Here is a 287,555-nt window from a genome sequence, read left to right on the forward strand (position 1 = left end):
GCTCCTTTTGTGATTCTCTTGTCCATTCGTCCGCCCTCACTAAGCTCCCTCCTGGCCATACTCCTACAAGCAACCAAAATGCTACATCTGCCCATTCACCTCCTCCCTTACCACCATTCAGGACTCCAAAATGTCCTTCCATGTGAAACAACACTCCACCTATGAATCTGTTGGAGTTGGCTATTGTGTCCGGTGCTCCCAATGCGGCCTCCTCTACATTGGTGGAACCCAATGTAAATTGGGGACCACTGTCGAGCACCTCCTCCAAACAACATATACTGCACCATTTCTTGACAAGTGCACTCCTTACAAATATGCTGTATCATGCATAATAATTCTGAGCAAGGAATTATTCATCCTCGTTGTCCAATACATAAATATTTGAGCATATCATCTCTCCTCCTTCTATACCCATCTCCCATTTGAGTTCCTACCATCTTTTGAATTTTATACAGTACTGTGCAAAAGTCTTAGGCACATGTCCCATATTTGTCAATATATGTTCGGAAAGCGAGTTTGTAAATCTGGCAGGAGCAAAGGATGTCGGGAATTGAGAGGGTGAAGCAACACAGAAGGCTTGTGGGTCAGGTAGCAGAAAAGGAGTGCCGGGGTAGAGGGTGGCATGGGTGCAGACACACCCCGCCCTGAGACACCAGGCAAGGTCATTTGATCCCATGCCTTTGATTTATTGATCATTACAGAATGTCTTTCTGGTGCTCCCACTCCCTCCACTCTCCCTTTCCCTTTCCCTAACCACGATTCCCCCTTCTCACTCTCAGTCCACAATGGAGACCCATATCAGAATCTGGTTTATTATCACCCACACATGTCATGAAATCTGTGTTTTTTAATATATGGCAGCAGTACCGGGCAATAGATAAAAGTTGGGATATCCCAACTTTGTTGCTTTGTTGCCACAGTGATCAAAGAGACTTTGATCATCTCCCCTTTATGCAAAGGAGCCACTACATTTACAGTATATCTTTAATTTTAAATGATTGCTTGGCTGAAATGTCAGCCACCTCATTTCATTCAGTTGGAATACAGCGTTGGGAAATGTATGATAATGCATTCTGGTAAAAGGAACAATAGTGCGGACTATTTCTAAATGGGGAGAAGGTTCGAAGATCAGAAGTGCAAAAGGACTTCGGAGTTCTCATGCAAGACTCCCAGAAGATTAATTTACAGGTGAAGTCTGTAGTAAAGAAAGCAAATGCAATGTTGCCATTTATTTCAAGGGTGATAGAATGTAAAAGCTAGTAGATAAAGCTGAAGCTTTATAAGACACTAGTCAATACCTGGAGTATTGCCAACAGCTTTGGGCCCCATATCTTAGAAAGGATGTGTTGTCATTGCATAGAGTCCAGAGGAGGTTCACGAGGATGATTCTGGGAATGAAGGGGTTAACATATGAGGAGCATTTGGCAGCTTTGGGCCTGTACTCACTGGAATTTAGAAGAATGTGGGGGGATCTCATTGAAACATACCAAATGCTGAAAGGACTAGGGTGAATGTTTCCTATGGTGGGGTATCCAGAACTAGAGGGCACAGCCTCAGAATTGAGGGGTGATTTTTTAGAATGGAGTTAAGGATGAATTTCTTTAGTCAAAGAGTAGTCAATCTGTGGAATGCTCTGCCACAGTCTGTGGTTGAGGCCAAGTCCGTGGGTGTATTTAAAGTGTAAGTTGATAGTTCTCTGATTGGTCAGGTCATCAAAGGACAGGGTGAAAAGGCAGGTGTATGGGGTTGAGTGAGATCTGGTATCAGCCATGATGGAATGTCAGAGCAGATTTGATGGGCTGAATGGCTTAATTCTGCTCCTATGTTTTATGGTCTTATGCTATTAGACTTCCTGATGTAACACATGACGAAGATGGACTGGATGAAATGATAACCTCCAGTGGACTGGTCAATGTTTACCCCTCTCTCTAGGGTCCATCAGTTGATCCAGAGCAATTTGTATTATCATTTGTATCAAATGATACAGTGAAATCTTTCAGGTGTTCTTCAGTATTTCAAGAGTGCTAATCTGTCTGTTCAAATCGTTACTCTAATAAAAAGAGTTTAATTAAGATCTACAGCTTTCCTTGATAATCCCAAATGACACACAGAGGGACTGGTTGTTAACACTGATTTCCAGTTGATTTGTTGTAGGGTTTTATTCAGTATTCCAGACCTGAAATATTATCAATTGTTTGGGTGATGTTGTGATGTTACTGTGTATGATTTCACTGATGAGGATTGGGGCACTTTTTTTGTCAGAGTGTTAGCATGTCCATATCCCCAAAAGTCAAGCAAGTTTGTACCTGCCATCTTTAAGTCAGTGGGGAGTTTGCGCTGCTTACTGCTGTTAAGGAATTTTGTATTCCAGATATCTTACTTTGAAATCTGAACTTCAACGTTTATTGAGCACATTCATGAAATGTGCAATATTTTCAAGCATAAACAAGAGGTGCAATTGTTTTACTTTCCCAATAGGACTTGTATGCCAAAGCAGACAGAATTTAAGTGTTGATTTATAGAATTGCAAGGAATCTTCATGTACGGTTCTAAAACATACCTGTATTTAGACACGTACACAGTTTCTCAATGCATACGTCATAGTAATAGTCATAGTCATAGTCATACTTTATTGATCCCGGGGGAAATTGGTTTTCGTTACAGTTGCACCATAAATAATTAAATAGTAATATGTAAATTATGCCAGGAAATAAGTCCAGGACCAGCCTATTGGCTCAGGCTGTCTGACCCTCCAAGGGAGGAGTTGTAAAGTTTGATGGCCACAGGCAGGAATGACTTCCTATGACGCTCTGTGTTGCATCTCGGTGGAATGAGTCTCTGGCTGAATGTACTCCTGTGCCCACCCAGTACATTATGTAGTGGATGGGAGACATTGTCCAAGATGGCATGCAACTTGGACAGCATCCTCTTTTCAGACACCACCGTCTGAGAGTCTGGTTCCAAACCAACTTCACAGGCCTTACAAATGAGTTTGTTGATTCTGTTGGTGTCTGCTGCCCCAGCACACAACAGCAAACATGATCGCACTGGCCACCACGGACTCGTAGAACATCCTCAGCATCGTCCGGCAGATGTTAAAGGACCTCAGTCACCCCAGAAAATAGAGACGGCTCTGACCCTTCTTGTAGGCAGCCTCAGTGTTCTTTGACCAGTCCAGTTTATTGTCAATTCGTATCCCCAGATATTTGTAATCCTCCACCATATCTACACTGACCCCCTGGATGGAAACAGGGGTCGCCGGTACCTTAACTCTCCTCAGGTCTACCACCAGCTCCTTAGTCTTTTTCACATTAAGCTGCAGATAATTCTGCTCACACCATGTGACAAAGTTTCCTACCGTAGCCCTGTACTCAGCCTCATCTCCCTTGCTGATGCATCCAACTATGGCAGAGTCATCAGAAAACTCTGAAGATGACAAGACTCTGTGCAGTAATTACGTGTACTTAGACAGGGTAGTGCAGTTGCGTAGCCATTAGCATAGTGCTTTACAGTGTCAGAGATCAGGGGTCAATTCCCGCCACTGTCCATTCTCCCTCGATGATGTGGATTTCCTCTGGGTGCTCTAGTTTCCTACCACATTCTAAAACTGTACAGGTTAGTAGGCTGTGGACATGTACGTCAGTGCTGGAAGTTTGGTAACAGTTGCAGGCTGCCCTCAACACATCTTCAGACAGTATTGGTCAATGAAGCAAAGGACACATTTCACTGTATGGTTTGATCTACATCTGAGAAATAAAGCTAGTCCTTAAAAATCCTTATTTGTTGCCTGCCATTCAGAAAAAAGAACAGAAGCTTAAGGAAGTTAGAGCTCTCTTCACACAAACTTTTATATTGATCACCTCTTTTCTGGTCATCTCTGATAATTCTCCTTTTCCTATATAGCCATAACCTTTCCGTAAAACTCCAACCATCTGCTATCCTTTTGTTCAGAAATCTTGATAACTTGGCATCTGATTTACCTAGGGCCTGGTTTCATGTGCTTCCTGAAGACTCAGCAGTTTACTGGAAAATTTATCATACTACTAAGTAACATCTCAGACAATTTCACTGTGTGCCTTATTCTCCTTAAAATAAATTCCCTTAACTTTACAAGTTCCGATTTCCCTTGGTTTTCGGTCTTGGTTTACCACCTCAGTCCCTTCCACTGTACAATGGTTTAAAAGGAAAGTCAAGCATAGCACCCAGCTAGCTTGCTGTTTAGTGTGAGTGAAATTGTATACAGCAGTCTAGGTGTGGACTCACCAATGGCCTATATATCTGAAATATAATCTTACTACTTTTATGTTCAATTCTCAGAGCATTATACAAGAACATTTCTGTTAAACAAGCAATTAGGAATGCTAAACTTGCATTCTAGCCATTTGTGAAACAAGACTATGTGGTTTCCAGCCTCAACACCATACACGTGCTGGTTGGAAGATGAATTGGCTGCTATAAATTGCCTCCAACAGGTAGTGATTGTGGAATCTGGCACAGGGTTGTGGGGGGGGGGGGGAATGTGTGGAGAGAAGGGCGGGTGAATTTCGTGAAAATGTGGGAGAATAAAATTGGGATTAGTGTGGGATTAATGTAAAATTGATGCTTGATGGCCACCAAGGGTTTGTTAGGTTGAAGAGCTTGTTTCCCAGCTGTGTTCTCTTAAATTAGACATTGGCTTCGTGGGAGAAGCCAGAGAGCGGTAGTGAAGGTTTGCCTCACTGCCTGTGACTAGAGGTGTGTTATAGGGATCAGTGCTGGGTCTGTTGATATTTGTCATCTATATCAATGATCTGCATGATAATGTGGTTAACTGGATCAGCAAATTTGCCGATGACACCAAGATTAGGGGTGCAGTGGACAGCAAGAGAGGCAAGGGGATGGAGAGCATTGTGACAGGCTGCATCACTATCTGGTATGGGGAGGGTGGGTACTGCACAGGACTGAAAGAAGCTACAGTCAGCTCCATCTTGGGTACTAGCCTAAATAGCATCCATACATTTTCAAGGTCCAGTGCCTCAGAAACATGGTGTCCTTCAATAAAGACCACCATCACTCAGGTCATGCCCTTTCCTCATTGTTACCGTCAGGAGGGAGGTACAGAAACCTAAAGGAACATGCAACAGTTTCTTCCCCTCTGCCATCCGATTCCTAAATGGACATTGAACCCATGAACACTATCTCACTTCTATTATTTCTGGTTTTGCATTATTTTTAATATACATATATATATACTTACTGCAATTGACTTATTTATGGCAGGTGAACTTTAATGCAGACAAGTGTAACGCATTCAGTAGGACCATTCAGGGAGGGTCTTACACAGTGAAAAATCAGGCACTGAGGAGTGTTGTAGAACAAAGTGATTTGGGAATACAGGTCCATAATTTCTTGAAAGTGGTGTCACAGATAAATAGGGTCACAAATAAAGCTTTTGGCACATTGGCTTTCATAAATCAAAGTATCGAGTACAGATGATGAGATGTTATATTGAAGATGTATAAGATGTTGGTGAGGCTTAATTTGGAGTATTGTGTGCAGTTTTGGTCACCTACCAACAGGAAAGATAGACATTGGGTTGAAATTTCAAATAAGTTTGAAAGAGCACAGAGAATATTTACAAAGATGTTGCTGGGTCTGCAGGACCTGAGTTATAAGGAAAGTTTGAGTAAGTTAGAACTTTATTTCTTGGAACATAAAAGATTGAGAGATCTGATAGACGTATACAAAATTATGAGGGGTATAGATAGGGTAAATGCAAGCAGGCTTTGTCCACTGAATTTGGGTGGGACTACAACTAGAGGTCATGGGTTAAGGATAAAAGGTGAAAATGTTAAGGGGAACATGAAGGGAAACTTCTTCACTCTGAGTGTTGTGTGAGAGTGTGGAAAGAGCTGCCAGCACAAGTGGTGCATGCAAGTTCGATTTCAACGAAAAGAGAAGTTTAGATAGGTACATGGATGGTAGGGGTATGGAGGTCTATGGTCCCGGTGTAGGTCAATGGGAGTAGACAGTTTAAATGGCTCAGCAGAGACTAAATTGGACAAAAGGCCTGTTTCTGTGCTTTTCTTTTCTATGATTCTATGACTCTAAATGGCTTTCCCCAATCAGTGATTGGGATAACAACCTGGAATTACACCATAAGACATAGGAGCAGAATTAGGCTCACAAATTATTATTTTTGTCTCCCTTTTTGAATAAATCAGTTAGTTTTTTTTCCAATCTAATGGAATCTTTTCTCAATCTAGAGAATGTAGAAAATTGAAACAAACATCAATCATGTTGGCTAGTGCCTTTTTTAAAAGAACATTGGCTGAAGTCCATCAGGACCTGAGAACATATGAGACTGCAGCTCCACCTACTGTCTAACTCTAAATTTCCCGAGTTGCTCCCTCCTTTCCAATGCCCAACTTTCCATCTATCTGTCAGACAATACTTGTTGCTTGCATCCTCTACAGAATTACAAAAGCCGGCTGGGTCACATCGAGTATTTCTAAAGTCAGGATTGCGCTGATAGACTAATGGCAGCTAATGTTTACTTGGTATTGACCAAGGTGGTCAATACAGACAAGATGTAAGCTTGTTCCCTATGTGTCAGTGGATTACTTGCCCTGGTAATCAAAGTTCAAATGTATATTTATTATCAAAGTACATATATGTCCCCATATATGACCTTGCGATTCATTTTCTTAATGGTATTTACAAAGGAACTATCTATCAATGAAAAAAGCCCACACAACAAAGACAGACGAACAACCAGTATGCAAAAGACAACAAACTGTGCATATACAAAAAAAGAAAAAGAAACACACAAGGTAATAATATTAAATAAATAAACAATAAATATCAAGAATGTGTTGTACAGTCTTTAAAAGAGAGCCATATGTTGTTGAATCAGTTTAGTAATGGGGCGAGTAAAGTTGAATGAAGCTATCCCCTCTGGTTCAAGAGCCTGATGGCTGAGGGATAATAACTGTTCCTGAATCTGGTGGTGCGAGTCCTGAGGCTCCTGTCCCTCCTTCCTGATGGCAGCAGCAAGAAGAGAGCATGGTCTGGGTGGTGGGGGTCCCTGACAATGGATGCTGCTCTCCTGCAACTGCTCCTTGTCGATGTGGTTAATGGTGGGGAAGTTTCACCTGTGATGGACTGGGCTGTATCCACTACTTTTCGTAGGTTTTTCCATACCAGGCCATGATGCAAACAGTCAGTATACCTTCCACAGTGCAACAAGAGAAGTCTGTCAAATTTTAGATGACATGCTAAATTTTTTCAAACTTCTGAGAAGGAACACCGAGGCACGACTGCGCGAGCACGTGGACGTCAGCCAGTTAGGACAGCGAGAAGAGTTTAAAGGGAGATAGTTATTCCTTCATCGGTTTGATCGCGGCATGACTGCACAAGTGCATGGACGTCAGCCTGTTACAACAGCAAGAAGAGTTTAAAGGAGACAGCTTTATAGAGCGGGCGCCTGAGTAGAGGTAGACAGAGTGGGAGGGCTTTGGTTCAACAAGGATTCGGTGATAACAGGTGGAGGTGAGGTAGGTTGCCTGTGTAGAATACAAACAGGAAGAATGTGTGTGAGGCCAGTGTTCTGTGCTCGGTGTCAGATGTGGGAGATCCTGAAGTCTCCCAGCCTCCGGACGGCCACATCTGCACCCAGTGTGTCGAGCTGCAGCTCCTTAGGGACCACATTAGGGAACTGGAGAAGCAGCTCGATGACCTTCATCTGGTCAGGGAGAGTGAGGAGATAATAGATAGGAGCTATGGGTAAGTAGTCATATTGAGGCCTCAGGAGACAGATAAGTGGGTAAAAGTCAGGAGAGGGAAAGGCAAGAGTCAGATACTAGAGAGTACCCCTGTGGCTGACCCTCTTTAACAATAAGTAGTCCTGTTTTAGTACTGTTGGGGGAGACGGTCTACCTGGGGGAAGCAACAGTAGCCATGCCTCTGGCACAGAGTCTGGCCTTGTGACTCAGGTGGGTAGGGAAAGGAAGAGGATGGCAGCAGTGATAGGGGTCTCAGCAACACTCACAACACACTAGAGGAACTCAGCAGGTCAGGCAGCATCCGTGGAAACGAGCAGTCAACGTTTCGGGCCGGAACCCTTCGCCAGGCTCGAAACGTTGACTGATCGTTTCCACGGATGCTGCCCGACCTGCTGAATTCCTCCAGCATGTTGTGAGTGTTGCTTTGACGCCAGCATCTGCAGAGTATTTTGCGTTTGTGATAGGGGACTCAATAGTTTGGGGGTCAGACAGGCAATTCTGTGGACACAGGAAAAAAAAAGCAGATGGTAGTTTGCCTCCCAGGTGCCAGGGTCTGGGATGTTTCTGATCGCGTCCACGATATACAAGGGGTGATTGATAAGTTTGTGGTCTAAGATAGAAGGGGTCAATTTTAGAAAACCTAGCACATTTATTTTTCAACATAGTCCCCTCCTACATTTACACACTTAGTCCAGCGGTCATGGAGCATACGGATCTTGGACCTCCAGAAAGTGTCCACAGCAGGGGTGGTTGATAAGTTCGTGGCCTAAGGTAGAAGGAGATGAGTTATACAGCTCTCGTTACTTGCACATGCAGTTCAATTCTTTGAGTGGTTATGCAGAAAGTTTGAAGTTAATAACTCATTAGAGGTGATTGATAAGTTTGTGGCCTACAGGTAGAAGGAGGTGAGTTATTAACTTCAAACTTTCTGCATAATCACTCAAAGAGTTGAACTGCATGTGCATGTAACGAGAGCTGTATAACTCATCTCCTTCTACCTTAGGCCACAAACATATCAATCACCCCTGCTGTGGACACTTTCTGGAGGTTCAAGACCCGTATGCTCCACGACCGCTGGACTAAGTGTGTAAATGTAGGAGGGGACTATGTTGAAAAATAAATGTGCTAGGTTTTCTAAAATCGACTCCTTCTACCTTAGGCCACGAACTTACCAATCACCGCTTGTATATCGTGGACGTGATCAGAAACATCCCAGACCCTGGCACCTGGGAGGCAAACTACCATCTGCGTTTTTTACCTGCATCCACAGAATTGCCTGTCTGACCCCCCAACTATAGAGTCCCCTATCACTGCTGCCATCCTCTTCCTTTCCCTACCCTTCTGAGTCACAGGGCCAGACTCTGTGCCAGAGGCGCGGCCACTGTTGTTTCCCCCAGGTAGGCCATCTCCCCCAACAGTACTCAGACAGGAGTATTTATTGTTAAGGGGGTCAGCCACAGGGGTACTCTCTAGTATCTAACTCTTGCCCTTCCCTCTCCTGACTTTTACCCACTTATCTGTCTCCCCAGGCCTCAGTATGACTACTTGCCTGTAACTCCTATCTATCATCTCCTCACTCTCCCTGACCGATGAAGGTCATCGAGCTGCATCTCCAGTTCCCTAATGCAGTCCCTAAGGAGCTGCAGCTCAACACACTGGGTGCAGATGTGGCCGTCCAGGAGGCTGGGAGACTCCAGGACTTCCCACATCTGACACCGAGCACAGAACACCGACCTCAGACACACTCTTCCTGTTTGTATTCTACACAGGCAACCTACCTCACCTCCACCTGTTATTGCCGAATCCCAGTTGAACCAAAGCCCTCCCACTCTGTCTACCTTTACTCAGGCGCCCGCTCTATAAAGCTGTCTCCTTTAAACTCTTCTTGCTGTTGTAACTGGCTGACATCCACGCACTTGTGCAGTCATGCCTCGATCAAACAGATGAAGAAATAACCAAGCAATACACATCAAAGTTGCTGGTGAACGCAGCAGGCCAGGCAGCATCTCTAGGAAGAGGTACAGTCGACGTTTCGGACCGAGACCCTTCGTCAGGACTGACTGAAGGAAGAGCTAGTAAGAGATTTGAAAGTGGGAGGAGGAGGGGGAGATCCAAAATGATAGGAGAAGACAGGAGGGGGAGGGATGGAGCCAAGAGCTGGACAGGTGATTGGCAAAAGGGATATGAGAGGATCATGAGACAGGAGGCCCAGGGAGAAGGAATGAGGGGAAGGGGGAAAAATCCCAGAGGGTGGGCAAGGGGTATAGTCAGAGGGAGAAAAAGGAGAGAGAGAGAGAGAAAGAATGTGTGTATATAAATAAATAACGGATGGGGTACAAGGGGGAGGTGGGCATTAGCAGAAGTTAGAGGAGTCAATGTTCATGCCATCAGGTTGGAGGTTACCCAGACGGAATATAAGGTGCTGTTCCTCCAACCTGATTGTGGCTTCATCTTTATAGTAGAGGAGGCCGCGGACAGACATATCAGAATTACAGTAGAGGAGGCCATCGATCTGTCCGCCAGAGAAATCAGGATCTCCCAGTGGCCACACATTTTAATTCCACATCCCATTCCCATTCTGATATGTCTATCCACGGCCTCCTCTACTGTAAAGATGAAGCCACACTCAGGTTGGAGGAACAACACCTTATATTCCGTCTGGGTAGCCTCCAACCTGATGGCATGAACATTGACTTCTCTAACTTCTGCTAATGCCCCACCTCCCCCTCGTACCCCATCCGTTATTTATTTATATATACACATGCTTTCTCTCTCTCCTTTTTCTCCCTCTGTCCCTCTGACTATACCCCTTGCCCATCCTTTGGGTTTCTCCCCTTCCCCCCTTTCCTTCTCCCTGGGCCTCCTGTTCCATGATCCTCTCATATCCCTTTTGCCAATCACCTGTCCAGCTCTTGGCTCCATCCCTCCCCCTCCTGTCTTCTCCTATCATTTTGGATCTCCCCCTCCCCCTCCCACTTTCAAATCTCTTACTAGCTCTTCCTTCAGTCAGTCCTGACGAAGGGTCTCGGTCCGAAATGTCGACTGTACCTCTTCCTAGAGATGCTGCCTGGTCTGCTGCGTTCACCAGCAACTTTGATGTGTGTTACTTGAGTTTCCAGCATCTGCAGAATTCCTCGTGTTTGCGAAGAAATAACCATCTCCTTTTAAACTCTTCTCACTGTTCTAACTGGCTGAGGTCTACGTGCTTGCGCAGTCATGCATTGGTCTACTTTCTTAGAAATTTGCAAAGATTTAGCATGTCATCTAAACTTTGACAAACTTCTATAGTTGCACTGTGGAAAGTATACTGACTGTTTGCATCATGGCCTGGTATGGAAATACCCATGCCCTTGATGGAAAAACCTACAAAAAGTAATGGATACAGCCCAGTCCATCACGGGTAAAAATAAATATGCTAGGTTTTCTCAAGGCCACGAACTTAAAAATCACCACTCGTACTGAACTGAGAAGGAGAACAGCCAGAGGTCGTGGTTAATACTGGTACCAACGACATGGGTAGGAAAAGGGAGGAGGTCCTGAAAACAGACTACAGGGAGTTAGGAAGGAAGTTGAGAAGCAGGACCTCAAAGGTAGTAATCTCAGTACTGTATTACTGCCTGTGCAATGTGACAGTGAGTATAAGAATAGAATGAGGTGGAGGATAAATGCGTGGCTGAGGGATTGGAGCAGGGGGCAGGGATTCAGATTTCTGGATCATTGGGGCCTCTTTTGGGGCAGGTGTGACCTGTACAAAAAGGACGGGTTGCACTTGAATCTGAGGGGGACCAATATCCTGGAAGGGAGGTTTGCTAGAGCTATTGGGGAGAGTTTAAACTAGAATTGCTGGGGGGGTGGGAACCGAACTGAAGAGACGGAGGAAGAGGCAGTTGGCTCACAAATAGAGAAAACCTGTAGATAGTGTCACGTACCCCGTGACGGGAATAAAGAACCAGCAGAAATAGAAACCACTTTGGAGTCTCGTATTGCTATAAACTACTAAAATTTATTAGTAACTATGCAATACAGTAATATAAATGTAGATAAATCACACAGGTTAGCAATGATTATATATAAAAGTAAGTGTGAAATATATACGTATGAAAACCAAGCTTCTTTAAGTCTAGGGGTAAAAAGATACAGTCTTACGATGATGAGTAAAGTTCAGTTCAGTTCATGGTATTGAGTTGAGTAGTGATGGAAAGAGAGAGAGAGAGAGAGAGAGAGAGTTGAGTCGAGTCGAGTCGAGTCTTCAGGTGAGCCGATACCGTCGATCTTCTCGTCGTCCTCCGAAATCCTTTACAAGTCACCGACTGTGACTTTAACCAGGGGGACCGGTCTTCTGTGGTGGAGCTATCACCCAGGCGAGAGTGGACACATAGACAACTCCCCACCAGTCAACCCCTTCTCCTCAAACTGGAATAGCAACTTGGATCAATCCGCCTGATCGATCCTCCAAAACCCACTTTCTCTGCGGGCACAACAATGCTCATTCAGTGTCCAGATCGTGTGTCTGAGGTCTGTATCATCTGACCTCCCATTTATTTCACCAGGCTGAGCATCACCTGTCATTCAAAGAGCCCCTCCCTCCTTTGTCTGTAAAGAAATGCACAAGCAGGCAACAAGTCCTTGAAAGTAACATCAACAATCTGCCTTTGGTCACCATAGCAACTTTCGAGCTGCTCGGTGCTGTCTCCAGCTCCAAACTCAGTAAAAATCCAAAGTTACTTCCAATGCCTTAAAGTGACAGTCCAACCGTTAATCTTCGTCTCTCTCTCCTTTCCAAAGGCAACAGATCGGTGGTAAATAACTCTGTCTCTCTCTCCTTTGCAAACAAACCATCAATGATAAATGTCTCTCTCTGTCTCACTTCAAACAGTTAATAGGGGCACTCCTGGATCCCCACACAATAGTGTGAGAGGGAGGATAGGCAAGTGATAGAGAAGGGACACACTCAGACTGATGGTTTGAGATGCATCTATTTTAATACAAGCAGTATTATGAACAAAGCAGATGAACTTAGAGCGTGGATCAGTACTCGGAGCTATGATGTTGTGGTCATTACAGAGAATTGGATGGCTCAGGGGCAGGAATGACTACTTAGAGTGCCAGGCTTTAGATGTTTCAGAAAGGACAGGGAGGCAAAAGAGGTGGGGGCTTGGCACTGCTGATCAGAGAAAGTGTCACGGCTGCAGGAAAGGAGGAAGTCATGTCTACTGAGTCTCCGTGGGTGGAAGTTAGAAACAAGAAGGGGTAAATACTGGGTGTTTTATAGACCACCCAATAGTAACAGGGACATCAAGGAGCAGATAGGGAGACAGTTATTCTGGAAAGGAGTAATAATAGCAGGGTTGTCATGCTGGGAGATTTTAATTTCCCAAATATTGATTGGCATCTCCATAGAGTGAGGGGTTTAGATGGGGTGGAGTTTGTTAGGTGCGTTCAGGAAGGTTTCTTGACACAGTATGTAGATAAACCTAGAAGAGGAGAGGCTGTACTTGATCTGGTATTGGGAAATGAACCTGGTCAAGTGTCAGATCTCTCAGTGGGAGAGCATTTTGGAGATAGTGATCACAATTCTATCTCGTTTACCATAGCATTGGAAAGGGATAGGAACAGACAAGTTAGGAAAGCATTTATTTGGAGTAAGGGGAAATATGAGGTTAATGGCAGGAGCTTGGAAGCATAAATTGGGAACATATGTTCTTAGGGAAATGTACGGCAGAGATGTGGCAAATGTTCAGGGGATATTTGCATGGAGTTCTGCACAGGTACGTTCCAATGGGACAGGGAAAGGATGGTAGGGTACAGGAACTGTGGTGTACAAAGGCAGTTGTATATCTAGTTAAGAAGAAAAGAAAAGCTGATGAAAGTTTCAAAAACCTAGGTAATGATAGAGATTTTGAAGATTATAAGGCTAGTAGGAAGGAGTTTAAGAATGAAATTAGGAGAGCCAGAAGGGGCCACGAGAAGGCCTTGGCGGACAGGATTAAGGAAAACCCCAAGGAATTCCACAAGTGCGTGAACAGCAAGAGGATAAGACGTGAGAGAATAGGACCAATCAAGTGTGACAGTGGAAAAGTGTGTATAGAACTGGAGGAGATAGCAGAGATACTAAATGAATACTTTGCTTTAGTATTCACTACGGAAAAGGATCTTGGCGAATATAGGGATGACTTAAGTGACTGAAACGCTTGAGCATATAGACATTAAGAAAGAGGAAGTGCTGGAGCTTTTGGGAAAGCATCAAGTTGGATAAGTCACCGGGACTGGTGGAGATGTACCCCAAGCTACTGTGGGAGGTGAAGGAGGAGATTGCTGAGCCTCTGGCGATGATCTTTGCATCATCAATGAGGACAGGAGAGGTTCCTCTGGTGGAGGGTGGTGGATGTTGTTCCCTTAATTAAGAAAGGGAGTAGAGATAGCCCAGGAAATTATAGACCAATGAGTCTTACTTCATTGGCTGGCAAGTTGATGGGAAAGATCTTGAGAGGCAGGATATATGAACATTTGGAGAGGCATAATATGATTAGGAATAGTCAGAATGGCTTTGTCAAAGGCAGGTCGTGCCTTACAATCTTGACTGAATTTTCTGAGAATGTGACTAAACACATTGATGAGGGTAGAGCAGTAGATATAGTGTATATGGATTTTATGTTTTCAATGTTTCTAGAGATGCCGCCATGTCTTCCTTGTAATGGCAGTTATGTGTAATAACTTGACTTATTTACCTCCCATTACGCATGCTGGAATTTAGGGCAGCAATGAAGGCCCTGCGTCTCGTCTGTGTTTGGACATTTGGTTTGGCGGTGTTCTGGGATTCCTTCATCATGCCAGTAGCTTCCTATCAGTTTTCACTACTGTCAGCCACTCTGGAGCTGGGTGGATACTCAGGAATACCATTGCACACAGATGCAGAAGGATCCGGCATTGCTGTTCCCATAACAGTTTTGTTTGGCTAGCCAGGGTTGCTCGCCTTGAGCTGAACCCTGAATCTGGAGGACCAGAGGACCACTCTTAGTCTGCCCTCTACCCTTAGACCTGTTGGGCATTGGTGACTCTACCAGGAGCCAAAGCATAAAGCTCTGACTCCCACCAACATGCAGCTCTCCGGGTCACTGAGGCAGCTATCCTCAAACTTCAATAAGGAAGTGGTCCTCTTGGAGAGTAACAACTTGAGGATGAACCAAACTGTTTGCAACATTTTCTCCCAATCTGAGTTTCCCACATTTGTACACTTTACCACAAGCATAGATTAGTAGCTGATACCACTCTGCTATTAGATGTTCAAACCACCAAGATTAGTCATAAAAACAAGAATAACAATGTTACTTGAGACTTCCATAACCAGCTTTGTATTAATAACAGATGGGAATTGAACCAGAATGCAGCTACATAAAATTCAATAGGTCAATATTATACTATGGAAGGCCATTCTGCCCATCACACCTTTGACAGCTGTTTCAAGAAGCTTTTGAAATAGTTACACTCTCCTGTCCAATGCACTGACAAAGTGATCAACATGGATGGCAAACAAAGTATGTTTTCACTGTACCTCAGCATACATATGTGATTGATAATAAACCATTTTATCAATTATTATGCACTGAAATTTCTAAATGTTGTTCTGCTCTCTTCCTTCATAGGGATTCCATTTTCCTCCCACCACCAAAGTAAAACTGATAGATTCCATCCTCTTCAAACATTGGTATTGTATTACTTGTCTCCCAGTCTTCTGTCATTACATCTTTTCCTAAACAATTATCAAATACACTAACCATCTTTGAAAATGCATGAATGTAATTTATCCAAATGAGAAATTTATCTTCTGATTCAATTTAATTAAATGTTTCCACTCTTGCTGCTCTTAAAATGCATCTCTTTCACTATTTCTCCCATCATCAAATAAAATATTTATTTGTGTAGCTCCCTGCGAAATAATTTAATATTTTGCCATTTCACTTTTTTATTTCCTCTTGGAATTTCTCACTAACCTCATTGCAATATCTCTTACTGACATGTTTGTAAAATGTCTCTATCTTTGCTCAATTTAAAATTCCTTAACTGTCATTTTAATTCCTGCCTTCTACGCACCCTGCTCATCTACAGTAAAGGTTCTCCGGCTATCTCTGCTCCCCTTAAATTTCTCCGTTTTATTTTTTCATTTTTCTTAAATGATTATTTAAAGTCTTTAAAATATTTCTTGGATATTGTTTTGGGATCATGGCTTCTGGTTCTCTGCTCCATCATCATGAAAAGCTTGAGCATATAGACATTAAGAAAGAGGATGTGCTGAAGCTTTTGGAAAGCAACAAGTTCAATAAGTCACCAGGACCGGACGTGATGTACCCCAGGCTACTGTGGGAAACGAGGGAGGAGATTGCTGAGCCTCTGGTGATGATTTTTGCATCGTCAATGGGGATGGGAGAGGTTCCAGAGGATTGGAGGGTGCAGATGTTGTTCCATTATTCCAGAAAGGGCGTAGAGTTAGCCCAGGAAATGATAGACCAGTGAGTCCTTCTTCAGTGATTGGTAAGTTTCTGGAAACGGTCCTCAGAGGCAGGATTTATGAACATTTGGAGTGACATAATATGATTAGGAATAGTCAGAATGGCTTTGTCAAAGGCAGGTCATGCCTTACGAGCCTGATTGAATTTTTTGAGGGTGTAACTAAACACATTGATGAAGGTAGAGCAGTAGATGTATATCGATTTCAGCAAGGCATTTGATAAGGTACTCCATGCAAGACTTATTGGGAAAGTAAGGAGGCATGGGATCCAAGGGGACATTGATATGTGGATCAAGAACTGGCTTGCCCACAGAAGGCAAAGAGTGGTTGTAGACGGGTCATATTCTGCATGGAGGTCAGTGACCAGTTGTGTGTCTTAGGGATCTGTTCTGGGACCCCTTCTCTTCGTGATTTTTATAAATGACCTGGATGAGGAAGTGGAGGGATGGGTTAGTAAATTTGTTGATGATACAAAGGTTAGGGGTGTTGTGGATAGTGTGGAGAGCTGTCAGAGGTTACAGCGGGACTTTGATAGGATGCAAAACTGGGCTGAGAACATAGCAGATGGAGTTCAACCCGGATAAGTGTGAGGTGGTTCATTTTGGTAGGTCAAATATGATGGCAGAATATAGTATTAATGGTAAGGCTCTTGGCAGTGTGGAGGATCAGAGGGATCTTGGGGTCCAAGTCCACAGGACATTTAAAGCTGCTGCACAGGTTGACTCTGTGGTTAAGAAGGCACATGGTGCACTGGCTTTCATCAATCGTGGGATTGAGTTCAAGAGCCGAGAGGTAATATTACAGCTATATAGGACCCTGGTCAGATCCTACTTGGAGTACTGTGCTCAGTTCTGGTCACTTCACTACAGGAAGGATGTGGAAACTATAGAAAAGGTGCAGCGAAGATTTACAAGGATGTTGCCTGGATTGGGGAGCATGCCTTATGAGAATAGGTTGAGTGAACTCAGCCTTTTTTCCTTGGAGCGACGAAGGATGAGAGGTGACCTGATAGAGGTGTATAAGATGTTGACAGGCATTGATCATGTAGATAGTCAGAGGCTTTTTCCCAGGACTGAAATAGCTAACATGAGAGGGCACAGTTTTAAGGTGCTTGGAAGCAGGTTCAGAGGAGATGTCAGGGGCAAGTTTTTTTTTTATGCAGAGAGTGGTGAGTGCATGGGATATGTTGCCAGCGACAGTGGTGGAGGTGGATACGATAGGGTCTTTTACGAGACTCCAGAATAGGTACATGGAGGTTAGAAAAATAGAGGGCTATGTGTAACCCTAGGTAATTTCTAAAGTAAGTACATGTTCGGCACAGCACTGTGGGCCAATGGACCTAAATTGTGCTGTAGTTTTCTATATTTCTGTTTTCTATTTTCATTTGCTTTTTCAGACATTAAGACCTTAGGATATAGGAGCAGAATGAGTCTATTAGGCCCATCAAGACCTCCACATTTCATCATGCATGACCCATTTCCCTCTCAGCCCCAATCTCCTGCCTTCTACCTGTATCCCAGTGGCTTGGCCTCCACAACTGACTGGGGCAATGTATTCCACAGATTCACAGTCTCTGGCTAAAGAAATTCCTCCTTATCTCTGTTCTAAGAAGACACCTCTCTATTCTAAGGCTATGGTCTTAGACTCCCCCACCATAAGAAACAACCTCCCTATTGAGCCCTTCTAACATTGAATAGATTTTAATGAAATCCCCCTCCCCATTCTTCTCAATTCCAGTGAATATAGGCCCAGAGTCATCAGACACTCCCCATATGATCCCAGAATACTTCTTGCTTTAATCAGTCTCAGACATCCCACCTCTCCCGGAAGTTCTGGGAGACTCCCGCATATTGATAGTGGCTCCCTGACGCCCGAAAATTATATAGAATATCCTGGAAATCGATTTTTTTGAGAGGGAGAAGGAAAGGGAGAGCAAGCATCCTGATTGGTCTCTCTTGGTGCCAAGAGTGGTCCCCAACCACCGGGCTGCGAGGAAATGATATGATTTGGCGATATGAAATGATATGAGTCAGCTGCACCTTCCCTCATTCCCTGTCACGCCCACTGTTGAACTTCAACGCGTGCGAGGTCATTACCCACGCGTCATCCATGTCAGCAAGGGAAGATCTACTCCTCGAACTTGCAAGTGATGGCAGGCTGAAAAGTATGTTTGACATAACATCTCTGCCGGCATTCTGGATCAAAGTCAAGGCTGAATATCCTGAGATAGCCACAAAAGCACTGAAAACGTTGCTTCCATTTCCAATATCATATCTCTGTGAAATGGAGTTTCCTGCAATGCATGCTATGAAAACTAAATTGCGGAATAAACTGGACACAAGGAACCCCCTTTGAGTATCGCTGTCTCCCATCACCCCTCGATAGGACCGTCTTGTTGCAGGAAAACAAGCCCAGGGCCCCCACTGATTCAGCGATATCGGTGTGTTGCAATGATTTTATATGTTCATATGAGGAAAATATGCGTTGTGTTTAATATCCAAACGTTACTTAAAATGTTATGATGCTATTGACTTATAATTGACTTATCACTAAATTCGTTAGATAAACCCTTTTAGAAACAAAATTGAGTGAATTAGCCACTTATAACTGACTTATAGTTGACTTATCACCTATATTCCAGTCATGATTAAAAACCCCGCTCCCAGTCCGCCGGTCCGCAAGAATATTGTCAATATTAAACCAGACTGCGGTGCGAGAAAGGTTGGGGACCCCTGCTAAGTAGACCTATCAGTTTTCTCTGTGGGCGGGCTTTACAGTCGACCTCAAAAATAATGACAGTGTTGCTCGCTGCACTGTTTGCAACAGTGACTTTTCTATTGTCCATGGTGGGTTAAAATGTAAAAGACATGTTGAGGTGAGTTTAACAGATGTTATTCGTTCATTAGCATTGCTAATGTTATTTAAACTAGCTGGCTAGCTGCTAAGGAGCTACACTATTGATGTCCTATGTGATGAGGCCAAACTCCCTGCAGACTTGCTTAAAGTTGTGATAGAATAAACATGATAATATAATAAGTACATATTTTAATGTCACATTTTCTGCATATACCCATCTTGTTCTACAGATTAGACAAAGTCACTAAACAAAGTATTACATACGCCCTTGGAGGTCAACTGGGGGAGGGGGGCAGGGGTGCTACCTCCCTGAAATGAGTTTTTGCAGGGTGGGATGTCTGCAGTCTTCTATTGTCCATTTGTTTCCTTCCTTATAAATTTTCTCTGCACTCTTTCAACTCTTCCCTGTAGATGACCCAAACTGCACACAATACTCCAAATTTGGCCTCGTCAACATCTTATACAGCTTCAATATAACATCCCATCTTCTCTAAAAGGTGTATGGAAATTTAACAAGGGAGGAAAGAATCTAAAATGCATCAATAATTTTTGGACCAAACCTTCATTATGCATCATATCACATTAAGCCAAGTTTCAAATATTTTTGTTAGTTTACCACTAGATAGAGTGTGGCTCCAATTTATTTCAAATTCATCAGTGAAGTTGTGCGTGATTATCAATGCCTGTGTTCTGTTTTAAAGGCAGTGTTAGATACAGTAATGGTATAGAAGTTTTTCTTGAAATTGATCTTCCACACGTCACTGATCTTCCTGCTTGGGGATTCCAGATGGGGATTCCAGATGTATCTCCAGTCTTAGTGAGGTTCTGGGAATTATTTGTATGGGTAAAATGGAAATAATGGTTTTATCATAGACTGGCTTTAGAATGGAAACTGCTCTTGCCTACACAGTGTACAACTAAACGTTTAGATTAATTGCAAAAGGCACTGAATATTATCACTGTCCTTGGGAAAGTTGGCACAATTGTTAAATTACTGGATTGATAAACCAGATGGCCGGGATTATCAATCAGAGAGAATTTGAGACTCACAGTTGTACCCGTTTAACCTTAGTTGTATATATTGAAAATAAATCTGGGTTGGGGAATGGCACTGGCATCATTAAAGATGATAAAGAAACTTCTTGAATACTCTTAAATACACCCCTGATGTGGTCTAGCAAAGGCATTCATTATGAAAATGTTGAACGAGAATAAAACGAGACATATCACCTGATAAGAGCTGAGCTGTTCTCAGCTCAGTCACCTTGCAAAATTTTCCTCCTGAGCAGAAGACCATAATATATCAGCAGAATTAGGCCATTTGGCCCATTAAATCTTCTATGTCAATTCATCATGGCTGATCCGTTTTCCCTCCAGCTCCAATCCCTTGCTTTCTCCCTGTATCCCTTCATGCCCCAACTAATCAAGAATCTATCAACCTTTGTCTTAAATATACCCATTGACTTGGCCTCCAATACCACCTGTGGCATTGAATTTCACAGATTCATCACTCTCTAGCTAAAGAAATTCCTCCTCATCTATGTTCTAAAAGGATGCTCCTCTATTCTGAGGCTGTGTTTACTGGTCTTAGTAAATGTTCCCCACCATAGGAAACACTCTCTCCACTTCCATTCTATCGAGGCTTTCACCATTCGATAAGTTTCAATGAGGTCACCCCCCCCCATTCTTCTGAATTTCAGTGAGTAAAGGCCCAGATCCATCAAATGCTCTTCATATGATGAGCCATTCAATCGTGGAATCATTTTCATGAGCCTCCTTTGAACCCCCTCCAATGTCATCACACTCTTTCTTAAATGTCAATTGTTTACTCTTTTCCATAGGTACTGCCTGATCTGCTGAGTTCCTCCAGCATTTTGTGTCTGTTGCTGCAGATAATTATATATAAACAATGATTTGGGGGAAGTGAAAGCAACACGATCTGCTTGTCTTTTGATACCAGTGATGAAAGCAAGTGTTTAGATGCAGTTAGAAAGGCTAAAGCATATATGCCTTTATGCAACAGGATCTGAGTACAAGAGCAGTGGTAAAGAGTTTTGGTGAGGCCCTGCTTAGACTTCTGTTTGCATTTTTGGTCTTTATCTGAGGATGGAGGGAGCATAAGAAAGGTTTAGCAGGCTGATATCTAGAATGGGAGATTTGGAGTAAGAAATGAGATTGGGTTCATTAGGATTATTCACTTTTGTTTAGAAAAACTACAAAATTCAAACAAGACTAACTTGGTTAGATATAGGGAGGATGTTCCTGACTGGAGAATCCGGAAATGAGGATAAAAGCCTTGAGATACAGCGTAAGCCATTTAAAGCAGAAATCAGAAGACATTTGTTCACCTAGAGCTGGTGAACTTGTAGAATTTATTGAAGGTAAGATAGACCAAATCAACAAATATATTTCAGAAGCAGATGTATTTATTGGTGCTGAAAGGATTGTGGATGTGCTGAGAAAGCTGGAAGAGAATGGTGGGCCAGAGTTAAATAGTCTGATCCTGCTTCCTTGTGTCTTGAGAATCATAACCATCATTCAAGTGGACATCACACCACACACTCCATAGAGATAAAAAACAAAAGTATCAGGAGATGCCCAATTTCTTAGGCAGCAGCTGTGGAGACAGAAACAATTGATATATCCAGTCAACAAAATTCAGAATTAATTCAATTTGGCATACAAATTCTCATACAATCTGTTCTAAATTGTCAACAAAGTTATGGAAGATGACACCAAAGCCAATGTGTGCCATCTATAAATTAAGTTTATTAAACTTCTAAGATGATTAAATAGCACTACTTTAGGTCGAGGGCTGTAGTCACATGGGAACACCAATCTCGGTATATTCCACTTCAGGTTACACACAATCCTGAAGTACATAAAAGTATACTACCAATCCTTCATTGCTACTCGCTCTAAATCTAGAAAGATGTTGAGCAGAACCTTTAGTAACAAGAACTATGGCTCTTGGATGTTGTTCATCACCATCTTCTTGGGTTGGAGAAATGCAACAATGCTGTCACTCTCTATATGAGAAAACTCAATGTGGCAGCATGGTAGGGTAAGTTTAGCACAACTCTTTACAGTACAGGTGATCCGGATTCAATTACCTCTGCGGCCTGTAAGGAGATTTTATGTTCTCCCCATGAACAGCATGAGTTTCCTCCGGGTGCTTTGGTTGCCTCCCACATTCCAAAGACATACCAGTTGGTAGGTTAATCGGTCATTTATAGGCAACCGTTAGTCCCATGAGACCATGGATTTGCGCCTTGGAAGGTTTCCAGGGTGCAGGCCTGGGCAAGGTTCTATGGAAGACCAGCAGTTGCCCATGCTGCAAGTCTCCCCTTGCCACACCACCGATGTTGTCCAAGGGAAGGGCACTAAGACCCATACAGCTTGGCACCGGTGTCGTCGCAGAGCAATGTGTGGTTAAGTGCTTTGCTCAAGGACACACACGCTGCCTCAGCCAAGGCTCAAACTAGCGACCTTCAAATCACCAGATGAACGCCTTAACCACTTGGCCACGCGCCAACACTAATCAGTCATTAGGCTAGGAATAAGTCAGGGGATTGCTGGGCTGTTTGGCTTGAAAGATCAGTCGGGCCTATTCTGTGCTGTGAAACAAATTTGAAAAATAAAAAGTAAAAAACAATTACCCTAATTAAATAGAAAGTTGAGTGTTATGTTCGTTGAGGGATCAGCAGTGAAAAATGTGAGCAGTTTCGAGTTCCTGGCTGTCAGTACCTCCAAAGTTTTAACCTGAGTCCAACATATTGACAAATATAAAGAAGGCACAACAGTGACTATATTTCATTAGGAGTCTGGAGAATTGGTATGTCACCAAACATACTTGGAAATTTCTACAGATGGACAGCATTCTAACGGGTGTGTCACCATCTGGTATGGAGGGGCCACTGCACAGGATCATAAAAAAACTGCAGAAGTTTGCAGACTCAGCCAACTCCATCATGGGCACTAGTCTCCCCAGCATCGAGGACACCTTCAAAAGGCAATGCCTCAAAAAGGTGGTATCCATCGTTAAGGACTCCCATCACCCAAGACATACCCTCTTCTCATTGCTACCATCAAGGAGGAGGTACAGGAGCCTGGAAACACACTCAACGTTTCAGGAACAGCTTCTTCCCATAAATATAGATGACTTTCATCTGGGCTTTGAGTTATACAGGAGAAGAACATGGGGCCTTTGGCCAAGGTTTGATGAATTAAAAGTGCAGATTGTTATTAATGAATATGATATAGTTGGGATCACAGAAACATGGCTCCAGGGTGACCAAGGATGGGAGCTCAACATTCAGGGATATTCAATATTCAGGAGGGATAGACATGAAAGAAAAGGAGGTGGGGTAGCATTGCTGGTTAGAGAGGAGATTAATGCAATAGAAAGGAAGGACATTAGCCAGGAGAATGTGGAATTGATATGGGTAGAGCTGCATAACACTAAGGGGCAGAAAACGCTGGTGGGAGTTGTGTACAGGCCACCTAACAGTAGTAGTGAGGTTGGGGATGGTATTAAACAGGAAATTAGAAATGTGTGCAATAAAGGAACAGCAGTTATAATGGGTGACTTCAATCTACATATAGATTGGGTGAACCAAATTGGTAAGGGTGCTGAGGAAAAGGATTTCTTGCAATGTATGCGGGATGGTTTTTTGAACCAACATGTCAAGGAACCAACTAGAGAGCAGGCTATTCTAGACTGGGTATTGAGCAATGAGGAATGGTTAATTAGCAATCTTGTCCTGAGAGGCCCCTTGGGTAAGAGTGACTATAATATGGTGGAATTCTTCATTAAGATGGAGAGTGACATAGTTAATTCAGAAACAAACGTTCTGAACTTAAAGAAGGGTAACTTTGAAGGTATGAGGTGTGAATTAGCTAAGATAGACTGGCAAATGACACCTAAAGGGTTGACTGTGGATATGCAATGGCAAGCATTTAACGATCGCATGGATGAACTAAAACAATTGTTCATCCCAGTTTGGCAAAAGAATAAATCAAGGAAGGTAGTGCACCCGTGGCTAACAAGGGAAATTAGGGATAGTATCAATTCCAAAGAAGAAGCACACAAATTAGCCAGAAAAAGTGGCTCACCTGAGGACTGGGAGAAATTCGGAGTCCAGCAGAAGAGGACAAAGAGCTTAATTAGGAAGGGGAAAAAAGATTGAGAAAAAACTGGCAGGGAACATAAAAACTGACTGTAAAAGCTTTTACAGATATGTGAAAAGAAAAAGATTGGTTAAGATAAATGTAGGTCCCCTACAGACAGAAACAGGTGAATTGATTATGGGGAGCAAGGACATGGCAGACGAATTGAATAACTACTTTGGTTCTGTCTTCACTAAGGAGGACGTAAATAATCTTCCAGAAACAGTAGGGGACAGAGGGTCCAGTGAGATGGAGGAACTGAGGAAAATACATGTTAGTAGGGAAGTGGTGTTAGGAAAATTGAAGGAATTAAAGGCAGATAAATCCCCAGGGCCAGATGGTCTGCATCCCAGAGTGCTTAAGGAAGTAGCCCAAGAAATAGTGGATGCATTAGTGATAATTTTTCAAAACTCTTTAGATTCTGGACTAGTTCCTGAGGATTGGAGGGTGGCTAATGTAACCCCACTTTTTAAAAAAGGAGGGAGAGAGAAACTGGGGAATTATAGACCGGTTAGCCTAACATCGGTGGTGGGGAAAATGCTAGAGTCAGTTATCAAAGATGTGATAACAGCATATTTGGAAAGCGGTGAAATCATCGGACAAAGTCAGCATGGATTTGTGAAAGGAAGATCATGTCTGACGAATCTCACAGAATTTTTTGAGGGTGTAACTAGTATAGTGGATAGGGGAGAACCAGTGGATGTGGTATATTTGGATTTTAAAAAGGCTTTTGACAAGATCCCACACAGGAGATTAGTGTGCAAACTTAAAGCACACAGTATTGGGGGTAAGGTATTGATGTGGATAGAGAATTGGTTGGCAGACAGGAAGCAAAGAGTGGGAATAAATGGGACCTTTTCAGAATGGCAGGCAGTGACTAGTGGGGTACCACAAGGCTCAGTGCTGGGATCCCACTTGTTTACAATATATATTAATGACTTAGATGAGGGAATTAAATGCAGCATCTCCAAGTTTGCAGATGACACGAAGCTGGGCGGCAGTGTTAGCTGTGAGGAGGATGCTAAGAGGATGCAGGGTGACTTGGATAGGTTAGGTGAGTGGGCAAATTCATGGCAGATGCAATTTAATGTGGATAAGTGTGAGGTTATCCACTTTGGTGGCAAAAACAGGAAAGCAGATTATATTATCTGAATGGTGGCCGATTAGGAAAAGGGGAGGTGCAACGAGACCTGGGTGTCATTATACACCAGTCATTGAAAGTGGGCATGCAGGTACAGCAGGCGGTGGAAAAGGCAAATGGTATGCTGTCATTCATAGCAAGAAGATTCAAGTACAGGAGCAGGGAGGTACTACTGCAGTTGTACAAGGCCTTGGTGAGACCACACCTGGAGTACTGTGTGCAGTTTTGGTCCCTAATCTGAGGAAAGAGGGAACCAGAGTGCCAGAGCAGATAGTGAGGGGTGAAAATAAATGATGTTTTAAGTTCATGCAAAGTCACAGATAGAATGATTGTGTGTGGTGGTACTAATCTTCTGAGGTGTGTCTATTTCAATGTAAGGAGTATTGTGGGGAAGGCAGACGAGCTGAGGACATGGACTGACACATGGAATTACGACATTATAGCCATTAGTGAAACTTGGCTACAGGAGGGGCAGGACTGGCAGCTTAATGTTCCAGGGTTCCGATGTTTCAGACGTGATAGAGGCAGAGGAATGAAGGGTGGGGGGGGGGTGGCATTGCTTGTCAGGGAAAATGTTACAGCAGTGCTCAGGCAGGACAGATTAGAGGGCTTGTTTACCAAGGCCATATGGGTGGAGCTGAGAAACAGGAAAAGTATGACCACATTAATGGAGTTGTATTATAGACCACCCAATAGTCAGCGAGAATTGGAGGAGCAAATCTGCAGAGAGATTGGTAGACAACCGCGGGAAACATAAAGTTGTGATAGTAGGGGATTTTAATTTCCCACACATTGAGTGGGACTCCCATACTGTTAAAGGTCTAGACGGGTTAGACTTTGTAAAATGTGTACAGGAAAATTTTCTAAATCAGTGGTCCCCAGCCACCGGGCCGCGAGGGAACGATATGATTTGACGATAGGAGTCAGCGGCACCTTTCCTCATTCCCTGTCACGCCCACTGTCGAGCGCGAACGCACGCGAGCTCACTACGCATGCGTCAGCCATGTCAGCGCGGGAAGAGGATCAACTCCTCGAGCTTGCAAATGACGACGGGCTGAAAAGTATGTTTGACATAACATCTCTGTCGGCATTCCGGATCAAAGTCAAGGCTAAATATCCTGAGATAGCCACGAAAGCACTGAAAACGTTGCTTCCATTTCCAACATATCTCTGCAATGAATACAACGAAAACTAAATTGCGGAATAGACTGGACATAAGGAACCTCCTTCGCGTATCGCTGTCTCCCATCACCCCTCGATGGCACCGTCTTGTTGTAGGAAAACAAGTATTCAGCTCAGGGCTCCCACTGATTCAGCGATATTGGTGCGTTGCAATGATTTTATATGCTCATACGGGGATAAATATGTGCTGTGTGTTTAATATCCAAACGTTACTTAAAATATTCTGATGCTACTGACTTATAATTGACTTATCACTATTTTCACGCGAGGAAAATATGCGCTGTGTTTAATATTAAATTCGTTAGATAAACCCTTTTAGAAATAAAATTGAGTGTATTAGCCAATTATCACCTATATTCCGGTTGTGATTAACACCCCCTCCCGAACAGAATCGCCAAAAACGATTTGTAGGGGGAAAAAAAATCGGCACGTACACGCATGCGCACGGCAGCCCGTGCAAGGCTTCATGGTCATGGTAGTCTTTCTCAGGTTAAACAGGGCTACTTTTGTCCGTTGGTAACCCGACCCTACCGCCCCCCCACGCCCGGTCGGCAAGAATATTGTCAATAATTAACCGATCCGCAGTGCAAAAAAGTTTGGGGACCCCTGCACTAGACGTCTTTGAAAATGCATGAATGTAATTTATCCAAATGAGAAATTTATCTTCTGATTCAATTTAATTAAATGTTTCCACTCTTACTGCTCTTTAAGTGCATCTCTTCCACTATTTCTTCCATCACCCCCATCATCAAATAAAATGTTAATTTGTCTAGCTCCCTGTGAAATAATTTAATATTTTCCCATTTCACTTTTTTATTTCCTCTTGGAATTTCTCATTAACCTCATAGCAATATCTCTTACTGACAAGTTTGCAAAATGTTTTTATCTTTGCTCAATTTAAAATTCCTTAACTGTCATTTTAACTCCTTCCTTCTATGCACCCTGCTCATCTACAGTAAAGAATCTCTGGCTATCTCTGCTGTTTCAAATAGAAACAGAGAAACATAGAAAATAGGTGCAGGAGTAGGCCATTCGGCCCTTCGAGCCTGCACCTCCATTCAGTATGATCATGGCTGATCATCCAACTCAGAACCCTGTACCTGCCTCCTATCCTCTTCCTAAATTTCTCCATTTTATTTTTTCATTCCTTTTAAATGATTATTTAAATCTTTTAAAATATTTCTTGGATATTGTTTTGGGATCATTGCTTCTGGTTCTCTGCTCCATCATCATGAAAAGCTTGAGCATATAGACATTAAGAAAGAGGATGTGCTGAAGCTTTTGGAAAGCAACAAGTTCAATAAGTCACCAGGACCGGACGTGATGTACCCCAGGCTACTGTGGGAAACGAGGGAGGAGATTGCTGAGCCTCTGGCGATGATTTTTGCATCGTCAATGGGGATGGGAGAGGTTCCAGAGGATTGGAGGGTGCAGATGTTGTTCCATTATTCCAGAAAGGGCGTAGAGTTAGCCCAGGAAATGATAGACCAGTGAGTCCTTCTTCAGTGATTGGTAAGTTTCTGGAAACGGTCCTCAGAGGCAGGATTTATGAACATTTGGAGTGACATAATATGATTAGGAATAGTCAGAATGGCTTTGTCAAAGGCAGGTTATGCCTTACGAGCCTGATTGAATTTTTTGAGGGTGTAACTAAACACATTGATGAAGGTAGAGCAATAGATGTAGTGTATATCGATTTCAGCAAGGCATTTGATAAGGTACTCCATGCAAGACTTATTGGGAAAGTAAGGAGGCATGGGATCCAAGGGGACATTGATATGTGGATCAAGAACTGGCTTGCCCACAGAAGGCAAAGAGTGGTTGTAGACGGGTCATATTCTGCATGGAGGTCAGTGACCAGTCGTGTGTCTTAGGGATCTGTTCTGGGACCCCTTCTCTTCGTGATTTTTATAAATGACCTGGATGAGGAAGTGGAGGGATGGGTTAGTAAATTTGTTGATGATACAAAGGTTAGGGGTGTTGTGGATAGTGTGGAGAGCTGTCAGAGGTTACAGCGGGACTTTGATAGGATGCAAAACTGGGCTGAGAACATAGCAGATGGAGTTCAACCCGGATAAGTGTGAGGTGGTTCATTTTGGTAGGTCAAATATGATGGCAGAATATAGTATTAATGGTAAAGCTCTTGGCAGTGTGGAGGATCAGAGGGATCTTGGGGTCCAAGTCCACAGGACATTTAAAGCTGCTGCACAGGTTGACTCTGTGGTTAAGAAGGCACATGGTGCATTGGCTTTCATCAATCGTGGGATTGAGTTCAAGAGCTGAGAGGTAATGCTACAGCTATATAGGACCCTGGTCGGACCCCACTTGGAGTACTGTGCTCAGTTCTGGTCACTTCACTACAGGAAGGATGTGGAAACTAAAGAAAGGGTGCAGAGGAGATTTACAAGGATGTTGCCTGGATTGGGGAACATGCCTTATGAGAATAGGTTGAGTGAACTCAGCCTTATCTCCTTGGAGCAACAGAGGATGAGAGGTTACCTGATAGAGGTGTATAAGATGATAAGAGGCATTGATCATGTGGATTGTCAGAGGCCTTTTCCCAGAGCTGAAATGGCTGACTTGAGAGGGCACAGTTTTAAGGTGCTTGGAAGTAACTAACTTTAAACAACAACATTGAACCTGCAAACTGCAAGCATTTTTGAATGCTCACATTAAAGGTTTTAGGATTCCAAATAGGGAAATGTCACAAGGATCCTTTAGCATATTTGAATATAACTTAAATTGATTGAATTCAATCATATCAATAATTTAACATTTTGTATCTGTATTAAAGCCTGTACACGGCCTTTGAACCATTCACCTTCCCAGTGGAGTACATAATCTTTCCTATAGGCTGATTGAATCACACATACAGAAAAATATTAACCTTAGTTAATCTTTCCTTTTGTTTCTCGGCAAACTAATCCATTTCTACTTGTTTTGATCCTCTACTGGTGATTTCTCAAGTTCTCGCGTCTTTTAAAGCCAGTATTGACCCAAGTGATGGCAGATCCACTGCTCCTGCCGTGTTTTTGTTTGCCTTTTAAATATGGTTTGGAAATCACCTATTAATTATTTTAAACATTAGCCAATACTTGTTTAAATACATGGTTTCCCAATCCATTAAAAAAAACATCTTTTGGCTTTGTGGTTTGCTTTATTTAGATTTGAGACTGAATTTGGTTGTATAACACCATATGAGATGGAAGCAGAATTGGGTCATTTGTTCCATCGAGTCTCAACATTACATCCTTGCTTTTATATTCTAGTCCTCTTGAAATGAATGCTAACATTGCATTTGCCTTCTTCACCACAGACTCAACGAGCAAATTAACCTTTAGGAAATCCTGCACAAGGACTTCCAAATCCTTTTGCACCTCAGATTTTTGTACTTCATCTTCATTTAGAAAATAGTCAACCCTTTTTTTTTATAACCAAAGAGCATGACCATACGCTTCCCGAGACTGTACCATATATGACTTCTGTGTCCATTCCTGTAATCTAAGTCCTTCTGTGGCCTGTTCTGCAAAAAAAAAAGGGTCTTTTACCCTTGCTGTTCTTTAGCTCTATCGACAGCAATTCAACATCTTCCAACCCTGTGTCACCTCTTTCTAATGATTCATTTTCAGTTTTTACTAACAGAGCCATGCCAACCCTCTGCCTTTCTGCCTGTCCTTTCGATACAGTGTGTATTGTTGGACTTAAGCTATCATCTTCTTTCAGCAATGACTCAGTGTTGCCTTGGGTTCATGTGTAAACTGTCCCTTTTGTACAGGTCATACCTTCCCCAGAAGAAATGCCAATGATTCATAAACCTGAAGCCCTACTCACAGCACCAGTTCCTCAGCCACACATTTACCTGCCAAATCGACCTATTCTTATCCTCACTGGCACATGGCATAGGCAGCAATCCAGAGATTACTTCCCTGAAGGTCCTGTTTTTCAGCTTTCTACCCAGCTCCCTAAAATCTCTCTTTGGGACCTCCTCACCTTGTAATGTACCAAGACTCCAGCATGGTCTCCCTCACCCTTGAGAATGCCTTGGATCTGATCTGAGACAGCCCTGATCCTGGCACCAAGGAGGCAACATACCATCTGGATGTCTCCATCGCACACACAGAATCTTGTCTCTGTTCTCTGACTATAGAGTCTCCTATCAACACTGCAGTTCTCTTCACCTCTCTGCTCTTCACAGCCACAGCCACGCTGGAGGAACTCAGCAGGTCGGGCAGCATCAGTTGAAACGATGAGTCGACGTTTCTGGCCGGAACCCTTCGTCAGGACTGAACAAAGAAGGAGGGGGAAGGATTTGAAGAATGCTTGTAGGTTCAGTTGAAAAACCAGTAATTTGAAAGAAAGGGGTGGGGGAGGGGAAGCAAGGACATCATAGGCAGGAAAATAATGGGTAGTAGGAGGAGGAAGCGGAAGCATGAGGGAGGTGATAGGCAGCTGGGGGAGGGGGCAGAGTGACATAGGGATAGAGGAAGGGAGGGGGAGGGAATTACTGGAAGTTGGAGAATTTTATGTTCATACCAAGGGCCTGGAGACTACCTAGATGGTATATGAGGTGTTACTCCTCCAACTTGAGTTTAGCCTCATCATGGCAGTAGAGGAGGCCAGGTATGGACATATCTGAATGGGAGTGGGAAGCAGAGTTGAAGTGGGTGGCTACCGGGAGATCCTGTCTGTTTTGGTGGACGGAGTGGAGGTGCTCGACGAAGCAGTCCTCCAATCTGTGTCGGGTTTCACCGATGTAGAGGAGGCCGCACCGGGAGCACCGGATGCAATAGATGACCCCAATAGACTCACAAGTGTTGCCTCACCTAGAAGGACTCTCTGGAGCCCTGATTGGTGGTAAGAGAGGAGGTGTAGGGACAGGTGTAGCACTTACGCTTACAGGGATAAGTGCCGGGTGGGAGATCCGTGGGGATGGACGTGTGGATAAGGGAGTCGCGGAGGGACCGATCCCTGCGGAAAGCAGAGAGGGAAAGATGTGTTTAGTGGTGGGGTCCTATTGAAGGTGGCGGAAGTTGCAGAGGATAATGTGCTGGATCCAGAGGCTGGTGGGGTGGTAGGTAAGGACAAGGGGAACTCTGACCCTGTTGTGGTGGCGGGAGGATGAGGTGAGGGCCAAAGTGCGAGAAATGGAGGAGATGCGGGTGAGGGCATTATTGATGACGGTAGAAGGGAAACCACGATCCTTAAAGAAAGAGGACATTTGAGATGTCCTGGAACGGAAAGCCTCATGCTTGGAGCAGATGCGGTGGAGACGGAGGAACTGAGAATAGGGAAAGGCATTTTTGCATGTGGTGGGGTGGGAAAAGGTATATTTGAGGTAGTTATGAGAGTCAGTGGGCTTGTAGAAGATGTCAGTGGACAGTCTGTCTCCAGAGATGGAGACCGAGATATCAAAAAAGGGGAGAGAAGTGTCCGAGATAGACCAAGTGAATTTGCGGGCTGGGTGGAAGTTTGAAGCAAAGTCGATGAAATTGACGAACTCAGCATGGGTGCAGGAAGCAGCACGAAGTTGAATTATCATTGCCCCTTTCTAGTGGATCTCCCTTGCTGATTGGTCGCTCCTCAACTCAGAGAAACTGGCTCAAAACTCTGCCTTTAAAATCTCAATCGCCGTTCTGATTAAAAATTAGCTATCTTTACGCACCCCTGATGTGGATTATCCAACTCAGTATGTGCAACTTTATTATGATTGTTCAGCTCCCCAAAGACTCTTAGTTACCAATTCCTCTCATTACACAAAACTGATCTAAAACTAGTATATTCCCTAGTTTGGTTTCTCAATACGTTAACTTTTTATTTAAAAAAAAAACAGCCCTCTGTAAATTCAAGTTTGCTGTGATTATCGCATTAGTTCATTCATTATTTGCCATGCTATATGACTTAGGCTCTCATGATCTTTCTATGACCATGATTGTTCCTGGCAAACCTTTCTACAGAAGTGGTTTGCCATTGCCTTCCTCTGGGCAGTGTCCTTACAAGACAGGTGACCCCAACCATCATCAATACTTTTCAGAGATTGTCAGTGGTTGAATAACCAGGACTTGTGATATGCACCAGCTGCTCCCATGGCTTTATGGGACCCTGATCCAGGGGAGGGGGGGTGCAGTTGGGGGAGAGGGGCTAAGCAGGTGCTACACCTCAAAACACCTCACCTGCCCCTGGGTGACTTGCTGCCCAGTAGAGGGAAGGAACACCTTACACCTCCTTTGATAGAGATGAGCCTCTACTCTGCCACCCAATTATTGCATACCCTTGCTACTTACCCTTCCAATTGACAGAATTACGACCAGTGGTTGAACACCTTTCAGACAATAGTTTCATCTCAACCCAAACTGATTCTTCTTAGGGTTTTTTTTAAACTAATAACCCCTCTACTGCATTTCTGTTTTAATATTACAGCTTCCTAGTCTTACTCCCATTCAGCAGACCCATTTAAAAAAGCTTCCACAGACAATTTTCTATTTAATAATCAGTAATTTCCATGTTCAGAATACTGAAAATAAGATTTTTGAATTGTCTTTGACCCCGAGTTAGGACATAATTTAAAAATTAGTTTCTCCATAACATTCAACATACTTATGTACCCAATATCATGCTATTTTACCAGGGCCATTAGCTCAAATAATGAAATTTTAAATTGCAATCTAAACATGAGGTTAGCTATTATGTGTGCAGTTCTGATTGCCACACTATAGGATGTGACTGTACTGGAGAATTGGCCAGTTGTTGCCTGGGGATGACGTGGGGGGAAATTAGACAGGGTGGGTATGTTTTCCATGGGGTAGGCTGATTTGATAGAAGTATACTAAATTTGAGAAGCAGAGATGGTAGACGGTTAGAAAATATTTTCATGGCAGTGGTTTTAAGACAAAATTGTGTATGCTTCAAGTAAGCAGTAAAGGGTGTAGACCACTTTCTCTCCAAGCTTGCTTCTGCAGCATTGCCACATCACTAAAACATTCCATTCCAGGCACCATTCTTAGCAAATCTGCTGTGACCTTCTGGCACTAATACACATTCAAAAGCCTTATGCATTGGGCATTTTGCAGATGTACAAAACATTAGTTCTGTCGTACTTGGAATAATGTGTACAATTCCGGTTGTTGCTCTGCAGAAAGCATGTAGTACCATTAAGAGAGAGGGCAGAGGAGATTCAACAGAATGTTGCCTAGAGCATTGGGCTTTAGTTACAGATAGTATACTTATAGATTTCAGCGTGGAATAGGCCCTCCAACCCATCGAGCCTCACCACCTAGTCATCAGTCACCCGACTTAATCCCAGCCTGATCACGGAACAATTTACAATGACCAATTAACCTACCCAGCAGCAGGTCTTTGAACTGTGGGAGGAGAGCAGAGCACTCGGAGGAAACCCACGCAGCCACGGAGAGAACTTACGGACTCCTTGCGGGCAGCAGCAGGAATTGAACCCGGGTCACGGGTGCTGTAGTGTAAAGCACTATGCTACCGTGCCGCCCAATTTTAGGTTTATAAAATTAAGAGGCATAGATAGGCGATATAGTCCGTTTTTTTCCCAGGGTAGGGGAGTCTAAACATAGAGGGGCTTTTAGGTTTAATATAGGAGAGGGGAAAACTGAAAGTTGCCCCTCAGATCTCCTTTATCCAAAGATAATGGTTAAATAAAGCAAACTTCCAGATATGCTGCTAGACACAATCATTTGCAATACCTTAAGGCATTTGGAGAGGTGACTGGAAAGAGAAGGAGCAGGAGGATACAAGCCTAATGCAGGCAAATGGAATTAGGGTAGTTTGGCCCATCTTGTCCATGCTGACTGTGATGCCAAAGTTCCCATGTCTGTGCTGTACAGCTCTGACTACATTGCAGAATTTATTTAAGATGGAGCCAAAATCAATAAGGATAGTTAGAAACACCTCTGCCATTATTATTCTTAACACAGGTGCTCAACAAGCTTGCATCCTCAGCCCACTACTCTACTCCCTGTACACTCATACTGCATGGCCAGATTCTGCTCTCATTCCATCAACAACTTTGTGGATGATGGCAGCATCTCGGATAATGATGAATGAGTGGACAGGAAGGAGGTAAAGAGCTTAGTGACATGGTGTCATGACAACAGCCTTTCCCTCCAGGTCATGGTGTCTACGTGATTCTGGCAGCATCTGGTGAACTCCCGTGCCGGGCCGTACTCGTATCCGCAGCAGGTGAACAGCCTTTGGCATGGTGGAGAAGGGTTCCAGGTGAACTGCATTTGAACATGGGTCAGTCGGTCCTAGAAAATGGGTGAACGTTGTTCCAAAGGGACAGGCAATGGTCAGTAAAACAAAAGAGCTGGACATTGACTTCAGGAATGGGTTGATGCGCATGCTCTTTTTATATCAACAATGCTGAGGTTGAGAGAGTCAAGAGCTTCATGTAAAAAGATTATTCCTTGGTGTGAATAGCCTGTTCTGGTCCAGCCAAGTAGATACCATGGCCAAGAAAGCTCACCAATATCTCTACTTCCTCAGGAGGCTGAAGACCCTCACCAATTTTCAATCTGTGCACCACAGAAAGCATCCTATCTGGATGCATGATGTCTTGGTGTGGATGTGACTTCAAGAAACCATAGAGTTGTGGACAAAGCGGAGCACATCATAGAAACCAGCTTCATCTGTATGGGTTCTGTCTATGCTTCTCGCTCCCTCAGTAAAGCAGAGAGCAAAGACCCCACTCACCCCAAATTTTCTCCATTCTCCCTCGGACAAAAGATAAAAAAGCACTAAAATTTGTACCGTCTGGCTCAAGGACAGCCTCTACTCTGCTGTAATAGGACTATTAAGTTGTTCCCTAGTATGATAAGATGGATTTTGACCTCACAATTTACCTCATTAAGATCACTGCACTTTCTTTATAGCTGTTAGACTTAATTCTGCATTCTGCTATTGCTTTATCTTGTACTACGTCAAAGCATTGAGTACTGAGTTTATCTGCAAGAACAGTATGCAAGACCAGCTTCTCACTGTTATCTTGGTACCGTGACAGTAATAAAGCAATTCCAATTAACATAAAGGAAAGACACAGCTCAAATATGCCAGTTCAAGGGAGATCATTCCTGGAACCCCAGCCATGTAATTTAGGTTGGGTTTACATTATTTAACAGAAACGAAAATTCTACTTCATTGCTTTCACAGCAATGAATCATTTAGTCTTCAACTTGATCTTAGCGCAGAATTCCTTCAAACAATGAAATGTATACCAAAATTAAATGACTGAAATGCATCTATCAAGTGTACAGCAGAATAAGCAGGCAATAAAAGTAAACACAACGCAGGATCTGCAATGGCCCAACCAATAAGAATAGACGAATAAAGACTGAATATTTGTTTACCAGAATTATAGTTGTACAACTAGATAATACAATATTATAAAAATTAGATGCTCAAGTATTAAGGTTAATCCTGTCACATTAAATCACAGACATTATAAAATTTCTATATTGATTAGCATAAGAAAAACAATTACATCCTTTCTCAAACTTGATTTAAAAATCTATGAATGAAGAAAGTAAAATAACCATGATTTTCTTTAGGCTGGAAGTGTAGAAAAAACTCAATTGTTAATCCTACATTAACGGAAGCTGATCTTATGAAATTCACAGTCATGTTTACTACGTTTGACAAAGAGATACTGAGATCTCCAACACAGTTTTATAACAAAAAGCTTGTGTAGCTCAAGACAATTCATCTTATTGGTCTTTGCTCAATACAATACTAGCAAATTCTTCAAATGAAAGGATCAGCACAGTTGTACTGTGAGAATTTTGTATGTCTGCGTGAGATCATCTCTCATTTTTCAAAATTCTGAGTACACTATCCCCTCCAATGATAACTCTCCAGGTGAATGTCCACTGCATTCCCCTCCCTCAATTATCCTCCACCCCACTGCGGTTCAAACACCAGTCCTGTTCACAATTCTTCAGAAAGAAAGCGCCGCATAAAAAGATTACTGAAAATAATCGGGACAACACTAAAGTAGACAACTGAGTATCAACTAACCTGGAAGTTAAAATATAACATAAAACCATAAGAAAAGGAGCAGAAGTCGGCCATTCGGCCCATTGAGTCTGCTCCGCCAATTTGCTCCTTAGAAATGTTAATATCAAATCTTGTGGTTGTGAAAGTTGCAGTTATAACAAAATGTTTGGTAATACTGTTTCTAAAAGTGCAAATGTACAAATTATTCCCTTTTATAGATCTGGTTACATAAAACAATGCATTAAATTTTATGTCAGCTTGTTTAGATCTTCCAAATAGCATTAGAAATACAGGTTGAAATCTTTACGTCAAATGCCAGCACGTGGTAAATCTCAATCCAATTTTTCCACTGGAATTTTAATCTCATTCTTCCTGTACAAATTGTGTTCTTTTTAAAAAAAAAACTTGCCAGGCAATAACATAACTTCACTTTCCAAAAACCATCTGAAATTTAAAAATGCATCAAATATGTAACAAATGCGGAGAATTGTTCCATTGCATTTACACTTCCATTGTCTTTTCTGCACTCTAGCGTCCTCAGGTGCCACCAGTCCCTATTTAAAAAAGGCTTCCTTACGTGCATTGCATACCGAATTCCATTTCTACATGAACAAAATGTTAGAAAAACACTAATACTATGAACAAGGCACTTAAAAATCACATTTGATCTTCAATTTCTGGTAGATATGTTTTCAACTGTAATATCTCTGTGACCGGCTGCGTTCTTTCCTGATAAAAATCAAGTCCAGTGAGCAGCTCCACATCCCGCACTCGGGCTCTGTGAGCCCAGATTCGCTCTTCAACCCACTGGGATTCATTTTTGCCATCCTGCCAAAGAGCACAGAATTCAACAATCCAGTCACCATGCACACCTTCATTCCAAAGCAAAGTAGGAAAATAAAATCTCCTGAAATTTAAAAATGATCTCTTTATAGACTCTGTGTGTGACAGTCAGAGTGATGCTAAGTATCCCATCAGGATTTGGAAAAGGTGTTGGGAATCACAGAACAAAGAGTCATAATAAGAACATAGCCAAGACAAACTTTGCTGTTGTTGTTGAGTGCCGTCGAGTCATTCTTGACTCATGGCGACCCTACGGACAGTGTAGTTGTTCACAGGGTTTTCGAGGCAAGATACGGAAGTAGATTCCCAAGCCTTTCTTCCATGCAGATACTGCTGCTGCCCAGGTTGGGACCCAGCAGGATTCGAACTCAAGACCATCTGTCTTAAAGTCCAGTGTTGATGCCACTATACTACAGTGCTGGCCCAACTTTACACCCCTCCAAACTATCCCACTATAAATATCTCACTGTGAGCTATCTAAAGGACAGGATAGGCACATGGTAATTTTTTTTGGAGACTGATGTTTTGTTGAAAATACGATTTGATATGTAACAAAACCATTCTGATAATTAAGGAAGCAAATGGGTGAAGTAATTGCACAATGGAACTAACAGGAATTTGGAGTTAAAGAGGTGTATTTATATGAATAAGGTTTGGAATCATCATCACAATTATATGCTGTGTCATATGACATGAGCAATTGTTCTTGGCAAATTTTTCTACAGAAGTGGTTTGCCATTGCCTTCTGGGTAGTGTCTTTACAAGCCGGGGGGTCCTAGCCATTAGCAATACTCTTCAGAGAGTGTCTGCCAGGCTTCAATTGTTTTTTCTAAAAAAAAAACTTGCCAGGCAATAACATAACTTCACTTTTTAAAAAATCATCTGAAATTTAAAAATACATTAAGTATGTAACAAATGTGGTGAATTGTTCCATTGTATTTACACTTCCATAACCAGGGTAACCAGGACTTGTGATATGTACCAGCTACTCATGCGACCATCCACCACCGGCTCCCATGGGTTCACATGACCCTGATCAGGGGTTAAGCAGGTGTAACACCTTGTCCAATGGTGACCCGCAGGCTAGCAGAGGGAAGCAGTGTCTTACAGCTGCATAAATGACAAAGAACAAGTGATGTTTGGTAGATATGTAAGTAAAGTTTGGAAAAGTATACCAGCAGCAGTTTCTCTAGAGTTCAACCATTGAAGATAATACCCCTGAGTTGGGGACTCAGATGAACTTGCCAAGATTGAACCCTGGCTAGATTCAGCAAGAATGGATCTTATCAGAATATAAATAGTGTGGTCTGGAAGTTGTTAAAGTAAACTAAAGAATTAACTGAGTCTTGTTTGAAACTACATGGTGAATCGTTGAATTATTTGAACTAATTGTGATTATTACAGTTGTTCAGCAAAGTCATTATCAGTTGTGTTATACTGTGTGTTGTACTTAATTGACAACATGGACAAACTGAAAAGATAAAACTAAAATGTCACAGAATTTACAGTACATTAATTTAAAAACACTAATTTGTTCTCAAGCTACAGGTAACTGTCACTTGTTTCTATCTGTGATTCGTTTTTAAGTTCTACTTACTGCACAACTTTCACTGTTGTCAGGTCTATGAGGCAGAATGAAAGCCAGTGCCTCCAGTGAGTCCTTGCACTGCAGAGGGCTTTGCGTTCTGTTCTTACAGTTGGTAAGGACTATGAAGTAGTGAGTTGGGATCGGGCTGTGGACATCCTTGGTATTCCTTCAAATCAAGTTGTATAACAAAGAATAACTTGTTACAGAAATATTCCATTAGCCATTTTTTATTGTATGCTGGGTACATAACAATTTATTCCATATCCTCTTACACAGGCATAATCAGAGTAATAGAGCACAGGAAAGAGTTCCCTCAGCCATCCAGCTCTTGTCAACCAGAGTATCTTTCCTGCCAGTCTCAGTTATGCACTTTCAGCCCATAACCTTCCAAGCCTTTCTTTTCCATGTACCTATCCAAATACTTCTTTTAAATGTGGCAATTGTACCCACCTCCTCTACTTCCTCTGGCAGCTCACTACTCTCTGTTCAAAGTTGCCTCCTGTGTCTCTTTGAAATCTCTCCCCTTGTATCTTGTATCTGTGCCCTCTACTTCTGGGCTCACTAACTCTGGGGAAAAGACGATGATCAGCCACCTTATCCATCCCCTTCACATGCACTCCAGGAAATAAAAGATCCCATGTGGCCAACCTCTCCCTACAACTCAGGCCCTCTAGTCCAGGCAACATCCTCATATCTTTTATGCATTCTTTCTAGCTTGATAGTATCTTACCTATAACTGGGTGACCAAAACTCTGCATGCAGCCTTATCAGCAACATAATGCCCCTACTCCTAAGCTCGATGTACTGACTGATGAAGGCCAGCACATTAAAAGCTGCCTTCACCACCCTGTCTAATTGTGCAGCTGCATTCAGTGAACTCCCAGCGCCTCTGTTCCACAACATCTGTCAGTGCCCTACCATTCACTGGTTTGACTGTCCAAAGTGCATCACCTCACACTTACCTAAGTTGAACTCATTTGCCATTCTTCAACATGTCTCCCTAACTGATCAAGATCTCTTTGCAATTCATTGTAACCTGCTTCACCGTCCACAAGGGCCCCTACTTTAGTATCATCAACAAACTTGCTCATCATCCCATCTACATCTATAACCAAATTATTTACATACATAATGAAAAATAGGTCTCAAAACTGACCTTTCCCATAGAGTTTCAGTTTATTTTTCAGCATTATTTCCTAGAAATGGTGCAATCAGAGATAAACAAAAATCACATAATCAGTTTCCCACTTCAGCCATTTTCACAAATGGCATTCTGGGTATTGGCTTCACCCAAATAACTATCCACCGACCAAGCCAAACTCATAATCATTAAAAGTTTTACTAACTTTTGGGTAGTCGGGTTGGCTCTGAGAACAATGAAATGGGTACAGATTTTTAAGGAACCTACTAATCTACCCAGTGAATCAAGTAAAAGGATCTTTTATAAAATATTCAATAATTTAAAATCTGGTTTCTCCTAGATTTGCATAAGCGGAAATACTTAATATGTGATGGGAAAGGTAACTTGATCAGCTCATTTTCAGTAAATTAGGATTGGATGGTGGCTAATGTAACCCCGCTTTTTAAGGGAGAGAGAAACCGGGGAATCATAGACCGGTTAGCCTGACATTGGTGGCGGGGAAAATGCTAGAGTCAGTTATCAAGGATGTGATAACAGCACATTTGGAAAGTGGTGAAATCATCGGACAAAGTTAGCATGGATTTGTGAAAGGAAAATCATGTCTGACGAATCTCATAGAATCTTTTGAGGATGTAACTAGTAGAGTGGATAGGGGAGAACCAGTGGATGTGGTATATTTGGATTCTCAAAAGGCTTTTGACAAGGTCCCACACAGGAGATTAGTGTACAAACTTAAAGCACACGGTATCGGGGGTAAGGTATTGATGTGGATAGAGAATTGGTTAGCAGACAGGAAGCAAAGAGTGGGAATAAACGGGACCTTTTCAGAATGGCAGGCAGTGACTAGTGGGGTACCGCAAGGCTTAGTGCTGGGACCCCAGTTATTTACAATATATATATAAATGACTTAGACGAGGGAATTAAATGCAGAACCTCCAAGTTTGCGGATGACACAAAGCTGGGCGGCAGTGTTAGCTGTGAGGAGGATGCTAAGAGGATGCAGGGTGACCGGATAGGTTAGGTGAGTGGTTAAATTCATGGCAGGTGCAATTTAATGTGGATAATTGTGAGGTTATCCACTTCGGTGGCAAGAACAGGAAAACAGATTATTATCTGAATGGTGGCCGATTAGGAAAAGGGGAGGTGCAACGAGACCTGGGTGTCATTGTACACCAGTCATTGAAAGTGGGCATGCAGGTACAGCAGGCGGTGAAAAAGGCAAATGGTATGCTGGCGTTCATAGCAAGAGGATTTGAGTACAGGAGCAGGGAGGTACTACTGCAGTTGTACAAGGCCTTAGTGAGACCACACTTGGAGTATTGTGTGCAGTTTTGGTCTCCTAATCTGAGGAAGGACATTCTTGCCATAGAGGGAGTACAGAGAAGGCTCACCAGATTGATTCCTGGGATGGCACGACTTTCATATGATGAAAGACTGGATCAACTAGGCTTATACTCTCTGGAATTTAGAAGATTGAGGGGGGATCTTATTGAAACGTATAAAATTCTAAAGGGATTGGACAGGCTAGATGCAGAAAGATTGTTCCCAATGTTGGGGAAGTCCAGAACAAGGGGTCACAGTTTAAGGATAAAGGGGAAGTTTTTTAGGACCAAGATGAGGAAAAACTTCTTCACACAGAGAGTGGTGAATCTATGGAATCCTCTGCCACAGGAAACAGTTGATGCCAGTTCATTGGCTATAATTAAGAGGGAGTTAGATATGGCCCTTGTGGCTAAAAGGATCGGGGGTATGGGGAGAAGGCAGGTACAGGGTTCTGAGTTGGATGATCAGCAATGATCATACTGAATGGCGGTGCAGGGTTGAAGGGCCGAATGGCTTACTCCTGCACCTATTTTCTATGTTTCTAATCAAGATCTAAGTATATCAAGGAATATCCTAATTAGATGTAGTAAACGCTACCAACTTTGCTGGTAAAATGCATATTTTGGAGATGTTAATGGCTAACTGAGTTTCAGTAGAAGTGGGGGTGAGGGATCTTTACAAAACAAGCACACTAGGCCCAGAGAGCATGTAGTGGAGATTGGCAAGTATGTCTACAAGACTCAAAAATTATACCACCATGGTGAGTGACTAGGGGTTGGATGTAGCTTTCTTTTGTAACAGTCAAAGCTGAGTTGGCATTTACCAAAACAAGTATTACTTTATATAAAAAAAAGTATCAGGTATTTTGAAAGTATCAAAAAAAATGTTGGTGAGAATGAAAGCAAATAGGGCTGGAGAGAATGCAACAATGATTTGAGGATGCTACCAGGGTAGAAAGATTAGTTGTCAAGTGAGTCTGACTAGGCTGAGTTACACAAAGGGACTGGAATCAAATATCATTGAAGAGTAGAGATGGAGTTGGGACGAAAGGTTTGGAATTCACCGCTGAATGGGTTTCTGTCTGCAACACTCTCAGTAAAGGGGTGTATGGTGTGCCCAGGGAGGGGTAGCACCTCTGGTGAAGGGGCTTGTCATGTCCATTTTGGGGCAGCTTTCTCAACTTTGGTCCCCACCAGACACTCAGCTCTCACCTGTGACTTCAAGTAGCTGTTAGCACGTGAGAACAGCGACACCCTGGTACACCGCTTCAGTAGGCAGGTTAAACCATATCCCAGTAAAATAGGGACATGCCTATTCTAGCATGCAAAGTCTCCTCTGGCGGACTGGGCGGATGAAATCTATAGTGAGATCCAACGGCCAGGAGGGCGGATAGGAATGCTGTGTGGAGAGCGAGGGGAAAACGAGGCACCGAAGCAGTCATGGTCACCCTCTGCAACCAAGGAAGACCCCAAGTGTGATGTCTTTGCATAACAATGGACCTGAGAGAGTAGAACTGCCCCAGTGCAACAGATTTTCCACTTTAGGAACTCTCTGGCACAGGTTTCTTGTCATCATTGGATATGATGAATAAACACCGTTTGCAGTAGATTTTAAGAAGTATCTGTTAGAGTGTTTTTGGGGTTAGGACATAAAGCAAATATTGACTTCAGTGAATAACCTTCAGATCTGAATATGCATTTAAGAATAAATCTAAAATGCAACTCTGAACAATGATTTAAATTTGTTATTTGTGTCTATTTGGGTGCCTGTAGTATGGGTATGAAGAAGGGAGGTGTGAAAGGGATTTGTAATTCAAAGGAAGCATTGTAAATATGGATTTGTTTGAATTGTCCTAAATTTTTTCTTTGATTTTTAGCACAAAAAGTGTCTTGTAGTGTTGGGCTAAGCAGACCTGCCCCCCTTAAAGAGGTCTCCATCTGATGCCGACTGTATCTCAGTTTGTCAAATAAAGAGGCTGCTCCATGTCTACAAGTACTTAATTCACGCAACAACAGTACCTGGGCAACCATCTGCGAAACCCTAACCTCTGTTATGAACATAGAAAGAGGAGAAATCCTAACTGCTCTGATTTGGGATAATGTGGACTCAAGTCTAAGGACCATCTTGTGTACCGCGTTTCCCTCAGATTCTGTGCAGACTTTGAAGGATTAAAGTGAGGCTGTTCCTTCTAGCAAGAGGGTCAAGATCAAAGGTCGTTCCAAAGATAAGTAAAAATGCAGAATAGAGATGTGGAAAAGAGTTTTTATTCATTTTTAGGGGGACTGGTTCATTCCCTGTTTAAAGTTTAGAAAAGTTGCCTCCCTCACTATTTTACCACCGTGCAGAACAAGTAATCAAGGATTAAAATTAGGATTCCATACAAAAATGGGAAACTATAATGGAAAAGAGAAAAAAAAATGGAATTATGCAATTTGCTTTTCAGAATGGCCATCCAGTCTGATTGGTCGCTTATTCTGCAGGATTCTGAAATTCCATTATTTTCAATACAGTTTTGGCAGGGTTGCCTGGAGTTTAGTGAATCACATCAAGGTCTAATATGAAATTTATCATGCCCAGAGTATGCTAGCCTTTTGTGTTAAGACACAGGAAACCTGTGAAACCTTGGCATAGGTGAAAGTGTTAATAACCACTTACTCTGCAATAATATCGGGGGTATCAAATCGTCCGTTGAAATCAAAATCAAACACTGGTCCGCTGATCACATTGATACCATTTCTTCGTTGTGCATACTTCACCAACAAAACATTTTGGAAGTAATCCCATATCTCTGTCAAATAACAAAACAAGAATTTCTCTCTTCATTCTGCATTTATTATCCAGAGAAGAAAAATAACACTCAAGGTCTTCATGATGCAGATAATCATCATGTGTCATTTTTATTTCATAATGATCAGGAGGAACAATTGAGACTACATTTCTATTGCCTTGGTCCAAACAAATGGAATCATCACCTGTAATTCTCCTCACATGTACCTCAAAAAATAAACTGTACCAGCTCTGAAACCATTGAGATTGGTACAACTGATCAAGACATCACCATACAAAGAAAGCATCTTCACCAGATATCCATCTGAAAATTAACTCACGTCCGGCTGCATAGTAGCTCGTTTGTTAGAAACATGTCGTGCTCCACAGATATTGAGACTGACATCTCCAGCGTAACTTTACTCAGGGGTGTCTGGAACTTCATTTCATTCACTATTGTAATTTATAATTTCTCGAGCCTGAATGTGTGATGCACGTTTTGCTCTGGTCGGGTATGCAAAAAGTTTACATGGATTCTAGGCAACTGGGTTCTGGTGAAGCAGATATTAACAATGTCAGTGTGGTAGCAGTTTGAAAATAACTAACTGCCTTGGTGGACTCCAGTCATCAAAATAGATCATTCAAGTTTGCCTGTTTTATTCAGTGGGCATTTTTTGTTTTCAAAAGGAAATTCAGGGCCTTACTAACTAGATAGCGTGCACGTTTTAAACACGAGAAAGTCTACACATACTGGAAACACGAAGCAACACACACAAATTGCTGGAGGAACTCAGCAGATCAGGCAGGGTCTGTGGAAATGAATAAAACAGTTAACGTTTCGGGCAGAGACTCTTCTTTAGGACCGAAAAGGAAGGGGGAAGATGCCAGAATAAAAAGGTGGATGGGAGGAGAGGGAGGCTAGCTGGAAGATTGGAGCGACTGGGCTTGTATACACTGGAATTTAGAAGGATAAGAGAGGATCTGATTGAAACATATAAGATTATTAAGGGATTGGACACGCTAGAGGCAGGAAACATGTTCCTGATGTTGGGGGAGTCCAGAACCAGAGGCCACAGTTTAAGAATAAGGGGTAGGCCATTTAGAACGGAGTTGAGGAAAACCTTTTTCACCCAGAGAGTTGTGGATCTGTGAAATGCTCTGCCTCAGAAGGCAGTGGAGGTCAATTCTCTGGATGCTTTTAAGAAAGAGTTAGATAGAGCTCTTAAAGATAGTGGAGTCAAGGGATATGGGGAGAAGGCAGGAACGGGGTACTGATTGTGGATGATCTGCCATGACCACAGTGAATGGTGGTGCTGGCTCGAAGGGCCGAATGGCCTACTCCTGCACCTATTGTCTATTATTCAGCAACACTTTACAGTATGCAAGCAGCTGGTGTAAAATGGCAGTACTTCTTGTCGTTCTAATGAACGGCAGATACAGATATTAATTGAAATTCCTTTGACCTCTAATAAGTGTTGCTAACTATTAAATGAAATGTACAAATGATCATATAACAGCCAACCTAGCTAAAAGCTAATTGTTTAATAAAACAATAATAAGTAATCAGCAACAGTTCTGAACTTACAAGTGGTGAGATCTAGTAATTAGAGATAAACAAACCACATTAGGAAAGAGATAACTCATAATCACCATCAATTTACATGCAAGTCTTTATTGTTACAACATATACACTGTATATCAGGAAATTTCTGTACTTACTTTGGAAGGCTTTGTGCATGGGTACAAGGTTGCTTGTAAATAGACCTTCAAACTGATATTGATTGGACACCAAATCTAGATAAAGAAACGTATTATTTTAAATATCGGATTCGAGGCTAATTGTAAGTAAAAGCACATTTATCTGGTTGTACTAAAAAATAAGGCTGAGCTACTCTAAATTGCACCTGTATAGAGATTTCCAATATGGACATAAGCAATGCTCCAAGCAACAATTTCTTGTAAAATTTGTGCCTCCTTTACAACAGCTCCCTTGACACCAAAGTAAATACAAGGATTAATGAAGCTACAGCTTCCCTTGGACATATTTGCTGAGAAATTCTGAAGGGCTTTTATTTTGGAACTTTGTTTCTGTGTTCTTCTCATCTTTTACTAAATACTGTCAGATTTTTGTATGCATGAAATTGTAAAATATATTACATATTATGATACTGTAGATCATTTTCAGGAGCATTTGGCTAGAGGCGCAAGAAACAGCAGGTGCTGGAATCTGGAACAATCATTCTAGAAGAATTTCAGTCAAACATCAGTGATGGGGGAGGGATAGGAACTGTTGATGTTTTAGTGCAAATCCTGCATCAGGACTGAGTGTTGTGTGGGGTGAGGGTGGGAGGTAGGGGGTAATGTAGTAAGCTAGTAAGAGAATGGGAGATAGAAGATTTGTGAAGCATGGTTGGGGAAGGATAGGAGACCAATATTGGTGAATCCTGTCAAAAAAAAAATGCAGATAGAGTAAAGTGAAGAAGGGGAGGTGGAGAACAGTTGCTGAATGCTGATAAGTAGGAACCCAGAGGCCACCATGGGGTGGTGGTGATGGACTGGAAAGAGGGAGGGGGCGAAGGAAAATGGAAAACTCCAGTTTTGTAAAGATGTGTGAACAACAACAAAAGCATCCGCATCTAAACACAGTAAATACAATAATTCATTTTGTTTATTGAGATACAATGTGGAATAGGGCCTTCTGGCCCTTCAAGCTGCACTGCACAGCAACGTCCTATTGGACCCTAACCTAATCACGGAAAAATTTACAATGGTCAAGTAACCTACTAACCAGTACACCTTTGGACTGTGGGAGGAAACGGGAAGACTTGGAGAAAACCCATGCATTCCACGGGGAGGAAGTACAGACTCCTTACAGTTGACATCAGAACCGAACTCCAAACTCTGATGCCCCGAGGTGTAACAGCATTACGCTAACCATGGCACCCCAATCACCCCAATCTGGTGGATATTTAAACATCACTGGATATGAAAGGATCATTCCTGCAGCTGCAAGGAATCTCATCTTAAGGCAGAAAAAGGAATCGTAATCTGGACGCAAGTTACTGCCACACTTACTGGGTGGGTAAAGCAAGCCATACGTTTCATTGCGCTCTCCAGTAGCGGATGAACTAAGATTTATGGTCAAAGGAATTCGAACATCAGCAAGCACACAGTTTGGAATGTCAGATAGAGGCAAACTCAGATTGTCCTGTAAAGGAATTAAAATATGTAATGATGGTTGTAGAAATAGAAAAATAAAGCACAATTAGCATTCAATAAATCAATAGACAAATACATCATCCTATGGGCATGAGCACGTCCTTATTATCAGAAGCACAAGTAGAAAAGGTCCATTTTATAGGAATGAAATTGCTCAAAGTTTTTCCAGTATATAATTCTCATTTCTTTTCATTTGGCTGAATCCTACCTGTGGCAGCCAATTCTAATAAAGCAATGCTACTGCTGGCGACCTAGCGTGGGCTGTTATCCATGTTTGACGTGCCCTCCAATCACTCCAATAATAATGCTCCAAAAGTCAAAGAACTGTATTTGTTGCTTTATTAGCAAGTAGCAAAACAATGATGAAGCGACGTAATTAAGCGATCAGCATAACATATGACCTCCATCAGTCCCCAGCTCCAAACTGCTAAGAACACAGCACGAATATGTGACTTATTCCCTTAGGTTTCACCACACCCTCACTCATGGGACCAGTTACCATAATACGCACAATAAACAAGCAACATAGAATACATTGCCGATAGAAAATAGATGCATGGCTATTCAAATAACAACCTGATCTTCTGGTCAATGGAGAAAAGGATTACTGTCACTATTGGCCTAACGAACAAACCAGCACACTAAATACTTCACAAGTAATGCAAAGTAGATGTCCTCCATTCCAACATCAGGTTCAACCTGTCATCATCTATAGAAAATATGTTCAGCACCAGCCAAGCGAATCCACTCACAGACTAAAATTGGACATTGAAACAAAAAAACTTCATAACTTGTTTTTCAGTTTTCGTTTGTGCAAAGAACAAAGTAAAGATTGGGATATACCAGCAACCTCCTTATGATTTCAGGTTTCAGTAAAAGCTCTCGCCTGCATTTCATGACTTTAACAGGTCCCTTTGTTTATCGCATTTCTCTCTCCTCAAAGCTCTCTATATTTATTTGAATCAGAAGTGTCTGTAAACACCTGAGCAATTCTGATCACTCCCCCACTGATGACCATTTGTCCTATCCAATCACAAAATAATTAGTTCTCACTTTCTCCAGTTCTGCAAAAACACCCACTGCATTGTTTCTTCCTCCTTCCACTGAAGCCACCTATCCTGCCAAGAGTTCCCAGTGCTTTCTGTTTGTGGTTAATATACTGGGTGGGGGAGGGGAGAAATCTTTTGCTGGCTGCCACCTGGGAATATGATTTGTTTTTTCCCCCCACAGAATACCCTCAGCTTGTCGTCTATTGAAGTCCTGCTCAAAGGCTAAACATACGGCAAAATCACCTAGAGACACCTTGGTAGCCAAAAAGCCCCATCATCAGCTGAGAAAGATGCTGTTTAAACTGAATCATTGTTGGCATTCAGAAATATTCAAATGTATGAGCCTATTTTTTAATCTCTTTGCCTCTCTGCCTTTCTCTGTCTGCCTCATATATAATAGGGTCATACGACACTACAGCACAGAAACGGGTCCTTCGCCTATCTAGTCTGTCAAACTACAATTCTGTCTAGTCCCATGAATCTGCACCCAGACTGTACCCCTTCCATCCATGCACTAATCTAAATTTCTCTTAATGTTGAAATTGAACGAATATTTACGCTGGCAGCTCATTCCACACTCTCATCACCCTCTGAGAGAAGTTGTTTCCCCTCATGTTCTCCTTAAACATTTCACCTTTCACCCTTAACCCATGACCTTAAAAAGTTGTAGTCTCATCTAATCTCAGTGGAAAACATATGCTTGCATTTACCTTATCTAGATCCCTCATAGTTTTTGTATACCTCTATCAAATCACCCCTCATTCACCTACGATCCCTATGAAGCCCTAACCTATTCAACCTTTCCCTATACCTCAGCTCCTCAAGTCCCGGTAACACCGTTGCAAATTTTCTCTGTACCTTTCAGACTTATTGATATCTGTCTTTTAGATAGGAGACCAGAACTGCACACAATGCTCTAAATTAAGCCTCACCATTTGCAGAAAAATAAAGAATATTTAAGTTTTATACATTTATTGAGCTGACAGCACTCTCTTGGATTATGCTAAGCTGCCCTTCAGCCCACAAAGCTGTGTCAAACATGTTCTTACCTAAGGAATTACCTAGGGTTACCCATAGCCCTCTATTTTTCTAAGCTCCATGTACTTATCCAGGAGTCTCTTAAAAGATCCTATTGTGTCCTCCACCACCATCGCCGGCAGCCCATTCCACACACTCGTCACTCTCTGAGTAAAAGACTCACCCCTAACATCTCCTCTGTACCTACTTCCAAGCACCTTAAAACTGTGCCCTCTCATGCTAGCCATTTCAGCCCTGGGAAAAAGCCTCTGACTATTCACATGATCAATGCCTCTCATCATCTTATACACCTCTATCAGGTAACCTCTCATCCTCCATCGCTCCACGGAAAAAAGGCTGAGGTACTTACAACTGCTTCAGGTTTTTATATTTGGTCCCATGGTTATAGCTTGAGATTTATACTCAAATGCTCTTTCACTCATTTTGGAAGGATTCTCAGGTGTGGAAACATGTATATTGATGTGTGACAGAGAAGATGCATCTTGCTCCACAGGCCCAGGAAGACAACTGGCCACAGTGATTGCGGGGAACCAGGCAGGCTCTACACAGGGGTTGCTCTAGTTGATGCAAGTCACAGAAATTTATTTTAATTTACTTGCCACTTTCCTACAGAGTCTGGTGAAATCATAAATGTCAGCATAACGCTGTTCTGCTTCATCAGTAGGTGATGAAAATGTGTTGTGCAATTTGCAACTGAAGTTCACTAGGAGCTTCCAACAGACAGCTTCTCCATACTTTTCTTTATTTAATTAAGGTCAGATAAAACACTTGAGCCCCCCACACCTTCTGGGTGATAGCTGCTGACAGGAGCTTGCCAGAATCGTATGTCCTGGCCTAGACCTCCGCCATGTCCCCATTTGTAGCCCACTGAAGATCCTTCCTCTCCCAGGGAAGAGGTCTTCAGAGCTTCTGTTGGCATTTCTGTGGTACTGGGGTTTTAACAGGGTGGGGTAGCTAGCCCCATGCCCAGCTCTCTTCATTTCACAGCTAGGCCTGGAACCGCCCATGGCGGAGTTTTGCGTTGAGTACCAATCTGATATTACGTGGCTTGAAACTACACTGTAGGGAAACTGCTTACACTAGACAATGACCGCAGGTGAGACAAGTTAATTTTAATGTAATAAAATGGCAAAATAAAAATCTTTCTAATAGCTGCACTGCTATCAGTCAAATAAAGTAGCAAAATTTTCAGTTTATTTGGCTCAGGATTGGTTTAGAACAGGGTTTCTCAACTGGGGTTCCATGAGAGATTGCTAGGGGTTCTGCGAGAGATCATGATAAAAATATAAACATCGTTTTTTTGAACTTAGTGCAATGCGCGATGCTAGCACTCGCTGTGGTGAGCAGTGACTGAGCAGCCCCACTAACAATCTCATTAGTGGTCTCCCAGCCCAGTATGGCAGTGCACAGTAAGACCCTGTCCATTCTCAGTTTTTGACACAAGGTAGTGGAGGCCATTGATAATTAGTGAGCGTTGTACTGCATGGAGGGGAGAATGGTAGGCTGATGAGGAACGTGAAGTCCATTTTCTGAGCATTGAATGGGCGCCCAATTTGGGCTATGACGTTAGCCTCTCCCTCCGAAACTACCTCCCCCAACTTTCCTTACGAGCCACCGACTAACTATTGGGAGCGAACAAACTACTGGTGTAGTAGAAAATTGGAGGGAAATTTTCATTCTAAAGACAGTCCAGTGTGACAATTTTTGAAGAGGAGTTGTGAGACGGAAAAGGAGGATTCTAGGCCAAGGCCTACAGACAATTCTGATAAGGTTATTGATGAAGAATTACAATCATCTGAGTCATTTCACTGCACTAGTGCAATAACGGACACAAAATAGTCCATCTTTTTTTTTATTAAAGTATAAAAGTTGATTTACACACCAAATATGTTCCATATAAGCATGATACACTGACTCCTCCCAGCCACAGGAGGGACAGGTGGACGAGGTGTCAATATCTGTTGTACAGTACTGCTCTATGCAACACTTTCCACCCCAGGTCTCCAATGTGCAGGGGAAAGACCCCTGCATAAAGAGATTTCCACTGGGGACCTCCTCCGCTGCCAGCTGGTAAAACAGATCACCAAGGCGAGTCTGGTCAGCAGACGAAGGCAAGGAAGTGAAAGGTGTGCACGAGCAGCCCATACAAGAAATGCTTTGGAGTGTCGCAGAAGGGCATGGTGGGCATCACCGTTAGACTGTTCATGTTGGGTGAGACTGTCCCCCATGTGGCCTGGGTCCAAAGAGCAATTCCAGTCCATCAAATGGTGCTGCAAACGTAATCTCATCCCTACCCCGAGCCTCCTCGACTCCCACCACGATAGGATGGGAACCAGCTAAACCACCGGTGGAGCACCCTATCTGGATGAGACTAGACCCCATACCATCAACAGCTCTCGGTAAAAGCCAGGTAGCTCCCTCAAAGTGGCACAGCTGATGCTTTCGGCTGGGAGCCACGTGCCCTCCTGCAGGCAGTGTTCCCAGCGGAGGAAGTGCGTTGCCAGTGCATGACATCTTGGGGGGGTGGTCACTGCACAGGAATCTCCGCAGGATCCTGAGGCAGGGGAACCCCCAGCTGGGTGTGCACACACACCAGTGACTGACCACCCTCTGCTCATTGGACTACAGCAGAGCCCCAGTGCCTCCTGTTGCCCCAGAAGTCCGCCAGCCTCTTCTGGATCCTGGAGACAAAAGTAATGGGCAGGACTGAAGAAATCAGCTGGTGCCATATCATTACAATGAAAGCTACTTATCAACGGGTTTTACATAGACTGGTGATCCAAGTCGTCCTGTTCCATGCTGATGATCCCCGTGACGGGAGGCTAGCGCTAACCCAAAACGCAACAACAGCAGTGCTCTTTTCCATGAAACAGTCTCTCAAGTTATTTAAAGTTCAGCATCTTACTGCGGATTCCAACGCTGCTCCCGGACTGCCGCTGTTATGCTGCCAGGTCCCCCCAGTGTTCCGGGCAGAAGCTGCACTCAGGCAGTAGGTTCCATCCAGTCCATCAGTGCATTCTTGCTATTACTTATAAATTTTATTTTCTTTTGCCTCTAGGTCCCAATATTTTCTAGAAACTCTAGTTTGACTTGATACCTCCCGCTCGATCTTCCCATGGAAACACTGGGGAGATTACCAGCTTCAAAGGCAAACTTATCGCTAACTTGACTTTCCATCTGTTTCTCAGCAGGTAGTAAGACAACCAGCCACCTGACGTCCCTGTGAAGGATGGTGGCTTGGATCCTGTCTTTTTTCCACCATCAGAGATTGGATGCCTTTTTGTTACTTACAATGCTTTTGTTACAGGAACACTGTAGCTTGGAAAGATCCTGACGATGCCGTCCCTCACGATGCCGACCCCTGACGATGCCGTCCCTCATGATGCCTTTGCGGATTAGTATTGACGACTCTGCCAAGCTTGAAATGTCCTCTCAGTGTATTTTAGTCGCTTAACCAGACGATGTCCCCAACAGTGACGTTTCTCTGTGCATTCCACCAGCCTGACGATTGATCTCTTCGGATAAAGAAGACAGTGGTAAGAGGCTAAGGATTTCCAGTGAGAAGGCATTTTATTTCTCGGAGTAGGAGACAGGCCAGACTGCGCAGGCGCGTGATGTCAGCCAGTTGAGCGCGAACAGTTTAAAAAGAAAACCACCATATCCAGTGGGCAGCGTCGGAGCGGGCTGCGGAGTGAGAGGGTGCAGAGTGAAAGGGCTTTGGCTCAATGGGCTTCGGCGGAGACGGGAAGAGGCTTCCTGCGACCATTGAGTCTCAGTAAAGGAGTAAGTTACAGTTTTTTGGTATTTGGTACAAACAGTAGCATTAGAGGTATGCATCTAAGATTAGTGTTGCGCTTGGAGTGCCAGATGTGGGGACCCTGGGAGACTCCCAGCCTCCCCAAGGGTTACATGTGCACCAGGTGCACTGAGATGAGGCTCCTGAAGGACCATGTTAAGGAGCTGGAGATGGAAACCGATGACCTTCGGCTAATTAGGGAAAGTGAGGAGGTGATAGATACTACCTATAGAGAGGTAGTGGATAGCACCCCTGTGACAGTCCCCCTCAGAAATCGATATATCGTTTTGGATACTGTTGAAGAGGCAGACCTGACAGAGGAGAACCACAGTGAACGAGACTCTGGCATTCTGCCCAGTGCCGAAATCAAGAGAGCAAGAAGAAATGCGGTAGTTATAGGGGATTCCATCGTAAGGGGGATGGACAAGAGATTCTGCGAGCCGGACAAGGATACCCGGATGGTGTGTTGCCTCCCTGGTGCCAAGGTACGGGATGTCTCAGATCGAGTCCAGAGTATTCTGAGGAGAGAGGGCGAGCAGCCGGAAGTCTTGGTACATGTTGGTACCAATGACATAGACAGAAAAAGAGAGGAGGTCCTGAAGAAAGATTACTGGGAGCTAGGAAGAAAATTGAAAAGCCGGACCTCCAGAGTAATAATATCAGGATTGCTGCCTGAGCTGCACGCTAATGATGGTAAGAATAGCAGAATTAAGCAGGTGAATGTGCGGCTAAGTAACTGAAGCAGGGGGCAGGGCTTGAAATTCTTGAATCATTGGGATCTATTTTGGGGAAGGTATGACTTATACAAAAAAGATGGATTACACCTGAACTCAAAAGGTACTAATATCCCGGCAGGATTGTTTAATATAGCTGTTAGGGAGGGTTTAAACTAAGTTGGCAGGGGGAAGGAAACCAAGGTGTTAGGGTCGAGGAAGAGGAAAATAGAAATAAGTCAAAAATACTGTGCAGCAAAGATGGCAAGAAGGACAGGCCGGTGAATATACAGGATAATTTGCTGCAAAATAGAAATATAGCAAAATCGGCAACAGATACTGATCTAAATGTACTGTACTTAAATGCACACAGCATTAGAAATAAAGTGGATGACCTTGCTGCACAGCTGCAGGTTAAAACATATGACATTGTGGCCATCACCAAGTCATGGCTAAATGATGGATGTGATTGGGAGCTGAATATCCCAGGATACTCAGTGCACAGGAAGGATAGGAAGGTAGGTAAAGGGGGTGGTGTGGCCCTGATGGTAAGTAACGATATCAAATCAATAGAAAGAAGGGACATAGGATTAGAAGGGGTAGAATCCTTACGGGTAGAATTAAGAAATGGCAAGGGTAAAAGGACACTAATAGCAGTTATATACAGGCCTCCAAACAGCAGCCAGGATGTGGACTAAAAGTTGCAGCTGGAAATAGAAAAAGCGTGTCAGAAGGAAAATGTCAAGATAACTCTGGGGGATTTTAATATGAAAGTGGATTGGGAAAGTCAGGAAGGTAATGGATCTCAGGAGAGGGAGTTTGTAGATGCCTACAGGATGGCTTTTTGGAGCAGCTTGTCCAGAAGCCCACCGGGGGACCGGCTGTTTTGGATTGGGTGCTGTGTAACGAACCTGAGGCGATTAGGGAGCTGGAGGTAAAGGAACCTCTTGGAAGTAGTGATCATAATATGATTGAGTTCAGTTTCAAATTTGAAAAGGAGAAGCTGGTATCAGGTGTATCGATATTTCAGTGGAACAGGGGAAATTACAGTGGTATGAGAGAGGAACTGGCCCAAGTCGATTGGAAAAGTAAACTAAATGGAGGGACGGCAGAGCAGAATTGGATGAAATTCCTACAAGAAATAAGGAAAATGCAGGAAAAATATATTCCAAGAAAAAAGAAAATCATAAATGGAAAAATGGCACAAATGTGGCTAACGAGAGAGGTTAAGGCAAAAATAAAAGCAAAAGAAACAGCGTACAAGGAAGCAAAAATTAGTGAGAAAAATGAGGACTGGAAGATTTTAAAAATTTACAGAAGGAAACTAAGAAAGTCATTAGGAAAGAAAAGATGAATTATGAAAGGAAGTTGGCGATTAACATAAAAAAGGATACTAAGAGTTTTTTTAAATATATGAAGAGTAAAAGAGTGACAAGGGTAGATATGGGACCGATTGAAAATAATGCTGGAGAAATTATAATGGATAACAAAGAGATGGCAGAGGAACAGAATGAGTATTTTGCATCAGTCTTCACAGTTGAAGACATGAGCAATATACCTGATAGCCAGAGGTATCAGGGAATAGAATTGGGTATCTTCAAGATTACTAGAGAGAAAGTGCTTGGGAAGCTAAGTGGACTAAGAATAGATAAGTCTCCCAGTCCAGATGAGGTGCACCCAAGGGATCTGAAGGAGGTGGCTTTGGAGATTGTGGAAGCATTGGAAATGATTTTCCAGGAATCAACAAACTCTGGCATGGTTCTGGAGGACTGGAAGGTCGCAAATGTAGTTCCGCTACTTACAAAAGGAAGGAGGCAGCAAAAAGAAAATTACAGACCTGTTAGTCTGACATTGGTAGTTGGAAAGATATTGGAGTCAATCCTCAAGGACGAGGTTATGAAATACCTCAAGGTGCATGACAAGATAGGCTGAAGCCAGCATGGTTTCATGAAGGGAAGATCCTGCCTTACCAACCTATTGGAATTTTTTGAGGTAATCTCGAATAAGATTGACAAGGGAGAGGCTGTGGATGTTGTGTATTTGGATTTTCAAAAGGCCTTCGATAAGGTGCCGCATACGAGGCTGCTTAATAAGATGAGAGCCCATGGAATTATAGGAAAGATATTGGAATGGGTGGAGCATTGGCTAATAGGCAGAAAGCAAAGGGTGGGAATAAAGGGATCCTATTCTGATTGGTTGCCGGTTACTAGTGGTGTTCCGCAGGGGTCAATGTTGGGGCCGCTTCTTTTTACGATGTATATCGATGATTTGGATTATGGATTAAATGGTTTTGTGGCTAAGTTTGCGGATGACATCAAGATAGGTGGAGGAGCAGGAAGTGTTGAAGAAATGGAAAGGTTGCAGAGAGACTTAGTCAGTTTAGGAGAGTGGGCAAAGAAATGGCAGATGAGATACAACGTTGACAAATGTACGGTTGTACATTTTGGAAGAAGAAATAATTGGGCAGATTATTATTTAGATGGGGAGAAAATTCAAAAATTGGAAGTGCAAAGGGACTTGGGGGTCCTCGTGCAGGATACCCTAAAGGTTAACCACCAAGTTGGATCGGCGGTAAGGAAAGTGAATGCTATGTTGGCATTCATTTCAAGAGGAATAGTGTATAAGAGTAAGGAGGTGCTGATGAGGCTCTGTGGGGCATTAGTGAGACCTCATTTGGAATACTGTGTGCAGTTTTGGGCCCCCTATCTTAGAAAGGATGTACTGATGTTGGAGAGAGTTCAGAGATTTACGAGGATGATTCCTGGAATGCAGGGGCTAATACATGAGGAGCTCTTGTCGGCTCTTGGATTGTATTCATTAGATTACAGAAGAATGAGAGGGGATCTCATAGAAACTTTTCGAATGTTGAACAGGTTGGACAGAGTAGATGTGGAAAGGTTGTTTCCCTTGGTGGGTGAGTCCAGGACAAGAGGCCATAGTCTTAGAATTAGAGGGTACCCAGTTAAAACAGAGATGAGGGGAAATTTTTTTATCCAGAGGGTCGTGGATTTGTGGAATTCGTTGCCACATACAGCTGTGGAGGCCCGATCATTGAGGGTGTTAAAGGAGGAGATTGACAGGTATCTAATTAGTCAGGGTATCAAGCGATATGGGGAAAAAGCCAGAAATTGGAACTAGATGGGTGAATAGTTTAGCTCATGGGGGAGCTGCGGAGCAGACTCGATGGGCCGAATGGCCTACTTCTGCTCCTTTGTCTTGTCTTGTGAGCCCTGGTCTGAGTTCCACCTTAGGTACATCACTGCTCCATAGGCGTGCTCGCTTCCATCACAGAACGTGATTGTCCAGGGTTCCTCAGTGAAGCATGGGGGAGTCAGTGCCCTGGTGAACTTTACTTTGCCAAGCTGAATGTACTCCTCTGAGAGCTTGATTGCATCCTCCCTGAGGCCATCTGAGAGTGCTATGTACCATGTGTCTTTCACTAGATACCTTTCGCCCTTTGCCTTTTGGAACGCCCTTCGTACCAGAATAGCTCCCTTCCGCTTAGCAGGAGTTAACAGGCCAGCTGGGTCATACAGCCCTGATACTCGGCTGAGCAGTTCTCTTTGTGTCAGGGGGTTTGGCATCTGGTCTCTGATTTGCTCTTGTAGAAGGTCTTGGCCAAGTCTCATTTTTCTCTTTCTGTTCGAGAAATTGATTGCAATCATGACATGGAGCTTGTTCTCTTCTACAATGTAGCCCAGGCCAAGTGCCTTATTGTCATCATCGCACATTTGGTTTGGCAAGACCATGGTTTCTGCCTTGGACTTCTCCAGCTTGTCACTGCACTCTTTCCTCCCACTTTGCCCAGAAAAGACCCAAGGCTTGAGCTTGAATCCTCCAGCCTTCAGGATCTGCTCCACATTTGCTGTGATGGATTTCAGCTGGTCAGGGTTGTTGTGGGATGTGAGAATGTCTGTGGCAAACAACTTACAAATGCAGCAATGGCTCCAGCCAAATTGAAAAGACACTTAACTACAAATCACAGCTATATGACACGTAAAAGTGCTGATTATTTTAAACAACTATTGCAATCTCAAAACAAACAGATTAAAACTTTTGAAAATAAAGTCACAGTCAGTAAAAGGACTTGAGAAGCAAGTTATTTAGTAGCTTCAAGACCACTTCACTCAAGAATATTTAAAAAACTGTAAAAACCTGGACAAGGAGCACACCAATCTCCTGCTACATACAGAAATCCAGTGGCTTAGCAGAAGAAGAGTTCTCAACAGGGTGTTTGAGCTGAAAGGTGAATTGCTGGAGTACTTTCAAGAAAATAGCTTTTGCTAAGTGCTTTGAAGATGAAGAATGGCTGCAGAAACTAGCCCACTTAACAGACATTTTTCATATATGAACTAGTTGAACAAGTCTCTGCAAGGCCCTGGAGAAAACGTTTTGACTTCAAGTGACAAGATTCTTGGATTTAAAAGGAAACTGAATCTTTGGAAAAATCATGCTGCAAAAGGAAATCATGAAATGTTTCCACTGCTGCTTGGACTTGAGAGAGAGGAAGGATATCAGAAAGTCTTGAGTCTTGTTGAAAACTACCTGGAAGAACTGCAGAACAAAATTGAAAACTATTTTCCTCCCTTTCACACAAGTACATGACAGGGTGAAGGACCCTTTCTCTGAATCTTCTGCTCAGACTGAGAACTTGACTTTGAGAGAAGAGGGAGAACCTTGTGAGCATGCACTCAAGATGAGATTTACTGACCTGCCCCTGGACAAGTTCTGCATTTCTGTGAAAGAAAGAGTATCTTGATATTCATAGGAAAGCAATGAACATTTTGCTGCAGTTTTCAACTTCTTACATGTGTGAGCAAGCTTTTTGTTCTTCAACATCAAGCCAGACACTTTTAACCCAGGGCAGAAATGGCTAATACAAACGGGTATGATTAAGAAAGAGGATGTGCTGGAGCTTTTGGAAAGCATCAAGTTGGATAAGTCACCAGGACCGGATGAGATGTACCCCAGGACACTGTGGGAAGTGAGGGAGAAGATTGCTGAGCCTCTGGCAATGATCTTTGCATCATCAGTGGGGACCAGAGAGGTCCTGGAGGATTGGCGTGGCTTTGTCAAAGGCAGGTCGTGCTTTCCGAGCCTGATGGAATTTTTTTCCAGAATTGGCTTGCCCACAGAAGGCAAAGAGTGGTTGTAGACGGATTATATTCTGCATGGAGGTCAGTAACCAGTGGTGTGCCTCAGGGATCTGTTTTGGGACCCCTTCTCTTTGTGATTTTTATAAATGACCTGGATGAGGACGTGGAGGGATGGGTGAGTAAATTTGCTGATGACACAAAGGTTGGGGATGTTGTGGATAGTGTGGAGGGCTGTCAGAGGATACATCGGTACATGCATAGGATGCAAAATTGTGCTGAGAAGTGGCAGATGAAGTTCAACCCTGATTAAGTGTGAGGTGGTTCATTTTGGTAGGTCAAATACAACCACTCTTTGCCTTCTGTGGGCAAGCCAGTTCTGGATCCACAAAGCAATGTCCCCTTGGATCCCATGCCTCCTTACTTTCTCAATAAGCCTTGCATGGGGTACCTTATCAAATGCCTTACTGAAATTTATATACACTACATCTACGGCTCTACCTTCATCAAGGTGTTCAGTCATGTCCTCAAAAAATTCAATCAGGCTCGTAAGGCACGACTTGCCTTTGACAAAGCCATGCTGACTATTCCCAATTGTATTATGCCTCTCCAAATGTTCATAAATCCTACCTCTCAGGATCTTTTCCATTAACTTATCAACCACTGAAGTAAGACTCACTGGTCTATAATTTCCGAGGCTATTCCTACTCCCTTTCTTGAAAAAGGGAACAACATCCACAACCCTCCAATCCTCTGGAACCTCTCCCGTCCCCATTGATGATGCAAGGGTCATTGCCAGAGGCTCAGCAATCTCCTCCCTCACTTCCTACAGTAGTCTGGGGTACATCTCATTCGGTCGCAATGACTTATCCAACTTGCTGCTTTCCAAAAGCTCCAAGCACATCCTCTTCCTTAATATTGACATGCTCAAGTTTTTCAGTCCACTGTAAGTCATCCGTACAATCGCCAAGACCCTTTTCCGTAGTGAATACTGGACCAAAGTATTCATTAAGTACCTCTGCTATCTCCTCCTGTTCCATGCACACTTCTCCACTATCACACTTGATTGGTCCTGTTCTCTCACGTCTTATCCTGTTGCTCTTCACGTACTTGTCGAATACCTTAGTGTTTTCTTTAGTCTGCCAAGGCCTTCTCATGGCCCATTCTGGCTCTCCTAATTTCATTCTTAAGCTCCTTCCTGCTAGCCTAATAATCTTCCAGATCTCTATCATTACCTAGTTTTTTGAACCTTTTGTAAGCTTTTCTTTTCTTCTTGATTAGATTTACAACAGACTTTGTCCACGATAGTTCCTGTATCCTACCACCCGTTCCTTGTCTCATTGGAATGTACCTATGCAGGACCCCACGCAAATACCCCCAGAACAGTTGCCACATTTCTTCTGTACGTTTCCCTGAGGACATGTGTTTCCAATGGTAAGACTCTTGGCAGAGTGGAGGATCAGTGGGATCTTCAGGTCAGAGCCCATAGGACACTCAAAGCTGCTGTGTACATTGACTCTGGTTAAGACGGCATACAGTGCATTGGCCTTCATCAACCGTGGGATCAAGTTTAAGAGCCGAGAGGTAATGTTACAGCTATATAGGACCTTGGTCAGACCCCATTTGGAGTACTGTACTCAGTTCTGGTAACCTCACTACGGGAAGGATGTGGAAACTATAGAAAGGGTGCAGAGGAATTTAGAATTGATCAGAATCAGGTTTATTATCACCGGCATGTGACCAGAAAGTTGTTAGCAGCAGCAGTTCAATGCAATACATAATCTAGCAGAGAGAGTAAAAATAGTAATAACACATAATAAATAAACAAGTAAATCAATTACATATATTGAATAGATTATTAAAAAATGTGCAAAAACAGAAATAATGTGTATTAAAAAAGTGAGGTAGTGTCCAAAGCTTCATTTAGGAATCGAATGGCAGAGGGGAGGAAGCTGTTCCTGAATCGCTTAGTATGTACCTTCAGGCTTCTGGACCTCCTACTAAATGGTAACAGTGAGAAAAGTGGATGCCCTGGGTGCTGGAGGTCTTTAATAATGGAAGCTGCCTTTCTGAGACACTGCTTCTTAAAGATGTCCTCGGTACTTTGTAAGCTAGTGCCCAAGATGGAGCTGACTAGATTTATAACCTTCTGCAGCCTCTTTCAGTCTTGTGCAGTAGCCCCTCCATACCAGACAGTGATGCAGCCTGTCAGAATGCTCTCCACGGTACAACTATAGAAGTTTTTGAGCGTTTTTGTTGACATGCCAAATCGCTTCAAACTCCTAATAAAGTTTAGGGTTTTACAAGGATGTTGCCTGGATTGGGAAGCATGCCTTACGAGAAAAAGTTGAGTGACCTCGGCCTTTTCTCCTTGGAGTGACAGAGGATGAGAGGTGACCTGATAGAGGTGTATAAGATGTTGAGAGGCATTGTTCGTGTGGATAGTCAGAGACTTTTTCGCAGGGCTGAAATGGCTAACACGAGAGGGTTTTATGGTGCTTGGAAGTAGGTACAGAGGAGATGTCAGGGGTAAGTTATTTTTACGCAGAGTGGTGAGTGTGGAATGGGCTGCCGGTGGCGGCGGCGGAGATGGAAATGATAGGGTCTTTTAAGAGACTCCTGGATAGGTACATGGAGCTTAGAAAAATAGAGGGCTATGGGGAACCCTAGGTAATTTCTAAAGTAAGTACATGTTTGGCACAGCATTGTGGGCCGAAGGGTCTGTATTGTGCTGTAGGTTTTCTATGTTTCTAAGAGCAAGGATAGATATCATCTCATTTCAGTTGAATATGAAACCTGTGTCTACTTATCTTAAGTTCGACCCAAATTTCAGAAATATGTTTGCCTTTATGAGTTTTTTAAAAATTTATGAAAGGGAAAGAAAGAATAATTTCAAGAAAGGTAAGCCAAGCTTAACTCTCTTTTTTTTCCAAGAAAGGTCGGTTAAAAATTCATTTTCTACTCAAAAAGGTGTTGACAATTATTTTTCGATTATTACATCTACAACTTACTGATCACACTAATGTACCGTGAGCTGTAGATACAACAGGGCAAGAAAGTTGAGTTAGGCTGGTTTAGAGGAAAGGCTTCTATGGGTTTCTGATATCCAGTTGGCTAATGTCTATATAGACAGGAACTGTTCATTCTGAGGATCAGTGTGTTGGGCTCTTCAATTTCAATTCTAGAATAAATAGGTCACAGTTTAAGACAGAGAAGAGGCATCTCAGTCTTTTGGGCCCTCTTCCTGGAGGCAGAAACTTTGAATACTTTTAAGGCAGATACAAATAGATACTTTAGGGGTCGTAAAGTTGCAAGGGAAATCAGCTATGATCTTATTAAATGACAGAGCAGGTTTGAGTGGGCTACACAGACTACAACTACTCCTCATTTTCATGTGCATACAAGAACATTTACAGAAACTAGTATCTACCATCAACACAGAGAGCGAAAGACTTGGCCTAACCTTAAACAAAAAGAAAACTGAAGTAATGGTAATATCAAAGAAACTTGATATCTCAAACTGTAGGATCATATTGGGAAATGAAATCCGGAAACAAGTTCTCAACTTCAAGTACCTTGGATCATGGGTAACATCTGGTGGCAAATGCGAAACAGACATAAAAGCAAGAATAGCATTTACAGAAATGAGAAACATCCTAACGAACAAGAAAATAGCAATTGACATCCGCCTTAGAAATCTCAGCTGCTACATTCTTCCTATAATGATGTATGGCTGCGAGTCATGGACCATCACAAATGCAATGGAAAAAGAATCAATGCAGCAGAGATGTGGTTCCTCAGAAGAACGCTATGCATATCATATACGGACAGGATAGCCAACGAAGAAGTTCCACAGAGAACGAAAACAAAACGTACATTTCTTAAAGAAAATCAGAAAACAGCAATCAAAATTCTTTGGACACATCATGCGAAGAGAAACATTAGAATGTTTAGTTACAACTGGAAAGCTGGAAGGAAAAAGAAGCAGAGGCAGACAGAGAATGAAAATGATAGATGGAATAACATCATGGTTAGAAACAGGGGAGGCAACAACTACAATTTGAAGGGTCAGGGACCGTGTTGGATGGAAAGACATGATCGCCCACGCCGAACGGCAAGGCACCTGAATGATGGTAACAAAAACAAGAAGTACACAGACTAATTTAGTAAATGAATGTATGTGTATTTTAAATTAGTGCTAGTCTGTTTAGAATAAAGATCTTGTACATTACCTTTTTCAGAAAAGCTATATCAATATTTCGGCAATCAAGTGAAATTTGGTGTTGTGAACTTCTATTATTGTCTATCACATTAAGGATAAGTTTCCATGGGTAGAAAAATGTTTGGCAATTTCTGAAGACGAGAAAGTGTGCATTGCTTTGACAAAAGAACCTCCTCTAATTTCAGTAAGAAACAAACCACAGATCACTTTCAGCACTTGTGGAAACTGGAAGCTATCTTCCTCTATTCGACAACACTGCCAACAGATGCTGTATTTCCAAAAGCCCCTGCATACATCTTCAGTCAAACTAATCTCTTTCTGTTTCCAAATTATCCCTAGAGGCAAAATTTCTCAATACAATCTGTCTCTAGTACTTGGCACTTAATTCTGGTTATTAGGAGACTTCTTCTTGCTAGTTCAGATCAAGTTTTTGGCAATTAGTCTGAAATTAGCCGTTAACTAAGAACAAAAAAAAACTTGAGTGTTTCCTTATGAAGTTTTTCTTAAGATGTTTCCACAGACAAAATGATCAAAATGAACACATTATAAAATATATAGAAACAATGAAAGGAACAGAGGCTCATCCTGTTTTTGTATGCAGATTCATTGCCGTATATAATGTAAAGTTAATCTAATCAACAGGTACATCCAGGTCAAATTATTTCTTTCTAGATGGTAAGCAGTCTTAGGTTTTGCTTCTTAGCGTCAAACAATAATAGCACAAATTAAAAATGCCTTGCCTGAAGTCTCAGCATCATCATCATCATCATAGGCATTTTAGAAGAGATGTCAAAAACAAATTTAAATCAGCTGCAGGGCATTTTTGATCTGATTAAAGTATATTAACTATGCCAGATGTGACACTCAACATTAATGCTGATACTAAAAACACTCAGCCATCCATGCAGACTGGATATCCTAGCACAAACTAGACTAAATATCTTACTCTCCTCCCATCAGATAGGCGCTACAGGAGCCTCTGCTCCCGCACCAGCAGGCACAGGAAGAGCTTCCTCCCTGAGGCTGTGACCCTGCTGAACCTCACATCACAGCGCTAAGCAGTACTGCACCCATATTTACTGTCTCAGTACATTTATATTTGTGTGCTGTAGCACTTACTTTTTATTCGCAGTTATTTTGTAAATAACGTTATTCTTTGCGTTTCTGGTTAGATGCTAACTGCATTTCATCGGCTTTGTATCTGTACTCGGCACAATGACAATAATGTTGAATCTAATCTAATCAAATAAAGTGGTTTCAAATCAACGAGAAAGCTACTTCAGTAAATGTCAGTAAACAGGGGGCCACCAAACTATTTTCAAATTTAAGGATAGACCACTGGTCTGGAACTTCCAGGTACAGCCTTCTGCCTATATTCATCACAGTGTCCCATGTTCACTACTGTGCTCCCCATTCCCCTAAATGAACCCTCTCTGGATGGAGAGGCTGAATCCTGCTGATGAAGGCAATCCAAGAAACGAAGTGCTAAGCAGCAAAAAAAAAATTGAAACCAGATGAGTAATGTGGGAAAGGGCTTGTTTTGGTTTGGTCATACAAACGCCCAGAAATCTTTGGCAACTGACAAAACCATGTCGTCGGCTTCGCCAGGTTTTATTCACTGTTTCTGATATCAGAAGCATTGATGTGACGAAAAACCAAGTTATCAGAAGATTGATGCTAATGAGAGAGAGATAAGTGAGACAATGGAGAAACATTCAAATTGCTAATAAGAGAGAAGAGAGAGATTAACGAGAAAGAAACACATTTCAGAATATTGACAGACCGGTTGCAACTGTTTGAAGTTTGACGGACAGGCGATACTCCAGCAGGGGGATAAAAAGAACAGGTTCGCTAAGGCACGACACACACCACGAGATCACGAGATAACGAGACCCTGGAAGAGCGGTGTGCCCCCACAAGTTGGTGGGAGTTGAAGGTCTGGTTCGAGGGAACCGACCATAGACTGACAGGGTGAAAAGGGAAGATCGGCGGGAACCTGGTGTGTGTGTCCACCCTTGCCTGGGTGCCGGTTTCACCGTGGAAGAACGGTCGTATCCGGAACGGAGGGGTCACAGTCGGTGACCACAGAAGACATAAAAGGGTTCGCCCGAAAGCTAACCGCCAAGAACATCAAAGGTCTGTTTGAATCAAAATTTGCATTCTCTCTCTCTCCCTCCAACGGCACAACAGCGATTACTGCGAACTGAACTCTGCGTCACTTGAGACTGATCATTTTACCCCTAGACTGCGATAGAGCTTGGTTGATTCCTATTACCCTAGTTTTGTGTACATGTGTGTTTTATCATTGCTAACCTGTTGCATTTAGATCCTTACGATTAGAGTACTGTGTTACTTATTTCTTTAATAAAACTTTATTAGTTTCTGTGAAGCCAGACTCCAACTAAGTGGTCCATTTCTGCTGGTTTGGCAACCCAGTTACGGGGTATGTAACATTGAAAACTCAGAAACAGAATCAGAATTAATATCAGCGGCACATGTCGTGAAATTCATTGTCTCTGCAGCAGCAGTAAAATGCAAAACATAATAATAGAAAAATACTGAATCACAGTAAGTACATATATTAAATAGTTAAGTTAAATAAATAATGCAAAAATTAAAATGTAATGAGGTAGTGTACATGGGTTCAACGTCCATTCAGAAATTGGCTTCAGGCTTTCTGATGGTAGCAATGAGAACAAAGCATAACCTGGGTAATGGGGGCCCTTAATAATGGACTTTAATAATGGGGGCCCTTAATAATGGACCTTTTTGAGGCATCGCTCCTTGAAGATGTCCTGGATGCCCATGATGGAGCTGATTAAGTTTACAACTCTCTGCAGTTTACTTTGATCCTGCGCAGTAGCCATCCCCCCCCCCACCATACCAGACGGTGATGCAGCCAGATAGAATGCTCTCCATGGTATATTTAAGAACTCAATATTATGAAATGTTTGAGTTTATTTAAATAAAAACACTACACATGAGCTGAAAATGCTAGGCCATCCACAAGTATAACCAATTTTTCCATTCCCTTCCCACCGCACTGTGCTATAAATTCTATCCAAGGGAATGGGGAGTCAGAATGGTACCTGGTCTTTGGAGTTATGCACACATTCTCCAACATAAGCTCACATCCAGAGGAGGCAGGTTTAATTGAATGGGGACCACAGCAATCTGCCACTCCACTGCTAAGTGAAGTCCAGTGGCAGGGCATAGACGGGAAATCATACAGGCAGCTTGGCTAGCAAGTTCAGAATTTCCATCACTGCATAGGCAAGGGAGAAGCGGGGAACAGTCCCAACTGTTTTTGCCTCGGGTTCATCAGTTGCGTGGAGAGAGGGAGCTTGCTACATGGGCAACAACTTGCACTCCACATCGTCCTGTCCAGGCTTGCAGATCTAGACAGCTAGGATGCAATATTCATGGTCGGCTCTGATTGGTGGAGGCCCTCACACATTATACACAATCAGTGGCCACTTTATTAGGTTCACTTGTGTACCTGCTCGTTAATGCAAATGGCTAGTCAATCATGTGACAGCAACTCAATGCATAAAAGTACAGAGACATTGTCAAGAGGTTCAGTTGCTATTCAGATCAAGCATCAGAATAGGGGAGAAATGACCTTGATTGTGAAATGATTGTTGGTGTCAGAAAGGATGGTATGATTATCTCACAAACCTCTGACCTCCTGGGATTTTCACAGGAGATACCCAATAAAGTGACCACTTAGAATATGTTCGTGGTCTTCTGCTGCTGTAGCCCAAGGTTCAACGTGTGTGTTCAGCGATGCTCTTCTACACAGTTAGGTTACTGTCGTTAAAGTTCACAGAAAATGGTGAAAAATACAAAGTAAAAGATAAACCTCCAATGAGCAGCAGTTCTATGGGCAAAAACACCTTGTTAATGAGAGAGATCAGAGGAGAATGACCAGAATCGTTCAAGCTAAAAGGAAGGCGACAATAATTTAAATAACTGAACATTACAACCATGGTGTGTAGAAGAGCACCTCTGAACGCAGACATTGAGCCTTGAAGTGGATTGCCTACAGCAGCAGAAGACCGTGAACATACACACAGGGCCATTTTATTAGATACCTCCCATACCTAAAAAAGTGGCTACAAAGTGTATAAGAACAATGCGTTTGGGTAGGAGTGTAATCCCTATATCTAGAGGGAAAGGATTGGGAAAAATTCTCTCAACATACCACATAACTTCAGAAGATGACTGGAAGACATAAATGAATAAATAGCTTTGAAATCCATTTCTCCTAAGTTTTCTATCAATAAACTACAGAAAACTACAACAATTTCCCTTAACAGTTTCTAACAATGACATGAACTAAACTGATATAGTTTAGATACAGTAAAGACTCCAGGATTTTTATGGCAATAAATAGAATAATCATAACAATTTGAAATAAATTCAACAAAAAAAAGAACAAATGTGTTACACTGGAGAATTGTTGAAAGAGGAATGGGGGCCAGTAACAGCGATACATGAGAAAAACACTTATCAAAAGGAATACGTGTAGGTCACTTACAGTTTTGAGGACAGTGTATGCATTCCACATCGGCATTTGAATGTCATGACGGTATCCACTTACATACGAGTGTTGATGCAGGAGACACCAATTACAGTTTTCCTGCACCACTCTTGGTCGTCCATAGGGCAAATGCTTCAAACGTGCAGCATGAACTACAAAATACAATGTAAAGGTTAGCAACATTTCCTTCACATAATATACAGATAATCTCTAGAAGCTGCAAAGTAATTGCAAACCAGGCACTCAAATATTATTCTTTATTAAACAAGACCTACCACACCATCCAGATAAATAAGATTGCATTAGAATAAGTAAAATTGCCTTCACATTTATTTTAACCGCTAGTTAATACATGAAACTGCATGAAATTTGCAAGAAATACTGCGCAGGATCAAAGGAATTAAAACAGTGCACAAAAGGATGCCACTCTCTACGTTGTTGGCATAAGAACACTGAGAAATAGGAGCAGGAGTGGGCCATTTGGCCCACCGAGCCTGCCTCACCATCCAATAAAATCTTTATTAATATATTAATAATTAATATATCTTTATATAATACATTCAATAATACTGATCCACCATAATCTCATCTCCAACTACCTGCCTTTTCCCCACAACTCTTAATTCCCCTACTATGCAAAAATCTATGCAATCTTGTCTTAAACATATTTATTGAGGTGGTCTCTACCACTTCATTGGCATGTTAAGTATATCAGAATCAGAATTATTATCACCGGCATGTGACGTGAAGTTTGTTAACTTAGCAGCAGTTGTTCAATGCAATACATAATCAAGCAGAGAAAAAGAGTAAAAAAAAGTAAAACATAATAAATAAACAAGTAAATCAAAATAGATTATTAAAAAATGTGCAGAAACAGAAATACTGTATATTAAAAAAAAAGTGAGGTAGTGTCTAAAGCTTCAAAGTCCATTTAGGAATGGGATGGCAGAGGGGAAGAAGCTGTTCCTCAATCGTTGAGTGTGTGCCTTCAGGGTTCTGTATCTCCTATCTGATGGTAACAGTGAGAAAAGGGCATGCCCTGGGTGCTGAAGGTCTTTAATAACAGACAACACACTAAAAAGTTGCTGGTGCATGCAGTAGGCCAGGCAGCATCTCTAGGAAGAGGTAGAGTTGACGTTTCGGGCCGAGACCCTTCGTCAGGACTCACTGAAAGAAGAGCTAGTAAGAGATTTGAAAGTGGGAAGGGGAGGGGGAGATCCAAAATGATAGAAGACAGGAGGGGGAGGGATGGAGCCAAGAGCTGGACAGTTGATTGGCAAAAGGGATATGAAAGGGTCATGGGATGGGAGGCCTAGGGAGAAAGAAAGAGGGAGGGGGGAATCCCAGAGAATGGGCGAGGAGTATAGTGAGAGGGACAGAGGGAGAAAAAGAGAGAGGAAAAAAATTATATATATAAAATAATGATAAATAAATAACAGATGGGGTACGAAGGGGAGGTGGGGCATTAACGGAAGTTAGAGAAGTCAATGTTCATGCCATCAGGTTGGAGGCTACCCAGACAGAATATAGGTGTTGTTCCTCCATCCTGAGTGTGGCTTCATCTTTACAGTAGAGGAGACTGTGGATAGACATATCAGAATGGGAATGGGACGTGGAATTAAAATGTGTGGCCACGGGGAGATCCTACTTTCTCTGGTGGACAGAGCATAGGTGTTCAGCAAAACGGTCTCCCAGCCTGCGTCAGGTCTCACCAATAGAAAGAAGGTCGCATCGGGAGCACCGGACGCAGTATATCACCCCAGCCGACTCACAGGTGAAGTGTCGCCTCACCTGGAAGGACTATTTGGGGCCCTGAATGGTGGTAAGGGAGGAAGTATAAGGGTATGTGTAGCACTTGTTCTGCTTACAAGGATAAGTGCCGGGAGGGAGATCGGTGCCAACGGATGAGGGGGTCAAATGGATAAGGGAGTCGTGTAGGGAGCGATCCCTGGGGAAAGCAGAGAGAGGGGGGGAGGGAAAGATATGCTTAGTGGTGGGATCCCGTTGAAGGTGGCGGAAGTTATGGAGAGAATTATATGTTGGACCCGGAGGCTGGTGGGGTGGTAGGTGAGGACAAGGGGAACCCTATTCCTAGTGGGGTGGCGGGAGGATGGGGTGAGAGCAGATGTGTGTGAAATGGGAGAGATGCGTTTGAGAGCAGAGTTGATGGTGGAGGAAGGGAAGCCCCTTTCTTTAGAAAAGGACATCTCCTACGTCCTGGAAAGAAAAGCCTCATCCTGAGAGCAGATGTGGCGGAGACGGAGGAATTGCGAGAAGGGGATGGCATTTTTGCAAGAGACAGAGTGAGAAGAGAAATAGTCCAGGTAGCTGTGAGAGTCCGTAGGCTTATAGTAGACAGCAATAGATAAGCTGTCTCCAGAGGTAGAGACAGAAAGATCCAGAAAGGGGAGGGAGGTGTCGGAAATGGACAAGGTAAACTTGAGGGCAGGGTGAAAGTTGGAGGCAAAGTTTAATAAAGTCAATGAGCTCAGCATGCGTGCAAGAAGCAGCACCAATGCAGTCGTCAATGTAGTGAAGGAAAAGTGGGGGACAGGTACCAGTATAGGCTTGGAACATGGATTGTTCCAGAAAGCCAACAAAAAAGCAAGCATAGCTGGGACCCATACGGGTGCCCATGGCTACACCTTTAGTTGGACAATCCAGATTGAGTGCCAGGTTGTTGCGGCGGCACCATTCCACTAGATGGCATATCTCACTCCTGTGCGCCCCCTCGTCACTACCTCAATGGATGTACTGTCAGCAAATTTGTAGATGGTCTTTGATGGTCATACACAATCACATTTCCTTTTCCGGTTTCTGATGCGGACGGTGTTGACAATGTGCAGTTTGCAATGATTTGTCTGCAGATTTTAGAACTAGCTTATTTATACTGTATTTATTGAAGAAATTATTCAGTGCACACACGTTGTCATTGGGCAAGAAATAGCACAGCACAAGACTTTTGCGCACACTGGTCATTACAAATTAGCGGGAACATTGTTTTGAACTGTTCCAAAAACTTTTATAAAAGATTCTTGTGATACCCATTTTTCATATTCATATTGTGAATTGGAATTCTTTTTTCCAGGATGTTAATACAATGATAATTATTATTTGAATTGTAATCATCAATCCACTTATTTGAGTTGCCAAAAAATCAACAGTGCCGAATGTACATTAATTGATTATTATCTAGAACAAAAAAAATCAAGTGATAAAGGTTACTGCCAGCAATGGTAATAATAAACCTTTCCTTTCAATGTGTCTCAGAAAAACTATCACTGGGTGGAGGATCTATCCTGGGTCCAACATGTTTATGCAATCACAAAGAAGGCATGCCCATGGCTGTACTCTGTTAGGAGCTTTAAGATTTGGTATGTCATCAAACTCTTACAAATTTCTAGTGTGTGGTGGATGCCATTCTGACTGGTACAGCCACTCCTATGCACAGGGTCACAAGAGGCTTCAGAAGGCTGCAGCCCTAGCCAGCTCCGTCCCGGACACAGCACTCCCTACCGTTGAGGTCGTTTTCAAGAGGCAGTGCCTCAGGAAGTGAGCATCCATCACCAAGGATCATCACCATCCTGGACATGCCCTCTTCTCATTACCACCATCGGGGAGGAGGTACAGGAGCCCAGGGACCCACACCCGATAGCTTTGGAGCAGCTTCTTCCCCTCCGTCATCATATGTCTGAACTGTCCAAAATCACAACCAAGTCATTGGGTATATTTAAGGCAGAGGTTGATAGTTTCCTATTTAGTCGGGGTATGAAGGGATAGGGAGAGAAGGCAGGAGATTGGGTCTGAAAGGGAAATGGATCAGCCATGATCAGATAGCAGACTTGATGAACCAAACAGCCTAATTCTGCTCCTATATCTGTTGTTATTCCCCCTTCTTTGCACTGTTTATTTTGCAATTTATAATAATTTATCTTTTTGCAGTGTACTGTTCGCACAGACTACAAATTTCACATTTATAAGAAAGACTGATAACGCACCTGATTCTGACAAGGCACACCAGGCTGTTCCTAAAACAGGTGGCTGTATTTTATTCACAGACCTCAAGAGAATAAACATCAAATGGTTTCTACAAAAGGCAATCTTCCAGCTTCCCCAGATACCACTTGTGCAGTGAAGGCAAAAATGCATAGAATTTTCCCAGGCCTGATGCAGTTACATTTTCTTTGTGATTTCCTACCTTCACTGTGGGGGAGACCCAATTCGTCACAAGCATTTTCTGGCAATGATCGCTAAAATTATGAAAAAATAAATGTAAGTAATTAGTTGGTATATAGTCATGTGACATAAAGACATTTGCAATATTAAAAAATGCTTTTAATTACCAGAGAACTGCATGAACATTTCACTTGTGGATTGGCAGTTGGTATTAAACCAGATGATAAGCACACAGACACTGAGGACGCTTCCTTTACATGGGTCGGGGTATACAGAGGTTTCTTTAAAAGATGATTTAAACTTCCGCGAGTTCCATTGTTGGGTGCAGGAGTGATGTTCAACAAATCTGTTAGGAAGAATGATTGAAAAAGGGGGAAAGAAAAACTTCTGTTTTCCTAGGAATAAATTTGTAAATAATAGGAAGGCAGATTTTCTTCCCTGACTGAATACAAATGGGTTCTTGCAATAATCCACTTGTTTCATAGCCACATGAAAATATTACAATCCTAAGCAACCACGAACTTGATCCGTAATAGTTGTGCCAAAGAGTCTAAAGTACTAGAACAGTAACGTAACCTCTGCGCAACCATACATAAAAATGAGATTCCGCAGATGCTGGAAATCCAGAGTAACACACACATCCTGGAAGAACTCAACAGGTCAGGCAGCATCAATGGAGAGGAATATGAGCCTTGGCCTGAAACGTTGACTATTTATTCCCCTCCACAGATGCTACCTGACCTGCTGAGCTCCTCCAGCATTTTTTGCAAATGTACACCCAGGACAATAAATGCTTAAGTGCTATCAACCAGCTACATCATTGCCAGCCTCATATACAACTCAGCGCATCTTACTCTCATCAAAAACCTCCATTATTTTGGACTCCTGTCGTATATTCACGGTGTTTCCACTCACTTGCACACTCCTAACCCATTCCAAGCCTAACGTCTGCATCTTTGTATGTGCCAACATGTATTCTCGTCACATCAGCACACATTTCTCTTACAGAACACTATGGTGCATAAGTGAAGGCAACAGGAAAAAAGCAGAGCTATCAGACGCTTAGCCCAACAAGCTCATTAAACTTGTTCGAACTCCCCCTGCAGAGAGGTCGTTCCTGAGGCAGTAGCTGAATATTTAAGATGAGTTGTCATTCTTACTTTCCTAAAATTCTTCACTGACAATTATCTGCCGCTTTCTCCTTTTAGATGTCCAAAGATGCAAACGGTCCAGGCAGTGGATGGTGGTGGCGAAGTTACTCTGTGGGCACCATATTAAAGGCCAGAGACAAGATGTGGTCACTGGAAACATTTGCCTTTAGTCCCACTGATATGCATAGTGCCCTACTTCTCTACACTATGTTGTGAATGAAATCAAAGCCTGCTTTGTCTAGTTTCATCCAGAGCAGTGGTTCCCAATCTGGGGTTCTTGGACCCCTAAGGTCCATGGCATAAAAGAGGTGGAAACCCCTGATCTCGAGCAATGGAGATATTAAAGAGTGCAGATACTGAATCTGCCTGATCTGCTAATTCCTCCAGTGTTTTCTATGTTGCTTCATCTTGTACTAGCTGTAATCTTGAGTTGTTTTTTTTAAATATTCTAACATTAACAACTAGTGTTATCTATGAACCTGCAGAAAGTCTTCATCAGCCAGACGACAGATAGAGAGGAAGCGCAAAGTGGATGCAAACATCCTTTTTCAGTGCTTGAGAAAATTTAGAGAGTGTGGGCATATTTGGGAGAATTGGAAGCAGAGAGCAAGTGGTACTTATTTTTTGATTACAATGATGTACATGGAATACAGTATACATGTGTTTGAGGCACATGGAATACAGTAGGAATTCATCAGGGATTTGCAAATCTATTGACAGAATAAAGATAGGGCAAAAATTAATGTAGAAGCCGAATAATTGTTTCCATGAAACTTCTGTGAATACAATATCCATTATGCGCATAAAGGGGGTTAATACGGGATATTATAAGACCATAAGATATAGAAGCAGAATTAGGTCATTTGGCCCAACGAGTTTGCTCTGCCATTTCATCATGGCTGATCCATTTCCCTCTCATCCCCAATCTCCTGCCTTCTCGCATGTATCCCTTCATGCCCTGACCAATCAAGAACTTATTAACCTCTACCTTAAATATATGCCATGACTAGGCCTCCACAGCCGCCTGTGGCAACACATTCCACAGATTCAGCACTCTTTGGCTCAAAGATTCCTGCTCATCTCCTTTCTAAAAGAACATCCCTCTATTCAGAGGCTATGTCCTCTGGTCTTAGACTCCCCCACCATTGGAAACATCCTCTCCACATGCACTCTATCAAGTATTTTCAACATTCAATAGGTTTCTATGAGGTAACCCCTCATTCTTCTGAAGGCCAGTGAGTAGAGATCAGAGCCATCAAATGCACCTCATATGATAAGCTTTTCAATCCCAGAATCATTTGAACCCTCCCCAACGTCAGCACATCATTTCTTAGATAAGGAGCCCAAAACTGCTCACAATACTATAAGTGAGGCCTCACCAATGCTTTATAAAGTCTCAATGTTACATGCTTGCTTTTATATTCTAGTCTTCTCAAAATGAATGCTAACATCACATTTGTCTTCCTCACCACCAACTCAACCTGCAAATTAACCTTTAGGGAATCGTGCACAAGCACTCCCAAGTCCCTCTGTGCCTCAGTGTTTTGTATTTTCTCTCCATTTAGAAAATAGTCAACCCTTTCATTTCTTCTACTTATGAGAGATATAGATAGGGTAAATTTTTCCACTAAGGTTGGGTGAGACTAGAACTAGAGGTCATAGGTTAAGGGTGAAAAGTGAAATAATTAGAGGAACGTCTTCACTCAAACTATGGTGAGAGTGTAAAATGAGCCATCAGTGCAACTGGTGGAAGTGAGCTCGATTTCAATATTTAAGACAAATTTGGACAGGTACATGGAGGCCTAGGGGACCAGGCAGATAATGGTTTAAGCATGAACTAGACAGGCCAAAGGGTCTGTTCTCATGCTGTAGTGTTCTGTGACTCTGAATCCTTGATGAGTTAATATGCTTAAGGGCTTCATTGTCTGTTTCCAAAACAGATTTCCCATAAATTTAATAGTTAATCAAATTTTCTGTTGATTAAAATGAAATTTCTATGAATTTTCTGGTTTTATGTTTGAGAATTCTAGCCTTTGACATAACACACACTTTGATATTTATGTTACTAAATAGTTGGGAGTTATTTAGAAGAGGTCAGATGATTATAATTGACTTAGACTGATCGGGAGAATGGGCAAAGAAGTGGCAGATGAAATAGCGTAGAGAAGTGGTCTTGCACTTTGGTAGAGGAAATATAGGCTAAAAGGGCAGAAAATTCAGAAATCCAGAGGTGCAACGGAAGTTGAGAGTTCTCATGAAGGATTCCTTGAAGGTCAACTTACAGGTTGAAGCAGCAGTAAGGAAGGCAAATGCAATTTTAGCATTCATTTTGGGAGGATTTAAGTATAAAATCAAAGATGTAATGCTGAGTTATTTATCAGGCAGACGACGTACCTCCTGGTTCATCCACGGCTTTTGGTTTGGGAATGTACAGTAAGTCTTTGTAGGTACACACTCATCCATACAGGTTTTAATGAAGTCGGTAACAACTGTAGCATACGTATCCAGGTTCAAAGATGAATCCCTGAATACAGTCCAGTCTACTGACTCAAAGCGGTCCTGTAGGCCCTCCTGTGCTTCCCTCGTCCATCCCTTCTTTTTGGTCCTCGGTCTTCAGTCTCTATCTATACTCAGGGAGATGTATAGCCAGGTGAGGGCGTGGAATAGCACGGTAGGCATTCTTGATGGTGGTGTAGCAATGGTCCAGTGTGTTGTTTCCTCTAGTATTGCAAGTGATTAGTTGATGGTCATTGCTTAGTGATTTTTTCAGACTGGCCTGGTTGAAATCTCCCAAAACGATGGGAAGGCGTTAGGGTGCACTGTTTTGTGCATGTTGATCCCATTACTCAGATCATCTAAAGTCTGCTTGACATTGGCCTGAGGTGGAATGTAAACTGCTACCAAAATGACCCCAGAGAATTCCCGCGGTAAGTGAAAAGGACGGCACTTAGCTGCTCGATATTCCAGGTCTGGTGAGCAGAATTAGGACAGCACTGATATATTTGTGTACGTAAAAGAGTTGATCATGAGGCATACTCCTCCACCTCTACTTTTGAGAGCCTCTATAGATCTATCCTGACAGTGTATAGTAAACCCGTTGATCTGAATCACTGCATCCGGTATGTAAGGGGTTAACCAGGATTCCATGAAACAAAGGACGCATGCAGTCCTAACGTCCCTCTGATTCAGCACCCTAGCTCTGAGATCATCAATTTTATTCACTAGAGACTGCACGTTTGCCAGCAAGATAGTCGGTATTGGGAGTTTAAAACCCCGTTTCCTTAAACACACTTGTATCACTGATCTACAGCCACATTTCCTCCGTGGAGGCCGAAGTGGACACTTCAGTCCACAATCATTGTTGTTTCCGTCCATTTTAAGCAGCGACAGTTCGTTTAAATGCATTGAGACATGTTTGTTGACTGCACTGACCTTGGAAGCAGCTGTGCTTTTCAGCTGTATCAGGCCGAAATTGGAATATATAATTGTATCTATTGACAGTACTGCTGCTACCCGATTCCCCCCAGGCACCCCGGAAGTAAATATATGATAAATCAGCCATGATAGAATGGCAGAGTAGACACGATGGGCTGAATAATCCCCTATATCCTATGGTCTATTAAGCCCCTGCTCTCGCTAGACAATAATGCTGATGGATGCAGGTTTGGTAGCTCCCTAGCCTTATCGCTTCCAAACAGCTCCACCATTCATACACATAAAAGTTGCTGGGGAACGCAGCAGGCCAGGCAGCATCTTTAGGAAGAGGTGCAGTCGACGTTTTGGGCCGAGACCCTTCGTCAGGACTAACTGAAAGAAGAGCTAGTAAGAGATTTGAAAGTGGGAGAGGGAGGGGGAGATCCAAAATGAAAGGAGAAGACAGGAGGGGGAGGGATGGAGCCAAGAGCTGGACAGTTGATTGGCAAAAGGGATATGAGAGGATCATGGGATGGGAGGCCTAGGGAGAAAGAAAAGGGAGAGGGGGGAAAAACCCAGAGGATAGGCAAGGGGTATAGTCAGAGGGACAGAGGGAGAAAAAGGAGAGAGAGAGAAAGAATGTGTGTATATAAATAATGGATGGGGTACGAGGGGGACGTTCACCAGCAACTTTGATGTGTGTTGCTTGAAATTCCAGCATCTACAGATTTCCTCATGTTTCCACCATTCATGTTCAGCCAGTTCATGGTCAGGCATTGTGTGGATTTACTGCCTGATGCCACTCACCTGGAGATTAATGCCTGCTCCTGACATTTATTTTTTGCCCTTCTCCTGTATCAATCCAAACAAAGCTTATCAGTGAGTGTAAATACCTTTTCATCCTCTCAAGGTTGCTGGGAAATTCCGCACTGTTCTTTCAGTTTATTTTGTCCTTCAGAGAAACTCCCCCCTGCTTATCCTTACTTTCATAAGTTAGTGTGTGTTACACAAGTCTAAAATAAGTTTATGCACTTGCATTTGTGCCCACAATTAAATTTTTGCTCTCAGATTAACATTAACCTTTGAAAGCAGCAATATCAATGTAAGGGTATGAACGTATATTAAATATTAACTACATAAATACAGTGGCATGCAAAAATTTGGGCACCCCTTGTCAAAATTTCTGTTACTGTGAATAGCTAAGCGAGTAAAAGCTGAACTGATTTCCAAAAGGCATAAAGTTAAAGATGACACATTTCTTTAATATTTTAAGCAAGAAAACTTTTTTATTTCCATCTTTTATAGTTTCCAAATAACAAAAAAGGAAAAGGGCCAGAAGCAAAAGTTTGGGCACCCTGCACGGCAGTACTTAGTAACACCCCCTTTGGCAAGTATCACAGCTTGTAAACGCTTTTTGTAGCCAGTTAAGAGTCTTTCAATTCTTGTTTGGGGGATTTTCACCCATTCTTCCTTGCAAAGGGCTTCTAGTTCTGTGAGATTCTTGGGTCGTCTTGCATGCACTGCTCTTTTGAGGTCTATCCACAGATTCTCGATGATGTTTAAGTCGGGGGACTGTGAGGGCCATGGCAAAACCTTCAGCTCGCCCCTCTTGAGGTAGTCCATTGTGGATTTTGAGGTGTGTTTAGGATCATTATCCTGCTGTAGAAGCCATCCTCTTTTCATCTTCGGCTTTTTTACAAACAGTGTGATGTTTGCTTCCAGAATTTGCTGGTATTTAATTCAATTCATTCTTCCCTCTACCAATAAATGTTCCCCTTGCCACTGGCTGCAACACAAGCCTAAAGCATGATTGATCCACCCCCGTTCTTAACAGTTGGAGAGGTGTTCTTTTCATGAAATTCTGCACCCTTTTTTCTCCAAACACACCTTTGCTCATTGCAGCCAAGAAGTTCAATTTTAACTTCATCAGTCCACAGGACTTGTTTCCAAAATGTATCAGGCTTGTTTAGATGTTCCTTTGAACTTTTTGAATAGAACTTTATGCCTTTTGGAAATCAGTTCAACTTTTACTTGCTTAGCTATGCACAGTAACAGAAATTTTGACCAAGGGTGCCCAAACTTTTGCATGCCACTGCAACATTAATAACTGCAATTTATTGAATGCTTTCACGACAACAAGCAAAGGAATCTACTTAGTATGAGAGTGCACATCTATCAAATACATAATCTATCTATCTATCATCATCATCACGTGCCGTGTTGTATGATGTGGGTGATCAGGTTGTTTCAATGACCATGACTGTGGTTTGCCATTGACTTCTTCTGGGCAGTGTTTTTACAAGACGAGTAACCCCAGCCATTATCAATACTCTTCAGAGATTGTCTGCCTGGCATCGCATAACCAGGTATGCACCAGCTGCTCATACAACGATCCACCACCCATTCCCATGGCCTCACGTGACCCTGAAAGGGGTTGGGGGGGGGGAAGGCTAAGCGGGTGCCACACCTTGCCAAAGGGTGACCTGCAGGCTAGCAGAAGGAAGGAGAGCCTGACACCTACTTTAGTAGAGATGTACCTCCTACCCGCCACTCAACATTCAACATAATTTTTGACACTATTTTTAAAGCTATACCAGCAACTTGACAAAAACAACAAATAACTTCTCAGTTATCACATGTAATGGTAAAGTTTCTTTTTACATCAGAAAAATATTCATTTCAACCACTGCTTCAAATTCAGCCTGCATTATGGACATATTATGAGCATATTTTTAAAGCATACATACTGCAGTGACCTATAACAATCCATTTTAACACTTTCATTGGTACTGTTTGTAGCATTAAAATCTTTGATACCAAGGTATGTTTCAAAATCCTTCAAATCTGAGCAATAATAATCATGTTCTTACCACACATCAGATTGTACACTTCAATATTTGAAAAGGGTTGAACTTCAGTCCTGGCCTTAAATCCAGGTCCATGGCCAATAAAAATGGTCTGCCATTGCCAAAGAAAGAAAACAGAACTATTCTTAGCTCTTGAGGAAATGAGGCACATTTAATGCAATACATAGACATTTATCTCTTTTGATACACTCAGCAGTTCAGGAACAACTTCTTCCCCTACGCCACACGATTCCTAAATGGAGATTGAACCCATGAACGCTACCTCACTTTTTTTATATATACCTGTTTTTGTACTGTTGTTAATCTCGTCAATATAATATGTACTTACTGTAACTGATTTACTTTATTTTCCTTTCAATGCTATCATGTATTACATTGAACTGTTGCTGCTAAGTTAATAAATTTCATGTAATAAATCTGAATCTCATAAGACAAATCCTCAAGTAATGAATGCACCTCACCTGCATATTCTTGTACTGGTTATCAGAGCCATGAAATCCACCTGTGCAATATTTAAATGGAGGTTTCCTGAGAAAGGGCAGCAAAATGAGGGAAATGTTAGTTAAATGCAGAATGCCACATTGTAAAATGACACAATTGTTTTATGCAGTAGTTGACAAAAAAAAAATTAAGCCCAAAGGTGAGTGGGATAAAATTTTCAAACAAAAACACTACAAAATGAAATGAAGATGCAGTGACCGGGGCAATTTGGATAAAAGTGACAGACTCTAAACTTAACTACATTATTTTCTCATTTGAAATAAATGACATCAGCTGAACTCGACGTACAGCCTTCCTTGATATGGTGGATGTTTAGAAAGGAAAAATTCCATTTAGTTATTTCCAGGGTTACTGATAAAAGGAGGAGGGTAAGGGGAGTTTTCCCTCAAAAAAAAACACAAAAATTATCTCACCAGCAAGTTTCCCCTAGATGTAATTACACTAATACACCAATAAGGAAAACATACCAATTATTGATATTTTTGTTAAGAGGATTTGACTGAGTTATGACTCGATCATGCAGACAGTGGTTACTGTCGCAGCTGCCTGCTTAGAAGTGTATACAATTACTTTCTGCATACTTGTGAACCTATTATAATTCTTCTGTATATAATTATCCATTTCTAAGAAATTTAGGTTGAAACAAACTCGTAACACGTTAAAAATACTAAAAACACTCAGTGGGTCAGTTAATGTTTGTGGAGGGAATTGTTGCAAAATATCAGCAATGGTTCAATGTTGGGCTATTTATTCTCAACAGAAACTGCTGGCCAGTAACAAATTTTTTGGCTTCTATTTCACATTTCCAACAGCTGCTATCATAGCTTTTAGTTTAACTTACAGACCAGCCTGCCACTGGGGGTCCATGTACAAGTTGACATATTCGATTCTTCTGCTGCTGGCATAGTGGAAACGCTTTGGCAAGTGATGCTTCAGGTAGGGTATGAAGTGCTGATCTGTTGACCTGCACTAACACGATGAGGATATTACACATTAGCTCTTCCCCAATCCTGCTTCTTGAGAACTTAACGCTTTTTACAAAATCCGCCTTACATATTAGAGCACTGAGAAATCCACTTACAGTAAGCTTTTCAACGACACCTTCTGAATCAACTGAAATAGAAACCACATTAAAGTTAGTCACAGAAGGAAAATATTGATTTTTTTTTTGAAGAAACCTATTTCTCTGTTCCTGATTCTTTTAGCTTCCCCTCCAAATAGATTACAGTTCGAGAGCAATTTTGAAAACTTAGCTTGGTGCAAAAGAGCCTCCAAAGTGAAAACAATGGGGTCCTTGGCTGAAATGTTATTCACCCTGTATTTAGAACAAAATGGCATTTTAGTAAGATTTGCCATCTGTACCAGGAACAGTTGCCCAGAGCATTAAGCAGCTGGTTCCAATTTATTTTGTTTGACAGCATTCAATAAGGACCATTTTGATAGCTAGTGTTTGACATGACACTTCATCCAAGCAAGGACCAGTTGACGAGCAGTAAATTATCCAAAGCTTCATATATTACATGTCAAAGCTGCTGATACGGCAGATAGATTCCAAGACAAACTACAAGGAGATTTGGGCTAACAGATCGAATTCCATCATAATATTGCAAGTGGCACAACTTTAAAAAGTCTGAATTTACAATTTTAAAAGGGCCTCATATAATTGCCCCTGGAACACTATGTACAGAGTTGGTCTTCCTACTTAAAAATCCTTATTCAAGTGTGACAGGGTTTTTCTCCTACCTGGAATTTCATAATCTCAAGATAAGCAATGGACTATTCAGTAATGGTGGAAAAGCTTCCAGAAGGAAGCAAATCTTAAAAATTTTCTACCCTGGAGTGTTGTGGAGGGACAGTCATTGGCTATTCAAGCAGATATTGATAGATATTTGGATACTGAGAAAACTTGGTAAATGAGGATAGCACTGGTGTTGGCAAAGCATTAGACATTATCTATGTGGACTTAGACATTTGCTAAGGTCCCTCGTATGTTGATTCAGAAGATTAAGGTGCATGGGATCTAGGGTGAATTGTAAGTTTAGGTTTGAAACTTATTTGCTGATAGAAGATACAGTTGTGATGGAAAACTGATATTCTGGCTGGAAGTCCGTGACCAGTGGTATTCTGCAAGGATTGGTGCTGGGCCCTCTGTTGATAGATAGGTAGCTACCTTATTGATATCAAAGAAAATTACAGTGTCACAGTAGCATTACAAGTGCACAGATATTTTTTATATTCTTTCTACTTTGATTCTATTGAGTTACCACAAACAGTATAACAGGAGAGGTCATCACCTCCCCGGCTATACAGAGCCTAATGGCCAAAGGTAAGAATGACCTCATATAGCGCTTTTTGGAGCAGCGCAGTTGTCTTAGTCTATTACTGTTCAGCTCCTCTGTTCAGCCAAGGTGGCTTGCAGAGGGTGAGAAATATTGTCCAGAATTGTTTATAATATATAATATTGACGTGGATAAAAATGTAACTGGTTGGATCAGTAAGCTTACAGAAGACATGAAGTTCTTTGAAGCTGTGAACAGTATAAAGATTACCAAAAGTACAACAGGATATAGATCAGTTACAGGTATGGGCAGAGAAGTGGCAAATGGAGTTTAATCTGGGTAACTCTGAGGTGTTGCACTTCGGGAGGTCAAATTAAAGGAGAAAGAAAACAGTTAATGGTAGGACACTTAATAGTACAGAGAAATTTGGGGTCCAGATCATAGCTCACTGAAAGTGGCTACACACGTGGATAAGGTTGCAAAGAAAGCTTGCCATCATTTGTGGGGTTGCTGACTATAAGAGAAAAGAAATCACACTGAACCTCTACAAGACTTTATTCAGACCACACTCGAAGCCTCGAATACAGTTCCAAGCATTATAAAGTCAAGTCGAAAGTCAAAGTAAGCTATTATCAAAGGAAGGACACCTTGGCATTCACTGTCTTGCAGACATTCACAGTAGAAGAAGGAAATACAATAGAACTGGTGAAAAACTACACACAAAGACTGACAAACAACCAATGTGCAAAAGAAAGCAAACTGTGCAAATAATAAAATATCAATACGTAAATAAATAATACTGAGAACATGAGTTGTAGACTCCTCGAAAGCTGTGGAAGCAGGCAGTTTGGTGGAGTTTGAGAGCCTTTAAACAACACATGAAGGGGGTTGGAGGGATATCGATGTTACACAGGAAGAGGACTTCTAGTATAAATAGGCCACAAGATAAGCACAACAAAATTAGAGGAATGGCTTATCCAGTGCTGTACTGTTTTAGGTTCCCTGGGAAATGGTACTGAGGTAAATATGTCCTTATTGAACAGTCTAACAGTCACAAGGGGGCTTGCTGCTTCTATCATATGTTCTTATGCAAGACAGGTTGAGTAACCCTCATCCAAAATGCTTGGGACCGGAATTGTTTCAGATTTCAGACTTTTTCAGATTTTGGAATATTTGAATCTCTATAATAAGGTACCTTAGGGATGGACCCAAGTCTAAACACAAAATCCATTTACATAACGGTTTTTTTTAAAGGCATCCGTTTAATACTGTGACGGGTTCCTGTCACAGTATGTGGACAGGCCGACTAGGGGGAATGCCATACTAGATCTAGTACTAGGTAATGAACCGGGTCAGGTCACAGATCACTCAGTGGATGAGCATCTGGGGGACAGTGACCACCACTCCCTGGCCTTCAGCATTATCATGGAAAAGGATAGAATCAGAGAGGAAAGGAAAATTTTTTAATTGGGGAAGAGCAAATTATGAGGCTATAAGGCTAGAACTTGCGGGTGTGAATTGGGATGATGTTTTTGCAGGGAAATGTACTATGGACATGTGGTCGATGGTTAGAGATCTCCTGCAGGATGTTAAGGATAAATTTGTCCCGGTGAGGAAGATAAAGAATGGTAGGGTGAAGGAACCATGGGTGACAAGTGAGGTGAAAAATCTAGTCAGGTGGAAGAAGGCAGCATACATGAGGTTAGGAAGCAAGGATCAGATGGGTCTATTGAGGAATATAGGGAAGCAAGAAAGGAGCTCAAGAAGGAGCTGAGAAGAGCAAGAAGGGGGCATGAGAAGGCCTTGGAGAGTAGGGTAAAGGAAAACTCCAAGGCATTCTTCAAGAACAAAAGGATGACAGGAGTGAAGGTAGGACCGAATAGAGAAAAAGGTGGGAAGATGTACCTGGAGGCTGTGGAAGTGAGCGAGGTCCTCAATGAATACCTCTCTTTGGTATTCACCAATGAGAGGGAACTTGATGATGGTGAGAACAATATGATGTTCTGGAGCATGTTGATATCAAGGGAGAGGAGGTGTTGGAGTTGTTAAAATACATTAGGATGGATAAATCCCCGGGGCCTGACGGAATATTCCCCAGGCTGCTCCATGAGGTAAGGGAAGAGATTGCTGAGCCTCTGGCTAGGATCTTTATGTCCTCGTTGTCCACAGGAATGGTACCAGAGGATTGGAGGGAGGCAAATGTTGACCCCTTATTCAAAAAAGGTAGTAGGGATAGTCTGGGTAATTATAGACCAGTGAGCCTTACGTCTGTGGTGGGAAGGCTGTTGGAAAAGATTCTTCGAGATAGGATCTATAGGCATTTAGAGAATCATGATCTGATCAGGGACAGTCAGCATGGCTTTGTGAAGGGCAGATCGTGTCTAACAAGCCTGATAGAGTTCTTTGAGGAGGTGACCCAGGCATATAGATGAAGGTAGCTCAGTGGATGTGATCTATATGGATTTTAGTAAGGCATTTGACAAGGTTCTACACGGTAGGCTTATTCAGAAAGTCAGAAGGGATGGGATCCAGGGAAGTTTGGCCAGGTGGATTTAGAATTGGTTTGCCTGCAGAAGGCAGAGGGTCGTGGTGGAGGAAGTACATTCAGATTGGAGGATTGTGACTAGTGGTGTCCCACAAAGATCTGTTCTGGAACCTCTACTTTTCGTGATTTTTATTAACGACCTGGATGTGGGGGTAGAAGGGTGGATTGGCAAGTTTGCAGATGACACAAAGGTTGGTGGTGTTGTAGATAGTGTAAAGGATTGTCGAAGATTGCAGAGAGACATTGATAGGATGCAGAAGTGGGCTGAGAAGTGGCAGATGGAGTTCAACCCAGAGAAGTGTGAGGTGGTACACTTTGGAAGGACAAACTCCAAGGCAGAGTACAGGATACTTGGTAGTGTGGAGGAGCAAAGGGAACTGGGGGTACATGTCCACAGACCCCTGAAAGTTGCCTCACAGGTAGATTGGGTAGTTAAGAAAGCTTATGGGGTGTTAGCTTTCATAAGTCGAGGATACAGTTTAAGAGTTGTGATGTAATGATGCAGCTCTATAAAACTCTGATTAGGCCACACTTGGAGTACTGTGTCCAGTTCTGGTCGCCTCACTATAGCAAGGATGTGGAAGCATTGGAAAGGGTACAGAGGAGATTTACCAGGATGCTGCCTGGTTTAGAGAGTATGCATTATGGTCAAAGATTAAGGGAGCTAGGGCTTTACTCTTTGGAGAGAAGGAGGATGAGAGGAGACATGATAGAGGTGTACAAGATAATAAGAGGAATTGATAGAGTGGATAGCCAGTGCCTCTTCCCCAGGGCACCACTGCTCAATACAAGAGGACATGGCTTTGAAGTAAGGGGTGGGAAGTTCAAGGGGGATATTAGAGGAAGGTTTTTTACTCAGAGAGTGGTTGGTGCATGGAATGCACTGCCTGAGTCAGTGGTGGAGGCAGATACACTAGTGAAGTTTAAGAGACTACTAGACAGGTATATGGAGGAATTTAAGGTGGGGGGTTATATGGGAGGCAGGGTTTGAGGGTCAGCACAACATTGTGGGCCGAAGGGCCTGTAATATGCTGTACTATTCTATGTTCTATGTTAGTCTTGCGAGACCATGGATCTGCGCCTGGAAAGTTTTCACACTCCAGGGCGCAGGCCTGGGCTAGGTTGTATGGAAGACAGGCTGTTGCCCATGCTACAAGTCTCCCCTCTCCACACCACTGATGTTGGCCAAGGGAAGGGCATTAGGACCCATACAGCTTGGCACCAGTGTCGTCGCAGAGCAATGTGTGATTAAGTGCCTTGCTCAAAGACACAACACGTTGCCACGGCTGGGGCTCGAGCTCACGACCTTCAGATCGCTAGTCAAATGTCTTAACCACTTGGCCACGTGCCCACTTACATAACATACATAGTACATATACCCTGAAGGTATTTTTTATATAATATTTTTAATAATATTGTGCACGAAACAATAATTGAACCATCAGAAAGGTGAGCTATCGCTACCTCTTCCACCCAGGTGGACAGTCAGTGGATGTTTGGCATCACCATCATTCCCGACTCCGAATTTATCTGTTACTGGTAAGCAGTCTTCGTCTTCCTCGTGTTCATCACACGTGTGTACTGATACAACCGTTCAGCATGTTAGATTTTCATCAATGATGATCTTGGCAAACTCATCAATAAATTTCTCTGCTGCTTCGTGATCAACAAACACTTTATCACTACAAATACTTAAAAATTTAATGCTGTGCCTTTTCTTAAATTTCTGCAACCAACCTGTTGAATATTCAGAATTACCTTCAATTTTCAGATCATCGTGATAGGTTTTTGTTTGTTTCATGATCAGCACAACATTAAGCGGTATATGTTCACTCTGACACTGATGAATCCACTCTTTTAATACATGACCAAGGTCTTCATTTTGCACTTTAGCAGTGCTTTTCTATTTTTCATTAACTTCTGATCATTACTTTCAGCACAGATCTTGTAACAGTACGTCCTTCTGTTTCCAACACCATACTTCCCTTTACACCTGTCAAGTTTTTCCAACAACTTGATTTTCCGTGTTACAGATAAGCATAAATGCTTCCTCTTTTTCTTTTCACTATTACCCAAAGGGGTAATTGCAGGCCTTTTTGACATTTTCAACAATACCTTCACAGCACAGAGCAGAGAATAAGCACAAAACATATGGTAATCATTGCACATCTACAAAGATCTGGCTATGATGATTGCTGAAAACAAACTCGCTTCAACAGGGCCCCACTCAGCGTACATGATGTCACTTCTCAGAACTGTCTGTGATGTGCAGAGACCTGGGAACCTTCCCAGCACCTTGAGGAATTTTCCATTTGTGGCATCACGTCTGCGTTCAAAAATTCAGTTTCAGAGGTTTTGGATTTTCAGATAAGGGGTGATCAACCTATATTTTGAAGACTTCACCCAGATGATGGGTCAGTGTTCTACACTCTGCAAAATATTAGACTGACTGTAAAGAGAGCTAATATTTGTTATCAACTCTGGTTTATAACCTTTAACAATCAGCAACACCCCAGCATTGTCAGGCAAATAATTAAGTGGACTTTTACCGGTCTCGTTGAACTCAGACACCAATCTATCACCTGCAACGGATTTGTTTCTGAAAGAGTATTTGTATTTATACATAAACTGCAGGAAGGCTCAGTCCTTGCACCTTCAATAACAAAAAAAAGCAGGGTCATTGCCTCCCCGCATTTCCTCCTCAGGCTGTTGGCAACCGATACAGCTTTACAAAACAGAAACATCACTCTTATTAATCTGTAAACATTTGAAAGATCACAATCTTGTTTTGATTACCTACATTTGAAATAATCCTCTGGAACAGATTTGCTCCTTATCCGAGGTGCTGGGCCAGACCTTATATAAATGTCATCTACATTGTCCAAGTACTTCTCCATATATGCAACTTTTGAACAATTGACTTCTTCCATTCCTAAAACAATATTAAGATAGCAAACCATAGTGAATATAAATCATGAGCAGAAATGTAAGAATATTGGCACAGTAGCTGGATATATAAACTCTGCAGATTTATGGCCTTTTGACTCACATTGCACTCTCTCTCCATAACCAACACACTGCACCCCCCATCCCCAGATTTTGGCTGATGAACAGAGTATTTCCAGAATTTTCTGTCTTAACTCACATTTTCACCATGTGCAACACTACAAAGGTATCATTTCTGAAGAACTTTAACCAGACAATAAGTATGTAATTGGATAAGTTGAAGCCTAATTTTCTCCACTAAGAGCTCTCTGAAGATGGAACCATTCTTCGAACAGCTATCAGAGTACTGGAAAGGGCAGTGATTAGTTATAGATGGAAAGCTACCAGGAAGGAAAGGATTTTAATGGAAAAAAGAATGGAGCTGTCAATTATTTAACTGTGAGAAATACATTAGAGCATCTGGTTAGATAAGAAATGATTGCTTTAAACTAGACAGGAGCCAACAGATCAGGTTTGAGACCTCAAACATGAGGAATTCTGCAGATGCTGGAAATTCAAGCAACACACATCAAAGTTGCTGATGAATGCAGCAGGCCAGGCAGCATCTCTAGGAAGAGGTACAGTTGACTGTACCTCTTCCTAGAGATGCTGCCTGGCCTGCTGCGTTCACCAGCAACTTTGATGTGAGGTTTGAGACCTGCAAGTTCTCTGCATGTTACGCTAGTGGTTTAGCAGTTAGGAGGGAAGTGTGGATGAGTGGAAGAGGGGAGATTGCAAGAAGACAACATTTCAATCTGTCTTAAGCAAGGACTCGCTGACAGAGAAAAGCATCTAGAGAAAGATTTAGCTCTTGGCAAGACCTATGAAGAGATACTTGAGTGAGATTTAGTGGCTGAAGTACAAAACTTGTGGACTTTGAACTGGAGCTTGGCAAGTTGTGAGGAGAAACAGTACAGGGGATTTTTAAACATGAGATTCTACAGATGCTGGAAATCTTAAGCCGCAGGCACAAAATGCTGGAGGAACAGAGCAAGCTGGGCAGCATTTATGGAGCTGAATCAGGATCTTGAGCAGAGACCCTTCCTCAGGACTGGAAAGGAAGTGAGTGGAAGCCAAATTAAGAAGGTGGGGGGAGGGGAAGGAGTACAAGCTGGCCAGTGATGGGTCAGACCAGGTGAACAAGAAGGTGGATGGGTGGGGGAGTGGAGATGGGTGGGATAGGTGGAAGAGGTAACAGGCTAAAGAAGCAGGAATCGAATAAGAAAGGACAGTGGACCATGGAAGGAGGGATTATTAAAACTGTGTGTGCAGTCTTGGACTCCTACCGTGGTCAGATATCATAATAAGGTTGACACACTGCAGCAGGTTTCTTTGTTTCAGCCCATCCATCAGCATTCCCACCACTGCATCCACTCTCTCCAGTGCATCTGCCACCTGGATATTAAGAGCAGAGGGGGAAAAGTATGCAATAAATAACAAAGCCACAACTCTGCCTGTTATTCATATATACATATAATGTTTTTTTACTTATCCAATCTCTGCTGCAAATCCTGGAAGACCTCTATTTCAGCCATACAGGCAAAAATATATGGTACCACATTATCAAGGTGTCAGGAATGATCAAGGCTAATATCTTATTTTGGGAAACATCTAGTTGTGCAGCACTTTAAAAACAGCCTCAGTGACATGGGCCTGTGTTACAGAGCAGTCAGCCCAACAGTTTTCTTACAGTTGCAAGAAAAAGTTTGTGAACCCTTTGCAGTTACCTTGTTTTCTGCATTAATGACTCATAAAACGTGGCCTGATCTTCATCTAAGTCACAATAATAGACGAACACAATCAGCCTAAACTAGTAACACACAAACAATTGTACATTTCATGTCTTTATTAAACACATTGTTAAATCATTCACAGTCCAGGTTGGAAGATGTGAACCGTTGTATTTAACAACTGGTAGAACCTCCTTTAGCAGCAATAACCACCGTCAAATGTTCTGCTGATCAGACTTGCACAACTAAAAGCAGGTATTTTAGACCATTCCTCCATACAAAACTGTTTCAGTTTATTAATACTTCTGGGATACCGTGCGCGAGCAGCCCTCTCAGGTAATGCCACAGCATCTCAGTTGGGTTAAGGTCTGGACTCTGACTTGGCCATTCTGAAACAAATATTCTTCTTTTTAAAGTATTCTGTAGTGTTTCATATCATTGTCTTGGTGCATCATTCAACTTCTATTAAGCTTCAGGTGACAGACCACTACACTGACATTCTCCTGTAAAATGTCTTGATACAATTTTGAAGTCATTGTTCCTCAAAAATTGCAAGGTGCCCAGGCCCTGAGGCAGCAAAGCAGCCACAAACCATGATGCTCCTTCCACCATGCTTCACAGCTGGTATGAGATTTTGGTGTTAGTCTGCAGTGGCCTTTTTCCTCCAAACAGAGCGGTGTGCATTTCTACCAACAAGCTCAACTTTTGTCTCATCCATCCACAGAACACTGTCCCAGAAGCGATGTGGAACATCCAGGTAGTCTTTTGCAATCTTGAGACATGCAGCAATGTTTTTTTTTTCAGAGCAGCAGTTTCCTCCGTGGTGTCCATCCATGAACACCATTCTTGTTCAGTGTTTTTCTCATAGTGGACACACGAACAGAAACCATAGCAAGTTCTAGAGATTTCTGCAGGTTACCCTTGGGTTCATTTTCACCTCCTTCAACATTGCACATTGTTCTCTTGGTGTGATCTTTGCAGGATGCCCTCTCCTAGGGTGAGTAGCAACTAGGGAGGCCAGACGTCTGGCTTTAGGCTGGACAGTCCAGCTTTCCAACACTCTGTCCTCCGTCCGGCGCCACCCCGAGCTGGACGTTAATTTGTCTTCTTTTTTTTGGGTCTGACTAAAAAACCTATATAAATTACCTCAGGTATACTTAAAACAGTGGGAACTGAAAGCTATAACAACCGTTAACGTATTTTTATTATATGTAGTTGCTGTTGTCAACACCGCTGATGACGCAGTGTACGAGTCACGTCAGCACGTCCGAGAGGGTCAGTCTGCCCAAGGCAGCCGCCGCAGTGGAGAATGGTTGACTTTTTTGTTCTTGTTTCGAGTCCCTAAAGAAATGCCAAAAGGAAAGACTGTATTTAACCATGAATGGGCCAAAGAATTTGGATTTATTGCTAAAAGCAGAAAAGGTAACTTTCATGTTTTTTGTACACTATGTCGTTGTGATGTGGAGATTAAGGGAAAAAGTGCAGTTGAACGACACGCTACCACAGATAAACATAAAGTTAACACTCGTACTGCTGGTACGTCATCATTGTTATCATTTTTCTCTCCAGCTCGATCAACTCAAGATGACAAAATCTTGGCTGCAGAACTGTGTAAAGTGTATCATGCTGTGAAGCATCATCAGTCATACAGAAGTATTGATTGTGGAGTAAAAGTTGACCAGGAAATATACAGTGACTCATTGATAGTGAAAGGTGTAACATGTGGGAAAACTAAAGCAAAAGCACTGTGTGAAAATATTCTAGCACCCTATTCTGTACAAGAGCATGTGGAGTATTTCAAAGAACATGGCTTGCCCTTTTCAGTAGCAACTGATGCTTCAAACAAAGGTGCAACAAAGTGTTTCCCAATACTTCTGAGATACTTTCATTTTGAGAAGGGAGTGCAACATGTGTAACTTGACTTTTACAGCGATAACAATGAATCATCAGAGGACATAACAAATCAGCTACTGGTTAAACTAGAGACTTCAGGTCTGGATCTGAATAAAGTGTCTGCATACACTGCTGACAACGCACGCGTAAACTATGGAAAACACATCAGTGTTTATCAAAAACTGAAAATAGCTCAAAAGAACATTATTGCTGCAAATTGACTGGCCCATATTTTGTACAACGCAACAAGATTTGCTACAGGAAAACTGGAAATTGATGTTGAAAATATTGTGCTCAAAGTGTACAAGGGTCTGCACTGCGCAGGCGCGTGATGTAGCACGCCAAGGTTTAAAAAGCAGACCACCATATACAGTGGCCATTGTCGGAGTGGACTGAGTCAGAATGGACTGAGTCAGAGTGGGACGGCTTTGGCTCAACAGGCTTCAGCGAGAACAGGCAGAGGCCAGGGTAGGTTCCGGTAATTTTTTATTCAGATTGTCTAGCGTAGAGAGAATGCCAGGCAGGATGTTGGAATGCTCCTCTTGCAGGATGTGGGAAGTTAGGGAGCATTCTGGTGTCCCTGACAACAACACCTGCAAGAAGTGCATCCAGCTGCAGCTCCTAACAAACTGCATTAGGAAACTGGAGCAGGAGCTGGATGACCTGCGGATCATTCGGGAGAATGAGGAGATTAAAGATAGTAGCTACAGGGAGGTAGTTACACCAAAGGAGCAGAGGACAGGAAATTGGGTCACTGTCAGGCGAGGGAAGAGGAAAAGGCAGGCAGAGCACGGTTCCCCTGTGGCCAATCCACTCAACAAGTATACCGCATTGGATACTGTGTTGGGGGGGGGGGGGGGGGGGGGAATGACTTACCTGGTACTAGCTGCAGTAGCCGGATCTCTGGCACTGAGTCTGGCTCTGCAGTGCAGAAGGGAGGGGGGAAAAGAGGAGAGCGGTAGTGATAGGGGACTCGATAGTTAGAGGTGCAGATAGGAGGTTCTGTGGTCGTGACAGAGAATCCAGGATGGTTTGTTGCCTCCCGGGTGCCAGGGTCAAGGATGTCTCTGATCACTTGCATGACATTCTGAAGTGGGAGGGTGACCAGCCAGATGTCGTGGTGCACATCGGTACCAATGACATAGCAAGGAAGAGTGAGGAGGTCCTGGAGAGTGAGTATAGAGAGCCTGGTAGGTAGTTGAAAAGCAGGACCTCGAGGGTGGTAATCTCAGGATTGCTACCTGTGCTACGTGCCAGTGAGGGTAGGAATAGGATGCTCTGGAGGATGAACAAGTGGCTGAGGAACTGGTGTAGGGGGCAGGGTTTCAGATTTCAGGTTAATTGGGACCTCTTCTGGGGCAGGTGGGACCTGTACAAGAGAGATGGGTTACACTTGAACCACAGGGGGACCAATATCCTTTCAGGGAGGTTTGTTAGTGCTATTGGGGAGGCTTTAAACTAGATTTGCAGGGGGATGGGAACCAGAGTGCCAGAGCTGACAGTGTGGCTGGGGTGAAAATAAATGATAAAAGTTTAAGCAAATCTGCTGATAGAAAGGTTGTGAGTGGTGATAAAAATCTTCTGAGGTGTATATATTTCAATGCTAGGAGTATTGCGGGGAAGGCGGATGAGTTGAGGGCGTGGATTGACACGTGGAATTATGACGTTATAGCAATTAGTGAAACTTGGCTACAGGAGGGGCAGGACTGGCAGCTTAATATTCCAGGGTTCCGATGTTTCAGATGTGATCGAGGCAGAGGGATGAAAGGTGGGGGAGTAGCATCGCTTGTTAGGGAAAATATTACAGCAGTGCTCAGGCAGGACAGATTAGAGGGTTTGTCTACTGAGTCCTTATGGGTGGAGCTGAAAAACAGGAAAGGTATGGCCACATTAGTGGGATTGTATTACAGACCACCCAATAGTCAATGAGAATTGGAAGAGCAAATCTGCAGAGAGATAGCAGGCAACTGCAGGAAACATAAAGTTGTGGTGGTAGGGGATTTTAATTTTCCATATATTGATTGGGACTCCCATACTGTTAGGGGTCTAGATGGTTTAGAGTTTGTAAAATGTGTTCAGGAAAGTTTTCTAAATCAATATATAGAGGGACCAACTAGAGGGGATGCAATATTGGATCTCCTGTTAGGAAACGAGTTAGGACAATTGACGGAAGTCTGTGTAGGGGAGCACTTTGGTTCCAGTGATCATAACACCATTAGTTTCAACTTGATCATGGACAAGGATAGATCTGGTCCCAGGGTTGAGGTTCTGAACTGGAAGAAGGCCAAATTTGAAGAAATGAGAAAGGATCTAAAAAGTGTGGATTGGGACAGGATGTCCTCTGGCAAAGGTGTGATCAGTAGGTGGGAAGCCGTCAAAGGAGAAATTTTGACAGTGCAGAGTTTGTATGTTCCTGTCAGGATTAAAGGCAAAGTGAATAGGAATAAGGAACCTTGGTTCTCAAGGGATATTGCAACTCTGATAAAGAAGAAGAGGGAGTTGTATGACATGTATAGGAAGCAGGGAGTAAATAAGGTGCTTGAGGAGTATAAGAAGTGCAAGAAAATACTTAAGAAAGAAATCAGGAGGGCTAAAAGAAGACATGAGGTTGCCTTGGCAGTCAAAGTGAAGGATAATCCAAAGAGCTTTTACAGGTATATTAAGAGCAAAAGGATTGTAAGGGATAAAATTGGTCCTCTTGAAGATCAGGGTGGTCGTCTATGTGCAGAACTAAAGGAAATGAGGGAGATCTTAAATAGGTTTTTTGCGTCTGTATTTACTAAGGAAACTGGCATGAAGTCTATGGAATTAAGGGAAACAAGTAGTGAGATCATGGAAACTGTACAGATCGAAAAGGAGGAGGTGCTTGCTGTCTTGACGAAAATTAAAGTGGATAAATCCCCAGGACCTGACAGGGTGTTCCCTCGGACCTTGAAGGAGACTAGTGTTGAAATTGCAGGGGCCCTGGCAGAAATATTTAAAATGTCGCTGTCTACAGGTGAGGTGCCGGAGGATTGGAGAGTGGCTCATGTTGTTCCGTTGTTTAAAAAAGGATCGAAAAGTAATCCAGGAAATTATAGGCCAGTAAGTTTAACATCGGAAGTAGGGAAGTTATTGGAGGGAGTACTGAGAGACAGAATCTACAAGCATTTGGATAGACTGGGACTTATTAGGGAGAGCCAACATGGCTTTGTGCGTGGTAGGTCATGTTTGACCAATCTATTGGAGTTTCTCGAGGAGGTTACCAGGAAAGTGGATGAAGGGAAGGCAGTGGATATTGTCTACATGGACCTCAGTAAGGCCTTTGACAAGGTCCCGCATGGGAGGTTAGTTAGGAAAATTCAGTCGCTAGGTATACATGGAGAGGTGGTAAATTGGATTAGACATTGGCTCAATGGAAGAAGCCAAAGAGTGGTAGTAGAGAATTGCTTCTCCGAGTGGAGGCCTGTGACTAGTGGTGTGCCACAGGGATCAGTGCTGGGTCCATTATTTGTCATCTATATCAATGATCTGGATGATAATGTGGTAAATTGGATCAGCAAATTTGCTGATGATACAAAGATTGGAGGTGTAGTAGACAGTGAGGAAGGTTTTCAGAGCTTGCAGAGGGATTTGGTCCAGCTGGAAAAATGGGCTGAAAAATGGCAGATGGAGTTTAATACGGACAAGTGTGAGGTATTGCACGTTGGAAGGGCAAACCAAGGTAGAACATACAGGGTTAATGGTAAGGCACTGAGGAGTGCAGTGGAGCAGAGGGATCTGGGAATACAGATACAAAATTCCCTAAAAGTGGCGTCACAGGTAGATAGGGTCGTAAAGAGAGCTTTTGGTACATTGGCCTTTATTAATCAAAGTATTGAGTATAAGAGCTGGAATGTTATGATGAGGTTGTATAAGGCATTGGTGAGGCCGAATCTGGAGTATTGTGTTCAGTTTTGGTCACCAAATTACAGGAAAGATATAAATAAGGTTGAAATAGTGCAGAGAAGGTTTACAAGGATGTTGCCGGGACTTGAGAAACTCAGTTACAGAGAAAGGTTGAATAGGTTAGGACTTTATTCCCTGGAGCGTAGAAGAATGAGGGGAGATTTGATAGAGGTATATAAAATTATGATGGGTATAGATAGAGTGAATGCAAGCAGGCTTTTTCCACTGAGGCAAGGGGAGAAAAAAACCAGAGGACATGGGTTAAAGGTGAAGGGGGAAAAGTTTAAAGGGAACATTAGGGGGGCTTCTTCACACAGAGAGTGGTGGGAGTATGGAATGAGCTGCCAGACGAGGTGGTAAATGCGGGTTCTTTTTTAACATTTAAAAATAAATTGGACAGATACATGGATAGGAGGTGTATGGAGGGATATGGTCCGTGTGCGGGTCAGTGGGACTAGGCAGAAAATGGTTCAGCACAGCCAAGAAGGGCCAAAAGGCCTGTTTCTGTGCTGTAGTTTCTATGGTTCTATGGTAACCATTTCAGCATCTCAGCTAAAAGAACAGCACAGTTAAAGGAATTCTGTGAATTCGTGGATGTTGATAATTGTAGTCTGTTACGGCATGTTGTGACTAGATGGCCCTCTCTTTTGCCATCTATTGGCAGAATATTTAAGTGCTGGGAAGTCCTAAAAAGTTATTTTCAGAGTCTAGGTGAGGAGGAGTGCCCCAAGGTACTGTGGAAGTGATTTGGAGATGAAGGAAATGCCTGTGAATCGTCAGAGATCTATTTCTTCTTCCTCAGTCACACTCTTAAATTGCTCTCAGACATTATTGAAGCACTAGAAGTCGTTATTCAGCATAATTTCAGTATTTAAGCTAATGGCTGAACTGAAAAGCAAACTTGAGAGAAGAGTAAAGGACTATTTTTTTGGCTTTGCAGTGAACACCAAGCTTAGCCAGCTTACCCCTGATGTGCCTAAGAAACGTGAAGCAGACTTCATTGTTTTCTATAAGGTACTTAAGTGACAGGTATGGCTTCTCTGAAAACAGCTTTCATAACAAAGTGTCAAAATTGAGCCTAACAAGTGCCATTCCTTTTGGAGAATTCTGGGATGCAGTCAAGGCCTGTAACCTTCAAGATATTGATATGGATGAATTATATGAAGAGTACGGGATTGTGGAGGCAATTATCAATACTCCTGAGATGGTAGATAGCCATAGTGAAGGATGTTATCTCAAGCTGTTCAGTAAATCTGAGGTCTCTTTTACAAACCTGAAGCAGGTTGGTGCTTATATCTTCTCTATTCCACGCAGCAATGCTCACACAGAACAAGCTTTTTCAATGATGATCTCAGCTTAGAGAAATGAGAGAAACCGTCTGCAAATGGACTCGGTCAACGCAGAGCTCCAAATATGTAACAACTTCTCAGAAGAGTGCCCAGCCATGCACAAAAAACTCCTGGCCAACAGAAAACTCCTGGAGACAGCAAGTAAAGGACAGAAATACAAAAAATAGACATCCATACCTGGCAGTCCCTGGGAGGCCTAAGTAGGCTACTTCCTTTAGTTTGTGAAATAAGTTAATTTGGTTAGCATATTAGGAGGGAGGAGAAGATGGCGGCGCGATGCAGCGCACGTAGCCTCTCCAGTGAAATGATATCGTATTTGTTAAAATAGGGGCCGTGCACAATTCTGATTTGATGGAGACAGCCGTGAGAGCACGGAGGAACATCTCGAGTAACTTCTGAAATGCCCAGTTCGCTGCTGCTGCTACTGTGCGATCGAGAATCTCCGGAGGGAAGGCCCCAAAATCCTCGGCTTTGCCTGCTGCTGGCGACCAGGGCTGGGGTCGAAGCGTTAGGCAGAGACGGTGCTCGGTGTCGGAGGGCTGGTCGGAGCTCGAAGTTTTCGGACGACTCAGAGTCGGACTGTGGTCGGGTATGGCAGGGAGACTTTTCTTCCTTCTCCCATCTGCGTGAGTTGTGGAACTTTCAAGAGACTGAACTTTTTTACCGTGCTCATGGCCTGTTCTTCATCAAGTTATGGTATTGCTTGAACTGTTGTAACTATATGTTATAATTATGTGGTTTTTGTCAGTTTTTCAGTCTTGGTTTGTCCTGTGTTTCTGTGATATCACACCGGAGGAATATTGTATCATTTCTTAATGCATGCATTACTAAATGACAGTAACAGAGGATTGCGTGTCCTCATAATCTAGTCTAATACTCTAATATCTGTTTTAGCAGGAGTAAAAATGAATATTCATTTCTTTCAGTTATTTATACTGTATGAATGCATGTATGTAATATGCAGAATGTTGAATCATTGAATAGGAAAAATGGCTCTGGCAGAAAATCACTGATTAATGACGAAAGCTAGGTTTTTGCTGGATTTATATAGGCAAAAAAATTATGTTAGGATTTTTATTTAATAAAATAACTAAAGTGATCATTTGTTGCATTTCACACAAAATGCTGGTGGAACACAGCAGGCCAGGCAGTATCTACACTTCTTCCTATAGATGCTGCCTGGCCTGCTGCGTGCCACCAGCATTTTGTGTGCATTGCTTGAATTTCCAGCATCTGCAGATTTTCTCGTATCTGTTGCATCTGTTGTTTTGTCAATATGGCTTAAATTTTATTTAAAAAAATACATTTTTTTGAAACGCACTGCATATATATGGTAACCCATGCAGTGTCCTCCTTTTTGGAAATTTGGAAATGGCCACCCTAGTAGCAACAGTACTGAATTTCCTCCATTTTGTAGACAATTTTCTTACTGTGGACTGATGAACACTCAGGTCTTTAGAAATGCTTTTGTAGCCTTTCCAGCTTCATGCATCTGTGCAATTCTTCTTCCAAGGTCCTCTGAAAGATGTTTTGATTGAGGCATGGTACACATAAACAGATCTTTCTTGAGGTGCACTGGCTCTGTCAGTAACATGACTTTGGGTGTCTTTTTTTTTAATATATAGGGCAGGGCACCTCTACAACCCACACCTCCAAACTCATCCCATTGCTTGGAACACACGACTCCAAATAGCTTTTGCAGAAGGCATTACCCCAGAGGTTCACGTACTTTTTGAATATAGATTGATTGTTTAAATGGTGTACTCAGTATTGACGAGAAGAAGTAAACACCAGTTCCTCACCACCACTACCCTCCTCCGGTTGGCAGAACTGGTTCTCACACTCAATAACTTCTCTTTTGGCTCTTCTCACTTTCTTCAGACCAAGGGTGTAGCTATGGGCACTCACATGGGCCCCAGCTATGCCTGCCTCTCCACTGGTTATGTGGAACAGTCTGTGCTCCAAACCTATTCTGGTATTGCTCCCCAACTTTTCCTTTGGTACATTGACAACTACATTGGTGCTGCTTCCTGCACCCATGCTGAGCTCATCAATTTCATCGACTTTACTTCTAACTTCCACCCAGCCCTCAAATTCACTTGGTCTATCTCGGACACTTCTCTCCCCTTTCTTGATCTCTTGGTCTCCATCTCTGGAGATAGACTGTCCACTGACATCTTCTACAAGCCCACTGACTCTCATAACTACCTCAACTATACCTCTTCCCACCCTGCCACATGCAACAATGCCATTCCCTATTCCCAGTTCCTCCATCTCCGCCGCATCTGCTCCGAGGATGAGGTTTTCCATTCCAGGACATCTCAGATGTCCTCTTTCTTTAAGGATCGTGGTTTCCCTTCTGCTGTCATCAATGATGCCCTCACCCGCATCTCCTCCATTTCCCGCACTTCGGCCCTCACCCCATCCTCCCACCACCACAACAGAGTCAGAGTTCCCCTTGTCCTTACCTACCACCCCACTAGCCTCCGGATCCAACATATTATCCTCCGCAACTTCTGCCACCTTCAACAGGACCCCACCACTAAGCACATCTTTCCCTCTCCACCTTCCGCAGAGATCGGTCCTTCCGCGACTCCCTGGTCCACATGTCCCTCCCCACGGATCTCCCACCCGGCACTTATCCCTGTAAGCGCAAGTGCTACACCTGTCCCTACACCTCCTCTCTTGCCACCATTCAGGGCCTCAAACAGTACTTCCAAGTGAGGCAACACTGTTGGGGTCATCTATTGCATCTGGTGCTCCCGGTGCTGCCTCCTCTACATCGGTGAAACCCGACGCAGATTGGGAGACTGCTTCGTCAAGCACCTCCGCTCTGTCCGCCAAAACAGACAGGATCTCCCAGTAGCCACCCACTTCAACTCTGCTTCCCACTCCCATTCAGATATGTCCATACATGGCCTCCTCTACTGCCATGATGAGGCTAAACTCAGGTTGAAGGAGCAACACCTCATATACTGTCTGGGTAGTCTCCAGCCCCTTGGTACGAACTTAGAATTCTCCAACTTCCGGTAATTCCCTCCCCGTCCCTTCCCCTATCCCTATGTCACTCTGCCCCCTCCCCCAGCTGTCTACCACCTCCCTCATGGTTCCGCTTCCTTCTACTACCCATCGTGTTTTCCCCTATTCTTTCTTCACCCTTCCTGCCTATCACCTCCCTGCCTCCCTTCCCCCACCCCTTTATCTTTCCCCTTACTGGTTTTTCACCTGGAACCTACCAGCCTTCTCCTTCCCACCCTCCCCCCACCTTCTTTAGAGGGCCTCTGCCCCCTCCCTTTACAGTCCTGACGAAGGGTTCCGGCCCGAAACGTCGACTGATCATTTCCGCGGATGCTGCCCGACCTGCTGAGTTCCTCCAGCGTGTTGTGAGTGTTGCCTTGACGAGAAGAAGTACAGTTGTTTGTGAGATATTAGCTTAAGCAGATTGTGTTTGTCTATCATTGTGACTTAGATGAAGGTCAAAGCACATTTTGTGAGTAATTAATGCAGAAAACCAGGTAACTGCAAAGGGTTCACAAAATGTTCTTGCAACTGTATGTTAAAAATATCTTGAAAGGTCCACATTACTCTGACTTGAGTATTAGTCCTAGAAAGTTAAGGTATAGTCTTTGAATTCAACAGACATACTGTACTCTGCATCACTTCATTTTTCAGTAAATGTGAACTGTGTGTTTAATTCTTATGTGGGATTACCTGGAGGTAGACAAGCTTATATTGAAAGACTCATCCTGTTGTCTTACTGCAAAACCATGCTATGGAAACCAACTCTCAACAAAATAAGAGTGAAAATTTGGGGGTATAGCCTTAATTATTATAGCTACCATGGTTTTAAAATTTTAAAAAAAGGTTTGCAACTGTTTCATACTGAAAGCATAACTGGCACTGCTGATGGTGTTGCTGATGCACAGGTTGATTTGATGGCTGGTGCTGTAAGCAGAGTTCAGATATTCTCTCTGTGATAGAATGGGTTTCTGCTCATACCGCAAAGACGTACTCCGAGTGTCAGTAGGCAGGACGAGAATCAGAGAGTGCATGGATATGTGGGAATAGGCTAATGTGGAAATGGAATGGCTCCGAGTGCCAGAAAATGTTAGATATGCCAAATGGCCATCACTTATGTCATGAAAGAAGCAATTATTTTACAAATGCTCACAGTCATAATGATTTTTCATCTATATACTAAATCTCTCATGCTCTCTGTCCGTTTGTGACCTCCAATTAGCGCAAACTGTGCATTACAGCGGCAGTTTTTTTTGACTAAATCGAATTAAAATGCGCTAACTTACAGAATGCGGGCAAAGTTCAGGGTTATATATTCGTATAAAATTGCTCATTCGCCAAAATCAGCAGGCTCCCTTTTAACCCAACAGCCGATCGGCTATCATGGAAAGCGAGACATGACAGCCCGACGCATGCGCACGGCCAGCCTCAGCAGTGACATCTACCGGAGCAAAAGGGCAGGCCAGCTCTATTTCGAGGGGTCACATTCTGCTAATCACCATCAGCATGTGCAGGATTGGGACAGATCTAACTGCCACCCATCAATAAGAGATAGTTTAATCTTATTGTAATGACGTACTTCGAGACACCCATAAAACCCTTTGCTGCAGTCAAAGGACAGCGGTGACTATATCACGTCTATTTAGGAGAGCGCCAACTACATCATCAAGAATAATCAGCATACTTTGGTGTTACTGCTTCATATCTTCTATCCAGCATTAGGGTAAAAAAAAAAGGTCAGCCTAATTATGCCACGTGAAAAGGGAAAGGGGACATTATGGTCAAGAGATGATGCCAAACGTCGTCGGGAAGCGGCAAGGAGAGGGAGAGAACAAGAATAGGATGAAGCCAGGGCTGCAAGACTCTAGGATCAAACAGTCAGGACAAAAAAGGATGAGAGAAGAAGAGACAGAGGAGAAGAGGTATGCACGTCCCCAGGATCAGAGACAAACAACAAACAGCAGAAGAGATGAAGAGACAGGGGATGAAAGGGCTGCACATCTGCAGAATGACAACGAGAGGCACAAGGGTGGTAGATAAACCAGAAATGATGCCATCAAAAGTGTCCTTCGTTAAACGAGGAGCAGTTATATTTGTTTTGCTATGCTCTTCTTTAATAAACTGAGGTTTTCTTCAATTTCCAAAGCAAAGCAATACCAATAGCATTCAGGAAAATTTAATGTTCATTCTGGTCACATCAGACTGCACTACCCTTCTCTCAAAGGGGCCCCAATGGGTCTCCCCGCTGTCTAGTACATCAATAATTATTACAAGAGTTTTGAGTCAACAGCCTTACCAATGGTTACACTTAAGATGATGCCACTTCTCAACAGTACAAATTAAGGTTGAATTATTTATTCAATTCTGTTTCCATAATCAATATTAAATCTCCCATAGACCAACAGCATTGGACAGTGTTTTATGTTTATTTTTGTCCTGAATTGATGTGCGTAGCAGTACAAGCCACTGCATTTTTGTTAATACAACTAAAATCAGAACCAGAATCAGGTTTATTATCACCGGCATGTGACGTGAAATTTGTTAACTCAAGCATCCTTACAAAAAAGTCAATGTTTGGTCCACCGTAACTGTTTGAAAATGATTTGTATATATCAAAAAAACAGAATCACTCCAAGTTTAACTGGTGCATTTAGCTTCTTAACACACTAATGTTTTAATGAACCTGCCCACTGCTGGAAATCACCATTTGTTGATTCTCTTTTTAACACCCCCACTATCTGACAACATGCATACCACCTGAAGGTGATGCGGACAGCCCACCTAGTGAGCTCCTACACCTATTCTTAAAAGTCCGAAGAAATTTCAACAGAGCTGATGATCAGAGATTCATTAGAAGTCAAGAATGAGGCATAATCTTGGTATTTACAGCTGTTTTATTACGCGATACAAGAAGAAAGAGCAAACAAATGAAAAAGACAAAGAAAAAAAGTCACGGTCATCTCATGCTCAGACGGGAGATAACAACATTCCAGGGATAATAATTAACCCTTCAAAAGCTAGGCTCCAGTAGCATGACATCTGATGCAGAAAAACACTGAACCAGCTGTACTACAATTACTAGAAAATTTACTGAACAAATTCACATATACAGGTGATTAAAAAAATACCAGCAAGCATAGGAAAGTAAAAGAAAATACTAGATAAAAAAAACAACTGTATAATCTAACAGCGGTAAAATAGAGCATTGAGCTAAGCTGGAGCGGGGGTGGAAGGTTAATTGTGATAGACAGTTTTTGAAAATCTCTGATATTTGTAGATATTTAGAAACTATTAAAATGATAACTTAAAAGAGTGAATAAATGTCATGAATAAACAATAAAATGCTTAAAGAATTTAAAACATGCATCCCCCAAGCTGAGACTACTGAAATTTCCGGTGTCTCCAATCTTACACCAGTTTCGAATGTGGGGGTGGGGGCATTGTCCTGAACTTTGGTGTTGGACTCCAAGTGAATTCATGCAGCAGGGCAGCGTGCCATATGATGCTGTTTAGTCACTTAGTCAGTCTAAGACTGACTTGTGTGGTAATAATTTTAAGGCAGTGGCAGTAATTTCATGAACCTCTCTGAATGCTGCTAATAGGTCAGAAGGGTTGTACAAACTTTGCCCATTCTGTTGATCCGCTTTTGTCACAAAACCAGCTCTCTGTGCATAGGTCACTGAAACATTTTTAAAGTAATTATGTAAACTTAGTTGGGTGTAACATGCACCGGGAGTTGTTTAATCTTTTACACCAGTTTGGATAATTTCAGGTGAATTGTCATGGCAACCAATCAAATATTAATGGAAATACAATAACTTCCTGCTAAGTAATACTAGTGTATACCTGTGCATTCGAACATGATGTCACTGTAACAGGACTCAGGTCTGCCTTTACCTGACAGGTAACACATAACGTTCTGAGTAGGGTGCAACCATCACCATCGCAGGGACAACACAGCAAATGCTGCCTGACCACATTAGCCTGAGTAATGTAGCACAAACTTTATACAGGATTTCCCTGCAAAGCTAATGTTTAGTTTGGCTATCCGGAATCCCATTTTTGATTCAATAGAAGTGCACAAATATAATTTATACAAGTACCACAGCTAGGCAAACTGATAACTAAAGGTCACTTACTCTCTTGCTGTCAGGTCCACTTTTATGTCCTGAACTATCAGGTTCCTCCAAATAGATTGCATAAAAATCAGGCCTGAAACAACAACAACAAATCCATTTGAAAGGCACTTCTTCACTGTTCATCTGGCAACTTTCATAGTCGATCTAGATCTGTTTGTAATCTTAGGTAAGCACCTTCACTGCCAGATTTTGATATAATCTTTACTTAAGTTTCATCTTATATATATTTCAGGATTACAGTTAAGTTTGAAGGCATTCCTGACTGAATCGTAAATATTCAAGTCAAGTCACCTTTTACTGTCATTTCAACCATAGATGCTGGTACAGAACATAGTAAAAATAAGAAAACGTTTTCCAGGACCATGGTGCTACATGAAACAATACAAAAACTACACTGAACTACATAAGAAAAAACAAAAAACTACACTAGACTACAGTCCTATCCAGGACTACATAAAGTGCACAAAACAGTGCAGGTACTACAATAAATAATAATAAATAATAAACAAATTTACTTAAATGTAAAACTGCATCTTACATTCATATTTACAAGTAACGAAGAAATATTTGTGAATTCTTAGCCCTGTTCAACAGAAGAATGAGGATAGAATGTTTACTCATCTCTCTTGAATTGTAACAGCCATATGCCCCCATTAAACTTGTCTCAGTTCATCGATCATTCTACATTCATAATTTTAAAACCAATAATAGGTGCATTTTGTATTTTGGAGTCTTTGTACATCTTAAATGGCAAGAGCATCATTTTACGTGGTTTTGAAAAAGACCAGATTGTCTTGTCTTTATTCTTTTTCTGTCTGCTGGTCAGGTAAAAATGCAAGTGGGGTTGATACAATTCAATCTCAGTTTCTAGACCCCTTTCCTATTAGAAGGGCCCCTATGCACAGAAGTGCTAATGGGTGAGAGTATAATTGGGGACGGCCGTATCCTAGAAAATCTGCCAACATTCTACAAATTCGCACTAATTCAGGTTGTTTCCTTCTTGGGAGGGTGGCCTGTGGAATCTTCCCATCCTGACCCAAATCCTTCAAGGATAAAGGGAGGTGGGAAACAGAATGCCCAGGTGATAACAGGATTCTGAAATACATTGGTACTGAGAAATATACAGGCTATTCTTCATCCAGAACAGTCACAGAAATACAGACTTTCCAATTATTCTCTAGAAATATGACAGATTTGTGGGAAACCAGAGATGTGCACGGCAATTGTCCAGGGTATTCAGAAATATGTGTGTTTATTTATTTATTTAGAGATACAGCATGAAACAGGTCCTTCTGGCCCTATGAGGCACACCACACATCAACCCATCAATTTAACGCTAGCCTAATCGCAGGACAATTTATAATGACCATTAACCTACTAACTGGTAAGTCTTTGGACTGTGGGAGGAAACGGGAGCATCTGGAGGAAACCTATGCAGTCACAGGAAGAACATACAACCTCCTCATAGATGTAGCTGGAATTAAACTCAGAACACCCGACACCCCTACCTGTAATAGTGTCGCGCTAAAATCTATGCTACCTTAGCACCCCATTCAACAATGCAAATGCACATAATCGAGAGCAATTCTAAAGGAAGTGAGCCCTTTCAACACTTGGTGAAAATTGATTCAGTTAACAAGAATGGAAGTGGTTTAGTTAATACATATATAAATACAAATGATTACCTCTCTTCCTTTGGTAAATCCAGCCACTTAAGGATTGTGAAAACTCTTTCTTCAAATTGAATTTTGCTTGAAAATAAAATATTACATTTGAAAATTTGTTTTTTTCCCCAGTGCTTAAATCAATGAACAAGTCAATTTTTATACAGTTCAAATTTAAGTGAGATGCTTTATATTTCTATAAAATTCTCCATTTTCAAGTTCAAGTTATGCCACTTCAAGTTCCTGGTTGCAAGCACCTGACAGGATCTATCCTGGGCCCAATACATTGATGCCATCGCAAAGGCAGCACACCACAACATTAATTCGTTAAGAGTCTGAGGAGATTCAGTATGTCACCAGAGATTTACAAATTTCTACAGATGTACAGTGGAGAGAGGACTCTGAGTGGCTGCATCACAGCCTGGGTTGGGGGCTGCAGATGAGTGTAGACACAGCTCACTCCATCATGGGCACAACGCTCACCACCAGTGCAAATGTCTTTGGGACAATGCCTTAAGAAGATGACATCCATCCTTAAAGACCCCCCACCATCTGGGAAATGCCCCTTTTCTTACTACTAACATCAGAGAGGAAGTACAGGAGCCGGAAGACTCACTCAACGAATCAGCAACAGCTTCATCCCCTCTACCGTCAAATTTCTGAATGGTCCACAAACCCATGAACACCACCTTTTTTTTATACTATATATTTTTTTAAGCTTATAGCAACTTAGCGCTACAGCTGCTGCAAAACAACAAATTTCACGTCATACGAGTTGGTGATAATAAATCTGATTCAAAAATTTGGAGAAATGTTCAGCTTCACCACCTGAGTGATAAGACTACCCCACGTCATCAAGATCCTTACTTATATTCCCATAGACAGCCTTTTCATCATCAGAAGCTAGTCAGCTAACTCTCACAGCAGACGTAAGAATCCCCATTGGCCACTATTCCCCTTTCCAGCACAGAAGAAATAGTATACTTCCCCTTGTCATGCCACTGTGCTCTGGTCGGAATAATTTGCAACTTTAGCTCCAGGTGCAAATCTTTTATAGCTGCAGATCAGATCCATATACCCTCTGTTATGATGGAATTTTCTTACTCTTCTCGTATCTTTAACTGTTTATATAATCTACATGCGCATGTGTGTGGTGCCACTATCTAGATGATAGGATGTTCACCCATCCACCTTCTCATCCTCCTCTTCCATCTCCAACTTCACCCCTCTCCCCTCCCCACAACACAATGCTTCAGGTCCATAAACTTCCATCTGACAGGACATCACAAAACACTGATGCAATACCATTTCCTCCCCACTGATTTAGCAAAGTTCCATTCAGTTCTTTTTTAAAGACAGGAACATTCACTAGCCTCTTTGTTACATACCTGTCAAATGGTTTATAAAAGTTTGGGTATGATCCATTTATCTTGGATTCAGAACCAACCCAGAAGAAGGTTCCTGTCTTCAGACCCTGATACATTGCTGTCAGCCACAACTATAAGAAGAACAAATTATTAATAATGACACCTGTGAACACCACCCGAATTCACTCCAATTCTGACAGCTTTCAGTCAGTAGGGCTTGAAAAAAAAACCTAGCACTGCACATGAGCTACCACATCCACGTGGTGATTGTCTGCAAGTGCAGTGTGCTATCAGGACCCTCTGTCCTGCCGAAGGGTTTCAGCTTGAAACATCAGCTGTACTCGTTTCCATAGATGCTGCCTGGCCTCCTGAGTTCCACCAGCATTTTGTGTGTGTTGCTTGGATTTCCAGCATCTGCAGATTTCCTCTTGTATGTGCTATCAGAACTGCTGAAGTAGAAACTGAATGGAGACCAGCCAACCCACCACAAGGTGAAGAGCTGACCTATAATCACATTCCCCACAAACCAAGCAGGCTAACCAATGAGTAGCTGGGATGCACAGAGAAGACAAGCCACGCTTGATGGTTGGCCTTTGATGAGAAAGAGGATGATATAGAATCAGTGAAACCAAACGAGTGGAGACTGAGTACTAGGACCGGTCTGTATGTGTACCGTTCTGGTGACCAATGGTATATTTCTCCCTCAGTGTACCTCAAACTTGATAACAGTAAACAAATTAATCACATTTGGCTTCAGTTCTGTCTATAATCGAGTACATTCTAATAAAAAACATGATGCACAAGGTATTCGCAGGACTATAAGTTAACCCAGCAAAAAACTATTATATAGTTTTAATACCAGTATCATTTTAGATTCAAGAAACAGTAGACATTAGACAATTGCTTCTTAAATTCATGTGTAATGTTTTCTGAATCTAAGATTATATTAAAATTGTTGTAATAATACAACAATTTCTTCTTAAATTCATATCACACAACTGGCATTTTTTAAAACTCTAGATCAGCCTTTCTCAAACTTTTTGCCCTGGAGGAACCCTTGAAATGATTTTCAGGTTTCAGGGAACCCCTGCTAAATTATTATACCTACAGCTCATGGTACATTAGTGTGACCAGTAAGGCGTAGATATAAGAATCCAAAAATAATCGTCAAAGCTTTTTTGGGTAGAGAATGAATTTTTAACCAACCTTTCTTGAAAAGATAAATGGGTAGTTAAGCTTAGCTTACCTTTCTTGAAATTAATTCCTTTCATTAATTTTAAAAACTCATAAAGGCAAACATAATAAATTTCTGTTAAATAACTGGCTTAAGCCAAAATATGATTTATTTTTCCTAAAGGTAGGCTCAGTAAATTTAATTTAAATAAAGGTTGTAAATTGATTTCAATTAATGCTATTTACAACATGAAATTTATTTACAATGTTGAAGCAGTGTATTGTGACGTCAGAATTTTTTTTTACAAGAGAAACGAAAGCTCTCATGGAGGCAACCATTGATGGGGCACCATCAGTACTGATGCCAACACAGTTCCTCAAGACAGACCTTTTGTTTCCAGATATGAAGACAAAACGTTAAAATGACAAAAACATTTAAAATGACAAAATATATTTTGGCTTTTGATTTTTTCAGCAGCTCTTTGCAACAGAATAAAGTTTTCTTCAATTTCACCATCATTTACAAATCTTACAAATGCTACAACATGACATTTATTGGTGAAATCTGTTGACTCATCAACCTGGATAGAGAAGCTGTTGATTTTCAGTTTACCACACAAAACTTCTTCAGCATCACGTGTCATGTCATCAACATGTTGATTTATCATATTGAGAGTGAACCCTTTTCAATTTTTCATACTGCATCTTGTCCTAGCATTTTACCCACTATAATTTTACATGTTGGCATTATTAGGTTCTCACAAACAAGGTAATTTTCGAGGTAATAAGCTCTATTACATGACTGTATTACAAAAGCTCTTTTACATGTCATATGGCTGTGATTTGTAGTTAAGTCACTTGTCTTTTCAATTGTGCTGGAGCCATTGCTGCATTTGTATGTTGTTTGCCACAGACTAGACAAAATGGAATAGGACAACTTGGACAACTAGTCCATGTGAACCCATTGATAAGTAGCTTTCACTGTAAAGACAGACTTTTTTTTGTGTCCATTCTTGCATAATAAGAACGGCATTATAAATAACTAAATGAGAAAACTGCAAAAAATACAACTTCACAATACAATTAACTTCTAACCTACAACAGTAGCAAAGCAGCAGGCAAGCAGCTGAGTCACAGCGTGTAAATGTTTCTTCTTTAGAATGAAAATTTCCCTCCAATCTTCTACTACACTGGTAGAGTTTGTTTGCTCCCATAAGTCAGTCGGCGCTAAGGGAAAGTTGAGGCAGTTAATTTGGGAGGGAGAGGCTGACATCACAGCCCAAATTGGGCGAGTCCATTCAATGCTTGGAAAATGCACTTCATGCTCCTCATCAGCCTACTGTCCTCCTCTCCGTGCAATACAGTGCTCACCAATTAACACCCTATCGTCCTCCCCTCTGTACAATACAGCGCTCACCAATTATCAGCCTACTGTGCTCCACTCCATGCAATATAGTGTTGATATAGGTCAATTATCAATGGCCTTTCCTATCTTGTGTCAAAAAATGAGAATGAATTCAACCAAATAAACATGGTGCACTGCCATACCAAGCTGACAGACCTCTAATGGGGCCGCTCGGTCACTGCCCACCACTGCGAGTGTTAGCACCGCGCATTGCACTGTTCAAAAAACGGTATTTTTTTTCATCAGGATCTCTCGCGGAGACCTTAGGGACCTCTCATGGAACTCTCGGATTCTAGATGCTCCACAACCAAAGCAAAACAGGAGACCTTGCAGACAGATGACTGCTACTTTCAAAAAATGTAAGCAGAGAAGTTATTTGCCAAGAAACTTACACTATGTTTGCCGTCACACTCAGCTGAAATAATGTGAAGGCAAGATCTGAAAACAGAAAATGATCTCAACATGTATGTTACGACAGAACTACATTTGACTTTAAACCCTTTACAAAAAACAATGTATGCAGCAGCAAACAAATGACAAGAGGGGGAGAGGAAAATAAAAGGTATACTTCAAGAAATGACAGTGAAATTAACAACAATACTGTGCAGCATTTCACCATGGAAATAACATGTAATTACTTTGGAAGGCTAGGATTCAGACACTGTAGTTCTCATAAAACACTGTCAACAGGAAATATATTAGATGTTACGAGGGTACATGCACAGCCAACATTACCACTTTCTAACAAGATCTCTAGCCTATAGCCTGTCTTAATCCTGTATTGCTTATGAGGGGTTAAACCAATTTCCCCCGGGATCAATGAAGTATGACTATGACTACGACACAAATTGATAAACTAACTTTATTAAAAGGAGTTATTAACCCGCTGCAGGCTAGTTGCTGTTGCAACAACCTGATTCAGTAGATTTGCTAAAGCAAGTCTTCTCTCATAAGCTCAAGTACACTTTTTAATTCAGTTTATCCTGATACAGGTTGTTGCCAGAAATGAGTGTCTAGTGGCCTCGCTCCTGGAAATGACCATAACAGGGAGAATAAAAAGAGGTCGTGACAGCAGGGACAGCTATTGGAGGGAGGGGCAGATAGACAGTGTGAAGGAGAACCATGGAGGAGGATGACGCGTGAAGAAAAACACCGGAAGAAGTAGCTAATAGATATGAAGAGGTCTCTTTATTCAACAAAATAAGGCACAGCAGGCACCTTATTGACACCCTTTTGGAGGAAGAGGCCTACTCGACCCAACACTACTTGACACTTTATATGCTTAGATCAAAGGGCAATTCTATATTTACAATGTATCTACAATGCTTTCTTTGAACCACACATAATTCTCACTCCCCCCACCCCCACCTTCACGCTGACACTCAAGACAATGTTAATCAACACTGTCTGGTCCTTCAATTAACTACTGTTTTCACAGTTCTAGTATCTCACTGTCCAGAGCTACGTTTTAAATTTAATCTACAGCTCATATTCAGATCTGAAGATCGGTGGCAGAAGTTATTTGCTATATGTCCTTAACCCAAAAACATCCCAAGAGGTTGAGAGAGGGCTCCCTGGAGGAGGCCACAGTTACCAGGCATTATTAGGGACCAATTCAGTTATTTCAGCTTCAGTGAGGCTGATTGACAACAGTTGTCAAAATCAAACTGTTACAACCACAACTTTAACCATGACAGAGGACAAGGGCAGAACCACCTGCAGCTGCAAACATGACCCAAGCTCTTTTATTCACCCAAGTCTGTGCAAGTTCTTGATGGAGACACAGCACGTGGCTGCATTAGATTTATTTTTTTTCAAGTTTGGAGAGCAAGCTTCATCTAATTCCCCCTTCCCAAGAGAACAACGTGCAAGAGTGCAGAGCAAATTCACGGTGCTTAGTCAGAATGGAGACACTTCCACTGTGCCACAGATGACACTGCGTTGTCAGAAACCCCACCCAACTCCCTCAGAGAGAGTGTGCGTGACCTCATAAAGCTCAAGGGCAATCCAGATTCAATTCCATCGCTGCCCAAAAAGAGTTTATATGTTCTTCCCGTGACCGCGCGAGTCTCCTCTGGGTGCTCCGGTTTCCTCCCACAGTCCAAAGACGTACCTGTTGGTAGGTTAATTGGTCATTGTGAATTGTCCGTGATTAGGCTGGGATTAAATAGGGGGATTGCTCGGTGGTGTGGCGCTGGAGAAGCGCAGAAGTAGGAAAAGGATTAGCAACTTGCGAATCAAAAGAGGTGGTGCAGGAGCAAAAGGGAAGTGGACTGTGGTATGGAATGCTTCGGACCAACTGGCTTCAATGCTGCCTCCTCCCCGGCAAACAGAGGGTAAACGAGATAGGCACACGACACTATGTTGGTGCCCCCAAAAGAGAGTTGGGTAATCGTCTTAGCTGAAGCTAGTGTGTGTGTGGGTAACAGTGCTAAGTATCTAGGGGAAGGTTACTGTGTACTGGTTTATACTGATTGCTGAAAGTGCAGATGGGGTTGAACTGAATTCAGCCGTGAACTAGGTTAATGGTGTAGGTGGAAGTGATGACAATTAGTCATGTCCTTCCCTGTATGGTGACATATACGTACTTAGAAAATAACTTTACTTTGAACGTTACAACCAGTGGAAGATCATTACACTCCTTCTTGCACTGCATCCAGGTTGAGTTAAGCTCTGCTACTCCTGTCCTCATTGCCTTCTGACCTCCTAGTTTTTGGTACAGATCATCGCTGTCTTTCCACTTCATCAATCAACCTCAATGACCAGACCTGCTCCAAACTCTCTGTTCCCTTAACCATGCCTCCAAATATCAGGACAAATTCAACTTTCAAGATTCAAGATTCAAAAAACTTTATTGTCATTCTAACCGTACATCAGCTCTGCAGGGCAGAATGAGAGCGTTTCCCAGGAGCAGTGCAATCATAACATAACAGACACAACACTAAATAATAAACATAACAATAAATAGTAAAACACAATAGCCACTTGTCAGTTAAAATCAAGTTATAAGTGGCCAGTGCAAGTTAAAAGTGTCCAGAGCAGAGTCAGGTAGAGCAGCTATTCAGCAGTCTGACTGCCTGTGGGAGGAAGCTGTTTAGTAGCCTTCACTCATCACTTTTCGTATCAGAATGTAATTTCTCTTCAACAAGTGAAGACTTATTTTTTAATGCGACAATAATCACTTGTGACAACGGGCTTCCTCTGCTGAAACACTTGGGCAATGAACTGAGTATGTTAACCCCTTCATTCCCGGAATCATCCTCGTGAACCTCCTCTGGACTCTCTCCGATGACAACACATCCTTCCCAAAATACGGAGCCCAAAACTGTTGACAACACTCCAAGTGCGGAATGACTAGTGTCTTATAAAGCCTCGGCATTATCTCCTGGCTCTTATATTCGATTGCCCTTGAAATAAATGGCAACACTGCATTTGCCTTCGTTACCACAGACTCAACCTGTAAATTAACCCCTGGGAGTCTTGCACGAGGACTCCCAAGTCCCTCTGCACCTCTGATGTTAGAACCTTTTGCCCCATATAATAGTCCGCACTATTGTTCCCTTTACCAAAACACATTATTATACATTTCCCAACACTGTATTCTTCTTTCAATATTTTTATTGGTTTACATACAAGAATACAGAGTACAAGAAAGTATATATAAAGGTCGAAAAAAACAATTACCAATTACATTGTATATATTCATCATAATAATCTCATTACCCCGTATTCATGTAGGTTAGTCAAAGTTATATTGAAATATACTAATTTATTACAAAAAAAAGACTAACCCTACCAAGACCGAACCTGTTTATTAAGGGAAGGTAAAATACCTTCTCGTATAATAAAGATTAATAATAGCCAATATCTAAATTTAAACAACGAATTGAGGGTTTTGAAAGTTTTGAAAATAATTCAGAAAGGTTCCCCACAATGTTTGAAAGTCTTGACGAAATTCAGAAATTGAAAAACGAATCTTCTCTAAATCTAAGCATGACATAACGTCGCATAACCATTGAGCATGAGTAGGAGAAACATCTTTCCATTCAAACAAAAACAACACTGTATTCTATCTGCCACTTTTTTGCCCATTCTACCAATTTGTCTAATTCCTGCTGCAATCGCATTGCTTCCTCAGCACTACCTACCGTCCACCGATCTTTATATCATCCACAAACTTTGCCACAAAGTCAATTCCATTAACCAAATCATTGACAAACAATGTGTAAAGTAGCGGTTCCAATACTGACCCCTGAGGAACACCACTAGTCACTGGCAGCCAACCAGAAAAAGCCTCTTTTATTCCCACTTGCGGCCTCCTGCCTGTCAGCCATTCTTCTGTCCATGCCAGTAGCTTTCCAAACGCCCAGGGATTTTATCTTGTTAAGCAACCTCATGTGAGGCACCTTATCAATTGCCTTTTGAAATTCCAAGTAAATGACATCCACTGCCTCTCCTTTTTCCACTTTGCTTGTTACTTCCACGAAGAACTCTAACAGATTTGTCAGGCAAGATTTCCCTTTACAGAAAACATGCCGACTTTGACTTATTCTGTCATCAGTCTCCAAGTATCCTGAAACTTCATCCTTAATAATAGACTGCAACACTTTCCCAACCACTGAGGTTACACTAACTGGTCTATAATTTTGCAAGCAAGAGAAAAATCTACAGATGCTGGAAATCTGAGCAACACACACAAGACGCTGGAGGACCTCAGCAAGCCAGGCAGCATCCATGGATAAAAGTACAGTCGACGTTTTGGGCTGAAACACACCAGCATTTTGTGTGTGTTGGCCTAAAATTTTCTTTCTTTTGCCTTCCTCTCTTCTTAAAGAGTGGAGTGACATTTGCAACCTTCCAGTCCTCTGGGACCATGATAGTATCAAGAGATTTTTGAGAGTCATGACCAATGCATCCATTATCTCTTCAGCAACCTCTCTCAGGACTCGAGGAGGTAGTCCATCTAGTCCAGGTGACTTATCCATCTTAAGAGCTTTGAGTTTGCCTAGCACTTTTTCCTTTCTAATAGCAATGGCACTCACTCCTGCTGACTGACACTCACAGACCTCTGGCACACTGCTAGACTCTTCCAAAGTGAAGACTGAAGCACAGTATACACTAAATTCATCTGCCATCTCTACCTCACCAGCATCATTTTCCAGTGGTCCAATATCAACTCTCAACTCTCTTTTACTCTTTACATAATTGAAAACACTTTTGTGCTTTATATTATTGGCTAGTCTGCACTCATATTTAATCTTTTCCCTTCTTATAGCTTTTTTAGTTGCCTTTTGTTGGATTTTAAAAACTTCCCAATCATCCAACTTCCAACTCATTTTTGCTACCTTAAATGTCCTTTCCTCGGCTTTAATGCAGTCAATACCTTCCCTTGACAGCCATGGTCACCTACCCTTGCCAATTGAGAACTACTTCTTCTGTGGGAAGTAGAGTATCCTGCGCCTTGTGAACTATTCCAAGAAAGTTCAGCGCCTCTGTTCTGCCATCATGCTCCCCCCAGTATCCTCCTCGAATCCACCCGGGCAAGCTCCTCTCTCATGCCTCTGAAATTCCCTTTGTTCCATTGAGATACTGATACATGTGAGTTATGCTTCTCCCTCTCAAAGTCCAGTAGTAAATTCAATCCTATTATGATCACTGCTTCCAAAGGTTTCCTTTACATTAAGCTCCCTAATAAGGTCTGGGTTATTAAACAAAACCCAATCTAAGATAGTCTTTCCCCAACTACGCTTGAGCACAAGCTGCTCTATAAAGCCATCTTGTAGGCATGCAACAAATTCCCTCTCTTGCAGTCCAGAACCAACCTGATTTTCCCAGCTCCCTTACATATTGAAGTCCCCCTTTACAATTGCATCATTACCCTTAATGCGTGCCTTTTCCAGCTCCCTTTGCAATCTCAACTCCACATCTTGGCTACTATTTGGAGGCCTATATATGATTCCCATAATAGTTTTTTTCACCCTTACAGTTTCTTAACTCCACCCACAAGTTTTCAACATACTCTGACCCTATGTAACCTCTTTCTAAAGATGTAATTCCATCTCTTACCAACAGAGCCACACCACCACCTATGCTTTCCTGCCTGCCCTTTCGATATAAAGTATATCCTGATGTTAATCTCCCAACTATTGCCATCTTTCAACCACAACTCAGTGATGCCCACATCATACCGACCAATCTCAAATTGTATCATCAGTTGATTAGGGTTTAAGTAGAAACAGAGAAAACCTACAGCCCACAATGCTGTGCCAAACATGTACTTACTTTAGAAATTACCTAGGGTTACCCATAGCTCTCTATTTTTAAAGCTCCATGTACCTATCCAGGAGTCTCTTAAAAGACCCTATCATATCTGCCTCCACCACCGTCGCCGGCAGCCAATTCCACACACTCACCATTCTCTGCATAAAAAACTTACCCCTGGCATCTCCGCTGTACCTACTTCCAAGCACCTTAAATCTGTGTCCTCTCGTGTTAGCCACTTCAGCCCTGAGAAAAAGCCTCTGACTATCCACACATAGAATATTTCCAAGTGTTTTTATGTACTAAAATCACAGTGTTGCATTTAAAATGTACAAATATCATTTTCAATACTCACAGGTTGACCTTTGTACCACAGGGGATTGTTCTTTTCCTTGTCTCGAATGTTGTAAGTAGCGTCCATATCCACATCATACATACTATTGTCAATCACACCATGAGATTCCGGGTACAGCCCCTGAAATGGAAAAGCATGCCACAAGACTACCTGAATGTTTCACTGAGTGAAGAATGGATTCATAGAAATGCATTTCAAACCACAAATGACTTTAATTGAGTAAATAAAAGTTAAATTATTGTTGCATTAGTGTTGATGATTAGAAAGGACATACAAAGAGAGCGAGAGACTACATGAGGGATTTCTTTTGCATGAGTATTTATGATTTGGAATGTGTTGTCCAATATAAAGTTTTAGATTCAATAGTTGCTCTGAAAAGGAAATTGAATATCTGCTGCTCTCGCAGTGCAGATATACAAAGCAATGCAGCGAGTTAAATACCTTTTCAAAAATCATCTGAGACGGGTTTTTAAATGACAGTTTACTTGTGAAAGTTAAGTAAAATATGTATTAAAGTCAATACAGGATCATCACGTGCCTGAATGTACTAACACTGCCAAGCGTTCTCTCAATCAGTGTTAACCAAGGTAATACACACAGGCAACATTCCAAAACTATGCTGTGTAAACAAGAGTAAACTAGTGGTGCAATGATATCTGAATAACGACAAATGACAAACCTAATAGTTCCTTCAAAGTATATTGACTAAATGTTTACCAATATTAATAAAATTTAAGACTCGCAGACATTGCTGTTTCAAGAGTAAATAAAAAAGGGGATGGAGATAGATGTGCTCCCAAAACAAAATCCAAATTAACCTGCGCAGGGAATAGTATTTTTGAAAAACAGCATACATACAGGAAGTGATCTTCATACAGAACGAACTGTACCTCTGGAGGCCAGAACACTCCCTGCCTGGTGTCCATAGGATATCAAACTCAACTACTGAAACAAAAGTCAAATGGTCATTTCTCTAGGTCTTTTGGAAGATCTTCTCAGACTGGTCTTGAAACAGTCTTGAACCATTCTCACTGGCCTTGATGTTCTTGGTGGGGATCAGCAAGAAATACTGAACCAGTTAACCAGAAGGAGATGGTGAGCTGATTAGCTTGCAGCCCTCGTGACATGATTAGCCAGACTGTGATCAGTAGGAACATGGTTCCAACGGCCCTTCTGAGTTGAAGACCTGATACACTGGATTCTGTTTTATACATAAGCGATGGCGGGAGGAGAAGATGGTGGCGCAACGCAGCTCGCAGCAGCCACTCCGGTGGCGATATCTGTTATCTGTCAAGTAGGGTGCAGTGCACAATCCTGATTTGATGGAGACAGACATGAGAGCACGGAGGAACATCTGGTGAAACTTCTGAAATGCCTGCTTCGCTGCCGCTGCTACTGTGTGATCCAGAATCTCCGGAGGGGAAGGCCCCTAGTCCTCGGCTTTGCTTGTTGCTCGGCAGCCGGGGCAGGGTCGAAGCGCTCAGCAGAGGATGGTGCTCGGTGCTCAGTGTCGGAGGCTCTAAGTTTTCAGACGGACTCAGAGTTGGCTGCAGTCGGGTGCTTCCAATGCATCGGCAAGTTTGCGGCACTTGGAGGTACATGGCAGGGAGAGTTTCTCCCTCCTACCGTCTGTGTGAGATGATGGGGCTATTGGGACTTGAGACTTTTTTTTTAAACTGTGCCTTTGGTCTGCTCTTTATCAAATTACGGTATTGTTTTGCACTGTTCTAACTATATGTTATAATTATGTAGTTCTGTCAGTTTTAGTTTTGGTTTGTCCTGTGTTTCTGTGATATCTTTCTGGAGGAACATTGTATCATTTTTTAATGCATGCATTTCTAAATGACAATAAACGAGGACTGAGTGTCCTCATAATCTAATCTAATCTAATAATCTAACATAGATTCTCCTTGTTTTATTAAATAAATAACTGAGTACAATCTTGCTGTCAGTAAAGAACTTAATGTCATTTAGTTCTGTGTCCAGCTCTTCAGATCATCTCTGCCATCTTAACTACTAGAACAGTCGCACCGAGTTCAAGTATTGGTATAGTGAGATCTGATTTTGGGAGCAAGCTTTGCCTGGCCCAGGATAAATTCAACTTCACTATATCTAACAGCATCTGTGACTTTCAGGCATGCAACAGCAGCAATAGATTTAGTTGATGCATTACAGTAAATCAGACCTCTTTCTTTTGAGCTGTAGATAGCAGAATTATTGTGTAGGCTCTTGGAATCATCAAGTTTTTAAAATCCTGAAGGGAAGAACACCACTGCTGCCAGTGCTTGTGTTTCTCTTTAGGGAGTGGGGCATCTCGTGCAAAGTGTCCAAGGTCAACACTTTTGACATGAAGCATCCCTAGATACTGACTGGAGCACCAAATCCAAGAGCAACAAATAGGCTGCTGATAGTTGATAGCATGCCACAACACGTAAAGGGTCTTTCAGGATCAGTGACCTAGAAGGTTAGGATAGTGGTAATGAGATCCTATCCAAGGCCTAGACAGTGTAACATTGGAGGGAGGTCCTGTCAAAATCAAGATTCTGTGGACCTTTGGCCAGACCTCCAGATGGAAAATGTTGCATGATCATAGCACTGTTGGATGTGCTAACATCTCATGTTCTTTCCACCACACTAACTACTTCTCCTATATTAGAAAATGATTTAAGACTACATCAACATAGAAATACCTTTCTACGTACCAAATTCCTTCTCTTCCTTGATAGCTGTCCTCTTAAGGCCATGGATTGCCACAGCCAGTGAGAGGCAGTAACAAAATACATACGTTACTCCAGAATCTCGTTGTCCGGTTGGTGGTCATGAAACCACAAGAATCTGAGGTAGCCTTGGTGATCCCCTCTCACTAGAGAGCTGTGGAACATTTGTTCAATGTCTGCCATCACTGCAAAGGACCTAATTCTCAAGCACACGAGGACTCTGAGCAAACTGTTGTTGAGTTCAGGACCCCACAAGAGCACATCATTCAGTGATACATCTTTGAACTGCGCACTGAATCAAAGACAATTCGTATTCGTGCAGGTTTTTGGGGTGGTAAAAACCACAGCTGGATAATTACCAGTTTTCTTTGTTGGGATTTGGTGGAGGCGCCAGCTCACCAGGATTGTTCCTGAAGAGTATCTCCATGAACTCGGCAAAATAATCTTTCATTTCTGGTTTCCTTCTCAACTGGTGACAGAGAGACAGGAGTTGACTAAGGTTTTGCTCTCTGTTGCATGGGAGGAGCTGTCGTGGAGAGTGGAAAGGAAGGGGAGCTACCCAACTGTTTGACACATATTTACTGAAATTACCGTTCATGATTCGAAGGAAGACCTCACTTCAGTGGAAGGTGCCAGTTTATAATCATCTTCCGAATGACAGAAGACCAGCTTGCCTAAATTTGTTTGAGTACGTCAGGGTGGTTGGTTTGCCAACGCGCAACCTTCTCTTTCATATAGGTTCCTTTCTCACAGGGTCTGAAATGTCTTGGGCACCCGTTCTCCAGGCCATTAGTTTTAAACATGCTGACAATAGCTTGATGAGCACCACTGAGGCAGAGTTCACCCACGATGACCCAACCAGGTCTAGTCATCATGCCTAAGGTGCATCGTGCCAACTAGTGCACTGTTCACATGCCTTATGTGCACAGATAGTGTCACTGCTAAGCAAAAGGAGAACTTCAGCGGAAAAGTCAAATGCGGGAGTCTTGTCAGCCATGTCCTTAAGATGTGAATGATCATGTACAGCTTCGGGAGCTGGGATTTCATCCCCGTTGATGGGAAAATGGTCACACTCATTGACGGTTGGCAAGAGTAAGCAGACCACTCCTTCCATTGACTCCATGACAAATCACTATCTTTTCTTCCAGCCACACCTGATGTTCCAGAACATATCTTTAGAATTTATGGGAAAACTTTGAACACCGAATGTGTCAAAGAATGCTGACTTTGCCAATGACACATTGTAGATCATCTAATATTACATATGCCTTTATTTTTTTGCTCAGGATGTCCTTTCAGATGGATGTTGGCTCGAAATAGTTCAGAAAAGGATTTCATTTGGAATCCTTTTTGCATATACTTCAGTGCATGAGGGAGAAGATACATCTGATGGATGCTCAGCTGACTCCCTGCCGTGCTCCGCTGAGGGTAATAGCCCAAGGTGACGGCCCTGAATGAAGTGATGATATGTGCTGGTCACTGTTGTGCTCAGTGTAGTGTGTGTTAGCTTTAGTCTTTTGCTTGGTTCTTTGTTGAAGCACAACATTTGAAACATATTGAGAGCTCCTTTAGAAAGCTTCTACGGTTTTTCTCTGAACTCTCTGCATTTCCATAAGGGGCGATTTTCTTTGGACAGAGCATTATCTATTGGGATCCATGACAGAGTGATATACTTCAGTTTTGTTGACTGTGATAGGGGTTTTGGTTTTCCATGCTCTTACTAGAGACCTCTCCTTGAATGACATGTTACCAGAAGTTGAGAACATAGAACTAGAGTCATTTCGCATTTCTGCGTGGCAGAAGACAAATTCCACAAAGAATGAAAATGGAGGATATTGGGCATGATACTTCATTTTATACTTCAACCCATTGCATATCCTCTGTTCTTGCATGTTGCTTGGTAGTTTCTCCACCATAGGGTTTACTCCTCTTGCTGTATCCAAGAAATTCAGTCCTTGTAGATAACCCTCATTTTTTGCAGTTTGCAGTTCCAACAACAGATCTGTAAGTTCCATTAGCTTCCGGGGTTCCTTGTGTAAAACATTTAGAAAGTTATTGAGTCTGCTGAAGACAGATTCTTCATTTGCCCCTGGACAGCAATTGCATTTGTCAAAGATGCAAAGTAGTTTATTATCAATTAATGCATAAATGATACAACCTTGAGATGTGTCTGCTTACAGGCAGCCGCAAAGCAAGAAACCTGAATGAACCCAACCAACCCCCAAAGCACAGAGAAAGAGAAAACAAAATATATCATGCAAACAACAGAAGCAAGCAACAACAAAGGCATTCCAAACCAAATTGGGTCCTTAGATCCAAATCCCCCAGCAGCTCAGGGTAAGCCCAAAGCCTCGGTATTCAGTTCATCATATTAGCGGGGCATATCACCGCAAAGTTCATAGACACAAAGAACAACAGCCTAGAGGCTCAACCACAGCATCTGCAAACCCATAAATGGATTATGAATGCACACTGCCCAAACCCTTTTTGCATGTTGCAGTGATTCACATTCAAGCCACCTACAGGGAAGGGCAAGTTCTTCCCTAGGTCTGAGACTTAGTCCTTCCAAGGCATTGCGAAAGTTTGACTTCCACAACTGATAACTGGCAGACTAGCTGTCAAACCCTTTTAGCTGTGACTAGGTCTCAACTAGCCAGATACCAAGCCAAATCTAATGCACCTGCAGCTCCTGCATGAGGGCATTGTGGAGACTGATTGGCCAGATGTGTGTTTTGCAATGGATGGAAGTTCATTCTATGCAAATGGGGTTGGTATCGGTAGCAAATCTCGAATGAGGTTTTTGCTGTGATGAATCTCACGGCTCAAGGTACATTTATTATCAAAGTATGTATGCAGTATACAACTCTTGAGATTCATCTTCTTCAGATAGCTACAAAACAAGAAAACCGTGCAAGATGCTCAAAGAAGAACATTAATACCCCCCATGTGCAAAAAAATTACGTAAAAAAAGAAAAAAAATCACGCAAACGGCAACAGGAACATCAACCCCACCCCTCCACACACATATAAAATGCAAATTGTGGAAACAGCAACAAGAACATCAATCATTCTCGTGTGCGCAAAAAATAAACCACGCAAACGACAACAGGAACATCAACTCTTCCCCCCACTACGCAAAAAAAAATCGTTCAAACAGCAACAAGACAGACTGGGAGAAAACACAGAGCATAAAAACACAAAGCTGAACCGGTCCAATTGAACTACAGTCCAATCCATAAATCGCAGACCCAAAGCTTTGATGCCATCCTCCACAGCATCGGGAGCAACCAGCAAGAGACTGTCACATGAAGTCACCTTTTTCTGTAGCAGCAAGCAAAAGGCTTGCAGATAGCGCTGAACACGCAATTGCCTTCTGTACTTGTTGCGATGTTTCAATCATCCTTGACGCTATAATTGGCAAAAAACGGAGTCGATCATGGGCTTGCACCCGTCTCTAAGCTTCTAGGTCTTGAGGCCAGTCGCCCCCTGGAATCGTCTCTGAGACATCAAAGTGCCAGTTCGCTCAATCGATCTTCAACCTGTAGATCACAGGCTCCAACAGTACCCCAGAAACACATTTAAAAGAAAAAGGAGACATAGAAGAAATGAAAGAAACAGTTTTGTGGACTATCTGAAAGATGTCTTCCAAGGTAGTGTTGTTTACTAGTGACATCCAGACCGGACTGCAGAAACAGCAGAAGGGTATGGAGTCTTTGCTGCTGTAGACTTTGACAATCAGTACTTGGATTACGTGAAAAGCATGTTGGCTGTGTGACGTGGTCAGCTTCTCCTTGTAGAGCTGGAGCACGGTCTAAGTCAGTTGCTGTTTCGTACACCATTGCCTCTGCTAAGGCAGCCTCACTTTCACACTCCTGCTTGAGTGCACTCAGTGTAGGTTCTACACCAGCTTTCTCCATGTCTTTGTGAACATTCTCCATTTGTATCTCAACTTTGCATTTAGCATAAGCCACTCTCATTCTTACCGCTTCAGCTCTGGCGCAAGCTTTAGCTATCCTAATTGCAGATTCGTTCAAGCATCACAATAACTCAGTCATTGCGCATGTTCTGAGCTGATTTCCAGGTGTTGGCAATCGTCATTGCTCGGCTCGGAAGCTAACATTGTTGTATACACCGTTCAGATACATCTCCAATCCACGGACAATGCCTTTGAAAATGAGTTACCTTTTGTATTGATATTCTCTTCTGTACATGGTGTGTGAAAAGACCATGGTGCTGTTGGACTGGACAGGCATTTAGTATGCCTACTTTATTACAGCACTGAAACATGTAGTCCACAGCAGGAGCTTAAAGATTCAATATTCGCTTCGATTCCATGTTCTGATTTGCAAATATAAATTCCTCCTTCGATAGTGCAATATGATTACAATACTTAACAGAAACTGCTAGTTACTGAACAACAGGCAACAAATGCTCCTGAAGTAAATTAGACCCATAAAGCTTAAGTTTTCAAAAACTAATAAAAAGATATAAAAAGGGAGAGAAGGATGGATCTGAAGAAGACTTATATTTTTAAGAAGATAACATAAGTTTTCAAAGTCTTCACATACAATGAATTCATTTTAAGATGTTTTGACAATGTGAAGCATGCCAAAAAATTATTTTTTTAAATGCTCTAAGAAATTGTGAGTAACCAATGAGCCAAAATTCTAAAGAAAGAAATGTCATTAAATTGTTTACATCGCACAGGGATTGTCTCCAAATTAAATATGATCTCTAAACCAAATCAGGACACCTCCAAACTATATGGAATACCTTGCGATGAAAACTTCATACAGTGCAAAGATTTTCACAATCTCCAAATGACTTTCTTTTATATTACTCCAGAATCACAATGAAACACACACAGCAAATTATATATTGGTTTACTCACTGTGACAATTGAGTAGTGGTTTGGAAAGGTTTTGGTTGGATATGCTGGTATCAGGTATGGAGTTCGCACACCACAAGTTCCTGCCAAGAACCACAATAAATAGATTAAGCATATTTTTTATTGTCCGATTACTCCACTCTAATGCAAGTCAGTGAATTGGCAGCAATAACCTGGACTTAAGAAAGAGATTGGTATCTTTTCCAAGGACAATTTTCTATGCATCTGATCAGAGCAGCTAATGGAAAAGTGGAATCATGTTACGAGGCTTACACAGCAGTGTGGTTAGAAGTGAGGTCAGTGGGAAACTGGCTCCAAGTGGTGGAATATACTGTTTGTGGTGGAGGTCTCAGCCTGAAATGTCTACTGTATCCTTTTCCATCGATGCTACCTGGCCTGTGTGTTGCTTGGATTTCCAGCATTGAGAGATTTTCTCTTGTTTGTGTTTGAAAGTTAAAGCCTAGATTTATCAATTCAAGTTACTCCAATGGGCTTTGATTCTTCACACTCTTCTTCTCGGAGGGAAGGGAGGGGAGGTACTAACCTAGCCTTTACCAGCGGTGTGGAAAGAAACACATCATGCAGGTAAAATGCAAATGTCTGACGCTCACGGCCACAGGGAGTCAAAGGGAATTCAATTCAGTGCAAAACATGAACCAGAAATGTTAAGTAAATTTTGAGAATATTTTACATCACGTACATCTGGAGAAAAGAGCTCATTTTATAAACCCACTACTATTCCCAAAGCTACTAATATCTCCTCATAAAACCAGAAAGTGCTGGAAACAGGAAACAGGCAGCAGACTAGACAACTTCTGTGGACAAGTGAATCAGAGTTAGCAATTCAGATCTTCTTCAGCCTGAAATCTGAAGTCCATTTCTCCTTCCATAGGTGCTGTCTAACCTGCTAACTGTTTCCAGCACCTTTAAGGTTTTAGTTCAGATTTCTAGTTTTTGCAGCTTTTTGTTGATTTTCAGTATTATCTTCCATGTTGACTTTCCTCTATAAAATAAATACACATACTGGGGCTTGAAGATAACTTCATGCCTCAGCTGCCTATTTTCTTGGCCTGAAGAAAATCTGAGCCATTGCAATCAGTAACATGAATTTTGCAAAAAAAAAACAAACATTCTCAATGCTCCATCAAAAAGCAATATTGTAATCAACTTAAGTTGCAAAAGCTTGAGAGGAAAAGACTCACTCATGATCAATGTGGATTATTTGTGAACTAATGAACAGAGTGCTAATTAGATATCTTGCATGAGCCAAGAGTTTTTCAGCAACAGTTTAAACTAAACCTGGTAAGGGAAAGGTGTGCATCACATCAAAAGACCTTTGAAATTTAAACTTACAGAAGACAGATGAGAATGGAATACACTTGTTTCCTTTCCCTTTTGGTGATACTCACGAAGTTTGTTCAAAACAGGCACATGACTCTTCCACTTCTGAAGATAGTCTGCTCGAAACCCATCCATTGAAAACAAGATGACAGGAGGCTGAGTAAACCTACAGTATATCAAAAAAAAATCAACAGGTAGGATGCACACCAAGATCGACAGTGTCACAATCATTTTACAATGGACCACAAAATGAATTTTTATTACCAGTGGAGCTTTGTTCCCCAATAATTTTATTTTAATGAGCAGTTCAGTTCTGATGCTTGTAGCTAATGAGAATAAATTCTCTCAGTTCTAGTCAAACTCAAACTTTAAGTGGTCTATGGTGAACTCCCATGAACTGACCTACACTGAATGAATCAGGAAAGTCTTACCCTGCTGGACACTGGGGTGTGGCAACATCTTCACAATCTTCCTGAACCCATCTTTTCTCACCTGATGAAAAATAAGATTGTTACTAAAAGAAAAACACTTGTTGATATTTGATGGTTTCTGCTACAAATATTTTTAATAATTACTTTTAAATATAAATCTATTTTGCTTAATCAGGTTTGTTACATTACCAAAATAAAAACGTTGAACTTTTACAATATTAAATCTTGCTCAATGCCACAGCAAAATATTTCCGATGCTGAAGTAAAAGATAGGAAATGCTGGAAATAGTCAGCAGGTGAGGCAGTGTCCATGGAGAAAGAAAATGTATAAACATTTCAGGTTAATAGGCATCTGTTAGTCTTGTGAGACCATGGATTTGCGCCTTGGAAGGTTTCCAGGGTGCAGGCCTGGGCAAGGTTGTATGGAAGACCTCCCCTCTCCACGCCACCAATGTTGTCCAAGGGAAGGGCACTAGGGCCGATACAGCTTGGAACCAGTGTTATCACAGAGCAATGCATGGTTAAGTGCCTTGCTCAAGGACACAACACACTACCTCAGATGAGACTCGAACTAGCGACCTTCAGATCACTAGACTGATGCCTTAACCACTTGGCCACACGCCAACACTCAGAATAACCTTTCATCAAATCAGATCTAATAAAATATAATTGATCAGAGTCACTAACTCCAGTGCTTCCAATGTTCCTGACAATGTTCATAGCCGCAAGAATCAGGAGATTAGATTTAGGACGGAAATGAGGAGGAACTGTTTTTCCTAGAGAATGGTGAATCTGCGGAATTCTCTGCCCAATGAAGCAGTGGAGGCGACCTCAGTAAATATATTTAAGACAAGGTTGGATGGAGTTTTGTATAGTAGTGGAAATAAGGGTTATGGGAAAAGGCAGGTGGGTGGAGGTGAGTCCACGGCCAGATCAGCCACGATCTAATTGAATAGCCAGCAGGTTTGATGGGCCAGATGGCCTACTCCTGCTCCTATTTCTTATGTTCTTATGTTCCTGCTGGCCTCCAAGCTAAGTATTTCAACCATTGTTTCCAATCAATCAAACAAGACACAAGTAACTTTAGATTCAGATTAGCAGGAACATTCTTTTTATTTAGGGTGATTCAATGCTAACACTATTCATCTTTGTTCCAATTACACCAACAGACATCCCTCTTACAGATTAGTGACTCCATTTTCAAATCCTAATTCAGGATCACGACCCAAAACGTCAACCATCTTCTCCTGCCTCAGCAGATCCTGCCTGACCTCAAGAATTCCTCCAGCAGTCTATTACTTCGGATTAGTCTCATTTCTCCACTGATTCCAGAATCAGAATCAGAATCAGGTTTAATCTCATCAGTTTATGCTGTGAAATTTGTTGTTCTGCAGCAATAAATGGCTAATTTACAAACCATGAATCACAAAAAAAAAAGTAATGCAAAAACAGAGCTAAAAAAAGTGAGGTAGTGTTCATGGGTACATTGTCCATTCAGAAATCTGATGGTAGAGGGGAAGAAGCTGTTCCTGAATTGCTGAGTGTCTTCAGCCTCCTGTACCTTGTCATTGATAGTAGCAAGGAGAAAAGGGCATGCCCTGTGTGATGGGGGTCCTTAATAATGGATGCTCCTTCTTGAATCATCCCTTTTGAAGGCGTCCTCGATGCTAGGACGCACCAATATTTCACAATAAGGTGAGGATTGTCTTTTGACTCTTTTTCTAGTCATGAACATTACCTTTACAAACACTATGGTAGTCAGTGCAACAATCCTTTTCCTGGATGCAGTCATCAGAGCACGAACAGTAACTGTCCCTTAAGCGCTTCTCTCCACATCGAGTCTGACAACACGTCCAGGACTTAGCTGAAACAAAAAGTCATTAAATTTAGAACATAGTTTAACATAAATTTATCTCACAACCTATAGACAGATAGATACTTGATTGATCCCAAAGGAAATTACATTGTCACATTGCACTGATACAAAATAAGTTACCTTAAAAATAAGATGTGCAAGATTTACAAGTCAAAAGTTACAAGATTTAGAAGATTTCCAAGTTCACACTGGTAAATGGTAGTGCAAAAATTACTGTAAGATTATACAGTAATGGGTGCACATTCACACCGTCCACATAAGAAGTAATGGTAGTACGCCACTGGGTGTCCTCGATGGCAGGGTGCAGTTAACAGAGGTTAACAACAGTCTTAACAGGAGAGGGACGTCATTTCCTCGGCTATAATTTGTCTCATTATAGAGCTTAATGGCCGAGTGTAAGAATGACCTCATAGAGTGCTCTTTGGAACAGTGCAGTTGTCTTAGTCTATTACTCAAAGTGCTCTGCTGTTCAACCAAGCTGGCATGCAGAGGATGAGAAACGTTGTGCATAACTGCCGGGATTTTCCAGAGGATCTTTTGTTTTAACACAATCTCCAGTATCTATATCTGTTTTGCTCAGTACAATTCATAGAACAGTATTACCTGGTGAAACAGTGAATTGGGCCAGTATTATCTTAATCTAAATCCACACAGGATAAGGAATTCTCCTGTATTTGCTTAATAGGTGGAAATGCATGCCTCTGTAATTTATCTACTCCCAAGATAGTGGTGATCTTCAGACAGCTGTAGAATGAGAACGTTGAAAGAAAACTTTGATTCCTTAATATTCAAAAATGAATTAAAGTATAAGCGCGTAGAGTAGGAATGAAGCAGATAAAATTTTCAAAAAACAGCTAGCAGAAACAGCCCCATACCAAAGATCCCATATGTTTAAAGAACCTAAAATTGGTCTTAGACACTGATCTTTGACACATCAGTACAGGCAAAGAATTGACATAGAGAATGGAAAAAAAAACAAATAGGAACATCAGCACCAATCCAGAAGAACACCACAGCGTTGAAAAAAGAGGCTGTTCTGAAATGATTAAGGATAGAGTCTTAACAGTTGACAGTCAAGAAACCTGGAGGATGCATTTACACTACTTGGGCCTAGGCCACAGGCCACAACTTGCAGGAAATATATTGAGGAGCAGGTATGCAGCAAAGAACAGAAAAGGGCAAAAGCCAGGAATAATCAGCATCCACAAAACGTTGGAGAAACTCAGCAGGTCGGGCAGCATCCGTGGAAACGATGAGTTGACGTTTTGGGCCGGAACCCTTCGTCAGGACTGTAGAGGGAAGGGGCAGAGGCCCTATGAAGAAGGTGGGGGGAGGGTGGGAAGGAGAAAGCTGGTAGGTTCCAGGTGAAAAACCAGTAAGGGGAAAGATAAAGGGGTGGGGGAGGGGAAGCAGGGAGGTGATAGACAGGAAAGGTGAAGAAGGAATAGGGGAAAACACAATGGGTAGTAGAAGGAAACAACAGGACTTCTGCAGATGCTGGAAATTCAAGCAACACACATCAAAGTTGCTGGTGAACGCAGCAGGCCAGGCAGCATCTCTAGAAAGAGGTGCAGTCGACGTTTCAGGCTGAGACCCTTCGTCAGGACTAACTGAAAGAAGAGCTAGTAAGAGATTTGAAAGTGGGAGGGGGAGGGGGAAATCCAAAATGATAGGAGAAGACAGGAGGGAGAGGGATGGAGCCAAGAGCTGGACAGGGAGAAAGAAAAGGGGGGGGGGGAATAACCCAGAGGATGGGCAAGGGGTATAGTCAAAGGGACAGAGGGAGAAAAGGGAGAGAAAGAATGTGTGTATAAAAATAAATAACAGATGGGGTACAAGGGGGAGGTGGGGCATTAGCGGAAGTTAGAGAAGTCAATGTTCATGCCATCAGGTTGGAGGCTACCCAGACGGAATATAAGGTGTTGTTCCTCCAACCTGAGTGTGGCTTCATCTTTACAGTAGAGGAGGCCATGGATAGACATGTCAGAATGGGAATGGGATGTGGAATTAAAATGTGTGGCCACTGGGAGATCCTGCTTTCTCTAGTAGTAGAAGGAGGCGGAACCATGAACCAGAACAGTTGGTGCAGGAAGCAGGGTTTCAGATTTTTGGATCATTGGGATCTCTTCTGGGGAAGGGGAGACCTGAACAGATTGGATGGGATGCACCTGACCTCAAGGGGGAGCAATATCCTTGCAGGTAGGTTTGCTAGCATGTTCGGTAGGGTTTAAACTAATTTGCAAGGGGGGGGGTGGGATCTGAAGCAATAGAGCAGTGAAAGAAGTGCATGGAGTAAAGCCAGATCTAACATACAGAGAGGCTTTGAGGAAAGAGAAGCAGAATAAAGGGTGTAAAGGTAGAAAGGCAGAAGGGCTAAAGTGCGTGTACTTCAATGCAAGAAGCATCAGGAACTGACAGCTTGGATACATACATGGAATTATGATGTAGTGGCCATTACAGAGACTTGGCTGGCACCAGGGCAGGAATGGATTCTCAATATTCCTGGATTTCAGTGCTCTAAAAGGGATAGAGAGGGGGAAAAAGGGGGAGGAGGGGTGACATGACTGGTCAGGGATACTATTACAGCTACAGAAAGGGTGGGTAATGTAGCAGGATCCTCTTTTGAGTCAGTATGGGTGGAAGTCAGGAACAGGAAGGGAGCAGTTACTCTACTGGGGGTATTCTATAGGCCACCTGGTAGCAGCAGAGATACCGAGGAGCAGATTGGAAGGCAAATTTTGGAAAGGTGCAAAAATAACAGGGTTGTTATCATGGGTGACTTTAACTTCCCTAATATTGATTGGCACCTGATTAGTTCCAAGGGTTTAGATGGGGCAGAGTTTGTTAAGTGTGTCCAGGACGGATTCCTGTCACAGTATGTGGACAGGCCGACTAGGGGGAATGCCATACTAGATCTAGTACTAGGTAATGAACCGGGTCGGGCCACAGATCTCTCAGTGGGTGGGCATCTGGGGGACAGTGACCACCACTCCCTGGCCTTCAGCATTATCATGGAAAAGGATAGAATCAGAGAGAACAGGAAAATTTTTAATTGGGGAAGGGCAAATTATGAGGCTATAAGGCTAGAACTTGCGGGTGCGAATTGGGATGATGTTTTTGTAGGGAAATGTACTATGGACATGTGGTCGATGTTTAGAGATCTCTTGCAGGATGTTAGGGATAAATTTGTCCCGGTGAGGAAGATAAAGTGAAGGAACCATGGGTGACAAGTGAGGTGGAAAATCTAGTCAGGTGGAAGAAAGCAGCATACATGAGGTTCAGAAAGCAAGGATCAGATGGGTTTATTGAGGAATATAGGGTAGCAAGAAAGGAGCTTAAAAAGGGGCTGAGAAGAGCAAGAAGGGGCCATGCGAATAAGGTAAAGGAAAACCCCAAGGCATTCTTCAATTATGTGAAGAACAAAAGGACGACAGGAGTGAAGGTAGGACTGATTAGAGATAAAGGTGGGAAAATGTGCCTGGAGGTTGTGTAAGTGAGCGAGGTCCTCAATGAATACTTCTCTTCGGTATTCACTAATGAGAGGGAACTTGATGACGGTGAGGACAATATGAGTGAGGCTGATGTTCTGGAGCATGTTGATATTAAGGCAGAGGAGGTGTTGGAGTTATTAAAATACATTAGGACAGATAAGTCTCTGGGGCCTGACGGAATATTCCCCAGGCTGCTCCACGAGGCGAGGGAAGAGATTGCTGAGCCTCTGGATAGGATCTTTATGTCCTCGTTGTCTACAGGAATGGTACTGGAGGATCGGAGGGAGGCGAATGTTGTTCCCTTGTTCTAGATGGAATAGATAGAGTGGATAGCCAGCGCCTCTTCCCTAGGGTACCACTGCTCAATACAAGAGTACATGGCTTTAAGGTAGGGGGTGGGAAGTTCAAGGGGGATATTAGAGGAAGGTTTTTTACTCAGAGAGTGGTTGGTGCGTGGAATACACTGCCTGAGTCAGTGGTGGAGGCAGATACACGAGTGAAGTTTAAGAGACTACTAGACAGGTATATGGAGGACTTTAAGGTGGGGGCTAATATGGGAGGCAGGGTTTGAGGGTCGGCACAACCGAAGGGCCTGTACTGTGCTGTACTATTCTATGTTCTATGTTAAGATGTAGATGGGTGGGTTAGTAAATTTGTGGATGATACTAAGATTGGTGGAGTTGTGGATAGTGTAGAAGACTGGCAAAAAACACAACATGATATAGACAAGTAGCAGATATGGGCTGAGGAATGGCAGATGGTGTTTAACTCAGATAAATGTGAGATGTTGCACATTGGTAGGGCAAATGCAGGGAGACAGTACACTGTAAAGGGCAAGATCCTTAACAGTATTGCTGAACAGAGAGATCTTGGGATCTAAGTTCGTAGCTTCCTGGAGGTGCCTACACAGATGGATAAGGTGGTTACGAAGGCTTATAGAATGCATGTGTTTATTAGTCAAGGCATTGAGTTCAAGTCAGGAGGTTATGTTGCAAATTTATAAAACTCTGGTTAGGCCACATCTGGAGTATTGCAAACAGTTATGATCGTCCCACTATAGAAGGATGTTGAGGCTTTGGAGAGGGTGCAGAAGAGTTTTACCAGGATGCTGCCTGGTTTAGAGGGCATGAGCTATCACAGGCTGTTTTCTTTGGAGTACTGAAGGAAGATTGGATAGAGGTTTACAAGATTATGATAGGCATAGATAGAGTGGACAGAGTATCTGCTTCCCAGGGTCATGTATAAGATGATGAGGGGCATTGATCATGTGGATAGCCAGAAGTTTTTTCCCAGGGCTGAAATGGCTAACACAAGGGGGCATAGTTTTAAGGTGCTTGGAAGCAGGTACAGAGGGGACGTCAGGGGTAAATTTTTCCAGAAAAAGTGGTGGGTGCGTGGAATGCACTGCCGGCGATGGTGTTGGAGACAGGCACTATAGGTTCTTTTAAGAGACTCTTAGATAGGTACATGGAGCTTAGAAAAATAGAGGGCTATACGGTAAGGTACAAACTGTAATTCTAGGCAATTTCCAGAGTAGATTACATACATGGTCGGCACAACATTGTGGGCTGAAGGGCTTGTAATGTGCTGTAGGTTTCTATGTTCTGTGAAATGTCTACAACCAGAGGGCATCCATTGAAGATCAGAGGGGGTTGGTTTAAGGGGGATGTGAGGGGCAAGTTTTTTTTTTTACTCAGAGTCATGGATGCCTGGAATGCAATGCCCAGTATATGATAGAGTCAAATACATTGGAGGCTTTTAAGAGACATTTGGATAGACACATGGATATAAGGAAGATAGAGGGATATGGACACGGTGTAGGTAGGAGGGATTAGTGTTATGTGTTTTTGATTTGCTTTTTAGCTGGTTCAGCACAACATTGTGGGCTGAATGGCCTGTTCCTGTGTTGTATCTTGTCATCTTCAGAAGTGTTCTGATGACTCTGCTATAGTTGGATGCATCAACAAGGGAGATGAGGCTGAGTACAGGGCTACGGTAGGCAACTTTGTCACATGGTGTGAGCAGAATTATCTGCAGCTTAATATGAAAAAGACTAAGGAGCTGGTGGTAGATCTGAGGATAGCTAAGGTACCGGTGACCCCTGTTTCCATCCAGGGGGTCAATGTGGACATGGTGGAGGATTACAAATACCTGGGGATACAAATTGACAATAAACTGGACTGGTCAAAGAACACTGAGGCTGTCTACAAGAAGAGTCAGAGCCGTCTCTATTTTCTGAGGAGACTGAGGTCCTTACATCTGCCGGACGATGCTGAGGATGTTCTACGAGTCTGTGGTGGCCGGTGCGATCATGTTTGCTGTTGTGTGCTGGGGCAGCAGGCTGAAGGTAGCAGACACCAGCAGAATCAACAAACTCATTCGTAAGGCCAGTGATATGGTGAGGATGGAACTGGACTCTCTGATAGTGGTGTCTGAAAACAGGATGCTGTCCAAGTTGCATGCCACCTTGGACAATGTCTCCCATCCACTACATAATGTACTGGTTGGGCACAGGAGTACATTCAGCCAGAGACTCATTCCACCGAGATGCAACACAGAGTGTCATAGGAAGTCATTCCTGTCTGTGGCCATCAAACTTTACGACTCCTCCCTTGGAGGCTCAGACACCCTGACCCAATAGGCTGGTCCTGGACTTACTTCCTAGCATAATTTACATATTACTATTTAACTATTTATGGTTTTATTATTATTTAATTATTTATGGTGCCACTGTAACGAAAACCAATTTCCCCCAGGATCAATAAAGTATAACTATGACTATATTTACTGTTTCTTGATCAGTAGAGTTTTGGCCCAACAAAGAATTCAGCCTCATTGACCTGATTAAAGGGAAACAGCCAGTTCAAATGGAACAGGGGCACACCTAGAAAACAGTGATCATAAGATTCAGAATAGCTCTGTAAAAGGATTTAGACCACTCCAGGATAGACAATTAGAGATGGGCAAATTTCAGAGGGATGAACACAACTTGCCCAGTTAAACTGGGATCAAACTTTAGCAGGCAAAACTGTGATTAAACCACAGGAGACCTTTAAGATGGATATGCTTCTGCTGGCATCCAAACACACTGTAGAGAAGTGCAATGGGACATTTAATCCAGTGCTCTCCGGATGATCAAAAAGTATAGAACGGAAAAGGGCATATAGCAGATGGCAAGTTGTTTATGTAAATGAGAATCTAGCTGATCACATAAAGTTCAGATGGAAAATACGGATAATAAAAAAAATATGATAGAAGATTGACAGTCAACATAAAATGGAATTCAGAAATGTCTTGAGGCATCCAAAGGTTGTAAAAGGAAAGGCCAAAAATGAAACCCATTCAAGGAGTCAGAGTACTTAACTTTAGTCTTCATCAAAGATGCTGTGAGGAAAGATGTGTCTAAGATTCCGGATGGACTGAGAATTAAAGACCCCAAGATCACCTGATCTAGAAGAGATGCTGCATCGGTTGTTCCAGGAAGGGAGACAACCTACAGAGGTCATAGGTCATTTGTCACAGATGTAATAGTGATGCCAGAGGATGGGAAAACTGCAAATGCTGCTGCCTCCTTCAAAAGAGTGTGTCACGAATAAACCCAGTAGTTACAAACCAGTCATTTAACCTCAGTGGGAAAGTTCAGGAAACAATTATCAGCAATTTGAACACATGTTGTTTGATTAGAGAAAGCCAGTACGGATTGCTAAAAGCAATTTTTGTACAACTAAACAGAATTATTGAATAACAGGAAGCACTAATGTAAGGCCGTAGCAGCTTCACTAAATTAGGATATGTAACAGGGAACAAACAGAAAAGTGAGTGGACTGAGGTGAAGTGTGCACTGAAGTCTCCCATCAGGCACTATTAGGACCCCATTCTTAATATACATATGCTCAATAGCTTCTTGATTAGGTTAACTTGTACACCTGCTTGTTCAAGGTCAAGTTTAATTGTCATTCAACCATACATGAATGCACATGAATACAGCCAAACAAAACAGCATTACTCTGTGGCCAAGGTGCAAAACACAGTACCAATGGTCATATGCAGCACAAGGTACACATAATGCATATAAGACAGTAAAATACAGTTACACTGAAAAAAATATAGTCCAGCTCCCTGAGTTCATGACTGCTACAGCAGTCTGCAGTTGAACATAGTACATCTTGTCGTCTACAAGTGAAAACTTGAGGACAGCACCGACCCCAGAATGTACACCACGTCACACTACTTCCAGCACTCTGGTGGAGCGCACTAACTCCACGCTGCTGTCCTGGGCAGCTGCAAGTAGGCAACACCTTGGCCTAAGACTAGTCCTTGCTACAACCAAGGCCATGTAACTCCTCCGCCACCCAGCAATAAACCAATGAATCAGGCTTGCAGCATTCTACTTTAACAATGCCCAACAAGGTCTTGTGATTAAATGAAAAGCGACTAAGATGATCACTCGCAAATATCTAATCTGCCAATCATGTGACAGCAACTCATTGCATAAAAGCATGCAGGCATGGTCAAGAGGTTCAGTTTATCTACAAAGATGATTCAAAAGATACAGTAACTAGTGGTTTCTGTTCTAAATTTTCAGCTGTTAATTAAGAAAAGATTATCAAACAAATTATCAGAATTCACATCGGAGATAGTTTCTATCATTTTAGCCTTTGAATGGGTTGAAGTACACCCTGGTTATGTACTTCTGTGTTCTGTTCCGTTTCATTCTCCAGGTCAAGGCTGGAGTCAGAGTTGGAGGCACTCTGGAGATGTCCAACATCATTGGAACCCGCAACGATGACAGTGGACCCTGGGTTTTGAATCTGCTCTGAAGAATGGGTCTCCTTCACCATTCCCCATCCTCTTTTCCCTCTCACACCTCATCTCCTCGCCTACCCATAGCTTCCTTTTGGTGCTCCTCCCCCCCCTTTCTTCCTCACGGACTCCCCCTTCTTCAGCCCTGTACCCCTTTCACCAATCAACTTCCCAGCTCTTTATTTCATCCCTCCCCCTTCTGGTTTCACTTATCCCCTTGCGATTCTCTCTCCCCTCCCCTACCTTTTCAATCTTTTTTTCTCCAGTCCTGCCGAGGGGTCTCAGCCCAAACATCAACTGTACTTTTTTCCCCATAGATGCTGCCTGGCCTGCTGAGTTCCTCCAGCATATTTTGCGTGTGCTGCTTGGATTTCCAGCATCAGCAGATGCTCTCTTGTTTGTGAAAGCCAACACCAGTGTGTTTTACAAAGTTTCCTAAAAGGCAATTAAATCCTCAAAACAGGAAGCTCCTTTTCCACCGAATCTGGTTTTAAACAGTGTTTATGCTCAATACGAGAAGGCACGTTCCAGTTACTATTCATCATTGAACCACAGATGTATTTTTATACACAAGCTGAAACCCAGGAGTTTACTGAAGATTTTTTGTGGCGTTCTTCAAGGATATGTTTAAAGACTTCAGAATATTTTCCTCTTTTAAAGACAATGTTCCTAATTTTTGTTTAGATCTTAATTTTTAATGTCATATTCAGAACTCTGTAATACAATCCAATTTGGTCTTTAACAATATCCGGTCAAGATCGCTCAAGCTGCAATGAATGTTGATGTAATGGCTCACACTTGTTAGTTTTGTAGAGATGGTTTTGGGGACAGCGCAGGAACAATGTTAAACCTACAAAGAATAAAAGATCAACCCAGATGCATTACAATGGCCAAATTTAAAGACCCCTAAAGTTGATGTGAAAGCTTTATGGGCGTACACTTGATGTTGACTGGGTGGTTACATAACTGATGGAATCACAGTTAAAATTCAAAGTACATTTATATTCAAGGTATGTATGCAGTATACAACTCTGAGATTTGACTTCTCCAGACAGCCACAAAACAAAGATCCTGTTCAAAGAAAAACAAGAACCCCCTCACCACCGCAAAAAAGAAACAAATCACGAGATTGCAGGTATATTTTCAGCAGAAAATGCTAAGCAGTAGATTTATTGAATCATAAACAATTGATATCCAAGACCACTGGCTTAAGGAGATTGGTCGAAGCATTAATGGTGAGATGAGGTAGATCTCTCCAACCCAAAAAAAAATCTAAAGTAATGATTTTAAATCCACTGTCTGATTATGCTGGTAGAAATGGTCTAAAATGGCCTGGAAGGAAATTAGACAAGTACTAGAAAGAGAGTCTCTGCACATACCTGGGAGATAAAGTGTGGGGATGGACTAACTGAATCGTTCTTTGATATTCAGTCCAGACTAGCACCAAGTCATATTCCATGGGAGCAATTCAACTGTCCAGCCACTGTTCAGTATTAATTAATAAAATAAGATCACCTCATAATTCTTTTCAGCACTTTACAAGAGTCACTGCCTCCATAGCACCTACACTTGCTGACATATTACTGTTTATGTGAATGACATTTGAACATTAGCCAATTGTAATGAGATGCTCAGTTAAAGCAAGCACCTCGTTTACACTCTTAACTACGCACAATCTCTATGGTTTTTGTGTTCCTGTTCCAGAATCAAATGCTGACCACACAACCCCTGTAACCTTCAGCGAGCACAATATTTTCCATAAGCAGCAAAAGGGGGGGAAAAATCTCCAAAATACTTTTCATGATTTTGCAGATTTGCTGGGGAAACCAGGAGATCTCTCGTACTTCCCCACTCCTACTCTGATTTATCAATCTGTGGCGTCTAGAAATGAGGCCCAACACAAGCATCTCATCCTCCATCAGCAAACATTGTAATCTTCTGGATTAATCCCAAATTCCACAATTTCATGGAACTTGATGTTGTGTTTCCTTCAATCACCAATCTGGAATATTATCTCAGTTTATTTGCATTTTTATCCACCTTTTACTGCTAGCTCCCCTCAAACGTTGGAGGATGTGCCCACCCAACCTACTGGGCATGCATTCCTGTACTGCATTTTACAAATCCTACAGTCTTTTGGCTATGGAGTCATAGAAGATAGGACAGTAGAGGCTCTTCGGCCCATGCTGTTGCGTCTAACATTTAACCTACTCTAAGATCAATTTAACCCTTCCCTCCTATAAAACCTCTATTTTCCTATGGTCCACATGCATATCTAAGAGTTTCTTAAATGCCCCTAACATATCTACTTGTACCACCACTCCTGGCAGGGCACTTTACGCATGCATCATTCTTTATGTAAACAACTTAGCGGTGATATTCTCTCCATACTTCCCTCCAATTACCTTGGAATTATGCCCCCTCATATTAGCCATTTCTACCCTGGAAAGTCTCCTACTATCAAACTCTGTCTAAGCTTCTTATCATTATTACACCTTTATCAAGTCAATTCTCATCCTCTAGAACACTAACAAGCTCAGAAACAAGCCCTTCAGCCCATCTAGTCCATACTACTTATCCAACTTCCTCTTAAATGTTGAAATCAAACCCACATCTACCTCTTCCGTGAGCAGCTCGTTCCACTCTCTCATCATCCTGAGTGAGGAAGTTCCCTGTTTTGCTCCCCTTTAACATTTCACCTTTCACACTCAACCCATGACCTCTAGTTCTAGTCTCACCCAACCTCAGTGGAAAAAGCCTGCCTGGGTTTACCCTACCAATACCGTTCATAATCTTGTCTACTTCTACAAATCCCATGCTCCAGGTAATAAAGTCTTAACCTATTTAACCTTTTCCTATAACTCAGGTGCTCAAGGTTTGGCAGCATCCTTGTAAATTTTCTCTGCGCTTTCAATTTTATTGATATCTTGCCTGTAGATAGGAATGCACACAATAGACTTCACTAACCTGTTATACAACTTCAACATAATATTCCACAGTAACAGGCCCTCTCACTCAACTGGTTAATGCCGACCAAAGCGTCCTACCTGCTAGTCCCAGTTGCCCGCAATCTGCCCATAGCTCTTCAAACACTTCCTTTCCTTGTTCCTACCCAAATGTTGCACTTAGTACAGTGGCGGCGACAACGATTGGGGTTCAATTCCTGCTGCTACCTGTCAAGAATGCCCACGCAAGGTTCCCCTGGGTGCTCTGGTTTTGCCCATAATCCAAAGGTGTACAGGTTAGGGATAGTAAACTGTGGGCATGCTATGTTGGTGCCAGACGCACGGTGACACCTTCAAACTGTGTTGGTCATTGACGCATACGACATATTTCACTGTTTGTTTCAGTGTAACGTGACAAATACAGCTAATTCTTATCTTTATCTTTTGATCTTTATCTTCACCATTTTCTCTGGAAGCTATTCACTACGATCCTCTTTTTGTTCAGTCTTTTCACAATTTAAATGCTCCCATTCACTTATTGGCCAAGCAGCCACGTTGGGTGGCAGGGTGGAGATGTGTACCAAAGCAGGTGTAAGGTGCCCTGCCCTCCGCTAGCCTGCAGGTCACCCTTAGGCGAGGTGCAGTACCTACTTAGCCCCTCCGATCAGGGTCACGTGAAGGCACAGGAGCAAGTGGTAGATGGTCGCATGAACAGCTGGTACATATCACAAGTCCTTGCCATGTGACCACTTACAGACATTTGCACCACACACTGCATCCGCAAAGCTAACAGGACCCCACGCACCCCTCATACAAACTCTGCTCCCTCCTGCCATCTGGCAAAAGGTACTGAAGCATTCGGGCTCTCACGACCAGACTGTGTAACAGTTTCTTCCCCCAAGCCATCAGACTCCCCAATTCCCAGCGACTAGTTTGACACTAATACACACACTCATCTGAACACAACTCCACTCTCTTTGCAATTTTTGCTCATTTCTTTTTCAATTCCTGCTAAAACATTGTTTACATTTACATTTATATCATTTATTATATTGTAATTTGTCCTTTACTGTGCCAATGGTCTTGTTTATTAATTATTGCACTGTCTTGCACTGTTTTGTGCACTTATGTAGCCCCGTGTAGGCCTGAAGTCTAATGTAGTTTTGTGTTGTTTCACGTAGTCTAGTGTAGTTTTGTATTGTTTCAGATAGTCCAGCATAGTTTTGTGTTGTTTCAGGTAGCACCATGGTCCTGGAGGAACGTTGTTTCGTTTTTACTGTGTACTGTACCAGCAGTTATGGTTGAAATGACAATAAAAGCGACTTGACTTGGCGACTTGACTACATTGACGCCAGGCAGCCAATCTCTGAAGAGTATCTTGTAAAGTCACTGCCTAGACAAAGGCAACAGTAAACCACTTCTTTAGAAAAATTTGCCAAGAACAATTGGCCATGGAAAGACCATGATCGGCCAAGTCATACGACAGAGCACATAACTAATGAACAAACCATGTTTACGGCTTATCCCCATTGTCACCCAGCTGTTACCCTATCAGGGACATCCCTTCAATGTGGCTCAGAGAGCTTTTGTCTCTTTCCCAGGTGCTAATGAAGGGTCTTCAATCTGAAAGGTTAACTGTTTCTTTACCCACTCACCTGCTGAGTATTTTAGGCAATTTCTGTGTTTATCATGGACCTCCTACACTTTCCATTGAATCTTCCACATCAGCTTGAAAGAACATGCCATCTCATCTTAGTATCTCTTCTGAACATTGACACCCTGGCACTGCAAAATACTCTACAAACCATCAACCAAGAACAGATGATCAAATGTATGGAACTGATATAGAATACAGAGCTGTATAGCTCATGAAATAGACCAGAGAGCCAAGACTGACTCCTACATGCAAGGATAAACATTTGTTTTGTAATAGTTCCAAACTGTCTCAGAAGGTATTCTTTTCAGCATTCCAAGGAACTGAACTGTTTAAAAAATTGGCGCTTTTTATGTTGCTTTTCAAAACCTCAGGAAATCTTGTTGAATGCGACTGCCTTTAAAGCATTAGAAAGGTCAAACTGGAAACATTCTCCCGGGAACAGCAATATGACAAAAAATAATTAGCAATGCTGATGACGATCACAGAGGGCATCAAGAATAAAGGCCGTAAGAAAGAGGAGCAGAATGAGAACATTTGGCCCATCGAGTCTGCTCTGTCATTTCATCATGGCTAATCTTTTTCCTCTCAAACCCAATCTCCTGCCTTCTCCCCTTCACCTCACTATAGGAAGGATGTAGAAGCATTGGAAAGGGTACAGAGGAGATTTACCAGGATGCTGCCTGGTTTAGAGAATATGCATTATGATCAGAGATTAAGGGAGCTAGGTCTTTGCTCTTTGGAGTGAAGAAGGTTGAGAGGAGACATGATAGAGGTGTACAAGATAATAAGAGGAATAGATAGAGTGGATAGCCAGCGCCTCTTCCCCAGGGCACCACTGCTCAATACAAGAGGACATGGCTTTAAGGTAAGGAGTGGGAAGTTCAAGGGGGATATTAGAGGAAGGTTTTTTTTACTCAGAGAGTGGTTGGTGCATGGAATGCACTGCCTGAGTCAGTGGTGGAGGCAGATACACTAGTGAAGTTTAAGAGACTACTAGACAGGTATATGGAGGAATTTAAGGTGGGGGCTTATATGGGAGGCAGGGTTTGAGGATCGGCACAACATTGTGGGCCAAAGGGCCTGTACTGTGCTGTACTATTCTATGTTCATATCCCTTCATGCCCTGACCAATCAAGAATCTGAAGCATTCAAATGGTGTCTTGTATGACCAGCTGAGAAGGTAATCAGGGCTTGGGTTTAACCTTTCATCCCAAAGACAGCATCTCTTACTTCCTCAATATCACCAGACTGTTTAAGTTATGTGCACAAGTCTCTAGGCAATGAACTCCCAATATTCTGACTAGAATACAAGAGTGCATGCCTGAATCCCTTGTGCAGTTGAAGTACAATGTTGATTTTACTATGCATCAGACATAAGAGGACAAGAGTAATCTTTATCTTACACAGATAGGGTGGCACATTACATCGTGGTTAGAGTAACATCATTACAGCATCAGTGATCCAGGTTCAATCGCGCCACTGACTGTAAGGAGTTTCTAGGTTTTCCCCATGACCACATGGGTTTCCTCCTGGTCCTCCCACAGTCCAAAGACATGCAGCTTGGTAGGTTAATGGTGACATGGGTATAACTGGGCAGCATGAGCTTGATGGGCCAGAAGGGGCTGTTACCATGCTGTATCTCTAAATGAATCAATGAACAAATAAATGAATAAACAAATTAAATAGATGGATAATAGAGCTGTCATATGAAAGGTCTAAATGAAGTTGTCCAGCATCTCCATAACTTCAACAGAACACATCTCATTCTCAATCTTTACCACCAACAAGACAAACAGCAATTTTCTCAAAACGCTATGGTCTCCAGATCAAACAGCATTCTGACCTGGATGTTTATTGGCATTTTCCTCCACTAATTTAGAAATTTGAAATAAATTCAAAATATGATGGAAGAACTCGGCAGATCAGGCAGTATCTGTGGGAAGAAAATCAATTAGCATTTCAGACTGAAGGCCCTTAATCAGAATTAATGATCTGATCTATTAACTGTTTCCTCTTCCCACAGATACTGCTTGATCTGCTGAGTCTTACCAGCAATTCCCGTTTTTTTTAATTATTTCAGATTTCCACATTTACAATTATCTTTCCATTTCCATTTGGAAGCCTGAAGTTACCCACCGAAAGCCATTACAGGAACACATTTACCACAGAATTTCAACGGCTTAAAGTCAGTGACCATCACCACCCACTCAATCGGAACCAGTTAGTGAATACAGACTTATTACTGTTACCCACAGCCCAGGGACAATTCAGAGAAGCATTAATAACTAGTTTTAAAAACTTTCTTAAAATCAAAGTCAGACATATGCAAGCAGCACAAATACTGGAAAAGAAAACTCAGGATATACAATGACAAAGATATATTTTTGCTGAAAGGTAGCTTAACAATATTCTCACTCTACAACAACCCCAATATTCATTACCCAGCCAACACGAGCAAGCTGGAAACCTGGAAATTCCTCAGATTACTTTTGATTTCAAAGTGGGCTGACACATGGAAAAAGGAAGATGGTTGATGAAAGCCAAATAACACAAGCTATGTGGTTTATATGTTAAAACAGGGTCTCCCAGCCCGGGGTCCACAGAACCCTCAGTTAATGGTAGGGGGCCAAGGCATAAATAAAATTGAGAACCCCTGTGTTGAAATGGAATTGGCATCCCAGTTGTTCTGCTTGCTTCAGAATCATGCAGGTACTTTTAATACTTCTGTTTATTTATCAAGAAGGCTGCAGTAGATAAATGAGAGGATGGCACCAAGGAAAAGACTAATTTATTGCCACAGTAGCTTCAGGACACAGAAATAAACCATTAAAATCAGCATTCTATTTGGCTTACTAATTGATTGCTTAACTGCACACCAACTTCCTGTTCCAAGAACAAGGGTGGTGAATCCATGGAATTTGTTGCCACGGGCAACAGTGGAGGCCAAGTCATTGGGTGTATTTAAGGCAGAGATTGACAGGTATCTGAGTAGCCAGGGCATCAAAGGTTATGGTGAGAAGGCAAGGGAGTGGGACTAAATGGGAAAATGGATCAGCTCATGATAAAATGGAGGAGGAGACTCGATGGGCCGAATGGCCGACTTTTGCTCCTTTGTCTTGTCTCTTATGGTATACAAATCTCACAGAACACCAGCATAAATTACTCTCTCATCATGCACATGATAACTTGCTATTCAATATTCCCTCCAAAATGGGCAATCTTACAGTTCCCCATGTTAAACCATAAGACATAGGAGCAGAATTAGGCCATGAAGCCCATCAAGTCTACTCCGCCATTCCATCATGGCTGATTTGTTACAGCTATATCAGACTTTGGTCAGACCCCACTTGGAGTACTGTGCTCAGTTCCGGTCACCTCACTAAAGGAAGGATGTGGATACAGAGAGAGTGGAGAGGAGATTTACAAGGATGTTGCCTGGATTGGAGAACATGCCTTACGATAATAGGTTGAGTGAATTGGCCTTTTCTCCTTGGAGCGATGGAGGATGAGAGGTGACCTGATAGAGGATTATAAGATGATGAGAGGCACTGACTGTGTAGATACCCGAAGGCTTTTTCCCAGGGTTGAAATAGTTAATATGAGGGGGCATAATTTTAAGGTGCTTGGAAGTAGGTGCAAGGGGGGTGTCAGTTTTTCACACAGTGAGTGGTGGGTGTGTGGAATGCACTACAGGCGGTGGTGGTGGAGGCGGATACAATAGGGTGTTTAAGAGACTGTTAGGTACCTGGAGCTTAGAAAAATAGAGGGCTATGCGGTAGGGTAATTTGAGGCAGTTTCTAGAGTAGGTTACATAGTCGGCACAACATTGTGGGCTGAAAGGCCTGTAACGTGCTGTAGTTTTCTATGTTCCATGTTCTATCTATTATCCCTCTCAACCTCATCTGCCATCGTGCTTACCCCATCTCTTCCCTTTTTCAGATATTAGGGATCCTTCTCCCAGTTTCTCACCTTTGCGTTAGCAGCACATTTAGGAACACTGCATATAATCCCTTTGTCTAAGTTACTCTTGTAATTTGTAAACAGTGAAGACCTCAGCAGAGACGCCATTTGCAACCTACAATTACCACTTGACTGATTTTGTGGCTCTGACGCCATCAGGACTTGCACAGAACATCAGGGTGATGAAGGTAAATAGAAAAAAAACAGCAGCTCCTTGAAACCGATGAGAAGAGGATGCTGAGGTTCCTAAGCCTTCTAGCACTTGCTGAGATAATACGAATACAACTAGTTTAAGGCCCTTGTCCTGTTACAGCTTTCTTAAGGTTTCACCCCGATCTGTCCAAAAAGCAGCCAAATTAGAGAGATATAACTTAATACATAGTAGTAGGGTGGAAATGCATCTCTACCAAAGGAGGTACTAACAAACTTGCAGGTCACCCTTGGGCAAGGTGTAGCACCTGCCTAGCACCCCCGATCAGGATCACGTGAACCCATGGGAGCAGGTGATGGATGGTCGGATGAGCAGCTGGTGCATATCACAAGTCCTGGTTACGCGACCACTGACGCCAGACAGACAATCTCTGAAGAGTATCGATAATGGCTGGGGTCACCCGCCTTTGAAGACACTGCCCAGAAGAAGGCAATGGCAAACCACTTCTGTAGAAAAATTTGCCAAGAACGATCATGGTCAAGGAAAGAGCGTAATTGCCCACGTCATATGACACGGCACATAATGAATGAACGAATTTAGCACACTTAAACAAAGTGATATCTATGTTCATTAATAATTACTGTCTTATATTTAACCATGTTATAAAAACAACTCAAGTCACTTTCAATTTTCAAAGTTAATCAAAGGGATCACAATAAACATAATGGAAACTACAATTTGAAAATTTGATGGTTAAGAAGGCAACATTAAATACCTGATTCTAAATGACATGATCGGAGGCCAAGCCCGAGGCCTAGCCCAAGCAGTAGAATTAACAGTAATGTTAGCAGCACCTATGAAGGAGGAAAAAGAGATACCATAAGTTTGCACACATCTATTTATTCGTTTCCATCTCTTTGAGCTGTATTTTGGGATAAAGTACATATTGTTTATTGAATGCATCATAAGCTCATGATACAACTGGGAGTAATTTTTATTTCTTCAGAGGGATAAAAGCCCATGAGGGTCAATAATTTCACCAACCAGGGAAGATTCATCCACTGTTTGACAACCAACTCTCAAAAGTAGAATTTAGTATTTGCTAGGTGATAGTGATTAGATAGTTTGAAATTCTCTCAGTATTTCTGTACACCATTTTCTCATAATGACCACAATGTTAATGGTTCCCAGTTTGCGTTGGCAGAACTGTCACTTCTGGAAAACCTTACTCCTACGAAAGAAAGAAAGATTAAAGATCAGCTTTATTTGACACATGTACATGAAAACAAACAGTGAAGTGCATCATTTGTGTCAATGGTCAACACAGTCTGAGGAGGGTGCTGAGGCAACCCGCAAGTGTCGCCATGCTTCCAGTGCCAACAGAGAATGCCCAAAACCTACTAACCCAAACTGAACCTGTACATCTTTGGAATATGGGAGGGAACTGAAGCAGATGGAGGAAACCCACGTGATCACAGGTAGAACGTACAAACTCCTTACAGATAGCAGCGGGGGGGGGGGAATTAAACGAACTTACTGTAAAGAATATGCTCGCAGCCCACAGTATGTGCCACCTGTGTGTTGTGTATTTACAGCAATAACGTGCCTCTTTAATTCCTATTTTCCTTTCTGAGATTTTTAAAGCATTTTTGTTGTCTATTCAATGCAAGGCAATAAATCACATCCATTTCTAACTGGTTCTCTTTCACCTAGTCCGCACTTCATGGTCAGCGATGTCTTCCTTATCGTCGCACCAACATTTCAGAGATGCAGTTTCCAATGTTGCAGACTGTTCTATGAGACAGATCTGTAGGTGGTGATTGTGCCTTATGTAGATCTGACACTCCGCCCTCAAGACATCCTAGCCGCCTTCAAGAAGATAAAACATCTATGCTACAGGGAGCAGAACCATCAGAGTTACCTGGCTCAGTTTGTCAACCCTCCGGTTTGGAAGTAATTGACAACAGTGCACAAAGCGGAAGTCCAGTAGACACAAAGGAAATGGAACATCAGGGAGTGGGACAGTTGCACTGGAAGAAGTGCGACTGCCCACCAGCACTAGTGAGCAAGTTCACTGCTGATTTTCGGGCTACCAGCTGGTGTCCCTGGGCACGTTCTTGGAATATGCGCAAATCAGATGGCGGAGATATTTTTAAACTGTCTCAATATGAACCTGTTATTCCCGCCTGCTTTAAAAAGACTATCATCCCAGTACTGAAGAAACACAAGGTAACGTGCAATAATATCAATCACCTGGTGGTGCTCTGAAGTGCTTCAAGAAGCTGCTCACAGAAACCATAGAAACTACAGCACAGAAACAGGCCTTTTGGCCCTTCTTGGCTGTGCCGAACCATTTTCTGCCTAGTCGCCTGCACACAGACCATATCCCTCCATACACCTCCCATCCATGTATCTGTCCAATTTATTCTTAAATGTTAAAAAAGAACCCGCATTTACCACCTCATCTGGCAGCTCATTCCATACTCCCACCACTCTCTGTGTGAAGAAGCCCCCCCCAATGTTCCCTTTAAACTTTTCCCCCCTCAACCTTAACCCATGTCCTCTGGTTTTCTTCTCCCCTTGCCTCAGTGGAAAAAGCCTGCTTGCATTCACTCTATCTATACCCATCATAATTTTATATACCTCTATCAAATCTCCCCTCATTCTTATACGCTCCAGGGAATAAAGTCCTAACCTATTCAACCTTTCTCTGTATCTGAGTTTCTCAAGTCCCGGCAACATCCTTGTAAACCTTCTCTGCACTCTTTCAACCTTATTAATATCCTTTCTGTAATTTGGTGACCAAAACTGAACAAAATACTCCAGATTCGGCCTCACCAATGCCTTATACAACTCATCATAACATTCCAGCTCTTATACTTAATACTTTGATTCATAAAGGCCAATGTACCAAAAACTCTCTTTACAACCCTATCTACCTGTGATGCTACTTTTAGGGAATTTTGTATCTGTATTCCCAGATCCCTCTGCTCCACTGCACTCCTCAGTGCCTTACCATTAACCCTGTATGTTCTACCTTGGTTTGTCCTTCTAACGTGCAATACCTTACACTTGTCTGTATTAAACTCCATCTGCCATTTTTCAGCCCATTTTTCCAGCTGGTCCAAGTCCCTCTGCAGGCACTGAAAACCTTCCTCACTGTCTACTACACCTCCAACTGTATCATCAGCAAATTTGCTGATCCAATTTACCACATTATCATCCAGATCATTGATATAGATGACAAATAACAATGGACCCAGCACTGATCCCTGTGGCACACCACTAGTCACAGGCCTCCACTCGGAGAAGCAATTCTCTACTACCACTCTTTGGCTTCTTCCATTGAGCCAATGTCTAATCCAATTTACCACCTCTCCATGTATACCTAGCGACTGAATTTTCCTAACTAACCTCCCATGCGGGACCTTGTCAAAGGCCTTACTGAAGTCCATGTAGACAATATCCACTGCCTTCCCTTCATCCACTTTCCTGGTAACCTCCTCGAAAAACTCCAATAGATTGGTCAAACATGACCTACCACGCACAAAGCCATGCTGACTCTCCCTAATAAGTCCCTGTCTATCCAAATGCTTGTAGATTCTGTCTCTTAGTACTCCCTCCAATAGCTTACCCACTACCGACATTAAACTTACTGGCCTACAATTTCCCGGATTACTTTTCGATCCTTTTTTAAACAATGGAACAACATGAGCCACTCTCCAACCTTCCGGCACCTCACCTGTAGACAGCGACATTTTAAATATTTCTGCCAGGACCCCCGCAATTTCAACACTAGTCTCCTTCAAGGTCCGAGGGAACACCCTGTCAGGTCCTGGGGATTTATCCACTTTAATTTTCCTCAAGACAGCAAGGACCTCCTCCTTTTCGATCTGTATAGTTTCCATGATCTCATTACTTGTTTCCCTTAATTCCATAGACTTCATGCCAGTTTCCTTAGTAAATACAGACGCAAAAAACCTATTTAAGATCTCCCCCATTTCCTTTGGTTCCGCACATAGCCGACCACTCTGATCTTCAAGAGGCCCAATTTTATCCCTTACAATCCTTTTGCTCTTAATATACCTGTAAAAGCTCTTTGGATTATCCTTCACTTTGACTGCCAAGGCAACCTCATGTCCTCTTTTAGCCCTCCTGATTTCTTTCTTAAGTATTTTCTTGCACTTCTTATACTCCTCAAGCATCTTATTTATTCCCTGCTTCCTATACATGTCATACAACTCCCTCTTCTTCTTTATCAGAGTTGCAATATCCCTTGAGAACCAAGGTTCCTTATTCCTATTCACTTTGCCTTTAATCCTGACAGGAACATACAAATTTTGCACTCTCAAAATTTCTCCTTTGAAGGCTTCCCACCTACCGATCACATCCTTGCCAGAGAACAACCTGTCCCAATCCACACTTTTTAGATCCTTTCTCATTTCTTCAAATTTGGCCTTCTTCCAGTTAAGAACCTCAACCCTAGGACCAGATCTATCCTTGTCCATGATCAAGTTGAAACTAATGGTGTTATGATCACTGGAACCAAAGTGCTCCCCTACACAGACTTCCGTCACTTGTCCTAACTCGTTTCCTAACAGGAGATCCAATATTGCATCCCCTCTAGTTGGTCCCTCTATATATTGATTTAGAAAACTTTCCTGAACACATTTTACAAACTCTAAACCATCTAGACCCCTAACAGTATGGGAGTCCCAATTAATATATGGAAAATTAAAATCCCCTACCACCACAACTTTGTGTTTCCTGCAGTTGCCTGCTATCTCTCTGCAGATTTGCTCTTCCATTTCTCGTTGACTGTTGGGTGGTCTGTAATACAATCCCACTAATGTGGCCATACCTTTCCTGTTTCTCAGCTCCACCCATAAGGACTCAGTAGACAAGCCCTCTAATCTGTCCTGCCTGAGCACTGCTGTAATATTTTCCCTAACAAGCGATGCTACTCCCCCACCTTTCATTCCTTTGCCTTGATCACATCTGAAACATCGGAACCCTGGAATATTAAGCTGCTAGTCTTGCCCCTCCTGAAGCCAAGTTTCACTAATTGCTATTACAACATAATTCCACGTGTCGATCCACGCCCTCAACTCATCCGCCTTCCCCGCAATACTCCTAGCATTGAAATATATACACTCACAACCTTTCTATTAGCAGATTTGCTTGAACTATTAACATCATTTATTTTCTCCCCAGCCACACTGTCAGCTCTGGCACTCTGGTTCCCATCCCCCTGCAAATCTAGTTTAAAGCCTCCCCAATAGCACTAACAAACCTCCCTCAGGGCACACATCAACTTCAATCTCTCAGACAACTTCACCCACTACAACTTGTCTATGGCCAGAATAAGTCTATAGTGGCTGCCATCTCCTTGGCCCCATATTCCTCTCCGGATAACAAAACAGAAATCAGAGTGTTTTTCATTGAATACAGATCTGCCTTCAATACAGTAATTCCAAGCAAACTCCTAGAACTTAACACCTCACTTTGCAACAAGATCTTTGACTTCCTAATAGACCATAATCATTAAGGGTAGGTAGCAACACCTCTGCCACACCACGAGGCTGTGCCATCAGCCCCCTACTTCACTTCCTGTACATTCAAGCCTGCACGGCTACATTCAACTGTAACTCCATTAACAAGTTTGTAGATAACACCATCATGGTGGGCCGAATCTCAAATAACCATACGTCATGAGCCCTGCCAGCCTTGTACCTGTATTTGTAATTGTCATTTTCTCTAGAGTCATTAACCTCTTGTGCTTTCTGTTTAATGTTGTCAAGTTTATTTTGACAGGCATGGGTTTTTAGCCGACTGTGATTATTTAAAGTGGACTCTCAATTAGCGCTTATCATGGCGCGCGCGCGTTTCAAGAATGATTCGCCTCACGGTGTGGCTTGGTCAAGCCACCGAAGTTCACCTGCAGTTCCAATGAATAAACTCTTGTTTCTGTCTTAACATGGGAGCTTGTTGCTCCTCCACACCTGGGTTCAGTAACCCATCAGCACACACTGTGACACAATGTGTACAAGGAGATAGATAAGCCTAGTAGTGTGGTATTATGACAACAACCTTTCCCTCAGTGTCAGCAAATCAAAAGAAATGGCCGTTGTTTTCAGGAAAGGTGGGGGGGCTCTGCACATGCTCCCATTTATATCAAAAATACTGAGCTCAAGATGGCTGAGTGCTTCAAATTCGCAGGAATAAACATCAGCAATAGTCCGTACTGGTCCAACCATCTAGATATCATGACCAAGAAAGCACACCAGTCCCTCAATTTCCTCAGGAAGTTAAATTAATTTGGCATGTCCCATTTGACCACCCCCCCCACTAATTTTTAATTGATTCACTGTAGAAAGCATCCTACCCCTCTTGGTATAGCATTGCTCTGCTGGGGAGAGCGGAAACTGCAGAGAGTTGTGTTGAGCTGTGTCCACTCCTCTCCATGGATTCTGTCTACATTTACTCAGTAAAGCAGCCAGCATAATCGGAGACCCCTCCCAATCCAGATATTCCCATCATGCAGAAGGTACTAAAGCCTGAAAGGAATTACCTCATGGCTCAAGGACAGCTTCTATCCCACTGTTACAAAACTACTGATGGACCACTTGTACGACTCTTCACCTCACAATCTACATTATCGTGGCTCTTGCAGCTTCTTATCCACCTCCACAGCATTTTCTCTGTTACGCTATATTCTGCTTCTGCTATTGCTTTCCCCTTGTGGTGCCTCGATGCATACAGAACAGAGTTTGTCACTATACCATGTTAAAAGTGACAATAAACTGATTTACTTCCAATGTTGTCTGTGTGGAGTATACACATTCCCCCACAATTCCCTGCATTCCCTCCCCCCCATATGGTCTGGTTTCCCATATCCCAATGGCCAATCATTTTCATTCCACCCCATTCCCACACCGACTTGTCCGTCTCTTGGCCTCCTCTACAGCAAAGCTGAGGCTAGATGCAAATTAGAGAAACTGCAGCTCATATTCTGCCTCGGTGATCCCCAATCTGATGGCATGAATATCAATTCTCGAATTTCCAGTAACCAATTCCTCCATCCTTTACTTTTCTTCCACTCCCCCATCCTACCAGCTCCCATCACCTTCTTTCCCCTCCCCCACACTCTCCATGTGCCCATCCAATTCCACATACCTCCCACCAGTTTCCTTCTTCACCTCCTTCCATGGTCCACTATCTCACCTATCAGATTCCACCTTCTTCATCCCTTTGTCACTTCCACCTATCACCTCCAAGCTTCTTACGTAAGTCCCACTCACCACTCCCCCTCAAATGCCTTCACCTGGATTCACCTATCATCTGCCAGCTCTTCCTTCACCTGTTCTCTTCACCGTTTCATACTGGCAATCTGCCTTCTTGCTTTCTGGTTCTGATGAAGGATCGCCACCTGAGGCGTCAACTGTTCATTTCTCTCCATGCATTCTGCCTGACTTGCAGAGTTCCTCCAGTTTTTTGTGTTGCTCCAGATTCCACATCTGCAGTCTCTTGAGTCTTGCTCTAACACTGACCCTCTCTCCGTGCTGGAACTATTATGTTCTTGTGAGTGCAGTTGGTTTGGAGAGTAATGAATCCAAAGGCTTTGCACCTAAGACTTTGCACAGAAGGTCATTTGGCTCATTGAGTCTGTACTGCATGGGAACTTATTATTCCCTGACTTGCTTCATGTTCTTTAACAAGTGCTCGAAAACACTCTCCTTATTCTCCCAACAGCCATCTACCCCAGCAGTAATTTATACCTGCCATCCGTCCTACCAACTTCTGTGTGTATGGGACGTACAAAAAAAAAAGCAGGCCCGATATATCACATCTTAATGCTGAAGGCAATTGCCAATCACGTTTGTGGTAACAGTCTGGTGTATGCAATGCATCCAGTAACTCAAAAGTGGACAGAGAAAATTTCTTGTGGCTATTACAGTCGCAGACCACGATGCTGCTGAGTCCTCCAATACAAGTACAGTCCTGCCACCTGAACTGTAGACAGAACTGTCGCATTGTGATTAGCACGATGCCACTACAGCTCAGGGAGATCCGGCGTTCGCAGTTCAAGTTCGACGCTGCCTGTAAGGAGTCTATACGTTCTCCCTGTGAAATGCATGTATTTCCTCCAGGAGCTTGTTTCCTCCCACAGTCCAAAGACTGGTTTATTGGTCATTGTAAATTGCCCTGTGATTAGGCTAGGATTAAATAGATCGGTTCCTGAGCAACGACAAGCAGGCCAGCAACAACACCACAGACAAATACAATTGAGATGCCAAATTGCAGTGTGTTAGAAAAACTAAATTGCATCATACAGAGCTGTCTTACCTCCAACAGATCACTTAAAGCTCTGTAGGCCTTTCACATCCAGCTACGGAAGGTGGTGGACAGTTAACAGCTAAAAGGAGGTGGTAAGTCTATAAAACAACCTCACCTTCAACAATGACACAGCCATATAAGCGGCAAAAGGAAGCTTGAAATCTCTGCCACTTGCCCTACCCCCACCTTCTTATTCTGTCTTCTGCCCCCTTCCTTTCCCCTGCTGATGAAGGTGTGAACATCACCAATAATCTGTCCCGATCCAACCATGTTGACATCGCCACCAAGAAAGATCACTGACTCCTCAGTTTCCTCAGGAGGCTGAAGAAATTTGGCTCGTCCCTGTCGACTCTTACAGATTCTATTGATGCACCACAGAAAGCATCCTATCTGGATGTGTAATGGCTTGGTATGACATCTGCTCTGCACGTGACCACAAGAAACTACAGGGAGTTTCACAGCCACCAATCTCCCCTCTAGGGACTCTGCCTCAATAAAGCAGAAAGCACCTACTCCTCTCCTTTCCCTTTGAACAGAAGGTACAGAAGGCTAAAGGACATACCACCCAGCTCGACGACAGCGCCTTTCCTCCTGTGATCAGACTCTTAAACAGACCTCTTTTACAATGAGGTACACTCCTGGCCTCAATCCACCTCATTACTATTCCGCACTTTGATCGCCTGCACTGCACTTTTTCAGTAGCTCTTATACTTACATTTTGCATTATTGTTTTACCTTATTCTACCCCAATGCACTGTGTCATGATTAGATCTGTAAGGACAGTATGCAAGACAAGCATTTCACTGTATCTTGGTATGTGCAACAATGACAAACCAATACCAGTACTGTACCACAGAAACCTCAGCCCAAAACCACATATTGCAAGAATCAATCTAGCCACATCTCCTAAGATGTTTGACAAAATTACCGTCACTGAAGTCTCCACAGATACAATCCACTGAATTTATCTGGACCAGCCACATATACCCTGAAACTGCAATAGATCATGAGGCTGGGTATTATGCCGAGAGTGATTAACGTCCTGCCCCACCTGAACCTTTGCACCATTAACAGCATACTCCCCACTTGACGAGATGAAGCAGCTGTAACAAAATTACAACTCCACAAAGTTCTCTGTTTTTTTTCTCCTCTCCACACAAAACATGTAGATGCTGCCTTGGGAAAGTATTTCTCCCCTCTGTAATTTTTACCTTCACTTTACAGCAATGCCCGCTGGTCCTTGGCTCCGATTACCCTGTCATGATCTTGCATATCAATCATTTTCATTCTTTAAGGAGGATAAATTTCAACTCTTAACAGTATAATGTTACCAATAAAATTCTTCAATCTTGGAATCTACCTGGCAAATCTCCACTGCACTCTCTCCAGGACACCACATCCTTCCTAGATTGCAGGCTACAACTGCCCTAACCAGGGTTTCATATTCCACATAACATACTGCCTTGTATCCTGGCAGCACGGTAGCGCAGTGGTTAGGGCAATCGTTTTACAGCACCAGCCACCACTGATCAGGATTCGATTCCTACCACCGTCCATTAGAAGTCTATACCATGTGGGTTTCCACCTGGTGCTCTAGTTTCCTCCCACATTCCAAAAACTGGGGAGTTTTAGCATGCTGTGTTGGTGCTGGAAGTGTGGGGAGACTTACAGGCTGCATTTCACTGTATGCTTTGATGTACATGTGACAAATAAAGCTTATTTTTAATCCCCATATTTCCTTTTAATCTCATAAATATACATTTCACTTGCCGGTCTTAAGATTGAATATCCATGTCGACAAAACCTCCTACATTCCTTTCACTGGCCTTCTATTACTTCATCTAACAGGTTCATCAGGTTAGTCAAACACAACGAACAAACCTTTGATGGCTCTCCTTTATCAATCCATGCACCAACGCCCGTAAATTTTCTCCACACCCCACCCCCGAGCACCAGGACTTAAGCAACTGAGTAATAGCTGAAGTCTCTGTAACTCATCGATGGCTCCTTTTCTACGTTACAGAAAATGATCTCCATCCATTGCAAGAGTCACTTTCAAGGACTCTTCATCTCATGTTCTCAACATTTATTGCTTATTTATTATTGTTTCTTCTTTTTGTATTTGCACAGCTTGTCGTCTTCTACACTCTGGTTGAACGACCTAGTTGGGCCATCTTCCATGGATTCTGTTATAATTAATATTTGATAGATTTGTTCTTTTTCAATACTCTTATTAATTACTCGCATTGACAAATACAAAATACATTATAATATTATGGAAACAGAAGCAAGATACATAACTACGTATAGTAAGTTAACCATAATATTGAAAAGGTATATTTTATACTAATCTGAAGCAAAATCAAAACCCCAAAACAAAACAAAAAAGAGAAAAAAACTGTTTGGTTAAAAGAAAATAAAATCTCTGACATATAGTCATAAATTCAAACATACAAACATACAATAGCCATCATCATTGCTGACCAAATCGAAGATTGTGAAAGTAGTTCCGATAAGGTCCCCATAATGTGAAAAGATCTTGTCTGGGTACAGAAATAGAACACCTAATCTCCTCCAGATTTAAACATGACATAACATCAATCAACCAATGGGCATGAGCAGGCGGAGTGGCATCTTTCCATTTTTTCCCTCCTGGCTAAAAGAGAAATAAAAGCCAAAATATGCAAATCATTTGGCTTAAGAGTAAAATCATTTCCTCCAACAATGCCAAACAAGGCAGTCAGAGGGTTGGGTTTAAAGTGTACTTTAAAAAGTTCTGAGAAAGTTTGAAATATTTCTTTCCAAAATTTATCAAGCCGCGGGCAGGACCATAGCATATGAATTAGAGAGGCCTCTTCCACATTACACCTATCACAGCATGGAGAAAAATCTGAGTAAAAATGAGAGCGCTTATCTTTAGTCATACAGGCTGTATGAACCACTTTATATTGTAAAAGAGAGTGAAGCACACATAACGAAGAGGTGTGAACAAGTTTAAAAATCTCATTCCAAGTAACCTCAACAATTGAAATCTATAAGTCTTGTTCCCAGAGGTTTTTAATTTTGTCTAATGGAATGTTTCTCAATGCCAACAACATACTATAAATATTAGAAATAGATCCATTATGAAAAGGTTTCAAAGTAAAAATTGTATCAATTAAATTCTTAGCTGGACATTTATGTGAAATGTATAAAGTTGAGAACGCAAGAAGTCTCTAATTTGTAAACATCTAAAAAAGTGAGCTTTACGAAGATTATATTTAATAGGTATTTGAGCAAATGAGCAAAGACTATCTTCAACAAACAGATCCTGAAAACATTTAATACCTAGTCTATTCCACTCTTTAAAAACTACATCAAAGGAGGTTTAAAAAACCTTCTTTTCATAGATTAGTTGAATATGCCCACAAGAAAATGAATCTCAGGGTTGTATATGATGACATATATGTACTTTGATAATAAAATTTACTTAGAACTTTAAAAAGCACAGTCAGAAAAGAACCTAGGTAAATCACCAACAGATACATGCAATTCTGCAGATTCAAATCTATGTATGGATATCAAAACATATAGTGAAATGCATTGTTTGCATTTAACAATGCTGGAAATTTTGATTAACACACACACACACACACAAAACACTAGAGGTACTTGGCAGGTCAGGCAGCATCAACACCCCTAATACAGTCAATGTTTCGGGCCTTCATCAGGATGGGGGAAGGGTTTCAGCCTGAAACGTCAACTGCTTATTCACCATCACTTATTCCTTACTCCTCAGCCTGACCAGCTGAGTTCCTTGCCAGTAGATTACAGAAAGCTAGCAAGAGAATTCGAAGCAACACACACACACAAAATGCTGAAGGAACTCAGCAGGCCAGGCAGCATCTATGGAAAAAAGTACAGTCGGCGTTTCGTGCTGATCTCCAGCATCTGCAGATTTTCTCCTGTTTGTGAAGAGAATTCGAAGAATATCTTGCTCCCCACCAATGTTCAGTTCTGTGGATGGGTGGGGGCCGGGGAGGATCTGGGAAATCTCCTTGTTATACACAGACAGAGATAAGAACGCTGCATTTCTGCAGGGAGTGTGAGAGTGAAGACATTAATGGTTAATCTGTCCAGTCTTGAATCACTGGGTATTAACTCCCACCCTCTTTAGAATAACAGAATTGGATTAGCCAATCTGCAGTCCTCTGGAATTTCATCTGTAGCCAGGAAACAACAAAAGATAAAGGCAAGTCCTTATAAACAATCTTCAACCTTGTTTACAGAAGCAAACACAAACACACATCAAGACAAGGGTTATTTAAATCAGAGCTAGCATTTTCAGTGCCTGCTCTTCACCAATCTTTCATTCATCGCACAATTTCTGCGGCCAGAGTGAAAAAGAACACCGCCTCATGCTCCACCTGACTGATCCTCAACCGACGGTATGAACAATGAGTCTTCCAACTTCAGCTAACCCTTACTTCTGTGTCAGAACATAGAATATTACAGCAGAGCACAGGCCCTTCGGCCCACAATGTTGCGCCAACCCTTTAACCTACTCTAAGATCAATCTAACGCTTCCCTCCTACACAGCCCTCCACTTTTCTCAGCATCCATGTGCCTGTCTAAAGGTTTCTTAAATGCTCCTGATGTATCTGCTTCCATCACATTGACCACTCTGTGTAGAAAACTTACCTCTAACTTCCTCTCTATACTTTCCTCCAGTCACCCTGAAATTACACCCCACCTGTGTTCTCACATTTTTTCCTATCCCCCTTTCTAGCCACACCCCTCCCAGCACCCAGTCTTGTCCCCTTCACCCATCACTCATAGACCATAAGACTTAGGAGCAAAATTAGTCCATTTGGCCCATCAAGTCTAGTCTGCCATTCCATCATGGCTGATTCATTATCTCTCTCAACCCCATTCTCCCACCTTCTCCCTTTGATGCCCTGACTAATCAAGAACCTATCAACCTCCACTTTCAATACACTCAACGACTTGGTCTCCACAGTTGTCTGTGGCAATGAATTCCAGTGCTTCACCACCCTCTGACTCTTCCCACAGTCGGCTTCGGCTGCCATCAGCTGTCCCTTATCTCGATCCACTTACACTTGCACAACAGTGCGCACTTCCACTCTTGTCCCTCACCTCCAGCTTCACGTTTCCCTCCTGGCTCCTCCTTCCTCTGTACTATTTCCACGCTTCCCTCCTTCATCCGTCCATCAGCTGGATCCACCTATCACTGCCCAGTTCTTGCACCACCTCACCTCGTTCTATTTATAGTGGCCATCTCCCGTCCACTCTTTCAGTCTAGGTAAACATGCTCAACCCGAAACAACAGCTGTACATTTCCCCTCTACAGATGCTACCTGGCCCACTGTGTCCATTTCCCATGCAGAAAGGGAGGTGGCACGGTAGTGTAGCGGTTAGCACAACGTCTTACAGTACGGGCGATCCGGGTTCAATTCCCACCGCTGCTTATAAGGAGTTTGTATGTTCTCCCCATGACCACCTGGTTTTCCAGCTTCCTCCCGCAGACCATAGTTGTACTGCTTGATAGGTTAAATGATCATTGTAAATTGTCTTGTGATATGGCTTGCATTAAATTGGGGGATTGCTGGGTGTAGCTTGAACGGCCAGTTTTTGCAAGAGACAGGGTGAGAAGAGGAATAGCAAAAAATAGCAAAAAAGAGGAACAGCAAAAATGCTATCCCCTTCTTGCAATTCCTCCGTCTCCACTGCGTCTGCTCTCAGGATGAGGCTTTTCATTCCAGGACGAGGGATATGTCCTCCTTTTTTAAAAAAAGGGGCTTCCCTTCCTCCACCATCAACTCTGCTCTCAAACGCATCTGCCCCACTTCACGCACATCTGCTCTCACTCCATCCTCCCGCCACCCCACTAGGAATAGGGTTCCCCTGGTCTTCACCTACCACCCCACCAACCCCCGGGTCCAACATATTATTCTCCGTAACTTCTGCAACCTCCAACAGGATCCCATCACTGAGCACATCTTTCCCTCCACCCCTCTCTCTGCTTCCCGCAGGGATCGCTCCCTACGCGACTCCCTTGTCCATTCGTTCCCCCCCATCCCTCCCCACTGATCTCCCTCCTGACACTTATCCGTGTAAGCGGAACAAGTGCTACACATGCCCTTACACTTCCTCCCTTACCGCCATTCAGGGCCCCAAACAGTCCTTCCAGGTGAGGCAATACTGCGTCCGGTGCTCCTGATGTGGCCTTCTATATATTGGCGAGACCCGACGCAGACCGGGAGATCGTTTTGCTGAACACCTACGCTCTGTCCGCCAGAGAAAGCAGGATCTCCCAGTGTCCACACATTTTAATTCCACATCCCATTCCCATTCTGACATGTCTATCCACGGCCTCCTCTACTGTAAAGGTGAAGCCACACTCAGGTTGGACGCACAACACCTTATATTCCGTCTGGGTAGCCTCCAATCTGATGGCATGAACATTGCCTTTTCTAACTTCCGTTAATGCCCCTCCTTCCATACGTACCCCATCTGTTATTTATTTATATACACACATTCTTTCTCTCACTCTCCTTTTTCTCCCTCTGTCCCTCTCACTATACCCCCTGGCCATCTTCTGGGTTTTTTTTCCCCTGCTCCCCCTTGTCTTTCTCCCCGGGCCTCCTGTCCCATGATCCTCTCATATCCCTTTTGCCAGTCACCTGTCCAGCTCTTGGCTCCATCCCCCCCCCCCCCCGTCTTCTCCTATCATTTTGGATCTCCCCCTCCCCCTCCCACTTTCAAATCTCTTACTAACTCTTCCTTCAGTTAGTCCTGACGAAGGGTCTCGGTCCGAAACGTCGACTGTACCTCTTCCTAGAGATGCTGCCTGGCCTGCTGCGTTCACCAGCAACTTTGATAATAAATGCATAGTGGGTTGTACCCAATTTTCGCACATACTTGCTCAGGCCATCCAAATTTCCCATATATTATAATAATCACATCCTTGAGTTCCGAAACAAAACCACAAAATAGGGAAAGCGCTCAGTCGGTATGGTAACGCTTCATGCCACGGATCCATAAACATTAACTCTCTCTCACCGCAGATCTTCCCTGAATTGTTGAGCGTTTCCAGCAAGCTCTGATTTTGTTCCAGTATCTCCAATTCCGCCTCATTTTCAGCCCCTCAAGTTTCCAGGGCGAAAAATCTACCCCAAACAGTCAGAAAAGTTGGGAGGCAGGCATAAAATTGTGGCCGTGTCCTGCAACTCGTTGTGAATTTTACATCCGTAATTCCGCAACATGTTAAACTTCTGATAACTCCGGATACTGTGCATCTTGTACAATATTTGCAGGGAAACCTATAAGCTTTGAAGACATAGCAAATTATGCATCAGCTCACGTCTAATATGAATTAAATAGATTAGAAAACAATAAGCAAAACAAATCGCTCACAGAAGCAAACTGCAGTAACAGGGTAGTTAATCACAATTAACTTGGGGCAGCTTTCCAACATAATTGTATTAAGAAGTGAGCCTTCCTTCATTCGGAGCCCCTCGGTAACCTCTGCCTGATTTGTCGTTATACTCACTGCAATTAGCACCCGGCGGTCGTGCCAGCGGCTCTTCGCCCGTGGCTCCGCGTCGGCGTGCAGCATGGAGGTGCGCTGCTGTTTGGCTACTTCCAAATCCATGCGGCGACCACTCTCACTATGACCAACAGCTCACTTTCAAAGGAGCGTGGCTCAGAGTGAAGGGGAAGCCAGCGGGCGTTCCCACGGCCAGCCACCTCCTTGCTGGACAGCAAACCAATCCCCGCCTTGGTAAGGCGGGTCAGGAGGAGGACGCTGCCGGCCCGGGACGGAGCAACGCGGCTCTGGGCGCTGGTGAGCTTCACTATGCCGGCTACAAAATTCAAGGTCGCCTCGCTGCAACTGTTGCAAGTAAACTGACTCGTTTGCGACAGTTCGCTCCACCATTCCTTGCGATTCACAGAGTCTTATTCCCCAACAACGGAGAGGTTTGACTGCTTGGGGAAAGACAGCAAATGTGTACTAGCGTAAATCGTTTCCTTTCATTTGATCGTTGGATGTTTTAAAATAAATCAGACAATGAATTAGAGATTTTTTAAAAAGAAGATCTCTTACTTAAAATAGAGTAAATTTCCCATATCCGGAGCAAAAATCGAGGTACTGGAGGAATGCAGTGTTCAAGCTAAATCTGTGGAACATAGGGATCTCTGTCATGGCGCTAAATAGCATAACTACAAGCCCTTCGACCCAATAATATGCAGATATCGTCTCACTGAGCAAGACGCATTTACCCATATCGCTAGAGTCTAGACCTTTCCTATCCATGTAACTATCCAAATGCCTTTTCAATATTGTCATTGGATCCGTCTCTGGCAGCTAGTTCCATATAGCAACCACAACTACGTTTTAAAAAGTTACCCCTCTGCTTTAAGTCTGTGATTTCCAACTGTGGATTCCACTACCCTGGAGAAAATGCTTTAGCTACTCAGCTCATCTATGCCCCTCGAGATTTTGTACACCCCTGAGCCGCTTCCTATCAGTAAAAGAAAACAGGTAACCAGGTTCTCCTCGTGCCTCTTAAAGTCCGACCCTCCGTCCCTGTCCTGAGAGGTGGAAGGCCGGGCAACGCGGCTCCGGTGAAGCCGCCTAGGCCGATCCCTTGCACAGTGGGTGCAATGGATTGCAGAATCATTGATTAACTCCTATCGTGGACTTCATAGGATAATGGAGTCGGGAGGTCATCGATGGTCTCTTGGAGCGAAGGGCCCAAGTAAGTTTTGTTTTTTTTCCAAAAATACTTTATTCAGAAATATTACAAAATAAAAATAATTACATACAGAAAAAGAAAACCATTCGTTGACTGTGAGTCCTTATTCAATACAGTTATTAACAATAAAATTTTGCGTTGACTCTGTTCATTTACAAATGAAAGATGTTTACAGTAAATCATGCGTTTACTCTCAACTCTTGGTCAAGTGTTAAGATTTATTAACAATCAAAATTTTCAACAATAAAGGCAGGCAATGGCTCTAATACTTTCCCAAATTAACAATTCCACCCACTCCTTGGGCACCATGTTGATTATCTGTCCACACCGCTGATGAGGGTAGGTCTCCTCCCCACCCAACCTCTCCCCCTCCTACGGGTGATGAACGTTAAACTGTGGTCCTTCCCCACCGGGCCTTCGCGGTGGCTGCACCAAGTTTGAGTGCATCCCTCAGAACGTACTCCTGCAGACGAGAGTGTGCCAGTCGGCAGCATTCAGTCACGGACATCTCCGTCAGCTGGCAGACCATCAAGTTTCGGGCCGACCAAAGAGCGTCTTTCACCGAATTGATGATCTGCCAGCAGCACCGGATGTTGGTCTCCGTGTGCGTCCCCGGGAACAGCCCGTAGATCACGGAGTCCTCGGTAACGCAGCTGCTGGGCATGAATCTTAGTACTGTCCCTTCCATTCTCTTCCACACCTTCTTTGCGAACCCACAGTGTGCAAAGAGGTGAGCCACCGACTCCACCCCATTACAGTCCTCCCGTGGGCAGTGGGGTGTGGAGGAACCGTTCCGGGCGTACAGGAGGGATCTGACTGGGAGGGCCCCTCTCACCGCCAGCCAGGCGAGGTCTTTGTGCCTGTTGGTGAGATCTGGCGATGAGGCATTTTGCCAGATGAACTGGACGGTCTGCTCAGGGAACCACGCCACTGTGTCCATCACGTCCTTCTCCTGCAGTGCCTGCAGGATACTACGTGCCGACCACTGCCTGATGGCCCTGTGGTCAAATGCGTTGGTCTTGAAGAATTTTTCTACAAAGGACAGGTAAGGGGGCAACGACCAGCTGACGGGGGCGTTGCGCGGGAGTGGGGCCAGACCCATCCTTCGTAGCCAGGGCGACAGGTAGAACCTGGGCACATAGTACTTTGTGCCCACGTATCTGGGATCCACGCACAACCTGATGCAGCCACACACGAAGCTGGCCATCAGGGTGAGGGCGACATTGGGGACGTTCTTGCCCCCATTGTCCAGGGACTTGTGCACGGCGGTCCGTCTCACCCGCTCCATCTTGGATCCCCAGACGAATCTGAAGACAGCCCGGGTGATTTCCGAGCTGTAGGAGCGGGGGACGGGCCAGACCTGCGCCAAGTACAGCAGCCCTGAGAGCACCTCACACCTGATGACCAGGTTCTTGCCCGTTATCGACAGGGAGCGCGCTCCCCACAGTCCCAGTTTCTGTTTCACCTTGGCAGTCCGCTCCCGCTAGTTCTTGTTGCACGCCTCGGCCCCTCCGAACCAGATCCCCAACACATTCATGTGGTCAGACCTGATGGTGAAGGGGATGCTGGATCGGTCTGGCCAGTTGCCGAAGAGCATGGCTTCGCTCTTCGTGCGGTTGAGCCTGGCCCCCGTCGCCAACTCGAACTGTTCGCAGATGCTGATCAGCCTGCGAACTGACCTCGGATCAGAGCAGAAGACGGTGACGTCGTCCATGTACAGGGAGGTTTTCACTTGGGTCCCTCCACTGCCTGGCAACGTCACCCCTCTTATGCCCCCATCCCTCCTGATGGCCTCGGCAAAGGGCTCTATACAGCCGACAAACAAGACAGGGGAGAGGGGGCAGCCCTGCCTGACTCCAGACCTGATGGGGAAGCTGTCTGTTTCCCACCCGTTGACCTGGACTGCACTACGGATGTCTGCGTAGAGCAGTCTGATCCAATTCCGGATTCCCTCCCCAAATCCCATTTTGGAGAGCACGTCCGCCATGTACGTGTGCGATATCCTGTCGAAGGCTTTCTCCTGGTCCAAGCTGACCAGGCAGGCGTCCACCCCCCTGTCCTGCACGTAGGCGATGGTGTCCCTCAGCAACGCGAGGCTGTCTGAGATCTTCCTGCCCGGTACAGCACAGGTTTGGTCCGGGTGGATCACCTGTCCCAGAGCAGACCTGACCCTGTTGGCGATAGCCTTGGACAGGATCTTGTAGTCCACATTCAGGAGAGAGATGGGTCTCCAATTCCTAATGTCTAAGTTCTGTAAGGCTCTCCTAACACAGTGTCTATAAAAAGTCAAACAACAGGAATTCTGCAGATGCTGGAAATTCAAGCAACACACATCAAAGTTGCTGGTGAATGCAGCAGGCCAGGCAGCATCTCTAGGAAGAGGTACAGTCGACGTTTACTGTACCTCTTCCTAGAGATACTGCCTAGCCTGCTGCGTTCACCAGCAACTTTGATGTGTGTTGCTTGTGTCTATAAAAAGTATTCACGACCCCGCCCCGGAAGTTTTTATTTTTTATTGCTTGACAACATTGAATAACTGTGGACTTAATTTGGCTTTTTTTTTGACAATGATCAACAGAGAAAGACACTAATGTGTCAAAGTGAAAACAAAATGATCTAAATTAATTACAAATATAAAACACAATAATTGCATAAGTATTCATTCCCCTTCAAGTCAGTATTGAGTAGATGCCCCTTTGGCAGCAATTACAGATTTGAATCTGTGTGGATAGGTCTCTATCAGCTTTGCATATCTGGACACGTAAAAATTGCCCTGTTCTTTACAAAACTGCTCAAGCTCTCTCAGATTGCACGGGGATCATGAGTGAGCAGCCCTTTTCAAGTCCAGCCACAGTTTTTTTTTTATTTATTCATTTACAGGATGTGGGCATTGCCAGCTAAGCCAGCATTTATTGCCCAACCCTAGTTGCCCTTGAAAAGGTGGTGATGAGCTGCCTTCTGGAACCACTGCAGTCCCTGAGGTGTAGGTACACCCACAGTGCTGTTAGGGAGGGAAATCCATGATTTTGACCCAGTGACAATGAAGGAACGATGATATGTTTTTAAGTCAGGATGATGAGTGATTTGGAGGGGGATTTCCAAGTGGTGGTATTCCCAGGTATCTGCCGTTCTTGTCCTTCTAGATGGTAGTGGTCGTGGGTCTGGAAGATGCTGCCTTAGGAACTTTGGTGTGTGTTACAGTGCATCTTGTAGATAGTACACATTGTTGTAACTGTTTGTCGATGGTGGAAGGGGTACCAATCAAGAGGGCTGCCTTGTACTGGATGGTGTCAAGCTTCTTGAGTGTTGATGGAGCTGCACTCATCCAGGCGAGTGGCGAGTATTCCATTACTCTCCTGACCTGAGCCTTGTACATCGATGGTAGACAGGCTTTGGGGAGTCGGGAGGTGAGTTACACACCACAGGATTCCTAGCCTTTGACCTGCTCTGTTAGCCACGGTGTTCATATGGCTAGACCAGTTCAGTTTCCTGTCAATAGTAATCCCTGAGACAAGGGTGGCCAACCTTGTACATTCCATTCGTCAGTTTTTTCACTCACAAGTTCAGATGCACCATACAACTCTTGTACCCCCATTCAATTCTTGTAAAAATATGTTAATATAGAACTCATGTATAAAAAAAAATCGAATCTGAACTTGTGTGTGAAAAAATCGACACATGGAATGTAAAAGGTTGGCCACCCCTGCCCTAGGATGTTGATAGTAGGGGATTCAGTGATGGTGATACCACTGAATGTCACGGGATGATGGTTAGAGCCTCTCCTGTTGGAGGTGGCACTTGCATGACTCAAACGTTACTTGCCACTTGTCAGCCCAAGCCTGGATATTGTCCAGGCCCTGCTGCATTTGGGTCAGATACGATTCCAACTAGTGGAGGGTGTTTCCCCTAATTCCCATTGACTCCATTTTAGCTAGGGCACCTTGATGCCATACTCGGTCAAATGCTGCCTTGAATTTGAGGGCTATCACTCTCACCTCACCTCTGGTATTTAGCTTTTTGGTCCATGTTCGGACCAAAAATCTGATGAGGTCAGGAGCTGAGTGGCCTTGATGGAACCCAAACTGGGCATCTGTAAGCATGTAATTGCTGAGTAGGTGCTGCATGATAGCACTATTGATGACCCATTCTATTACTTTGATTGAGAGTAGGTTGATAGGGCATAATTGGCTGGCTTGGACATGTCCCGTTTTTTCTGGACAATTTTCCACATTGCCGGGCAGATGCCGGTGTTGTAGCTGTACTGGAACAGCTTGGCTAGTGCTGCGCGTGGCAAGTTCTGGAGCACAAGTCCTCAGGACTATTGCCGGGATTTTGTCTGGGTCCATAGCCCTCACAGTATCCAGTGCTTTCAGCCGTTTCTTGATATCACGTTGAGTGAATCGGATTGGCTGCCTACTGACATCTGGGATGCTGGGGTCTTCTGTAGGAGACCAAACTGGATCACCTACTCGACACTCCTGACTGAAGGTTGTTGTAAACGCCTCAGCCTTATCTTTTGCACAGGTGTGCTGGGCTCCTATCATTGAAGATAGGGATATTTGTGGAGCCACTTCCTCCAGTGAGTTGTTTGATTGGATTGAGGTCTGCACTCCAACTTGGCCACTCCAGGTCATTAACTTCATACTTAAACCATTCCTGTGTAGCTTTGGCATTATGCATGGGGCCATTGTCTTGCTGGAAAACAAATCTTCTCCCAAGTCACAGTTCTCTTGCAGACTGAGGTTTTCCTCCAGGATTTCCCTGTATCTTGCTGCATTTATTTTACCTTCTACCTTCACAAACCTTCCAGGGCCTGCTGAAGTGAAGCATCCCCAAAGCATGATGCAGTCACCATAATGCTTCACGGTAGGGATGGTGTTTTTTTGATGTGTGGTGTTTGGCTTGTGCCAAACGACGTGTTGAGTCTGATGGCAAATAAGCTCAATTTTGGTTTCACCAGACAATTGATCCTTCTTCCAGCTGACTATGGAATCTCTTACATGCCTTCTGACAAACTCTCACCAAGATTTTTCTTTAAAAAAAAAAAGTGGCTTTCTCTTTCCCACTCTCCCATAAAGCTGTGATTGGTGAAGCACCTGGGCAACAGTTGTATGTGCAGTCTCTCCCATTTGAGCCACTGAAGCTTGTAACTTCTCCAGAGGTACAATGGTGTCATGGGTATCTTGGTGGCCTCCCTCACTAGTCCCCTTCTTGAATGGTCTTACATGGACTGCCTGCTCTAGGCAGATTTACAGCTGTGCCATATTCTTTCTAGAAGCAGAAAACCTACAGCACAATACAGGCCCTTCAGCCCACAATGCTGTGCCAAACATGTAATTTCTAAAGCAAGTACCTAGGATTACCCACAGCCCTCTACTTTTCTAAGCTCCAATACCTATCCAGGAGTCTCTTAAAAGAGCCTATCATATCCCCCTCCAACACCATTGCCAGCAGCCCATTCCACACACTCACCACTCTCTGCGTTTTAAAAAAAAAAACAACTTACCCCTGACATCTCCTCTGTAGCTACTTCCAAGCACCTTAAAACTGTGCCTTATCATGATAGCTATGTCAGCCCTGGGAAAAAGCCTCTGACTATCCACATGAACAATGCCTCTCATCATCTTATAAACCTCTAATCCTCTGTTGCTGCAAGGAAAAAAGGCCAAGTTCACTCAACCTATTCTCATAAGGCATGCTCCCCAATCCAGGCAACATCCTTGTAAGTCTCCCCTGCGCCCCTTCTATAGTTTCCACATCCTTCCTGTAATGAGGTGACCAGAACTGAGCACAGTACTCCAAGTGGGGTCTGACCATAGAGCTGCAACATTACCTCTTGCCTCTTAATCTCATTCCCACGATTGATGAAGGCCAATACACTGTATGCCTTCTTACCCACAGAGTCAACCTGTGCAGCAGCTTTTAGTGTCCTATGGACTCAGATCCCAAGATCCCTCTGATCCTCCACAATGCCAAGAGAGTATATACTATATTCATCATATTTGACCTATCAAAATGAACAATCTCACACTTATCTGGGTTGAACTCCATCTGCCACTTCTCAGCCAAATTTTGCATCCCTGTAACCTCACTATCCACAGCTCCCCCAACCTTTGTGTCATCAGCAAATTTACTAACCCATCTCTCCACTTCTTCATCCAGGTCATTTATAAAAATCACAAAAAGTAGGGGTCCCAGAACAGATCCCTGAGGCACACTGCTGCTCACTGACCTCCATGCAGAATATGGCCCCTCTACAACCACTCTTTGCCTTCTGTGGGCAAGCCAGTTCTAGATCCACATATCAATGTCCCCTTGGATCCCATGCCTCCTTACTTTCTCAATAAGCCTTGCATGGGGTACCTTATCAAATGCCTTGCTGAAATCCATAGACACTACATCTACTGCTCTATGTTCATCAATATGCTTAGTCACATCCTCAAAAAATTCAATCAGGCTCGTAAGACATGACCTGCCTTTGACAAAGCTATGCTGACTATTCCTGATCATATTATGCCTCTTCAAATGTTCATAAATCCTGTCTCTCAGGATCTTTTCCATCAACTTACCAACCACTGAATAAGACTCACTGGTCTATAATTTCCTGGGCCATCTCTACTCCTTTCTAGAATAAGGGAACAACATCTGTAACCCTCCATCCCCAATGATGATGCAAAGATCATCACCAGAGAGGCTCAACAATCTCACTTGCCTCCCTTCTATTTCTTGATGATTGACTTAACTGTACTCCAAGGGATAGTCAGTGACTTGGAAATTTGCTTGTATCCATCTCCTGACTTGTGCTTTTTAATAACCTTTTCGCAGTGTTGCTTGGAGTGTTCCTTTGTCTTCATGCTGTAGTTTTTAACCAGGATACTGACTCACCAGCAGTTGGACCTCTGTCTGTCTGTCTGTATCTTGTTTTACGGCGGTTGGCATCCAGCTTAATGTTGCATTACCGCCACCCTCTGCTCCAGAATGTGCACTAGACATACATTCTAAATCCCTTCACCCAATCTCTCTCTCTCTCACACACACACACACACACACACACATATATATATATACAAACCTACACTTCACCCTCCCATCTTTGACCATCCTAGTATCCTATTCCTGTTTATTCGTCATATTCTATAAAAAACCCCTGTACCCCTTAAAAATGCTAAAAATACCCGGACTTGTGCTCTCTCACCCATGGCCAGCAACCCTTTTAATGTGAATTCCTGCATCTCCAACTCCCTTAATTTATTTCTCATCATCTCTCTCTGTATCCCATACTTCCTGCAACTCAGAACTACATGTTCTACTGACTCCTCTTCCTGACATTCCTCACACAATCCTGTCCGGTGTTTCCCTATCATTTTCAATGTTTTGTTTAATGCACAATGCCCCAGCCTTAACCTAGTCCACACAATTTCCTCTCTTCTGTTTCCATTACCTAACCTAGTAACTGCAACACTCTTTTGTATTTGATATAAATGCCTCCCTTTCCCCTCCCTGTCCCATCTTTCTTGCCACATTAGGTTGACTTTTTCCCAGATTACACACTTAACCTCTGCTTTACTGATACTAATGTGCATTTCCACATTTTCTTTCTTTAATGCCCTCTTTGCCAACTCATCCACTCTCTCATTCCCCTTCACCCCTACATGTGCTGGAACCCATAGAAATTTTACCTGACCTCCCTGATTTGCAATTCTTGTAACTAACTGAAGGACTTCATAAAGTACATCTTGCCGACTGTTTGTGCGAAAAAACCTTAAACTTGCTAGAACTGAGGATGAATCTGAACATATCAATGCTTTGACTTGTCTGGCTTTCTGCACCCATTGCAACGCAACCAACACCGCCAGCATCTCCACTGTAAACACTCCTAACTTATTAGATGTTCTTCTGCTGATTCCAATTTCTTTTGCTGGTATGACCACCCCAAACCCTGTCACTCCTGTTGCAGGTTCCTTCGCACCATCCGTATAAATGTGAGTATAATCGCTATACTTTTCCATCACATGACAGTTAAATGCATTTACCAAATCTGTTTTATATCTTTCTTTCCTTTTTACCTCTAACAAATACCAGTCTATGTCAGGCCATACAAGCTTCCATGGAGCTACAACCAGATAAACTACTGAAGGACTTATCCTCAGATCAAATACTCCACATTCTTTCGCGATATCATTCCCTACCCGACTAAAGGTATCCCTCTGAAACCTCCCATTTTCCCAGCACTCCTGCAACACTCCTTTAGTAGGGTGAGAATCATTGTGCCCCTGCAAGTTAGCCCAGTAGTTTGCCATCAGTTGCATCCTTCTTAGTTCCAAAGGCATTATTCCCATTTCTACCTGTAGGGCTGACACTGGTGGCGTTTTAAAAGCCCCACTGCACACTCTCAAGGCCTGAGCCTGAATCACATCCAGTTTCCTTATAAGAGACCTAGCTGCTGATCCATATACTATATTTCCATAATCCAATACAGATCTTACTAAAGCCACGTACATTCTCTTCAAAGCTGAACAACTTGCTCCCCATTCCCTACCAGTCAAACATTTCATCACATTTATTACTTTTTTACATTTTTCCTCAACTTTCCTGATATGGTCTGCCCATGTTAATCGTGAATCAAATATAACTTCCAGAAATTTAAATGATGCAACCCTTTCTAATTCAACCCCATACATCCTTAACTTCTTCCCTACCTCAACCCTATTCCTGGTAAAAAATACAGATTGAGTTTTGTCTACTGAAAATCTACATCCGCAATCATAACCCCACTCCACCACTTCATCAATTGCTTCTTGTAGTTTCCTGATTATATGGTCCATGTTCCTGCCTCTTTTCCACAAGGCCCCATCATCCGCAAACAGTGACCTACCTATATCCACTGGTACCTTTGTGAAGACATCATTGATCATAATCATGAAAAGTAATGGGCTAATCACACTACCTTGAGGTGTGCCATTTTCCACTATGTACTGTTTTGATAATTCTGATCCAATCCGAACTTGAATTTTTCTACCAAACAAAAAATCTTTAATCCAATTAAAAACTCTCCCACCAGCCCCCATCTTGTGCAGTTTAATTAATAATCCTTCCTTCCACATCATATCATAGGCTTTTTCAATGTCAAAGAACACTGCCACTACTGACTCTCTATTTGCCTGGGCCTTCCTTATTTCAGTCTCTAAGATAATCACTGAGTCCATGGAATTCCTTCCCTTTCTAAAACCACTCTGATAACTTGCCAGCATTCCCCTTTTCTCAAGCTCATATGATAACCTTTCTGTTATCATCCTTTCCATTATCTTACATATACTTGATGTTAATGCAATTGGTCTGTAGCTAGTGGGTTTTGACAGATCCTTGCCAGGCTTCCTTATTGGAATTACTACTGCTTCTTTCCATGCACTTGGTAATCTTCCCTCCTCCCACACTCTGTTATAAAAATGCAGCAACTTCAAGAGCGCTCCTTCTCCTAGATTTTTTAGCATCACAGAGCATATCAGATCTTTCCCTGGGGAGGTTGGTCTCGATCTCTTTATTGCTCTCACCATTTCTGCTAATGTAAATGGATCATCAATTATATCATCTGTCCCTTCCCTCCTGTCTAACACACCTGGGTGTTGGCTCATTATTCTTTCCCTTCTTCTTCTCCCTTCTTCAGACAAATTTTCTGAACTGTGTATCAGTACAAATGACTTGGCCATGACCTCAGCCTTATCCCTACTGGAGACTGCAGTTTCCTCCTCAGATATCATTACTGGATATTCCCATTCCCTTCTATCTCCTCCCATCCTCTTAATCATTCCCCATATCTCTCCCACAGGTGTTGTTCTTCCTACCTTGTCGCAAAAACCGCTCCAACTTGCCCTTTTAGCTTGACGTATAGTTCTTCTCACCACTGCCTGTGCTTTCTTATATTGAACCAAATGCTGCATATTATGGGTTCTTTTAACTAGCCTGAATGCTCTATTTCTGTTTTTTATAGCCTGACAACATTCCTCTGTCCACCATGGTACCAGTTTTCCTATTTTTACTCCTAGGTATAGATCCTGCTGCTGCCATGATAATTGCTGAAGTCACCTGACTGTTTAATTCATCTACATTTCCAGAAATATCAATCTTTGTCAACCCTTCTTCACTCAACTTCTGGAACTTACCCCAATCAGCTTTTTCAAACACCCACTTTGGGGTTCCGCCACCTGGTCTTACTTCAATTCTTTCACCCACTGAACACAAAACTGGGTAGTGATCACTGCCTACTGTTGAAGCAGTCCAAACTCCCCAGTTACTAATGCCAGCCAAGGTATTAGACACTAACGTAATATCTAACACTGACTCAGTTCCTGTTGTTATATCTATCCTTGTGCCGCTACCATCATTCATACACACCAAATCCCTTTCTTCCATCAAATCTTCAATTACCCTTCCATTTGGATCTGTAATCTGATCCCCCCATATTGTGCTATGAGCATTGAAATCTGCACACCACACTACTTTATGTCTGTTTTGTCCTTGTATCTTTAATAGGCTGTCCAAATCCAACCTTTTACATGGATTGTAGTAGTTAATTATAACCACTCCCTCCCCTCTCTCCCACACTTCCACCAGTATGTATTCCTGATCATCTCCTTTTTTCAGTGCCCTATATGGTACACCTTGCTTGATTAACATAGCACAACCGCTAGATTTCTATTTTTCCTTATCATTGTATACCCATATACCACAAAGTCTAAAGTTGGTTTCAACCAAGTTTCCTGAATACACACTACATCCGGTTTTACAACCATTTCTTTAATAAAGTGCTTGAATTCCTGGCTGTTGGCCAGTAAGCTCCTTGCATTCCATTGTAAAAGAATCACCATAATTAGTATTAACCAACACATGACACTTCCTGGCTTGACTGATTACTGAGGTTCTCCCTCACTTCCTCCCATGTCAGTCCTACTAACCCTAAATGGTTTACTGCTGCTTTTACCACCAGCTGAATTTTGTCACTTTTTGACTTTACCTCAGCAGTACTATTAATAACTCCTGCAATGAATGTTACTAGAGCCTTTTTGTCTACATAAATCCTGTCATTTGTTCTTTGTTGCATCTCTCGTATCCCTATTGCTCCCTATTCATTAGGGGCATTATTCTGTTCTCTTGACATTCTTACAGCTTCTGCATAAGTGATCTTTCTTTTCACTCTTATTTCTTGAATTTTAGTCTCCCGTCTCACAACCACACACTCACTATATGCAACATTATGAGCTCCTCCACAATTGCAGCACTTTGGTTGAACTCCTGTTCCGCACTTTCCATATTCATGATCACCCCCACATCTAGCACATCTCCTCTGCCTTTTACAGTTTTTAGCCACATGTCCAAACCTTTGACAATTATAGCACCTCAGTGGCTTTGGCACATACACCCTTACTGGGTAACTCATGAAACCCAGGAACACCTTCCTTGGCACTCTTTCTTCTTCAAATTCAATCAATACTGATTCACTTTCCTTTTTCACTCCCTCCTTTGTTGTTTTCAGTCTTTGAACTTTCATTACTTTCCCTCCTTTGATATTCCTCTTTATCTCCTCCATATTTATACTCATTGGTATCCCCGTGATCACTCCTTTACAACCACTGTTTTGTGCTCCCACCCTCCCAGTGTATTCCACCTTGCATTTTCCTATCTCTTTTAGCTTGAGTGCTTTCTCAAGTTGTTCCTCATTCGCACATCTTACCAATAAGTTGCCATCATTAAGGACTTTTGCAAATACTATTTCCCCTATCTTATTTGTCAGAGTTGTTGTTAGCACAAATGGGTTAATTTTCTTCATATGTCCCTGAGCCTTCTCATTAAACCTAATTATGACAACACCTCCTCTCTGAGCTTGTTCATCTTCCTCACTTTCAGAGCTTTCTCCACTATCATCTCTTATTCTTTTATTCCCTTTGTCTTGGTTTTTATTCATCCGACCCCTCACTACCTCCTCATTCCCTTTATTTTTCCCTTCACAATAATCCACCTCTCCCCAGCTGCCTACCTCTGGTCCCAAGTCTCTATCCCTCTCCTTCTCCACTTTCTTTCCCTCAACCTCACCTCTTATCTTGTCCGCCATTACCGGACCCACACGACCCCCTCCCAGCAATTTCCGTTCCTTCCCCACTCTCTTTCCCTCAACAGGTTCCAAAACACAGCCAGCTTCCAGCCCCAAGGTTCTCCAGCAGTTGGACCTTCTGGATACAGGTGTATTTTTACTACAATCAATTGAAACACCTTGACTGCACACAGGTGATCTCCATTTATCTAATTATGTGACTTCTGAAACCAATTGGCTGCACCAGCCATGATTTGGAGTGTCATATTAAAGGACAGAATAATTATGCAATCAATTATTTTGTGTTTTATATTTGTAATTAATATAGATTACTTTGTAGAGAGCTGTTTTCACTTTGAGATGAAAGAGTCTTTTTTTTCTGTTGATCATTGTCAAAAAAAAACCAAATTAAATCCACTGTAATTCAATGTTGTAAAACAATAAAACAGGAAAACTTCCAAGTGGGGGTGAATACCTTTTATAGGCACTCTGAACTCAAGCCCTGCAGTCCTATTGTCATTCTTGTAAGTTACATTTGCACCTTCTCCACTTTAATGGCATCAACTGTCTATTTTCTTCCTCAGGTTCTGCCTGACCCGTTGAGTTCCTTCAGCAGATATTTGTGATCCAGATGCCAACATCTGCTGCTTGTTTTTTTAATTTCCACATGCAGAGATGGTTTATTATTTATTCTGCCCTCCTTCTATAATTTTACTCTGTACTGTCGCACCCTGAGAATTCACAGATTCACGGGCATTAAACACAATCAGGTGCATTTATATGGCATCTTTCAGTATAGTTAATTGTCCATGCCACTTTAGAAAATAGTTATCAATGCACTTCGGACTCGATTTCTTAGTATTTCTCTCCCAGGTCACATGCCCCACATCATAAATGAGCTTTGAAATTTGGGCCAGACGTACCTAATCCACATTTGGCTTCTGGTGCATGCGGTTTTAGCAAAAGGATGACTGGTAATCATACCGGTCCCACGCGCTAGCCTAAAGATGCACAGGGTAGAGTTTACACTGTAATCTCTTGCTGTTGTGGGTCCTTTGGAGGAACTGATTTGCAGAGTGGATTGTCAATCGGTAGTAGAACATCAATTGGATTAGGGGGCAGATAGGTAAGCACAAAGTGTCTGTGAGGGAATGGTTGGAGTAGATGTCCTGCAGCTGGTGGGGTGTGGGCAGATGCTGGAAATTCGTGTCTCTTATTAGAGCTAGGTATTGGAGTAGACAACTGGTGGATGTTGGGCAGACGGACAGGGAACTTGCGATGGGATGTTAAGCTGTGACTGGAGGTTGGGAGGAATATTAAGGGTATGGGTAGCAAGAAGAGAGGATGCAATCTGTAACAAAGGAAAGTTAGATAAATTACTTACCTAAACTGAAGTAGGTTCCTCAGACTCCCCTGGAGAAGATAGATCACCCAGCCATTTTTATTTGGCTCATACAGTCTCATTATTGGTTATTAAGTTCTTTTTCATGTTGCATGATTGTGGGAAAGCATTTGGCTCACAGTACAGTACATGATCCCTAATGGATACTTCATTCCAAAATGTTGCCAGAGGAAGTGAAAGATGGAGCTTAGTAGCAGGAGCATATAGGACTATTGTGCAAGAAATGTGTCAGCAACTGTGTGTTGGCAGGGAGGTCCATCTCATTTGGCTTCAATGTCAGCTTGTACCAGTTACCCTGGCTGATGAGCCCTGTAGCAAGGAATGTAATTTTTTAAAAAAACTTTAATTAGAGCCATTCCTTTCAGAATAAAAAAAAACATATCTGTGCATTAAATGTAGTGGAAATTTTGATTATTTTTCAGGAAAAAAGGTTGATTTAAAATTGTTGATTTTGAATCTGAGATGGATAGAAGTTCCTTATTTAAAGACATTCAGGGATAATGGGGAAAACACAAATGTAAACTAAAGTTGTAGAGCAGTCAATCATTAGGTGGCAAGACAGTTTCAAGCCTTGCCTTCTCTTCTCCCTATGTTCATAAAGCCGGGCCAGGCCTGTTCTCGGGGGATGGAAAAAGTTCTATGATACCTGTGTGAAACAAGAGCATGCTCTCCCTGTCCTTGGTATTGTTGAGTATAAAATTGTTATTTTTCACATAGTTTAACTTTGCCTATGCTTGTTTGTATTTCTATATAATCACCAATATGCAAGGGTTGGTGTCACACCACTGAATCTGTCAATTTGATAGGTGATTCTTACCACTGCAATGTCTGTTACCTAGTTTGAGCTAGTATTTAATACAAGACAACCATGACTTCTGTGTTCTTTTCCTTTTTCCGTTCTTCATTTTTATTGTAACACTTACAAACCACCAAAGCCAACAGGTTTTTTGCCTCATTCTTGACTTCTGAAGAACCTTTTGATAACATGATGATGATGATCCAGTTGGCATTCTGACCAATGCAGGGCCTCTCCCAGATATCGACAGGGTTGCGTTGCTGTGGACTTTGTATCCAGCACAATCCCAAATTGGAAATGTCGCTCTGAAGCACATTCCCACATGGCAGGAGACACCTGCGGCCCCACAGCAGATGGAAATCCATCCCAGGTCTTTATTTGTATGTACAGGCTGTGCATAAGTTGGACATTCATAAGCTGGGGAGGACTTGTAGTTGTGCTTTAAATTCAATTGCAGCGGTGACTTTAAAAACAAACCAAAACTGCTCAGAGACTGAGCATGGGGGTGGGGATCACACTGTATGATGCATTCCACTAACGAAGATCTAAGTCGGGAAAAAGTATGTTCAATTGTTTATTAAGAAACCAGCAAAGACAAATAGTTTTGTGTAACCAACACACATCAAAGTTGCTGGTGAATGCAGCAGGCCAAGCAGCATCTGTAGGAAGAGGTGCAGTTGACGTTTCAGGCCGAGACCCTTCGTCAGGACTAACTGAAGGAAGAGTGAGTAAGGGATTTGAAAGTTGGAGGGGGAGGGGGAGATCCAAAATGATAGGAGAACACAGGAGGGGGAGGGATAGAGCCAAGAGCTGGACAGGTGATAGGCAAAAGGGGATACGAGAGGATCATGGGACAGGAGGTCCGGGAAGAAAGACGGGGGGGGGGGGGACCCAGAGGATGGGCAAGAGGTATATTCAGAGGGACAGAGGGAGAAAAAGGAGAGTGAGAGAAAGAATGTGTGCATAAAAATGAGTAACAGATGGGGTACGAGGGGGAGGTGGGGCCTTAGTGGAAGTTAGAGAAGTCGATGTTCATGCCATCAGGTTGGAGGCTACCCAGACGGAATTTAAGGTGTTGTTCCTCCAACCTGAGTGTGGCTTCATCTTTACAGTAGAGGAGACCGTGGATAGACATGTCAGAATGGGAATGGGATGTGGAATTAAAATGTGTGGCCACTGGGAGATCCTGCTTTCTCTGGCGGACAAAGCGCTGATGTTCAGCAAAGCGGTCTCCTAGTCTGCGTCGGGTCTCGCCAATATACAAAAGGCCACATCGGGAACACCGGACGCAGTATATCACCCCAGTCAACTCACAGGTGAAGTGTTGCCTCACCTGGAAGGACTGTTTGGGCCCTGAATGGTGGTAAGGGAGGAAGTGTAAGGGCATGTGTAGCACTTGTTCCGCTTACACAGATAAGTGCCAGGAGGGAGATCAGTGGGGAGGGATGGACAAGGGAGTTGTTGAGGGAGCGATCCCTGCGGAATGCAGAGGGGGGGGGAGGGAAAGATGTGCTTAGTGGTGGGATCCCATTGGAGGTGGCGGAAGTTACGGAGAATAATATGTTGGACCCGGAGGCTGGTGGGGTGGTAGGTGAGGACCAGGGGAACCCTATTCCTAGTGGGGTGGTGGGAGGATGGAGTGAGAGCAGATGTACTTGAAATGGGGGAGATGCGTTTAAGAGCAGAGTTGATAGTGGAGGAAGGGAAGCCCTTTTCTTTAAAAAATGAAGACATCTCCCTCGTCCTAGAATGAAAAGCCTTATCCTGAGAGCAGATGTGGCGGAGACGGAGGAATTGCGAGAAGGGGATGGCGTTTTTGCAAGAGACAGGGTGAGAAGAGGAATAGTCCAGATAGCTGTGAGAGTCAGTAGACTTATAGTAGACATCAGTGGATAAGCTGTCTCCAGAGACAGAGACAGAAAGATCTAGAAAGGGGAGGGAGGTGTCAGAAATGGACCAGGTAAACTTGAGGGCAGGGTGAAAGTTGGAGGCAAAGTTAGTAAAGTCAACGAGTTCTGCATGCATGCAGGAAGCAGCGCCAATGCAGTTGTCGATGTAGCGAAGGAAAAGTGGGGGACAGATACCAGAATAGGCACGGAACATAGATTGTTCCACAAAGCCAACAAAAAGGCAGGCATAGCTAGGACCCATACGGGTGCCCATAGCTACACCTTTAGTTTGGAGGAAGTGGGAGGAGCCAAAGGAGAAATTATTAAGAATAAGGACTAATTCCGCTACCCAACAAAAAGGCAGGCATAGCTAGGACCCATACGGGTGCCCATAGCTACACCTTTAGTTTGGAGGAAGTGGGAGGAGCCAAAGGAGAAATTATTAAGAATAAGGACTAATTCCGCTACCCAACAAAAAGGCAGGCATAGCCAGGACCCATACGGGTGCCCATAGCCCCCTCCCCTCCCCCTCCAACTTTCAAATCCCTTACTCACTCTTCCTTCAGTTAGTCCTGACGAAGGGTCTCGGCCTGAAACGTCGACTGCACCTCTTCCTACGGATGCTGCCTGGCCTGCTGCGTTCACCAGCAGCTTTGATGTGTGTTGCTTGAATTTCCAGCATCTGCAGAATTCCTGTTGTTTGAGTTTTGTGTAACCCTCTGGTTTGGCTGGCGGCGTTAGTCTAGGGAAGACAATCTCTGGCCCCACCAAATTGTGAAATCTGAGGTGCACAACCTCTTGTTTGTGTGAATGCTGTGTGATCTGTTCCCATTACAAATCAGTACCATGAAATAACAAACAGTACACCATATGCAATTAAATGAGTTAGCTTTATCATTAATTTGACTAAAGGGTTAGTAAAGAAAAACAAAAAGAAAGGGGCTCATTTTATGAAACAGTCTAATGTGCACTAGTTGGAGCTCACAGTTTCCCTTCCACTGGTTCTCCATCGATTTCCCTGGGCTTCATCAACTCCCGGCCTCACTCCAAGTCCTGGTGCCTACAACCTCTGTTCTGGCATCTTCTCTCTCCATCTTCCGCCAAACAAGAGACCCAGATCACCTCTGTCTCAGGCACACAACAAGAAAAAAACATTCCCTTCATTGGACAGCGCACATTCCAAAGCCCCCGTTATCTCTAACCATAACCCAAACTCTGCTGCTACAGAAAAAAACCATACGTTACCAGTGAAGCCTTTCCCAGAGAGTTACACTCTCCCCTCACCAAATTTAGTCATGTCCTCATGACATTGAGATAATTTGCCAACCCTCCATGCAAAGCACAAAGTCCAACCCAGGTGTAAAAGGCAGTGACATAGCTCCCCAAAATGGTAGGGGCCACACTCTGTTCCCCCGGTGCAACATAGGCCAGCCTATCCAGTGGTCTCCTGATTCGTTGAGACCTCCATACCCCCTCATCTACTTTTTCAGGTTCCAACACTACTTGGGATACTTCTGGGCTACCTGGTGAGGCTTCCCCCAGTCCTTCACTCGTGCCCTCCTGCAACTCAGACCCCTCTGTCCCTTGGCTGAGCCCTGCTTCATCCCTTGCAGGGTCCTGCTGAAACCCAAGCTGCTAACAGATAGCACCCCCCCCCCCCGCTGATTTCACCTGACTCAGTGTGAGAAGGGTTCGGAATCTCTTCCTCAATCACGGAGCAGTTAGCAAAAGGCAGCATATACCACAAGCCCATTTCCTCATCCTCTGAATCAGTATCCCACTCAGGGTTGGGGGCTGGTCTAATCTCTCCTGCTGTTGGTCCGTCAGTTGCCTTGCATCACCGCAAAGTCCTCTTAATAGGTGTAGACTCCAGGTCAGGCTCTGGGTCAACCCACACATCTTGTCCCAGAGGCAGAAGGTGGTTCCAATGTAGAATCTTGACAGGCCTATTCCCATCCTCTGGTTTCACCCAGAAAACTGGTACATTTGGCATCTCCACCACATAGGGCGTAACCACCCAGAGGTCAGACAACTTATGCTTCCCAGGTAGCCCCAAGTTCCTTACAAGGACTCAGTCTCTTGGCATGAGTTCAGAGAACCTAAGCTTTTGATCATACCTCCTCTTATTTCCTTGATTCTGCTTGGCAGCCACGACCTCAGCTAATTCATAAGCCCTTTTCAGCTCCCTTCTCATATCAGACACATACTTCAGATAAATCTTCAGTGGTAGGTCTTCCTCACCAGTCCCAAAACAAAGGTCATTAGACAACCTCGCCTCGCACCCAAACATCAGATAATATGGCGAGTACCCGGTAGCTTCATTCCGTGTACAGTTGTAGCAGAGGACCTGATGTCCAATATGTGACTCTACTTGTTCTTCTTGATGGTTTCCAAGGATCCGAGCATGTCTAGCAAGGTCCACTTAAACCTCCCTGGCTGGGGATTGCCCTGTGGGTGATAAGGAGTAGTCCTTGACTTCTGGACTCTGAGCATGCTCCTGTATGAGCCTGCTCTCGAAATCCAGTCCCTGATCACTATGTATCGGCCTGGGGAGGCCGTAATAAATGAAATACTTCTCCCATAACATGTTGTCCACCGTGGATGCCCTCTGGTCCGTGGTAGGGAAAACCTGCGCATATCTGGTGTCGTGATCCATGATGACTAAGACATTCACCGTGTTGCTGCCATCTGACTCTATTGACAGGAAATGGGGGCACTGCAGCACATTTCAGCTTCTCTGCTTGGGCCATGTCTCTGTTTTTGACCGCTGACCAAACGGTACCAATGCCCGGGTCATCTCGCTGAGCAGCTGCCACTTCCCCAGGACTCAATTCCGGTAACTGGTTTGTCTGCAGAGCAGTCAGGTTACAGTAAACTTGTGGAATGGCGTCATTCCCAATTGATCTACTGCTTGATCCTGCCCTTGTCTTCCCTCTGCCTTCACCATGATGGCAAACTGGCACATGGCTTTCTCCCCCAGAGCAGGAACACTCTCCCACTCTTCGTCCCTTGCGCCTCGTGCCCAAACATCAGATAGTATAGCAAGTACCCAGTAGCTTCATTCCGGGTATAGTTGTAACTGTGGACCAGATGTTCAATATCTTGACTCCACTGTTCTTCTTGCTGATTTCCAAGGTCCCAAGCGTTCTGTTCCTCCGTTACAAATCAGTACCACAAAATAGCAGACAGTGGACCATATGCAATTAGTCAATTTAGCTTTATAATTCTTAATTTGACTAAAGAGTTAGTAAAGAAAAGGGTCCATTTTAATGAAACAGTCTAATGTGCACTAGTTGGAGCTCATGGTTTCCCTTCTGTTGGTCCTCCATCGATTTCCCCAGGCTTTGTCAACTCCTGGCCCCACTCCAAGTCCACTCCGTCCTGGTGTCTACGACCTCTCCTTTCTGGGATCTTCTCTCTTCATCTTCCGCTGAACAAAAGACCCAGATCACCTCGGTCTCAGGCACACAAGAAATAAACAGTCCCTTCATTGGATGGCGCCCATTCCAAAGCCCCCATTATCTCTAGCCATAACCCAAACACTGCTGCTACAGAAAAGCCATTACATTAGCAGTGAAACCTTTTCCAGCGTGTTACACTTGTAACGATAGAACTGAAGAAATTAAAACTATCGCTATAACAGAGTCTAAGCGCATACAGTATTAAAACGTACTTCAACGGTAGCTAAGCCAAGCATTCTTAAATGATCAACAAAAAAATATAACTTCCCTGATTTACTCCCTACTCTAACCAGGCAAAAACTGAACTAAAGACAAAGAATGAGTATGTAACTATATTCTTCACTTCTACCACAGCCTAACCCACATGACAAATTGCACATAATAAACGCACAACAAAAAGTACAATACTGACAGAAAATTAGATATATGGCTCCTACATGAATGTTACTAAATTGGTACAGAAATCTTTCTGTTTCTGAATAGTGTTGAGCCCTCAGATACGTGTTGACTCTCTGTATTCTTCTTCCTGAAATATAACTTTTCACACTCTTCTGCATTAAATTTCATCAGCTTTGTGTCAGTCTGTTTCACCAACCTGTCCTTTTCTATTGCTCTTGCAGTTTTCTAGGATTCTACACAAGAGATTCTGTACCATCTGCAAATTTGGAAATTGCTTCTCCACATCCTTGCCCAAGTCATTAATATACATGAAGTATGCTGAGCCCACTGCTCTACTCTCCCTACACCCATGATTGTGTGCCTAGGCATAGCTCAAATTCATCTATAAATTTGCTGATGATATAACCATCGTTGGCAGAATTTCAGATGGTGTGATGGTAGGGCATATAGGGGTAAGATGTACCAGCTAGTTGTATGGTGTCACAATAAAAATCTTGCACTTAACATCAGCAAGACCAAAGGGCTGATTGTGGACTTCAGAAAGGATGAGACAAAAGAACACACCAGTCCTCATAGAGGGATCAGAAGTGGAGAGAATGAGCAATTTCAAGTTCCTGGGTGTCAAGATCTCTGAGGACCTAACATGAATGCAACATATTGATGCAGCTATAAAGAAGGCAAGACAGTGGCTATCAACAGGAATTCTGCAGATGCTGGAAATTCAAGCAACACACATCAAAGTTGCTGGTGAATGCAGCAGGCCAGGCAGCATCTCTAGGAAGAAGTACAGTCGACGTTTCAGGCCGAGACCCTTCGTCAGGACTGGGTCTCGGCCTGAAACGTCGACTGTACCTCTTCCTAGAGATGCTGTCTGGCCTGCTGCGAAGACAGTGGCTATGTTTCATTTGGAGTTTGAGGAGAATAGATTTGTCCACTAAAACGCTTAAAAACTCGACGAATGTACTCTGGAGAGCCACATCACTGTTGGGTATGGTGCAGCTACTGCACAAGGTCGAAGTAAGTTGCAGAAACTTGTATGATTAGTCAGATCCATCATGGGTACTAGCCCCTGTAGTATCCAAGAAATCTTCAAGGAGCGGTGTCTTTGGAAGACAGTGTCCGTCATTAAGGACCCTTACCACCCAGGACATGCCTTGTTCTCATTGTTACCATCGGGAAGGATTTTAGCATTTATTGCATTGCCTACAGGCAAACTGAAACCTAATTTCACAAATAGATTTTAGTTTTAATCTATTTAAGGCAGAAATGGGATAGGTAGTCAATGTCTTTCTCCCAAGGCAGAGGAGTCTAGGACAAGAAGGTACAGAGTTAAGGAGAGAAGGTAGAAACCTGAGGTGGTTGCTTTCACAGATGGTGGTGAATACCTAGAATGAGCTGCCAGAGAAGATGGTGGAGGCAGATACAATTATAATATTTAAAAAGCATTTTAATAGGAAGGTTGCAGAGGGGTACAAGCCTAATGTGGGCAAATGGGATTGGCGGAGAGAGATATTGTGGTTGGCACGGACAAAGGGCCTGATCCTATGATCTTTGGGATCTGTGTTACTGACAAGGACGGCATTTCTCCTTGATCTGGTAGTTCTGCAACATCTTGAACTGCTGCAATCTCTCTGAGGAAATTATCCCCATTGTGTTGTTGAAGCGGAAAATCTAATATTTAAACCAAGAGTCAATGGAGGAATGGGGTCCAAATCAGCCTAAGGTGAAACCTGGAGGTGGTGGTGTTCCCATGCACCTGCTGCCTTTGTCCTCCTTCATGGAAGAAGCTGTGAGATTAGGGCAGCATGGTCGGGCGGCGGTTAAGTTAACGCTTTAATGATTGACCCAGGTTCAATCAGAACAGCCTGGAAGGGGTTTGTACATTATCCCCGTGACCATGCTGGTTCATAGACAAATATTCACCAGAACAACAGGAATAATGTTCATACTCTTTTAAGGTCATTCCACATTCACTTATTAAAAACACCAGATGATGTTGGTGTTGAGGATTAATATTTTATCTTAAAGGAGACAAATCCAGCAGTGGGAGCCACTTCAAAGTGTGATGGAGACTCTAGATGATGGAATCTGAAGCAACAAATGATCTTCTGGGGGAACTGAATGAGCTCAGCAGTTTCTGTGGTAGAAGAATTACTTTTTTTTAAAAGACTGAGCTTCTGTAGTGAGGATGAGGCAATGGGGTGGAGGGGTGATGTGATGATGGGGACAATCCTGATGTCGGGTTTTGATCCAAATTGTGGACACTTCTTTTCCTCTTACAGATGCTGCTCAATCTGGCTCTAACCTTCTTGCTCTAACTTAGCATCTTTTTTCCAGTCCTGATGAAGAATCTTGGCCCAAAACATCAACTCTTTACTCTTTTCCATGGATGCTGCCTGGCCTGCTGAGCTCCTCCAGCATTTTGTGTGTGTTGCTTTGGATTTCCAGCATCTGTGTATTTTCTCATCATTGCTGCACCATCTTCTGGGTTTCCGAAGCAGATTACTTGTTGTCCCACATGGGTATTTCTAACCTGGCCACTCATCTAAGGTTTAAATTAGAATCAAAATTTTTTTTTTAAAGTTCTCACTCAATATCATTCGGGGACAACTTGTACAAGACAACCACATACAGAAAGATTAGATTGGTACACCAATATTTATTTCATATGTGATCCATAGAGTTGGGAAATAGAACAGATTTTCACTTTGTCACTCAACACTAACTTTCAATTCATGGTCATACACCTGAAAAACAAGCATTCAACACTTTCACAGTAAATTCTTTGAATCCTAAATTCTGAATCTTCAATCTTTAATTGACAAACTAGATGATAGCTATATCACAAATACTGCCAGTAATATTGATTGATGTAGTTTATTTTCCAATGCATCTACAGAGTCAAACTGTTATAGAACGCCTAGAAGTGACATGATAGAGAGGTATAAAATTATGAGCGGCATTGATAGGGAGGGTGGATGGACAATGTCTGTTTCCCAATGTAAGGGTCCTCGTGGTAATGATAGTTTGAAGGGTAAATATTTCACACCAGAGGAGGTGTTCCAAGCAGGAACAGTAACAACACATAGAAGAAATCTGAAGAGGTACTTCAATGACCAGGGCTTTGAAAGATATAGAATTAATGCAGCCATATGGGAATGGAAAAAATAGGCGTGATGGTGGGCCAAGGGAGCTGTACAACTCCATTACAATATCTGGATGGGAATTATCACATTAGGAGCTCAGATGGCTTAGAGAGTATGCCTGGTTTAGAGAATATGCATTATGATCAGAGATTAAGGGAGCAGGGCTTTACTCTTTGGAGAGAAGGAGGATGAGAGGAGACATGATAGAGGTGTACAAGATAATAAGAGGAATAGATAGAGTGGATAGCCAGCGCCTGTTCCGCAGGGCACCGCTGCTCAATACAAGAGGATATGGCTTTAAGGTAAGGGGTGGGAAGTTCAAGGGGGATAGTAGAGGATGGGTTTTTAAGCAGAGAGTGGTTGGTGCGTGGAATGCACTGCCTGAGTCAGTGGTGGAGGCAAATACACTAGTGAAACTTAAGAGACTACTAGACAGGTATATGGAGGAATTTAATGTGGGAGAGTTATATGGGAGGCAGTGTTTAAGGGTCAGCAGAACATTGTGGGCCGAAGGGCCTGTACTGTGCTGTATTGTTCTATGTTCTATATCATAAACTACAGACTGGTATTGCAGTGCAGTGATTTATCTATGAGAGTACACTTCTCTCTCAGCCCAGTTACTTTGATTTTTAAATTCATTCTCAGTGTATGAGTACCCTTGACAAGGTCAGAGGTTATTGAATATCAAAAAGGTACAGATGGTGGAAATCTGAACTAAAAACAGAACACGCTGAAAACACACAGCAGGTCAGGTTGCATATGTGGAGTGGAAACAAGAAAGCTTTCAAGGCAGAAGACCCTCTGTTTATTACCTCCATTTCTACTGAGGAGGTGGTTTGAGGCTGCCATCTTGAAATGTTAAAGTCCTTGTCGAGGTTGTACTTGCTTCCACTGTATAGTCGCAGTAGGGATTTTGACTCAAGGATGAAGAGGAAAGACATATAAATTTCAAGTCAGGGTGGTTTATGATTTGAAGAAGGACTTTTAAAAAAGTGTTCTGAATCATCAGTTGCCCTAATCCTTTGAGTTGTAAACATTGCCTGATACACTGAAGCTCCATGCAGCAGATAAATACAGTGTTAGTCAAGTGAGCTGCTTTGTTCTGCGATGTTGTCAGATTCTTACGTGTTGTTGGAGTTTCACAAATTACGGTCACTGGCCTCCCTGGGTTAGAATGACATAACTTATGGGAATCTGACTTTATGCAAGTCCTCCCATATATTTTAAAGCATTTTGAAGCTAATAATGATACTTTTTTCATGGTATTCATTAATGACTGGTTTTCCATTATCTTTATATTTCCATTAGCTTAATTATGGGCAGTGTTAGGGTAATTATTACATGAAATGAAAAAAATCATAAGTACTGAAGGACCTAAATAGAATGGATGTGCAGTGATGTTTCCTATCTAGGACCAGAGGGCACAGCCTCAGAAAAGAAGAACGGAGATGAGGAGGAATCTATTTAGCTAGAGGGTAGTGAATCTGTGGAATTCGTTGCCGCAGAAGGTTGTGGAGGCCTAGTCACTGGGTAGTTTTAAAGCAGTTCTTGATTAGTTAGGGTGTCAAAGTTTAATGGGGAGACAAAAGGAGAATGGGGTTGAAAAGGATAATAAAGCAGCCTTGATGGAATAGTTGTACAGAATCTAGGCTGAATGACTGAATGGTCTGCATGTAGGGCAATACTATAGTAAATGAATGTTTCTGACTTCTGGAGAAATCAGCTTGTGGACACTTTACAGAAACAGAACCCTTATGTTACACAGGGACTGTCTATACTCCTGATGCAGTAGGATGAACCACATACGTCGTCTTTAACCAGCATCAAGGTTCGAATATCTCCCCCTATCTCACTAGAAAAAGAGCCTTTTATTATAATTCTGATTTGCTTTCTTTATTGTGTGGTCCAGAGAGAATCGGGCCTTGTTCTATTGTGGAATTCTGAGATGAATTCAATATGTTGGCAATCCTCCATCTCACACTTGTATTACTACTGTGAGCATTCTCTTGTTTTCTGACATTGATATTCGTTTCTAAGGAGGCATTACATTAATGTGTTTGAAGTACTTGAAAAACCATGAAAAGGAGGTGTGTTTCTTCTGGAAGATTGTATGAGGCACTGTGTATTTCAATAGTGCTCGCATTTCATGATCAAACCTGCATAACTATTTCTTCAGTGCCGGACTTCGGAGCGAAGGCTCCCAAGTTCGACTCCATCCGGCTCCCTTGCACACTTTCCATCCGTGCTGAGCTGAGCGTCGAGCTAGCAACTCGGCCTTGTACAAATAAGAAAGGCTGCTAAAAAAACACCGTCATGACGGCGTCCCGATGACTCCACTCAGAGCTGAGGGCTTTCTTCTTCTTCTGTTAACTTCTGGGAATGACAAGGCCAACATTAATTTCCGGTCTTTAATCATTTTCTGGAAATAGCTTGTGGGCTGTTCTCCAGGCTGCTGGAGTGCTTGGAGCAAAGGTGGGCTGTCCAGACGGTGTGCATGAAGAAACGGCCATGATGTTTAACTCAGTATGCGGTGTGATTTTGAGATGATGGTTCTTTGGCTCTGCTGCGTTTGTTTCTAGTGTAATGGAAACTATAGAGTCAAGAGATTGTAAAAAAAGGCTTTATGAAAATACCACAAGGATGTGAAAGATAACACACACTGCAGACTACAGTTTGCTGGGCAAAGAGAACATGTATTTCAAACGGTGGGTGGAATTGTCCAGGATTATGTCATACTTTGAGAATCCCAGGTTTCTAAGGCAATGGTTTATGTTTTTTGCAAATTTAATGATCAAAAGTGCCCTGGGATGGGATGATAATGAGAGAAAGGTGGAAGTTAGGGCTGGCAGAGGCCTATGACACGGGCCAGGACATATGCATCTTTCCTCCACATTAATGAAAATCACAATTCAAAAACTGATCTTCATATTTCTGTATCTTCAACAAGCAGGGTTTTTGCAAGGAATCCTACAAAGATCATGGGGGGAGTGCAAAGCTAAAGATGGCACCTGAGGGTGACTTCTCCTGGCCCATCAGCGAAACAGTTTAAATTATTCTAATGTCTCTATTTATTTTTTCAATATTTCTGGGGTCCGTGATCTACAGCTACACTCAAACTGTGGTTCTGCACAGGAACTGTGTAGACCTGTTCTTGGAGCTCACCACTCAGCCACATTTTCAATATCTCCAGGAGCAGCCTGAAGACGGGTGTGCCTTCGGGGTGCGGCCTGTGGACTCAATTTCTCGCCAGGGTAGCAAACTGAAGTGTTGCCGGGAGCTGGAACATGAAGACGCCGCGAGTGCAGCTGTCGGAGGCCTCTGCACTCAGGTAATCTATCTCTCTCTCCCTCCCCTCTCTGATCCTTGAGTCCAAAAAACTCAAAATAAAAGTACAGACAGAATATAACATCAAAACAGTGACTGTTTTTCTCCCCTCTTGCTGAGGAAGGAGTGATATCTCTCTCTCTCCTTTGTTAGTGAGAGAGAGGCGAAGTGATGCTGAACTGTTGGGAATAACACTAGTTTTTGATGAACTGTAGACCAGGGTCTCTCTTTGGGGCATGGTGGGTGGTAGGAATGCTGATGCTTTCTGCTAGAATAAGTGAGGGAAGGGTTGATGCAGTTTGCATGTGGAAGGGGGTGGGGCTTTGGGGTTCTTAGGTTTTTTTTCTGTCATTCATTCTTTGGCCGTTTTCTTCTGTTTCAAGGATGTCTGCAGAGAGTAAGAATTTCAGGTTGTGTACTGTATATGTTCTCTGATATTAAATGGAACCATTGAACTATATCATGGAAGCCAGTAAGGTGTCAAACATGCTTCTGTGTGCCCCTACGGAACTATACTATTTACCTAATCTCTACACCCAAAAATGAGTGTGCCAGCTTCCAATTTATGTCCTGTTTGGGTAACAAAACTATGCCACTTACTGGTTATAATGCACAAAGAACAGAGGATCACACACCTATTTTGTTGCTACAATTTATTCATCATGACCTCTTACTGAGAGCAATTGGGAAGAGATGAAGTTATCAGGGTAATCACCAGCAGCTAACAGACATGCCTCTCAACCATTGGATACTTAGTGACATAAAAAAAGATCTTGAACTGCCTGCCATTTTATTTTTTGACTTGTTTGCTTCATATTGATAACTGTGAACAAGAGATCAGATTCATCATTATAGATATGTATCACGATAATCAATCCATTTTGAATATCTGCCGAAGAGGCAATATACACATATCAGTTCTAAATAAGCAAAGTATTGTTGGAACCATTAATTAAACATGAGGTGTAAATTCAGGTAGGTATGTTTTAAGCTGTAAAATCTCTACGACTGGCTGCTTCCTGTCTTGATAAAAATCGAGTCCAGTGATCAGCTCCACATCCCGTACTCGTGCTGTGTGAGCCCAGATTCGCTCTTCAATCCACTGAGGATAACGTTTGCCCTCCTGCCAAAGAATATAGGAATCAATATCCACTGGCTATATGCTTAGGTTACTCCACATTCTTACCATGAACAATCTACGTCGTCAAATAAAATTAATGTACTGTTTACAGAATGAAATGTATTGCTAGGTCTTTCATATGCCTTTAGCTAGTTTGTTGATGTAATTACCAATTTCAAAGGCTGCGGCAGGGAAGGCACAGTCACCCCCCTCTTTGCAGACTGTGGATTTACAAATGGCATGGTGACAGATGCAAGGGAACTGTCCCAATTGATCACCAGCATCTGTGGAACAGAAGACCCAGTCCTAACATATGTTCTCTGCTGCTGGAGGGCCATTATCTCAGTGAAAGACGCCCTTTGCACTGCCACACGCTTGTTGATCTTCAAAGGGAAGAGCATGCTGGGCAGCCTGCACACTCCAGGATGCAGGAGTACGTGTTGAAGGATGCCCCGAATCTCAGTGCAGACAATTCTCTTGGGGAACGTCCACAGTCCAGAGCCCTTCCACTACTACACATGGAGGTGTAGAGCTGGATGGGGAAACTTCTTGAACAGTGAAAAGGGTACATCACACACAGGGGCCATACAGGTGGCATGGTTCTATCGCTACTTGTCTGTTATTTATTTATTTATTGGGATACAGCCTTTGCAGCCCTTCGGGCTACAGCCCTGATTTAATCCTCGCTTAATCACGGGACAATTTACAATAATTAATCTACCAACTGTTACGCCGATGGACTGTGGGAGGAAACTGGAGCACTCAGAGAGAACCCACACGGTCACTGGGAGAATGTGCAAACTTCTTACAGGCAGTGGCAAGAATTGACCCAGGTTGCCTGTACTGTAAAGCACCGTGCTAAACACTATACTACCTGCTGTCCCTTAGCTGATAAGGAAAAGTTTAGAGTGCTGATATAAGTTTTTGCAATGTCCTTTGTATATAGAGTATTTTTGTATTATGAATAAAGTTTATTTCTGTAGAAAAGAAAACTTCTTCAGAGTTTAGAGGACCATGAGATAAGCTTACAGAGACATAATATTATAAAGGAGCTTGAGAGGATTGAACCTAGAAAGAAAATTATTCTGGCTAAGAAGACTAAAGATCAGATCCTGAAATATAAGGTCCGGGATCAATAACTGAGATATAGAGACATTTCTTTAGATAAAACACAGTGAATCTTTGGAATTCTTTACCTAAGAGGAGAGTGGGTGCTCAACTACTGAATGTGCTCGGGACCCAGAGTAATAGATTTTTGAATGTTCATGGGATGTAGGAATCTGGAGACAATGGAGGAAGTTGGCGTCGAGGTAAAAGATCAGCTGGGATTTTATGCAATGGTGGAGCTCCTGCTCCCATTATTTAGTTATTACTTTTTCTCACAACAGAGGAGGCCATTCTGACAATTAACTTCACGCTGCCACTTAGCACAATTCCTCTCCCCCGGTGGAATTTTCCAGTCACTTACTCTCTCTCAGATGCCATCAAACATCTCCAATTCTCCTATCACCTACCTACGCTTGTGAGCATATGCAGCCGATTAACCAACCAACCAGAAAGAGCGTCTTTAGGATGTGGAAGGAAACCAAAGCACCCAGTGGAAACACATGTGGTAATAGGTAGAGACTGCAAACTCCACTCAGAGAGCATACAAACCCCACACAGTGTTTAAAAGACTCTTGTGTGAAAAGAAGCTCTCTTCATGAATAATTGTTTCAGAAGATGTTTTTGTTTGTTCACAAAGGCGTCAGAATAATATTGATTATAACTCTGACATGCAGTATTTTAGAATATAACACTGAAATACAATACTTTAGGACAGTAATTCTTCTGGCATTGTTGCAGGTTGAATTATCAATGAGTTATGTGACTGGTTTGCCTTTCACATCACTTAAGGAGGGAATAGTGAACAGGAGGAAAAGGTTTCTCCTGCCTCCTTGATGGAGCCCTCACATCCTTACAAACAGCTTTATCTTGGCAGCTGGGTATCTCTGAGGTATTTCCCGGCTGCCTCAGGAATCCAGTTAGACGTGCTTACTAAAAGCCCAAAGCAGAATGCGAACTGGTTAGTCTAGAAAGTAGTAGTTTGGATCAACATGTAGATCAACATGTAGATCAACATGTTTTTTTTTTATAAAATTGGGTCATTATGAAAAGATTCAGTGCATGTTAGGACAGATCCACTGTTCATTATTGAAGTAGAACTGATAGATTGTCTACTTACCGGGCAGCTCTCACTGTTATCCGGCCGATGAGGTAGAATGAATGACCTTACACTCAAAGGGCCAACACAAGACAGAGGGGTCTGTGCAGTGTTGTTGCAGTTGGTAAGGATTACATAAAAGTGACTTGGAATGGGGACGTTCGTGTCACTTACATGCCTAGAAAAACAACATGGAAAGTCATTAAAAGGGTAAGATTTTATATCACTATCAGTGCCCCCATCTTGTAATGACATTTGATCGGATTACCCAAAGCTATCTTTGCCCGAATTTCCCTCCTCCAGATTTGTACATTTGGTCTCGTTGGCCCTCGCATTCTGCAAGCTGAATCATGAGGACACAAACAGAGTCTGTGAACAGTCCAGATCAGGCCCTGTCTAGAAAATTTCTGCTGGAAGTTTCTGAGTCAGGGACATTGAAGAAAACTGAGTTACCATGGAAACCAGGGCAGGGCTTATCAGTTGTCAGCGTTTTTCTTTCAATATTACTATACATTGCATTTCAAAACATTTTCAGTAGAATTAATTTAGAATGAAGGTGAGGAGAAATTTCTCTCGCCAGAGAGTGGTGAATCTGTGATTTTATTACCACAGGTTGTGGTGGAAGCCAAGTCATTGGCTATATTTAAGGCAAAAGTTGATTGATTCTTGATTAGTCAAGGCATTGAAGATGCAGAGAGAAGGCAGGAGATTGGGATTGAGATGGAAATGGATCAGCCATGATGAAATGGTGGAGCAGACTCGATGAGCCAAATGGCCTAATTCTACTCCTGTATCTTATGGTTTTATGATCTTAAATAGATTAAAACACTAATTAAAAATGTATACAGTTCATGGCAGGATCCTTGGGTGTACAGAGGGAACTTGAGGTCCAAGTCCATTGCTCCCTGTAAGTGACTGCACTAGTTGATAGGGAGGTAAAGAAGATATCTGGTGTGCTTGAGGCATTGAGTTCAAGAGTCAGGAGGTTACGTTGCAGTTTTATAAAACTCTGGTTAGGACTTACCTGGAGTATTAAGATTTGTATGTTTTGTATATAATATGTGAAGGCTTTGCAGAGGATACAGAAGAGGTCATCAGGATACTGCCTGGATTTTTGGGCATGTGCTATAAAGAGAGGTTCTTCAAACTAGGATTTCTCTGAAGCTACCAAGACTGGGAAGATCTGATAGAATCCTATAAGATTATGAGAAGCAGTGAGTAGACAGCTGATATCACTTAATGCCTAATACAGCAAAAAATATATTTACAGTGAGAGGGGGAAAGTTCAAAGGAAATGTGTGGGTTCTTTACATAGAGAGTGAGATGCTGGAAATCTTGAGGAACACAAAAAAACACTGGAAGAACACAGCAGATCAGGCAGTGTCTATGGAAGGAAATGAACAATTGATGCTTAGAGGCATCTAAGAGGCCTGTTCGATAGGTTTATGTACCTACCTAACGGATGTGGACTGTGTGCAGGCAAAGTTGGGTTAGTTAATTAGGCATCATTAGTTTAACTATTTTTTTTCACCATTTCAGAATCAGGTTTAATATCACCAGCATATGTCATGAAATTTATTATCTTTGCTGCAGCAGTACAATTCAATACATGGTAAATATAGAAAAGAAACTGAATTATTGTAAATATATATATATGTATATTAAATAGTTAAGTTAGAATAGGTAGTGTAAAAACAGAAGTAAATAAAAAAAGGTAGTGAGGTAGTGTTCACAGGTTCAATGTCCATTTAGGGATCGGGTGGCAGAGTTCTTGAATCACTGAGTGTGTGCCTTCAGGCCTCTGTACCTCCTACCTGATGGTAACAGTGAGAAGAGGGCATGTCCTGGGTGATGGGCGTCCGTACTTACTCAGTTTAACTATTTAATATATATATTTATACTGTAATACACATTTTTCTATTATTGTATTGTACTGCTGCCACAAATTTAAGACATTTCACGAGATATGCCGGTGATATTAAACCTGATTCTGATTCTGAATTTGTTTGGTACAGCAGTGTTGTCTGACGGGCATTTTACTGTGATGTATAGTTCTATGCTTTTGGTTCTATGTTCTTTGTTAGTAATGTTAACTCTAATGATTAGAAAATAATTTTCTTTCCCTCACCTCGACTATAATAGCAATATTCTTTCCCCTACTGTATCAAACTGGAGGGCTTGAGGACAGTTTTCCCAATGTAAATGTGGGGCCATGTCAGCGAGAGTCTACACTGCCTGACTCCATTTGGAAGCTAAAGATGGACTGCAATCAGTTGTTAAAGCAGTTAAGTTAACAACTCTTGAGTTTATATCAGGGACTTGAAGCATGCCAATAGTAATGCTGAGAAACACAGGCAGCTTTGTGTGGGACTACTCCCAATATTGGCAACAAGGGCCAAATGGCAGCATTTGTACAGCTATTTACTAATGAGCAAGGCATATAGAGAAATAAATGGTTCATGATGTTGCTTTCTTTACCAAGATTCAAACAGCATAAAGACAGAAAGTACTGGAAATTCAGCAGGTCAGGCTGTGAAAAGAAGGATTAATGTTTCAGCGCTAAGAACCTTTATTAGAGCTGGGAAAGAGGTAAAAGGAACTTTTGTGGCCTGATTAAGGGTTTTCACCCAAAACTTGAACAGACCATTTCTCTCCACGTCTCCTGAGTTCCTCCAGTACCTTGTGTGTGTTGTTCCAGATTTCCAACACCTGCAACCCCTTGTGTCTCCTTACAAGGAGGATGGGAGGACGTGATCACCAGTGTGAACAGAGAGTTAAACTGGAAATGAGATTACCCGGTAAATGGGAACAGTCAAGAGAGTGAGAACAGATAAAACAAAAGCACAGATGTGGTTTGTGGACGTGGTTTTTGGTCAATGATAAAAGCATTTTTAAATTAATTTCTCTTCCCACAGGTATGACCTGACCTGTTGAATATTTCAAGGTTTTTATCATTTTTAATTATTTTTAATTTATTAAGCCTTTTTATTTCAGATTTCCAGCATCTACAGGTTTTTAAATTTTATTCATTTTTTAAAAATTTCTATTTGGATACACTGTTGATGATCAGAATCATAGGCAATTCTCATGATTTGAAATGTAACAGCATTTCCCCTCACTGTGGCATTATTACAAAAATTTAATTTGCTTTTTCTAGAGACTTGAGATCTCTAGAAACTTTTATTTGAAACCTATACTTATCCAAGATTATTTTCTCCAATGTAAGGCAAAGATGAGGGGGAATTAATACTTGCATAAGGAAAAGAACAGATAACACAATGTTGCAGTACAAAGTTACTTGCTACCCTCTATCCCAGAGAGCACCAGAGACAGAATATATTCAAGGTGCAGATTAACAAGTATTGGAACTGCGTGGCATGATATCTGATACAACACACACAAAATGCTGGAGGAACTTTGCAGGTCAGGGAGCATCTATAGAAATGAATAAACAGTCACTGTTTCGGAACAAGACCCTTCTTCAGGACTGGAAAGGAACAGGGAAGGTGACAGAATAAAAAGGTGGGGGGAAGGGAAGGAGAACTAACTAGAATGCAATAGGTGAAGCCAGGTGAGTGGGAAAGGTAAAGGGCTGGAGAAGAAGGAATATGATAGGAGAAGTGAGCGATCAATAGGAGAAACGGAAGGAGGAGGGGACCCAAACGGAGGTGATAGGTGGGTGAGAAGAGGTAAGTGGCCAGAGTGGGGCGGGGGGATTTTTTTTTAATAGGAAGAAGAAATTGATATTTATGCCATTGGAAGCTTGGAGGCTACTCAGACAGAATATAAGGGTGGCCTCATCATGGTACAAGAGGAGGCCATGGACTGACTTGTCGGAATGGGAATGGGAATTGCAATTAAAATGTTTGGCCACCGGGAAGATCTGGTTTTTGGCAGGTGGAGCAGAGGTGTTCAGTGGAGTGCTCCCCCAATTTATGATGGGTCCCACCAATGTAGAGGGGGCTGCATCAAGAGCACTGGACACATTAGACAACCCCAGAAGATTCGCAATAAAGTGTTGCCTCACCTGGAAGGACTGTTTGGGGCACGAAATGGAGATGAGTGAGGAGGTGAATCGGCAGGTGTAGCACTTTGGACGCTTAAGAGGGATAAGTGCTGGGAGGAAGATTAGTGGGGAGGGAGGAATGAACAAGGGAACCATGGAGGGAGCAATCCCTGCAAACAGTTCAATTCAATTTCACTTGCCCCATCACTAAACTGTTCCCACAATCTATAGGCTCACTTTCAAGGACTCTTCATCTCATGTTCTCAATACTTATTGCTTTTTTTCTCTTTTGTATTTGCATAGTTTGTTGTCTTATGCACATTGGCTGTTTGTCCTCCCTGAGAATGCCTGCGAGAAAACAAATCTCTGGGTTGTATATGGTGACTTGTATGTACTTTGATAAGAAATTTACCTTGAACTTTGAATCAATAGGTTTTGGAGTAGTGGGAAAGTGGCACTGAGACCAAGACTGGATCAGCCATCACACAGGACAAAGAAGCCATCTGGTCGTTGCCTGCTTCTATTTATTTCATTCATATTAAATGTATTCACAAAGCATCATGGCAATATTTTGAAATCAGGTGTCTCGTTGGCTCTATTTTATTTTACATTATGGTTCATTATGAAAGCCATCTGGGTGTTGGAGTGGAGATACATCTCTACCGAAGGAGGTGTAAGACATTCCTTTCCTCTGACAGACTGCGGATCACCATTGAGCAAGTTGTAGTGCCTGCTTAGCCCTCACCCCAGCCGATCAGGGTCAGGGTCTTGTGAAGCCATGGGAGCAGGTGGTGGCTGGTCGTATGAGCAGCTGGTGCACATCACAAGTCCTGGTTATGCGACCATTGATTTAAAGGTGGGAATTCTTCCAAGTCAGCTACACTCTATTACTGATGTAGCTGACAACTTTTCAGACATAATGGTACCACGTATCCAGAACATATTATATATTTTTATCTATTCTTAAATAAATTTCAAGTAGTGAGATTATCCTTTCCACAAACCAGGTTTCCTTTTCAATATTTCTTAATTATGCTCTCAAAATGGTGATCAAAATTTACTCTTTGTGTCAAACGAAACAAAATACAAAATGAATGCTTCTTACTTACATTTGGATTTCCTTTGGTGTATCAGAGTGTCCATCATAATTATAATCAAACACTGGCCCGCTCATCACATTGATGCCATTCTTCCGTACAGCCTCCTTCAGCAACATACTATCATGGAAGTAATGCCATATCTCTATGAAGCATCAGATAAACTGAAGTTGGTCATTTTGATATTTATTATAGGAAAAGTTCTGTTCAATATTTATTTAGAAACATTTCCACAACATTCCTCTTAAATCCCATGACACAGAAACAGGTTTCCATAGGGGCTTTTTGTAAGCTTTATACTTTTTTTTCACTAATTCATTGCAAGAAATAACTTTTATAAGGTTTTTCTTTAGCACTTGGTACCATGTTTTTTTGATCCTGTGCATCTCTGATATGTGTTTCAAGATTTCTTGAGTCTAAAGGGACGTATTGAGGCCAATGTCTTGAAACTTTTGATTAATTTTGAAGGGATGATGGTTTGAATGCTGAGCTGTAGTCAATAAAGAGCACCTTGATGAATCCTTATTTGCTGTCCAGATATTCCAGAGTTGAGTGAAGAGCCAGGAGTGGGCGTTTGCTCACCAGGGTTTATGGGACAGTAGTGCTGAAGGCTGAACTGAAATCCAGAAATAGCATTCTGACATAAATATCCTTGTTTTCAAGGTGTGTCGGGGCCAGGTGCATGACAGATACTATGGTGCTCTTGGTAAGCATTTCAGCGAATGGCCAATGTGACACAGATGGAGTCTGTCATTAATATAGTTCAGATTTTTACTGGTTTCCAGAACTTTATTCCAGTGTTCCAGAGTTTTAAATCTTGCCTTACACAATTTGAGTCTTCCTGACAATACTGCGAACTGATGAACAAACCAGCATTTTGTTAGATTTAACCAAAATTTCTACCACAGAAACACATAAAATATGCAGTATAATTAATGATAAATTATGATTTTGGAAGAGTACAAAATTAAGTCAACAATATTTCATGGCCCTGTGTTGTAAAACGTTCTGGTAATAAATTAATTTGGAAAGATTTCATCTGGCGCCAAAATAGGCCCATAGCGAACACCATTTCACTGAGCCTACGCTCATCTCTGGAGCATCTGGATAATAAAGGCACCTTATTATCTCTAAAACTCAGCTTTCAATACTATCATTCCTAGCAAAATCATCTTCAATCTCCTATATCTGGGATACAACAACTCCCTTTGTAATTGAATCCTTGATTTCCTGACCAAAAGCCAACAATCAATAAGGAACGGCTGCAAAATCTTTGCCACAATTATCCTCAACAAAGCTGCGTTCTTTGCCCACTACTCTGCTCTCTGTACAGCCATGGCTGGGAGTACAGATTCTTCTCTAACCCATGGTGGACAAGAGCTCAAATAATGATGGGTCAGAGCACAGAAAGGAGACAAAAGAGCCCAGTGGCACAATGTCATGGCAACAACTATTCCCTCAAGGTGAGCAAAGGTTCCAGCCACTGACCTCAGGAAGAGAAGCTGTGAATGTGGTCCTGTTTATGGATGGTGCTGAGATCAAGCAATTTGACAACTTCATGTTCCTAGGAGTAAACATCATGAATAGCCTGTTCTGGTTCAACTATGTAGATACCATAGCCAAAGCACACCTGAGGAAGCATCTCCACTTTCTCAGAAGGCTAAAGAAGTTTGGCAAGTCCTCGTTGACCTTCACTAATTTTTATCAATGAACCTCAGAAAGCATCCTATCTGGATACACTATGACAACTGCTCTGACAAAACCACAAGAAGCTACAGAGAGTTGTGGACACAGCTCAGCACATCACGGGAATTAGCCTCCTCTCCATGGAATCTGTCTACATTTCTTACTGGCTTGGCAAAGCAGCTTATGTTATCAAACACCTCACCCATCCTAGACATTCACGGTACTTTCTCTGTAACTGTAACATTATATTCTGTGTTGTGTTTTTTTTTTGTGCTACCTTAATGTACTTACGTTTTTAAAATGATCTGGATGGCAAAACAAAGTTTTTCACTGTAGCTCAGTATATGTAACAATAATAAACCTATTACCAATTGAAGTTTCTAAAATAGTCATCTCGTACGTAAAAGGACAAGTTGGAGCCATTAAGTCATGGTTACCCAGGAAATAATAAATATTAATCACACTTACTTTTAAAAGCCTGATACATAGGCACAAGATTGCTGGTAATTAATGCATCATATTGTTGATTTCCTGTTACCATATCTGCAAAAATACCATTACATATTATTAAAGGGAAATAATATTCTGATCTGGATTCACATGAATCTGAACTATTTCATCAACTTGCCCCCATTACATTACAGATTAATAAAAGCGAATGACAAAAGAAAGTATTGTTTCACAAGACTTTTAGAGAACTGAAAATTTGCCATCAATTCTATTTGTTGCAACATTCACTCACAGTCCATCACTGAATTATTCAAGTTGAGACCATCTTTCAAATCCAAACTTCAACAGAGTCTCTAGGCAGGAACACCCAATGGAGTGCTTTTTTCCCAAGTTATGATTTACAAGTTGAAGAGCTGACCAACAGGGTAACTAGTTTTCAACACAGTAGTTACTAACAGTAACTAATGAAGTTTAACTGAGATTCCTTTACATAGTCGGTGCTCCTTTCCGAAATCAAGCTAAAGTGAATTCACTTACTGGGAGGATATAGAAACCCGTAGGTGATGTTTGAAGCTGTATTATAATATGAACACCGCTGGCTGTTACTTGGAGAGATTCGAGGATCAGCCCGTAGGCAGTTGTGAATGTCAGGGGGTAGAACAGACTGTCCCTGCTGGTGAAATACAAGCAAAAGTTAAGTAAAATAAAAGGTTTTAATGTGAACTTGCAATATGTTGGACTGAGTTCAGCTCCTGAAACAATCGGATATTAACTTGCCAAACCGCGCAGACCAACTCCACAGTACTGTCAAGCATTCAATGTCATATATTTGAATCATTTGATTACAGTTTAATCATCTTGTACGTTTATGGCTTCATTCATAACAATACAATTTATTGGGAAAGGAGCAGCAATTCACTTGATTGCTGGCCTCCACAGATACTTAGAAAAACATTGGACTATTTACCTCACCAGCATTTGTCACCAGCTTTGTTTTGGCCTATGACAGTGGTGTCATCAGCAAACTTAAATATGGCGTTGGAGCTGTACTTATACTCACAGTCTTAAGTATAAAGCTAGTAGCGCAGTGGGCTAAGCACATAGCCTTGTCCAGAACAAGCTATCTAGTTCACCAAACCTGAGAAACAAGATGTTAAAATAAAAAGGCATCAGGGTCTTGGGAGTAGATGGCGTTCTTGTTAAGGTTCTACTGCTTAGCTGGATAGGAACTTCAGACGTAAGTACACAACTTCATCTTCTATATGTGAGGTGTGAAGGTCATGTCAGGGACAATGTAATTATTACTCTCTTCAAGTCTGGATGGATTCTGTCCAACTACAACACAGTGGACATAATTTTCATTGGGTATTAAGTCAAGAAATATGCAGGGAGCAGTAGTAACACTTTAGCATGGCCTTTTTTGACTTCATTAAAAACCTTTCACTCCATCAATCAGCAGTGATGGTGCAGAATTCTTCTCAAATGTCAATGTTCAAAAATATTTGTCTTCATTTTATAAATTCTGCATGATGCCATGCAAACTAATCTCTGTGTGATCAGCTGACAAATAAGGTTGTGTTATCACCCCATTTCTTCTCTCAATTGTCCATGACATAATACTACACCCCAGTTTCAACAAACTACTGCTGGAGTGGAAAATAGGACAAATAGAAATCTCTTCAGTTCAGGTTATCTCCACTTGAGGACCAAGATTGCCTCAACTTCAGTCAACAAACCACAGTAGGCAGATGACACATGCAGATACACATATTTGGGGAGCAAGCTCCAAGCCATCTTGACTTGTCCACTGCAGCATGCAAGCAGATGAGCTTAAGACATGCAAATTGAAGGACATTTACTGATCTCCCTGAACTGTATAACATTGCACTTCAACAGAAAAGGTCCACTAAGAAATTATGTAAATATGGGCTACATCCCACGACTGAGGAACCGCCTCTAATTGACACCAAACATTGATGATCATAGTCACCACTATGTTCACTATACCAACACAGATTTTGCTCAACTGAGGAAAACATATGGTTAAAGATCAAGACCTCAGACCCACCACATGATCCACTGGACAGCTAGGATCACTGCCTTCCCTAGGTATTTGAACCAGGGACTACCAACAGCAGGCTTCTCAAGCACTGGAAAGACATGGCCATTACTGTCTGCAAAATCCTCTAAGAGCCTTGGTCCGTGTATATAATCAGTATCAGTGTGTCTCCTAGCCAACATCCCCTAGCTGTGTCCCACTAATATTATTTACTGGGTTCAAATGAGCAGCCCATGCCAATTGCAACACCAAACACCCTCACCATGCATTGTGTTCCAAGATCTGTAACAGCCAGAGATGGCTAATGGAAATTGGAACCAATCCATAGATCTTCTCGAAGCATCTTGAAACTTCCTCACTGACTCTCCAGCCTCCCTGATGGCCACATCTGTGCCAGGTGCACCGAGATGCAGCTCCTCAGAGACCATGTTAGGGATCTGGAACTGCAGCTTGATGACCTACTGCTTATTAGGGAAAGTAAAGAGGTGATTGACAGGAGCTACAGGGAGGTAGTCATCCCTCAGCTACAGGGCTCAGAAAACTGGGTGACTGTCAGGAGAGGGAAGGGAAATGCCAGATAGTGGAGAGCTCCCCTGTGGCTGCCCCCCTCAGTAACAAGTATCTCATTTTGGATGCTGTTGAGGGGGACGACCTGACATGGGATAGCCACCGTGACCAGGTCTCTGGCACTGAGCCTGGCGCTGTTGTGCAGGAGGGAAGGAGGGAGAAGAGAAAAGTGGTGGTCATAGGAGATTCCATAGTCAGAGGAACAGACAGGAGATTCTGTGAGATTCATAGGGATACCCGCATGGTGTGATGCCTCCCAGGTGCCAAGGTACCGGCTGTCTCGGATGGGGTCCAGAATATTCTGAAGGAAGAGGGCGAGCAGTCAGCTGTCTTGGTACATGTTGGTACCAATGACATAGATAGGAGAAGGGAGGAGGTCCTGTAGAGAGATTTCCAGGAGTTAGGAAGGAAGCTGAGAAGCAGGACCTCCAGGGTAGTAATCTCAGGATTGCCACCTGTGCCACGTGCTAGCGAAGGCAAGAATACTAGGATCAGGCAGATGAATACGTGGCTGAGAGACTGGTGCAGGGGGCAGGGCTTCAGATTCTTGGATCATTGGGATCTCTTCTGGGGGAAGTATAACCTGTTCAAAAAGGACGGGTTACATCTGAACCCAAAGGGGACCAATATCCTGGTGGGAAGGTTTAATAGAGCTGTTAGGGAGGGTTTAAACTAATGGCAGGGGGATAGGAACCGGAATGACAGAGCGAAGGAAGGGGAAAACAGAAATAAATCCAAGGTAGTGAGTAGTAAAGATGTCAGGAAGGACAGGCAGTTGATGGGGCAAATTTGCAGCCATTACAGTGGCATGAGAGAGGAACTGGCCAAAGTTGACTGGAAAGGGACACTGGCGGGAAAGACGGCAGAGCAGCAGTGGCTGGAGTTTATGCGAGAAGTGAGGAAGGTGCGAGACAGGTATATTTCAAAAAAGAAGAAATTTTCAAATGGAAAAAGGATGCAACCATGGCTGACAAGAGAAGTCAAAGCCAAAGTTAAAGCAAAGGAGAGAGCATACAAGGAAGCAAAAATTAGTGGGAAGACAGAGGATTGGGAAGTTTTTAAAAGCTTACAAAAGGAAACTAAGAAGGTCATTAAGAGGGAAAAGATGAACTATGAAAGGAAGCTAGCAAATAATATCAAAGAGGATACTGAAAGCTTTTTCAAGTATATAAAGGTTTAAAGACAGGTGAGAGTAGATATAGGACTGATAGAAAATGATGCTGGAGAAATTGTAATGGGAGATAAGGAGATGGCGGAGGAACTGAACGAGTATTTTGCATCAGTCTTCACTGAGGAAGATATCAGCAGTATACCGGACACTCAAGGGTGGCAGGGAAGAGAAGTGTGCGCAGTCACAATTACGACAGAGAAAGTATTCAGGAAGCTGAATAGTCTAAAGGTAGATAAATCTCCTGGACCAGATGCAATGCACCCTTGTGTTCTGAAGGAAGTAGCTGTGGAGATTGCAGAGGCATTAGCAATGATCTTTCAAAAGTCAATAGATTCTGGCATGGTTCCGGAGGACTGGAAGATTGCAAATGTCACTCCGCTGTTTAAGAAGAGAGCAAGGAAGCAAAAAGGAAATTATAGACCTGTTAGCTTGACATCAGTGGTTGGGAGGTTGTCGGAGTCGATTGTCAAGGATGAAGTTACGGAGTACCTGGAAGCATATGACAAGATCGGCAGAACTCAGCATGGTTTCCTTAAAGGAAAATCCTGCCTGACAAACCTATTGCAATTTTTTGAGGAAATTACAAGTAGGCTAGACAAGGGAGATGAAATGGATGTTGTATATTTGGATTTTCAGAAGGCCTTTGACAAGGTGCCGCACATGAGGCTGCTAAACAAGATAAGAGTCCATGGAATTACAGGAAAGTTACATACGTGGATAGAGCATTGGCTGATTGGCAGGAAACAGAGAGTGGGAATAAAGGGATCCTATTCTGGTTGGCTGCCGGTTACCAGTGGCATTGCACAGGGGTCAGTGTTGGGGCCGCTTCTTTCAACGATTTGGATTATGGAATAGATGGCTCTGTGGCTAAGTTTGCTGATGATACGAAGATAGGTGGAGGGGGCCGGTAGTGCTGAGGAAACGGAGAGTCTGCAGAGAGACTTGGATGGATTGAGAGAATGTGCAAAGAAGTGGCAAATGAAGTACAATGTTGGAAAGTGTATGGTTATGCACTTTGGCAGAAGAAATAAATGGGCAGACTATTACTTAAGTGGGGAGCGTATTCAAAGTCCTGAGATGCGACGGGACTTGGGAGTCCTCATGCAGGATACCCTTAAGGTTAACCTCCAGGTTGAGTCGGTGGTGAGGAAGGTGAATGCAATGTTGGCATTCATTTCTAGAGGAATAGAGTATAGGAGCAGGGACGTGATGTTGAGGCTCTATAAGGCACTGGTAAGACCTCACTTAGAGTACTGTGGGCAGTTTTGGTCTCCTTATTTAAGAAAGGATGTGCTGACATTGGAGAGGGTTCAGAGACGATTCACTAGAATAATTCCGGGAATGAGAGGGTTAACATATGAGGAACGTTTGTCTGCTCTTGGACTGTATTCCTTGGAGTTTAGAAGAATGAGGGGGGACCCCATAGAAACATTTTGAATGTTGAAAGGCATGGACAGAGTGGATGTGGCAAAATTGTTTCCCATGGTGGGGGAGTCTAGTACGAGAGGGCATGACTTAAGGATTGAAGGGCGCCCATTCAGAATAGAAATGCAAAGAAATTCTTTTGGCTAGAGGGTGGTGAATCTGTGGAATCTGTTGCCACAGGCGGCAATGTAGGCCAAGTCATTGGGTGTATTTAAGGCAGAGATTGATAGGTATCTGAGTAGCCAGGGCATCAAAGGTTATGGTGAGAAGGCGGGAGAGTGGGACTAAATGGGAGAATGGATCAGCTCATGATAAAATGGCGGAGCAGACTCGATGGGCCGAATGGCTGACTTCTGCTCCTTTGTCTTATGGTCTTATGGCCTCATGAGAATCCCTGGTGCACGATGACTCAATATTCCATGTGACAGAAGTCCAGCATAAATACAAGTAGCAGCAAACCACCTGCCACATTGCCAGCTGCCCCAGATCCCACAGGACTGGAGAGGAAGTGAGTCAGCCTCAGCGCCACAACCCTATTTAAGAAGAAGAAACAACAACTGATAGGTGCCATGAATTTCATAGAAGCCAACGTCACCAACGTGCACCTCCTAGCAGTCAAGATTAGAGTAGATTTCTTAGCAGTACGATGTAAATCTCCAATACACCCTCCTGCAGTAAAAGCTCCATGGCCTTTCTCGTGAGTTGAAGTAAGGAGTAACAACCAAACGTCATATGAAAAACCTAAAAACAAGGTTATGTCTTAATGTTGCCTATGTTAGTATTAATGTTGGAATCACTCTAAGGATGTGGGAAAATTCATTTTTTTCAGTGGTTTTTGTTCCTGTTAGGATTACTTTAATGATACAAGGCTTTCACTGCCATAGCACAAACACATCATTATTGGCCACTAAACCACAACCACATCCCACACCTCGCCCATGCACCAGCATTCCAATGAGTTTTACTTGGGATTCTTTGGTTATTTCTGGTTGTTAGCACCTCTTATTTTTCAACTCACATTTTTCCGGTTTCTGTCTTTTTTTTCCTTATTAATAGAACATTAATGCTCATTCCTATTTACCTCTTCTCCTGGTCCCTCTGTGCCATACCCTTTCTCCTGTTTTATTTTTGAGTTGTTTTGATTCTACTTCAGTTCCTTATCATTCTCCCATTGTTCCCTTTCAATTACCCACCTTGTTTTCTTTCCTCTCTCACTTTAACTTTTCTGTTTCTCTTTCAGTCTGCCAAGTTCTGCATTCCCCAGTGGCCCAGGAATTACAGTGATTCTGATGAATGCAAATACGGAAGTTAACAAGTCTTATCATCTCCAAAGGCAGTGATGTCTTTGTGAACTTTGTGTACATTGGCTGCTTCTAAATACTTGGCCCTTCCTGTTGCAAAGCATATTGTGAACTTTAACAATACTTAATGCCTTGTGCAAAATAAAACAACAAAATATGGTTCAGTCAGGATAATAGTCTTAAATAGCAGATTGTGGAGTCTCATTAGTCTAGAAGAATATTCAAAATTTGTAAATTTATTTTATTATAACCATATAACAATTACAGCACGGAAACAGGTCCGTGCCAAACGCTTACTCTCACCTAGTCCCACCGACCTGCACTCAGCCCATAACCCTCCATTCCTTTCCTGTCCATATACCTATCCAATTTTTCTTTAAACGACAATATCGAACCTGCCTCTACCACTTTTACTGGAAGCTCGTTCCACACAGCCACCACTCTCTGAGTAAAGAAGTTCCCCCTCGTGTTACCCCTGAACTTTTGCCCCCCAACTCTCAACTCATGCCCACTTGTTTGAATCTCCCCTACTCTCAATGAAAAAAGCCTATCCACGTCAACTCTATCTATCCCCCTCATAATTTTAAATACCTCTGTTGAGTCCCCCCCTCAACCTTCTATGCTCTAAAGAATAAAGGCCTAACTTGTTCAACCTTTCTATGTAACTCAGGTGCTGAAACCTATGTAATTTTCTAGTAAATCTTCTCTGTACTCTCTCTATTTTGTCTTGTTATACCTTTCTTAATTCCTTGCATACTTCCCAGACATAATTTGCTTTCTATACAAGGATTAAAATGTTACAAATTTTGCTCTATGCTTCACTGTTTTTGAGACTTTTATTATGTGACTGGTTGGTCAGCCAGACTGCAGGCCTTCTTGTCTTTGATTTTTGAGGTCTTTGATTTCTTTGCCATTTACTGCAAATTCAATCAACATCTTAATTTAAAAGCTTGATCTGAAGAGAGAAATTTGTGCACTAGTGCACTGATTTGAAACTAAATTGCATTGAATTGCATGATCTTAGCATTGAAGTTCTTTGTTAAATGCCCAGTCAACACTAACCACATCATCTTTTAATATAACTTCAATGGAATTAAAATGAAAACAGATTTTAAGTTGTGGGGTCAAGCTCTATTTGCCATTCTGCATTTGTGGTCCAAACAGCAAGTTCCATTTTGCCAGAATACAGTTTATACTGTGTGAGGTGTCAAAATGAGGCTGTGCCTACATGTTCTGCAGATAAGAATTTTTAAAGGAATATTGAAGAAGAAAAGGGATTTTTTTTTCCAGTGTCATGGCCAATGTCATCCCTCAATCAGCATTGGCAAAAACAGGCAAGCAGGCTGTGTTGTCAATAGAAGATTACTTTGTGAACAGTAGGTGCTTCTCATTAGCCCTAGTCCTTGCTGCTGCACCACACATTGAAAATGCAAAGGGGTAAGTGTCCAATGGGAAACATCTCAGACACGAGGAATTCTGCAGATGCTGGAAATTCAAGCAACACACATCAAGGTTGCTGGTGAACGCAGCAACTTTGATGTGAACGGGAAACATCTGATGATTTATGCAGAAATGCAACCGATATGTCTTTAACATTCTTCCCATTTCTCCATTGCCTCCTTGATTGCTGCATTCTTTAATGACTTTTCTTTGCTGTTTACTTGCCTTTCCTGACTCCAAAAATCCAGTTCTTCTGGCTATTTCAATCATCATATCCTCTATGAGAAGCACAGTTTTAAAAAAAACTTTCTCTTACTCAGGTAAACCAGTTCAGAAATAGCATCTCCTTCTCACTGACAACAACACTGGTGCACCTGAAGGATGTATGCTCTCCCACTGCTCTACTCTCATGTCTGTGTGGCTAGGCACAGCTCAAATGCCATCCATAAGTTTGCTGACGCAACAATTATTGTTGGCAGAATTTCAAATGGTTACAAGATGGGAGACAGGAGCGAGATGGCTCAGCTGGTTGAGAGATGTCACATCAGCAACCTCCCACTCAACATCAGTAAGACCAAGAAATTGATTGTGGGCTTCAGGAAGGGGAAGTTGAGGGACCACACACCACTCATTGAGGGATCAGGACTGGAAAGGTGAGCTGATGTTGCTGGGTGTCAACATTTCTGAGAATCTATCCTGGGCCCAAGATACTGATGCAATTATAAAGAAGGCATGACAGCAACTATATTTCATTAGGAGTTTGAGGAGAATTGGTGTGTCTCCAAAGACACTCGCAAGTTTCTACAGATGTACCAGGAAGTGCATTCTAATTGGTTGCAACAACATCTAATATGGAGGGACCACTGCACAGGCTCGGAAAAAACTGCAGAAAGTTGTAAACTCAGCCAGCTCCATCATGGGCACTAGCCTCCCGTGCATCCAGGACACCTTCAAAAGCTGATGCCTCAAAAATGCAGCATCCATCATGAAGGGCCGGCAACACCCAGAACATGCCCTTTTCTCATTGATACCATCAAGGGAGAGGCACACTCAACATTTCAGGAATAGCTTGTTCCCCTCCACCACAGATTTCTGAACACTACCTCAGAATTTTTAAAAACGCAAACACGAGGAAATCTACAGATGCTGGAAATTCAAACAACACACACAAAATGCTGGTGGAACGCAGCAGGCCAGACAGCATCCATAGGAAGAATACGTCCTGGCGAAGGGTCTCAGCCCGAAACGTCGACTGTGCTTCTTCCTATGGATGCTGTCTGGCCTGCTGCGTTCCACCAGCATTTTGTGTGTGTTGCTTGAATTTTTAAATCTTTTTTTCCTCTCTTTTTGCACTGCCTATTTAATTTAATTTTTATACATACACTAATTATAATCTTTAGTTTTTATTATTATGTATTGCAATGTACTACTGCCGCAGAACAATACATTTTACAACATATACCAGTGATACAAAAGCTGTTTCTGGTTCTGAATAGGTGTATGTTGTAATTTCTTGCACTCCCAACGTGGCATTTGAAATTAGTGAGAGGAAAGATATTAGAGGAAACAATCTTACCGATTTGTTAACATTATATGCACTCCATAAAGGCATTAAAATGTCAGAACTATATCCATTTGTGTAAGATTTATGTGTCAAGAGGCAACGTTTGCTGTTCTTCTGTAAAACTCTTGGTCTTCCGTATGGCATGCTTATTGCTTCAGCTGTTTTGACTAAAAAGAGATGCAATATTAACATTATATACAGTTGGAAATAACTTGGAAAATGTGTAGCTCGGGTGGTTGATGGTTGGGTTGAGTTGTTTCCCGATCTTGGCAATTTACTTGTAAACATTTCGTCACCGTGCGAGGAGACATCGTCGGTGCGCTGTTGTTTGTGGCGTGTCCTCCAAGTGCTTGGCCATTATATATTTTCCAATCAGCTGATTGGTCGTCATTTCAGAAAACCAGTTGTAGACCTCGATCCTATTTATTCGCCAATGTGGGCAAAATTCCAGACTGCAACGCACGAAGTTTGCCACGCAGCCAATCAGCGATAAGGTTTCCTCCCCACAGCACAATTGAGTTTCCAAAATGGCATCCAATCAGCTGATTGAAAGTACATAAAGGCCGAGCATTGAGGACATACCACAATCAACAGCGCACTGATGATGTTTAATCGTATAGTGACAAAGCATTTGCAAGTAAATTGCCGAGATCGGAGAGCAGCTCAACCCAACCATTATATACAATATTTAAAGCCAACCTATCCACAGCAATTATTCTATTAATTCCATTGCTTGTTCATTTCTATTGCTTGGGAGTGGGAGAGAAGGAGGAACAGTCAAGATGACCTATTTGGCAAAGCAGCAGCTGCCAGGTCAGTACAGGTACAGATATCACTTTTCACTACAATTGAAATCTTTAACAAAAAGGACTTCTGAAATCTCTAATTTTAAAGAAAGGATATAAAGTGAATCTGTGACGTGCAGGAACACTTTTCAAATTACATGAAAGAAAGGCTGTTTAAATGAAATTACAATTGTGAGTATCACAACTGAACTTAAGCCAATGTTAACAGCTCTGGTATTTATGACTGATATTAAACAGTACATATTTGCACATGTATTTATCTGTTACTGTCAATACTTCTGAAAACACTTTATCATTAATATAGAATTACTATTGCTGCATTAATCGAACATTCCACTCAAAGCTGAATTATGAAAGGGTTTACATCTATTGCAGATACAGGAAGATCCTGGGAATGAGTGGATTCCATTTTTATAGACATCCATATGGACAACATTGACTTAAGTCGGAAAGTACAGACACATCATTCAATGTGGTAACTGTGCCTTCACAGTGAGTGTTGAGTAATGAGTGATAAAACACCTATATTACACTGTTGCTTATTTACTACAGCTCTGCCTTCAATATGTACAATAGTTGAATGCAAGCCCACCTCCAAACTCTGAGACTTTGGATTTAATACCTCCCTTTGTAACTGGATCTTTGATTTCCTGTCCAACTATGAGTAAGAACAGGCAGCAACACCTCTGCCCCAATTATCCCTACATGTCTGCATACTATTCCCCTGCTCTTCTCCCTTTATACTCATGACACCATGGTCTTTTCCTGCTCCAACTCCAGCTATACATATGCAGGTGACTCTACTACAGTGGGCCGAATCTCAAATAATGATAAGGGGGGAGTACAGGAAGGAGACAGAGATGCAGTGGTATGGTGCCACATCAACAACCTTTCCCTGAGTGCCTGCAAATCAACAGAGCTGGTCATTGATTAAGCAAGGGGAGAGTGCAGTCACGCCTGTGTATATCAATGATGCAAAGGCTAAGAAGGTTAAAAGCTTCAAGTTCCTGGGAATGGACATCACCAATAGCCCATCCTGGTGCAGCTACAAGAAACTGCAGAGTTGTGGACACAGCTCAGCACATTGTAGAAGCCAGCCACCCCTCCATGGACTCTGCTTACACTTCTCATTGCCTCGGTATTCAGCCAACATTATCAAAGGTTCCAACCAGCTTGGACATTCTCTTTTCTCCACCACACCGCCCCCCAGTGGGCGGAAGACACAAAAGCCCAACAGGATGAACCATCAGGCTTAAGGACAGTTCTATTCTGCTGTTATAAGACTATTGGACAGGCTCCTAGTATGATAAAATGGACTCTTGGCCTCACAAACCATCTTGTCATGACCTTGCACCTTATTGTCTACCTGCACTGCACATTCTCTGTACTGTAACACTATATTCTGCTCTCTGTAATTGCTTTCCCTTGTACTACCACAATGCACCATTGTAATGCAATGATCTGTCAGGATGGCAAAAGAGATTTTCACTGTATATGTAGCCATATTAAACCAAATTACCAATTTGAATGATAACAAAACCACAGATGACTGATTAGGAATGACAATTACTAAAAGTAAATCCCTCTGCGAGGCTAACATGACTTGCAGAGGGATCTGCATCAGCTGGAAAAGTGGGCTGAAAAATGGCAGATGGAATTTAATGCAGACAAGTGCAAGGTTTTGTGCTTCGGAAGGACCAACCAGGGTAGGTCTTATACAGAGAATGGTCGGGCACCGAGGAGTGTGGTAGAACAAAGGAATCAGGGAATGCAGGTCCATAATTCATTGAAAGTGGTGTTACAGGTAGAAAGGGTTATAAAGAAAGCTTTTGGCTATTGCCCTTCATAAATCAATGTTTTGAGTACAGGAGATGAGAGGTTATGTTGAAGCTGTGTAAGACATTGGTGAGGTCTAATTTGGAGTTCTGTGTGCAGTTTTGGTCACATATCTACAGGAATGATGTAAATAAGGTTGAAAGAGTACAGAGAAAATTTACAAGGACGTTGCCGGGTCTGGAGGACCTGAGTTATAAGGAAAGATTGAATAGTTTAGGACTTTATTCCTTAGAATATAGAAGATTGAGAGGAGATTTGATAGAGGTATACAAATCTATGAGGGCTATAGATAGGGTAAATGAAAGCAGGCTGTTTCCACTGAAGTTGGGTGGAACAACAACCAGAGGTCATGGCTTAAGGGGAAGTTTAAGGGGAACATGAGGGGAACCTTCTTCACTCAGAGGGTTGTGAGAGTGTCGAGCAAGCTGCCAGCACAAGTGGTGCATGTGAACTCAATTTCAATGTCTAAGAGAAGTTTGGATAGGTACACGGATGGTAAAGATATGGACAGCTATGGTCCTGGTGTAGATCGATGGTAGTAGGCAGTTTATCTGGTTTCAGCATGGAGTAGATGGGCCGAAGAGCCTTTGTCTGTGCTGTATTTCTTTATGAATCTATGATGAAATGAGAGGGAAATCTACTTTGACTATTCACAGGAATGAACATATGTATGTTTCTTTTGAACTTAATAATGTTATAGGAACACGTTCAAGTGTAGGATCCAAAATTCAGGCATTTTTAACTCAGAGATGGCTTGTACATTCCATTCATCAGAATGCATCCCTGACTGTTCACTTAGCAATGGTCTCACTCATGTTAAAGCTGAAGATTTCCCAAACTTATATTATATGTTCGAGAACCATTGTGTATATTAACAATGGGTGGGGCTACAACCAGAGGTCTTGTGTTAAGGGTGAAAGGTGAAAAATATAAGGGGAACATGAAAGGAAACTTCTTTGCTCAGAGGGACGTGAGAGTGTGGAATGAGCTGCCAGCACAAGTGGTGCAGCGAGCTCGATTTCAATGTCTAAGAGAAGTCTGGATAGGTACAGGGATGGGAGGGGTATGGAGGGCTCGGGTCCCTTTGCAGGCCAATGGGAGTAAGCAGTTTAAATGATTCAGCAGGGACTAGAAGGGCCGAAGGGCCCATTTTTATGACTATGACTAACTCTTGTTTGGCGGATAAGAATCATGTCTTGTAATGAATTTATCCTTTAATATTTGGGTAGGTTTCCAGGAATTAGCTGCTGAAATTTAATCAGAGTATACTTTTTTCATATTTGCAGAACATTTCTCACAGCAAAACACTCATAAAACCCACACATTATCCTACCTTGTTCAGCCGTTAGGTTGATGTTTCCATTCATTTCCTTAATTGTGATTATCTAAGGAATATGAACACATTCTGTTGAAGTTAACAGTTTGAATGTTGTTCAAAGAAGTTTTAAAACAGTTCATCAAACTTCATTCCTGTACTTACTGAATTATCGCATAAACATCCCAAGTTGTCACTTGAATTTAGTGTGGAGAGGGGGCAGTTAGATAAACCAGATACCTCAGCAGGAAGAGTAGGACTCTTAGGAGGATTCCTCAGCAGGTGATTTAAGCTCCCGTGAGTTCCATTATTAGGCGAAGGTATGATATGCAACATATCTAACAGAAACATCATAAAGCAATCGGGTCAGTCTTCTGTACCTCCCTTTCTTCGGTACTTTTTTAATAACATACATGAAAAAATCGATGATTTACCCCCAATGCCTGATAACCTCTAAGTTGGTGTATGAGAAATTAGTTAATATGACTCATTTAGTACTGTATCTAAGATTAGAAAACTGGTAAAATTAGAAAAAGATTAGAAAATACAGTAATACATGAAATACACTAACTAAATATACAAACCAACAAAAGAAGTTTTATTTGGATTTTTCCTTGAGCTAATAAGTAATCTATATGTTAATTGTCCAAAGACATAGATTTTCCACATGTTAGATCAGTTTACATCCTACTAATACAGGTCCATTTTATCATTCTAGAAGACAATCACTAATCCATCCCTTTCCCAATAATAATGCACCTTATTGTCACGACACACCACCAACAAAAGACTCTTTGCATAAATCCTACTGTAGGAGGAAAATGTGATTGCTTTTGACAAAGCATCTGATACAGCTTCATGAATCATTTGGAAATACTTAATTATTGTTTCAATGTAGAGTGTTCAACTTTAAGCACTTCAATAATTAGACAGATTTTTATAATCAGACAGTCCATAACAAGGACTGTTGTGGATCAAATTTCTGCTAGGAAAATATAAATAATTCCCTGGATTCAGAACCTGGCAGATTGGCTATTTTACATACCACTCTACAGACTGAGGCCAAAACAAATGACGTAAATCTTTAGTAGGTTTGGAAGTTATTAATGAGAAAGGTTTTCTTATTTGCATTCATACTCTCAAACTAGTTCAGAGTACACCATTGATTTTTTTTAATTAGAGAAAATCACAGCTAGTAGTAGTTAATGGCTCAGATTTCTGAAGCAAGGGATCAGATCAGATTTCAGAACAAGTGATATGAATTACGAGAATGATCCCAGAAGTGACAGGTTGAACATATAAGGAATGTTTGATGGTTCTGGGCCTCTACTCGCTGGAGTTATGATTATGAAGACACGTAGTCCTCTTTTATTGTCATTTAGTAATGCATGCATTAAGAAGAACAAATGGAAATCTCATGGAAACCTATGAAATACTGAAAGTCCTAGTGGGGAGACCATAAGACCATAAGACAAAGGAGCAGAAGTTGGCCATTTAGCCCATCGAGTCTGCTCCACCATTTTATCATAGAAACATAGAAAATAGGTGCAGGAGTAGGCCATTCGGCTCTTCGAGCCTGCACCGCCATTTATTATGATCATGGCTGATCATCCAACTCAGAACCCTGCACCAGCCTTCCCTCCATACTCCCTGATCCCCGTAGCCACAAGGGCCGTATCTAACTCCCTCTTAAATATAGCCAATGAACTGGCCTCAACTGTTTCCTGTGGCAGAGAATTCCACAGATTCACCACTCTCTGTGTGAAGAAGTTTTTCCTAATCTCGGTCCTAAAAGGCTTCCCCTTTAACCTCAAACTGTGACCCTCATGAGCTGATCCATTCTCCCATTTAGTCCCACTCCCCCGCCTTCTCACCATAACCTTTGATGCCCTAGCTGCTCAGACACCTATCAATCTCTGCCTTAAATACACCCAATGACTTGACCCCCACTGCTGCCCGTGGCAACAAATTCCATAGATTCACTACCCTCTGACTAAAAGAGTGGCATAGAAAGGATAATTCCTGTAGTGAGGGAGTCTAGGACTAGAGCACACAGTCTCAGGATAAAAGGACATCCCCTTAGAACGAGATGAGGAGGAATTTCTTCAGCCAGAGGGTGGTGAATCTGTGGAACTCGTTGCCACAGATATTTGTGGAGGCCAGGTCATTGGGATTATTTAAAGCAGAGGTTCATAGGTTCTTAATTAGTCAGAACATTAAAGGTTATGGGGAAAGGGTAGGAGAATGGAATTCAGAGGGTAAATAATTCAACCATGATGGAATGCGGAGCAGACTCGATGGGCCCAATGGCCTTCTTCTGCTCCCACATCTTATGGGCTTAATGTTTATTGTTGTGTCTACCTGGAAATATGAACTGAATCAAAGAATAGTCAAAGAAATTCATGTATACTGAAAGACGCACAATAAATTCAAATCAAATTAGGTACCATGCAGACAATTCAAGGGAGAGAATGAAGAATTTGACTGAGAGAAAATAGAAATGGAAGAAAAAAAGTAAGAAAACAAATTAAATCTAAAAATCAAACTCATAGGAAACTTTTAAGGACAGTTTGCTACCTGCAAGGATAAAACTGTTCAATTCTTTACCTGCCAGGCTAGTAAACTTTACCCACAGCTTAGTGAGCTATCTCCCCTTGTAAGTGTGAGATCAATTGCTATCTATAATGCAATCCAGCCACTTCTTAATTTTCACAAGAACCTTGACTACTTGCATCCAGTTTGTGCATCAAATCATTCAGCATTTCAGCAGCTTGCCAGATGTCATCTGTGTGCTACTCATTAGTGTGGTCTGATGCACAAATAGTGTTCAGCTTTGTAGCAATTGAAATTTGAAAGATTCTGGTAGCACTTACAAGCTTCCTGTATCACTACAATGGCTCTCAATATGTGCGCAAACATTGCAGTGTTAAATTAGAATTGCATCAGTTAAGTGACCTTAAGCAATTTTCCATTCGAAACAATTGCCTAGAGCAATTAAATAGGTGAAACAAAAGATCTTGATGGTATCAAGTTAGAAACAGGATTAAATAGTATTGGATTTCATTATTATTACAGAGGTATCTATCCCCTGTCTTCATTATTTCTAGACCTAATTCATCCACTATCACCTGATTATAAGAGAAAGTAAGCACAACTCAGGAACTAGAATGATTTAAAAAATAAACCATTTGCTTCAAGTCATAAGGTTTCTGGTACAAGCACTATCATGCTGAAAAGTTTGGATTTGTTAATGCACTTCATAAGGAATAGTTTACTTGCAAATTAAAACAGCAAGAGCAATAAATAAACAAACCTTGTACTTTTACTAGTAGTCCGCCAGAGAAATGAAGGCTTTATCTTGCTCACTCTTTAGCTTGTGTCCAACTTTCAAGACTTCCAGGACTTTGATTTTTTTTCTAATTGTGTTTTTTCTTGTTTTTTTTAATAATTTAATTTAAGGTATTCTTGTGACTGCTGCTTATATAGAAATTAGAACATTCTGGGCCCTCAGCCCACAATGTTGTGCTGATCTCTATAAATCTACCCTACTATCAATCTACCATTTCCCTTCTACACAGCCAACAACACTCAGTTTTTCCTACATCCATGTGCCTAACCTAAGAATCTCTTAAATGCCCTTACCACCACCCCAAGCAGATTGTTCCGGACTCCTACCACTCTCTGTGTGTGACAAAAATACCTACCTCTGACTTTCTCCTTTAAACCTTCCTCCAATCGCATTAAGTAGATGTCCTCTGATATTGTTCTGGTAAGAATATTCTGGCTGGTTGAATATCCTTTCTATGTCTCTCATAATCTTTTACACCTCCATCAAGTTGCCTCTCATCTCTCCTACACTCCAAAGAGTAAAGCACAAGCTCAATCAACCTTTGCTCTTAAATGATGTTCTCTAATCCAGGCAGCACCCTGATGAATCTCCTCTGCACCCTCTTTAAAACTTTCACCACCCTTCCTATTATGAAGCAGCCAGAACTGAACACAATACTCCGAGTGTGGTCTAACCAGAGTTTAATAGAACTGTAACGTTGTCTCACGGCTCTTGAACTCAACTCTCTAACTAATAAAGACCAACACACTATAGGCCTTCTTAACCACCCTATCACCTTGCTCAGTAGTTTTGAGGGATCTAAGGTTTGGACCCCAAGCTCCCTCTGTCCCTTCACACTGCTAGGAATCCTGCTATTAACCTTGTACTCCGCCTTCAAGTTCAATCACTACACACTTTACTGAATTAAACTCTATCTGTCATTTCTCTGCCCAGCTCTATATCCTGTCTCCTGTACATCCCTTTGTATGTGTCCTCTTATAGCTGCATTGTGGAGGGGAGTGTTAGGTAGAAAAGACTTCCTTTTTTATAGTGCCTTTCAAGAGCTTGGGAGGTCTCAGAACGATTCTCTTGAATTGTAGTCGTTGTTCTAGTATCAAATAACCTACCACACATCAGGTTGTAGAGTTCAATATTGTCAAATGGACCAGCCTCCGTCTTGAATTTGAAGCCAGGCCCGTAGCCTATGAAAATAGCCTGGATTTTTCCATTGAGACAAAAGATGGTTAATACAAATGAGAAACATAGTTTATTAAATAAACAATTTAAATTGAATTGTGTTTATGTCTTGCAAGACAAAGATTCTGCAGAAACAGGGCTTAACTCAGTGATAACATTTATAATTCACTGGAATTCAGAAGAATGGGGAGGGGATTTCATCGAAACTAGTCAGATGTCGGAAGTCCTTGAAGGAGCAGATGTGGTAAGATGTTTCCTATAGAGGGGGCACTTAAGACCGGAGGACACAGCCTCAGAATAGAGGGACACCCATTTAGAATAGAGATGAGAAAGAATTTCTTCAGCCAGAGAGTGGTGAATCTGTGGAATTCATTGTCACAGGCAGCTGTGGAGGCCAAGTCATTGGGTATATTTGAGGCAGAGGTTAATAGATTCTTGGTTAGTCAGGGGATGAAGGGATACAGGGAGAAGACAGGAGATTGGGATTGAGAGGGATATGGATCAGCCTTGATGATGATGAAGGTGGAGCATATTCGATGGGCCAAGTGCCTAATTCTGTGCCTGTATCTTATGGGCTTAAGGTTTTGTGTGAAGTTTCATGAGTGTTACTATTTTCAACTTCCCAAATTGATATTTATTTCAAAGATCATCTTACATTTTTCAAGAAAATGCTGCAATTTTTCTATTTGTTACATAAGTAATTTTTATTTTGCAAATTTTCCACCTGTATAACATCTTAAGTCAAAGCTATTTGTGGGAAATTTCACCAATTGAAAACTGAAGATTGAAAATTTGGGGGCATGCTACTTAATATTACATTCTCATTACAATCATATGCTTGCAATTATTACAGTCATAACACACACCATTGAAGTTCCCCACTGAAAACGGACTCATAAAGTTACCCATCCATTGTCTTTGCATCTACCCCTCTAATGGCATTCCATGATCCAGCCCAAACCATGTGCTGACGAATAACCTCAGCAAATTTATATTTAAGGCAGTGGTTGATAGACTCTTGATTGGTTGGGGCATGAAGGGATACAGGGAGAAGGCAAGAGATTGGGGTTGAGAGGAAAATTGGATCAGGCATAATGAAATGGCGAAGCAAACTCGATTGGCCATATGACCTAATTCTGCACCTATATCTTATGGTCTTATAGAAACACCTTCTTCTGTCCCACATTATCCATCTCTGTGATATGTCATAGTGATTTCATAACTAAGGGAAAATGATTATGCTCTCAGGATTTCCATGATGAATAATAATCTGTGCAATGTTCTAACATGGGGTTATGGTAGGTGATATTTAGTACCACCAATGCAGAAAGATGAAAACTGACTAAATGTGTCAAGTGGTGTAAATTGATATTAAATAGTTATGAGTACTACATTCATAGAAAGTTCATAAATGGAATAATCTAAGTTTCCGTCCAAATGTCAAATGTCAACACAGTGTAACACTGATAGATACATTTAATACTTACACGCATACTTTTATATTCATTATCATAGCCATGATTTCCACCACCACAGAAATTATATGACTCGTCTCTGAAAATGAATTTTTAAAAAAAATATAGACATAAATCACAAAGAATGGGGTTGATATAGCCAAAAAGTACAGATACCCTCTGGTGCAACACACGCTAGAGAATACAAGATAAACCTGAGGATGCCAGATTTGGCATGGAGCAAGAATGTCCATAGAACATAGTACAGCATACTACAGGCCCTTTGGCCTACAAAGTTGTGCCGACCCTCAAACTCTGCCTCCTAGATAACTCCCACCTTAATTTCCTCCATATACCTGTCTAGTAGTCTCTTAAACTTCACTAGTGTATCTGCCTCCACCACTGACTCAGGCAGTGCATTCCACGCACCAACCACTCTCTGAGTAAAATACCTTCCTCTAATATCCCCATTGAACTTCCCACCCCTTACCTTAAAGCCATGTCCTCTTGTATTGAGCAGTGGTGCCCTGGGGAAGAAGTGCTGGCTATCCACTCTATCTATTCCTCTTATTATCTTGTACACCTCTATCATGTCTCCTCTCATCCTCCTTCTCTCCAAAGAGTAAAGCCCTAGCTCCCTTAATCTCTGATCATAATGCATACTTTCTAAACCAGGCAGCATCCTGGTAAATCTCCTCTGTACCCTTTCCAATGCTTCCACATCCTTTCTATAGTGAGGCGACCAGAACTGGACACAGTACAGTACTCCAAGTGTGGCCTAACCAGAGTTTTATAGAGCTGCATCATTACATCGCGACTCTTAAACTCTATCCCTCGACTTATGAAATCTAACACGCCATAAGCTTTCTTAACTACCCTATCTAACTGTGAGGCAACTTTCAGGGATCTGTGGACATATACCCCCAGATCTCTCTGCTCCTCCACACTACCAAGTATCCTGCCATTTACTTTGTACTCTGCCTTGGAGTTTGTCCTTCCAAAGTGTACCACCTCACACTTCTCTGGGTTGAACTCCACCTGCCACTTCTCAGCCCACTTATGCATCCTATCAATGTCTCTCTGCAATCTGCGACAATCCTCTACCCTATCTACAACACCACCAACCTTTGTGTCGTCTGCAAACTTGCCAATCCACCCTTCTACCCCCACGTCCAGGTCGTTAATAAAAATCACAAAAAGTAGAGGTCCCAGAACAGATCCTTGTGGGACACCACTAGTCACAATCCTCCAATCTGAATGTACTCCCTCCACCACCACCCTCTGCCTTCTGCAGGCAAGCCAATTCTGAATCCACCTGGCCAAACTTCCCTGGATCCCATGCCTTCTGACTTTCTGAATAAACCTACCGTGTGGAACCTTGTCAAATACCTTACTAAAATCCATATAGATCACATCCACTGCACTACCCTCATCTATATGCCTGGTCACCTTCTCAAAGAGCTCTATCAGGCTTGTTAGACATGATCTGCCCTTCACAAAACCAGGCTGACTGTCCCTGATCAGACCATGATTCTCTAAATGCCCATAGATCCTATCTCTAATAATCTTTTCCAACAGCTTTCCCACGACAGACATAAGGCTCACTGGTCTATAATTACCTGGATTATCCCTACTACGTGTTTTGAACAAGGAGACAACTTTTGCTTCCCTCCAATCCTCCAATACCTTTCCCGTGGACAACGAGGACATAAACATCCTAGCCAGAGGCTCAGCAATCTCTTCCCTTGCCTCGTGGAGCAGCCTGAGGAATATTATGTCAGGGCCCGGATCTGTCCTAATGTATGTTAACAACTCCAACACCTCCTCTCCCTTAATATCAACATGCTCTAGAACATCAACCTCACTCATATTGTCCTCACCATCATCAAGTTCCCTCTCATTGGTGAATACCGAAGAGAAGTATTCATTGACAACCTTGCTCACTTCCACAGCCTCCAGGCACATCTTCCCACCTTTATCTCTAATCGGTCCTACCTTCACTCCTGTCACCCTTTTGTTCTTCACATAATTGAACAATGCCTTGGGGTTTTCCTTTACCCTACTCGCCAAGGCCTTCTCATGCCCCCTTCTTGCTCTTCTCAGCCCCTTCTTAAGCTCCTTTCTTGCTTCCCTATATTCCTCAATAGACCCATCTGATCCTTGCTTCCTAAACCTCATGTATGCTGCCTTCATCCACCTGACTAGATTTTCCACCTCACTTGTCACCCATGGTTCCTTCACCCTACCATTCTTTATCTTCCTCACCGGGACAAATTTATCCCTTACATCCCGCAAGAGATCGCTAAACATCGACCACATGTCCATAGTACATTTCCCTGCAAAAACATCATCCCAATTCACACCCGCAAGTTCTAGCCTTATAGCCTCATAATTTGCCCTTCCCCAATTAAAAATTTTCCTGTCCTCTCTGATTCTATCCTTTTCCATGATAATGCTAAAGGCCAGGGAGCAGTGGTCACTGTCCCCCAGATGCTCACCCACTGAAAGTTCTGTGACCTGACCCAGTTCATTACCTAGTACTAGATCTAGTATGGCATTCCCCCTAGTCGGCCTGTCCACATACAAGAATCCGTCCTGGACACACTTAACAAACTCTGCCCCATCTAAACCCTTGGAACTAATCAGGTGCCAATCAATATTAGGGAAGTTAAAGTCACCCATGATAACAACCCTGTTATTTTTGTACCTTTCCAAAATCTGCCTCCCAGTCTGCTCCTCTGTATCTCTGCTGCTACCAGGGGGCCTATAGAATACCCCCAGTAGAGTAACTGCTCCCTTCCTGTTCCTGACTTCCACCCATACTGACTCAAAAGAGGATCCTGTTACATTACCCACCCTTTCTGTAGCTGTAGTAGTATCCCTGACCAGTAATGCCACCCCTCCTCCCCTTTTTCCGCCCTCTCTATCCCTTTTAAAGCACTGAAATCCAGGAATATTGAGAATCCATTTCTGCCCTGGTGCCAGCCAAGTCTCTGTAATGGCCACTACATTATAATTCCATGTATGTATCCAAGCTCTCAGTTCATCACCTTTGTTCCTGATGCTTCTTGCATTGAGGTACACAGACTTCAGCCTTTCTACCTTACTGTCTTTACACCGTTTATTCTGCTTCTCTTTCCTCAAAGCCTCTCTATATGTTAGATCTGGCTTTACTCCATGCACTTCTTTCACTGCTCTATCGCTCCAGGTCCCATCCCCCTTGCAAATTAGTTTAAACTCTTCCGAACCATGCTAGCAAACCTACCTGCAAGGATATTGCTCCCCCTCGAGTTCAGGTGCAACCCATCCAATCTGTACAGGTCCCACCTTCCCCAGAAGAGATCCCAATGATCCAAAAATCTAAAACCCTGCTCCCTGCACCAACTCCTCAGCCACGCATTCAACTGCCATCTCCTCCAATTCTTACCATCTCTGTCACGTAGCACTGGCAACAATCCTGAGACGCCATCCTTGAGGTCCTGTTCTTCAGCCTTCTGCCTAGTTCCCGAAACTCACACTTCAGGACCTCATCCCTCTTCCTGCCTATGTCGTTGGTACCAACATGTATCTCGACTTCTGGTTGCTTTCCCTCTCGTACCAGGATGTCGTGCACCCGGTCAGAGACATCCCGGACCCTGGCACCCGGGAGGCAACAAACTATGCGGGTGTCCTTCTCACGTCCACAAAATCTCCTGTCTGCTCCCCTGACTATAGAGTCTCCAATGATGACAGCTCTCCTCTTCTCCGTCCCACCCTTCTGCACCACAGGGTCAGACTCAGTGCCGGAGGCCCTGCCACCGTGGCTCACACCTGGTCGGTCGTCCCCGCCAACAGTATCCAGGACGGTAAGCTTATTATTCAGGGGAATGGCTACAGGGGTGCTCTGCACTACCTGTCTGCTCACCTTCACTTTCCCCCCTCTGACTGTCACCCAACAACCTACTTCCGACAGCCTAGGTGTGACTACCTCCCTGTAGCTCTCATCTATGACTGCCTCATTATGAGTCGAAGGTCATCCAGCTGCTGCTCCAGATTCCTTACACGGTCTTCCAGATCGCCCAGCCATATGCACTTCTGGCAGATCTGACTCTGCGGTAGAGGGGCGTTCCCCCAAGACTGCCACATCTCACATGAGAGGCACATCACTGTCTCAGAGGGCATTGTAATGACTAACTGCGAGCTAGCTTGTCCCCCGCCTCTTCTCGTCGAAGCTTCTTGAGTCAAAGCCTCAAAGCTCCACTCCTTCACTGGCCCACTCACGCTCTGGCCACTTTCCAGTGAGTGTCAGAATGTGTTGTCCAATGTGCTGTCAGAAACTCTGTAGACATTCTGATAGATACCTTATTTCACACGAGATGGGTTATCTGAGGTCCCCTCCCCTCCAAGTCACTGACCACAAGGCTGCAACTACTTCAGTTGGAAGTTGGCTTATCTGCTACGTGTTTAGCCCCCTGCTCTACTCACTTTATCCTTATGACTGGGAGGCTAAGCACAGCTCCAATGCCATATTTAAGTTTGCTGATGACACCACTATCATTGGCCAAATCAATGGTGGTGACAAATCAGCACATGGGGGGAGGGAGATAGAAAACTTGGCTGAGTGGTGCCATACCAACAACCTTTCACACAATGACCAAGGAGTTGGTTACTGACTTCAGGAGAAGGAAACCGGTCCTCACTGGGGGATCAGAGGTGGGGAGGGTCAGCAACTTTAAATTCCTTGGTGTTATCATTTCAGAGGATCTGTCCCAGCACGCAACTACCATTACCAAGAAAGCACGGCAGCGCCTCTACCTTCTTAGAAGTTTGCGAAAATTTGGCCTGTCAAAGTTCTATAGATGCACTGTGGAGAGTATATAGACTGGTTGCACCACAGCTGGTATGGAAGCACCAATACCCTTGAATGGAAATGCCTGCAAAAAGCAGTGGATACAGTCAAGTCCATCATGGGTAAAGCCTTCCCCAACTTGACCACATCCATACGGAGCGCTGTTGCAGGAAAGCAGCATCCATCATCAAGGACCTCCACCATCCAGGCCATGCTCTCTTCTCACTGCTGCCATTGGGAAGAAGGTATAGGATCTTCAGTCCTCACACCATCAGGTTCAGGAACAGTTATTACCCTTCAACCATCAGGCCCTTGAACCAGAGGGGATAACTTCACTCACGCTGTCACTGAACGGTTCCCATAACCCTTATGAACTCACTTTCAAGGACTCTTCATCCTAGGTTCTCTAGATTTATTGCTTATTTATTTATTATTACTATTATTTTCTTTCTTTATGTATTTGCAATTTGTTTTGCACGCTGGTTCTTTGTCTGCCCTGTTGGGTGCAGTCCTTCATTGATCTTGTTGTGTTTCTTGTATTTACTGTGAATGCCCACAAGAAAATGAATCTCAGTGTAGGGTTAGTATATGGTGGCATAGATGTACTTTGATAATAAATTTATTTTGATATCCAGATCATTGTCAACTCACACTGAAGTTACTAAGGAATCCAACAGAAATACTAATAGGGACCTTAATCATTCCGAAGCTACCCAAAAAATCCATGTTTTATGCTGAAAAAATTAACAAAAACTAATGTTTAGCTTTGTAAAAAATCTTGGTAAATACTGATTGATCTGAAACTTAACTGCTTTTTCCTCCACAGATACTGTCTGACCTGCTCAGTATTTCCAGCATTTTCTGTTTATATATCAAACCTTCAGCTTTTGAAGTTTTATTTTAACTTTTTTCATCTTATTTAAATATCATTACCCAATGAAAGAATGATGTGCATTGAAAAAGCAACCTTCCCATCTTTTAAACACCTTAAGGTGATTAATTGCTGTTGAAGTGCAATCACTGATAAAATGGAGGAAACAAGGCTGACATTTGGTACCCAATTATCTCCCACAAACAGAGGTTGGTAACTTGTCTTTTCTATAATATTGTGTAAGGGACAAATATTGGCTGGGGTGCTGGAGTTAAAGCATTTGTTCTTCATTATACAGCAGGCAGCGGAGTTTGCATGCTGCGGAGTGAGCCGGGAGCAGAGTTAAGGCTTAAGGGCTTCGGCTCAACGGGCTTAGGCAGAAACGGGCGAGGTGAGGAAGGTTTGGTATGCATTTTTTGTTGATATTTGAGGAAAGGGGCAGTATGAGTGTGAGGGCAGTTTGTTGTTCTCGGTGCCGGATGTGGGAGATCCTGGAGTCTCCAAGCCTCCTGGACGCCCACATTTGCGCCAGGTGCGCCGAGATGCAGCTCCTGGGAACATTAGGGAACTGGAGCTGCAGCTCGATGACCTTCGTCTGGTCAGGGAGAGTGAGGAGTTGATAGAGAGGAGTTACAGGCAGGTGGTCACACTGGGGCCACGGGAAGCAGACAAGTGGGTCATGGCTAGAAGGGGGAAGGGGAAGAGTCAGGTAATAGAGAGTACCCCGGTGGCTGTGCCCCTTGACAATAGGTACTCCTGGAAAAAATTTTAGATTTAAATCTTTCTCAGAAAAGTGTTATAGCAATTATATATAATATAATTATAAATTTATGTCCTGATGTTTCAAATAAAATTAAAGCTGATTGGGAAAGAGAACTTAAGATTATTATACCGACTGAAAAATGGGAAAAAATTCTTCAATTGGTTAATTTATCCTCTATATGTGCTAAACATGTGTTGATACAGTTTAAAGTAGTGCACAGGGCTCATATGTCCAAAGATAAACTATCTCATTATTGTTCTTATATTAATCCAATATGTGATAGATGTCATTTCGAGATAGCTTCTTTAACTCGCATGTTTTGGTCATGTCCTTTGTTGGAACAATATTGGAAAGATATTTTTGACATTATTTCAACGGTTTTGAATATAGACTTACATCCTCATCCAATTACTGCTATCTTTGGATTACCAATGATAGATTCAAATTATTTAACCTCTTCAGCACGCAGGATGATTGTATTTCTTACTTTAATGGCTAGAAGATCTATTTTGCTGAATTGGAAAGAGATTAACCCTCCTACTGTATTTCATTGGTTTTCACAAACTATGGTGTGTTTGAATTTGGAAAAAATTAGAAGTGCGGTTTATGACCCTTCCATTAAATTTGAAAAAACTTGGAGGCCATTCATTTAGCATTTTCATTTGATGTAATTTGACCATTTCCAAACTTGTTTTATTTCTCTGTACTGTTGTTGGAGGGGAATGGAGTCGTCGACACTAAGGTTTTCTTCTTTCCCATTTTTAAGTTGTTATTACTGCCCAAGTCTTTTAGTTTAGTTGACTAATTCTGTTTAGTTTAGTTTTTTTTTGGGATGGGGTTTTTTTCTATTGTTTTTTCTTTTTCATGATTTTTCTTCAGTTTTTTTTGCCCTGTATTATTCATTGTTATTACCATTTGGTAAACTATTGGGAGCTTTGTCAATTTATACCATTTGGTCTTACAATTACTCATTTTAAGTGCAACAATGTATCTCCTACTATTTGAATTATTGCTATGTTATGTTTTCATTCTATGAAATTAATAAAAAGATTGAAAAAGAAAAGACAATAGGTACTCCTGTTTGAGTACTGTTGGGGGGGACAGCTTACCCAGGGGAAGCGACAGTGGCCGTGCCTCCGGCACAGAGTCCGGCCCTGTAGCTCAGAAGGGTAGGGAAAGGAAGAGGAGGGCAGTAGTAATAGGGGACTCGATAGTAAGGGGGTCAGATAGGCGATTCTGTGGACGCAGTCCAGAGACCCAGATGGTAGTTTGCCTCCCTGGTGCCAGGGTCCGGGATATTTCTGATCGCGTCCAAGATATCCTGAAGAGGGAGGGTGAGGAGCCAGAGGTCATGGTACATATAGGTACCAATGACATAGTAGGAAAACGGAAGAGGTCCTGAAAGGAGAATATAGGGAGTTAGGAAGGGAGTTAAGAAAAAGTTAAGAATCTCGGGATTACTGCCTATGCTACGCGACAGTGAGAGTAGGAATGCAATGAGGTGGAGGATAAATGCGTGGCTGAGGGAATGGAGCAGGGGGCAGGGATTCAAGTTTTTGGATCATTAGGACCTCTTTTGGCGCAGGTGTGACCTGTACAAAAAGGACGGGTTACACTTGAATCCTAGGGGGACCAATATCCTGGCAGGGAGATTAGCGGGGGCTACTGAGGTGACTTTAAACGAGAATGGTTGGGGGGTGGGAATCAAATTAAAGAGACTAGGAGAGAGGAGGTTAGTTCACAACAGGGGGATGGGAACAAGTGCAGAGAGACAGAGGGGTGTAAAGTGAGGGTACAAGCAAAAAGTAGTAAGTTGAAAAGTAAAAGTGGCAGGCCGACAAATCCAGGGCAAAAATCAAAAAGGGCCACTTTTCAACATAATTATATAAGGGCTAAGAGTGTTGTAAAAGCAAGCCTGAAGACTTTGTGTGTCAATGCAAGGAGCATTCGTAACAGGGTGGATGAATGAAAAGTGCAGATTGTTATTAATGAATATGATATAGTTGGGATCACAGAGACATGGCTCCAGGGTGACCAAGGATGGGAGCTCAACATTCAGGGATATTCAATATTCAGGAGGGCTAGACATGAAAGAAAAGGAGGTGGGGTAGCATTGCTAGTTAGAGAGGAGATTAACGCAATAGAAAGGAAGGACATTAGCCGGGAGGATGTGGAATCGATATGGGTAGAGCTGCAGAACACTAAGGGGCAGAAGACGCTGGTGGGAGTTGTGTACAGGCCACCTAACAGTAGTAGTGAGGTTGGGGATGGCATTAAACAGGAGATTAGAAATGCGTGCAGTAAAGGAACAGCAGTTATAATGGGTGACTTCAATTTACATATAGACTGGGTGAACCAAATTGGTAAGGGTGCTGAGGAAGAGGATTTCTTGGAATGTATGCAGGATGGTTTTTTGAACCAACATGTCGAGGAACCAACTGGAGAGCAGGCCATTCTGGACTGGGTATTGAGCAATGAGGAAGGGTTAATTAGCAACCTTATCGTGAGAGGCCCCTTGGGTAAGAGTGACCATAATATGGTGGAATTCTTCATTAAGATGGAGAATGACATAGTTAATTCAGAAACAAAGGTTCTGAACTTAAAGAAGGGTAACTTTGAAGGTATGAGACGTGAATTAGCTAAGATAGGCTGGCAAATGATACTTAAAGGGTTGACGGTGGATATGCAATGGCAAACATTTAAAGATTGCATGGATGAGCTACAACAATTGTTCATCCCAGTTTGGCAAAAGAATAAATCAAGGAAGGTAATGCACCCGTGGCTGGCAAGGAAAATTAGGGATAGTATCAATTCCAAAGAAGAAACACACAAATTAGCCAGAAAAAGCGGCTCACCTGACGACTGGGAGAAATTCAGAGTCCAGCAGAGGAGGACAAAGGGCTTAATTAGGAAAGGGAAAAGAGATTATGAGAGAAAACTGGCAGGGAACTTAAAAACAGACTGTAAAAGCTTTTATAGATATGTGAAAAGAGAAAGATTGGTTAAGGCAAATGTAGGTCCCTTACAGACAGAAACAGGTGAATTGATTATGGGGAACAAGGACATGGCAGACCAATTGAATAACTACTTTGGTTCTGTCTTCACTAATGAGGACATAAATAATCTTCCGGAAATAGTAGGGGACAGAGGGTCTAGTGAGATGGAGGAACTGAGGGAAATACATGTTAGTAGGGAAGTGGTGTTAGGTAAATTGAAGGAATTAAAGGCAGATAAATCCCCAGGACCAGGTGGTCTGCATCCCAGAGTGCTTAAGGAAATAGCCCAAGAAATAGTGGATGCATTAGTGATAATTTTTCAAAACTCTTTAGATTCTGGACTAGTTCCTGAGGATTGGAGGGTGGCTAATGTAACTCCACTTTTTAAAAAAGGAGGGAGAGAGAAATTATAGACCGGTTAGCCTAACATCGGTGGTGGGGAAAATGCTAGAGTCAGTTATCAAAGATGTGATAACAGCACATTTGGAAAGCGGTGAAATCATCGGACAAAGTCAGCATGGATTTGTGAAAGGAAAATCATGTCTGACGAATTTCATAGAATTTTTTGAGGGTGTAACTAGTAGAGTGGATAGGGGAGAACCAGTGTATGTGGTATATTTGGATTTTCAAAAGGCTTTTGACAAGGTCCTACACAGGAGATTAGTGTGCAGACTTAAAGCACATGGTATTGGGGGTATGGTATTGATGTGGATAAAGAATTCGTTGGCAGACAGGAAGCAAAGAGTGAGAATAAATGGGAACTTTTCAGAATGGCAGGCGGTGACTAGTGGGGTACCGCAAGGCTCAGTGCTGGGACCCCAGTTGTTTACAATATATATTAATGACTTAGATGAGGGAATTAAATGCACCATTTCCAAGTTTGCAGATGACACGAAGCTGGGCGGCAGTGTTAGCTGTGAGGAGGATGCAGGGTGACTTGGATAGGTTAGGTGAGTGGGCAAATTCATGGCAGATGCAGTTTAATGTGGATAAATGTGAGGTTATCCACTTTGGTGGCAAAAACAGGAAAACAGATTATTATCTGAATGGTGGCCGATTAGGAAAAGGGGAGGTGCAACGAGACCTGGGTGTCATTATACACCAGTCATTGAAAGTGGGCATGCAGGTACAGCAGGCGGTGAAAAAGGCGAATGGTATGCTGGCACTTATAGCGAGAGGATTCGAGTACAGGAGCAGGGAGGTACTACTGCAGTTGTACAAGGCCTTGGTAAGACCACACCCGGAGTATTGTGTGCAGTTTTGGTCCCCTAATCTGAGGAAAGACATTCTTGCCATAGAGGGAGTACAAAGAAGGTTCACCAGATTGATTCCTGGGATGGCAGGACTTTCATATGATGAAAGACTGGATCGACTAGGCTTATACTCGTTGGAATTTAGAAGATTGAGGGCGGATCTTATTGAAATGTATAAAATCCTAAAGGGATTGGAAAGACTAGATGCAGGAAGATTGTTCCCGATGTTGGGGAAGTCCAGAACAAGAGGTCACAGTTTAAGGATAAAGGGGAAGCCTTTTAGGACCGAGATTAGGAAAAACTTCTTCACACAGAGAGTGGTGAATCTGTGGAATTCTCTGCCACAGGTAACAGTTGAGGCCAGTTCATTGGCTATATTTAAGAGGGAATTAGATATGGCTCTTGTGGCTAAAGGGATCGGGGGTATGGAGAGAAGACAGGTACAGAGTTCTGAGTTGGATGATCAGCCATGATCATACTGAATGGCGGTGCAGGCTCGAAGAGCCGAATGGCCTACTCCTGCACCTATTTTCTATGTTTCTATGTTTCTTTGGTACTTTCCCATTGGGATTTTTTTTTACACCCTTAAAAAAGAGCAGACAGGTCTTTGGTTAATGTTACATTCCAACAGAGCATTATTAATTAGTACAACCTCAACAATTAGACACTGCTTTCATGCAATGTTTAATGTGGAACTTTCATTTAAATGTTGTTTCCTGGCATGCAGATACACTTACGAAAGTGTAATTTCAGTTTCCTTTTACATGATAACCAAGTTTGAAATGCAGCTTTTTGTAATATTTTATATCGAATGGTAACAATTGCAAAATGGCTTGCTATGTATTAAAACTTTCTCAAAGGCCTGAACTTGCAACAGAGTAATGATACTAACATGAAAATCATTAAATTTTAAATATTAGAATATGGATTGCTGCCATCTCCTTTGCCTTCCGTTCCATGTGCACTCAATATCTTGCTCAACTATCTTAAACACAGAATGGTTTCCTTCCTTTCTCATAATTTTCTGATTTAAGATTATGACCTGTTTCTGAAACTGTTAACAATAACATAACAATTACTGCACAGAAACAGGCCAGCTCGGCCTTTCTAGTCCGTGCCGCATGCTTACTCTCACCTAGTCCCACCGACCTGCACTCAGCCCATAACCCTCCATTCCTTTCCTGTCCATATACCTATCCAATTTAACTTTAAATGACAATATCAAACCTGCCTCTACCACTTCTGCTGGAAGCTCATTCCACACAGCTACCACTCTCTGAGTAAAGAAGTTCCCCCTCATGTTACCCCTAAACTTTTGCCCCCTAACTCTCAACTCATATCCTCTTTGATGTCATCAATCATTTTACATGTCATTAAGATACCTCTCCAAATGACCAAACCAAAATCAAGATTCCTTTTACATTTTTCAGCCTTATTATTTAATTGAGATAATGGTGAATAATTAATGACCTACATTACAGTAATAATGCTCAAGAATCATAGATGGCACAGACAGTGACTTCTCATCCCACCAAGTCTACACCATTTATGATAATTCTACACTCTTACTACTTTAGCTCTTCCCACTCTACCATGAACTTCCCCCAGATTCTACCATTCATCTGTACACTAGGTGCTACTTATAACAGACAAATAACCTACCAATACACACATCTTTGGGATGTGGGGGGAACCCAAAGAACTATAATCCATAGTTTCATTTTTTTAAATTCTTAAGAAGAATTTTTCAAACAATATATTGATGATACTATTTACCATCAGTTAAAGATTCTGCCCTTTGGAGTGTCATACAGCACCATGAACCAACTGACGGAGTATGGATGTAGCTGAAATTATTTCTAAATGTTTCAAATAACAACACATGCACTTCAGGAAGTAACAATGCCCGAAACTCAAAAAATATACTACACAACTGCGGAGCAAAAGGCAACTGAGGAGATTGGATTCGAGAATAGAAACAGAAAGTTGTTAGTGGTAGTGGGTTGGTGGGGGTGGGGATGCAGGGCGAGGGATTCTAAAAACAGAGGAAGAATTTTTATTTGCCAGTTTTGATATACAATTTCAAATAATGTCTTATCTCTCTAATAACCCGCATAAGAGCTAGCTATTGCAAACAACAAATCTTGCTGGAACCCAGATCGTATCAACGATGGATTAATTAATGCTGATACAATTGTATTTCTAAGCTATATTGACTGTTCTGTTGTATATCTTACTGTACATACTATTTATTATAAATTACTATATTTGCACATTGCACATTCAGATGGAGATGTAACGTAAAGATTTTTACTCCTCAAGTATGTGAAGGATGTAAGAAATAAAGTCATTTCAATTCGATTCTTTACAGAGACAGTACGTTCACAATCTAGCACTGGATGAGAAATGCCTCGGTTTATTGCCAGATAGAGAGAATATGATTAATATATTATTATAAAACATAGACTAGGTCTTATGGGGTGCTATGTAGAATTCTAGTTGTTATACTCTAGGGAAAATGTGATTGCAGCACAGGGGCTGAAGAGAAAATTCACCATGATCTTGTCTGTGATGGAGAGTTTCAGTTCCTAAGAGAGATTGCATAGGCTGGGCTTGTTCTCCTTGGAGCAGAGGAGACTGAGAGGGGATCAGACACAATTACAAGATTATGAGGAACCTAGCCAAGATAGAAAATAAGAAATGTTTCCCTATACCAGAGATATCTAAAAATGGAGGGCATAGGTTTAGGATAAATGCTAACAGGTTTGAGGGTATAGGTTTAGGATAAGTATTTGCAGTTCAAGGGTATAGGTTGAGGATAAGCGTTAGCGGGTCAATTGGAAATTTGACAAAGAACTCTTTCACCAAGATGGTGGTTGGAATCTGGAAAGTACTGCCTGAGTGGATGGTAAATGCAGGTTCTCCCACAATAATTAGGAAATACCTAGGCATGCATTTTAATTGATAATATGCAGAAGACTACAGACCAGATACTGGAAAATGGAATTAGTATAGATGTGTTAGGTCAGCACGGACATGGTGAGCTGAAGTGCCTGTTTTTGTGCTGTATGAACCTGTGACTCTAATACATTTATTAGAAGATATGTTGAAGGTTTATTAGAGATAAATACTGAGAAAGAAGCAGGCTATTAAGAACATAGAATTAAAAACTAAAATTGAATAAAGTATGAATGAGAATATTAGAGAACAAAGCATCTCAACATTCCGGAAAATCAGAGTGGCATCAGATAAATATCTAGTCTTTCAAAGCCCAACCCTACAAGGATGTTGCCTGGATTGGGGAGCATGCCTTATGAGAACAGATTGAGTGAACTCAGCCTTTTCTCCTTGGGGCAACGGAGGATGAGAGGTGAACTGATAGAGGTGTATAAGATGAGAGGCATTGATCGTGTGGATAGTCAGAGGCTTTTTCCCAGGGCTGAAATGGTTGCCACAAGAGGACACAGGTTTAAGGTGCTGGGGAGTAGGTACAGAGGAGATGTCAGGGTTAAGTTTTTCACTCAGAGAGTGGTGAGTGCATGGAATGGGCTGCCAGCAATTCTGGTGGAGGCGGATACGATAGGGTCTTTTAAGAGACTTTTGGATAGGTACATGGAGCTCAGAAAAATAGAGGGCTATAGGTAAGCCTAGTAATTTCTAAGGTAGGGACATGTTCGGTACAACTTTGTGGGTTGTAGGGCCTGTATTGTGCTGTAGGTTTTCTATGTTTCTATATCCCTGTCATGAAAGGCGGAAACAGAAGGCCGGGGTGAAGCTGTAGAGCCCAATCCCCCGTACAGTGGATATAAGGGATTACAGAAATAGATAAACTCCAACCATACCATTGACTTTGATGATGGAGGTGGGAGGTTATACATGGCCGATGCTCCACTAGGAGCTTGGGGGCCAAGAAGAAGAAGATAAATGTCAAGAACATTCTAAACAAAAGTGTGGAGAGAAATGATTTGCTACCAGTAAGGTATGGCTTAAATTTAGATAGAAATAGGACATTAGTAAGGATGAAACTATCATATTCTGGAAGACAACTGGGAGAATGGGAAACAGGAGGTAGAACGGCACTACTAATGAAATATTATTTCACACTGCTAGAATGTTGTAAGAGTTCTAATAAGATACTGTCTACATGGGAAAAATCAGGAAAGAGAAGGGAAAAAATGGTACAATTCTTTGTTTCCATTACAGATAACCGAACAGTGGAAATTGGAGAGAGGTGGAAACACCATGACTAAATAAAATGACATACCGTGCAGCCTGCCATTGCTTATCCAAGTACAGATGGACCTCCTTACTTATCCTTCTGTTGTTGGCATAGTGGAAACGTTTTGGCAGCTCATATGCCATATAAGGTATAAAATGCTGGTTGGAGAATCTGCACTAAAGTATTAAATAGGTATTAGAAAAAAATGTTGACTTTATTTTTAATACATTTTGTTATTATAATAAATCCTGTTTGCTTTTATAAGACCATAATATATAGGAGCAGAATTAGGCCATTTGGCCCATCAAGTCTGCTCCACCATTTCATCATGGCTGATCCAATTTTCCTCTCAGCCCCAATCTCCTGCCTTCCCCCCCCCCCACCCCTGTATCTCTTCATGCCCTGACCAATCAAGAATCTATCAACCTCTGCCATAAATATACATACAGACTTGGCCTCCCCAGCTACCTGTGGCAACAAATTCCACAGATTCACCGCTCTCTGGCTGAAGAAATTCCTCTTTATCTCTGTTCTAAAAGGACACTCCTCTATTCTGAGGCTGTTCCCTCAGGGCTTTGGCTGTCCCACCATAGGAAACATCCTCTCCACATTGACACTCTTAAGGCCTTTCACTAATCAATAGGTTTCAATTAGGCCACCACTCATTCCTCTGACTTCCAGAGAATACAGGCCCAAGTCATAAAACTCTCTTCATATGGCAAACTGTTCAATTCTAGAATCATTTTCGTGAACCTCCTTTGAACCCTCTTCAGTTTCAGCACATAAGGGGCCTAAAACTGCTCACAATACTCCAAGTGAGGCCTCACCAGTGTCAACATTAAAGTCTCAACACATTGAACACATTGAATGTATACATTTTATACCATGAAAGAAAAATGTTTCCATAGGGAGCAGATTGTTTGCTGCTTAAAAAAATTGTCTCCTGTGGTCTAAATTATATTAATTTTAAGCTGCTTTATGATGTCATTTGATGAAGACAAATCATTTATCACTTCATATAATTCTACTTGTTTTTTAGTGCTGTCTTATTAATGTGTTTACCAAATACTGTAAATCTGAAATAAAAGCAGGGAATGCTGGAATTCTCGGCAGGTTAACCACCATTTACAAAGAGTAACATTTTCATAGTTAAGATTTCAAGTCAAAGACCCTTTACCCAGGAGAAATTAAGAAACCAGCCAGCAGGGTATGATGCTATTGAAATAAGTGACAGTGCAGACTTTAACATCAAAGCAGCGAGCTGTTGTTCTCCCTCTCGATGTGGCAGGAGTGATCCCTCTCTCCTTTGTTAGTGAAAAGGAGAGCCTATGTCGAAGTGTTGGAATGAACAATGGTTTTTGATGGACTCCAGATCATGGTCTCCTTGGGAGTTTCCTATTGCTTGCATGATGGGTAGTGTGCTTGCTGAAGCAGGAAGGGGGGGGAAGAAGGGGGAGGGGGAAAGGGGAGGGGAGGGCAGGGTAGATGTTTTGCTGCTGCTTGTGTGTTGGAGTGGGAGGGGAGAGCTTTGGGGTTCTAACATTTTTCTGTCATTCCTTCTTTTGGGTTTTTTCTTCTGTTTCATGGATGTCTGTGAAGAGTAAAAGTTTCAGGTTGTATATTGTATACATTCTGTGATATTAAGTGGAATTCTTGAACCATTGAACCATGCTTTAAGTTGCCAAAAAGAGATTGGAGGATGGATGTAGGGGGATGTCTTTGATCTGGTAAAAGCCAAGTGAGGACATGTAAATCACAAATGACATCTCAGGAAAAATTGTAAGTAAAAGGAGATGAATCAGGAGAGGGGAAATGGGAAAGGACAATACCACAATGGTAATCAGGAAGAAGCTACGCCAGCAATATTAAACAAGCTCTTCACATGGAAATACTGAATTAATTTTTGACAGCTGGACGAATCATTCCCACAAGATCCCAACTTGGCCAGCTGTCAGGCTTACAAAACTACAATAATTTTTTCTAAATTGTCTTATATCACAAATCATTCCAAACTAGGAAGGTAAATTAGATTGTTAAAAATGCTTTAAGTTACAGTGTAATTAATTTAAAAGGAATGCAAAAAAAAACAACTAAAAGTGCTGATCTTAGTTCCCTTGCATTTCACCTCCATTGAAATCAGAGTAAGAAAACTCTCTTGAGTCAAGTCACATTTGAAGACAAGTTCTTCAAATGGGTTTGTGAGGGTAAGTGCAATATTGTACTCTACCCTTTGATCCATGGGAAGTTCAGTTCCAACTGAACTGAAATACCTTGTGAGCAACAGCCAGCAAATGCAAGCTTTCACATATGTGATGTGCTGAACTTAATGGCATTTCCTTGCAAAATCCAGCTAAATGTTTACAAAATATTGAAATGTTCTATTACTTACAGAAAGGCTCTTAACAGTTCCTTCTGCATCAACTGGAAAAGAAACAAATCCTTGTCGTAATTCCACAAAAAACTGGTGGAACATGAAAGTTCTGCCCTCTTGCCCCATCACTAATAGTGCATGCTGTATTGTAACTTGTGACCCTTGGCTCAAACTCTCAAGAGCCCAAAGAACAGAAAATATCCCTCACGATGTGGGAGATGTTACATTTGAAACAGAATAAAGAGTATAGTAAATAAATTAGGCAAAACATGACCATAATTAATGGTTATATAATTAATACTTTTGACAAATTTGTTTTATCTTTCTCATCTTAGCACTTTACTTGTGTCTTCTGCAGCTTTCATCAATACATGGAAAGTAAAACAGTGACAGAAATCAATGTAGGTCTTTTATGGACTGAGTAAGAGGATTTATAGAGAGAGTAAAGAAATGTCGGAGAAATGATACAAAAATTTTATGTTGTCCATCTTGAAAGATACAAGAAATTTCCCAGAAATATTGTAGAATGGGTCTAATTGAGATGTTCCCACAACCAATGATCTCACTTTAAGGACCCTTTATCTTGTTATTTTTAGGTCCTCGTTATTTATCTTTTTATATTTGCGTTTGCACAGTTCTCTTCTGCACTCTGATTGATCTTTTATTGATCCTGTTATTGTCACAATTCTATAGATTTGCTGAGTATGCCCTCAAAAAAGTGACTCTCAGGGTTGTATATGGTGACATGTATGTACTGTGATAATAAAATTTACTTTGAACTTTTAATTTACTTCTAATATGAACGAGGAGCTGGAAGAAATAGTAGATTGAGGGGCAATCATTGCCAGTTCGAAAGAACACTGTGAAGAGTGTCACTACTCTGTCCATAGCAAATAATTGTTTCTATTGCAAGAGACCTCCTCAATTGCCTCCTCCCAATGGCCAGTGGGCTATTCCCCAAACAGCAGTATGACTTCCGCCTTCAAGCACAGAATAGGTTCGTGAAATTTGGTAAATTGATTTGATTTTTTTTTTGAGTTTGCAACTATCAGAATTGAAAATAGGAAAGTAATTGGTTATTTTGGAGTTTCAAAAAGAGTCGGATGGGGTGTTGCACAAGGATTTATCAAGTAATTTTACATCACATGGTACTGGACACAATCGGCATGGATTTCAGATTGGTTAATGGAGACCAAACAGAGAGTAGGAATAAACATTTGACTTTACATTTTTGTCTTGAGAGGCTGTGACTAGTGTGGTGCCATAGGGGTCAGTGCTAGGGATGCAGCTGTACACCATGTATGTCAATGACCTGTATTAAGGGACTAGGTCAAATAGATATCCAAGCCTGCTAGCAGCACAAAGCTGGATATCAATGTAAGCTGTGAAAAGGATGCAAAGAGGCTTCAAGGAAAAACAGGCAAGCTGAGGGGATGAAAGTTAAGATGGAATTTAATGCCAAAAACAGTGAGGTCTTCCGCTTTAGTAAAAAATATAAAGGCTGAATATTTTAAACAGTGACAAATTGAAAGATATCGGTGTTCAAGAGGTTATGAGTGTCTTTATATGCAAATTACTGTAAGTACAACAAGCAATTAGAGAGGCCAATTTTACTTTGACCTTTTTGTAAAGTACAAAAGTAGAAATACTTTGTTCGGTTATATATGGCCCAGGTGAGGCCACACTAGGAATATTGTGCAGGTCTGGCTTCCCTACCCAAGGAAAGATACAGTTGCAAAATAAAAATGTGCAAAGATTCGCCAGAATGATTCCTGGGATGTGTTTCTATCCTTTGAGGAAAAATTAAGCAGAACAGATCTTCAGGCTTCAGAGCTTGAGTGAATGAGAGGTGGTTATCGCAGGCCTTGACAGGGTAAATGCAGGAATAATGCTTCCCCTGACTGGAGTGTCTGGGACCAGGGGTTCAACTTCAAAATATGGAGTCAGCTATTTAGGGCATGGTCGGGAAGAACAGTCTTTGGAATTCTCTGCGTAAAGTGTACGTGGGAGCAGAGTGATGAAGTACACTCAAGTCAGGGGTTAAAAATAATTGAAGAATATGATACAAGAAAGCAATGTTAAGGAAAAAGATTAAGCATGATCTTTCTGAATGGCAGAGCAGATGGACAACTTAACTTCTGTGTCTATAGATGTTATGACTGATTATGTTGTACATAAATCTGTGATTTTAACATATCCTGTTTATATTTGTTAAAAGTACCTACATGTCAAATAATCCTCTGGAACTTTTTTGGCTCGAATGCGAGCAGCCGGACCACTATAAACATGTAAATTCTTTACACTGTCAAAGTAGTTCGTCATAAACTCAGTTTGATCACAGTACGTATTTTCCATACCTGGAATATATATTAAAAAAATCAATGAAAAATCATTGTAGCATCTTACTCAATTCAAATCTAGTTTTTTAAACGTAAAGTTTCTAAATGAAAGGGCTAATTTTCCAAGAATATTGTCTGCATTGATTGCAGTAATACAGCAACAAACAAAATGTCAATCTAGATGTTATTCTTGGAAAATTAACTTTTTCAAAATGTCAGTTACATTATTCTTTAGGATCGCCACCTAATGCACAGTGGCGTAGTGGTTAGCACAAAGCTTTACAGCACCGGCAACCCAGGTTCATTTCCCACTGCTGTCTGTTTGTATGTTTTCCCCATGACCTCGTGCTTTCCTCCGGGTGCTGTGCTTTCCTCCCACAGACCAAAGACCTACCAGCTTGTAGGTTAATTGGTCATTGTAAGTTGTCTCATGATTAGCCTAGGACTAAATCAGGGGATTGCTGGGTGGTGTGGCTCGAAGGGCAGGAAGGGCCTATTCTGCGCTGCACCTCAATAAATAAATAAATAAACAAACAAATAATTAACAATTAGTAAGTTAACTTTTACAATTTTAACTCTCCAGCAGAAGCTTGTACTAGGAGGTCAACAGAACCTGTGACATTTCCTATTGCTTTATATAAGCCACCAGACACTCGGCTCTCAACTGTGGCTCCATGCAGCTGTTTGCATGCAACAGCGGCCACACCCCGGTACACCGCTTCGACAGGTGGAAGAAAATAGGTGAAGTGTAGCTGACAGGCCTCATACCCCGGTGAGAGAGGAACATGCCTGTCCTAGCAAAACAACTCACTTCTGGTGGACTAGGTGGATGAGATCAACAGTGAGATTCAAAGGGCCAGGAAGCCGGGTCCACCTTTCACGGAGAGCACACAGAAGAAGTCATGGTCATCCACTGAAACCAAGGAAGACCCCAGTTGTGGTGACTACTCAAACCACTGGACCTGATCTTCTGAGGTCAAGAAAGTGGAATGGCTTTTCCATTTGAAAAACTCTTCCATGCAGGTTTTGCTGCCTTCGTCGGATACGACAGACAAGCAATTAATCATATAAGCCATTTGATTCCTTCCCCTTCTAACATTTGGTTCCATTGATTTTAATGGGAGAGGTCCACAATAAGCAGCCTACAATATATCACACCTGACCAGCTCTGGTGTGTAAACCCACATCTGGGTGAATTTCTAGGCCAAACATTTACATCCGAATTTTTGGATTTCCACATCAATAATTTACAGTACAATAGCATAGAAACAATATCTTTTGGAATTCAATGTGGTACAGAGAATGAGTGCATCAATTATTAAGGCAGGGAAATAGCTCATGTGAAAAATAGCACATCTAAAATCCCTCTGACCACAAGTGGTGGCGTTTTCCTGCTGGGACAGCTTAACAAATGTTTGAAGAAAACAAGTTACAGATTTGAAAAGCCACCTGTACCAGGATGGTACTTTTGGAGATCCTTAAGAACAGATGTCCAAGAACAACCTCAAGAGTTTTATGCTGGGTTGTAATCAGGAGAATTTCTATCAGCCTGTCCAGGACTTCCATATTTATGTGTACATATCTGAACTTGGCAGTACATCACCATAGTGATATGAACTGCTCAGCTAAGATGCTATTTTATTCTTTTGAATATTTAATTTATTTAATGGATAGTTATTTAATTAGGTTTGAGTACATTTGTACAGAACAGTTCATACTACTTACAGTAGTAATGTGCCCTCAGAATTGTAAAGTTAAGTATGTAAGTTGATGCAGTTTTGCTATCAACACTGTATTAATCTCTTCTAAAACTTTTATTTTAGTAAAATCTTTATTCTGACTACATGTTTTGCTTTGGCAGAAAGCAACACTTAAAAGCTCATACCGTGATCTGCTACAATGATGAGGTTCACACATTTATGCAGGTTCCTCTTTTTAAGCTCATCCATCAACATTCCTACAATCCGATCAACCAACTGCAAAGCTTCAACCACCTGAAAAATGAGGTAATTTTTTTTATTAAAGGAAGCAAAATGTACTCACTCTGAGAGTAAATGATTTATTTCTCGTCTATCAGCTTGTATGAGGTTTATTCAGAACCAAGCAATTCTGAAATGAGCATCAGCACAGAACTACAGGTAGGAGGAAGGCATCTGGCCCTTCATCCATCAAGATCATGGCTAATTTATAACCTTAATGCCATTTCCCTGTAGCATCCTTTGAAGTCAAGAAATCTATCAATATCTTTTTTGAATAAATTCAATACCTAGACATCCACAGTTAAGAATTCCAAAGATTCACCAAAAGTTGCACAAAGACATTTCTCCTCTATTCATTCTTAAGTGGCATCCCCTTATTTTTGAAACTGCCACACTGGTTCTAGATGCTTATGTCAGAACCTGCCACCTTTGTCCTTCTTGGAATGAAGTAAGTATCCGTACAAATCTTTGATTTCTAACCTTTCTTGCTTTCCTTTATTAATTCACTTCAATACCAGCAAGTGACAAGCTGGAAGATAACATGTCTCATGAAAAGCCATGTAACACCAGGATGAATTTTACCAATGGGTCATCAATGTTTAATTAAATATCCAGGATCTGCACAATGGATTTCAACAGCTGAATGATTTTTAATGTGGGTGGGAAGTTAATAAAATAGCCAGCATTGACAGTACCTTGATTTTTTCCAAACAAACTCTAAGTTAGGCTGTTCTAAAAGTGGGAATTTCCTCCTGATGTGTCTAGATATTGAACACTGCTGAAGAAAAGGAGAAAAGGGCAACTGCGTTTTATTTTCAAGAGAAGGTTTAAATCAATGGTGATGAATTGATATCCCAGAAGAAGATGTGAATTAAATATCTCAACTTCAGCTGACAAGGGACAGGGTCAGGATTAATGTCAATGGTCCATCACAAACTGTGATGTTGATCAAGATAATAAATGCAGTATCTGATGAGAAGACGCATGTATAAAGACAACTCCATACCATAGTGTGTGTATCATTCGTCCAAAACCTGCTTTACTCCAAGAACAAAATCTATTCTGGTTATCTAGCAATCAGCAACAGTAAGCAAGGAGTCAAAGTACTGTATCTAATTTTGATATGTCAAATTTTAATATCATTGCTTATTTATTTACTAAAGGACCGTAAGATATAGGAGCAGAATTAGGCCATTCGGCCCATCAAGTCTGCTGCACCACTTCATCATGGCTGATCCAATTTTCCTCTCAGCCCCAGTCTCCTGCCTTCGCCCCCCCCCCGCCGTATCCCTTCATGTCCTGATCAACCAAGAGTCTATCAACCTCAATTATTATTATTATTTATTTTTCTTTCTTTCTTTTTGTATTTGTACAGTCTGTCATCTGTTCCACACTGTTGGCGTGGTTTTTTATTGATTCTGTTATGTCTATTGGATTTATTGAGTATGTCCATGAGGAAAAGAATCTCAGGGATGTATATGGTGACATATATGGACTTTGATAATAAATTTACTTTGAACTTTGAACTTATAATAAAAGCAAAGAAGCAAGTTTACAAGTATAGATCTAAGAAAAAATACATGAAAACTAAGTAGGCATTTTGTAAAATAGGTAATAAATCTTATTTTAAAGAGTTAATTCAAAAAACATTAACTTACTTCACCACTGCCAGGGCCGGAATTATGTCCTGCGTGGTCTGGTTCATCAAAATAAAGGGTGTAAAAATCTGGCCTGATATAACAAAATCAAACGTTAAGTAAACCATGAGTAAGATTTTCAGCAAACCGGTATTGCTAATTTTAATGGTAATTTTGGTAAATTATTTCAATTCCTGCTGCTTTATTCACAGAATTGCAAACGTGCGTCATTCTTCCCCAAGTCTATCATATTGATTATTTCATATATTCTTTAATGCGAGGGTTCCCAATCTATTTTATGCCATGGATCCCTACCACTAACTGAAGGGTCGGTTGACCCCAGGTTGGGAACTCCTGATTTAAAGCTTAACAATCTGTATCTGGCAGTGCATCTCCCCTACTCTCCCCTCTCCCCTCTAATTGTTATCTCTATCTGTGAACCTTTTATTGTTCTTTTTTTTCCTCTGTCTCACTTTCTTTCACATATCTGTGAATACTGATGTTCCACCCTTTTTAATCCTGTCTGTAAATCTCCCATATTTTCCTTCACTCTCAGCCTGTTTCTGTTCTTTTCTCATCACTTTTTCATGGAGTGATATTAAGCAGAGCATGGAGCACTAAACTTCTGAAAGCTTTTGAAAGAATATCATCCTTCCACAGATCACAGGAAGAAATAGATGCCAGGGTTTTGAGATTAAGTTCTGAGAAAGAATAGGAAATCTAGGACCACAGGCCAGGAAGGACTGAATCTATGGTACAGCTTGCAGAGCTAGTGCCTTACAGTCCCAGACAGCAAGCTCAAACTTAAGCTCCAGTGCTGCCTGACTTGAATTTGTTTCGTTTGGCTGCATCTGTGGTGGTTGAATGATAATTAAACTTGATTTGATTTGATTTCAGTTTGCATGTTCTGTCTATGATCTCTGGGAGCTGTTGCCTCTCAGCTACCAAAGATGTACAAGTTGGACACTATCAATTACCATCTGTGCACAGGTGACCAGCAGAATCCTGGAAAAAATGAGAAATACAGGAAGAAATAGTGTAGGATTAGTATGATTGGGTTCTTGATGATCAGTGCAGACTAAGTGGGCTGAGGGGCCTATATCTATACTATAAAACTTATGGTACATAGCAGGAAGGGCTGGATTTGAAAGTTAAACAAGGTGAGAGAAAGGAAACAGATACAAAGAAAGGGTACACAAAGAGGACAGAGGCCTTGGAGCAGGATTTCAATAGGTGCATTTAATGTCAGAGAAATGTACACAATATACATCTTGAAATTTTTTCTCTTTGGAGGACACCTGATGCCAAGGAAGTCAGAATGAATGATGGATCAGAGCTTAAGCACAGTGGTCAAGGAAGGAGCAAACACATTTGATAAATAAGATTGTGAACAAATGATAGATAACAGGTCTATAAAGGCTGTTAGAAATTAGCAATTAAATATCAAGTTACCTTTCAGACTCAGGTAAGCTTAACCATTCCAAAACAGTGCGTACTCTTTCTTCAAATGGAATAGATCTGGAATGTACAAACAGTTACATGAAAAAGTGACACGTCAAAGAGATTCAAGATAAATCCCTGCCTATTGCTAGTCCACTAGCTAGTCTGAAACTTATCTGGTAAGATCTGGGATGGATGCGGCATGTTAGCTTGTTCCAGAGAATGTCAATTGCCGTACCAGACTAACATGGTGTTGGTGTCTACCTAACACCAACAGTGATTGTTCTCACATTAAGGTTTATTGCTGGTTGAAATTTTGCAAGTATTGTATATTAATTCATTAACTTACAGAATGTAAATAATGCAGGAAAGGTTGATATTTATTGTGCACGAGGGCAGCATGGTATCGTAGTGGTTAGCCTTATAGAACAGGCGACCCGGGTTCAATTCCTGCTGCTGCCAGTAAGGAATTTGTATGTCCTCCCCGTGACTGCATGGGTTTCCTCTGGGTGCTCCAGTTTCCTCACACAGAAGAAAGAAGTACCGGTTGATAGATTAATTGGTCATTGTAAATTGTCCCGTGATTAGGCTCGGATTAAATCGGGGGGCTGCTGGATGACCTACTCCGCGCTGCATCTCAATAAATAAAAGGTTAATGGTGAGATCCTTCCTGGACTGCTGCAGTCCTTGTGTGATGGTCCTTCAATTACTCCAAAAGACTGAAGTAGGGTAAATACTGAAAGGCTTTTATTCACAGTAAAATGTGACTTCCAGCATGCTGAATATCTGCCCCTGGACTGAGGAGGAGGAGCAGGGCAAAATCACCTTTATTCAGGGGTCTGTGGGAGGAGCCACAGGGGCAGTCAGCAGAGGGGCGTGTCCAGACAGGTAACCCAGTTACAACATATATATATATATATGGTTTACCACATTGTGGCAGGGTTATTTTGGATTTGGACATAACGTATCCAAACATGAGCATGGTTGAGGTGAGACATATGACTAAGGCTTATTTCTCTGCTGTATGTCTCTATGAGAACAAAGGATGAAGAGGTAATATAAAAAAAAGCTGGCACTTAAGATAGAGGCGCTGTGAAACTTTTTGATGGTGTTGAGTCTTTGGAACTTGTGCAAAGAATGACGATGGGTTTAAATCGATTCTTGCTAAGTAAGGTTACAGGAGTAGGCAGGAATACAGGCTGGATTCAGATCGGTAATGATACTGAGAGATTGAGAAGGCTAGAGAATGGAATGGCTTACTCCACCTCCTAATTCATAAATTCATATCCTTGACAGGATAAGAAAGCAATTTAAAACCGAAGCTGGATTCTTGGCTATAAAAGGTTCAAAGGCTCATTTAGTATCAAAGTGTGTATCCATATGCAATGCTAACATTTGTTTTCTCCAGAGAGTCACGAAACAAAGAAAGAGCACAAAAGTCATTCAGGGAGGAAAACATCAAACCCAATCCCCACCCCCTGTACAACAAAGAATGGCAACACAATCATCAACCCCAAAACCCCTTCCTTCGCACAAAACAGACCAGGAGCATCAACCCCCAAACACCCTCTGCTCACACAACAAAATGGAAAAGGATTCATAAATCAATTATAATGGTGACACGATCAGCCTCTATAGACCATAGTTTCGTCACAGCTGGGGTATAGTATCCAACATTAAATAGGACTTTATAAAAAGTGACAAAGATTGCTCAGAGACTCTTAGACTATAGAGACTGCTCTATAGACTCTTAGACTCAGAGACTGCTTAGACTATTAGACTCTTAGACTGCAGAGACTCTATAGACTCTTAGACTCAGAGACTGCTTAGACTATAGGCTAAATTGCCTTTTAGCAGTTAGACAGGTCTATGTGTTGGCCTAAATCCCATTTTATTGAATACAAGGATAAAGATATTTTACTGAAATCATACAAGGCCCTGATCAAGCTGCACTGGAAATATTATGTACATGGCTGGCTACAGAGGAACTGCAGTGGACAATCACCAGATAGATTCCTGGGATGGGAGATGTTTGTCCTAAGAGGAGAAATTAAGAAGCATGTGTTCACACTCTCCAGAGTTTAGAAGAGTTAGAGGAGATCTCGTTGAAAAATATAAAACCGTTACAGGGCTTGACAGGGTGAGATAGGGATAATATTTCCCCAGATGAAGGGTCTCAACACAAAATGTCAACTGCCTATTTCCTTCCACAGATACCGTCCGACCCATTGAATTCCTCAACGTCTTGTCTGTTGCTCCAGATACCAGCATCTGCAGTCTCTATAATACTTCCCCTATATGTAACATCTGGAACTAAAGATCCCATCTCAAAACAAGGATCTAGACATTCAAGGTAGAGATGAGAAGAAACGTCTTCACTGCAAGGGCCATCTCAAGTTCCTTGATTTTAAATGAGCAGCCTTCCATTCTCCTGAGCTAAAGAAGCACTACATTTGAAAAAGAACTCCTGAAAGGAAAGCTGACAGTCAATTGGTTGGCGTCTGCATACATTTTGTCCATGGTAATGAATAAATCTGGTTTTGGATGCTGATTTGTTTTGTTCCTGTAAAATTCTGCCCAAATTATAACAGCAGAAGGAAGGTAAGTTACAAATTGCATTGCAGTGGGCAATTTTGTTTGAGCTCATTTTGTGGTTGTTTGTGTGATGGTTACCATGGGGAAATAAGCATTTAACTAGAGAAGTGTCTGAGGCACATTCTCTGAATACTAGGGATTTCCAGGATTTTTTTCTGAGTGAGTAGGTGTGCCAAGTGACCCAGAGGCAAGCTTCCATATGGTAATATTCCAATCCCTGCCCTAGTCCTTTAGACTAGAGTATGGAAGTGGTGTTTTTCCACCACAGATATCATCAAGGAGGCCTCAGGGAGTTGCTGATACACATTTTGTAGATGATGCCAACTGCATGCGTATGCAACATGGACAGAGGTAGCGGATGCTCAAAAGTTGTGGGTGGCCTATTAACCCCGTAGGCTCTTTACACCCATGACTGAGTGTCATCCATAAATTTGCTAACGACACAACAGTTGTTGGCAGAACTTCAGATGGAGATGAGAGGGCATACAGGAGCAAGATATACCAGCTAGTTGAGTGGTGTTGCAGTAGCAACATTGAACCCAGCATCAGTAAGACCAAGGAACTGACTGTGGACTTCAGAAAGGGTAAGACGAGGGAACACACACCAGTCTTCATAGAGGCATCAGAAGTGGAAAGAGTGAGCATTTTCAAGTTCCCGGGTGTCAATATCTCCAAGGATCTAATCTGGAACCCCCAACATATTGATGCATCAACAAAGAAGGCCTGACAGCAGCTATATTTCATTAGGAATTTGAAAAGATTTGTAATGTCACCAAAAACACTCAAAAATGTCTGCAGATGTACCATGGAAAGCATGCTGACTGGCCGCATCACTGATTGGTATGGGGTGGGTCTATTGCACAGGTTCAAAGTAAGCTGCATGGAGTTGTAAACTTAGTCAGCTCCATTATGAGCACTCGCCTCCGTAGTATCCAGGACATCTTCAAGGAGTGAAGTCTCAGAAAGTTGGCGTCCATCATTAAGGACCCCAATCACCCTGGTCAAGCCTTGTTCTCATTGCTACCAACAGGAAGGAGATACAGAAGCCTGAAGGCACACACTCAACAATCCAAGAACAGCTTCTTCCCCTCTGCCATCCGATTTCTGAAAGGACATTGAATCTTTGAACACTACCTCACTAATTTTTAAAAATTTCTATTTTCACACGACTTATTTAACTATTTAATATATTTCCTGTACACTGTAATTCAGTTTTTTTTGTTGTGTATTGTACTACTGCTGCAAAGTCAAAAGATTTCACAATATATGCCGGTGATATTAAACCTGATTCTGATTCTGATTCTTAGTCCGGGATAACATTGAATCTTCGTGGAAGTAGAGAATATTCTATCACATTCTTGATATGTTGTTTTGATAGTGGGGATGTTTTGGGGGAATCATGAGTTCAGTGCCATGTAACAGAAGTGAAGCATTCTTGCAACTACCGAAAGCCTGTGAGGTGTTCTTACAACTGAGCAAAGTACAGTATGTCTGCTGGTAAGAGCAGTTTTACTATATGTGACGTGCACAATGCTTTAGTTGGACTAAGACAGCCTAATTGCATGAGGATTGACAACTGCCCAAACTACATGCTTTAGGCAATTTCAATTCCCAAATTAGCATAAATCATGCAAATCAGGTGTTGGTATTCACAAATTTAAACGTAGCCAATTAATATGCTGTCATGACATGACCCAATATTTTGACAACTGTCTTCATATAAAAATGTCAAATCCTTTTATAATTTGCACACTTGTTTAAAATGGCCGAATGAAGAGCCTCAAATGTCAACTGTTTATTTCTCTCGACTGATGCGGCCTAACTTGCTGAGTACCTGCAGCACTTTGTATGTGTTGCTCAAGATTTCCGGCATCGGCAAGATCTCTTGTGTTTATGTCTAAATTTAATTATTTTCCAATGTACAGAATTGCCGTTTGCGTTTGAAGTCATTTTGTGAAGATTTATCTTCTGGCATTTCTTACTCTAACACAATTAGGCAAGTCAATGAAAGGAATTTCATTTAAAGGAATTAACTTTTAAATGAAATTCCACTGAATCTGCTTAAAAATTCATAATTTCATTCGAAACAACTGTGTACAGGTGTGTCTGCAGCATGCTTTCAATTGTAATTCAATTCAGGATACAGGGGCGTCCATTTAAAATAGAGGTGCAGGTAAATTTCTCTAGCCAGAGGGTGGTGAATCTGTGCAGTTTGTTACCACAGGCAGCAGTGGAGGCCAGGCCATTGCGTGTATCTAAGGCTGAGCTTGATAAGTTCTTGATTGCACATGGCATCAAAGCTTATGGGGAGAAGACTGGGGAGTGGGGCTGAGGAGGGGGAAAATGGATCACCCGTGATTGAATGTTGGAGCAGATTCGATGGGCCAAATGGCTTAATTCTGCTCTGAGATCTGGAATTTGCTTTAGATATTCAGCAGCATTTTACCTATCGCTAGAAATCTTCAATTCTGTTACAAGAAAGTGTTCAAATACATTCAACATCTACTAATACTTCTTCATTTATTGACCATTACTTTTCCTGCTGATTCAAGTAAAGCAAAAGCTCATATGTTCATTTGTAAACTGGACAGCATATTTGTAATCTTAAATATGCATTTGTCACAATACACAAGATAATTTGTCACAAACCCTAGAAAGTTTGCAGATGCTGGAAATCCAAAGCAACACATACAAAATGTTGGAGGAACTCAGCAGGCCAGGCAGCATCAATGGAAGAAAGTAAACCGTCGATGTTTCAGGACTGATAAAGGGTTTTGGCCTGAAACGTCAACTGTTATCTTTTCCGTAGAAGCTGCCTGGCCTGCTGAGTCCCTTCAGCTCCTTATGTGTGTTGCACAAGATAACTTGTGGTGCTTCTATCCTTAGAAACATTAAAAACTATGGGCTTTGATACTCCACCTGTTTGTCATTAACTGTATTCTACAACGTTTGCAGGTGATGAGCTAATGAGAAAGCTGGGCCCAGTCAACAGAGAGCCACTGTGAACATTGAGGGTTTGGCTTCTCTTGTATTCATAAAATGTACCTTAACCACACCTTCTGACTTTACAATTTCATCCTGTAAGAAATAATTAAAACTAAAATCTTAAAATATTGATTCCAAATTCAGAATTGAATTAAATTCTAAAATAGAAATGTTATTCTTAAACTAAATGAAAACTTATGAAAAACCCATCACAGCATATGACACAACTACATTGTAAATGGCACGACAGGCAAAATATATATCACCCACCCAGTGTCCAGCCTATCTTTGCTCAACCCCCACCCCATTTTGTACAAGACACAGACTGATTCTCACTGACTGAAATCCTGACCCAGATTGTGCTCACTGTTTTCCCTGATTTGCTCTGATTACTGAAGTTTCTTAATTGCAAAATCAGATTTCATTTTTTAATCCCATAAACCTTGTCAATGGTTTGATCTAAATTTGAACAGGCTTAACACTAAATACCCTTTCAGCAAGACACAGCCAAGATTTTTCACAATTTCCTGACAAATTGCTTCAAGGCAGGTCATATTATTTGCATAGGTTGTAATACTTACGAATTAAACTTTACATATTTGTCCGGGTAAGTCCCATTTATTTTAACTTCTGATCCAGGCCAGAAGAACGTGCCTGCTTTCAAACCCTGATACATGGCTGTCAGCCATATCTATGGCAAGAACAAAAGCAAAATGAATATGTTTATGATTCATATGAAAATCGTTGTGTCAGCAGAGGTTAAAGGATTGAAGAACACTGCCCTTTGACTGTCATGTCACTGGTTACACTTTTTTTTTGCTGTTACTGCCAGGAAATTTAACTTCAGGCATTCCTGATTGGACAGGAAATGGAGTATATCTCACTTTGTCACTGATTTTTATTGACCGATGTAAACCAACACTAAATAATTAAGGACTGATGCAAACATACCGTGCCGATAGCACTTACACTTTCTGGAAGGATTTGGCAGCAGGATTGGATGGAAATAAGATCCACGCTTGTGATGGGAGTGGAAGACTGAATATGTGGAATTTAACAAGAAAGAGATAACCGGAGAGAAAATGAAGTGACATAAACTCCAAAAGTATTTAGAAAGGTTTCAAAGGCACTAAAACAATTATTTACACATGTGGCAATATCTACATATTGAAATTTACATTATCTCCATGGAAACAGGAGATGGAGAAACAATTACAAGCAAGCGATGACAGAATGCAGCATCCAATCTTCATTTGACGCCAGCTAGTTAAACTGATTTCACATGTGCTGCCTGCATGTTGTACTACTCAATACACTTCCGTTAACAGCCCACATTGGAGTACCTCCAAATGGATGTTAACACAGTTACGCTGGCAGCTCACTGACCGCATCACATGTTCGATCTTCAATCATCGATCTTTCGGTTTAGGATGGTGCGGGTGATTTCTCAGTGACTTCTGGCTGGTGGCCAGTGAAACAAAGAAAACATCTAAATACTTTGTTAACCACTCTTTTTTTCTGGTAAACTATCATCACAAACAAATAGCCTGTAACTTCCCTTTGGACTTGGAAGCAATTTAATGCAGCAGAACTGAGGCGAGGCAACGGGCCCATCGCTGACAGCGAGGAAGGCCTGCGGTTTGATAAATTTTAGTGCTGAGCCAAATTGGAAAGGTTGGGTACAGGCCAAATTGAAGTGGCGGGGTCTAGGCCCCAGAGCACATTAAAGTGACAGAACCCAATGTTTGGACAATGATTTAAGCGCCGGGCCAGATAAGGTCAGGGTGTTGGGACCCAAGGCAAGGGATGGACCAGTTCAGCACACTGCTCTGTGATTTTTACACGGCTCTGCACTGAACTAGGGGTCTGTGGACAGACTCTCTTTGTGGACTTCAGTTCTGAATGCTACTTGCTTGCTTTTATTGTTTGCATGATTTGTTTTTTTTCCTCTCTCACACATTGGGACACCCTGAGCCAATAGGCTGGTCCTGGACTTATTTCCTGGCATAATTTACATATTACTATTTAACTACTTATAGCTTTATTACTATTTAATTATTTATGGTGCAACTGTAACGAAAACCAATTTCCCCCGGGATCAATAAAGTATGACTATGACTATTTGACAATCTTTTTCTTAATACTTTCTTTTGGCTTTCTTTGTTTTGTGCTACTTGTAAGAAGACAAATCTCAAGGTTGTATAATGTATGGATACTTTGATGCTGATCTAGTCCTCAGCTCTGTCCGAAAGGAAGGCACCATGATCATGGACTATATGAAGATCAGAATTGCCTCTTCGAAGCAGTTACTCGGCATTAGTGTAGACCTCTGTCCTAGATTGGAATTGAGATATTTTTCTTCTTGTATTGCCTGTTAGTGGCAAATCAGATGTGCCATATCATTGTGTGCCAGTTTGATTCTCAAACCATCGCTACTCACACAGAGGATCTATAATCCAATGTGGCAGAGAGTGGCAAACAGAGTTCCCATCTGAAACAAGCTTTATTAATCAATCATGCAAGAATGCCATTTTTTGACACCCAGCCTGTGCTTCCTCTGCTTCACACAGGTTCCAAATAATATTATATGAATTATTCCCCAAGGTGATGGACAGCAAGCTATATAGGTGTAAGGATGCTCATTCATTCTGTGGAAGTGGTTTCTGCTAACATTGATAATTTTGTTATTTACCAGAGTAAAGAGGTAGTGTGTTCAAATATTCCCATTTAGGCAAACTTACAAAGCAATTGATCCCGTCTTGTAAATTTGGCTGTTGTAAATTTTTTTTCTGAAAATTACAGATCACTATGGAAATAACTTGGAAGAGGTGTAGCTCAGGTGGTGGATGGTTGGGTTGGGTTGTTTTCCAGTCTTGGCAATCCATTTGCAAATGTTTGGTTATCATACCAGGAGACATCATCAGTGCACTGTTCACTTGTAGTGTGTCCTCCAAATGCTAGGCTTGTATACACTTATCAATCAGTTGATTAGTCTCCATTATGGAAACTCAACTGTGACATCAGGAGGAGGCTTTGTTGCTGATTATTTGCGTGGTGAACTCTGCATTGTCTGGAATTTTGCCCACATTGGCTTATAATTTCAATATCAGACTAAGCACCCCAGGTTAGAAGCAGCGTAAACAGAGGTCCTGGGCAATTATGAACATGAAGACTACTCAAACATTTCTCACAAAATACACCACAGGAATTAGGAATTTTTATCCCATTAGTTTGCATCGCTTTTGCTGAGGACCCAGAGCTAAAGGACCAGTATATCAGCCCAGTACATCATACACATATTCTATTATATATTGTTTGAAATCACACTCTTCTTTTAACAATTAGATGGAAAAATTAAGTTTTGAAATTAGAATTTAAAATGCAATTGTCTCTAGATAGCCCTCTGCATGTAACCCTTCATCCACAAAGTTTTACCTTCAGCAGCAAAATAAATTGGGAAAATCATAAATTTAGAAAATCTAAAATAAGTATCAAACCAAGACAACAAAGTAATCAGCATATTAAAAATCAGTTTCATTAAAGATATATGGTCTTTTTTTTTTACAAATATTGACGGACCTGCTATGTGTTTCTAGTATCGCCTGTTTTTGTTGTTGTAGTTCATTGTGAATAATCTTTTACTATAAATGTTCAATAAACAATAATGTGCCCCATTTGGGACACTCATTTTCATACTATTCCACATATATAAAGCAAATAGACCCAGAAATGGCCTAAAATGTACGAAGTTCTAAATACATAATATAGAAATATTACTATTATACTTACTGGCTGCCCTCCCCACCATTTTGGGTTGTTCTTTTCATCACCAGACAGAGAAAAGGACTCATTAAGTTCGTAATCATACATGTTGTTGTCAACTATGCCATGGGTTTCGGCATACAGTCCCTAAAAAACGTACATTGATTGAAACAAATACATGAAGATTAATTGAATTCATCATCCTCTTATCAAAGGGTAATTACAACGAAGAAACTGATAGCAGCAAGGTAAAGAAGAAAACGGGGAGGAGTGACAGTTCATACATTGTTAAAGTTAACCAAATGTAAGATTAAACATTAGCTCTGATGCAGTCTGGAGTCAACAGTATTCTCCTCAGATCCCCTTTTGAATTTTTTTAAAGAGATGATCAAGAGGATCGGCAGGTGCAGGGTGATAAATAATATTTACATGGACTTTGGCAAGGCATTTGACAAGGTCTCACATTGGTAGGCAGGACTGGAAGGTTAGAACACTTGGGAACCAATGGGAAGTGGCCAATTGGATTTTAAAAATGGCCTGTGGAGGAAAGCATGAGGTGTTAGAGATGGGCTGTTTTTTCAATTGTAGGCCTGGGACCGGTGGACAGGTGCAGGAATTGGTGCTAGGTCCCTCTTGCCTGAAAAGGGTGGTAGAAGCAGAAAACGTTACCACAAATAAAAATGACCGGGCTGCGGATGAGGCAATGCAGCAGACATTGCAAGCAAGAGAAAATTCGGCCGTTCCGAATTGATATCGATATGTGTTAACTAGGGGGCCATGCACAATCCTGATTTGATGGAGACAGCCGTGAGAAGCGCGGAGGAACACCTGGAGAAACTTCTGAAATGCCCGCTTCGCTGCCACTGCTACTGTGTGATCGAGAATCTTCAGGGGGAAGGCCCCAAAATCTCGTCTTTGCCTATTGCCTGCTGCCAGGGCCGGGATCGATGCGCTCGGGAGAGATGGTGCTCGGTGCCGGAGAACTGGTCAGAGGCTCGTAGCTTTCGGACGGACTCAGAGTCGGACTGTGGTTGGATGTTTCCAAGATGCTGCACCAGCAAGTTTGCGGCGCTGGAGGTTCACCGTGTGCGTGAGATGATGGGACTTTCGAGAGACTCGGAGACTTTTACCCTGCCCATGGTCTGTTCTTATCAAATTACGGTATTGCTTTGCACTGTTGTAACTAAATGTTATAATTATATGGCTTTTGACAGTTTTTAAGTCGGTTTGTCATGTGTTTCTGTGATATCATTCTGGAAAAACATTGTATCATTTCTTAATGCATGCATTACTAAATGACAATAAAAGAGGACCACGTGTCCTCATAATCTAATCTAATCTCTCTGACACTGCGGTGTCAAGAAAACAACCTCTCCCTCAATGTCGCAAAAACAAAGGAGCTGGTTGAGATTACAGGAGGAATGGAGACAGGCTAACTCCTATTTCACCTCAGACAGTTAAGGAAGTTTGGTATGGGCCCCAAACCCTAAGAACTTTCTACAGGGGCACAATTGAGAGCATCCTGACTGGTATGGGAACTGTACTTCCCTTAATCGCAGGATTTTGCAGAGAGTGGTGCGGACAGCCCAGCACATCTGCAGTTGTGAACTTCCCATGATTCAGGACATTTACAAAGACAGATGTGTAAAAAGGGCCTGTAGGATCATTGGGGACCCGAGTCAGCCCAACCACAATCTTCCAGCTGCTCCCATCTGGGAAATGGTACCGCAGCATAAAAGCCAGGACCAACAGGCTCCAGGACAGCTTCTTCCACCAGGCCATCAGACTGATTAACTCACACTGATTTGAGTGTATTCTATGTTACATTGACTGTTCTATTTATTATAAATTACTATGATTGTACATTGCACATTTAGACGGAGCGTAATGTAAAGATTTTTACTCCTCATGTATATGAAGGATGTAAGAAATAAACCCAATTCAATTTAATTCAATCTGCAGATGCTGGAAATCTGAGCAACACACTCAAAATGCTGGAGGAACTCAGCAGGCCGGGCAGCATCTATGGAAAAAAGTACAGTGATGTTTTGGGCTGTAACAGCGAAGGTACTTTTTTCATAGATGCTGCCTGGCCTGCTGAGTTCCTCCAGCACTTTGTGTGTATTGCGCCATTCGTTGTGGTTAGTATTAGCATATTGTGTGTGAACGGTCTCTTTTTCTGCTATATATTTCACTGATTTTCTAAACTATTAATATCTGTTAATCAACTCCTTTTCTAACAGCAACATGCAAAATTTGTTCTTCTGATATCTGTAGGAATCTTCCAGGCCAAGATGTTTTTTCCCCAACCATCCTTATGGAGATACATACATAAAGACACTTAAATCTTTCCAGGACATTGAGATTCCTCTTTCTTCAAATAACAGGGTTTCCCTTCATAAACCATTGATGTTGCCCTCATCTGCATCTCCCCCATTGCCTGAACATCTACGTTCATCCCATCTTTTTGCTACCTTAACAGTGATAAAGTTCCTCTTGTCCTTACCTACCACCGTATGAGCCTCCACATTCAATGCATCATGCACTGCAACTTCCACCATCTGCAAAGGGATCCTACCACTAAGCATATCTCTTCCTCCCCCCAACCTTCCGCTTTCTGCAGGGATCACTCCCCCTGTGATTCCCTTATCCATTCATCCCTCTCCACTAATCTCCCTCCTGGCACTTACCACTGCAATTGACCAAAGTACAACACCTCCTCCCTTGCCTCCATTCAGGGCTCCAAACAATCCTTCCAGGAGAGGCAACACTTCACCTGCAAATCTGTTGTGTCTGGTGCTCCTGATGCGGCCTCCTCTACATTGGTGACACCCGTCGTAAATTGGGGGACCACCTTGTCGTGCACCTCCGCTCCATCCACCAAAAGTGGACTTTCCCGGAAGCCAGACATTTTGATTCCAATTCCCATTCCCGCTCTGGCATATTGGTCCATGGCCTCATCTTATGCCATTCGGGGTGGACGAGCAACACCTTATATTCCATCTGGTTACCTTCAACCTGATGGCATCAGTATCGATTTCTACTTCCAGTAAAACATTTTTTCTCCACCTCCCCTCTTCTTCTATTCCACACTCTGGTCTCTTAAAACTTCTCACTTGCCTATCATCTCCCCCTGGGTCCCCTCATTCCCTTTCTCCTATGGTCCACTCTCCTCTCCTATCAGATTCCTTTCTCTCCAGCCCTTTAGTTTTCCAACCCACCTGGCTTCACCTATCACTTTCTAGCTATCCTCCTCTCCCTCCCCTCCACCTTTTTATTCTGGCGTATTACCCCTTCCTTTTCAGTCCTGAAGGTGGGTCTCAGCCTGGAATGTTGACAATTTATTCTTTTCCATAGATGCTGCCTAACCTGCTGAGATCCTCCAGTATTTTACATGTGTTGACTTAAATCTGCATGTCAGGAACTTGCTAGTTTCCAAGTTGCTCAGTGCAAAGGAAGTGGGAACAGTCATCCTTCCTTTGGGGGAAAGATATTCTGTCATTTTAGCATTAGAATTTTTAGAATTTTAGAATTTATTTTATACCAGCAGGCCAACCTCCAGAGCACCATATAACATCAAAAGATGTAAACATTCTGCAGGTTGCTCAGGATTGGAAAATGGACATGGACTTGGAAAAAAAGCTTGTGTTTCTCCCAGACATTGCGGCTACAACATTCCGGCCAGATATGGTCCTGTGGTCCACAACAGCCAAGCTGGCGTATGTTGTGGAATTGATAGTACCATGGGAAGATGGTGTCGAAGAAGCTTATGAGAGGAAAAAGACCAAGTACTCTGAACTGGCAACTGAAGCTGCCCAGAATGGCTGGAAGACCAAGATTTTCCCCGTAGAAGTGGGATGCAGGGGATTCGTTGTTACATCTATGACCAGTCTATTGAAGAAGATGGGGGTGAGGGGTCACTCCCTCCAACAAGCAATCAAGTCCTTGTCAAATGCAGCAGAAGAAAGCAGTAATTGGATCTGGATTAAAAGGAATGACAACAACTGGGCTGCAAGATGAAGACAGGAGGGTATGGAACTGAAGGGGATGTATCTGGGATGCCAGATAGCACCGTTGAGCCCTCTGGAGATGTCATGGGCTTATCAACGAAACGTCAAAGAAGGAGGGTGCCCAGTTGATGACCCTGATGACGTACCTACCTTCCCTCCTTGTCACCACTCCAAGCCCACTGCCAACATCGAGAGTTCCGACTTACTATAGGGATTGAAACATCAAGTCCTAGTGGCTCGACTGAGCTCTACTACTTACATCCATTTCACAATATGAGGGAGTAAAGATCTTTATGTTGTGTCTTTGTCGCAATGTACAAACCATAAGGAAGGGAAATCTGGGAGAATATTGCCCAAACACTAAGATTGTATACACGGTTGTTTTGTATACTTGCATCTACAGTCAGATATGCAATCAGATCAATGTGTATTGACAAACTTGATGGCCTGGTGAAAGAAGCTGTCCTGGAGCCTGTTGGCCTTAATGCTGCGGTACCGTTACTGAAGTAGCTGAAGCAGCTGGAACAGTTTGTGGTGGGTGCGGCTGGAGGTCCCTGATGATCCTCCAGATCCTTTTTACGCACCTACTGCTTTGAATGTCCTGAATAGAGGAAAGTTTACATCCTTGGTTTCGCTGGGCTGGATGTGAACTTTCCTCTATTCAGGATATTTACAGCAGCAGGTCTTAAAAAGGGCCCAGAGGATCATCAGGGACTCCAGCCAACCCAACCACAAACTGTTTCAGCTGCTTCCATCTGGCAAACTTGACATTCTTCTAATGCAAACGACTTCCACAGATTCTGTTGGGAGAATGCATTAGTTTATCTTCAGAAGTGAAACACTGGAAAATAAGTATTCTGCAATCTGCAATGAGCATTTCATTAAAAATGCTGGACTTGGTTGATAACTATTTATGTGTATAAGAAAACAGAAAATGTTGGAACAATTCAGCAGATTGGCTAACTTCTACAGGGTGAGTAAGAGAGTCAACATTTCAGGATGACAATCTTGCATTAGTACTCTGTTTCTCTTTCCACAGATCCTGCCTGGCCTGTTGAGTACTTACAGCCACCTACTTATTTCAAATACCTAGTATATTTAGTTTTTACTTGCTTTTTAATATTTTAAAGAGGTTTGCTATTTGTATTACTTCAAAAAACATTAATACAAAATAACCAAAAACTGTATCAGCTAAGGCGCAGGAGTCAGGCATTTCCTGCTCTCAGGGTGCGAGATAATTTCCAGAATAATTGTGATAACATAATAAATACCTCATAAGTATTATCCGGTGGGTTGGACTACTGCACAATATAATGGAATGTTAGCATATTTTTATCATGCAAAGCCAACCTAGGCCAGGTGTAAAGTCCAAAATATTGGAAGTCTCCTACAAATAAATAACTTATAGAGGGAATATTAAGAAAAAATCCTTCCCATTATTCCCCATTATTCAAAGTATCCACAACATCATTCTCCAGCATTAAAGAGGACTGAGTGCAACATCCAGTAGCTAAGAGGCCAACTACTGATGTTCCTTTAGCTGCTTTCCTTTCTGTAGTCACACAGAGAACAGAAATGTGATGGAAAGTCATTGTGATCTAAATGAGAAACTTACCGTGACAATCGTGTAGTGATTGGGAAATGTTTTAGTGGGGTACATGGCTCTCATATACTTGGAGTGCGTTCCACAGGTTTCTGGAAAAATTACATTCAATTTTGTCACATTTTTTAAGCGGACAGATAAAATTTCACATCACTTCATCTGTGGTTCCTAACTGATCTTGCTCCATTTGGAGAGATGGGACATATAGACAACATTGTTTGAATGTAAAGTATATAAACTTTATCTTTGGGTATTTCCATTGCAAATGTCTCCAAGCTCCAGTCATCATACAATTGGAACCCAAAGTGCAACCAGGGATGAAATAGCGATGCTTCATGGTATGTTGTAATTTTCTGAAGGAAAAGTTTATGTTCACCATGCAAGTAATAAGGAACAACTTTTTTTCTGAGAAAACAGTCAGATGTAGCTATGAAATCTAGTAGAAAACATTGGTCATCCATTAAAGATGAAAGAGATTAGCTATGGTGGGAATGTGAATATGTCCTCTCTCTGGCCAAAATTTGAGGCAAGCAGGTCAGAAGGAAAACAGAATTTCCAACCCAACCTTCAACAGCCTCCTACAACCCCTTCCCCTTCTTACAGGAGGAAAAAACACTCATCCCCTATTCTGATATTCAGGACCCCTTGCCCATCATCTTCTGTTAATCAGAATTAATTAAAATATTAATTGAGAAAGCTATTTCTTTTGTTTCTGATATTAACAAGAGCAACACAATGTTGTTGCTTTTTTTATTATAAGAATGGACCGGTAAGCTAAAAGAGATTGAATTCCAAAGAAATATATTGATTAAAAGGTCGGGCTTTGGTTTTAGAAGTGAAAAAGAAGTATCTAGGTGGAGTTTATGGAGAGGTGTAGATACATAGGAATCTTGTAATGCACTCTGGGGACACCTACTGTTAGGGATAGAAATTGTTGCAATGTCATGGTTCCAAATTGTACTAAATCTGTATTCTCAAAAATAGATCATTTTAGTTTTACAATTTTAATATAAAAGTGTGTTGAATCTCAATCAGTACTCTATAAGTAACATTTAATTGCTGAATATAATACACATTTCAAGTTTGTAGGATTGTGGCAATTTACATTTGAATATAAACAACAGGAATTCTGCAGATGCTGGAAATGTAAGCAACACACATCAAAGTTGCTGGTGAACGCAGCAGGCCAGGCAGCATCTGTAGGAAGAGGTGCAGTCGACGTTTCAGGCCGAGACCCTGAAACGTCGACTGCACCTCTTCCTACAGATGCTGCCTGGCCTGCTGCGTTCACCAGCAACTTTGATGTGTGTTGCTTACATTTGAATATGTTTATTTTAACTCTTCAAAAAGACACAATTGAATGGATTTACATTAAATGGATCCAAATTATCATATGGCACTGTTAGCATAATATATTTTCATGTTGATAAAGACGTTAATCCATCTATTCATTGCATGTTAAAAATAACAGAGAGAAGAATTTTATAACTTTGGATACCATTATTATACAGATACTTTAATTCTTTGATTTTGATCATATAAACATATTATGGCAGGAGGGTTGCTTTCAACATTGTCTAGTTCCAGTCACTTACTGAGTTTCTCCATAAATGGGAGGAAGTTGTCCCACGTTTTTAGATACCCAGCTCTGAATCCATCTAATGAAAGTAGTATCAAAGGTGGACGGGAAAATCTGAAATCCAAAGACAAAATGTTATCCTACCATTATCATTGAATTCACATCGATGTAATATACTGTATGTGTCATAAACTCAATTTATTACACACACATCCTTGTGTTTCATAGTGCTGCAATCTTGTGTTTCAATTTTCTGAAGACATCTCTGATCTGAAACATTAACTCTATTTTGCTTTCCATATCCTGATCTGCTGAGGGTCTCCAGTAATCAAGTCAATAACTTTTCATCAGACCTTGAAAATTTTATAACTTGAAGATGAAGGTATGATTGGTGAGGGGGGAGGGAGAGAAAGAAATAGCAAGATCTGTTACTAGATGCAAGGCAGTAGGAGTGAGACGAATCAAGGGATCATATGTCAAAAGGGTGATAACGTAACAAAATATCCAAAGAACCCCAAAGGTCAGGTGGGCCTCAGTTTAATATCTCAACTAAAAGATAGTGCAGGCCAGCCTCAGAACTACACCAAAATCTCAAAGTAGATGTTGTATTCATGACTCTGAAGTAGAACCTGAACCCAATAACTTCTGGCTCAACAAGAAGGGTGTCCTTTTTCTATTTCTGTGCAGTTGTCTTTTCTTGCTGTCTCTAAAACATGAGCCATTAAGCTGATATACGTATCTAATTATAGATTCCCTTACCCTGTAGGACATTCAGGAGTTTTGATTTCTTCACACTGATCTTCCAGCCAGGATGGCTCCCCTCCTGCACAAAGAGTAATATCACCAAAATTATCACTTTTTAAACTTTGAATTCTCACTCAGAAAAAAAAACTTCACACTTTCATATTAAATACTGTTCATTCTGTTCTCATTTGAATGCCAGAAGTTGTTGCAGCCTCTCAGTTCCTCGTGCCTGCTCCAACACGCAATACAATCAAAACAGATCTTTTACCACTGATGCCCCTATCCTGCGCTAAACTCACTTATTTTGTTTCCCTTAATATACCCAGCAACTGATCCTTCATAGCCCTCTTTGATACAGAAATCTGGGTGAAAATTTTTCATTTCTACTCTGTCCTTAATGGCTCAATAGGGTCAGAAGGTTCAATTTAATGTCAGAGAAATGCATACAATATACATCCTGAAATTCGTTTTCTTCGCAAACATCCACAGAGGAGTGCCCCAAAGAATGAATGACAGTTAAATGTTAGAACTCCGAAGCCCCCTGCAGCTCCCCCTCCCACGCATAAGCAGCAGCAAAGCAACAACCCCCTCCCCCCACCAGCAAAAAAGCATCAGTTCCCTCCAACAAGCACTTGAGCACGCAGCAAAGCATCAATAAAGAGACAGACTTGCAGTACACCAAAGACTACTTGTTCACCCAGTAATTCAACATACCACAGGCTCTCACTCTCTCTCTTTCCCTAATAAGGGAAAAAGAGTTGTCTCTGTTTCACAGCGAGAGTGGAAACAAGGGCTGCCCCTTAATTTAACTACTGGGTCAGTCAGGGGAAATATCAACCCTGCAACTACCCTGCCTGCTGTGATGTTTGTATATTTCAGAACTGCCATTATTACATAGGGTAATGTAATTGGTGGAAACATACAGAGTTCACAGCCACCGGCATTGAGTTGGGGTTTCACGTTACGAGGCTGGTCTGATGTGATTATATAAAGGGTTTTTAGGACATCTTGAGTTCAGTTTTCTGGTGTTCAATAAATGATTTGCTATGGATTTTCTGAAACATAAAGCACTTCTGCTATTTTCTTTGTGAAAACCTACAATTATACTTAGAATGAACCAAAATCCTCTCCCTACGTACATAAAAATGATATTTCAATTTGCATGATAAGTAATACTAAACCACAGGACCGATTAGCATTTCTCTTTCAATTAATGAGGTTTAATCATTGGTTATATTGTGGTAGTTTGCTGCGAAAATAACTATGTTGAGCCGCTTATCAATGGAGTTCCGCAGGGTCGGTATCCTTCACAGTCTATGCTTTTGATCTGGAGTTAATCTGCTTGAGGGCATGAGTTATATTTAACATAAACTTCCGTACACTAATGTGAAAACATTACATCCTGGTGTAGATGTGATTTGAGAATGGGTCCAAATTTCACAGAACATATTTTGTTTCAATGCATGAAAATTTTTAGCATGTAGGGAGTGGCTAAGGCCAAGTTAATGCATATCTGCTTAGTTCAGAATTAACGCCTGTTGCTCAACATAATATCCTTTGGACCACAGTTCAAAGTTGCCTAGTTAGTTGCAAAAAGACTTTGCAAAATCATATTGAATATTGTGGTACATGTCAGACAAGGCGCTGAATTTCACTGAAGTTTCAGGGTATTTTTCATAGTTTTGTCTGATACTTGCTCACTGTCAAAGCCTGCAATTTTTTATGATCAATAATGATCAAGTTATCATTAATGCATAAATGGCACAAGTTATTGCACTTATGATTAAGTTTGCAGATGACAATTTGGACAGATTGGGAAAATGGACAAAGAAATAGCAGATGGAATATAGTGCAGGGAAGTGTACGGTCATGCACTGTGGCAGAGCAAATTAAAGCATAGGCTATTTTCTAAACGGGGAAAAAAATTCAAAAATCAGAGGTGCAAAGGGACTGCGGAGTCCTTGTATAAGATTCCTCAAAGGTTAACTTGCAGCTTGAGTCAGTGGTAAGGAAGGCAAATGTAATGTTAGCATCCATTTTGAAAGGATTATAATGTAAGGGCAAGGGTGTAATGCTGAGGCTTTATAAGGCATTGGTCAGACTGCACTTGGGGTACTGTGAGCAGTTCTGGGCCCCTTATCTATGAAAAGATGTGCTGGCATTAGAGAGAGTTCAGAGGAGCTTCACAAGAATAATTTCAGGAATGAAAAGGAGCATTTGATGTCTCTGGGCCTGTACTCAAGGAGTTTAGAAGAATGAGAGGAAATCTCATTTTAACCTATCAAATCCTGAAAAGCCTAGACAGAGTGGATGTGGAGAAGGTGTTTCCTATAGTGCTGGAGTCTGGGACCACTGGGCACAGACTTAGAATACAGGGACATGCAGTTAGAACAAAAAAAAATCAAAATAAGCCAGATGTTAATATCCCTCGTGCCAATGGGTCATGAGCAGTTGCTCGAGACTGCCCTGATGTTGGGAATGGCACAAGGTTGGCACGCAGGGGTTTTCAAGTGTACATGTTTCATTGATTAGCCCACTACATCCCCGGAGGGCTCGACGATGACTTCTAGTGTCCCTGAGTCACCCTCCCTCGGGCCTTCCCACTCTCTTGATGCTATCTTGGAGCCCAGGAGAGGTCTTTTCACTTGATCCTAAGCCCTTGACTGTTTCTGCCGCCTCAGTTGTGGCTCTGATGGTTTACCATAGAGTCTGACCATGGATCCTTAGCTCCTTCAGTAATTTGATGGTGGGTGTGGCTATAAATCCCCTAAAACCCACTTCCACAGGACAAACTTTGGTTTTCCAGCCCAGTCGCTAAGCTTCTGCTGCTAGATCTATATAGTGTAGACTCTTGCACTCATATACTTCAACCTCCCACAGGACTGTGAATTCCACGATGTAGACTATCTGTAATGAGAACCGTCTGGCCCAACGTTGGTGGTCGCAATTTCTGGTGGAAAGGTAAATTGTTTATTGGCATCCACCAGCATTTTCCAGTCACGGGCCATGTTCATCTGTCCCATTTCTGCTTAGGAGGGAGATTCATTGGTCCTTTCTCTTCCTCCCCGACAAATGCTGCTGGTTTCAGAGGGTTAGTCATTCTAGGGGGCAAGGAGTTGGTTGCTGTCCTGTTGGTCTCGATTACCACGGCCAGACTCTTCAAGTCCTGGTTGTGATGTCACGTGTATCTGCCTTGTGTGAGGCTGGTTTTGCAGCTTGCCAGGATGTGCTTGAGGGTTGCCAGAATCGGGCACAGGGCACAAGTTGGGTCCTCACCGAACCACAGGTGGAGGTTTTTCTGTGAGGGAAGCACATCATATGTAGCTCTGATGAGAAAGCTAAGTCTGTTTGCTTTCATCTTGCATATGTCCTTCCAGCTGATTTTCCTCCACTTAATGCTTTCCCACTGCATCTGTTGCCCCTGCTTAGCCAGGGAGACAGCCTTCACGCTTCTGTCTGGCTCTTCTTGTTGCCACACTTCCTCGACAACCATCTTTCTTCGCTCTGGAATTGTGGCGTGCCAGGTGGGTCCACTTGCTGCCTGCCCTGCAATGTCTCTAAGCCTAGGGGTTGCTGTTGCTTGCTGCACCACATCAGCTGGGGTCCATTTCCGCCCAGTTGATGAGGTCCATGCAGCATAACTGATGATCTTGTCACAAAAGTCTTTGAGTGTCATCAGTAGGTGCACCTTAGAACTCTTGAATTCCTCTGTAAGGCCGGTGAAAGGTAGTTAAGGACTCCTTCACTATAGAGATTGATGTTGCTGATACACCTTGGGACACTGAACCACTTCTTTATGAACAACACAGTGGTTTGCTCGAGCTTCGTCACGGTTGTTAGTGGGACCTCATAGACAGTGAGTGGCCACATCACTCAGGGTAGGAGTCCAAACTGTAAGCACCAGAGCTTCAGTTTTCCAGATAGCACAGTCTTGTCGATGTTATCCAGGCCGTTGGTGATGTGTTGCTTTAGTTGCTGCACTTGTTCTTTGTTTGTGAGGCTGGTGTCGTACCATCTACCCAGGCTTTTGAACTTAATGTCTTTCAGCCTTCCCTTGACTATGGAGATACTTCGCGACTTGCTGGGCTTGGTTTCCATTCTAGCCCACTTGATGTTTTCCTGCAGCTTTCCAAATAGTCGCTTGGCGCATGTTGCTGTAGTGGTCAGTATTGTTATATCGCCCGTGAGTGCCCTGACGGGGGAAGAAAAGCCCAGCGCTTGTTCTTTCACTGCATACCACCCTTCTTGAAGCCCTGATAATGGCCATTGTGAAGGGCAGGGGTGATACAGTGCAACCTGCCATAATGCCTACTTCCAGTCTCTGCCAGGCTGTGGTAAAATCTCTGTGAAGCACATTCGCAGGTCTTTAAGGTACAAATTCACCAGCATTATGATGCACTCTGGTATCCGGAAGAAGTCAAATGCTTCCTAGAAGAGTGCATGGGGAATTGAGCCGAATGCATTGGCAAGGTCCAGGAAGGTAACACACAGATTTCTTTTGTTCGTCCTAGCTGCTTGGATCTGGTGCCATATCATGCTTGTATGTTCCAAGCACCCAGAGAACTCTGGAATTCATGCTTTCTATATAGATGTATCAATGAACTTGTTTCTCTCTAGGTACTGGAGCAGAAATCTCTTACCTTTCCTCTTCTCCTCACCTGACTATCACGTTCCTCCTTCCCTTTCTCCCATGGTCCACTCTCCTCTCCTATCAGATACCTTCTTCTCCAGCCTTTTACCTTTTCCACCTATCACCTCCCAGCTTCTTACTTCATTCCCCCCCTCCCCCACCCACCTGGCTTCACTTATCACCTTTTAGCTTGCATTCCTCTCCTTTCCCCACCACCTTATTCTGCCTTCTTTCCCCATTTCTTTTCCAGTCCTGATGAAGGGTCTCAGCCTGAAATGTCGACTGTTTATTCATTTCCATAGAAGCTGCCTGAGCTGCTGTGTCCCTCCAGCATTTTCTGTGTGGTAGCTCCATCGCTCTCTCTTGTTCTTTCGTACATATTCTCCTCCATCTGACCTTTGAACACTTAATTATTTGCATGAATGTCCAGGCGGTCAGATATGCTGACTCTTCTTGATCAACACAAGGAGACTGCCTGTTCAAAGACCATCTGTTTTATTTGACCACTCCCTATTACTCAAAGTGTCTACGCCGCTGATGTAAGCTTTGGAAAACAACAAGGTAAAGTCCAGAGGCTAACTGGCTTCTTAATGCACTTTCATCATAATACTTGTGTTTTTATTTCTGAAACAGTACGTTGATTGGATGTTTGCTAGAAAGCTCAGAGAGTTGCTGTTCACAGACAATAGTAAAGTCATCAGGAGTAACAAATTATGGAGATTTAGAGGAGAGTTAGTATTGGAACAATATTGAATTGAACTGTCTCCAATAGAACTTCCAAATGCATTATCCTGTATTTCCAATGAACTACAAGAGTTAAGTGCAATTACTGTGAAGAGCGTGTTTCCTGTAGTGGCCTCAGAATACAAGGATGTCCCTTTAGAACAGAGATGAGGAAGAATTTCTGCAGCCAGAGGGCGGCGAAACTGGAATTCATTACCACAGACAGCTGTGAAGGTCAAGTCATTCAGTATGCTTAAAGCGGAGGTTCACAGGTTTTTGTTATGTCAGAGCGTGTAAGGTTATGGGGAGAGGGTAGGAGAATGGGATTCAGAGGGTTAATAAATCAGCCATGATGGAATGGCAGCATACTTGATGGGCCCAATTGTCTAATTCTACTCTTATGGTTAAATCAAAGTATGTCCTAAACAGTTGTTCAAATATATTGACCTGGAAGCATAGGAGCAACCAGCATTTAAGGATGTCTTAAGAATCCAGTGCTTAGGCCCATTTTGGTCTGACCCTTTTTCGTTGTCTAAATGTCCTGGCTGATGGAACTGAATGGCTTCATTTTGAGGGGTATTTGAGGGTTAATTGAATTGCTGTGGGTCCAGGTCACATATAGCTCCAATCATATAAAAACTTCTGATTTTCTTGAGGGAGAGGGCACAATGGACCAGCCCATTGTGTGAGAGTTGCCCAGGTATCCCAGGGTAGCATGGTGTCCCTATCACTGACCACTGCCCATCTGCCCCACTCGGCCACTTTCTCTCAGATCCACAGAATTCTGTTGTGCTGCTGTCGAGAGATTTCCTTCAGAACTAACGTTCTTCCCAGTGGTGAGTACAGCCTATGACACCATCATACTGGGCACTAGTGCTTCACACAGCACCTTGTTAATGGACCAAAAATGGTCTACTGCAAATAGCAGGCATTACAAATTCAAATTGTTAAACAAACGTAATGTATAAATTGTCACTTCAGCTTGATGTATGGTGTATGAAATTAGTAAAGTTACCCTTCTCATCATTAGGAGATGACTGATGTTTCAGACCCAATCCCAGTCCAAGTCCAAGAGATACAACAATTAAACAGACAACCAGCACCTGCAAAGCAAATATTGTGACCTCATTAACTCTACAAGATTACTCATGGATTAATGAAAAATGTTAATAACACGTAACATTTCTTACCAAACCACATCAACACCTGTGTGGATGACTCTGTGGCTTCGAGAACATACTGGACATACCCAAACTAAAAGCTGTGGGCATGTTTTGGTGTATTAAATTTTGTAAAAATATTGTCCAAACAAGTCCAGGTGACCTTAACTGTTTGTGAGCTTGCAGCATGTAAGGCTACGTCCACACTACACCAGATAATTTTGAAAACGAAGCTTTTTCTCTTCGTTTTGACCCTCTGTCTACACTAAAACAGCGTTTTCATCCCCCGAAAACGGAGATTTTCATAAACGGTCTCCGGAGTGAATAAATCTGAAAACGCCTAATATCTGTTGCAGTGTGGACATGGTAAAAAAAAGCATTTTAAAACCGCTGTCATGACATGCCGGAACAGATGGCAACAGCGCGGCATTTCATTGTTTTCTTCTTCTTATTATTATTATTACTTTATTGTCGCCAAACAATTGATACTAGAGCGTACAATCATCACAGCGATATTTGATTCAGCGCTTCACAGGACCTAGCAATTTCAGAACAGACGGCAACGAGACTGAAGCCAGAAGAGTTAGAAATGTACTCACCAAATACTTGGACCCATAGCTTACTGCATAAATAAGTATTCTCACTTTGCCCTGTTTTCTGTCCTTGCTTGTATGAAGGTAAGGACAGAAAACACCCTCCACCATCTCCAGTTTAAGTTCCATGCGGAATATTTTGGAGGATCAAGAATCAAGAACCAAGGTGGTTAACCTATTTATGCAAGTACTTCTCTGACAATATATGTGTAACAGCCTAATGTAACATTGTATTGAAGTACAAGATAACACTGATGCAGACATGTTTTATTCATTTAACAAGGTGCTTTATTAATGCAACAGAGTTAGTCAGTTTTTCAATGTTCGTCATCAGCCGGGTCATACTGTCCGTGAACTCCCTGTCGGTTGCCTCCATACACTCCAGTATTTGTTTTTTTTAGTTTTAAGTCCTCCTGCGCGAGAGCCAAGAGCAATTCCTTTTAAGTTTTTCTAGTCTGTAACTGGACAAACGTGCACTAAGTATACCGTTTCCTCTTCGCTTGTTTTCTGTGTCCTGCGCTTGCCCAGTAGAAGGAGATTCACCCAAATATCCGTCTAATGTGGACAGAGATATTTTAAAAAACACTTAGTGTGGACGCCTGTCGTTTTTACTCGAAACCGGCGTTTTCAAAATTATCTGGCGTAGTGCGAACGTAGCCTAAGACATCTGTACAAGTTTAACTAGGCAGAAGGCTGAAGAACGGGACCTCAAGGGTGGCGTTCTCAGGATTGCTGCCAGTGCTACGTGACAGTGATGGTAAGAATTGGAGGAGATGGCAGTTGAATGTGTGGCTGAGGAGTTGGATCAGGGAGCAGGATTTTAGATTTTTAGATCATTGGGATCTCTTCTGGGGAAGGTGGGACCTGTACAGATTGGATGGGTTGCACCTGAACTCGAGGGGGAGCAATATCCTTGCAGGTAGGTTTGCTAGCATGGTTCGGGAGGGTTTAAACTAATTTGCGAGGGGGATGGGACCCAGAGCGATAGAGCAGTGAACGAAATGCATAGAGTAAAGCCAGATCTAACATACAGAGAGGCTTTGAGGAAAGAGAAGCAGAATAAATGGTGTAAAGACAGTAAGGTAGAAGGGCTGAAATGTGTGTACCTCAATGCAAGAAGCATCAGGAACAAAGGTGGTGAACTGAGAGCTTGGATACATACATGGAATTATGATGTAGTGGCCATTACAGAGACTTGGCTGGCACCAGGGCAGGAATGGATTCTCAATATTCCTGGATTTCAGTGCTTTAAAAGGGATAGAGAGGGCAGAAAAAGGGGAGGAGGGGTGGCATTACTGGTCAGGGATACTATTACAGCTACAGAAAGGGTGGGTAATGCAGCAGGATCCTCTTTTGAGTCAATATGGGTGGAAGTCAGGAACAGGAAGGGAGCAGTTACTCTGTTTGGGGTATTCTATAGGCCCCCTGGTGGCAGCAGAGATACCCAGGAGCAGATTGGGAGGCAGATTTTGGAAAGGTGCAAAAATAACAGGGTTGTTATCATGGGTGACTTTAACTTCCCTAATATTGATTGGTATCTGATTTGTTCCAAGGGTTTAGACGGGGCAGAGTTTGTTAAGTGTGTTCAGGATGGATTCCTGTCACAGTATGTGGACAGGCTGACCAGGAGGAATGCCATACTAGATCTAGTACTAAGTAATGAACCGGGTCAGGTCACAGATCTCTCAGTGGGTGAGCATCTGGGGGACAGTGACCACTGCTCCCTGGCCTTTAGCATTATCATGGAAAAGGATAGAATCAGAGAGGACAGGAAAATTTTTAATTGGGAAAAGGCAAATTATGAGGCTATAAGGCTAGAACTTGCGGGTGTGAATTGGGATGATGTTTTTGCGGGGAAATATACTATGGACATGTGGTCAATATTTAGAGATCTATTGTGGGATGTTAGGGATAAATTTGTCCCGGTGAGGAAGATAAAGAATGGTAGGGTGACGGAACCATGGGTGACAAGTGAGGTGGAAAATCTAGTCAGGTGGAAGAAGGCAGCATACATGAGGTTTAGGATGCAAGGATCAGATGGGTCTACTGTGATGAAGTACTTTGAGAGTTTAGTCATGGCTAGAGTCAACTCCTGCCTAAGCAAGGACCAGGACCCGCAGCAACTTGCCTATTGCACAATGGGTCTACAGTGATGCAATTTCGCTGGCTGTCCACTCAGCCTTCGAGCATCTGAACAATAGTGTTACCCACGTCAGGCTGCTGTTTATTGATTGCAGTTCAGCATTTAACTGAATCATACTCTCAGTTCTAATCAACAAGCTCCAAAACTTGTGCCTCTGTACATCCCTCTGCAACTGGATCCTTAACTTCCTCAACAGGAGACCAGATTCTCTGCGGATGTAATATAACATCTCCTCCTTGCTGACAACCAACACTGGCGCACCTCAAGCATGCATGCTTAGCCCACTACTCTACTCTCTCTACATCCACGTTTGTGTGGCTAGGCACACTTCAAGTGCCATCTATAAATTTGCCAACGACACAACTATTGTTGATAGAATTTCAGATGGTGATGAGATGGCATACAGAAGCAAGATAGATCAGCTGCTTGAGTGGTGTCACAGCAACAACCTTGCACTCAGCATTAGTAGACCAAGCAACTGATGTAGATTTCTGGAAGGGGTAGTTAAGAGAACACATACCAGTCCTCTTCAAGGAATCAGCAGTGGAAAGGGTGAGCAGTTTCAAGTTCCTGGGTGTCAGCTTCTCTAAGGATCTATCCTGGGCCCAACATATTGATGCAATTACAAAGAAGGCTTGACAGCTGTGATATTTCATGGAGAATTGGTATTCTCACAAACTTCTATAGATGTACCATGGAGAGCATTTAAACCAGTTGCATCTCCGTCTGGTATGGAGAGGCCATTGTAGAGGATGGGATAAAGCTGTAAACATTAGTAAGCTCAGCCAGCTCCATCATGGACATTAGCCTCCCCAGCATCCCAAACACCTTCAAAAGCTGATGCCTCAAAAAGGCACCATCCATCATTAATAAACCCGATCACCCAGGATATGTTCTCATTACTACCATCAAGGAGGAAGTATAGGTATTTGAAGACACACACTCAACATTTTAGAAACAGCTTCTTCCTCTCCGCTATCAGATTTCTGAATGGACAATGAACCTCAGTATTTGTTCCTTTCTTTTGGCATTCCCTATTTAATTTAATTTTTTCTATATTTTTCTATATACTTTTTATTGTAATGTATAGTTTTTACTATTATGTTTTGCAGTGTACTTCTGCCACAAATAAATGCTGTATCTCAATAAATGAATAAAATATTAAACTGGATTCTGATTCAGGTCGTGACGTTGCAATCATTGGTTCAAAGATAAAAATAATCTCATTGATAGTATTCTTCTGGGGCCGGCTAGTGACACAATGACATCGGCACTGGACCTGGGAACGGAGGTTCCCGGGTTCGAAACCAGTCGGGTCCGCTCCCGAGTACGCTTTCCATCTGTGCCGGGTTGAGTGTCGAGATCGCAACTCAACCTCGTAAAATAAAAAAGGAAACATACTGCAAAAATGTCTGTGTGAGGAGTGGCGCACCACACAGTCTCTCTCTCTCGCTCCACGCCTTGTAAAAGCCATGAAAAAGACATCATCACGGACGCACGCGCACGCAGACTCACACACACAGACTTGCACGCATGCAGGCACACGCAAAAAAAGAAGAAAATATTCTTCTGAGTAATCATGGGAAAAGATATATTTTTGAAACTGGTATGAGTCACTTATAATCCTAAATCATTTTGGCAGAGAGTGCGCAACACGGCACTAAGGCTATATTTATGAAGAAAATAATGATTAGAAGATAATACAATTTATGACAATTAATATAATCTGATATAAGAATTGTTGGGGATAAAATTATAGTCTAGGTGAAATTTCAAAATTTTAAAACAATGATCAATTGACAAGAGGCATACAGATCATAATTTTTATATTTTTTCTGTATCAATAATGTGCTCATAATTCTAATTTTGTTGAAATTTCATTGACAAATTTAAAAAAGAATGTAATATCCTAGTCAGGAAAGGTCTTTTGGAAAATTCTACCTAACTGTATTTGCATCAGATTCTGTGGATTACGTTGGTTGTGTTTTGATCAACTCCTTAACATCAACATGGTCGGTATGAAACATATTCTACAGGAAATTCACTGCCTGCCATACATTGCAGATAACCAAGGGTGCAAAAAAAATACATGCTAAAAGTTTAGCATCGAGTGGGTCAAGCAGCATCTATGGAGGCAAAAGAATGCTCAACGTTTTGGCAGCCTGTTGACAGATAAATTTTATGATTGTAAATTTTTTTTTGTAGTTGAACTTTCGTATGCTTGGTTACAATTTTATATAAGTGTCTATATGTGTATAATTGTTCAGTGAATTTTCCATAACTGTAGTACAGCCAATTCTGTATTTCTCTAGAAGCTTATCTGCAGTCTGCACGGAATCTGGTTATTACATAAGTTACTTCTTGTCGCTGGAATGTGCTTTATCTCTCTAGTGAGCCAGCTTTTAGTATAAGGTAACTTTAATTTATTTTTTTTCTTTTTTCTCCTTCTGCTCATTCTCTCTCCCCCTCTCTCCCTCCCTTACAGAGCTATGAGCTGGTTACCGATATTTTTTATTGTTATGAACACCTAATAAAATGACTATAATTATAAGATTTACGCCTCATTCTGGACTTCAAAGGAACCACTAGATCAATATCATTAGATCCAACACAGGCCTTTAGGCCGAACAGTGCAGAACTACCACCATCAAAGCCCTCTGTCAGCATTAGGCATTCAACATTATTGCAGAAATTGCTTCAGAGGTTTTGAAAGTTCTTACAATTTTTTTTACATTCCTGAAACTAGCATTATTAACAATAACTAATGGTGGCATTATACAGTATCTCAATGTATGGAGTATTATATATAAGGTGGATGATCTTGTTACACTATTACAGATTGTCAGGTATGATGTTGTGCCCATCACTGAATCGTGGCTGAAGGATGGTTGTAGTTGGGAGCTGAATGTCCAAGGTTACACGTTGTATCGGAGGGATAGAAAGGTAGGCAGAGGGCGTGATGTGGCTCTGCTGGTAAAGAATGGCATCAAATCAGTAGAAAGACGTGACATAGGATTGGAAGATATTGAATCCTTGTGGGTTGAGTTAAGAAACTGCAAGGGTAAAAGGACCCTGATGGCAGTTATATACAAGCCTCCTAACAGTAGCTGGGATGTGGACCACAGATTACAACAGGAAATAGAAAAGGCGTATCAAAAGGGCAATGTTATGATAGGGAGATTTCAACATGCAGGTTGATTGTGAAAATTAATTGGATCTCAATTAATTAGTTGGAAATGGATCTCAAGCGAGTGAGTTTGTTTCACTATAAGATGGCTTTTTAGAGTAGTTTGTCATTGAGCCTTCGAGGGGATCAGCGATACTGGATTGGGTGTTGTGTAATGAACCAGAGCTGAATAGGGAGCTTAGGGTAAAAGAATCTTTAGAAGACAGTGATTACAATGTGACTGAGTTCAACTTGAAATTTTGTAGGAGGATAGTAAAGTCTAGTATAGCAGTATTCAGTGGAGTAAAGGAAATTACAGTGGTATGAGAGAGGAGTTGGTCAAAGTAAGTTGGAAGGAGCTGCTGTGGGGGATGACAGCACAGCAGCAATGGCATGCGTTTCTGGGAAAAATGAGGAAGTTGCAGGATAGATGTATTCCAAAAACAAAGAAATATACAAATGGCAAATCTGTACAACCATGGCTGACAAGGGAAGTCAAAGCTAATGTAAAAGCAAAAGAGAGGCCATATACAAAGCAAAAATTAGTGGGAAGACAGAGTACGGGAAAGCTTTTAAAACACCACAGAGAGCAACTAAAAGAATCATTAGGAGGGAAAAGATGAAATATGAAAGCAAGCTTGCAAACAATACCAAAATGGATAGATAAAAGTTGCTGGTGAACGCAGCAGGCCAGGTAGCATCTCTAGGAAGAGGTACAGTCGGCGTTTCGGGCCGAGACCCTTCGTCAGGACTAACTGAAAGAAGAGGTTTGAAAGTGGGAGGGGGAGGGGGAGATCCAAACTGATAGGAGAAGGCAGGAGGGGGGGGGATGGAGCCAAGAGCTGGACAGTTAAATGGCAAAAGGGATATGAGAGGATGATGGGACAGGAGGCCCAGGGAGAAAGAAAAGGGGGGGGGGGAAGCCCAGAGGATGGGCAAGGGATATAGTGAGAGGGACAGAGGGAGAAAAAGGAGAGAGAGAAAAAGAATGTATATATATAAATAAATAACGGATGGGGTACGAGGGGGAGGTGGGGCATTAACGGAAGTTTGAGAAGTCAATGTTCATGCCATCAGGTTGGAGGCTACCCAAATGGAATATAAGGTGTTGTTCCTCCAACCTGAGTGTGGCTTCATCTTTACAGTAGAGGAGGCCATGGATAGACATGTCAGAATGGGAATGGGATGTGGAATTAAAATGTGTGGCCACTGGGAGATCCTGCTTTCTCTGGTGGATAGAGCGTAGGTGTTCAGCAAAACAATCTCCCAGTTTGCGTTGGTTCCCCTGCCCCACTAGAGGCCAGAATATACTTGACCACTGCTACACAGCAGCCAAGGATGCCCATCGTTCTGTCCCACGACCTCACTTCGGAAAATTTGACCATCAGGCCGTACTCCTCCTCCCGGCTTACAAACAGAAATTGAAGCGGGAGGTCACGGTGTCAAAAGTGGTGTCGGGTTGGACAGAGGAAACGGATGAGGTCCTCCATGACTGCTTTGAATCCGTGGACTGGTTAGTACTCAAGGACTCGGCAGCTAACCTCGATGAGTATGCCTCAGCTGTCATGGACTTTATCTGGGAATGCACGGAGGACTGCGTGTCTCACAAGACGATCCGGATATTCCCTAACCGGAAATCTTGGATGAATTATGAGGTCCAGTCCCTTTGGAAGGCTAGAGCTGCGGCTTTTAGGTCCGGGGATAACAGTCGCTACACGGAATCCAGGTATGAACTCTGGAAAGCCATTAGGGGTGCCAAGAGGCAATATCGAGCCAAGTTGGAAGCCCAGGCTAACCAAAGGGATGCCAGTAGACTATGGCAGGGTCTAAATAAGATCATCGGGCGCAAAGAAAAGGTTGGGAATATCAATAACTGTGGCGCTTCTCTTCCTGATGAACTTAACGTATTCTGCGCAAGATTCAAACAGAAGAGGAGAATCCCGCTCCCTCCGGATGAACCGGACCTGGTGGCATCGAGATTCGTCGTCACCGAGGAGGGCGTTAGAAGGGCCTTCCTGAAGATAAATCCAAGGAAGGCGACCGACCCAGATGGCGTCCTGGGACGGGTTCTCCGGGCCTGCGCAAGCTAGCTAGCTGGAGTGTTTGCTGACATCTTCAACTGCTCCTTGCTTCAGTCTAAGATCCCCTCGTGTTTTAAGAAGGCAACGATAATTCCAGTGCCGAAGAAGAGCAAGGTGGCATTCCTGAATGACTATCGACTTGTGGCTCTGACATCAATTGCTATGAAGTGCTTCGAGCGATTGGTTATGGCACACATCAACCACAGACTACCGGTCAACCTCAACGCTTTGCAATTCGCCTGCTGGAGCAACAGGTCAACGGCAGATGCCATCTCTCTGGCCCTACTATTTTCTATTTATGATTTATAATTTAAATTTTTAATATTTACTATCGATTTGTACTCCAGGGAGCATGAAGCACAGAATCAAATATCGCTGTGATGATTGTACATTCTAGTATCAATTGTTTGGTGACAATAAAGTATAAAGTATAAAGTATAAAGTACTATCAATATCAGATTATCTTAATTAGTTACTTGTTTTCTCATTCATGTTTTGATAATATTCTATCTCATTCTCATTGAGTTCTGTTTAAACTCTACAATCTTTCCAAGACAACCCATTCTACATGCAGTACTCTGGGTTAGGTCTAACTAAAATCCCTGTACAATGGTTGCAAGATTTTCCTCCCTTTATACTCCACTTTGCTCATACTGAAAGTCAGCATCCTACTGGCCTTCGGAATTGCTCTTTGTAACTGCAGGCTATTTTCCATATTTCCTGTGCAAGTGCAGCCAGGTCCCTGTGGTGGAGGCATTCTGCACTCCCCTTCCATGAGAGCAATTTTCTGCCTTTCTGCCATTGACTAGATCCTTGCCAACTTATTTACATCCCTTTTGTGGCCTCCCTATTTCATCAGCTCAACTTAGTTCCCTTGGGCCATCAGCAAATTTTGCTGCCTTCATCCAAATACTTAACAATAATGGTTAAAATGTTGCGGCCCACCTTTGCAGTTTCTTGTTTGTTACAACCTACCAATGTGAGAAAGATCCATTTAAGTTTACTCTCTGTTTCCTGTCTCACAGTCAAACTTCTAACCACTCCACTTGGTACTTCTTCAATAAGCTTCAATAAATTGCTCAAATATGATTTCCTTTTCTGATCATCTTGATTTTCTTTTATTTAATAGCTCTGTTATAATATAGTTAGAAAAGACTTCCAACATTTTTCTCTATACTTGTGCTTTCCTGTTTTTCTCTCTTCCCCTTCAGCTGATCCTAAAAAAAATCTGGCAATTTATGATTCCAGATTCTTCTGCATTTTCCCTCACTTTTTGTCTCAGGTGTATTGATCATCAGCCCTTGAGGGTTTATCCAATTGAATTCCCCCTGTATACTTCATCTCCTTATTTAACCCCATTCATCAAATCAATCATTTGGTCACTTTATTTATCAACAAACGCTGGTGTCTATTTCTTTGGTTGAAATCCATTTTTTTTGTTTGATTGTCCCTTTATAAAGCACCCTGGAACACTTACGTTTGTTAAATGCACCCTGCTGCAAGGGAATTTTCCTTCATGCTCATGTTCCTTTTGTATGCTTACTCAAAACACATGGGAGTAAATATTTTAATCGCAGTCCAACCTGAACAGAAAACAACCCAACTTAAGCAACACACACAAAATTCTGGAGGAACAGCAGGCCAGGCATCTATGGAAAAGTGTAAACAGTCGACGTTTTGGGCTGAGACCCTTCTTCAGAACTCAATAAGTATGTGTTAGATTAGTTTAAGCAAATATTGCCTCTGGCCACCAAGATACAGCAAACCTTGAGAATAATACCAAAATACGATCACATATGAGTAAATTCACATCTGAAAAATTTCAAATTATTTGGATGGACTGCTATTATGAACAAAGTCGTAAAGTTATACAGCATGGAATCAGGCAATTCAGCCCAACTCATCCATGGTTACCAAAGTGCCTTTCAGAGCCAACCCATCTACCTGCACTTGGTCCATATCCTCTAAACCTGTAATCCATAAAACTGTCCAAATGTCTTTTAAATGTTATCTACATGAGGGCAGCATCCATTATCAGGGACCCTTGCCACCCAGCTCACGCTCTCTACTCATTGCTGCCATCAGGAAGAAGGTACAAGGGCCTCAGATCACACACCACCAGGTTCAGGAACAGTTATTACCCCTCAACCATTACACCCTTCAACCAAAGGGGATAATTTCGCTCAACCGCATGTTCCCACAACCCATTAACTCACTTTCCGTAAGACCATAAGGCATAGGAACAGAATTGGGCCATTTGGCTCATCGAGTCTGCTCTGTCACTCAATCATGGCTGAATCTATTTTTCCCATCCTCAGCCCCACTCCCTGGCCTTCTCCCCATAACCTTTGATGTTGTATTAAATCAAGAAACTTATCAAGCTCTGCCTTAAATATACCCAAAAGCTTGCCTCCACAGCTGTCTGTGGTAATAAATTCCACAAATTCACCACGCTCTGGCTAAAGAAATTTCTCCACATCTCTATTTTGAATGGATGCCCCTCTATCCTGAGGTTGTGCCTTCTTATCCTAGACTCTCCCACCATAGAAAACATCCTTTCCACATCTACGCTGTCTAGGCCTTTCAAAATTCAAAAGGCTTCAATGACATCGCCAATCATCCTTCTAAATTCCAGTGAGTGCAGACCCAGAGTATTCAAACATTCCTCGTATGATAACCCTTTCATTCCCAGAAACTTCCTTGTGAACCTCCTCTGAACCTTCTCCAATGCCAGCACATCTTTGCTTAGATGAGGAGCCCAAAAATTTTCACAATACTCAAGGTGAGGCCTCACCAGTGCCTTATAAAGCCTCAGCATCTTGTATTCCAGACCTCTTGAAATGAATACTAACATTGCATTTGCCTTCCTCATCACCAACTCTATCTACAAGTTAACCTTTATTGTGGACACCCAAGTCGCTTTGCATTTCAGGTTTTTGGATTTTCTCCCTGTTTAGAAAATAGACTGCAAATTTATTTCTACTAGCAAAGTGCATGACCATGCATTTTCCAACATTGTATTTCATTTGCCACTTTCTTGCCCATTCTCTGTATCTGCCTAAGTCCTTCTGCAGCCTAGCTGTTTCCTCAACACTACCCACCCCTACATTAATCTTTGTACGATCTGCAAACTTGGCAACAAAGCCATCTATTCCATCATCTGAATCATTGATATACAGCGTAAAAAGAAGCAGACCCAACACCAACCCCTGCGGAACAACATGAGTCACTGCCAGCCAACCAGAAAAGGATCCTTTGATTCCCACTTGCTGCCTGCTACCAATCAGCCAGTACTCTAACCACGCCAGTAACGTTCCTGTAATACCATGGGCTCTTGGTAAGCAGCCGTTTGTGTGCCGCCTTGTCAAAGGACTTCTAAAGGTCCAAATATACAATACCCACTATATTCCCTTTATCGATCCTACTTGTAATCTCCTCAAAGAATTCCAACAGGTTCATCAGGCAGGATTTTCCCTTAAGAAAACTATGCTGACTTTGTACTATCTTGTCCTGTGTCACCAAGTACTCCATCACCTCATCCTTAACAATTGACTCCAACAGCTTCCCAACCACTGAGGTCAGGCTAACTGGCCTATAAATTTCCTTTCTGCTGCCTTCCTCCTTTCTGAAAGAATGAGGTGACATCTGCAATGTTCCAGTCCTCTGGCATCATGATTCAATGATTTTTGATAGATCATTACTAATGCCTCCATGTTCTCTACTGCTTCGTCTTTCAGAACCCTAGGGTGGAATTCATCTGGTCAGGGTGACTTAGGTACCCTTAGGTCTTTCAGTTTTTTGAGTACCTTCTCCCTTGTAATAGTAACCACACTTCCTCTTCCCTCACACCCTTTAACATCTTGCACACTGCTAGTGTCTTCCACAGTGAAGACTGAGGCAAAATAGTCATTTAGTTCATCTACCGTCTCATTATCCCCTGCTATTATTTCTCCAGCCTCATTTTCCAGCAGTCCTCTATCCATTCTCATCTGATGGTGTGGTGTCTTTTGCACACTGGTTGAACGCGCAAATTGGTGTAGAATTTTATTCTATTATAGATTTATCGAGTATGCCCACAAGAAAATGTATCTCAGGGTTGTATATGGTGACATATATATACTTTGATAATAAATTTAGAAACATAGAAAACTGTTACAGCACAATACAGACCCTTCAGCCCACAATGCTGTGCCAAACATGTACTTACTTTAGAAATTACCTAGGGTTACCCATAGCCCTCTATTTTTCTAAGCTCCATGTACCTGTCCAGGAGTCTCTTAAAAGACCCTATCATAGCCGCCTCCACCACCGTTGCTGGCAGCCCATTCCACGCACTCAGCACTCTCTGCATAAAAAACTTACCCCTGACAGCTCCTCTGTACCTACTTCCAAGCACCTTAAAAATGTGCCCTCTCGTGTTAGCCATTTCAGCTCTGGAAAAAAGCCTCTGACGATCCATATAATTAATGCCTTTCATCATCTTAGATACCTCTATCAGGTCACCTCTCATCCTCTGGCAATGAAGAAAGCTAATGGCATGTTGGCCTTCATAACAAGGGGAGTTGAGTATAGGAGCAAAGAGGTCCTTCTGCAGTTGTACAAGGCCCTGGTGAGTCCCCACCTGGAGTATTGTGTACAGTTTTGGTTTCCAAATTTGAGGAAGGACATTCTTGCTATGGAGGGAGTGCAGCGTAGGTTCATTGGGTAATTCCAGGGATGGCAGGACTGTCATATGTTGAAAGATTGGAGTGACTGGGCTTGTATGCACCAGAATTTAGAAAGATGAGAGGGGATCCGATTGAAACCGATAAGATTATTAAGGGATTGGACACGCTAGAGGCAGGAAACATGTTCCCGATGTTGGGGGAGTCCAGAACCAGAGGCCACAGTTTAAGAATAAGGGGTAGACTATTTAGAACGGAGTTGAGGAAAATCTTTTTCTCACAGAGGGTTGTGGATCTGTGGAAAGCTCTGCCTAAGGCGGCAGTGGAGGCCAATTCTCTGGATTCTTTCAAGAAAGAGTTAGATAGAGCTCTTAAAGGTAGCGGAGTCAAGGGATATGGGGAGAAGGCAGGAACGGGGTACTGATTGTGGATGATCAGCCATGATCACAGTGAATGGCGGTGCTGGCTTGAAGGGCTGAATGTCCTACTCCTGCACCTATAATCTATTGTCTATCCACATGATCAATGCCTCTCATTATCTTGTACTCCTCTATCAGGTCACCTCTCATCCTCCATCGCTCCAAGGAGAAAAGGCCAAGTTCACTCAACCTATTCTCATAAGGCATGCTCCCCAATCCAGGCAACATCCTTGTAAATTTCCTCTGCACCCTTTCTATAGTTTCCACATCCTTCCTGTAGTGAGGTGACCAGAACTGAGCACGGTACTCCAAGTGGATTCTGACCAGAGTCCTACATAGCTGCAACATTACCTCTCGACTCTTAAACTCAATCCCACAGTTGATGAAGGCCAATACACCGTATGCCTTCTTAACCACAGAGTCAACCTGCGCAGCGGCTTTGAGTGTCCTATACACTCGGACCCCAAGATCCCTCTGATCCTCCACACTGCCAAGAGTCTTACCATTAATACTATATTCTGCCATCATATTTGACCTCCATCTTCCACTTCAGTTTTGCATCCTATCGATGTCCTGCTGTAACCTCTGACAGCCCTCTACACTATCCACGACACCCCCCAACCTTTGTGTCATCAGCAAATTTACTAACCAATCTCTCCATTTCCTCATCCAGGTCATTTATAAAAATCATGAAGAGGAGAGGTCCCAGAACAGATCCCTGAGGCTCACCACTGGTCACCAACCTCCATGTAGAATAGGACCTGCCTTTGCCTTCTGTGGGCAAGCCATTCCTGGATCCACAAAGCAATGTCCCCTTGGATTCCATGCCACCTTACTCTCTCAATAAGCCTGGCATGGAGTACCTTATGAAATGCCTTGCTGAAATCCATATACACTACATCTACTGCTCTACCTTTGTAATGTGTTTAGTCATATCCTCAAAAAATTCTATCAGACTTCTAAGGCATGACCTGTCTTTGACAAAGCCATGCTGACTATTCCTAATCATATTATATCTCTCCAAATGTTCATAAATCCTGCCTCTCAGGATCTTTTCCATCAAGTTACCAACCACTGAAAAAAGACTCACTGGTCTGTAATTTCCTGGGCTATCTCTACTCCCGTTTTTGAATAAGGGAACAACATCTGCAACCCTCCAATCCTCCGGAACCTCTCCCATCCCCATTGATGATGCAAGGATCATCGCCAGAGGCTCAGCAATCTCCTCCCTCGCCTCCCACAGTAGCCTGGGGTACATCTTGTCCACTTCCAACTTGATGCTTTCCAAAAGCTCCAGCACATCCTCTTCCTTAATATTTACATGCTCAAGCTTTTCAGTCCACTGTGAGTCATCCCTATAATCGCCAAGATCCTTTTCTGTAGTGACTACTGAAGCAAAGTATTCATTAAGTACCTCTGCTATCTCTTCTGGTTCCATACACACTTCTTCACTGTCAAAATTGATTGGTCCTATTCTCTCACGTCTTATCCTCTTGCTCTTCACATACTTGTAGAATACCTTGGGGTTTTCCTTAATCCTGCTTGCCAAGGCCTTCTCATGACCCTTTCTGGCTCTCGGAATTTCATTCTTTAGTTTGTTCCTGCTAGCCTTATAATCATCTAGATCTCTGTCACCACCTAGTTTTTTGAACCTTTCATAAGCTCTTCTTTTCTTCTTGACTATATTTTCAACACCCTTTGTACACCATGGTTCCTGTACCCTACTCATTGGAATGTGCCTATGCAGAACGTCACATAAATATCCCCTGTACATTTGCCACATTTCTGCCGTACATTTCCCTGAGAACATCTGTTCCCAATTTATGCTTCCAAGTTCCTGCCTGATAGCTTCATATATTCCTTTAGTCCAATTAAGTGCTTTCTGAACTTGTCTGTTCCTATCCCTCTCCAATGCTACTGTAAAGGAGATAAAATTGTGATCACTATCTCCAAAATGGTCTCCCATTGAAAGACCTGACACCTGACCAGGTTCATTTCCCAACTCCAGATCAAGTACAGCCTCTCCTCTTGTAGGCTTATCTACATATTGTGTCAGGAAACATTCCTGAACACACCTAACAAACTCCACCCCATCTAAACCCCTTGCTCTAGGGAGATGCCAATCAATATTTGGGAAATTAAAATCTCCCACCACAACAACCCTGTTATTATTACATCTTTCCAGAATTTGTCTCCCTATCTGCTCCTTGATGTCCCTGTTACTATTGGATGGTCTATAAAAAACACCCAGTAGAGTTATTGACCCCTTCTGGTTCCTAACTTCCAACCACAGAGACTCAGTAGACAATCCCTCCATAACTTCCTCCTTTTCTGCAGCCATGACACTATCTCTGATCAACAGTGCCACGCCCCACCTCTTTTGCGTCCTTCCCTGTCCTTGCTGATACATCTAAAGCCTGACCATTCCTGCCCCTGAGCCATCCAAGTCTCTGTAATGGTCACAACATCATAGCTCCAAGTACTGATTCACGCTCTAAGCTCATCTGCTTTATTCATGATGCTTCTTGCATTAAAATAGACACATCTCAAACCATCGGTCTGGGCGCATCCCTTCTCTGTCACCTGCCTATCCTCCCTCTCGCACTGTCTCCAAGCTTTCTCTATCTGTGAGCCAACAGCCTGTTCATTCTTTTCTTCAGTTCGGTTTTCACCCCACAACAATTCTAGTTTAAACTCTCCCCAAAAACCTTAGCAAACCTCCCTGCCAGAATATTGGTTCCCCTCGGACTCAAGTGCAACCTGTCCTTAATGTACAGGTCACACCTGCCCCAAAAGAGGTCCCAATGATTCAGAAATCTGAACCCTGACCCCTGCTCCAATCCCTCAGCCACATATTTATCTTCCACCTCATTCTATTCCTATACTCATTGTCGCGTGGCACAGGCAGTAATCCCGAGATTACTACCTTCGCGGTCCTGCTTCTCAACTTCCTTCCTAGCTCCCTGTAGTCTTTTTTCAGGACCTCTTCCCTTTTCCTACCTATGTCATTGGTACCAGTATGTATCACGACCTCTGGCTGTTCACCTTCCCACTTCAACTTACATGTAACCACCTGTACAAGTTCCTCCGGCAGTTTTGTCCACATACCTGTCATCCTTTAAATCTTTATCTTCACACCTCAAACTCATGCCCTCCAGTTTCAGATTGTGCCACCCTTGGAAAAGGATGTTATTTATGCCCCTCATGATCTTTAAACCCATTTGAGAGCGTGTGGCCAAATTGGTGATAATCTTCTAAACAATTCTGTTACATGAGATGGCAATTTTGAGCAGAGGTGATCATTGACTAATGAATTAGTAACAACATTTTTGGAGGATGAGTCCTGTTGCTTACTTGTATGTATTCATTGTTTGACTATTAATAGAGACCAATTGAAATAAATGAAGTATTTTGAAAAAACTGTTCAAAATTATTAATATTAATATTTTCAAACAACAGTTGAAAAATAGCAATTTCTAAACAGTATTGTTATTATTAGTGTGGTGGGGTGGAGATACATCTCTACCAAAAGAGGTGTAAGGCGCTCCTTTCCTCGGCTACTCTGCAGATCACCCTTGGGCAACTGCGTACTCTCAGTCAGAGTCACGTGAAGCCATGGGGGTAGGTGGTAGATAGTCTTATGAGCAGCTGGTATATATCACAAGTCCTGGTTATGCACCATTGACGCCAGGCAGACAATGTCTGGAGTATTGATAATGGCTGGGGTCACTTGACTTGTAAAGATACTGCCCAGAAGAAGGCAATGGCAAACCGTTTCTGCAGAGAAATTTGCCAAGAGCAATCATGGTCTAGACTATAATCATCCACGTCATATGACATAGCACATAATGATGCTGGTGATGATAATTGTTATTGTAACAATTGGCTACCTAGATACCAATGTGTACATCAGGTCTGTGAGGATTTCAAAATGTATCTGCCAATGTCACCTGTGAAAATATCTCACTGATCTCAGGTTGTAAAAAAATCATTTGGTTTTAAAGATAATCATCATATATCTTTTTATTATGGGTTGGATTTGTAGAATTGGGGGTGAAACTGCATGCTGCATGCCAGCATAGTTTTTGCATGTGTCTTCATGGGCACATGTGTCACAGGTTTGCCACCCCTGCCCCCTGCAATCCAGAGAACCAGCCGCAGGCTTATAGTCTGATACATTCCTAGTCTGAGTCCAGTCTCAGCGTAAACTCAAGCCCTCTAGACCTGGCAACATCCTTATGAATCCTTTCTCAACCCCCCCTAGCTCTATCATATCTTTCTTTAAATATGGTATACTATATTCCAATATCTCATAAATGTCTTGAACAGCTGTAATGTGATGCCCCAACTCTTCTACTCGATGTCCCATCCAATAGGATGCCATACACTTCTTCACTATTTTGACTAACTGTGTTACCATTTTCATGGAACTATGAACTTGTATCCCTAGGTCTCAATGTTTAACAATACTCCCTAGGACTGTTTATGTCATCACCTGGCTAACTTCCCAAAAGGCAAAACTTCAAACTTGCTTGAGTTTGTTACACCTGCAGATTCAGCTTGCCATTTTAAATAAATTATTTCCTGACTGCTTGACTGAACAGAGCAACCTTCAGATAGGTAATTAACATCGAAAACCTACAGCACAATACAGGCCCTTCGGCCCACAATGCTGTGCCGAACATGCCCTTACCTGAGAAATTACCTAGGCTTACTCATAGCCCTCTATTTTTCTGAGCTCCATATACCTGTCAAGGAGTCTCATAAAAGACCCTATCATATCCGCCTCCACCACCGTCGCTGGCAGCCCATTCCACGCACTCACTGGTCACCGAACTCCATGCAGAATATGACCCATCTACAATCACTCTTTGCCTTCTGTGGGTGGGCAAACCAGTTCTGGATCCACAAAGCAATGTCCCCTTGGATCCCATGCCTCCTTACTTTCTCAATAAGCCTTGCATGGGGTACCTTATCAAATGCCTTGTTGAAATCCATATACACTACATCTACTGCTCTTCCTTCATCAATGTGTTTAGTCACATCCTCCAAAAATTCTATCAGGCTAGTAAGGCACGACCTGCCTTTCACAAAGCCATGCTGATTATTCCTAATCATATTATGCCTCTCCAAATGTTCATAAATCCTTCCTCTCAGGATCTTCTCCATCAACTTACCAACCACTGAGGTAAGACTCATTGGTATATAATTTCCTGGGCTATCTCTACTCCCTTTCTTGAACCTCCGAAACCTCTCCTGCCCCCATTGATGATGCAAAGATCATCGCCAGAGGTTCAGCAATCTCCTCCCTCGCCTCCCACAGTAGCCTGGGGAACTTCTTGTCCGGTCCCGGTGACTTACCCAACTTGATGCTTTCCAAAAGTTCCTGCACATCCTCTTTCTTTACGTGCTCAAGCTTCTCAGTCCACTGTAAGTTAGGTTTCAAGTTCCAAAATAATCACTCCCTATGCACGTAAATGTCCAAAAAGCGTAACTCCTTGTGTTATCTACAAGTTTGTTGCGAATCATTTATAAAAATTGTTAATTTATTTGATCAAAGGTTAATCAAACCTCTGAAAGGTTTCATTCATACTTGATCTTAACCTTCGATCAAAAAATAAATTATTGATAACATAACATAATAATTGTCTTTTTCCTGCACAGGAACAAAACCCTAGATTTTTGAGCTCAAGTGCCTAGAGTGGAGTTGAACCTTCTGATTCAGACAATTGAGCCACAGCTGAAATAAACATATTGGGCTTTATTACAGATATACAATAACAGCAGATTAAAAATTGTTTTATAGCCCACCTAATCACCTATATGAAGACAAATTTTCTTCAGTCAACTTCCACATGTTAAGAAGTGACATTTGTTAGTTATTTCATAAGAACATTCAGGACAGTGAGGGAAGGTGATCAACGCCATTAGGAAGCTATTCCACTGGGAAGTTAATAGAAAGTCAGCAAAGTGTATGGTATAAAGTCAATTTTAGCACGTATTAAGGATGCTACATTTTGATTAAACATAGTTTAAACAATTTAAGTGAACTTAAAGCAAGTTGGCCAAATTCAATTTCAAAACCAAAGGTTAACACAATCTCTTATCCAATACATGGAAATTTTAAGAAGAACTTTGTATGCTGAAAATCTGAAGGGTCTTTGATCTGAGATGTAAACTCTGTTTCTCTTTCCACAGATGCTTCCTGAACTACTGAGCATTTCCATAAGTTTCAGTTTACAAATCTTTTACCCATTATTTGATCCACTGTAAATATAATTTTTTTTTAAAAAAAGTAATTATACTCATGAAAAATCTTTCAGAAACATAATATTTATTCATAGTTTGATCACTTCAATACTGGCAATCCAAATTTGTTAATTATAACACCATGAAAAACATCTAAAGTAACAGAATAGCAGATTCCTTAAACAATCAAATCACTTACCACACACAATATTTTGAATATTTTTAGTTCATCCTCTTTTGATAGTTTCTGTAAATTTACCATTTCTCAGTATTTTTCTCTGACACATACACAAGTTGTCAAAACTGGTAAAGGATTATTGTTCTCCCTCTTTCTAAAACTCTCCTTACTCCTTTGCAGTCTACAAATCTATTGATTCACATGGCATTATTAACTATGCAGGTTGAGATCAATGTCCCTACTATTATAAATGGTAATTAAAATTTATTATCTATGGTAATAGATTCCAACTGTGAGTTGTAAAATGATCAACTGACTTACTGAAATGAAACTATTAATTATTAAATGAAATTACAAAATGTTGGTATATTTTCTATAAATTAAATGGTTTTAAATTTGGATAACTTCTACATGAGCAAGAAATACATCTGATTTCCCATTTCAAACTCCGTATCATGTGAATCTTTCATCCCCTGCAGTTTTGATTCACCAGCATGAAGCTCCAATGGCATGAGTTTTGAAAATTTTAAAGGCATCCGTTAGTCTTGCAAGACCATGGATCTGCGCCTGGAAAGTCTTCACTCTCCAGGGCGTAGACCTGGGCAAGGTTAGATTTAGATTATTAAGACACGCAGTCCTCTTCTATTGTCATTTAGAATTGCATGCATTAAGAAATGATGCAATATTTCCTCTGGTGTGATATCACAAAACACAGGACAGACCAAGACTGAAAAAACTAACAAAACCACATAATTATGACATACAGTTACGACAGTGCAACAATACCATAACTTGATGAAGAAGTCCATGAGCACAGTAAAAAGTTCAAAGCCTCTCAAATGTCCCACATCTCACGCAGAGGGGAGAAAGAAGAAAAACTCTCCCTGCCATGCCCGACCACAGTCCGACTCTGAGTCGTCCGAAAACTTCGAGCCTCCTATCAGCTCTACGACACCGAGTACTGAGCGCCATCTCTATCCGAACGATTTGACCTCAATCTTTGTTGCCAACAGCAGGCAAAGCCGGGGATTTTGAGGCCTTCCCTCCGAAAGATTCCGGATCGCGCAGTAACATCAGCAGCGAACTGGTGTTTCAGAAATTTCTCCAGATGTTCCTCTGTACTTTCACGTCTGTCTCCATCAAATCAGAATTGTCCGCGGCCCCTATTTAACGGATACAATATCATTTTTCACAGGAGGGCTGCGCACACACGGTGCGCTGCTCTCTCTCCTCCCGCCATTGTATGGAAGACCGGCAGTTGCCCATGCTGCAAGTCTGCCCTCTCCACAACATCAATGTTGTCCAAAGGAAGGGCATTAGGACCCATACAGCTTGGCACCAGTGTCATCGCAGAGCACTGTGTGATTAAGTGCCTTGCTCAAAGACACAACACGCTGCCTCGGCTGGGGCTCAAACTCACGACCTTCAGGTCGCTAGTCAAACGCCTTAACCACTTGGCCACGTGCCCACACAAGTTTTGAAAATAGTTCCATAAAATATATTAATAAAAGATACTATTGCATAAAAA

General features: G+C 42.3%; 2 protein-coding genes across 6 annotated transcripts; both read right to left on the bottom strand.

Annotated features, from left to right (window-relative positions):
- Positions 1-21,556: 21,556 nt before the first annotated feature.
- LOC140194093 (ectonucleotide pyrophosphatase/phosphodiesterase family member 3-like) lies at positions 21,557-161,407 on the bottom strand. Of its 5 annotated transcripts, XM_072251515.1 has the most exons (26): positions 161,328-161,407; positions 160,869-160,941; positions 160,314-160,750; positions 145,200-145,278; positions 127,280-127,405; positions 125,542-125,602; positions 125,179-125,276; positions 123,773-123,852; positions 116,165-116,284; positions 106,992-107,101; positions 105,625-105,690; positions 103,940-104,012; positions 89,170-89,278; positions 87,699-87,830; positions 81,156-81,187; positions 80,916-81,043; positions 80,035-80,101; positions 79,577-79,664; positions 72,309-72,487; positions 72,164-72,215; positions 67,963-68,117; positions 47,368-47,500; positions 46,012-46,086; positions 44,182-44,314; positions 39,072-39,228; positions 35,961-37,459 (listed from the first exon to the last, which is right to left on the bottom strand). In XM_072251515.1, exons 3-26 carry the CDS (start codon positions 160,413-160,415, stop codon positions 37,289-37,291), a joined length of 2,526 nt encoding a protein of 841 aa, XP_072107616.1. In that variant the 5' UTR covers positions 160,416-160,750; positions 160,869-160,941; positions 161,328-161,407; the 3' UTR covers positions 35,961-37,288. The 5 variants fall into 5 exon arrangements, with proteins under 5 accessions (XP_072107617.1, XP_072107616.1, XP_072107615.1 ...); XM_072251516.1 differs by lacking the exon at positions 35,961-37,459 and adding an exon at positions 21,557-21,742 and having other exon boundaries at positions 160,869-161,407; XM_072251514.1 differs by having other exon boundaries at positions 160,314-160,747; positions 160,869-161,407.
- A 27,251-nt stretch (positions 161,408-188,658) lies between these two features.
- Positions 188,659-285,062, bottom strand: LOC140194094 (ectonucleotide pyrophosphatase/phosphodiesterase family member 3-like). Its single transcript, XM_072251518.1, has 23 exons — positions 284,962-285,062; positions 266,390-266,477; positions 260,037-260,100; positions 259,294-259,391; positions 257,711-257,790; positions 252,113-252,232; positions 248,905-249,014; positions 242,756-242,821; positions 241,325-241,397; positions 239,573-239,681; positions 237,574-237,705; positions 235,367-235,398; positions 233,023-233,153; positions 218,081-218,147; positions 216,524-216,611; positions 212,234-212,406; positions 212,087-212,138; positions 208,124-208,278; positions 199,122-199,257; positions 198,603-198,677; positions 196,461-196,593; positions 191,367-191,523; positions 188,659-189,145 (listed from the first exon to the last, which is right to left on the bottom strand). The coding sequence occupies exons 1-23, from the start codon at positions 284,992-284,994 to the stop codon at positions 188,975-188,977; spliced, it is 2,343 nt and encodes a 780-aa protein (XP_072107619.1). The 5' UTR covers positions 284,995-285,062; the 3' UTR covers positions 188,659-188,974.
- Positions 285,063-287,555: the final 2,493 nt, after the last annotated feature.

The sequence above is a fragment of the Mobula birostris genome, chromosome 2 (genome assembly GCF_030028105.1).
Source record: "Mobula birostris isolate sMobBir1 chromosome 2, sMobBir1.hap1, whole genome shotgun sequence".
In the NCBI taxonomy this organism is placed as follows: Eukaryota; Metazoa; Chordata; class Chondrichthyes; order Myliobatiformes; family Myliobatidae; genus Mobula; species Mobula birostris.

Excerpts from the sequence above, each read along its gene's own strand:
- LOC140194093 (XM_072251515.1), bottom strand. The coding sequence starts at position 160,415 with ATGGATTTGGAAGTAGCCAAACAGCAGCGCACCTCCATGCTGCACGCC. Across the intron at positions 105,691-106,991 it reads TTTTATAAACCATTTGACAG|CAAAATTCAATTTGAAGAAA; the intron begins GTATGTAACAAA and ends TTTATTTTCAAG. Across the intron at positions 89,279-103,939 it reads GTGGACCTGACAGCAAGAGA|GTGGCAGATGCACTGGAGAG; the intron begins GTAAGTGACCTT and ends CTTAATATCCAG.
- LOC140194094 (XM_072251518.1), bottom strand. The coding sequence starts at position 284,994 with ATGTGCAGGAACTTTTGGAAAGCATCAAGTTGG. Across the intron at positions 266,478-284,961 it reads TTTGGAAAGCATCAAGTTGG|GTGCTGGTTGTCTGTTTAAT; the intron begins GTAAGTCACCGG and ends TTTGCTTTGCAG. Across the intron at positions 218,148-233,022 it reads AAGCAATGGCAGGCTGCACG|AGACGAGTCATATAATTTCT; the intron begins GTATGTCATTTT and ends ATTCATTTTCAG.